This window comes from Lampetra planeri, chromosome 44 (genome assembly GCF_965212315.1).
Source record: "Lampetra planeri chromosome 44, kcLamPlan1.2.h2, whole genome shotgun sequence".
Taxonomy (NCBI): domain Eukaryota; kingdom Metazoa; phylum Chordata; class Hyperoartia; order Petromyzontiformes; family Petromyzontidae; genus Lampetra; species Lampetra planeri.
In genome coordinates this window covers 4,593,918-4,865,732 of record NC_136150.1, presented here as the reverse complement: position 1 = coordinate 4,865,732, position 271,815 = coordinate 4,593,918, and the positions used below count along the sequence as shown (strand labels likewise).

General features: G+C 49.8%; 13 protein-coding genes and 1 non-coding gene across 38 annotated transcripts in view; 8 read left to right on the top strand and 6 right to left on the bottom strand.

Moving 5' to 3' along the window:
* The first annotated feature begins 2,900 nt into the window (after positions 1-2,900).
* LOC144732856 (lysine-specific demethylase 5C-like) lies at positions 2,901-40,044 on the top strand. The gene is made up of 28 exons (XM_078614492.1): positions 2,901-3,536; positions 9,443-9,520; positions 11,753-11,875; positions 12,743-12,913; positions 14,543-14,611; positions 16,137-16,256; positions 17,793-17,922; positions 18,610-19,004; positions 19,426-19,584; positions 19,987-20,106; positions 20,530-20,688; positions 21,110-21,202; positions 21,816-21,904; positions 22,540-22,702; positions 23,608-23,727; positions 24,668-24,862; positions 25,510-25,691; positions 26,186-26,310; positions 26,446-26,596; positions 26,931-27,036; positions 27,411-27,593; positions 28,117-28,298; positions 29,036-29,174; positions 29,470-29,649; positions 30,271-30,417; positions 31,214-31,747; positions 32,477-32,740; positions 34,149-40,044. Exons 1-28 carry the CDS (start codon positions 3,390-3,392, stop codon positions 34,551-34,553), a joined length of 4,929 nt encoding a protein of 1,642 aa, XP_078470618.1. The 5' UTR covers positions 2,901-3,389; the 3' UTR covers positions 34,554-40,044.
* Positions 40,045-42,247: 2,203 nt separating this feature from the next.
* On the bottom strand, positions 42,248-58,008 carry IDH3G (isocitrate dehydrogenase (NAD(+)) 3 non-catalytic subunit gamma). Of its 2 annotated transcripts, XM_078614490.1 has the most exons (13): positions 57,781-58,008; positions 53,938-53,985; positions 51,833-51,847; positions 49,613-49,710; positions 48,831-48,946; positions 47,703-47,763; positions 47,229-47,361; positions 46,494-46,627; positions 45,560-45,662; positions 44,821-44,967; positions 44,275-44,369; positions 43,856-43,916; positions 42,248-43,027 (listed from the first exon to the last, which is right to left on the bottom strand). In XM_078614490.1, the coding sequence occupies exons 1-13, from the start codon at positions 57,850-57,852 to the stop codon at positions 42,929-42,931; spliced, it is 1,182 nt and encodes a 393-aa protein (XP_078470616.1). In that variant the 5' UTR covers positions 57,853-58,008; the 3' UTR covers positions 42,248-42,928. The 2 variants fall into 2 exon arrangements, with proteins under 2 accessions (XP_078470616.1, XP_078470617.1); XM_078614491.1 differs by lacking the exon at positions 51,833-51,847.
* An 894-nt stretch (positions 58,009-58,902) lies between these two features.
* On the top strand, positions 58,903-68,844 carry LOC144732854 (transmembrane reductase CYB561D2-like). 3 transcript variants are annotated; one of them, XM_078614486.1, is made up of 5 exons: positions 58,903-59,477; positions 59,657-59,819; positions 63,710-63,747; positions 65,496-65,732; positions 66,658-68,844. In XM_078614486.1, the coding sequence occupies exons 2-5, from the start codon at positions 59,687-59,689 to the stop codon at positions 66,925-66,927; spliced, it is 678 nt and encodes a 225-aa protein (XP_078470612.1). In that variant the 5' UTR covers positions 58,903-59,477; positions 59,657-59,686; the 3' UTR covers positions 66,928-68,844. The 3 variants fall into 3 exon arrangements, with proteins under 3 accessions (XP_078470612.1, XP_078470615.1, XP_078470614.1); XM_078614489.1 differs by having other exon boundaries at positions 58,904-59,158; XM_078614488.1 differs by having other exon boundaries at positions 58,904-59,363.
* Positions 68,845-71,618: 2,774 nt separating this feature from the next.
* Positions 71,619-79,268, bottom strand: LOC144732853 (transmembrane protein 115-like). 2 transcript variants are annotated; one of them, XM_078614485.1, is made up of 3 exons: positions 79,052-79,268; positions 76,311-77,662; positions 71,619-75,002 (listed from the first exon to the last, which is right to left on the bottom strand). In XM_078614485.1, exons 2-3 carry the CDS (start codon positions 77,183-77,185, stop codon positions 74,783-74,785), a joined length of 1,095 nt encoding a protein of 364 aa, XP_078470611.1. In that variant the 5' UTR covers positions 77,186-77,662; positions 79,052-79,268; the 3' UTR covers positions 71,619-74,782. The 2 variants fall into 2 exon arrangements, with proteins under 2 accessions (XP_078470611.1, XP_078470610.1); XM_078614484.1 differs by having other exon boundaries at positions 79,125-79,267.
* Positions 79,269-81,048: 1,780 nt separating this feature from the next.
* Positions 81,049-93,993, top strand: LOC144732866 (ubiquitin-conjugating enzyme E2 N). Its single transcript, XM_078614517.1, has 4 exons — positions 81,049-81,228; positions 91,844-92,090; positions 92,954-93,094; positions 93,554-93,993. Exons 1-4 carry the CDS (start codon positions 81,199-81,201, stop codon positions 93,592-93,594), a joined length of 459 nt encoding a protein of 152 aa, XP_078470643.1. The 5' UTR covers positions 81,049-81,198; the 3' UTR covers positions 93,595-93,993.
* Positions 93,994-98,800: 4,807 nt separating this feature from the next.
* LOC144732851 (lamina-associated polypeptide 2, isoforms beta/gamma-like) lies at positions 98,801-105,516 on the bottom strand. 4 transcript variants are annotated; one of them, XM_078614482.1, is made up of 4 exons: positions 105,190-105,516; positions 104,018-104,129; positions 101,608-101,730; positions 98,801-101,128 (listed from the first exon to the last, which is right to left on the bottom strand). In XM_078614482.1, exons 2-4 carry the CDS (start codon positions 104,097-104,099, stop codon positions 100,854-100,856), a joined length of 480 nt encoding a protein of 159 aa, XP_078470608.1. In that variant the 5' UTR covers positions 104,100-104,129; positions 105,190-105,516; the 3' UTR covers positions 98,801-100,853. The 4 variants fall into 4 exon arrangements, with proteins under 4 accessions (XP_078470608.1, XP_078470607.1, XP_078470606.1 ...); XM_078614481.1 differs by having other exon boundaries at positions 104,018-104,126; positions 105,182-105,513; XM_078614480.1 differs by having other exon boundaries at positions 105,182-105,511.
* Positions 105,517-110,375: 4,859 nt separating this feature from the next.
* LOC144732861 (transmembrane and coiled-coil domains protein 2-like) lies at positions 110,376-193,345 on the top strand. 3 transcript variants are annotated; one of them, XM_078614497.1, is made up of 8 exons: positions 110,376-110,391; positions 112,824-113,140; positions 184,034-184,333; positions 185,406-185,732; positions 186,687-186,825; positions 187,378-187,765; positions 188,357-188,492; positions 188,612-193,345. In XM_078614497.1, the coding sequence occupies exons 2-8, from the start codon at positions 112,907-112,909 to the stop codon at positions 188,936-188,938; spliced, it is 1,851 nt and encodes a 616-aa protein (XP_078470623.1). In that variant the 5' UTR covers positions 110,376-110,391; positions 112,824-112,906; the 3' UTR covers positions 188,939-193,345. The 3 variants fall into 3 exon arrangements, with proteins under 3 accessions (XP_078470623.1, XP_078470622.1, XP_078470624.1); XM_078614496.1 differs by lacking the exon at positions 110,376-110,391 and having other exon boundaries at positions 112,789-113,140; XM_078614498.1 differs by lacking the exons at positions 110,376-110,391; positions 112,824-113,140 and adding an exon at positions 170,733-171,569.
* On the bottom strand, positions 193,330-206,550 carry HMCES (5-hydroxymethylcytosine binding, ES cell specific). Of its 9 annotated transcripts, XM_078614502.1 has the most exons (8): positions 206,464-206,550; positions 200,191-200,478; positions 199,193-199,327; positions 198,644-198,772; positions 197,964-198,283; positions 196,541-196,754; positions 195,419-195,617; positions 193,330-194,689 (listed from the first exon to the last, which is right to left on the bottom strand). In XM_078614502.1, the coding sequence occupies exons 2-7, from the start codon at positions 200,377-200,379 to the stop codon at positions 195,459-195,461; spliced, it is 1,146 nt and encodes a 381-aa protein (XP_078470628.1). In that variant the 5' UTR covers positions 200,380-200,478; positions 206,464-206,550; the 3' UTR covers positions 193,330-194,689; positions 195,419-195,458. The 9 variants fall into 9 exon arrangements, with proteins under 9 accessions (XP_078470628.1, XP_078470625.1, XP_078470629.1 ...); XM_078614499.1 differs by having other exon boundaries at positions 193,330-195,617; XM_078614503.1 differs by having other exon boundaries at positions 193,330-195,614; positions 206,464-206,547.
* A 140-nt stretch (positions 206,551-206,690) lies between these two features.
* SLC25A3 (solute carrier family 25 member 3) lies at positions 206,691-218,600 on the top strand. Of its 5 annotated transcripts, none has more exons than XM_078614513.1 (8): positions 206,691-206,778; positions 206,932-207,157; positions 213,158-213,282; positions 213,722-213,901; positions 214,262-214,443; positions 215,761-215,933; positions 216,853-216,963; positions 217,735-218,600. In XM_078614513.1, exons 2-8 carry the CDS (start codon positions 206,980-206,982, stop codon positions 217,893-217,895), a joined length of 1,110 nt encoding a protein of 369 aa, XP_078470639.1. In that variant the 5' UTR covers positions 206,691-206,778; positions 206,932-206,979; the 3' UTR covers positions 217,896-218,600. The 5 variants fall into 5 exon arrangements, with proteins under 5 accessions (XP_078470639.1, XP_078470637.1, XP_078470636.1 ...); XM_078614511.1 differs by having other exon boundaries at positions 206,700-206,814; XM_078614510.1 differs by having other exon boundaries at positions 206,721-206,818.
* On the top strand, positions 214,966-215,229 carry LOC144732948 (small nucleolar RNA SNORA53). The gene has a single exon (XR_013588282.1). It is a non-coding gene; the product is annotated as a small nucleolar RNA SNORA53 (small nucleolar RNA).
* Positions 218,601-220,153: 1,553 nt separating the features above from the next.
* Positions 220,154-228,711, bottom strand: LOC144732865 (metalloproteinase inhibitor 4-like). Its single transcript, XM_078614515.1, has 5 exons — positions 228,337-228,711; positions 226,270-226,355; positions 225,430-225,538; positions 224,502-224,626; positions 220,154-223,580 (listed from the first exon to the last, which is right to left on the bottom strand). The coding sequence occupies exons 1-5, from the start codon at positions 228,479-228,481 to the stop codon at positions 223,305-223,307; spliced, it is 741 nt and encodes a 246-aa protein (XP_078470641.1). The 5' UTR covers positions 228,482-228,711; the 3' UTR covers positions 220,154-223,304.
* Positions 228,712-231,785: 3,074 nt separating this feature from the next.
* LOC144732850 (putative E3 ubiquitin-protein ligase makorin-1) lies at positions 231,786-238,865 on the top strand. 3 transcript variants are annotated; one of them, XM_078614477.1, is made up of 8 exons: positions 231,786-231,869; positions 234,805-234,933; positions 235,267-235,547; positions 235,858-236,084; positions 236,987-237,201; positions 237,483-237,593; positions 237,899-238,043; positions 238,419-238,865. In XM_078614477.1, the coding sequence occupies exons 1-8, from the start codon at positions 231,820-231,822 to the stop codon at positions 238,632-238,634; spliced, it is 1,374 nt and encodes a 457-aa protein (XP_078470603.1). In that variant the 5' UTR covers positions 231,786-231,819; the 3' UTR covers positions 238,635-238,865. The 3 variants fall into 3 exon arrangements, with proteins under 3 accessions (XP_078470603.1, XP_078470605.1, XP_078470604.1); XM_078614479.1 differs by lacking the exon at positions 231,786-231,869 and adding an exon at positions 232,065-232,179 and having other exon boundaries at positions 238,419-238,856; XM_078614478.1 differs by lacking the exon at positions 231,786-231,869 and adding an exon at positions 232,232-232,334 and having other exon boundaries at positions 238,419-238,856.
* A 5,942-nt stretch (positions 238,866-244,807) lies between these two features.
* On the bottom strand, positions 244,808-256,382 carry LOC144732849 (guanine nucleotide-binding protein-like 3). Of its 2 annotated transcripts, XM_078614476.1 has the most exons (16): positions 256,293-256,382; positions 255,057-255,115; positions 253,921-254,076; positions 253,507-253,617; positions 253,029-253,094; positions 252,245-252,374; positions 251,665-251,765; positions 250,900-251,197; positions 250,387-250,474; positions 249,889-250,072; positions 249,563-249,705; positions 248,537-248,667; positions 246,976-247,331; positions 246,432-246,495; positions 245,624-245,710; positions 244,808-245,551 (listed from the first exon to the last, which is right to left on the bottom strand). In XM_078614476.1, exons 1-16 carry the CDS (start codon positions 256,303-256,305, stop codon positions 245,388-245,390), a joined length of 2,151 nt encoding a protein of 716 aa, XP_078470602.1. In that variant the 5' UTR covers positions 256,306-256,382; the 3' UTR covers positions 244,808-245,387. The 2 variants fall into 2 exon arrangements, with proteins under 2 accessions (XP_078470602.1, XP_078470601.1); XM_078614475.1 differs by having other exon boundaries at positions 244,808-245,710.
* A 3,173-nt stretch (positions 256,383-259,555) lies between these two features.
* The window catches only part of LOC144732857 (endoplasmin-like), a 13,518-nt gene continuing 1,258 nt past the window's right edge, over positions 259,556-271,815 (top strand). Inside the window, exons 1-17 of the mRNA XM_078614493.1 lie at positions 259,556-259,749; positions 261,037-261,142; positions 262,314-262,455; positions 262,957-263,073; positions 263,586-263,917; positions 264,542-264,653; positions 264,767-264,889; positions 265,308-265,424; positions 265,859-265,996; positions 266,260-266,337; positions 267,022-267,087; positions 267,277-267,546; positions 268,069-268,158; positions 268,756-268,911; positions 269,433-269,569; positions 270,342-270,420; positions 271,145-271,300. Coding sequence (XP_078470619.1) covers positions 259,698-259,749; positions 261,037-261,142; positions 262,314-262,455; positions 262,957-263,073; positions 263,586-263,917; positions 264,542-264,653; positions 264,767-264,889; positions 265,308-265,424; positions 265,859-265,996; positions 266,260-266,337; positions 267,022-267,087; positions 267,277-267,546; positions 268,069-268,158; positions 268,756-268,911; positions 269,433-269,569; positions 270,342-270,420; positions 271,145-271,300 — 2,271 coding nt within the window. The 5' untranslated portion in view covers positions 259,556-259,697. The remainder of the gene's footprint in view (positions 259,750-261,036; positions 261,143-262,313; positions 262,456-262,956; positions 263,074-263,585; positions 263,918-264,541; positions 264,654-264,766; positions 264,890-265,307; positions 265,425-265,858; positions 265,997-266,259; positions 266,338-267,021; positions 267,088-267,276; positions 267,547-268,068; positions 268,159-268,755; positions 268,912-269,432; positions 269,570-270,341; positions 270,421-271,144; positions 271,301-271,815) is intronic.

Genomic DNA, 271,815 nt, shown 5'->3' with positions numbered 1-271,815 from the left:
TTTCGGTAAAGTCACGTAGAAGGGAAGTAATAAAATAATAAAAATAAAACATAATAAAATAATTCTCACGACGTTTCGGCCACAACGCAAGCAGCCGTCCTCAGGTGAAACGAGGTCTGTCGAGGCGACAGCGTCTGAATGAAACAGCACACGTGCTTGGAGCATATATATAAGCTGGGTTGGAAGGGGGGGGGGAAGGGCGCCTTGACAAAATTATTTGCATATCAAGAGGAATTTAGAATATTTATGGGCAATGCAGGTATGTGATTAGTACTACTTATGTCCGTGCATTATGCAGGATTAGCAGCATCCAAGGGAGGGGATATGGGAAATGCAGGTATGTAATTAGTGCTACTTTGCCCGTGCATTATGCAGTGGCGGCTAGAGTCCTCTCGTAATCTGGCTTGAGATGGCTGCCACCTATGGGTCAGATGATTGCCTGCCACTATTAAGCAATTGGTAATTAAATATAATTTATTTTTTCCTAAAAAGTGTACAATTTTGGGAAAAAAATGTCACGAAAATAAATTGTCACGCACAACGAATCTGTGTGCAAAATGTCAGCTCGATTGGATCAGTGGAAGTGGGTTAAAAAACGACCGAAATATTTGCACGGTCGTAAGCGCGCAAGCAAGCGAACTTAATATAAAGGATTTAATAATTTTAAATACATCGTCTGATTCTGAATATGAAATTGTAGTTGTTGTTCTGCGTCTACATCAGCCGCCGTACGAAAGATGACAACTCGTGCCCACAGGAGCCGAATTGTTACCGCCCTTACACGCCCCTCCTGGACATCTGCGACAAAGAGCTTGATAGCTCATCGGATTCCTCGTGCGGTATTTTTTTAATCGAGACTCCTCTACTTACGAACCTTGTTAGGTTCCAGAGGTCTGTTGGTAAGTCGATGTATTCGTAAGTCCAACTTTACGCCTGTCGATGCGAAACATGTACGGCATGTACACTAAACACGGGGAGTGGCTTTCTAAATTGTATAATCTCCTGTAGATGTAGATGCCACTGGTTCTTCACGTTCTATAGATGTAGATGCCACTGGTTCTTCATGTTCTGTAGATGTAGATGGCACTGGTTCTTCGCGTTCTGCAGATGTAGATGCCACTGGTTCTTCATGTTCTGTAGATGTAGATGCCACTGGTTCTTCATGATCTGTAGATGTAGATGCCACTGGTTCTTTACGTTCTGCAGATGTAGATGCCACTGGTTCTTTACGTTCTGCAGATGTAGATGCCACTGGTTCTTCACGTTTTGTAGATGCCACTGGTTCTTCACGTTCTGTAGATTTAGATGCCACTGGTTCTTCACGTTCTGCAGATGTAGATGCCACTGGTTCTTCACGTTCTGTAGATTTAGATGCCACTGGTTCTTCACGTTCTGCAGATGTAGATGCCACTGGTTCTTCACGTTCTGTAGATGTAGATGCCACTGGTTCTTCACGTTCTGTAGATTTAGATGCCACTGGTTCTTCACGTTCTGTAGATGGAAATACCACTGGTTCTTCGCGTTTTGTAGATGCCACTGGTTCTTCACGTTCTGTAGATTTAGATGCCACTGGTTCTTCACGTTCTGTAGATGGAGATACCACTGGTTCTTCGCGTTTTGTAGATGCCACTGGTTCTTCACGTTCTGTAGATGCCACTGGTTCTTCACGTTCTGTAGATGCCACTGGTGCTTCACGTTCTGCAGATGTAGATGCCACCACCGCCATCTATTGCCCGGCAGCTGAACTTGCCACGCTCGGTCCGAACAGGTAACTGGCCACACCGACAGGTTTGTTCGTATCTATGAAAGTTCGTAAGTCGAACGTTCGTAAGTGGAGTAGTCCCTGTACAGGCAATCCTCGCTTTACGCGCTTTTATGGTTACTCAATTTTGTATTTAGACCTTTAATTGACACACGCGAAGCAATTTTCGGAATAACGCCATCCGCAATGCGACATACACCACCCCTAGCCTGGCACCCAATGGCGGCGTTACCAACAGCCAGTCCACGTGCCCCCCACACGGCCCCCCCTCAACACGCGCGCACTGCCCACGTGTTGGGGGGGGGAGGGCGCGTGGGAGGGGGGTGCGCGTAGGGGGGGGGGCGCGTGGGGGGGGGACGCGTGGGGGGGGGGGTGCGCGTGGGGGGGTGCGCGTGGGTGGGGTGCGCGTGGGGGGGGGGGGTGCGCGTGGGAGGGGGGTGCGCGTCGGGGGGGGGGTGTGTGGGGGGGGCCGCGTGGGGGGGGGGGTGCGCGTGGGGGTGGTGGGGTGTGCGCGTGCATCGCCCGCGGGGTGTGGGGGGGGATGCGCATGGGGAGGTGCGCGTGGTGTTGGGTGGGGGGGGCGCAGTGCACGCGGCCCCTTTAAACAGACCCCGTCGGGCCCGCTCACCCACACGCGAGCTTTGTGTATTCGTGCGCGCGATCTAGCGCCGTCGTAGAAACAAGCGCGGCCCGACCTCCGAGTCCACGCAAGCCGGCCACATTTCCCACGCGCGTCTCGTGTGGTGGTGATTGTTGTTGTTTTTGTTTTGTGTTCTCCTCGTTCCGAATAAACGATGCAAAACCCGCCCTTCGCGTCCCGCAAAAAAAAAAAAACATCAACAAAAAATGCGGCGTGCCAATAAACGGAACGAATTCTCGCGTCGAATCCCAAATGCGTCAACAACCGCACAGCCGTCGCGCAGTTCACACACCGCCATCACCACCAACAACAACAACAACAAAAATAATCCCCTTCTCCGTCCGCCGTAACGGTCGTAATGCGGCCCCCTTTCGATTTCCCAGCGCGGATAAGCCCAGCGCGCCGCCCGAGCCGCGCGCCCATTGGCCGAGCGCGCCGCCGCGTGACTCGAGCGGCACCCAATGGGCGTCGCCTTCCGCACGCGCGAGTGCAGTGGGAATTACAAAGCGGGGCCTAGGCACAGCCTGGAAGCCGCGGAGGCCGCTTTGTGTGGGCGCCCGACCGAGCGAGCGGATTTCGTTTCGCTAAAACATCACCAACGATTATAACGTTTTTTTATTAATTAGATTCTCTTTAACAATTTCGTCTTTTTAAACAAAAACGGGATTTCCTCCCTCCCTACCACCCACCCACAGCCGCAACTATCTCAAATGTATCATCCTTCCGTCAAGCGCCCGCAATACAGCAGCGCCACAGGAGATACATAATCGGCCACATTTAATTTCTTGTATCTCTTCCCGACGACACATTACTGAGCCGTTATTTTCGTTCTCCCTGTTGTTTGTTTGTTGGTGCTGCTGCTGCTTGACGGCAGCGATGCGGATTTAGTGCCGGCGTGCCACGGTGGCGACGGGGCACGATCAAACGACCGCCCTCACCTCCTCCTCCCACCCAACCACGCAGCCAAATCGACGACTGCGACTCGCGATGGGAGACCACGATGAGTTCACGGCGCCGCCAGAATGCCCCGTCTTCGAGCCCAGCCGAGAGGAGTTCGCCGAGCCGCTCGCCTTCATTGCCAAGATCAGACCCATCGCCGAGAAGACGGGCATCTGCAAGATACGGCCACCAGCGGTAAACAAAACGCCGCCGTGGGCTTTCATCCACTGCTGGATGAGTGGGTGGTGATGATGATGATGATGTGAGGCTTGCGTTCTCTTGACGCCTGCGAGAGGGGGTCGTGGGGTCTGGTGGGTAGGAGAGTATATTCGTAGGTTTTTTTCGGTAAAGTCACGTAGGTAAAAAAATTTAAATTAATAAAAGTAAAATAATTATTTTATTTTTACGTGACTTTTCCGAAAAAAAACCTAAGAATATGAATCGTTGCAGTCACGAAAGCTTCAAATCTAGGGTAGGAGAGTGTTTGTGTGTAGGGGGGGTGGAGGTGGTACATACTTCACCACGCTGGGGGGGGGAGGCGAGTGTGGGGATGCCCTCCGCGAGGATCGGTTTCGAAATGTTTGTTTTTATTTTGGATAAATCCGATGAGCCCCGAAGCTCTTTAATTTGTCCACACGACCAGTGGAGAGCGAGTCAGAACGTTATAGCAAACAAGACAACGTCGCACAATAGGCCTGTAAAGTATAGGAATGGTAAACAAACGCCTTTAACAAAAAGATGTACATACAAAACTAAGTAAATTTTAAACAAAAAATCTTGCCGGGTCAAGGCCCATTGAGCTATTCGCTTTTTTTCAGAAGAGACCTGGCCGCAGATGAGATAGCTCGACGAAAGTGTCTTATCACGTTGAAATGTAAAGCAACAAAATAATATTAAATAATGTCGTCTCGGATACTGATGGTAGCCGTGAGCGAGGGGGATCGAACTTGGGATCGATCGGCGGCGTGGTGCGAGATCCACAACATCGGCCATTTGCAAGATTGTGGCCCTCTCACAATAAACGCAGTGGTCGTGCAGTTTCATTGTCGATCCGCTGCTAGATGACTGCCTTCCCCTCCCCACCGATCTCCTCCTACACCTTGTCGTTCATTGGGGGGCTGTTTGGCCAGAGGGTTGGGATGGGGTGTGTGTGTGGGGGGGAGACTGGTTGTCAAAACGCCATTGATGTGACCCGTGGCCGGAAAAGGAACGCGGGGAGGTGGTCGGATTTCGTGGAACAACAGCAGTGCCGCTAACCACACTACATCCTCCCGCGGTGAGGCAGCAGTAGTCCAGACGACACTGCTGCTGCTGCTGTTGTTGTTGTCATCGTTCCACAGCTGGATGAGGGACTCCCCAATTCCCCCTCGTGCATCTGTGAGGGTCATGGAGAGGTTGTGGTGCGTGGCCGTACTTGACCATGTTTCGGTTGTGGTTGCCCTCGGATCGGTTCAAGATGTTGCCCGCGTCAGCGAGTCGAACTGAGTTCGCTGTTGCGTCCTGCGCACCTCCGATCAGCACGGTTCGATGCGTACGGTGCGAAAGAAGTTCAACATACATTACCGCCTGGCCCACCACTCCATACGTTGTGTGGCAATGTTTGTATGTGCTACAACAACCTGCCTGGCCAGAGCGAAGCCTTTTTTAACTATCTGGCCAGTTGCAGTGTTTACGTATCTGTTTACTGATGCACCTACCTAACCACACTTTGCCTACCTGTTCAACTACACTGCTTATTTAAATATCTGCCCACAAACCCCTTTAGTTTCAGACTTAGCGCTTGAGATGTAATCGTTCAATAAGGTAATCGACAAATTGAATATTTAACACCCCAGCTACGTGCATCGAATGGCGTGTGTAAGAAGGAATGTGTTTTTGGGGTAAATATATTCAAGTTGAATACGATCGATATCCTATTGAACACGAGAATGTTCCTGATCCTGTTAGATCTTGGAAGCTAAGCAGACTTGAGCCTTGTATAGTAGTGCTCGGATAGGCCACCATTATGCACGAAACAGGTCTTATAGGCTTCGGGGCAGCTTGGGGTGGGCAGGGATCAACAGCCATTGTTTCTTTACACTGCTCCAACCGCAGAGGTCGCAATCGGGTACCCGATACCCGTACCCTACCCAATACCCGGCTACCCGTACCCGGCCGTTTGCGACCCTGGTGCGGCCGGGTACGGGTAAGGAATCAAAACCCGTTTGGGACCTCTGTCCAACCGTCTGTGCACTTCCCACCTTCATTCGCACGCATTGACCAGGCGTGATGGGAAGTCACGGTGCGGTTAAATATCCCGCGTACGACCGCACGGGTGTCAGGAAGCCACCGTCCAGCAGCGGATTGACAGAGGGGCAAGTCACGTGTGGTGGGCTAACGCGTGTGAGTAATCCCTCCGCTTTCAAGGCGTCTGGTTAGCATGGAGAAGTAGGCCAAAATTCCCTCTGCATGGGTTCTCAGGAGCTTCCTGTTCTTGCGAAGTCTCCTCCACTGGCAGTGGACACGAGCAAGTCGCCATTTTTTCCAGTGGCTGATGCAGATGCCGAGCAACAATTACACATTTCGGTGGTTCAAGACCGATACCCGCGTCAGGAACAGCGGAGCAGTATCACTGTGATGATGTCTCCCTCGTATTTGTGGATCGTGCATTGCGTCGTTTTACGTTATATGGCCTGTTCTGGATGACCACAGTCGCACACTGGAGCATTTTTTATTTTCCGTTTGTGCATCAGGTATCCGCATCTGCTGCCATGGTTTGTGCCAGTGGATGTGGTTTAGGGTGGACCATGAGCTTCGTGGAAAATCACACCCAGGGATCTTCTGCGTTGGGTCATGAGCAAGTAAATTGCATGGCTGGCGTCTTTGCCATCGAGAGCAGGAGACGGAGGGAATCGCTGGGGAGGGGTGGGGGAACAGTTGTGTACACAACTCAGTTGTCAAACCAACCCAGAGACGAGGGGGGGGGGCATTCCAGATGCCGGAATGCCGGTGGTGCAGGCACACGACTGTGAATTAGCACTGAGGAGGTGGGGGTGGAGTGCCAGGGGAGGGGGGGGATAAGTCCCTGGGTGTGCCTGGAGAGTCCAGAGTTGTACCAAGGATGGGTGGGATTACAATTGTTATTGTTGAATCCGCAAGTCATTACAATTGCACAAGCGATGTTCAGTGCATTGTTTTCGTTATTGTCACGACAGTATACATTGACCCCAGGTCTGACGTGCAAACAGATTTTGCGTGTCTCTGTGCTGAGCCGGTCTTCAAAATCAGAATCTTTACGTAGAACGCGGGAGGAATCCGATGAGGTTTGAAGCTATTTTTGACGGATGTATGGTTATAGGCGGGTTTGTAGGTGCTGCCCAAACAGTCTGTAGGCCATGTTGTGGGTCACTTCCTTTGTTAGCATGTGCACAGAGTGTTGGTGGAGAGGTTACGAACCCGGTTGCCAGAGTTCAATTGCCGATCATCATCACCCAAATGTAACATTGGCGTATAATCTTTATATTGTGTGCACAAGACGTAAATAATAATTTATCGCGCGCGTGATGGCGATGCGTGTAACGTTTGTGTAAGAATCGATTCTTATTGATAAATCGACACATTGTGTTTGTATCGTATTGCAAGTCGAGGTAGAGTGCAGTGCTGTTTGTGTCAGTCTTATAAATCAATTCACTGTTCCCTACAGCAGGCCTTCATTTGGATAGACAGCTTTTCTTGGGTTTTTACATTTGACCCTTGCCCCGTGGGTAACAGCGTGGCACCATCTGTCGATGTTAACCATCCCGCAGTGGTCATCATTAGCATCATCATCAGAGCCACGTTCTGTCCACTGCTGAACGAAAAGCCTCGTCACGCTGCCGCCGTCTCTCACATGTCATGATGCGAGAATCTGTCCAGCTCCGAACGCACGAGGGGTGATCTCATTGTCTGTTTAGACCACGGGCCGTCCATCCCTTGTAGCCGTGATGTGTCCTGCTCAATCCCCCGCTCACTTTTCCAAAGCGGTTCACGGGGTGTCTCCAACTCGCGCACGTTCTCTCTTAACACCCACGTGTTCCTCTTTCCATCTCGGAGTGCAACTCAAAGCGTGCGTCTGTCCACAGATTTTAATTGAGAGAACGAGAGGAGACACTTGGATTAGAGGGGATCGGCAAGATACATCATAGTGACTGCTAATACTATATATTTTAATTTTACCAGGTGAGGCGCACTGACCTATGTAGCTTTTATTAATAAGCGACCTGGCCGCAAATTATAGCTCAATGAAGTGGCTTATCACTTGGAAACTTTAGCAGCCAAATATCCTAAACAGAGGAGGGGGAAACGCGCCCAAGAGGGATACGTCAACCGCGGAGACGGAGCGAACGGGATCACGTTTCTGTGCACGAGCAAGATAAAATGATTCTCACATTGCAGGAGCGTGTGACAGGTGGGGTTTTGGGTGGTTTTGTGGAGGCTGTCATCCGGCAGTGGATTAATCGTGGCTGAAGATTGCGATGTATCTGTGCTTCTTCTGTGCACTTTTGGGGTGGGGTGGAGCGGGAGGCAGTAATTGCAAGGTCGGCCTCGCGAGTTCCCAAGGGCAAAACGGTAGCGGGTAGGCTCAGCCGCAGTGTGGTTGTTCTCCTCGTTATCTATGTGTGGCCTTCCTTGTGTCGTATGACGCCAGGAATTTCAGGCATTCCGGCTCTTGTGTCTCAAACGCGGCCATCATGGGCCCCCAGGGAGAGACGCGTAGAGAGGCTAATAAGTTTATTTAACAACGAGATGGAACGCAATCTGTAAATTTAACATGAGCTTGACCCAGACGTCTTAATGTTTACAGCTGCGAGTCCCCAACACGGCTGTTGTGAACCCCCGGGTAGAGAGAACAAAAATATGTGCCTAGTGCCTCGGAACCAAGCGGTGTGTGCTTATTGCTTGACATGGCCATTATGAACCTGAGAGCGACAGACACACCCGACCAAACGCGAGGGTTTCGAACCACACAATCTTAACAGTGCTGTCTCTCACGACCGTTACGAACCCTGTGTGAGAGACAAAGATAAAGATCCCCCGTATAGCCTTAACAGACTGTAGGGGCAAGTGCTGTTAGCGAGCACCTATGAAGGCCGGAACGGTACACGAACGAGGGGGTGGGTGGCCAGCACCACGCCCGACCGCCTTTGTCTCCCCAGTGGCGATGTTTACACACCGCACCAGGTACTCATTTAAGGCTGAGTCGACCTAGGGGAGGCCCAGGACCGGTTCAGATAATCGTCACCGGTGTTAGCTGTGAGCGGGAATCGAACCCGGGTCGCCAGGTTCATAGCGCAGCGCGCTAACCGCTACACTACCACTCCCCATAGAGATAGAGAGACACACACACACACACTCGCACCTAGACTCACGGCTTGAACCCAGGCTTTGAGGCGCGACACTCAGACCACCCCAATGTACCATCTGCTTCATTCTTAAGTAGAGAACTTGTGGCCTGCGGGCCGGATACGGCCATGGACTTAAAATTCATACAGCCCGCGATTCAATTTTATACTGCCTGCGGCCTACCACTTTGAAACGGCCCACAAGTCATATTTATGCGTCACTGCAGGCACATTAGGGGGCACTGATGGGGTAGTAGAGGGGCAATGTTGTCAACCTGGCAACAGCACTGGCAGCTTCTAATTTTTTTTAGTTCTCGGTCGCTTTTGTCACTGCAATAGGCCTCTTGCATTGACAGAAGTGACAGGTGTGGTGTGTGTGTACGAATGTGTGCATAGTAGGGGGCACAGATGGTGCATCGGCCAGTCATCTCAGTCAGTCAACCCATGGTACCTAGGTCTGTCCCGTGACCTCCTGCCAGCGGGTGTTTGACACTTCACGTGGCCTTAAAGTGCATATTGCCCGCCACAAGCGCCGTGGTGACATCACCGCCGCTTAGTGTTGAATGGCGGTTCTTGTTGTTGTTGTTGAATGTGTGCTTGCCCTTTCCATCCACAGTCATGAAAGGTTTCCCCAACCCTGGCTCACTTCGCCGTCCGATGTGCTCTTCTTTGGTGACCGTCGGTGTGTGTGTCTGTCTGTCTGCGCGTGTCTGTCTGTGCGTGTGGTGCTCGCCGCTGCAGGACTGGCAGCCTCCGTTCGCCGTTGACGTCGACAACTTCCGCTTCACGCCCAGGATCCAGAGACTCAACGAGCTTGAGGTTTGTGATTGAAAACTAATTTCTTTATTACTGCTTTTTGTGTTTAGTTGGTTGCCCTTCCACACACCTCCGATTTAGCACTGTTGCCTACGTACGGCACGAAAGAAGTTCTACGTACGTACGTGCCGCACCACCAAGCTATTGCCTTGGGTTACTTTTGAACGCTAATCCAGCAGCTCCGTCCATCTTGTCTATCGTGGTGAAGCGTGATAACGCTTGTTACAGGATGATCCGGTACGAACGAAACTTCAGTATTACATTGTGTTGCTATGAAAAAAAAAACCCCAGCGTTAAAAGGTTTTTACAAAACCACTAAAAGGAAGTCCTTGCTCCCCCCCCCATTATGCGGATGTCATCAGTCAGTGCCCCGCGTGCCACCGTCTTGATGTGTGGCTTTAAAGCTCAACGTACTTCTTCTTGGTTCTTTCGGTAAAGTCACGTAGAAGGGAAATAATAAAATAATACAAATAAAACATAATAAAATAATTCTCACGACGTTTCGGCCACAACGCAAGCAGCCGTCCTCAGGTGAAGAACAGGTCTGTCGGAAAGACAGTGTGTTGAATGAGACGCTGTCTTTCCGACAGACCTGTTCTTCACCTGAGGACGGCTGCTTGCGTTGTGGCCGAAACGTCGTGAGAATTGTATTTTATTATGTTTTATTTTTATTATTGTATTATTTCCCTTCTACGTGACTTTACCGAAAGAACCAAGAAGATAAATCTACCTCTTGAGTTTCCTTCAAGTGACCTCTGGTTCATACGCGGTCGAGGGCAGATCTTCACACGAGCACTGCGTATGAGAGCGATGCTCATTGCGCGGCAGTCAATGCGACGTTATTGATTATCCGAGCTGGAATTCAGCCAAATGAAATGTTCATTCGTTCATTTCTCAGTCCGCTTGTCCTGGTGAGGGACGCTGCGGCGGCGTGTCGAGTAGGTCGGTCCAGACCTTCCTTTCCCTGGCGACAGACTCTAGCTCTTCCTGGGTGCTAGAGCCAAATGAAATGCAGAACCAAAATTAATGTGATGGTTTGGTTGCGCAGCCATCGATGACGGAGCTAAGCCCATCAACTCGTGGCACTTGAGAACCCGGTTTAATTACAGGCCGTGGCCAGAACCTGGTTTGGGACCCAGGATCTCAGCGGTTCCCGCTTGGCATCTCTGACATCGGAGCCACCCGGCACCCTCTGGCATCGTTGATTCAACTGTGCGTACACCCGGTTGGGTCTTTATAAACAAAGACCGGGGAGGTTTAATTTCGATTTAAAGCTTTCGTGACTGCAGGGATTCATCTTCTTGGTTCTTTCGGTAAAGTCACGTAGAAGGGAAATAATAAAATAATAAAAATAAAACTTAATAAAATAATTCTCACGACGTTTCGGCCACAACGCAAGCAGCCGTCCTCAGGTGAAGAACAGGTCTGTCGGGAAGACAGCGTTTGAATGAAACACCCCAGACTTTCAGACTCTATCTTCTCGACAGACCTGTTCTTCACCTGAGGACGGCTGCTTGCGTTGTGGCCGAAACGTCGTGAGAATTATTTTATTATGTTTTATTTGTATTATTTTATTATTTCCCTTCTACGTGACTTTACCGAAAGAACCAAGAAGACCGGGGAGGTTGGCAAGAGTTGCTGACTTGCCACTTCCACCCCCCCCTATGCCTCCCGCCTCTCTCTGCCTGGTCACCGAAATCGCTATGGTGCGGAGAGACTTCCCTGGGATTTCTTGCGATCGTTGTAGTGCCGTACGGATCACTTGCCAGTGGCTTGATCATGCCCGACGGTGATGCTGTGGCAGAGGTCGCAATCGGGTACCCCATACCCGTACCCTACCCGATACCCGGCTACCCGTACCCGGCCGGGTACGGGTACCCATTTGCGACCCTGGTGCGGCCGGGTACGGGTACGGGTAGGCCGTGAGTCACTGGTGAGTAACTGTTTGTCACTCATTTCCCAATGTCTTGTCTCTTCTCACAATTCAAGTTCCTAGAATCAACCCACCCGCGCCTGCAACATGGCTTCATCCCAGAGGTCGCAATCGGGTACCCGTACCCTACCCGATACCCGGCCGGGTACGGGTAGCCGGGTATCGGGTAGGGTACGGGTACCCGTTTGCGACCCTGGTGCGGCCGGATACAGGTACGGGTAAGGAATCAAAACCCGTTTGCGACCTCTGTGCTGTGGCTGCTGCTGCGGCTGATGATGGTGGTGACGATCGCTCGCCTGCAGGCTCAAACGCGCGTGAAGCTCAACTTCCTGGACCAGATCGCCAAGTTCTGGGAGCTCCAGGGCTCCACCCTGAAGATCCCGATTGTAGAGCGCAAGACACTCGACCTCTACACACTCAGCAAGGTGAGGACGTGTGTGCGTGGGATGTCGGCGGCGGCGTCAGCAGCATTATTAGCACTCGCACTGTCAGCTGCTGCAACCATCATTGCTTGACGGTTAATATTTGAGTGCGGTATGATGATGTGTTCTGTACAGGTTTATTGTTGTGCTTATGAGAAGATGATGCTGGTAAAGCGTTGAATGCAGGGAGATTTGGTCGTAACTAGTGATGTTTTTCTTTTGTGTGCTTCTGTTGACTGGTGACGTCTGCTTGCGTGTTTTGTGCGAGTGGCTGTGTGTGCATATGTGGATCGGCAGCATAGTGGCTAGCACATTTCTCTCTGAACCCAGCGCCCCGAGTAAGATTCCCACTCGTGACCAATGACAGCGGCGAGTATGTGAAACTGGTCCTGGGTCTCCTTGCTCAAATCGGCCTTAAACAAGTACCCGGCGTGGTGTGTAAACATCAGCACTGGGGAGACAAAGACGGCTGGGCATGGTGTTGGCCACCCACCTCATTCGTGTGCCGTTTCAGCACTTGCCCCAACAGTCTGTTCGAGGCTATACGGGGATCTTTGCCTTTGTGTATGCATGCACGTGTGTGTGTCTGTCTGTGTGCTTGTGTATACACGCGAAATGTGCTCACCACTACACTACCGATCCTCGTATAACAACAACAACAACCGCCATTCGCCACTAAGTGGCGGTGACGTCACCACGACGCTTGTGCCAGGCCATATGCACACACAGGCACACGCACGCACACGCAACCAGACGTCATCAATGTCTCCGTGCCTATGCGGCGCCGTGCGTTTGCACCACTTTCCGTTGCCATCGACGCCGTCACCACCGACCTCCCCCCCCCCGCCACCCACCCCGCCTTTTGCGCAGGTGGTGATGGAGGAGGGCGGCTTCGAGTACCTGAGCCGCGAGCGCAAGTGGGCGCGGGTTTCCCTGCGCATGGGTTACCCGGCGCACCGCGGCGTCGGCTCACTGCTGCGCTCGCACTACGAGCGCATCCTCTACCCCTACGACCTCTTCCATGCCGGCGTCAGCCTCCACGTGCGTGCGCCCCGCTCGCTCCCTCCCCTCGCTCGCACGCTTGCCAGCACCGACACCGCGAGCCCAGGGCTTGGTGCCGGCCACACACCCCCACCCCCTCTTGAACCCCGCCGGCCTTCGTATAGGTGCTGCTAGTTAACGCCACGTGCCCCAACAGTCTGTTAAAGGCTATACGGGGCACCTTTGTTTTTGGTAATAGGCTCTGGGCTGTGTGTTTAAGCCTGAGCAGCTGTTCTCACCACCACCACCACCTGTGTTTTCTTTCGCGTCTACACTTGCAGCTCTGTCCCTCCTCAAACAATTAAATATGTTGCGTGTAGTCGTCGTGAAGCGACTGACTTTGTTGGGGTCTCCTCTGGTCTCATTATTTTTTTTCGATGTCTCTTGTAGTTCCCGTCCGTTCTTCTGTCTCCCCCCATGTCTCTCTCTCTGAGTCTTTACGTCTCTATGTATGCGCCCTTTTCCTCTTTGGCTTTCTCACTTGGTGTTTTTTGTTATGTCTCTTTTCCTCTGTTTGACCTCTCAAAGTTTGTCTTTCTCTCTGTCTCTAGGGCTTGCTCCCCCACCCCCCTCTCTGCACACGGCTTCACCTAAGCATTAAGATAGTGCTGCCTCTTCTTATCTTCCCAACCCCCTCTGTCCTTCCCCCACTCCCCCCACCCACCCCCCGAATCTCACTCAGCCTCTCCTCCTAAAACATTTCCATTGTTGCACCATTCACAATCAAAATCTTTCTCCTGGAGGAATCCGATGAGCTATAAAGCTTTTTTTCACAGATGTCCATTAGGGGCACACGGGGTAAGAACGTTACAACAACAAACAAATAAAAAAACACGATCGGGGTGCAGAGTACAAGAAAGGTCAACAAATCTCCCAAACGCTTTCCAAAAAAACCCTAACCATCCCCACCATATCTACCACAAGAGCCCACATCTGGTATCAATTATTAAATTGCAATTAGCTTGGTTTGGCTGAGGTTACGTCTGCATTGGGATTGGAATTTATTAAGAAGTCGGCAATTAGGATTGTAATCGAAACCAGGTCTGCGGCCAACCCGTTCGCGCCGTAGCCGAGGGGGGAACGGCAGACCAAGAGAACCGCGACGCGCTGCGTGACGCGCACTCCGCATAATCCTCTAGCGGGTGCCACCCGTGACAAGATGTTAAGTGTCTCGCCTGGTATGCAGGAGGTCATGAGTTCGATCCCGACCCTGACGCCTGCTGCTGTATATTTGGAGTTTGCGTGTCTCTCTCTCATCATCATCACGGTGGCTGGGAGATGTTAACTACCTCGCCCGGTGTACAGAAGGTCGTGTGTTCACTCCCGACCCTGTCGCCTGTATATTTGGAGTTCGCATGGCTTATCTGCCCGTGGTCGTGTGGATTTTTCTCCGGGTCCTCCTGTTTTTTCCTCCACATTTAGTCTCAATTTGCGTTCATAGTGTATTTATCTGCTGTACATTTCCACATGTTGAGCCATCATTTGGTATCGCCTGGTCGCTTCTGAAAAAGAGCCTCTATAGCTCAGTGGGCCTTACCCAGTAAAATAAAAAAAATAGTTTTATAGTTTGAGTTTAAGTTCGGTAAATATTCGTGGGTGACTCGTCGGCCCTGCTCCGTGCGTTCGCAGACGCTCAAGAACCTCTCCAAGCAGAAGCTGCCGCTGTCTCTGGCTCGTTCCGCCGCTCCCACCGACAAGGTAATGCCGCCGTTTTGCCATCGAAGGTCTTCCCACAATTAAAAAAAGAAGAACACTTGATAACCCACAAAGTGGCGAGATGTTAACGCCCTCGCCTGGTATACAGGAGGTCGTGGGTTCGATTCCGACCCTGACGCCTGCTGCTGCTGTATATTTGGAGTTTGCGTTTCTCTCTCTCATCATCATCACGGTGGCTAGGAGATGTTAACTACCTCGCCTGGTATACAGGAGGTCGTGGGTTCGATTCCGACCCTGACGCCTGCTGCTGTATATTTGGAGTTTGCATGTTCTCTCTCCCCCCGTAGTCGCATGGATTTTTATCCGGGTCCTCCGGTTTTTCCCTCTGCATTTACAAACATACGTTTAGAATATTTGGCTGCTATATGTGTCCACGTGATAAGTCACTTCGTTGAGCTATCATTTGTGTCCAGGGCGCTTCTGAGAAGGAGCTATATTGCTCGGTGGGCCTTACCTGTTAAAATAAAAAAAATTGTTAAAAAAATATACAAAGCACTTTGATTGCTTATTGGTTTCTGTTTGGGGAGGGGGGAGGGGGGGCGTTGGTGACAGGAGGAGCCCCGAGGCAGGACCTGTTTGGATATCGCTCGCCACTGATGTTGGTCATAGCCCAGAATTGAACTTGGGTCCACCGGGTTTGTAGTGCAATGTGCTAAGCACGACGTCACCGTGCAAAAATCCCGTAATAAAAAAAATTACCAAATGTGGTTCGTCGGGTTTTTTTTGCAGAACGACCATTGAGTGTTTCTGGGTCTAATAACAGGAATTCCCCAAATGTAAAAATATTATTTTTGTAAAAAGTTTTTTACTGAAGTGGTACATAACTCTTGCAAAGCAAGGGGAGCAGTAGCACTCCATATTATAACCGGGTCACCCGAGTTCGATTCCCAGCGAGGGCTAATGCCAGCGGTGAGCTTTACCTGAACTGGTCCTGCCTCCTCCCTTCGCCCGTCGCGAACCCGTGCTGACCAGGGTGGTGAGGTATGGTCAATCAACACCCACGACCAACGGGGCAGAACATTGAATGTGGGGGAGACCTTCATCCAGCAGTGCATAGACCACGTGCTTATAGTTTACGACAGTGTGTGGAGAGGCCTTTCATCAAGACGGTGGCTGATACGACGATGATGATCATAATGATAGTTGTGGGGAGGCTTTGATGGATAGCCCCTGGCTGTTGGCGATGGTGTGCACACGTGGGGAGCGGTGGTGGTGTCGTGGTTAACGTGTTGCGCTCCGAACCCGGTGACCCGAGTTCGATTCCCGCTCATGGCCAGCGCCAGTGATGATTATCTGAACCGATCCTAGGCCCCACCTAGGTTAACTCGGCCTCAAATGAGTACCTGGTGCGGTGTGTAAACATCGCCACTGAGGCGGCCACCCCACCCCTTCGTGTGCCGTGCCGACCTTCATAGGTGCTCGCTAACAGCACTTGCCTTGGCGGTCTGTTCGATGCTAATCGGGGGATCTTTGCACACGTGGGTGGTTGCGTGCTCTGCGGATGCAGCAAGACGACGTGGGGGAGAAGGACAAGGAGTACAAGCCGCACGGCATCCCGCAGCGACTGTCGGTGCAGCCCTCCAAGACGGACTGCTACGGGCGGCGTGCCAAGCGTCTCAACACCGAGGTCTCCTCCACTTTGACCTCCCCGTCCCTCGACCCCTACCCGGAACGGAGCTACGTGTAGCCCCATCGTTTATATTTTTCTATATTTTAACACCGTTGCTGAGCACAGCCCCAATGGCCCCGAATGTCTTATTCTCGACTTAATAGATTCGAGTAGAAGCAGAAAGAGAAGTCTTCTTCTTGGTTCTGTCGGTAAAGTCACGTAGAAGGGAAGTAATAAAATAATAAAAATAAAACATAATAAAATATTTTTTAAATAATAAAAATAAAACATAATAAAATTATTTTATTATGTTTAATTTTTATTATTTTATTACTTCCCTTCTACGTGACTTTACCGAAAGAACCAAGAAGATGAATCCCTGCAGTCACGAACGCTTTAAATCGAAAAAGAAAAAGAAGTGTCGTGACCCGCAATGTGGCGAGTGATTGAATGATCGGGTGAGCGAGTGATTGAGTGCGAGTGAGTGACTCGAGTGAGTTGGTGAGTGTGTTGTTACGACCTGCAAGTGCGGTGGTGTCGAGTTGGCGTGTGATTGAGAGGGTTGAGTGAGCGAGCGAGTTGGTGAGTGATTGTGGATGAGGCAAAACAGGTAGCCCTTGCCATATGTGAATGAAATCGGTGACTGAGAGCCAGTGAGTGAGTGGAGTGAATCGGTGAGCGCTGGATCAGCGATCAACCTGACCGCTTTGTGTTCAATCCTATGTGGAGTGCTCTCGCCAAGAATAATATCTGTCAATCCAACAGCATTTGTTTATCAAGCCTGAGTGTTGATGAGACCCAGAAGGCCGAAGCTGGTCCTGGGTCTGCCTGCTTAAACAAAAGCTGCTGCGTGATATGTGTTTGGAAAGCAAGTAGGCAGATGGAATAATAAAAATGGAATTACATTGAAAAATATAAGTGAAACGTTTGAATTTTAAAAATTACAAATTTAAACTCAAAGTAACAACTTGTTTTGAAACAAAACAAACTAATCGTCTTCACTTTTATTATCATTGCCTCCGTCACCCGAACAACTAGGACACAAACGAGGAGTGTAAACGTGACCCGTGTCTGCCTGCGTGTGCCTGTCCTTGCCTGCCTGCGTGTGTCTGCGTGTGCCTGCACGTGTGTGCGTGTGCCTGTGCGTGTGCTTGCGTGTGTGTGTGTGTGTCTGCGTGTGCCTGCACGTGTGTGCGTGTGCCTGTCCCTTGCCTGCGTGTGCCTGTCCTTGCCTGCCTGCGTGTGCCTGCGCGTGTGTGCGTGTGCCTGCACGTGTGTGCGTGTGCCTGTGCGTGTGCCTGCGTGTGCGTGTGCCTGCGTGTGCCTGTGTGTGTGCCTGCGTGTGCCTGCACGTGTGTGCGTGTGCCTGTCCCTTGCCTGCGTGTGCCTGTCCTTGCCTGCCTGCCTGCGTGTGTCTGCGTGTGCCTGCATGTGTGTGTGTGTGCCTGTCCCTTGCCTGCGTGTGCCTGTCCTTGCCTGCCTGCCTGCGTGTGTCTGCGTGTGCCTGCACCTGTGTGCGTGTGCGCGCATTGTCCCGCGCCCGTGCCGCGACAGCCCGAGCCAACGGAGGCCGACATTGCGAGCAACCCTGAGCTGAAGAAGCTGCAGATCTACGGAGCCGGGCCCAAGATGATGGGTCTCGGACTCATGGCGCGCGAGAAGCTGGGCGCCAGCAGGAGGAAGGGTGAGCGCCATGGCCCGCTCATCGTCAACGTCGTCATCCTCATCGTCGTGTCGTTAAGATTGTTCCCATCACTCTCGGCATCACTGTCGGCATAAAATTATTTCCCTTTATTACTGCTAACCCTACTCCCTTCCTTTGATGCTGCTAATCCTACATAATGCACGGACATAATATGACTTTGAGACGCCCCCACCTCCTACGCATTCCACAAGTAGTGACTAATCCCATATCTGCATTTTCCATAAATATGCTAAATTCCTCTTGATATGCGAATTCCTTTGTCATGGCGCCCTTCCCCCTCTAACCCAGCTTAAATATATGCTGCTAAGCTTGGTGGTGTTCATTCAGACGCTGTCTTTCCGACAGACCTGTTCTTCTCCTGAGGACGGCTGCTTGCGTTGTGGCCGAAACGTCGTGAGAATTGTATTTTATTATGTTTTTTTTATTATTTCCCTTCTACGTGACTTTACCGAAAGAACCAAAAATATCACCATCTTTGTCAACATCAATTAATTGGAAGCGTCTTTGACATGACTAGAGTGCCTGACATTCACTTTAAAGTCATTTGTTTCTCGCTCGCGAATCTTCATGCTCATGCGGCACAAGCCCGCAGCCACCCAGCCGATGCGCGTAGCTACAACTCAACGAGAGCCGTTTGCCGTTCGTTTTGTGTGTTGCCTTTCAAAGACGGTGACGTTAAGCAGGAGCCGACTGTGGCGCCAAAACTGGAACCGGCGCCGCCGCCTCCACCTCCGCCAACACCACCACCGGCGCTGGCAGCGGACGGTGGCGAGAACTGTTCCAAGTTGGAAGATTCGGCGGGGGCCGGCAAGCAATCGCTGGTCCCCTCTCCCTCTCCGCCGGTACTGGCTCGTGCCGAGCGAGCGGAGCAGGCCTGCAAGCAGGAGCATCCGTCCAGCCCGGTCGTCATCTCCGACGATGACGACGACGACGGTGACGGTGGCGGCGGTGCCGGCGAAGCGAGGGGCGGTGGCGCTGCAGAGGAACGGAAACTGGAGGGTGCTGCTGGTGCTGGCGGCGGTGGCAGCGATGGCGCTGCTGTTGATGGATCCGTGGAGCAGGTTAGTCGATTCCGTCTGGTTGGGGCCAATCGGTAGTGGCTGATATCTTGTTAACTTGCGCCATGTGGGATTCTCAACGTCTGATGTGAAGTGACGAGTGATTGTCGTTGCGATTATAGTAAATTGGAAATGACTTGTCTCCGCCATAGGAATGTGGAATTTAAAGCTTTCGTGACTGCAGGGATTCATATTCTAGGTTATTTCGGTAAAGCCACGTAGAAGGGAAACAATAAAATAATAAATCGAAACGTCGTGAGAATTGTATTGTTTTATATTTTTATTATTTGATTGTTTCCCTTCGACGTGACTTTACCGAAAGAACCTAGAATATATATAGCGATGGTCGATGACTTTTTCCCAATGCCCGTTTGCCGAATGTAAATCACCGGTTGTCCGGTCGCGGTTTCCCGTCGTGACACAGAAGGCAGAGGCTGCGTGCCTCGTGTGCGAGAGCGCCGTTGCCGTGGAGACGATGCTGCGGTGCAGCCGTTGCGGAGACGGGTACCACAGGACTTGCCTCGTGCCGCCCCCCCCAGAAGCCGCCAGCGTACACTGGCGCTGCCCCAAGTGCATCGCCGAGGTACCGCGTGTCGTACGCTACTTACCAAAATGTCTCGCGGATTTAGCTTACAGAAGTTATGAAAATTCTCGTTAACACTTTGATACAACGCCCTCGTATTTGTGTTATTGTTATTCTGTAAGGCAGCGATGATGAGGGTGGCGGCAATGTCACCGCGCGTGTGTGTGTGTGCGTGCCCGCGTTGGGAGCAGTGGCGCAGCAGTTACCGTGCCCACTCACGGCCACCATCACCAGTGACAATTATTTGAACCGATCCTGGGCTCCCCTTAGGTCGGGGTGGTGCTGGCTACCCACTGTGCCGTGCTGCCCTTTCATTTGTGCTACTCGCTAACAGCACTTGCCTCAAAAGTCTGCTCGGGCTAAACGTGGATGGGGGATCTTTGTCGTTGTGTCTGCGTACAGGAGTGCAGCAAGCCACACGAGGCGTTTGGCTTTGAGCAGGCCACCAAGGAGTACACGCTGCAGAGCTTCGGGGAGATGGCCGACACGTTCAAGGCGGACTACTTCAACATGCCCGTGCACGTGAGTGGCGCTCCGCTGACTCTCCTGGCATGTCGGGGGGGTGGGTGGAGGAGGGAGGCCGACACACCGGGCACAATGTACCAGTCCCAGAAAATTAAACGAGAGAATTTCGATTTAAAGCTTTCGTGACTGCAGGGATTCATCTTCTTGGTTCTTTCGGTATTGTCACGTATAAGGAAAAGAATAAAATAATAAAAATAAAACATTAAATAATTCTCACGACGTTTTCCTTATACGTGACTTTACCGAAAGAACCAAGAAGAGAGAATTTAAGTTTTTTTACGATGACTTCCATGTCCAATCTTCGTAATGTCTGCTCCACCTCCGCTTTTATTTTTATTATTGCTCCGTGCCGGGTTCCCCTGCGGCGGCTCGCTCGTTCACTCGTTCACTCGCTCGTTCACTCACTCTGCGCGTGCGCAGATGGTGCCGACGGACCTGGTGGAGCGCGAGTTCTGGCGCTTGGTGAACAGCATCGAGGAGGACGTGACGGTGGAGTACGGTGCCGACATTCACTCGCGCGAGTTTGGCAGCGGCTTCCCGGTGCGCGACCAGGAAAGGATCCTTACGCCCGAGGAGGAGGTGGGGGCACAGCACCGACAGCGCCGCCGACGCCGCCACCGGCGAGCGGGGGGCGGTGATCGGTGACGGCGGCACGTTCAGTGACAGCGCGATGATGAGCTGGCACGCTGACGGCTTGGCTAATGAGATGGGACATTGATGAGATAACGCAGTGGTGGCATGATGATGAGAAGCTACACTGATGGCACGATGCTGAGATGTCAGCTGATGGCACGACGATTGGCGATCGGGGGACGGCACGATCAACGTTCTGCGTGTTTGCGTGTGCGTGCGGGCACGCTCTTGCGTGTGTGCTTTGTGCGTAAATGTTTTTGCACGTGTTTGCGTGCCCGCGTACACGTGCGTGCATGTGTTAGCGTGCGTGCCTTGTGCTGGTGCGCGCGTTTACGTAGTGTGTTTTGCGTGTGGGTGCGTATCCCAGACGTACGTGGAGTCGGGCTGGAATCTCAACATCATCCCCGTGCACGGGCAGTCGGTGCTCGGCTTCATCAACGCAGACATCTCCGGCATGAAGGTCTGGCTCGACAGCACATGCACACACGTGTGTGCGGTGTGATCTGTTTGTTGTGTCTGTGCTGTGGGGGTGCGTATATACGTGCTGTGGGATGCGTGTGTATGTACTGTGTCTGTGTATGTATGCAGAACTTCTTTCACACCGTGCGTAGCCAACCGTGCTAACCGAAGGTGGAGGGAAGGACAACAGAAAGTTGTTGCAGTGCGTGTGGTGTGTGTGTGATTCACGTGTTTTGTTGCACGTGTGCTGTGCGTTGCGTGTGGGTTCATGTACGTGTGTGTGCAAGTGTGGGTCGCGGTGGCGTAGTGGTTGGCGCACTGCGCTACCAACTTGGCTCACTAACAACACCAGTGATGAATATCTGAATCGGTCCTGGGCCTTCCCCCTAGGTCAACTCAACCCTAAATGAGTACCTTGAGCTGTATGTCGTAAACATCAGCACTGGGGATACAAAGGCGGCCAGGGCGTTGTTTCTGGCCACCCCACCCCTTCCATGCCTTGCTAGTCTTTATAGGTGGTCGCAAAATTGCAAGCATGCAATGCTAACCGGCGGGTGACCTGTGCGTGTGTCTCTTTGTGTGCCTCTTGTGTTTTTGTGGGCGTGGCAACGCAGGTGCCCTGGCTGTACGTGGGCATGTGCTTCTCTGCCTTCTGCTGGCACATTGAGGACCATTGGAGCTACTCCATCAACTACCTGCACTGGTGAGACGACACTTACACCAGGGGTGGGGGGGTGGGGCACTCGTCGGTACCCGAGTGCCGAATAAGGACTTTCAAATACCCTTGGCGGGGCGGCCACACGTCAATACTTGCGCACCGTGGCACGGGTGACCGAGCTCGCCGAAATGGGACATTTCGGTGCTGTTGCCAGGCTGGCGAAGTCCCGTCTCTCGTGGCCGATCAGTGCCGCTGGGATGCTTTCGGGCTGTTCCGAGGTGGTTAGCCTCATGTGGCGGCGGTGCCCTGGGGAAATGACGTCACGGGCTGAATAGGGGCCAGTGGGTCACAGGTTTCCCAATCCTGTCTTCATGGATTGTTTGTGGCTCATCTCTTCCTCCCCACCCCCCCTCTTTCTCATCCTTTTCACCTCTCCCACCTCCACCACCACCTCTCCTCATCCTCCACAAACCTCTTCCTTCAAATCAACTCCTCCTTCATTTCCATTTCTCTTCCCCCATTTCCTCCAACCTCATCAACTCATCCTCCTACTGGCTCTTCCAACTTCATGAACTCCTCCTTACTCTTCCCTAAACATCACCAACTCTTTCTCCTCGACTACATCAACTCCTCCTCCCCGTGTCCTCCTGTCTCCTGTCTCCACCTCGTCCCTGGGGCAGGGGCGAGCCAAAGACGTGGTACGGCGTGCCGTCGCACGCGGCCGAGCACCTAGAGTCTGTGATGAGGAAGCTGGCGCCGGAGTTGTTCGAGTCCCAGCCGGACCTCCTGCACCAGCTGGTCACCATCATGAACCCCAACCTGCTCATGTCGCACGGCGTGCCGGTGAGTGCCAGCACGGCACCACCTCCCGATAGAGCCTCTCCCTGTGGTAGAGCCTCTTGCGTTAGAGGGTCAAGCGCGCTACCAGACTAGACCCGGGCCATTCGGGCATCCCAAGTATTCGATTAACGTCACCGATGCGCCGGCTCGGTTACTCAACCAATCGGAAGTTAATTCCGCAATGAAACCGGAATGGAACTGAAAATGCCCCGGGGGGAACTTTCACAAGTGCTCGTGAACAGCACTTGCCCCAACGGGCCTATACGTCTACAGTGGGGGGAACTTTGTCTTTGTTAGCAATGCTAATACTTCTTCTTGGTTCTTTCGGTAAAGTCACGTAGAAGGGAAGTAATAAAATAATAAAAATAAAACATAAAATAATTCTCACGACGTTTTGGCCACAACGCAAGCAGCCGTCCTCAGACGCTGTCTTTCCGACAGACCTGTTCTCCACCTGAGGACGGCTGCTTGCGTTGTGGCCGAAACGTCGTGAGAATTATGTTATTATGTTTTATTTTTATTATTTTATTATTTCCCTTCTACGTGACTTTACCGAAAGAACCAAGAAGATGAATCCCTGCAGTCACGAAAGCTTTACATCGAAATATAATATAATATTATTATTTTATTTCATTATAATATTTTACTATGTTTTATTTTTATTACTTTATTATTTTCCTTCTACGTGACTTTACCGAAAGAACCAAGAAGATAAATCCCTGCAGTCACGAAAGCTTTAAATCGAAATGCTAATACTCGCAACGAGCCTGCGTTGCGGTTGTGGTTGCGAAGGCGAGATCCGGGTTGTGACTGCGTGGTTGCGGCGGCGGCGGCGGTGGTGGTGGTGGTGGTGGTGATGGTGGTGGTGATGGTGGTGGTGGTGGCGGTGATGGTGGCGTGGCGAGCAGGTGGTGCGGACGAACCAATGTGCGGGAGAGTTTGTGGTGACGTTCCCACGGGCCTACCACAGCGGATTCAACCAGGGGTACAACTTTGCCGAGGCCGTCAACTTCTGCACCGCCGACTGGGTGGGTCTCGGATTTTTGTTTACCTTTCCTTATAATTTGCACACCGATCGGGTTTTTGTTTTGTTGCTTTCACTGGATATCTGTGTTTTAAAGAGCTTTATAGCTCATCGGATTCCTCCGGTGTCAATAAATATTCTGATTCTGATAATCTTGTCCTCTCTGCTCTACATTTTCCTCTTGTCTGTTCATTGTCCTACTCTTGCCCTTTGTTATTCCGCCCCCCCCCCCTCCACGATTCCTGGCCACGGCTGAATATTCGATAGAACCGGTGGCTGGGCCTTCTCAAGGTCGCCTCGTTGAAAACCTCACCCCCCCCCACCCCCGGGGAGACGATCACGGCTAGAGGGGGCGTAGTTTTGCTGCCCGCACTGCCCCATCAAGTGCCGTGTCGGCCTTAATAGGCACCTGCTAACAGCACATGCCCCAACAGTATAAACGTAGCCTATGTGGAGATCTTAGTGTTTTTTTATGAAATGCAGTTGTGATACCAATGTGAACCGTGAAATGTAATGTCTTATACCCATGGGAACTGTGAAATGCAATGACCTATACCTATATGAACTGGAATTTTAACGCCATATAGCAATGCGAAGTGTAAAATGCAACGACCAATTAAAAAGCCACCCGGAGGGGCGGGGGGGGGTACGGTTGTAAATGTTTATCTCGGCAGCTGCCTACGGCCGCATCACCCCCAGAGGTCGCAAACGGGTTTTGATTCCTTACCCGTACCCGGCCGCACCAGGGTCGCTAACGGGTACCCGTACCCAGCCGGGTACGGGTAGCCGGGTATCGGGTAGGGTACGGGTATCGGGTACCCGGTTGTGACCTCTGATCACCCGTCGCTTGTGCCGTGCCGGCCTTAAAAATGCGCTCGCCGATGGCCGCTCGCCCCCAACAGTCGTCACCGCGGGGCTAAGCGTCGCGTGCCCTGTCGCCGCAGCTGCCCATGGGCCGCCTGTGCGTGGACCACTACCGCCGGCTGCACCGCTACTGCGTGTTCTCGCACGAGGAGCTCATCTGCAAGATGGCGTCGGACCCCGAGGGCCTGGGCCTCAACCTGGCGGCGGCCGTGCACAAGGAGCTCTTCATCATGGTGCAGGAGGAGCGCAAGCTGCGCCGTGCCCTGCTGCAGCGGGTAACGCCAGCGCCGCCGCCGTCAGCCTGCTGCACGCGATAGCGGAACTGCAAGTGTGTGTGCAGGTTGGGGGGGGGGGGGTGCGGAAGGAAGGAAGGAAGCGATGCAGGGGGTGATGTAAGAGCAAAGTATGGGAGGCATGGATGCAAGGGATAGCGCAACAGTTGGGGGCGGCTAGTGAGATGGGAGATAAGTTGTAACAAAAGGAGCTTGGGGTCGCGAGGTAGGAGATGGTGTATCTGCCACGTGTGCGGTGGTATCGGGGCAACGATTTAACGGCCAGGTCAGGGTGGTGCCGCGGGCGAAAATGTAACAGCAGTCTGGGTCGGGCACTTATTCAGATGATAGTGCACCAGCGATGGGGGAGGAGCCGATTCAGGAGATGTTTCAACAGGGAGGGAGGCACGACTGATAACACGACCTGACATCTTGTACACAGTGAGGTGGGGGCTGCATTACAGATGTGACATCACGTTATTGATTCGCTGTCATTTCTTGTCACCTATCACCTCCCTCCAACATACGTTCCTTCCCACCCATGCTCCCTCCCACCCTCTCCTCCCCGCCCTTCACTCCCCACGGCCCCGCTATCAACGTGCGCACACATACGCGCATGCACGCACACGCATGTGCACGCACGCACACAGGGCACAACGGAGGCAGAGCGCGAGGCGTTTGAGCTGCTTCCCGACGACGAGCGGCAGTGCGACACGTGCAAGACGACGTGCTTCCTGTCGGCGCTGGCGTGCTCACGCTGCCACAACCGCCTCGTGTGCCTGCACCACGCCGCCCAGCTCTGCAAGTGCCCGGCCGCCAAGCACTACCTGCGGTGAGCACCTACCGGGGAGCAGTCGGGCGGCATTAGCGGCGGTGGTGGCGGCTAAGCTGCTGCACCGGCTGCCTTGTGACCTGGCGCTGCGGTGGCAGCGGGAGCGAGGGTTGCGAAACTTCCTGCTACCCATGGGTGGGCGTGGAGGAGGAGAAGGCGGTACAGCAGAGTGTGGACGAATATTCAATGTACGTAGCCAACCGTGCTGATCTGAGGTGCGTGGTAAGGACAACAAACACAAAAAGTTGTTCTAAAGAAGTAACTGTTCAAAATAACTGGATTCAATCATCGATTCTACTACTTTTCTTTTGGACGATCAGTTCCAAAAACGACTCGAAAAATATAACAGGGTTGCTCGTCCGTGTCTCTACACGATAGCTTCTGAACCCCCCCCACCCCCCACACCTCTCTCACCTGACGACCTCATCTCTCGCGTTACTCCCCTCCCTCTCTCTCTCTGTCTACCCCATCTACCGTCGCTGCTCCTGCCTCAGCTACCGCTACACGCTGGACGAGCTGCCGGCCATGCTGCAGCGACTCAAGGTGTGCGCCGAGTCGTTCGACAGCTGGGCCACGCGCACGCGCCGCGCCCTGGAAGCCGAGGGCGCCCTCAAGAAAGGTTCGGGCGCACGTCGCACGCGGCTTTTTGCCCCGCGCTTTGCCGCATTTCGCACCGGTTACTTGCCAGGCGGTCCTGACCTGACCCCTGCCCCGCGTCTCTGTCGGGCCGATCGTCTCCTCCGTGCGGATGCAGAGCTGCCGCACCTGCAGGAGCTGGCTGCCGAGGCGGAGGAGAGGAAGTTCCCCGAGAACGATCTCTCGCTGCAGCTGCACGTCGTCGTCACGGAGACGGAGCGCTGCCTCGCGCTCGTTCGCTCGCTGCTCCACGTCCGGCCCGCCGACGGGTGCGTGGTGGTGGTGGTGGTGGTGTCGGTGGCGGCGACGCCCGGTGTTAGCGTTGTCATCGTCGGCAAGAGCGAGAACGGAATGGGAACTCGATCTAGAACTGGGAGCTGTGCATGTGGTTAACGGGGATAATTTTGGCCGAGCTACAATGGAACTGTAAGTGGAATGTTAAGCCTTTGTAAAGAACGAGATGATGGCAATGACGGTGATGGGTGGTGATGATGGTGACGATTGTCACCATAACCATCACGCATAATAATGAGTGATGGTTACGGCTGATGATGATGATGGCAACGGTGACGCTGACGAGGAGGAGGTTGTGCCGTGTGGCAGGAGCCGTGAGGAGCCGGGGGAGCGACTCACCCTGGTGGAGCTGCGGGAGCTGGTGGAGCAGATGCAGAGTCTGCCCTGCGCCGTTCCCGAAGCCGCGCAGGTGGAGGTAATGGCAACACGGGGGGTGCTTTGTCTGGTGCAGGTGTGCGCTGGCGTTTCCTTGCATGCTTGTGTGTGTGTGTATCTTTGTTTGCTTGTTGGAGCGGTGATGCAGCGGTGAGCGCATAGCGCTACGTACCCAACGACAACACCAGTGACGGTTATCTGTACCGGTCCTGGGCCTCCCCTAGGTAGCCTCAAACGAGTCCCTGGTTTAAACATCGTCACTGGAGAGACAAATGCGGCTGGGCGTGGTGCTGGCCACCCACCCCCTTGTGTGCCGTGCCGGCCTTCATAAGTGCTCGCTAACAGCACTTGCCCATACAGTCTGTCAGGGCTATACGGGAGTTCTTTGCCTGTGTGTCTGTCTGCGCCGTGCAGGAACTGCTGGAGCGAGCGGAGCGTCTGGAGGTGCGCGCCGCCGAGGTGGCGGAGGAGGCGGCGCCCGGCGCGGGCACCGTGGAGGCCCTGCTGCGTGACATCGAGCGGCTGGGCCCCACCATCGTCCTCCCGCACACGGCCACGCTGCGCGACGCCCTGCCCCGGTCACGCTGGCTGCACCAGGTCCGGCTGCCACTCTGCATACACACAGCCCCTATTGTCTATGCTCTGCTGGATGAGGGCCTCTCCTTGTTGTCTGGGTCATAGGGTCATACACAAACATATACCAACCACCCAAAAGCCTTGTGCACCATCAACAGCTCCTTTCACGAGACACAGTATTCAGACCCATGGACAGCTCTTGGCACGAGAGACAGAATTTAGCACCATAGACAGCTCCAGGTACTAAACACAGTATTCAGAACCATGGACAGCTCCTGCTACTATACACACAATTCAGCACCATGGACGGCTCCTACTAGACACATTAGTCAGCACAATGAACAAATCCAGGTACTTGACACAGTACAGCCCCTGGTACTAGACACAGAATGGAAAGCTCCTGGTACTAGACACATCATTCAGCACCATGGACACCTACTAGTACTCTACACAGCGTTCAGCATCATGGACAGCTCCTGGTGCGACTACTGAGGTCATGGAGAGAAACCCCTCTCGGTGGCGGGTGGTGTCGCTCTCCCCGCAGGTGCGTGAGAGCCTGTCGCAAGGCGGGGCGCGCGTGCCGCTAGACGCCGTGCGGGGCCTGCTGAGGGCCGGGCTGGCGCTGCCAGCTAACCCGTCGGTGCAGAAGGCGCTGTCCGAGCTGCAGGAGCTGCAGAGCATCGCTCAGCGCTGGGAGGAGAAGGCGGCGCTCTGCCTGCAGTCTGGGTGAGCGAGCGGGCGGGGAGCGGGTGGAGAGAGGGTGGGTGAGAGCGTGTACAAGCTATTTATAGCGTGAGTGGTGAAGTGAGAGGGTGAGAGAGTGAGCACGCATGTAACTCCAGTGAGTGGTGAGTGAGCAGGTGACTAAGTGAGTCGGTGAACAGGTGGGAGAGTGATTCGGCATGTGAAGAGGGTTGGTTAGACAGTGAGAGAGGTGAGTGAGCAGATGAAAGAGAAATTTAATTAATCGGCAAGCGAAAGGGTGAACAGGTGGGAGAGAGGATAGAGCGAATACATCGGCGAGGGAAGATTTGACAGAGAGCGAGTGAGCGAAACCAGTGAGCTGGCTGATTATCGAGCGTGTGATGGTGCGAGTGAGTGAGCGAGCGGTTAAATGGACGAGCTTGCGGGCGAACGATCGAGCGAGCGCGGGTGAAGCGTCTCGACACTCGACAGTGTCTGCAACTTAATTCTAACGACGTTTCGGCCACAACGCAAGCAGCCGTCCTCAGGTGGAGAACAGGTCTGTCAAATAGACAGTCTGAATGGCACGCCCCAAGCTTGGAGCGACTATTTATGCTGGGATGGAGGGGCGAAGAGCGTCTTGACAAAATCATTTGCATATCAAGAGGAATTTAGCATATTTATGGGAACCTCATCCGGTTTCTCCCGGTGCCACTGTTCTCTCTCCCCTTTCCCTCCCTCGGCGCGTCTCGACGTGCGTCCCCCTCTACGCGGCGCAGGCAGCGTCACAGCGCGGCGACGCTGGAGGCGATCGTGGCCGACGCGGAGCAGGTGCCCGCGGTGCTGCCCAAGGTGCGCGCCCTCACCGCCGCGCTCGCCGCCGCGCGCCAGTGGAGCCACCTCCTGGAGGCCATGCAGGTGGGCGGCATGCACGGCACCCGCACAACACAAACGTCGCCCCCCCTTGCCTGCGGAGCCTCTAACAGGCCGCCGAGGCGGGCGCCATTAGCGAATAGCGATTACGTTTACGGGATCTAACCCAAAAAAATGCTGAGTGTGGTGGGTGCGGCGTGCTCGTGTGGTGGGTGTGGCGTGGTCGTGCGGTGGGTGCCACGTGGTCGTGCGGTGGGTGCCGCGCGGTTGTTGTGGCGTGAGCGGTGTGTTGGTGTGACCCTGCGGGTTGTGCCGTGCGGTCGTGCGGCGCGCTTGGCAGAACGCGGACCACTTCCCGTACCTGGAGGTGCTGGAGAGCGCGGTGCGCTGCGGCGCCGACGTGGCGGTGAGGCTGGATGCGCTTCCCCAGCTGCAGGCGCAGGTGCAGCTGGCGAGCGCCTGGCGCGAGCGCACGGAGCGCACGTTCCTGCGACGCCACTCGTCGTACTCCGTGTTGGAGGTGAGCGGCGCGAGGGTTCGGGACGCGCTGGTGAGGGGAGTGGAGCGCGTGAGCGAGCGGGCGAGTCGGTGGGAGGGTGACCGAGTAAGTCGGTGAGAGGGTGAGTGGGTGATGGAGCAAGTGAGTTGGTGGTTGGCAGGGTGAGAGGAGGGTGAACGGTGTGGGTGGGTACGTGATTAAGAAGATGGGACGGTGCGTGCACGCTTGAGCGGGCAGGAGGATGATAAGCAAATGAGTTGATGGGTGAGCGAACGGTGTAGATGGTAGATGGGTGACTTGAGTGAGGGAGCGTGAGGCCGAGAGAGTGTGAGTGGATGGGTGAGCGGGTGGTGGGCAGGTAAAAGATTAGGAGGGCGAGTGGGTGAGACGTTGAGCGTGCGGGAAGGTGAGCGGGGCGTGTCCAGTGGGTGAGCGACCCCGCCCCGCCTCTGTTGAGCGAGTCCAAGTTGGGCGCCGTGTCTCGTGTTTCACTGGCTGACAAAAGTGGCGTTCGCTCACAAGTGAGGTCGTGATGCGGCCAGAAGTGAGATCCCCCCGTACCCAATCTAGCGTCACATTCACATACAAAAGCCGCCTCCAGTGTTTTCCCTCCCAAGAGTCCACGACTCTCGCACAAACCAGGTGCTGAGTCCGCGCACCGACATCGGCGAGTACGGCAAGCGGCGCCCGAGAGGAGCTTCCGGCGACCCCAAGGCAGCGCCGCCCGCCGAGGTCACCATCGCCGACCTTCAGCGGCAAATTAAGGAGGCACGCGACCCCGACGCGGTGGTACGGTCCGACTGCACACCATCACTCACCGGGGGGGTGTAGGAGAGCTGGCGGAATGCGCCATTCTGTTTCGGGGGGTGTGGTCCGCCATAATTTTAATTCGGATGAATTTTTGTTTTTATGTTTAATGATATAAAGTTTTTCGCCTGGAAAATGCGTTGAGGTGAAACTTCACGTTTGCTAGGATTGTCCGGGAGAAAAGAGTCTTTTGGGTTATTTTAGTGCGAGTCATTATGGCCGTCCAGTGACATCATCGCGACGTGCTTTCACCAACGCAGTGGCGCTTCTGCACAACCGACCAATGTGCTTGTCAGGAGAAGCAAACCACGTGGATCTCCTGAGATGCGCTGCCGCACCCACAATGCACTCCTCAAGATTTGGCAATGACAACACCAGAAGCGGTGGCCTGTGCAGGTTATTGTGAAAAGACTAAATAGGTCGGACAGGAGACACGGCAAAGAAGAAAGACCCAATACTGTGGCGTCACCGGAGTGCTATGATGCGGTTTTAAAGTATTTTTAATTTTCTCGTAAATCAAGCTTTGAACTGGTGTCAAGACAGCTCAGGACAGGCACAGTGTGTGTCTGTAAGATAACAGCGGTTTTGTCTGAAACCATCACATTCAATTAGTTCCGGCACTTTATTTGGCTGAATTCTATATATTTACATGGCTTATCAAGTTTCTCCAGGTCACCTTTCAAATCACACACCTACACAACAACAACAGCAGCACTGCCACCACCGCCGCTATTAAGCGAGCCTCACCGGAACACAACGATCTCCGTCCCCCACTCAGGTCCAGTCCCTGAAGGATGCCGAGAGGAGGGAGGTGGACGCCATACGCCGGCTGCGCACCAAAAACGCCAGCAAGCTGGTGCTGCCGCTCCCCACCAGCGGCTCGAGCCCGCACCATCACTCGCCCAAGGCCCTCGCCGCTCCCACGCCCAGACCGCAACAGCCGGGCGACCCAGGCGGCGCCGTGAACAACGGCGACGCCGCTGATGGCGCCGCCGGCACCGGCGCGGCGGAGTTCTGCCTGTGCCGTCGCCCGGCGCGCGGCCTCATGCTGTACTGCGAGCTGTGCGGGGACTGGTTCCACTGCGGAACCTGCGTGCCGGCGCCGCGATCCGGCACGGGCCGGCGCCATGGGCCGGGCTACCGACTGCTGCGCGCGCTGGGGCCTCCGTTCCTGTGCCCCGGCTGCCAGCGCTCGCGCCGCCCGCGCCTCGTGGCCATCCTGCCGCTGCTGCTGGCGCTGCAGAAGCTGCCGGCGAGGCTCGCCGAGGGGGAGGCGCTGCAGCACCTCACGGAGCGCGCCGTCGGCTGGCAGGTGCGCGGCACCGGGCGAGATGGGCGGCGGGCGGTGGGGGGCGGTTTGTAACGGCCAGGTTGGGTTCTTGATGGGCGTGACGGAGCCATTGAGGTGACCCCTGGGTTCGAATCTGGACTTTGGCCGTTGCCCGCAGTTAAACCGGGAGGTGGCGGTCTCAGCTCGGTCACCGTTGACCGCCCGCGAAATTAATTAAGTAGTAAAAATATTACAATAAATATAATTTTGACCAATGCTCTTTGTAGAACGCCATCGTTGGTAGTTGTGGATCGGAAGCGGTTGTGAAGTTGCCTAGTGCAGTGAGCACGGCAATAAACACGTAACACAGATTCATACTCTTAGTTCTTTCGGTAAAGTCACGTAGGTAATAAATGAAATAAAAATTAATAAAAAATAAAAACAATAAAATCACGACGTTTCGGAGGCAACACAAGCTTCCGTCTTCAGGTGAAACTGTCACAGCAAAAAATCGGTATCAAGTGGAGAGAAGTCCCAAGAGGTACGACCTTATATAGTGGTTAAGGGGGGAGGAGCCAGGAAGGGCCGCGAGTTGTGAGATGGTCACAGACACACACACACGTCTGACATCACGTGGCCCGGCATCACAAAATAAATTTACGCAGTCAGCTGGAAAATCTTACTGGATGAATCCTGAACGAATGAATTAACGAATGTAGCTTTGCCATCCTCCTCCCCCCCACCCGTGTGATTGACTCTCCGACCAATCAGGAGCAAGCTCGCCAAGCGCTGGCGAAGGACGAGGTGTGGCCACTGATGACGACAGCCGACCAGGCCGACACCGACCCCACGGCTGCCCCGGTACCGCCGCCGGCGGGGGCAGGACGGCTGTCGGCAGAGACAACGCGGGAACTGACGGAGCTGCTGGTGGAGGGCGGGCTACTGGAGATGAGTCTGGAAGAGACTTGCCTCATCTGGAGGGTGCTGCAGGCTGCGCAGCCGGAGCAGCTGCACGGAGACATCACCTTCGGACCCGTGAGCACCGCCGCCTGCACCGGAGCCTGACCCCGGGGGGGGCAAACCCTGAACACTTGAACCCTGGTTTCGCTTTAAAGCTTCTTTCGTGACTGCAGGGATTCATCTTCTTGGTTCTTTCGGTAAAGTCACGTAGAAGGGAAATAATAAAATAATAAAAATAAAACATAATAAAATAATTCTCACGACGTTTCGGCCACAACGCAAGCAGCCGTCCTGCTTGCGTCTGTCGCAAAGGCAGCGTCTCATTCAGACGCTGTCTTTCCGACAGACCTGTTCTTGGATCTTATGTTTGTTTAGAATGAGACGCTGTCTTTCTGACAGACCTGTTCTTCACCTGAGGACGGCTGCTTGCGTTGTGGCCGAAACATCGTGAGAATTATTTTATTATGTTTTATTTGTATTATTTTATTATTTCCCTTCTACGTGACTTTACCGAAAGAACCAAGAAGACTTGAACCCTGGTTACCGAAGCCTCCCCCCGATCCCGATCTTTGACCCCGGATCCTGACCCCAACCCCTGACCCCAACCCCTGAACGCTAGAGGTGACATCTCATGGAAACGTGATTCCTACGTTGCATCGTAACCTCTAGCACCAACCCTTACCCCCCTCCCCCCAGGGCAATCCTTGACCCTGAGGACAAAGCATGACCCCCACACTCATGACAGCTAGAGGGGACTTCTAAAATAAAATGTGATCCGATGATGATGATGATGATGAAACCCTGACCCCTAAGGGTGAAGTTAAGCCCCAGAGGGGACATGGAGAGTAAACCACGATCCCCACAATCAACGCTCATCCCCGCACCTACGTACGGTCCAAAATAAGTTCAACGTACGTACATAAAGCCCTGTGGCTGAACTCTGCGCCGTAGAGTCTGCCCTGACCCCTATAGGTGACCTCTAGAGTGAACCCCGACCCCTGACTTTAACCCACATCGTGGGATGCTACCGAGGTGCAAATGTTAGCGATCCAGACGGCACCGGTTTGATCTCCCGGCAGTGTATAAGTTGCTACGACGCAATATAGGTTATTGGGTTAGATCGCGTAAATGTATAAATGAAAATCTCTATTATGGATGATATTTCTCGCGATAGCCTGCATGTGAAACTGGTACAATGTAGTCGGTCAATCGACAGGTCGCGTGTACAGATAGTGTGGGTACTCCGACGTCTTCCATTGCTTCTGGCCAGCGTTGGAAGAGTAGGCCAAGTACGCTCTGGAGGGGCTGTCTAGAGCGGCCTCGGCGTGGGTGAACAACAGCGGCACCTTTAGCTTTGCCCTCCACACCGGTCTCCCGTTGGGCCAATGCAGCGAATGTGAGGGGCGGCGCACGAGCGAGACAGAGACGGAGCAATCGAGACTGACGGTGCGATTCCGGCATTTCGCCGGTTCCCTCCCTCCAGCGCGGCGAGGATGGCGCGGCGGGGACGGCGCAGGGAGCGAGTGGCGGCGGCGGCGACCACCGGCGCAAGCGGCGCGGCAAGGCCGAGCGCGGCACGGGCGCGCGTGCCGCCGCCGCGACGCATGGCCCCTCAGCCGCCGGCAACATCGGCGACAGAAACAGCAGCGGCTGCAACGCTGCCGAGGACGACAACGCCGCCAGCACCCTGCTGAAGAGGCCCCGGCAGGACGCGGAGGAGACCGGTGACGAGGCGACGGCGGCGGCAATGGGTGGCGCCGGCGGCGTTGTCGAGCGACCGGCTCGCGAACAGGAGGAGGAGGAGGGGGAGGAGGGGGAGGTTTGTAACAACGGCGGGCCCAGCCGACCGCAGCGGCCATTGGGGGTGTGCAACGGTGTGGAGAGATGAAGAGGTGGGGGTCCACGGGGGCCACGGAGGGCGGCACGTGGGGGGGGGCCGGGGTAAGCGTTTTGGGACCGACGTCAAGAATTTCGTTTTTGTTTTTAGGTTCGCCGCCGCCGCTACCACCGGCGCCGTCTTGGTCCTGTTTTGTTTTTGTAAGAAGCGTTGGTGCTCGCCGCGTCCTGTGAGCCGTGCGGCGTGCCGGCCTCGGTGCACGGCGGGGGGGGGAGGAGTAGGAGGAGGAGTGAACTGAACGTAAGATTAAAAGAAAAAAATAGAAAACTTTTATTTAGCAGTGTTTGTCTGAAACAAATCATTTCAGCCGTATTCCAACAGTGAAACCATCAGGAGAACTGTCCAGAGAAACATTCCCACAAGGCTCCCGTCGTTCACAATGCAAAAAAAGCACCCCAGCAGCCAGCAGCTGCTGCACGGGGTCGGTCCCATGGGGTCGGTCCGATGGCATCGCGCGGGGGATGCCGCAAGAGAGACGCGCCGGACAGCGGGGACGGTCCGTCGATCGGCGCACGGCTTCGCGCATCCAAACAACGTTGGTGATACCGATGCACAACTGTGACCTCCCTTCTTCCTCCTCATGGTTCCGATTGCTTCAGAACGCCGCGCTCGCGGGGATGGGTGCAGTGCAAGGGGTCGCTCGGTGCTTCGGCGTTAACGTCCGGCGTGAATCAGAATCTCTATTCTGGAGAAATCCGATGAGCTATGAAGCTTTTTTTCACTGATGTCCAGTGGTGTGCCGTTCCCTCTGCTGCGCAAAGCTTCAATTCAGCCGTTTTCTACTGGGTCTGCGACCCGTAAATAATTCCGCACCCACCTCTCGGATAGTTATCGCTCTGGCTGGCTGTAGCTACGCCGTCACTTTTCCACCTACCCGGTCTACCAGACACCCCAACGATATCCAAACAATGAGTCTGCGTGTCTGTGTGTGTCTGTAAGTTGGGATGGGGAACTATAGTGTGTAGTGGTTAGTGCGCTGGGCTATGAACCTTGCAACCAGCATTAAATTTCCCTTGGTCAGCTCAGCCTTAAATGAGTACCTGGTGCATTGTGTTATTATCAGGACTGGGGGAGACGTATAAAGGCGGCCAGGCGTGGTGCTGGCCACACCACCCCATTGTGCGTCTTTCCGGTCCTCATAGGCGCTCGCTAACAGCGCTTGCCTCGGCAGCGTGCGTCAACTCCATACGAGGGACCATTGTCTTGGCGTGTGCGTGCGAGCGAGACGGAGCAGCTGGCATGGACCTATACACTGTAGCATCAACCGCCACGCTGACTCAGCTTTTACTTCACTGTTGTTACGAACACTCGACGCACACAACAGCAACAACGAAAAAGTAAATCGTGCATTGTCTAGCGCCAACCTCGAAGCAAACTGCTTCGCTGCTGCTTCTACCGATAGTGGAGACCGACACCCGCTGGCTCTGTCAAAACCTCCACTGAAAAACGGCATGGCCGGAGGAGGGGAGGGGGGAGGAGAGGCGCTTGGCCTGTGTGTCACCTCCCACCCTGGGGGATGCCCCCTCACTTGCCGGCCGTGGCTTTAAAACCAGCGACAGACACCGCTGGCTGCTGTGATGGGGTTACAATTGTCACGATTGTTTGGTCGTTTTGAATAGTGGCGAGCCGGTCGCGAGCGCTGAGCGACATCATCGTGAAAGTGGAAGCCACTTCCTCGTTTTAGTTTAACCCCGTTCGTCGTCGCTGTCGCTTTGCCGCCGTCTGGGGGAAGGGCGGCGGGGGTGGGGGGAGGCCACGGAAAGCCTCTCCCCCCCCCCCTCGCCACGCCTTGCTTGGCTGCCGACATTCGTGTGGGGGAGAAAGAAAAAAAAGAGCACTTTTAGGTGGTGTAAAAACATCTTTCGTTCGCCCTCCGTTGCCGTCGTTCGGGATGCCACGGCTACAACACGGAGGCAGGCGAACAAGATCCAGCCAACACGAAGCGACGGCAGCGCCGCCGCCTACCATCGGACTCTCGCTTCGGGCGCGGCGAGTGTCGGTGTCTGCCAGGCTGCGCGCGACGAGTCACGTCCGGGGGCTTGCCGAACTCCCCAACGGAGCGGCAGATACCACCGTGCGTCATCCTGCGTGCGGGGGGGGGGGGGGGTGGAGGAACGGCCACCGGGAAAAGACACCGCCGCCGCAGGGTTTGGCGTGCCGAGTGGAGCGTCTCGTCGGGTTTTGGTTTAGCCGCGCTTTCATCCGCCGGGTTGTGTTACGCCCCGTAGAATCGCCGCGCCCTTGTCGTCACCACCGTTATTGTCATCGTTACTCTTGTCGTTTATTATCGTGTTATTTTGTTTGACTTGGCTGCCTCGTCATGACCTCGCTCGGCGGCGGGAACGAGAGCGGTTGTCGCCGATCGGAGGAAGCGTTCACGATTCGCATCGGTGATTTCGCGACGGCATCGCTGATACCGAAACGTTGTTCAAGGATACGGTTAAGACGCACGCGTAGAGCAGAGCTCGGCTGTTAAAAACTCCCTCCAGAAAGCTTTACACGTTAACGACGTTCACTTTCGTCGGCTCTCTGTGGTGCGCTTCCGTGTCGAGCCGCGCGTCGTTCAGCACGACGAACCGACCTTTCACTTGACGTGCTGCTGCTGCTGCAGGGGGAGCTTCACTTCCTGGAGCCTCTTCGGAGCTTCTCTACAGTTCGATTCCTCGAGTAGCTCCCGGTACCTGGAGGGAAACGGGGGAGGCACCGCGGCATGCCGAGCGACGACGACAACAAAGACGACGACGCGCGGTTTGAGCCGTAAGCGCATCCGGAGAGCTGTACAGCAGAGGTCGCAATCGGGTACCCGATACCCGGTTACCCGTACCCGGCCGTGTATCGGGTAGCCGTTTGCGACCCTGGTGCGGCCGGGTACGGGTACGGGTAAGGAATCAAAACCCATTTGCGACCTCTGCTGTACAGCAAAACCGCAACCGCAAAAAAAAACCCTTCGCTCGCTCTCGTCTTGTTCACTCTTAAACCGTTTAGCAGCATTAGCGTCGTCTCGTCGGCCTGTTGCGGCCCTCTCCTGCCCGTGCGCTGGTCTCTTGCCGCTTTCCTCACCGGCGCCCGGTTGACATTTGGTTGCACTCCGGCGTTGGGAGGCCACCGCGCGCCGAGCCGGATTGTGTTGTTTTGTTTTTGTTGCATTGCCGGTGCAGAGGAGTGGCGGCTTACGGCTGCGTTTGAACCGGTGTCGCCGCTTCCTTGCAGTGTTAGAACGCCTCCCCCCCACCCCATCTCCGAACCGGAGGAGTGCACGCTGTGACAACTGGGGTTGCCACCTGTCACGGTTTTCCCAGGACGGTACTCTTTGTCGCTTGAGCGGCAGCTGCCTCTCCTGGGAAACCTGTCAAATCTTCCCGGGGCATTAACAGTCACCAGTCATGCTGTTTTGTCGCTGCGCAACAATAATAACGGTACACCAATTACTCAAGGCCATATATTCACATGGAGTCCGCCCCCCCCCCTCTTCCGGCAATGCGAGTTATTGTTGTGCCCATGATATGTTCCGTTTTTTTGGTACCTCGGAGGTGGCAACCCGAGCTGACGTCACCAGCTGTGTTGTGTGGGACACTGGCCATGTGGGTGGTGCCACCGGTCGGCACGTCCGGTGGGATCGGTGGGGCAGTGGAGATGCGCGCTAAATGGAGTCGCCACTTGGTGGGAGGGGAAAATCGGAAATGAGCCGGGCAACACTGCCGATGTGAAGTCGGCAAAACCTCGGCGCAGATCTCCACTCCCGCACGTCCGCTGGTGGGGGGACCGGCGCCCGATGGTTCGCCGAAAAGTGCCGGCGCTTCTCCCGGGGAGCCCCCGAGGTTCAGTTCGGGGGAGAGCAGCTGCCACGGCAGCGCGACCGCGTGTTACCGGCCCCGTGCTGTGGTGTGGCCGGCGATGGAGGGGGGAGCGGGTTGGGTAGGGGGCGGCTCCACACGGCGCGCAGCAAAGGGACTTGGGGGGAGCGCGACGGCGACGCGGATTGTCGCGCTGTTGGTGGTCTGTAATACACGAGGAGTGTGCTATGGATGTACACGAGGGCGTTTAGCGTGTTGCCCGTACGCCTGGGGGCCGCTCGCTCTCCATCGTGGCCGAACTGAAGGCTGTGACACCTGCTGTTCCTCCTGCCCCGCCGGTCTGCCAGGTAGCCCCCACTCTGCACCACCCCCCCCCCTCCCCGTTGTGTCGCCTATGGACACAGCTGGCATCTCGTACAGCTGTGCCGCACGTGGTGTTTTATATACACACACACAGACAGCCGGTGTCGGACACGGACAGCCGGTGTCAGACACGGCTGGTGTTACGCGTGGTGTGACATGCGCCCAGACGGCTGATGTAACGTTCAGTGCTACATGCAGTAAGACGCACAGCCGATGTTACCGTGACACGCACATAGCCGTGTGTGACACGGCTGATGTGACACTTAGAGCCGGTGAGATTTCTGTGCGCGTCACCGCAGCCCTTGATCCACACGAGAGGGCGTGTCCTGGATGGCCCAATGTGGCTCCAGTGTCCACGAAGCAGGATTCTTTGGTCGAGGAGGTGGATTGTGAATGTGACCCCCAGTGTCCGGAGACTCTGGTATTTCAATTCAGTCGGTGTGATTGTAGCAGCAGCAGCAGCAGCGGTCTGTCCACTACCCGTGAGCCGTCGCCATCTCTCGCGGCACTGCAACGTCACGGGATGTTCTGGGTGCGTGTGGCCTGTCACGGTTTCCTGGGACACATCTCGTTTCGATATAAATGTCCCGTCTGGCAGCAGCAACAGCAGCGGTGTTTTTTTGCGGCTTGCGTTGGACGGTTGGGAGTGTCTCTCCATCACAGTCGGCTGAGCCTCACGTTACGCAGGCGCACACCCCCCCCCCTCCCACTGGTCGACTGGTGGTGATGGTGGTGGTGCTTTGGTGATGGCAGTGGTGCCGCCGTTGCTGCTGCTGGTGGTGGTGGTGCTTTGGTGATGGCAATGGTGCTGCTGGTGCTGGTGACACTGATGCTGGTGGTGATGACGGTGGTGATGGTGGTGGTGCCAGTGGTGGTGATGCCGGTGGTGGTGCTGCGACTGCTAGTGGTGGTGCCAGTGGTGGTGGTGCTGTGGTGGTGGTGGTGCTGTGGTGCTGCTCGTGGTGGTGCTATGGTGGTTTTATCCGGACATAAAAGTGGATGGCAGGTGCAGCAGCAACTTCGAGTGTATTACTATTATTACTATTATATTCCTAACCCCATCCCATTCTCATCACTACTTTTGTGCATATTAGTATGATTATATTAGTATGCAAAAAGTCATTAGATATCCATTTTCACGTTTTATTTAAAACTCGTGCAGTTTAAGCTGTTACTCTTTTTTTTGTAAGTTACCAAAAAGGATAAAACAAGTAAACCGTGCCGCAGACGGATCTCCCCCCCCCCCCCCCCGCGTGTCGCCGCGTGTAAGATAACCCGCGTGTACAAACACCGTCGTGTTCGTGAATAAATATCGTACTGATGTTGCCCGTCGTGGGGTGGTCGCTCCTCCTCCTCTGCTGCCCCCCGCTGTCTGCACCTCATAATCAACGTTTTTTGGGTTTAGATCGCGTTATTTATAAATGTGTCGTAACCCTCCACCAGCCGACACGGCCAATCTGTAAAAAAGTGTCACGGTGACAAAAGGCAAATAGTTCACTGCTTTAGCCCACCGGTGCAGTGTTGAAGCGTGAAACCACAACCTGGACCTGTCGGCGGCTCCACCGGGGCTGTCCACAGGTGTCCACGGGTGTAGGCCGCCCAGCAAGCCGAGGCGAGAAGCACCTTCCGCCTCTCCTCTGCCCACGACCGACTTGTCTCTTACTCTCTACCAACACTCGCACTGCTAGGAACCTCCTGGTTACACCAGCCCACAGGGGATTATTGCGTCCGTCCGTCGTGCATCAAAAAATGGGAGGGGCTGGGTGGGGAGAGGAGGGGCTGGGTGGGAGGGGTGGGGCTGGGTGGGGAGGGGCTGGTCACCCCGTGGTGCCCTTATAAAACTCAACGTTTAACCTACTCACGCCGGCTTGTGCCCGCCCTCAGTCGGGCATATTTGCGGAATACACCACGCCGCCATTGACCGAGCAACCCAACGTTCTTACCAGCTCCCACCGCAGGAATGTGTTTAATTGGCTGAAACCATCTTGATATAGAGAGGACCGCAAAACTTGGGCAGTGGTTGGTGGTGGCGGCTTCCCGCTTGTCTGTGGTTCCTTCTCGCACCTCCGAGTTGTTCTCTCTCTCCGAGCGAGTGAAAACTGTGCAGCGCTTTACAAGTTGGGATGATTCTAAAGTAAGCATTTGTCCTGAGATGCACTCAGGTTTAGGCGCTTTGTAAATCCACATTGTATAGACTTGCACCGACCCATGGACTCATCTTGAGACCCTCCGACTGAAGTAGAGACCAACAGACCGACGTCAATCATGATTTGAAGCTTTCGTGACTGCAGGAATCCATACTCTGGTTCTTTCGGTAAAGTCACGTAGGTAGAAAATAAAATAGATCACGACGTTTCGATCGCAACACAAGCGTCCGTCATCAGGTGGAACAGATACAGCAGGAGAACTGCTGACATAGGAGAAAGAGCTGCTGTAACACAAGGTGATATAGGATGTTGGTGAGCTCAACCCGAGGGTAAGTGGGTGGAGCTAGAGAGATTAGCGTGTCAATGTGAGCCGGTCCCAGCCACCGGAGGTGGTGGGGATGCTCCTGTGGCCCGGGCTGCCTCGGATATTTCGCCTGGTGATGTACTCAGGAGTCGGAAATAACAGCTGACATAGGCAGGTAGGATGGAAACATCACAGTCGGTTAAGACTTTATTTGGTTATTAAGGTCCTTCCAATGATTGCTCAGTTTGTATCCATCTTCAAGAAGATATATATCTGGATGGCTTCATGAAAAAATCTGATAATAGCCGGTGGGTTTTGCAGAGTACCTTCGTCTTGGAAAAATCTATTTCGTGAGCCTGGAGCGTTAAAACAATGATCATCAACGGCAGAGGTATTGGTGCTACCAGACTGACGTCAGCCCATACGTTGTCTTCCCTCCACTCGAGACATCTGCAGACTCGCGAGAGGCTAATGGACTTGCATCGACCCTGGCCATTGGTGCTGGCGAACTCCCTGTTCAAGCCCAGCCGAAGACCACTGCCTAGGATTCGTTACTATAATTACATGCCCTCAGTACGTGTGCATCTGCTTTACTCTGTGATGCACGTCCCACTTGCTGTACAGCATCTTGAGATGCGGTTGCGTCAGGCGCTACGTAAATGCACATTGCGTTGTTGGTTGAGATGCTGCTGTTTGGTCTAACAGCTGTGCCATTATACTCTCAGGTTTTTTCGGTAAAAAAATAAAATTAAAAGTTAATAAAAGTAACTTTAAATTTTATTTTTACCAACGTGACTTTACCGAAAAAACCTGAGTATGAATCCTTGCAGTCACGAAAGCTTCAAATCTAGAATTGTGCCATAAAAGTTACGCTCGCTTGGCCTGTCACAGCTGTACCCAGTTATTGTTACGCTTGCTTACCCAGAGAAGCCTCGGCGAGTCTCAAGACTTATTTTCAGGAGCAATTTGCTGGAATTTTATTCCGCATTGGGGGTGTTTGGCCCATACCAGTCACACTGCCATTGGGACTGTTTAGCTGGCGACACAACTGCACAGAGAAAATGCTCACGCGGCAAGTTTCCATTGTCCAGAGCAGTGATTTTTATTTGTTTTAAGTTACATAATCTTGATAGGGGTTACATGTGCAGAACGGCGCAGGCCTTAAAAGCGTTGCGAGGTTCAAAACCCGGCAAGGTTAACGACTTGCAGTCAAAGCTTATAGCCACGTTTCATGCAAAACAGTCCTTGAATAGGACAGCCAGCTGCATTGGGAGTGGGGGAAGATGGAGGAGAGACAGTTGGGGTGATGCAGACATGAAGCTGTGTGGGGTTAGGGAGGGGTGTGCCAGACTGATTTAGACAAATGCTCCTTTGTGTCCCAAGGCTAAATGGAGGCAGAGTGTACGCATTGACAGAGGAAATCTGCTTGTGTGTGCAGTGTGTAGTGTGCTGTGTGTATCTTGTGCGAGTATGCTGTAGTGGAGGTACGCATGTGTACCCCAAGTGCGCATGTGCAAGCCTTTATCTGTGTCGCAGTGGTTAGCAGGCTACACTCCCAACCCGCGTCTGCCAGGAATATATGAACTGGTCGCGGGCCTTGCCCTAGGTCGACTGTGCCGTTGGCTTTCATCGGTGCTCAATATCAGCATTTGCCCCAACAATCCATTATGTTTATACTGTGAGGGAGGATCTTTGTATTGTGTGCGACCTGGCCTGCTGCCCCGTGTGCGTGTTTGCTCCCACATCTCTCCCCGCGCACTACATCGTGCGGTGCAGGTCGTTGCGCTGCACCTGCTTGATCACCGACTGCACCATGTCCACCGTGGTCGCCTGCCCGCCGATGTCCGGAGTGTGAATCTGTGACGGCGGAAAGCGGCAGTGTCACTCGGGTTGCCAAAACCACGCAGACTCGACCACGTTTTTAAAAAATCTTCTAATTTTTTCCCTCCCTCACCTCTCGCTCCCAGGGTTTATATTTATAAAAAAATGTTATCACGGCCGTGCGGCTCAGAGATAGAGCGAGCGGCCCCCCAGGCAGATGGGTGAGTTCATATCCTGTTTGGGTTAACGAAGGCCCATCCTTTCAGGGTCAATAAAATAAGTATCACTCATTGTGAAGTCAACAGTGGTTGTCTGATACTGTAGGAATGTGACATTTCCACCACTGGCTCTGCATGGCTGTAAGCAAGACATAAGCACCGAAGCCTCGAGAGGCTCATTAAGAGCAGCAAACAAATATAACGTTTGGCTTTGGACGAAAGAAAGCGCTTGCTGACGTTTTCGTGCTTTTTAAAAATATAAACATAAATTCTGCCCTCGCCGTGAAGAGACGGGGGTGGTGCCCACATTCGGCACGCTCGCAGAGCAACGCCTCACCCCCGTGTGAGCGAGCGGCCCGCGGAAGGAGACATCACACAACTACTTCTGAGATCCCTTCAAGTGACCTCATCTGCGAACTCGAGACACGCTTCACTCGCCCGCCCTGCCGCCGAGAGTGACGTTCATCAGACTATAGTAGTAGGTTTTTACCCTTTTAAACTGGTACAAAACTGACACCTTTATCAGCTTTGTACCAGTTTAAAAGGGTAAAAACTACTACTATATTTTGCCACTGGTAAAAGAGATCTCATAGTTCATCAGACTGTTGTCAACGTTCAACTCCCCTCGGCCGCCACGGCCACGCACCTTGTACTCGCTCACGGTGTTGAGCACCGCGTTCCGGATCAGCTCGGCATATTTGCCCAACCTGGGACGGACGGAGGAAGGAGGACAGAGATTCGGTGATGAATGGGTAATGTATGGGGATGATGGCGATGTTTGTGGTGAATAGATGTGATAAGAGTGATGACAGTGGTGAGTATGTATGTATGTTGAATTTCTTTGGCACTGTACTTGATGATGGTCACAGTGACAATTATGTTAGCGATGACGTTTTTTTTTCGTGGCAGTGTTGATGGCGGTGTTGATGGCGGTGTTGATGATGGTGGTGGTGATGATGGTGGTGTTGATGATGGTGGTGGTGATGATGATTGATGGTGGTGATGATGGTGGTGATGATAATGATGGTGGTGATGATGATGGCAGTGATGATGATGAGTGCTCACTTGAGGTGCTCCAGCATGAGGCAGCTGGCCATCAGCATGGCCGTGGGGTTGGCGACGTTGCGACTTGCAATGCTCTTCCCCGTGTTGCGCGTCGCCTGCGAACACGCGCGCACATTCACGCACATTCACACACATTCACACACATTCACACACAACAACGGTTACCCCCTGTGGCCTTAACAGACCGGAAGGGCAAATACTGTTAGCGAGTAGCACCGATGAGAGATGGCAAGGGGCACGCACAAGGGGGTGGGTGGCCAGCACCACGCCCGGCCACCTTCGTCTCCCCAGTGCTGAAAGTCTACTCCACACCACACCAGGTAACTCATTTGAGGCGGAGTCGACCTAGGGGAGGTCCAGGACCGGATCGGATCATCGTCACCCGTGTTGGTGTCCACGAGCGGGAATCGCGCTCGGCTCGCCTGGTTCCTGTCGCAGCGCGCTAACCACTGTGCCACCGCTCCCAATCAGATACATTCGCAGGCGCTTACTCGTGGTGGTGAGGTGGGGGGGGGGGCGTCTTCACCGAGCCGCGCTGGCGCTCACCGTCTCGAAGACGGCGTAGTCGTCGCCGTAGTTGGCGCCAGCGACGAGGCCGGGCCCACCCACAAGGCCCGCGCACACGTTGCTCACGATGTTGCCGTACAGGTTGGGCATCACCATCACGTCGAACTGGTTCGGCCTGGACACCAGCTGCAGAGGGAAAGGAGAGAGAGACAACCCACATAGAACAGCAGCCCCACCACCCCGTGGCTTTCAATGAGACCGCTGTGGGGAAGAAACCCATGCCAAACAGGTGCCTGACGCGGGAGTCGAACCCAGGTCCTTGTTGCTGTGAGATACAAGTTGTTACCACTGTGCCGCTACCCTGCTGTCCACGATGATGATGCCCATGATGATGATGATGGTGGTTTTCAGTTGCATGTATTAGGTATAACCCTGTGAGCCATGCGGCTCTTGACTCGGGTGCTCGTGATTTATGCGTCAACATCACATGAACGTCGCCCGGCCTGCGACACCAGCTGGAGGCAAGGGGAAGGAAGCGAACCCACACACAACATCCCCCCCCCCACCCCATGTGGTTATCGACGAGATGAGAACCATTACAAGCGAGACCGTAACAACCAGATCCTAAGATAAGATTTGTCTCTAATGAAATTGCGGCGCCGTTTCATCTGCCCGACAGCACTTGGAAGCAGCAACCAATGACCCCCCCCTGCCGCGCGAGATCTCTGTGGTGGTGACCTCTAGGATGGTGAACCCGGGTTGACCTGCGCCCTCTCACCTGCATGGTCGTGTTGTCCACGATCATGCTCTCAAACTCGATGCCCGGGTAGTTCTTGGCGACATCACGACAGCACTGCAGGAACAGCCCATCGCCCAGCTTCCTAAACACACAAAGACAAAGATCCCCCGTATAGCCTTAAGACTATTGGGGTAAAGTGCTGTTAGTGAGCACCTATGAAGGCCGGCACGGCACACGAGGGGGTGAGAGGAGCCAGCACCACGCCCGGCCGCCTTTGTCTCCCCAGTGGCGATGTTTACACACCGCACTAGGTACTCATTTGAGGCCGAGTCGACCTAGGGGAGGCCCAGGACCAGTTCAAATATACGTCGCTGGTGTTGGCCATGAGCGGGAATCTAACTCGGGTCGTCGGGTTCGCAGCACAGCGCACTAACTGTGACACTACCACACACGCATGCACACACGCACACACGCACACACAACTTGTAACGCCCCGTCACAGCACAGCGCACTAACCGTGACACTACCGCACACGCACGCACACCTGCACACACGCGCGCACACGCACGCACGCGCGCACACACACAACAACACAACGTGTAACGCGCCATCGCAGCGCCGTTCTCGCTCGCTCTCTAACAGAGGACGAATGGAGAGGCGCGGGGAACCACAGGCGAGCTGGGGAGGCAGCAGTCCGACATTGAGCTGGCACCAATAGTTGCCCAAGCTCTGCGTCCTCTACACATCAAGATGTTTGCAAATTTCACCGAGTGTGGGAGGAAACACACATCGTCATGAACATCGTTAACATCATTAGCATCATTAGCATCACTAGCATCATTAGCATCATTAGCATCACTAGCATCATTGTTAGCATCATGTGGGATGGCAGTGGCTTGGGGAGGCTCTCATCCAACTGGTTGGCTCCTGGCCGGCAGTGGTGACGAGGTGTTGTGGTCGGGCTCCCACTCACATGATGTTGGCCTTGTGCACAGCGGTAACCTTCTTGCGGCCGTGCGTCTGCGCGTACTTGAACGCGTAGTCTGCGATGCGCAAAGACGTCTTGCGCGTGATGATCTTGAGGCATTCCACCACACCCGGCACTCCCTGCACAAGATGCACACACAAAGACAAAGGTGTCCCCCTCCCTCCCTGTGTAGCCTTAACAGACTAGCGGGGCAAGTGCTGTTAGCGAGCACCTATGAAGGCCGGCACAGCGCACGAGGGGGTGGGTAGCCAGCACCACGCCCGGCCGCCTTTGTATGTGTGTATATACGTATGTTGAGCTTCTTTTGCACCGTACCTAACTAACCGTGCTACTCGGAGGTGTCTCCCGCGTGGCGATGTTTACGCATCGCACCAGGTACTCATTTGGGTTAGGTCGGGCGACGGTACAAAAAATACAAATATCCTCCGAATAGGCGAAACCGACTGTTGAGGTTAGGTGCTATTAGCGAACACCTCTGAAGGCCAGTAGGGCACACAAAACACCCGGCTACCTTTGTCTCCCTCGTGGCGATGTTTACACACCACTCCAGGTACTCATTTGAGGCCGAGGCGAGAGCGGGAAAGCCCACGACCGGGTCCGATAATAATCCATCGACCGGCTGTCGGTGGCCGCGAGCGGGAATCGAACTCGGGTCGCCGGGTTCGTGGCGCAGCGCGATACACGTGGGGGACCTTTGTGTGCGCGCGCGAGCGCTCTGACCTCGTGCTCCAGGTTGCTGTACTCCCCCTCGGTGTTCTCGCGGATGATGACGATGTCGATGTCGCGGTGCCGCGTGTTCACCCCGGGCACGCTCTTGCACAGGATCACGTTCGCATAGAGGTCCAGGCTCGTGCTGACAGCACCCAACGCCGCCGACAATCATCAACCATCACCAACGGCGACATCATCACCGTCAACATTGTCAACACCAACGGCGACATCGACATCAACATCAACCACCAACATTAACAACATCACCACCAACATGAACAAATCTAATCAACAGCATCACCGTCATCGTCACGTTCAAACACCGAAACCACTTTGAACAAAGCCACCAATGATGCAACCATCAATATCAACACCAACAACACCACCACCACCACCATCATCATCAACATCGCTATCGAGGCGAGAGATGGCGACGGCTTTGCGAGGCCATCATCCAGCAGTGGATTGCCCCGTCGCGCTCACCGAATGAGCAGGTTGCGTGACTTGTAGATCGACGGCAGGTTGTGGTTCGTCTCGATGTTTCCTGCGGAGATGAGGGGGAAGGGGACGGGGTGAGGAGGACATCCACGGCCATAGCGGTGGTGATGTCGGTGGTGATGTCGGTGGTGATGCCGGTGGTGATGTCGGTGGTGATGCCGGTGGTGATGTCGGTGGTGATGTCGGTGGTGATGTCGGTGGTGATGTCGGTGGTGATGTCGGTGGTGATGTCGGTGGTGATGCCGGTGGTGATGTCGGTGGTGATGTCGGTGGTGATGTCGGTGGTGATGTCGGTGGTGATGCCGGTGGTGATGCCGGTGGTGATGTCGGTGGTGATGTCGGTGGTGATGTCGGTGGTGATGTCGGTGGTGATGTCGGTGGTGATGTCGGTGGTGATGTCGGTGGTGATGCCGGTGGTGATGTCGGTGGTGATGCCGGTGGTGATGTCGGTGGTGATGTCGGTGGTGATGTCGGTGGTGATGTCGGTGGTGATGTCGGTGGTGATGTCGGTGGTGATGCCGGTGGTGATGCCGGTGGTGATGTCGGTGGTGATGTCGGTGGTGATGCCGGTGGTGATGTCGGTGGTGATGCCGGTGGTGATGTCGGTGGTGATGCCGGTGGTGATGTCGGTGGTGATGTCGGTGGTGATGCCGGTGGTGATGCCGGTGGTGATGTCGGTGGTGATGTCGGTGGTGATGTCGGTGGTGATGTCGGTGGTGATGTCGGTGGTGATGTCGGTGGTGATGTCGGTGGTGATGTCGGTGGTGATGTCGGTGGTGATGTCGGTGGTGATGTCGGTGGTGATGTCGGTGGTGATGTCGGTGGTGTTGCGCCGAATGGCGGTGAAGATGTCGATGGCTGTGGTGCAAGACTTGGTATTGGCGGTGATGAGTGGGACGGATGCGGTGGTGGCTGTGATAGCCATATTAATAGGAATGGTATCGGAGGTGGCGATGATGGTACTGGTGATGGTGGTGGCAGTGAAGGTAGCGGGGACGGTGGTGGTGACGGTGGTGGTGACGGTGGTGGTGACGGGGGTTGTGACGGTGGTGGTGACGGTGGTGGTGACGATGGTGGTAGTTCTGGCGATGTCGGCGGCGATGGTGGCGGCACCTTTGAGGGCGACTCCGTTGCGGCGGATGGCGGTGATGGCGTTACGGATGTCGTTCTCCTCCACGCAGGACGAGTTGACGATCACCTCCTCAAAGTCGACCGGCACACCGGCGTACCTGCCATGTCATCGTCGTCGCCATAAACAATAAAACCGACTCCAGCACCGAAAACGGCACCATCGCTACTCACATCACTGACACCGTTCCCATCACCAGTCAAGAGAACACGATTGACGTAATAAAAGCCAATAACACAACAACCACCACGACGTCCACCACTGTGTGCCCACACGTCTCTCACCAAGTCTTAACAAGTCGGGAACAATCGAGCTTTTGCATGGATCGAGTAACGCATCGTGATCACGAATGATCATGTGTTCATCCTCGGCCGTGACGATAGGACTCCACCCCCAACCAATGACGAGACCATGGGGCTCGCTTAGTGACTCTGCCAGGCAGGATGTGCCCAAGTCCGGCAAGGCCGGGACACAGAGACGGGTCCTACCGGCGCAGTTTCCAGGTTTTGGGCAACCGTTTGATCTCCTCTGCCGGTTTTATCCAGGGCAAGTCTCTAAGAGCAACACGTTTGGAGTAAAGTCGTGTTCTTATTGGATCGTGGCTGGCAGTGGTGTGACGGTGTTGTGGCCAAATCCCACTCGCATTATGTTACAGGCCGACGGAGTTAATGTGGGAGCGGTTCGAACCTCGGTTACGAGGTCCCGCTCGGGGGTTAGAGGCGTCGTCCACGTTGCTGTAACAATAATCGCTGCGCTTCCCACTCACCGGAACACCTCCTTGACGTGCAGCATGAGCTCGGGGCCGATGCCGTCACCGGCGATCATGGCGACCGTGTGCCGCCCCCCGTACCGCGCTGGCGGGGGCTGCACAGGTCAAGAGGTCAACGGGGTTAGGAGGTCAAGGGAGGGCGAGCGGTCGGGATGTAACCCGCAGCTGAGATCCGATTATTTCCGTCATCGATTACTCCGATTTTCGGTTCGATTCCTCGACTAATCGGACAACGCAGAAACATTTGAGAGAAAACTGTCCCGGCACCCGTGTGTACCGCTGGACGGGAGGTGATGGCCGGAGCTTGCCGTCATTGGCTTCATCATGGGCCGGGATGTGGGGGTGGCTGCCATGATTAAAGTGACCCCAGAGATCGACCACGTCACAATCCAATCTTTGGTTGGCCAATCGACTTAACGGACTCATCGTTCCAGCCACGGATGTCACCTTGAGCCGACTCAAAGCATGGGGATGCAGTGGCGGTTCGGGGAGTACAAGCTGTAGCCCTGTGTCCCGCGAAGTCGCGCACATTTGTTTTTAGTTTTTGCGACACCGGCCCCGGCTGGCACACACACAACGTCCCCCCGGCGCCGGTCTCTGCGACCCAGAGCCGGCTCGGATCCAAGGAGGGCATCCGTGGTCAAGGGCAGGAGAGCCTCGTGTCACATGGTCACATCCGGGCGCGATTTGGTCACGCCCTTCTCAGTCTGGTTTTAAGGCACGGCTCTTGTGCAAGGAGATTTTTTTACAAGTAAAATGTTGAACAGCTGATGAGAAGGCAATATTAGGAAGCCACTGGAGCAATGCACTTTTAAACCGAGCCAAACGATCAGCACGGTTGGCTATGTACGGTGCGAAAGAAGTTCAACGTACAGCGTACCGACGCATTGTAACATGCGGCACGACTGGTCGCACCGATTGTCGTCTGGTTTTAAACCGGGCCACACATTGCGCCGTTGTAAGGGATTTATAAACAAGCGAGATCGGTTTGTGAGAAGAGGAACTGCGATGAATGGTTGAACGCTGCACGTAAAACGATTGAAGTGTGGTCTACGAGTTACAGGCTGGTGAGAACAAAATGTGTGACAAATGGCTCAGTGTTGCAAGATCGGCTTTGATGATGCCACGTTGCCTTACAGGCTTGTCGCGAAGCAGCTTGGAGTTGGTCTTTGACAAGATGGCACATTACAAATGTCACTTGTTGTGAATATCATTATCAACCACGGGAGTCTGCGTTGGCGGCATGAGCGAGGTTAACCGTCCTCCTGCTCAAAGGGACAAATTTCCATTGGCGACCGAGTTAGTGGTGGAAACTCCACATTTCTCTGGCGGTCATCCTCGCAGCGGGTTTTGGCTAGCCATCGAACAAAGACCGGTCACTGCATCGCGCGCACTCGGATGGCGCTTCTGCGGCCGTCTGGAATGCTTTTCCGATATTAGGAAGCCGCTGGAGCTATGCACTTTTGAATCGAGATTGAAAACTAATTTCTTTGAAACTTATTTTCGTGTTTAGTTTGTTGTCTTTCCCCCACACCTCAAATTAGCACGGTTGGCTACGTACGGCGCCAAAGAAGCTCAATATACACTCGTCTCCCCATAAATTGGTGCCGGGCCAGCAATGGAGATCAACGCCGATACAACATTCGTTTGAGCTGTGAAGACTCTTCAAATCCAGGGTGGGGGGTGCTTCTCCTTAACTTCAAAATATCTTTGACGGGGAAATGCATTGCGCAAGTCACCGGTGACCGGGCTAAGACCTCAACCGGCTGTACCCGAGAACCCGGTTTAATCTTGGTCGGCCAGCTCAAACTCAATTCAGCGGTGTCGGCTCACTGCCTCTGGCCACCCGAGCCATCCAGCCTCCTCGCAGAGCCGCAAGGTAACGTCTCAAATGCTCAACGAGCCCATTGTTCCCATTTTTCTTGTGGGTCTGGTCTCACCCTCAACACAAGCGTGGCCGCCCACCGTAGGCTCCCGAACGCTGAACGTGAAGCCGCATTCTTCAAATCGTTAGATAGCGCGGCCAGTTGACGGTCTCGGCGCAGTCACCAGAGCAGGCGCGCAATACATTTGATTTCGCCCAACAAAAATCCACAGCTGCCAACGCAGAGGCCCGAAACATTGACCGTAAATTGGCTCGCGCGGGTGTATGGGTTAGTGGCGGTGTGTTCGCTCGCTCGCATGCTCACTCGCTCACATGCTCACTCGCTCACTCACCATCTTTGATCGCGACTGCATTGAAAACGGGAGGGGGGAGAGGGTCAAAGTGATTATTGTGAAAATCAAAACCGCATTCGTTGCACGCAGGGCTTAATTGTCTTGCTGGATATTTTCCGGGTCACTGGTAGACTGGATTCAATGGCATGTGACTAAGTAGTCACAGCCCGAACAGAATCAAAGGAAATATTTTTCTGGGTCGCTGACCCAAACACAACCAGCCGAAATTAAGCCCTGATCACACAATCATTGTTAATCTATTAATTACTTAGCAATCTAAGGTTTAATTCACAAATTAAATCAGTTGGTGAAAGCGTCACACACGGTGGTGAGATTTAGACCGGAGTGTTGGCCTGCGTGGAAATATTTTAACACGTCGGCTTTCGCGACCAATATTATGGCACTGTTTTATTTAGCTCGGGGTCTGTGACCGCATAACCCCGAACGTGCCCGACCTCGCTAGATCTCCGAAGCTAAGCAGGTTTGAGCCTGGTTCATACTTGGATGGGAGACAGTGGCGTGGCTATCGAGTCTGCAGGTGGCGTAACTGCGCTGGAGGGGCCCAGATTTGCAGGCTGCATAGGAAATTGAACAGGGGGCACCCGGCATTTCAGGTTTTGCGCCAGGGCCCATGTCAACCACGCCACTCGCCTGGGAATACCAGGTGTTGTGGGTTTATGCTGCAAGGTGGCAACACAGCAGTGTATTCTTAAATCCATCTGTGAAGCTTTAAATGTCACCCCCTCCCATACAGCTTGGTGGGTTTACTCCATGTTCTAGATTTGAAGCTTTCGTGACTGCAAGGATTCATACTCTTCGGTTTTTTCGGTAAAGTCACGTCGGTAAAAATAAATAAAAATAATAGAAATAATAGTAATTGTTTCTTGCTGTGGTTGTCCCACCTGATGACGGACGCTTGCGTTGCGCCCGAAACGTCGTGATTTATTATTTTATTTCTATTATTATTTCTATTATTTATTTTTAATATTTATTTTTACCTACGTGACTTTCCGAAAAAAACATCTTCTCCCGCACGAAACCAAACGCTCGCAAGAAACCAAACGCTCATGAATGGATTTGGCCGAACATTCCAATGTAGGGAGGGCCCCTCTTGAAGACGAGTCACGAGACTCGGCAAGGCTTTCTTCGGTAAATAAAGGGACATGATAATTATTGCCCAACCAAAAGCCGCGAGGTTATAGCAGCGCCATGGCTGCCCTATACGTTAGCCAATGAAAACAAAGCAATTGCGTTACATCGTGTTAGCGAATTAACGGTGCGTTTGTGCCCTCCGAGATTGCCAGTCAGCTCTCGGTTTTCCCCGGGCGGGCGGGCGTGCGGGCGGGCGGGCGATCTTGGCTTGTGGGTTAACCGCGCGCTCGGCGTAGCATGCTCCGCTCCTAAACTCGCCGAGGGGTTAGAGTCACTCACGTGACCGCAAACACGTCGTCGAGTTGGGGCGGGGGGCGACGCGTTCCAGGTCGTCGCCCCCCCCGCCCCCCACTCGACGTGGGTAAACGCCAATCGTCGTCGACGCTGGACACTGCCCTCGTAGGCTTTCGGGGTTGCGTGCTCTCAGGCTGTGCCGCATGGCAGTGCCCAGAGAGTGCCGCGAAACGTCGGACTACGTGCCAATGGACACGTTTTGCACGATACGTGTTTTAGTTTTTATCCGGTCCATCTCTTCCATTAATTACCCCGGATAATTGAGGGTTGACCGGATATTTTCTGCATGGCTGACTGGAGCGGTTATTAGGCAACACACAAAGTGTGGGACGGAGCTGTAGTCTGTGGAGATTTTACCGACCCTGCAGGGGATGATGGCCTGAGTCACCCCCACCCACCCCCAATCAGGGTTTGAACTCAAAATCTTCCGATTGCGAGCCGCTTGCCCAGCTGCAGAGCCACCTGGCCATCTAGGGGTCATGCAATTCGGGGCGCCGGTCTTAAATTCTGCAGTCAGGGGTCACGAACCTGGGATGGCCAGAAATGTGGTCAAAGAATTCGGTGGTCAACATTCTGGGGAAAACGGGCAGAGGTCGTGGAGAGGTCACAGGTCAATTAAGTCACGGAGATGGGCCGTGGTCACGAGTGCCAAGACTCACGACAGAGCTGACGCTGCATCTCTGCGACGAGGCTCCAGCCAGCAGCAACTGCAACAACAATAAACAACATCAACCAACGGCGATCGTGTGTGGACAGCGATTTCTTGCTCAAAACGATGCACCGAAGCGGTGGTCTCCCTCGCGCTTTCCCCGATTGGAACATTGTTTTGTTGCCACTGCTGTGCACGGACGAAGGGGATGTCCGCCGAGCTGCTTACAGGGTTCACCCGAAACAACGGTGACAGTGGCGTCACTAGGGTTAGTGTCACCCAGTGCGGTAACTCATGGTGTCACCACCCGCCATGGACCTCCGCCCGCACCAGACCATATAGAATCCTTAGTTAGGTTTTTTTGTACTAGTGTTACTCGTAAATCGTAATTCCTGTATATCACCGAATGTAATGGCAATTGAAACACGTAATAAACCAGGCTATGCGTTAATTGTGTGTTAACCGACTCTCTGTGTTGTATTACATCACATTTCGATATTTTGCTAGGTTATTTAATTTTCGTGTGCTTGTCTCCTAATTTTCAGGCTTGCCTCCCGTACCGCGTTTGTCCTAATTTTCAGGTTTGCCTCCCGTGCCGTGTCTATCATCTCACTTACAATGGGAGTACGTTGGCGTGCACTCATTGATATGCTGATTTTCCCCGCCCTCTCCCTCCCCCCGTCCCCTCCCCCTCCTCTCTATATTTAAGGGACCGTCACAGAAACGACCATCTCTTTGTGCCGATTTGTGTCCTCTCTCTGTGTGCCGTTGTGATGTCTGTCTGCTTGTATGTCTGTCTATAGTTTTCTAGTTAAATTTTTGTTACTCACACAGCCGATTTGTGTCCTCTCTCTGTGTGCCGTTGTGATGTCTGTCTGCTTGTATGTCTGTCTATAGTTTTCTAGTTAGATATTTGTTGCTCACACTTAAAATTCTAACTTAGCAAATTTTGAAACACGTAGTCAACCAGGCCATGCGTTAATTGTGTGTTAACCGACTCTCTGTGTTGTATTACATCACATTTCAATATTTTACTAGGTTATTTAATTTTCGTGTGCCTGTATACTCCTCTCTATGTGTGCCGTTGTGATGTCTGTCTGCTTGTATGTCGGTCTATAGTTTTCTAGTTAGATTTTTGTTGCTATTTCCTTTATGCCTGATGATGATTGCTTGTGTTGCAATCGAAACGTCGTAATGTGTTGTTTTATTTTGATTTATTATTTTATTTTTAGACGTGACTTAACCGAAAAGAACCAAAGAGTAATGGCAATAGTAGTGACGTAAACAACTAGCAAAATTTTATTACACCTTTAAATTACAATATTTCCTTTAATTACTACTTCATTCTCAAAAAAGTTGTTGCTATAGGTTCACAAATACTAATTACCACAACATTGTAGCTAAAACACCAGAAATTTTGACAAAATCAGCGACGATAAAAACACAACAGCGCGTGTTTGTGGCGCGTGCAGACGAGACCACGTGACTCGAAGCGTCACTGCAGTTGGGTAACAACGACGGCTCTGACCGGAGCGCATTAGAAGGACCAAAAAGTCAATTAGCATCGCAGAGTTTTAGCCTGGTAGGTATATTGATACAATACATGTAAGCTGGGGATTTTTAATAACAAAAATTCTGCTTAAACACTGCACAATATCGATTTAAAGCTTTCGTGACTGCAGGAATTCATCTTCTTGGTTCTTTCGGTAAAGTCACGTAGAAGGGAAATAATAAAATACAAAAATAAAACATAATAAAATAATTCTCACTTCTACGTGACTTTACCGAAAGAACCAAGAAGACACTGCACAATAATTGTACAGTCATTTTGATGTCACCCCCTCTGATTATGTCACCCGGTGGGGTCCTCACCGCCCGAGTACCGCCACTGAACGGTGACCATCATCATCGATTATGATGATGATTGAGGGGGTGGGGCGATGTTGCTGCGACCCAAGTTCGATTCCCGCTCACGGCCAACATCAGTGACGATTCTAGATTTGAAGCTTTCGTGACTGCAAGGATTCATACTCTTCAGTAAATTTGGCTGTGACGGTCCCACCTGAAGACGGAGTCTTGTGTTGCCTCCGAAACGTCGTGATTTAATTGATTTATTTGCATTTATTATTATTATTATTTTATTATTATTATTTTTTTACCGGCGTGACTTTAACTCAAAAAACCTAAGAGGCTCAGTGACGATTTATCTGAACCGGTCCTGGGCCTCCACCGAGGTCGCCTTAAACGAGTACCTGGTGTGGTGCGTAAAAACATCGCCACTGGGGGGAGACAAAGGCGGTCGGGCGTGGTGCGTGACCACCCACCCCCTCGTGTGCTATTCCGGCCTTCATAGGCGATCGCTAAGGGGCCGTCCATAAATGACGTCACGCGATTTTGGACGATTTTTGACCCCCCACCCCGTCGTCACGCGGCGTCACAAAAAGTCAGCCCCCCTTCAAATATGACGTCACAAAGCTCTGCCCCCCCCCAAAAAAAACATGCTTCAAATCGCTTTAAACTATTGTCATTGTAGTGCGTCTTTAACGTGGCGCTGCACTCTGTTGACGGAGAAAACATTTATCAAAAAGTATATTTAATTAAGTAGAGCGTGTTGTCTATGTTTATTTAAAGTTGCGCATTTTGATGTGACGTCACATTTCTCAAACCCCCCTCCCCTTGTCACACATCGTCACAAATGTCTGCCCCCGCCCCCCCCCCTAGGTGCATGACGTCATTTATGGCCGGCCCCTAACAGCACTTGCCCCAACAGTCTGTTAAGGCTACACGGGGGATCTTGATGTTGCTGTGTAGGCTACGTACGGTGCGAAAGAAGTTCATCATTCGTATGCACGCGAGATTCCCAAAGCGAGTCTTGCAAACAACCTCAAGCCGCAAGGGGCAATGCCACTAGCTCGTGTGGCATTGCACCAAGGTCAGTCTACGTTCTAATCGACATTAGCCAGGGTCAATCCACTGCTGGATGAAGGCCTCCCCAATCCGTCACCTCCTGCCGCTACAACACGACACGAATTCATCGCTCCATCTCCATCTGTTGGATGTCGTTCCATTTGGCCCCTACACTAGTTTTAATTTTCATCACGGTCGTTTTAACTAGTTTAATTCAGGCTCAAAACGCCTTGCGGTCAGCAACAAACAGCACGCGCTACGTATTCAGAGTTATTTTTAAATTACAATTGAAAGCGTCGACACCGTGAGGAAAATGTCATCGTAGGATTACGGTTCCAGTGTGAGCTGTGGGTGGTGATGGTGGTGATGGTAGTGATGGTGGTGGTAGTGATGGTGGTGATGAGTGGGAGGTGATGGTGGTGGTGGTGATGATGGTGATGGTAGTGATGGTGATGAGTGGGTGGCGATGGTGATGGTACTGGTAGTGATGGTGATGAGTGGGAGGTGATGGTGGTGATGAGTGGGAGGTGATGGTGGTGGTGGTGATGGTAGTGATGGTGATGAGTGGGAGGTGCTGGTGGTGGTTGTGATGAGTGGGAGGTGATGGTGGTGGTGGTGATGGTGATGAGTGGTAGGTGATGATGATGAGTGGTAGGTAATGGTGATGGTGGTGATAGTGATGGTAGTGATGGTGATGAGTGGGAGGTGATGGTGGTGGTGATGGTAGTGATGGTGATGAGTGGGAGGTGATGGTGGTGATGATGGTAGTGATGGTGATGAGTGGGAGGTGCTGGTGGTGGTTGTCATGAGTGGGAGGTGATGGTGGTGGTGGTGATGGTGATGAGTGGATGGTAGTGATGATGATGAGTGGATGGTAGTGATGGTGATGAGTGGATGGTAGTGATGATGATGATGAATCTGTCACGGCCACGGTAACACGACTCACCTTGGCGGGCCCTGCCGCCGCGTCTCTCAGCGCCGAGCTCCTCAGAGCGGCGCGCACGAGCGAGTTGGCCATCGGTGGCGAGCCGAGAACCCCTCACCTCCCCTCACCTCCCCAACAGAGACCGGCCAGAGGAGCCACACGAACGCTGCGGGAACAACGCAACGATGTTGGGAGTACTGGCGATGATGATGGTGATGGTGGTGGTGATTTGATTTGCTAGACCGCACAAGCGAGTTCCCGCCCCCCTACACTCTTCTGATTGGCTGCTGAGCTGAGCGGCTCTTGACCAATAGGAAGCCGGGGAACGTCCCGCCGCGTGCTTATCCGCGTTACGGATTCGAAACGGCGCCGAGGGTTGGTGCTGTTGAGTTGCGGCCAAGGGCGTCGCGAGGGCGGGTGACGTCATCGCTGTGAGGGGTGAGGGGGGGCGGTGGCGGCCATCTTACGTAGGGAGGGTCCTTATTTTTAAATGAAGTAAATTCATTAAAATGTTAACACTTATATAGCACTATCGTTTTTAATGGAATGAAACAAAAAAGAACGGATAAGGGGCCGTCCATAAATGACGTCACGCGATTTTGGACGATTTTTGACCCCCCCCCATCGTCACGCGGCGTCACAAAAAGTCAGACCCCCCCCCTCAAAAATGACGTCACAAAGCTCTGCCCCCCCCAAAATAAACCATGCTTCAAATCTCTTTAAACTATTGTCATTGTCGTGCGTATTTAATGTGGCGCTGCACTCTGATGTTGTACGAGAATACAAAATTTGAAAACCGCCACTTTTTTCAAATTTTCTTGCTGTAAATTTCACACCTGATGATGATTGCTTGTGTTGCAGTCGAAACGTCGTGAGAATTTGTAGTGTTTTCTATTTTTATTTTTTTATTATTTCCCTTCCACGTGACTTTACCGAAAGAACCTCTCTCCGCCCCCGCCCCCTCTCTATATTTAAGGCCCCGTCACAGAGACGACCTCTCTCTGTGTATCTTTATGATGTCTGTCTGCTTATATGTCTGTCTATAGTTTTCTGGTTAGATTTTTGTTGCTATTTCTGTTATACCTGATGATGATTGCTTGTGTTGCAATCGAAACGTCGTAGTATGATATTATTTAATTTATTATTTTATCTTTATACGTGACTTTACCGAAAGAACAAAATAATAATTCCTGCAGTCACGAAAGCTCCAAAATTAAGATTAATTATACTTCATTACATATTCATGAGGAGGGAGGCGGGTGGCAACATCCGCTCGCTTGGCCCCGCCCACTTCGCCACACCGGAAGTGCCCGCGTCTCAGACCCACGTGGCGCGCGCCGCCGTCAACGTGACCGCAACGTGGACCCCGCGCTCTCCGTTCACGGATATGCGTTGAGGCGTAGGTCGTGGCAGACTTTGTGTGGTTTTTTTCTCTCGAACCCAGTTCGATTCCCGATCACGGGCCTCGAACTTCGAACTCTCTCCCCCCCCCCCCGCCGCCCCCAGTAACCAGTGACGATTATCTGAACCGGTCGTGGGTCGACTCAGCCTCAAAATAAATACCCGCTGCGGTGTGTTTGAACGTCGCCACTTTGGAGATAAAGGTGGGCTGGACGTGGTGTTTGGCTGCTATAAATGTCCACGCGATAAACCACTTAGTTGAGCTATCATTTGTGGCCAAGTCGCTTCTGAAGAAGAGCTATACGGACCCTTAACTGGTAAAAAAAAATACAAAATAGTTTAGTTTTTACTCACTGCTCCGTGTGCCGTGCCGGCCTTCATAGGGTCCCTGGCTACTCGCGAACGGCATTCGCTGCGTTACAAAAGAAGTCTTGTCAAGGCTACGCGGAGGGGGGAGGTGTGGGTGGGGAATTTGTTGTTGTTGTTGTGGCTGTAGCAGCAGCAGGGAGACGCGCGCGTGCACGCCATGGAGGCTGGAGGAGCCAGTGGAGGGGAGCTGTCGCTGTACGTGTGGCCCAGGAGGGCGGCGTCTCTGGGCGCTCATCTCGGCTGCGTGGCGCTCACCGTCACCCTGGCGGCGCTCAGCATGCCGGGCAGCAGTGAGTGACCCGAATGACCTCGTTAAAACAATTTAACTACGTGGTAATACTTTAAGTTTTTTTTCGGTAAAGTCACGTAGGTAAAAAATGAAATAAAAATTAATAAAAAGAAAAATCACGACGTTTCGGAGGCAACACAAGTCTCCGTCATCAGGTGGGACCGTCACAGCCAGATTTGCTGCATCAAGTGAGGCAGGGATTCCAAGTTATTAAATACCTCTCCCCCTTAACTTGTATTTAAGAACTTGCATCTTGGAATCCCTGCCTCACTTGATACAGCAAATCTGGCTGTGACGGTCCCACCTGATGACGGAGACTTGTGTTGCCTCCGAAACGTGACTTTTATTATTTTATTTTTATTAATTTTTATTTCATTTTTTACCTACGTGACTTTACCGAAAAAACTAAGAGTATGAATCCTTCCAGTCACGAAAGCTTCAAATCTAGAACTACGTGGTAAATTTCGTGACTTTAGCGAAAGACAGACCTGTTCTTCACCTGAGGACGGCTGCTTGCGTTGTGGCCGAAACGTCGTGAGAATTGTATTTTATGATGTTTTATTTTATTATTTTATTATTACCCTTCTACGTGACTTTACCGAAAGAACCAAGAAGAACTACGTTGTAGTAATATTATTCTTTGAGTCTTTCGGTAAAGTCACGTAGATAAAAAAAATACCAATAAAATAATATTATTTGGTTCTTTCGGTAAAGTCACGTCGAAATTTTTTGTATTTTTTAAAATAATATTTTCTATCTACGTGACTTTATCGAAAGAACCAGAGAATATGAATTCCTGCAGTCACGGAAGTTTTAAGTCAAAATCTTACGCGGTAGGAAGGTGGGAAGCAAGCTTCGTGTCTGACATCAAACGAAGACCAGCGTATAAAGGAACCCTCAGTGCGATTGATCGGCCCTGACTGATGCTCAAGGAGAGATGATTTTATTTATTTCACCTTAACTTAACCAGGTTAAAACTTCCTTGAGGTTAAAATCTCTTTCGCGAAGGGGGCCTGGCAAGAAGTCGGCAAAAATAAAATGATGTGAGCAGACGGAGACTGGCAGGATCACGGCTTCAATTAAGTGGTGCCTCACCACACCATTCCAGGCCAACTTACGTCTGTACCAAAAGCCCCAGAGTCTGCCTTAACTTTAGATTCGTGTGTTCATCATGAGACTCACTATAAATAACTTATCATCAAACTACAGTAGACTCTCGATTATTCGCGCTAATGACGTGGAGGACGGCCGCAGATCATTTACGTTCGCGGATAATCCAAAATTCTAACCATTTTCCGCGGATCTCCGTGTGGAAAACCATGAATATTGGTATAAATTACCGATCGATGCGTGTGCTCACTGATAACGCTTTCCTGCTTCCACGCAGTAGACTCTGCCCACGAAGTGGATGATAGCAGAGCCACGCCAATCAAAATCACTCGAACTCCGCCCCCTGTATGGCAACTACTGTACTGTAGAGGCAATCACGTGGATTTCGGATTAACCAAGACACATATTTGTTCGGGTTAAGCATGTGACTTCCAAGAATAACAATGTATAGCTGTTTTTAGATTATTAATTTGGGCTTAAAAGAACATCCATGAGTTATTAATGTATGTCAAACCTCAGGTGCGCGGTTCATCCGCAAATCGGATAAACCACACGCGGATAATCAAGAGTCGAGTGTTTTTTTTTTATTTTACCAGGTAAGGGTACCTGAGCTATATAGCTCTTTTTCAGAACCGACCTGGCTATCACAAATTAAATTTGATAGCCACATACTCTAAATGCGTGATGTTGATTCTAAATCTGGAGCGAAAAACCAGAGGACCCGGAGAAAATTCCACGCGACCACGGGGAGAGAGACGCAAACTCCAAATATACAGCAGGCATCAGTGTCGGGATCGAACCCACGACCTCCTTCAAACCAGGCGAGGTAGTTAACATCTCCTAGCCACCGTGATGATGATGAGAGAGAGACACGCAAACTCCAAATATACAGCAGCAGGGGTCGGGATCGAACCTACGACCCCCTGTATACCAGGCGAAGCAGTTAACATCTCCAAGCCTACGTGGTGATGATGAGTGAGAGACACGCAAACTCCAAATATACAGCAGCAGGCGTCAGGGTCGGGATCGAACCCACGACCTCCTGTATACCAGGCGAGGCAGTTAACATCTCCTAGCCTACGTGGTGATGATGAGTGAGAGACACGCAAACTCCAAATATACAGCAGCAGGCGTCAGGGTCGGGATCGAACCCACGACCTCCTTCATACCAGCCGAGGTAGTTAACATCTCGCCACCGGTGTGACCTGACGTGCAAGCAGTGGGAATGTGATAGAATTACCCACAAGCCAGGCAAGCGGTAGGCCATAACCAATTTGCCGAATGACCTTAAGTAAACCTCCAAACCTTACTGGTAACTTTATCTCTCCGGCATCTCTGTTTGTGTGCTCTGAAGAAGGGTTATTACCTGAAACGTCGCTGATTACATATTGTTTAAGGCCACTCAATGTTGTTATTGACAAACGTTTTGGGTGTTTTGTTTGTGCTTGTGTACCACTGCCAACGCCACCGCATCACCAAATAATTAACGCAAACCAACCGACCCCGTTTTTGGTGGTGGGATGACCGATTGACCTAATGACCTGTCCAGTGTTATTCCGTTAACTCTCTGGCAGCAATGATAACCTGTTCCGAATTCTATTTTTGCTTTTGGCAATACGTTCAATATCTATATGCCAATGTCGAGGTCTGCTAGCCACTGCGGAGAGTTCTTGTAGTTTTACTGTTCCTCCTCTGTCGAAGGAGTGCAGACCACAATGGTTTGAGATACAGTCCATATTTTTCGATTTAAAGCTTTCGTGACTGCAGGGATTCATCTTCTTGGTTCTTTCGGTAAAGTCACGTAGAAGGGAAATAATAAAATAATAAAAATGAAACATAATACAATATTATTATTTTATAATGTTTTATTTTTATAATAATAAAAATAAAACATAATAAAATAATATAATAATATTATTTTAATAATATTATTTTATTATGTTAGATTTTATTATTTCCCTTCTACGTGACTTTACCGAAGGAACCAAGAAGATACAGTCCATGGTTTCATCATTATCATCACAATCCATGGGCAGATAGCCCGTAGGTGTCCACTGGCAATTTCATCATTAGTTTACCTGTCCTAATTACCCAGTGACAAGCGTGTCACCTTATGACCCTGACGCAAAATATTCGGCAGTAGATGGGGATACTTGACACAATGGCATAGCCAGACATAGCGACCTAGTGGTCTCATAAGCAGCAGATCAGCCACGTGTTCCGCCCTAGCTCACGTTCTTGAGCAGCCTGTGTAACGTGCCTCGTGTGAGTTCATTTCCTTGTCCCTCTTCCTGTCGCTTAAGTGTCACGGTGGATACGCTTACAGCATAAGTAGTGAAGTTGTATGTACTGTATGTATGTTGCACTTCTTCCTCAGCGTACGTAGCCAACCGTGCTCATCGGAGGTGCGGAGGAAAGACGACAAACTAAACACAAACATAATTATAATTTTATTATGTTTGAATTTTATTATTTTATTATTTACATTCTACGTGACTTTACCGAAAGAACCAAGAAGATGAATCCCTGCAGTCACGAAAGCTTTAAATCGAAATTTAAACACAAACAGCAGTGTTTAAAGAAATTCGTTTTCAAACTTGATTTTAAAGTTGCATAGCTCCCGTTGGCTTCCTAATATCGAAAGCAAGAGCGTTCCAGACGGCCGCAAAAGCGCATCCGAAAGCGCCGCACGATGCGGTGGCCGTCTTTGTTTGATGGCTAGCCAAAAGCCGCTCCCGCAAGGATGACCGGAGTTCACGTGATGATGTCTCCCCCTTGTAGGTGTGTTCTCCTGGCACCCGTTCCTCATGTCACTCGGGGTAAGACGCTTCTACTGCCAAGTCATCATGAGAATCTCACCCGCGATTTCACAAAATCCAGCACTTGTGACTCAGAATCATCTATTATTGTCAGTCTCGTATACATATTTCCGTTGCCTGATGATTGTTAAACATGATACATAGAGAACTCTGATTCAAACTAAGATGTAGATGTTGCGTGCCCCACGTGACTCACAGAGTGCTGATTCTCATTAAGATGGACTTGTTGTCTGTGTGCAGCTGTCGGAATGTAATTGTAGAAGTGCCGCTATGAAACGGATACGTCGCTGACGTATAAATCCTCCATGTAGCCTACACGGCACTTGTGAATGCTGAAATGGCACACACTCACACTCGCAGTCTTAACATACTTTTGGGGCAAGTGCTGTTCGCGAGCACCTATGAAGGCCAGAATGGCATACGAGGGGGTGGGTGGTCAGTGGCGATGATTACACATCACACCTGGGTAACTCATCTGAGGCATGGAACAACTTGATTTGTAGTATTTGAATGGAGAAGACCGGTAAACGTGGATAGTTGTACCGTGGTGGATCGGGAGGACTGGAGTTTGGGAAACTCAACTTTAAACCACATTCCCCACCGCATTTTGATACGTGCGCTCTCACCCTAAACACTCTCACCCACTCAGTCTCGACACGGTGCCATCACTCTCTCACCCCATGTTTTCACCAATCTCACCCACTCTAACACCCTCACCCTCTCACCGCCTTGGCCCCTCATCACAGTCGCACCATTTTCTTCTCTCCCACTCACTGGACATCTGTGAAAAAGAGCTGCGTAGCTCATCGGATTCCTCCAGTATAAATACATTTTCTGATTCTGATCTCACTCTTATCTCACACCCACTCATCCTTCCCACCCTCTCGCCCATCTCGGCCGCTGGTCCTGCCCACCCTCATTCATTCCCGCCCCCCTTCTCCCTCTCTCACCCGCTCTCTCACCCGCTCACCGTTCTCTCTCTCTCACCCGCTCACCCCCTCCCGCTCTCTCACCCGCTCTCTCACCCGCCCTCTCACCCGCTCACCGTTCTCTCTCTCACCCGCTCACCGTTCTCTCTCTCACCCGCTCACCCCCCGCCCGCTCTCTCACCCGCTCTCTCACCCGCCCTCTCACCCGCTCACCGTTCTCTCTCTCTCTCACCCGCTCACCCCCGCCCGCTCTCTCACCCGCTCTCTCACCCGCCCTCTCACCCGCTCACCGTTCTCTCTCTCACCCGCTCACCGTTCTCTCTCTCACCCGCTCACCCCCGCCCGCTCTCTCACCCGCTCTCTCACCCGCCCTCTCACCCGCTCACCGTTCTCTCTCTCTCTCACCCGCTCACCCCCGCCCGCTCTCTCACCCGCTCTCTCACCCGCCCTCTCACCCGCTCACCGTTCTCTCTCTCTCACCCGCTCACCGTTCTCTCTCTCACCCGCTCACCCCCGCCCGCCCTCTCACCCGCTCACCCCCACGCACTCTCTCACCCGCTCACCGTTCTCTCTCTCTCACCCGCTCACCCCCGCGCGCTCTCTCACCTGCTCACCGTTCTCTCTCTCACCCGCTCACCCCCACGCACTCTCTCACCCGCTCTCTCACCCGCTCACCATTCTCTCTCTCTCACCCGCTCATCCCCGCGCTCTCTTACCCGCTCACCGTTCTCTCTCTCACCCGCTCTCTCACCCGCTCACCCCCGCGCGCTCTCTCACCCGCTCACCGTTCTCTCTCTCTCACCCGCTCACCCCCTGCAGTTCTGCCTGTTCATGACGGAGGCGGTGCTGCTGTTCTCCCCGGACTGCTCGCCGCTGCGCTCGTGGCCGCGTGCCGCGCGGGTGCGCTGGCACTGGGTGCTGCAGGCGCTCGCCGTGACCTGCGCCGCCGCCGGCCTCGGCGCCATCTGCTGGGAGAAGCAGCGCAATGGGCGGCCGCACTTCTCATCGTGGCACGGCCTCCTCGGCCTCATCACCTGCATCTACGTGTTCGTGCAGGTCGGAGGTCACGCACGCGCGCCAGAGATCGACCGCTCGCTCGAACACTCACCTGCTCACTCGCTCGCACGCACTCCCTATTGCCAGCTGATGCACCTACACCCCCCCCCCCTCGCACACTCACTTATTCTGTCACTCTCGTGCCAACTCGTTCAGCCACTTGCCCATTCATCTGCTCACCAACACGCCTTCTTATACCCACCCTGATCACTCACCCATCCACCCACTCGTTCAATAATTCCACCGCTTGCACACTCATTCAACAATTTGCCAACTTACTCAACCACTTGCCCACTTACCCACTCGCCCATTCATCTGTTGACCCGCTCACCCACGCACCTACAGGTTCACTCGCCTACCCGCTCACCAATTCATTCGCAATTCACTTGCCCACTAAAATACCCATCTGATCGCCCGCTTCTTTATCACTCTCTTGACCGCTAATCAATCCCTCCACCTGCCTTGCCTACTGCCCACTTGCTCATTTAACCAGGTGAGAACGCCAGAGACGAATAGAGGCTCAGATTTTCTGGTTTGACCTGCGTCACCACAATAACAAAAGCAATAATAGAAAACAAAGTACAGCGATAATGAAAATATCAATCGGAGCAAAAGCAACCGAATAGAAATCTGAGCGAACAAAAAACTGCGTTGCAAAAGATATTGCAAACGGTGCACAAACATTCATCGATATTTATACGTACGTGATGAAATGAGCGATTTGTTTCGTACATAATTCGTCGTAACAGTAATTTACAGATGAAGTTACTTAATATGCGTCGGGTCACTCCCGCGAATGAGACTCCTCCCGGTCCCCGTAGTTGTCACACGGTGACAAAGCCAAACGCGTGGCTGCGTAAGTTCCGCGTGGAAACCCGCGTGCCCTGTGCCCCACGCTCCCCCGCACCGTGCGACCGCACGCCAGGCTTGCTGCGGCCCGGCTCTGCTCTACCCGAAGCTGCTGTTCAAGAAGGTGTCTCTGGCCAAGGTGAAGCTGTACCACGCCACCTACGGCCTGCTGGGCTACGTGCTCGCCTGCACCAGCGTGTTGCTCGGGCTGTGCTCGGCGTGGTTCGCGGCCCGCGTCGCCGGCCCCGCGTGGCTCGCCTGCGCCGCCTGCCCGGTGCTCGCCGCGCTGGTCGCCATGAACCAGGTCACCAACGCCTACCTCTTCCAGAAGCGCGTGCAGCTGTGACGGCGCCGGACGATGCCGCCGGTCGCTCGCTGGCGCAGTCGTCATCTTCGGCGAGACCGTCAAGACCGTCCGTCGGTCGGCGGTGGCGTCGTCGTCATCGGCGTCATTGCGACCGGGATTTTAATTGGCTGAGATTAAATTTGGGGGGGGGGGTGGTGAAATCGTCATCGAGGTCATCGTTGGGTGCCGTTGTCGCAATCGGTGGCAGTGTCGTCGTCGTCATCGTCTTCCTTTTCAGAGTTTTTATTCAAAGGAAATTAAGAGACTGTTGGCAGTGTCGCGTGCACAAGATGTGGCCGCCAGCTCGTGACATCATCATCTTCGTCGTCGTCATTGAACGGCGGCGGCTTCTATTGCCCCCGCTGCCTTCGCCGCCCCACACTGACTAGCGTGGTGAAGTACGCTCAGATAACGTATGGTATCTGGAGGTCCTCATCCAAAGGACTGTCCATGTACATTACTATTATAACCAGGTGAGAGCCTCATGAGATTACTTAGCTCTTGCAATGAAGGGTTTTTACAGGTGCAGTTAGGTCATGATTTGGCCTTTTTGCGATTCAGTTATGGTTTATGATTGCAAATCGATTCAATAATTAATTCTTTATTTTATTCACGTAAGTCCTTAACGTACGATATTTATGATTTGACCGAACGTGCGCGTGCACGTGGTTTGGTATGGTGTACCCTGTGCTTACGAATCTCTGTTAATTATATTACTTAAGTAATAACCGGTTGCTCTACCGGTTATCGGTTCTATTACTCGACCGACAAGATGGCACGCAAATAGTTGGGGAAAAGAGTCTCGCCTCCGTTGCAGCGTGTGCCGCTGTACTGGAGGTGATGGGAGCAATTTGGCGGCCTTCGTTGCAGCGTTTGCCGCTGTACTGGAGGTGATGGGAGCAATTTGGTGGCATCTTCGGCTGCGTCGCGCTGGCCGCGGCTTGGTGGAGGGGGGGGGTTTCCCACCTTCGGGCGGCAGGATGTAGGGGCGGCCGCCATTTTTAAAGGGGGGGGGCCCACAGCGATCGACCATAAAAAAGTAGTGGATGAATCAACGTAATTGGCTCACCGTCACAGCTTTACAATTAAAACGAACGTCGATTACCGCGCTTAAAATCGCCTACCCCAAGCTTTAAAATATCAATCGGTGCATCGTTACTTTCCACGGTTATCGCCACTGCACCGGCCTCCTTTATTTAACCGTCTTGGAGAGCGTCGACAGAGATTCGTCGTCACTTGCAGAAGCGGGGGCGAAACAGTCGGGTGTCTTGATGTCGGAGCCACGCGTCCATCGTTCCTTTGTTTCACTGTCTTGAGAGCTCGTTGAGATTTATTTTCTGTCGCATGCGGCGCAATGTGATGTCCGCGGGCAGCGGTAACGGATGGCGATGATAACAACAATGTCGTCGATAAAGAATGGATGTGGTCGGTGGTGTGGACTAAGAGTTCACCAAATCTAAACTAACACTATTTTTTTTATTTTAGCAGGTAAGGCCCACTGAGCTCTATAGCTGTTTTTCAGAAGTGACCTGGCCACAAACGATAGCTCAACAAAGTGGCTCGTGATGTGGAAAGTTCACAGCCAAATCCGCACTTTGATTCAACAAAATCTACACGACCTTGGGTAGAACATGCAAACTCCAAATATATATATGGCCTCAGGGTCGGGCTCAAACCCACGACCTGTATAGCAGGTGAGGTAGTTAACATCTCACCAGCGCAAGATCACAAAATCACCTGCTACACACCCCGATCTCATCAGGATCTCAGAAGCCAAGCAAGCGTGAGCCTCAATAGTACCTGCTCAAACAGGTTGGTACCAGGCTGCTTCGGGACCACGAGCAGGGCAGTACAGCAACAGCCCGTTGTCGTACCGTACTTATATGATGCCGCTCGTGTGCTTCCCACCTTAGCCAATCCACACCGACCGGCGTGAAGTTCCGAGTGACCACGGCTTCCCCAGCCAGCGTGGGGAGGCCGTCATCCAGCAGTGGATTGGCAAAAGGGCTGTACGCGCAAGACGTGTGGAACGAGAACAAAAGAATGATTTGATACATCTTCTTGGTTCTTTCGGTAAAGTCACGTAGAATGGAAATAATAAAATAATAAAATAAAAACATAATAAAATGATTCTCACGACGTTTCGGCCACAACGCAAGCAGCCGTCCTCAGGTGGAGAACAGGTCTGTTTCAGACTGTCTTCTCGACAGACCTGTTCTCCACCTGAGGACGGCTGCTGGCGTTGTGGCCGAAACATCGTGAGAATCATTTTATTATGTTTTATTTTTATTATTTCCATTCTACGTGACTTTACCGAAAGAACCAAGAAGATGAATCCCTGCAGTCACGAAAGCTTTAAATCGTGATTTGATACAGCCGGGATGTATCGTTAGTGGGAGATGTTGATTATGGTTATTTAACTGGCTCCTTTGGAGCACGTGAAGACAGAGAAATGTGACTGTTTTTTCGCGGTTGTGCTGCTGTGGAGCTCTCTGGCGCGTTTTATGGTTATGCTTATTACCGCGTGTCGTTCCGCACCATGTCCGACGTTTCACTCCACAACCCTAAAGAAGCGGCTCCCAGCATGTAGAGCAAAACGTTGATTGATGATCCAGCGCTCACTGATTCACTTCAGTCATTCGTTCACCCGGTTTGGCAGTCGCCCCCCTTTGTCACTCATCTATCGATCGCTTCGACCATTTTGAGTGTTCCCGTTCATTTCACTCATTGACGACTCTGCCCATGTTGAGGACTCTGTCTATGACGAGGCGCGGCTTGTTTCATGTCATCTCGTCCACACTCTTCAACCACCACGCTGCAAGTCACAACCGCTCGCTCAGCCGCTTGCTCAACCGCTCGCTCAGCCGCCCGCTCAGCCGCCCGCTCAACCGCCCGCTCAACCGCCCGCTCAACCGCCCGCTCAACCGCCCGCTCAACCGCCCGCTCAACCGCCCGCTCAACCGCCCGCTCAACCGCCCGCTCAACCGCTCGCTCATTCACGCACACGACGCATCCACTCATTCGCTCACAAACTCACCAACTCACCCACTCTCCACATTGCAGGTCACAATGCTTTCTACTGCTTTCCTCGCAACTTCTCTGCTATGCAATCCCATCCCATCACCCCCCCCCCCTTGTTCCATTCAAGAAGAATTTGAACTTTAAAAAAATCTATGTTCTAATCACATCAGCAAGTTTGTTGCTGGCCATTTGGCGTTTTTGGGCCTGTACCCGGCACCATGCAGTACAACTCTAAAGCACGCGGGAGAGCTACACAGGATGCGTCGGTGTCGTGTCGTGTCGTGTGATTTTGAAGTCTCTTATTGTTTAGTTTTCTTGTGTACCTTGTGTTGTCACCAGGGCTTAATTTCAGCCGGGGTCTGGCCAGGTCTGCGACAGAGGAGAAAATTATATTCTTGGTTCTTTCGGTAAAGTCACGTAGAAGGGAAACAATAAAATAATAAAAATATAAAACAATAAACTTCTCACGACGTTTCGACTGCAACACAATCATCATCAGGTGTGAAAAACACAGCAAGAAATGTGCATTTTCTTGCTGTTTTTAAAAAACAATTATTTTCTTTCTGTTTTTCACACCTGGTGATGATTGCTTGTGTTGCAGTCGAAACATCGTGAGAAGTTGATTGTTTTATTTTTATTGTTTCCCTTCTACGTGACTTTACCGAAAGAACCAAAAATATTAATCCCTGCAGTCACGAAACCTTTAAATCAAGAGGAGAAAATGTTTTGTGCATCGCACACCACATCCGGTGTACCTCATGCTGGCGGGCTGTGGCTAATTAGTCGCATGCCAACTTATCGACCAGCGACCTGCAAACATATTCTGAGAGAAATGAAGCCCTGGACATTGTGTTTGGGTTTTTCTATCCGTAACGACGGTTGCAAGAAACCCCGGAGGGCAGTTTTCTACATTCCAGAGTTTTATACATCTGGGTGGGCAGATGAAGTCAACATTGAATGGTTGTTGGAACTGATACGTGTGATTTGTGATTGATTTTCGTTATGGAGGTGGGAGACTTGATCGGTTTTGGTATTGAACCCAAGAATTCTGGTTACGACCAGGATATTCTGCTGCCTTTCAACTCGCCCTCCATGTTTGCTCAGCTCCTTACCTTCCCACTAACCCAGAAACTTTTACCCATGGACGAGCCTACTCACCCCCCAGAGCTATTCCCAACTCGCTGAACCAAGTGCTCCCTCACACACCCACTCATCTGCGCAGGCACTCGCCTGCATGCTCAAACTCGCCCATCCACTCATTCAACAGATCTATTTATCCATTCACCCACTCGCATATTTCTTTACCCCACTGCTCTCCCATTCACCTGCCCACAATGGGCCATCATCCATCAACCTGCTCTCCATCCCACGAACATATTTAAAGCGCTCACATCTACTCACTTTCCAAATATCCCACTAGCACAGTCATCCAGCGGTCTGCTCTCTCAATCAGGCACCTTCTCAACCATCTGCTCACTAAGTCACCCGCCCAAACCAGTCACTCATCCACCAACTATCCCAACTACCCACCCATGAACGGACTCACTTCCTCACTCACCAACTTACCGCCCACCCATTCTGTTCTCTCACCTACCGAATTTCCTGCTCACGCATTGACGGACGGGCCGCTCCCCTACAGCTCCACTCGCTCACAACCCAGGCACAAAAAGTGACACCTATAGCTGTTTATTTAAATCCATGTTAAACGATGCCCATCGCTCTTCACGCACACGCAAACACAACTGACTGTAATTTGTAGCTTAACAAAAACCGAGTACACGCACCGTTTCGGCACGCAGTGATCTGGTATCCACGCTAAATTCTTCCACTTCACCCACTCCACATGGCCGGCTACTGGTGGTCAGCTATTGGCAATTATCTGCATTCCGATGTGCAGCAGGGGGACAGTATTTGTCAAACTCCACCGACGCACATCACCACAAGCCACAAGTACTATCACCAGATTCCGCACAGCTGTGGTTTGAATGAAGGTCAGCACATGTGGGAAGGACGGCTGGAGTGGGGTTTAAGAACCCCCTTTACTGCAGACCAGACTGGTGTGTCGGTTCGGTAGAATGGTGTGGGTAGAATGCCACGAAAGCGAATTTAAAGTCTTTCCGTTTTTTTGCATGTGCGGTGGTTTTACTCTATCACCGAGGTTAAACTTACAGTCGCAGCAATTGTCCTGGTTGGGCTGGTCTCGGGAGTAGATGCATATGCACAAATAGTTATCTATTTTACCTTCACGTTCGGTGACACTTTTGACTCACAACCTGGTTTAGTCTTGCAGTGGGGCCACTGTCAAGAGTTAAAGCTAGTGCCCGAACTGAATTCATCATCAGTGTTGGGCTGGTGTTCACAGAGGGCTCGATTAATACCTAGCTCAACCCACCCAGACAGCCCTAACCTGGTTTAACAGGCTGGTGTCATAGTAAGGGTATGTACCAGCCTCGCATGTCGCCGAACCTAGTTTATCGTGCTGGGATGATTGTCAGCGTTAGGGCTGGACCAAGACATAGCCCACACCCAACCGTGTATAGCCCTAACCTCATTTGGCTCGGTTGGGGCTGTTGCAATTCGGGTATGTGTCAGACAAGGCTCAACCCAGTTTATTATCAGGTTTGAACGGATCATCAGGGTTGGGGTCAGGGACCAAACCAGACAGACCTAACCCAGTTTGTGCTAAATAGGCTAAAGCTAAATCTGGTTTAAGGGCTATACCCCAAACATGGCCCAAGCCTGGTTTAGCATTCATGCCTGCGTTGGACTGGTCGACAGACAGCCCCAGCCTCATGTTTTTGTGTTGGGCAGGTATCGGTGTCAAAGCCAGGGTCGACAGCAGAGGTCGCAACCGGGTACCCGATACCCGGCTACCCGTACCCGGCCGGGTACGGGTAGCCGTTTGCGACCCTGGTGCGGCCGGGTACGGGTAGGCCGTGAGTCACTGGTGAGCAGCCATTTGTCACTCATTTCGGTTAGGGTACGGGTAGGGAACGGCTACCCGGCCGGGTACGGGTACCCGGCCAGGTACGGGGTAAGGAATCAAAACCCGTTTGCGACCTCTGGTCGACAGTGCCACTCTGCTCCACTTGGTCACCACAAGAAGCCTTCCTCGGTGCCTCTGATCACAGAATGAGAATCGTGGTGAACGTTGGCTGGCCGAATTCAATGTCGTCAGCACCCACCCCACTTCACCAAGCCCCAGCTGGTTTGCTAATCACCGCGAGATCCTTCAACGCCAGTCCAGGGTCTCTCGCATGGGCGGACGCCACCATGTTTGGCGGTGAACAATCGTCGACTTGGACCACCTTGCCATGGTGCACTCTCACACACCGGCTTCCCGAATCGGCTGAAACGGGATGTGGTTTATTTTCAGCGTGAGATTTACCAGTAAAGGATGCAGCAGTTGCAGTGATCGCATGATTAACAAAAACCAAGTGCCGCCCCCACCTGCCACCCCTTGTGCGGCATCGCCAGCTCAAGAACGGCTGTGTGAACGCCACTCGCCCGGTCAGTGCCAGACGTGAAAACCTGGTTTAACCACGTTCGGGCAGCTGATGCTCGAGATTCGAAAACAGGATATCTCAGAGGTGCAGGCTCACCGCCGCATCACCACGAAACTATGTCAGGATTCTGTCCCGGCCCGCAAGGGGCTGGAATGTTCGCCGTGGCGAGTGGCTGGGTGAGATTTTCACGACGACAATATTTTAGTTCTTGCACCATTCATTTAAGCTTCACACATTGTCTGATTCCTCCTGTCTAAAGCTTCTGAAGCTCCCAAGCCGATAGCCCTCCGCCACGTCAGCCATGACCAAATGCGGCACAACGGCCAACAACGAGTGCTCGTGCGGTCTCCTCGCGAGCAAAGATGAACGCTTTAAACCCGCGACTGTGCTGGCGCGTGTGGAGAGACCAAATTTAAGATGCAAGCCAAAAATCAAACAAACCGTCCGTTTAGATACACACCTCGCCTGTGTGTGTGTCTGTGCACCCAAGGGCTGCCCGACACGTCTGAAGCTTCAATAATAATAATGGCCTTTGCCTATGAAAGCTCAAGGTGTCTGACCAAAATAGAAAAGTAGGCCAAAATACCCTCCAGAGGGGCTGTCTAGAGCACCCTCTAGTGGAGGCCCTTCCGGCCTGCAGTGTCGCGCGCGCAAACAATTGCAGGGTTCCACCTTTACTCAGGAAGGCCCGTGTCTCAAGACACATTTTCTGAACGGTCCAGCTACATTGGCATAATTTCTGCCAATGCCAAAAGGAATTGATGTTTGAGAAAGTGAATGTTAAAGTTGTGAATGGGCGTGACATTATGGCACTCCGGCGATGTCACTCCCCTCGATTTTAATACGTCAGTGTCATGAAACATTGCTAGTGCTACGACAGACCACGTGAATGTGACTTTAAAATATATTTTTCTCACCTAAACAAAGTGCCAAGTTTGTGTCAGACAGCCTGGGACACAGCCTTAGCTTCGTTATCTTAAATCCATTTTGTATGCGTGCGACGTCCTTTAATTTTCAGTTTCATTTCCATTCTTATGGCGGTTTTTCTTCATATTTCGGAACGTTCTTCCGAAACCGCCTCCAATCCGCATGGGGCCAGTGTCGTCACTGTCTCACCGGCGCCAGCGCTACCACTACGACCGCCGACAAATCTTTCACACGACGAACATGGCTGGACACGCAGGGTCGAGTTTTTACGGGTCGTCTCTTCTCTAAATAAAATTCTCCCGCTAATCAACGCCGGCGCTGCAAACCGCAGCTTTCGCGATCTTCCGCTGGCGCTGCTGGCGCTACTGGCGCTGCCGGTGCCGCTTCTGCCACTGCGGCTTTTACGCCTTCACGGTGAGCGCAGGTTGCCCGGCCTGCCCGACGATGTCGGGGGAGTCGGAGAAACCGGCTCCCGTGCCGCCAGCGCCACCACCACCCGATGCCGGCGCCATCGTCCGCTCGTCGTCACTGCTCTGGTCGCCATCGTCGTCCATGTCGGGCCAGTTGGCGTGCTCGTCTCCGCGTTTCAGCCGCTCGTTCAGGGCCTTGAGCGCCAGCTGCCTGTGGTGGGGGTTGGGGGATGTAGGTAAAGGTGCAGCCCTGCAAATGCCTGCTCACACCACTGCTGGCACGAAAGGCCTGCGAGGGCTCTAGAGAGCCCCTTTATTAGCGGATATTTTTGGCCTACTCTTCCATGCTGGCCAGACATCTCGCGAGAGACACGGACAGAGGCGCATAGTGGTTAAATATTGGTTGAATTAAATGAGCAGCTGGTGCAGGGGGTCGGATACAATGAGGTCGCACTACTGAGATGCTATAGGTTGGAAGCCGAGGTTTGCTCAACCACGTTTAAATTGGGTTGTCAAGTAAAGCGAGCCGATGGTCGCGGCCCACTCATCACAATGTACATAAGACACTCACAGACTCGCGCGGAGACCCACAGACTCGCGAGGCGACCCACAGACTCGCGAGGAGACCCACAGACTCGCGCGGAGACCCACAGACTCGCGCGGCGACCCACAGACTCGCGCGGAGACCCAGACTCGCGAGGAGACCCAGACTCGCGAGGAGACCCACAGACTCGCGAGGAGACCCACAGACTCGCGAGGAGACCCACAGACTCGCGCGGAGACCCACAGACTCGCGCGGAGACCCACAGACTCGCGCGGAGACCCACAGACTCGCGCGGAGACCCACAGACTCGTGCGGAGACCCAGACTCGCGAGGAGACCCACAGACTCGCGAGGAGACCCACAGACTCGCGAGGAGACCCACAGACTCGCGCGGACACCCACAGACTCGCGAGGAGACCCACAGACTCGCGAGGAGACCCACAGACTCGAGCGGAGACCCACAGACTCGCGCGGAGACCCACAGACTCGCGCGGAGACTCGCGCGGAGACCCACAGACTCGCGCGGAGACCCACAGACTCGCGAGGAGACCCACAGACTCGCGAGGAGACCCACAGACTCGCGAGGAGACCCACAGACTCGCGAGGAGACCCACAGACTCGCGAGGAGACCCACAGACTCGCGAGGAGACCCACAGACTCGCGAGGAGACCCACAGACTCGCGAGGAGACCCACAGACTCGCGCGGAGACCCACAGACTCGCGAGGAGACCCACAGACTCGCGAGGAGACCCACAGACTCGCGAGGAGACCCACAGACTCGCGAGGAGACCCACAGACTCGCGAGGAGACCCACAGACTCGCGCGGAGACCCACAGACTCGCGCGGAGACCCACAGACTCGCGCGGAGACCCACAGACTCGAGCGGAGACCCACAGACTCGCGCGGAGACCCACAGACTCGAGCGGAGACCCACAGACTCGCGCGGAGACCCATATTACATAGAGCGTGGCCTGACCTCCTCCTCTCGGCGTCGTGCGGGTCGGCACCGTGCAGGCTGATGGTGATGGCGGACGGCGCCCCCACGTCGTACCTCTTGACGGCGCGGCCGCACAGCCCCAGTCGCACCATGGCACCGTGCGCCAACCGCGCCAGCAACGCCACGGCGGGCCGTGCCGGGCCCGGGAAGAAAACCGCCAGCTCAAAGTGCTCCGACATGTCACCCCGCCCACGCGCGTGGCTCTGGCAAAAGCGCAGGTAAGCCCAGCCAGAGAGCAGGCCGCAGGCAAAACACAGCGCCGGCCGGCCGCTCACCAGCGAAGGCGCCAGCAGCGCCGCCAACCCCAGCGCCGCGAGCACCGCGGCCGGGGCGTGGCGCAGGCGGAGGAGCAGACGTGGCGGCGAGCGCAGCGGCAGCAGCGCCGCCGCGTCGGGCCGCGTCTGCACGAGCGCCGCCAGCACGCCGCCGGCCAAACCGGCGCAGCCGCGCACCTGCACGCTGAAGAGGTAGTCGAGGTTGAAGGTGGCGACGTACAGGGCCAGGTAGGCGGCGCAGGCCAGCACGCCGGTCCCTGTGCCCACCACGGCGAGGAACGTGAGCAGCTCGAGCGCGCCCCACAGCGGCTCCAGCAGCCGGCCCGCAAGCGCCACGGTGGCCACGCTGGCGGCCGCCTCCCACGCGTGCAGCTCGACGAGGGAGCAGGTGAGCGGCGTCCACACCCATAGCATCGGTGGGATGAGGTAGCCGGGCGTGACGGCCAGCGCGTACGCCGTGTGCGTGGCGTACGACAGCAGGTAGAGCAGCACGACGGTGGCGCACAGCGCCTTCACCACCACGCTGCTGCCCGCCGCCAGCTCCAGGCAGTGCTGGCGTGCGCTTGGCACGTGTCGCATGGTGGCGCCGGTGGGTGACGGTGAAGGTTGTGACAGTGGAGGGTGTGTTGGGGGTGGCAGTGATTATTTTAGCGGAGGCAACGGTAGGTGCTATGGCGAAGGTTCTTGTGATGATGACGGTTGTGCCTGTGGTGGTAATGCCTCCCTAATGAAGTGTTCACCGGCACCGCCCTTCCAGCGACCGGCACTCAACCACACCCCTCGGTTACGGCTGCCAGTCGCGTTCTGATTGCAGTGCGACACCGGTGCAGCGCCGCAGCGTTCGGTGTCGGGTATCGGCCGGTGGGGTCGACTCAAAAAGAGCAAGTGGGAGCGAGTGCGGGACGAGCATAGAGGGGGCGAGTAAATGGTGAGCAGCAGTCGATTTCCCACCGGCACCGATCCGACCCGTAGCTTCACCACAACCGGTGTCGAACTTGACCTGAAGAAGCTTCGGTGGCGGCGGCAGTCGCAGAGCAAAAGTTGAATCCTGGTTGCCTGAAACGGAGAGACACTCATTCAATGTCTGGATCCCACTCTCGCACCAGCCCAACGGGAGGCTTAACTGGGTTAAAAAGACTGTGGCTAATCCTAACTCTGGGCCCCCGAAGCAAAGCCGAGTTCGGACTGTGCCTGGCTCTGGCCCCTAACACCATTGTCTCCATGAGCCACAGATGTCACGTCCGTGGGAGGAAGCAGGGGTGAAAACTCAAGTCGATCCGAGCTTGACTGCGCATGCAAACGGTGGAAATCATTTTGAGTGTGGCAGCCAAGATAAAAGCCAATTTGGGTATAGCTCTGCAACACAAAACGCTTGCAAACCTATTAAATATGTACGACTCCCTGTAGTTGAGTGTAAATCCTCGTGATTTTTTTTTAAATAAACTACGACTATTACCACTCGTAGTTCATTTATATTTGCGGCCTCATCCACAGCTGGATGATAGCCCTCCTGCCCCTCCCCCCCAAGGCCGTGAGGGTTGTTTGACCATACTTCACCACGTTGGTCACTGCGGGTTGGTGGTGAAGCCGTTATACGTCGTAATCATCAACGTTATTATAAACATTATTACTTTGGCAAGACACCCGAGGTCACAAGCGTAAAGTAAAAATGTCGCTTCAGGGGTCAACTAAACCCAATGATCACGGAACGGTCGTTAAAGCAAAGTACCACTTTGTAAAGTCCCAACGCTGGCTTCTTCTAAGTTTAAGCCGGACTCGTTGGCGCCATGGTAACGTCCAATTTCCACATCGGGCTAAACAACACAGAGGCATGTTGACGGTCGTTAAAGCAAAGTACCACTTTGTAAAACTCCAAAGCTGGCTTCTTCAAAGTTAAGCCGGACGCGTTGGGGCCATGGTAACGTCCAATTTCCACATCGGGCTAAACAACACAGAGGCATGTTGACGGTCGTTAAAGCAAAGTACCACTTTGTAAAACTCCAAAGCTGGCTTCTTCTAAGTTTAAGCGGGCGCGTTGGGGCCATGGTAACGTCCAATTTCCACATCGGGCTAAACAACACAGAGGCATGTTGACCAAGACAAAACATCCGTTGTTCTGTACCCCTATCCTCCCACGTCTACACCGTGCCCCCCCCAGCCCCCCAAACCAAGATTAACCAGCGTGGTGAAGTATGGTCAAATCAACCCCCCCACATTCTCACGACCCGCACGGAGGCCTTCATCCAGCAGTGGATTAACAATTAAATTGTACAGTGCGACCGGATAAGCCTCTCCCGATGCTAATCAGCAGCAATTCGCGTCCTTACATATCATCACGTCGTTACGAATGTCGCGAAGAATCATAAACATCGTGATACAATTTACATTAATTAATGAAACGAGCTCCAATCTTTCGCCATCATCGCCGCCGCCGTCGCCACCGACCTCTGGACCTCTCTCCCGGGGCGAGTTCGCGTCTCGGCGAAGGCGACGAGAAGCCACGGGAAGGAAAACAAACCTCGGCGCCTTCTCCTCAGCAGCCTCCGCCTCGTCAGCCGCCTCCTCGGCCGCCGCCTTCTTCTTCGCGGGACCGACTCAGGGCCGCGGCCATCGAACGACGTCCTGCTGACGTCTACCGCGCTGACGTCATTTTACTTGTTAGTTTGCCACGGGCGTGACGTCATCACGCCTCAGAATTGTCACTTGCCTCCTGCGGGTGACGTCATTCCGCGGCCAACGACGTAATTAGCCTTGTATTTTGCCACGGGCGTGACGTCAACACGCCTCAGAATTGTTGCTTGCCTCCTGCGGGTGACGTCATTCCGCGGTCAACGACGTAATTTTGACTTGTATTTTGCCACGGGCGTGACGTCATCACGCCTCAGAAATTTCGCTAGCCTGCTGGTGACGTCATTTCGCGGCCAACGACGTCAATTTTACTTGTTATTTTGCCATGAGCGTGACTTCTTCACGCCCCCGAATTTGTCGCTCGCAGCCTTGAGTGACGTCATTCCGCGGCCAACAACGTCATTTGCCTTGTATTTTGCCACGGGCGTGACATCATCACGCCCCCGAATCTATCGCTCGCATCCTGTGAGTGACGTCTTTCCGCGGCCATCGACGTAATTTTTTTACGCAATGTGTGTGCGTTTGTGGCTTTAAAATATAAAATACACTTACAGTAAAACTATAATAAAAATGTTTTTGTCTTACGAAGTAAGGCCCGCTGAGCTATGTAGCTCTGTTTCAAAAGCGACCTGAACACAAATGATATCTCAACCAATGTGGCTTATCACGTGTAAATGTATAGCAGCCAAATACAGCACTGCTCTCTGAACGCGTGATGTTGATTCTAAATGTGGAGGGGAAACTCGGAGGACCAGGAGATTTAAAAAAAATCCACGCAACCACGGGAAGAGAGAGAGACACGCAAACTCCAATTATACAGCAGGAAGGCGTCAGGGTCGGGATCGATCCCACGACCTCATGTATACCAGGCGAGGTAGTTAACATCTTATGCACCGTGGTGGCTTTATAATAGGTGACGTTTCGGACAATGGTCCTCCTTCATAGAACATACATATATTTCCTCTTAGGAACTCACCCTCCTGAAACACTCCGTCGTGGCCAGCAGCCGTCGTTCGACATTGGCATCTGCGTAACAAATACAAATAAACTCAGAAATGTGTTGAGTGTTTGTGTTAAGTGCTGACTCGCCCGTGCCGTGCATCTGTGAAAAAAAGAGCATCATAGCTCATCGGATTCCTCCTCCAGTCTAAATAAAGATTCTCAATCGCCTGACGCCTGCCCTATGCACTCACCCATTCATTCACCACGACAGGAGGGGGGGGGAGGGGCTGGGTGGGGGGAGGGGCTGGATGGGGGGAGGGGCTGAATGGGGGTTGCTGGGGGAGGGGGTCTGGACTGGGCGAGGGGGCTGGATGAGCGGGTCTCGATGGAGAGGGGGTTGGGGGAGCTGGGGGGAGGGGGCTGGGGGAGGGGGGCTGGATGGGGGGAGGGGGGCTGGATGGGGGGAGGGGCTGGATGGAGGGGGATGGGGGGGGGGCTGTCGGGGGAGGGGGGCTAGATGGGGGGAGGGGCTGGATGGAGGGGGATGGGGGGGGGCTGTCGGGGGAGGGGGGCTGGATGGGGGGAGGGGCTGGATGGAGGGGGATAGATGGAGGGGGTTGGGGGGGGGCTAGCGGGGGAGAGGGGTTGGATGGGGGAAGGGGCTGTCGGGGGGGGAGGGGCTTGATGGAGTGGAATGGGGGGTGAGGGAGGCTTGGCGGGGGGAGGGGCTATAGGGGGGAGGGGCTACAACGAACGGACGTTTCGCGAAGCCGGCGTTTTCACGACACCGGCCGCTGCCGTAAAGGTGTCGGGTGGGAGTGGAGGTGGGGTGGGCGGGGGGTGGGGTGTGGGGGCGGGGTTGGGGGGGTTAGTGGGGGGGATGGGGGTGGGGGCTGGGGGCGTGTTCAGGTTGACGGCGCGTCGATGATGCCGCGGAAACGAGGCGCCGCCATATTGTAGCTGCGCCCTCGCCTCCTCCTCCTCTCGCTCCTCCTCTTCTCCTCCTCCGCCTCCTCGCCAAGATGACCGGCCTGCCTCGGCGCATCATCAAGGTGGGCCTCGGCTGCTGCTGCTGCTTTGCTGCGAGAGACGACGATGATGATGGTGGTGGTGGTTGTCGTGGTTGGTGGTGGCCGTGATGATGGCAGAAGCTTCCAGTCCACCTCGGCCTTGCGCCTCCTCATGTTGCCTCTTGCTTCAAAGTCTTCACCACCATCATCATCATCTTTGTCATCGTCTTGGTCGTTATAGTCCTCGTAAAATGCATAATTACGGGGTTCGGAATCGTTACGTTAAGAGGTATCAAAGTGGTGATCGGGCATCGGTCTTCAAAATCTTGGGCAGTGTTCGTGATCCGAGGCGTCGGAATCGGCATCTTCAGAGGTATCATCATCAGCACCGTCATTGTCGACATCACCGTCAGTCATAAATGTTGTGGTTTCACGCTTAAACACTGCACCGGTGGGCTAAAGCAGTGAACTATTTTGTCTTTTGTCAACGTGACACATTTTTGCTGATTTGGCCGTGTCGGGTGGTGGAGGGTTACGACACATCTTCTTGGTTCTTTCGGTAAAGTCACGTAGAAGGGTGAGAATTATATTATTTTGTTATGTTTTGTTTTTATTATTTTATTACTTCCCTTCTACGTGACTTTACCGAAAGAACCAAGAAGATGAATCCCTGCAGTCACGAAAGCTTTAAATCGAAAGGTTACGACACATTTATAAATAACGCGATCTCAACCCAAACACGTTGATTATGAATCATTGTCACGGTTATAATCGCAGGCCTCTTCAGTCTACTTCGTCGCCATAGACGTATCGTTATATACTTCATCATCATCACCACAGCATCATCACGACTGCAGGCTTAGCTATGTTTAATGGTCATCGTAGTTATCATAACTCATCCTTGTCATCATGAGAAAGTCATCGTTAGCACCATCTTCTCATCGTCTCCTTAGTCCTCTGCACCTCGTTACCATCAACCCATCCTCGTCATTCCACGTCTCGACCCTTCCTCACAGCCTCTCCATCATCCCCTCTCTCCTCGCCACCTCATCTACCCCTCCACCCACACTCGTGGTTGACTTCTGACGAGGTTCAGAAGAAGGAGACGTGAGACCAATTTTCCTTCCTCTGCACCCCTCTACAATACCGGGTCCACGTGTTAAAGAGAGGGCCCCCCCCCCACCCCGATGCTCGTGTAGCAAAGCTCAGTGGCCGAGCTTCGTCTGCAAGATTCATCTACGCCAGAGGTTGGTGGGGGGGGGGCAACCGATAAGACATCATCAGTTGTGAGTGCCGCCACAACATTTTAAACCATTGGGGGGGGGGCAGGGTGGTGTTTGACAGCAGCACGATGATGATGGGGGTGGTGGTGGTGGTGGGGTTTACTTGTGTGTTGTTGTGGTGGGGGGGGGGGGTGACAGCAGCACGATGTTGATGGTGGTGGGGGGGGGTCACTTGTGTGTTGTGGGGGGGGTGTGACAGTAGCACGATGATGATGGGGGTGGTGGTGGTGGGGGGGTCACGTGTGTGTTGTCGTGGGGGGGGGGGGGGTGACAGCACGATGATGGTGGGGGGGGGTCACTTGTGTGTTGTCGTGGGGGGGGGTGGTCGTACGTCTGGGGCCGCTGTAAAGGCCACCGGGGGCCATCAGCGGCCTTCGCGGGCCTTGCAATGACCAAGTGCACTCGTAGCAGCAGGCCTTGTGTCAATGAGCTGCTGGATGACGCGCTCCGAACCCGGCGAACCAAGTTCGATTGCCGCTCACGGCCAACGCCAGCGATGAGTTAATGATCTGGACCGATCGAATTGCCTGTTCCCACCCGAGGTCGATTCGCCTTCAGATGAGTAGTACCTGGCGTGTGAGGGTGTGCAAACATCGCCACTGCGGAGATCGATGCGGTAGTGCTGGGCTACCCACGCCCTCGAGTGCCGTGCCGTCCTTAATAGGTGCTAGTCGCTAACAGCACTTGCCCCAAAAGTCTGTTAAGGCTATACGGGGGATCTTTGTCAGAGGTGTGGACTCGAGTCATGTGACTTGGACTCGAGTCAGACTCGAGTCATGAATTTGATGACTTGCGACTCGACTTGGACTTGCATAACAATGACTTTGTCCCACCTATGAGATGTGGACTCGAGTCATGTGACTTGGACTCGAGTCAGACTCGAGTCATGAATTTGATGACTTGCGACTCGACTTGGACTTGCATAACAATGACTTTGTCCCACCTCTGATCTTTGTCTCTCCCCCCCCCACCGTCCCCTTAGTTTGCTCAGGTTCCAATACATATAGATCGCATGTCCACGCCTCGAGTCAACGTTAGTAAGGCATGTGTTTAATGTTGCGTGTCAATTTCCCCTTTTGTATTAGTAAGGCGTTTGCTTCGCGTGTGCGTGTTTCGTGTCATTCACTGCGCACCTTTCGAAAGTCGTCAGGCTCCTGCACGGTATCCGTGCCGCAGTCTGTCCTCGCCACGCCAAGAGTCGCGGTGACTCTTGGGTTGAAACAGATTTGCCTCGACGCGTGAGAAGCACAAACTCTCTGTCACCAAATGTACACACACTATTTTTAGCATTTCATGGCAACGAATTGGGTTTGATTTTTTTTTTACATTTGGACAATTACTATCCATATTTTAACGTCTTCCATCTGCGCTGTGTTTTCTGGAGATGCAATGATGGGTTGGGTTATTCGATGACCAATATCGATTCGTGTGTCAGGATCGATGTTGGGTGTTTAACTCGGTGAGAGACACGGGGGTGGTGTCGGTGCAGCGGTAAGCGCACTGCCACTACGAACCCATAAACCCGAGTTCGTTTTTGGTCACACGACTCATCTCAATGGTGAGTGACGTCTAAACCAGTTGCTTGGGTCTATCCCCCACCGCATTCATCTACCCGCACTGACCAACGTGGTGAAGTATGGTCAAACATCTCCCGTGGCTGAGATGGTGTGGGGAGGCCTTAATCCAGCAGTGGATTGACAGTGGACACGTAATTATGTTGTTACTTATTAAATCCTTTATATTAAGTTCGCTTGCTTGCGCGCTTACGACCGTGCAAATCTTTCGGTCGTTTTTTAACCCACTTCCCGTGATCCAATCGAGCTGACATTTTGCACACAGACTCGTTGTGCGTGACAATTTATTTTCGTGAAAATTTTTTTCCACTTTTTAGGAAGAAAATTTTTTTCATATTTAATTTTAAATACCAATGTGATAAAAATGAAACTCTTACGCAAGAAAACAGAAATGAATAATAAAATAAAACCGATGCCACGCATATAAAGGATTTATAGTGAAAAACTTTGTTTTTACGGGTTAATTTTTTGCGTTTCCTGCAATAAATTCACGTGACCCCTGCAGCCGCTCGAAACCCTGCATTCACCGTACGTAATTTAAAATCATCGATACTTGAGTCTATTGTTGAGTACAGGAGCCTGCAACTTGCGGAGCTTTAAGAACTGCGTCGTAATGCTATTTACTAAGCACCGTCTCGCGTTCACATTACATGGCGGCTCTTGATATATCGATAAAAAAAACTTTTTCTTTTACCGAATTCTGAATAAAAAATATCTGCTTTTGTTATTTTGGTTTGCCGAGCCCTGGCCTCGTAAGGTGTATTCCGACTCACACTCCTGGTCGTGTGATGAATGAAAGCCGACTGCAGTGCAGTACTACTTTGTAGTAACCTGCACAGCCCCGTTTTCCGCATTCATTTTTGTATGCGGGCCTTCCCGCATGCCATGTGGGGGGTTGTTAAGCGACCGTATTTCAACATTCTGGTCCGAGCAAGTTGATGATCGTGAGGAGCATGCCCGCCTGTGTGGTTGAAAGCGTAAAAGTAGGGAGGGCCTCGCCGCTGCTGCTGCTGCTACCCACGACTTTTTGAGCGTGAAGTCCCCTTGCACAGAAAAGCCTCGCTCATTGGGAACACTCTTTCAGCAGGGTCCTGTTGCTGCTATATTGGGATGTTTGGCCAACTCCATATATAGGGGTGTTTGGCATCGTATCATGAAGGGGAGAAACCGCAAAACCCGGAGAAAACCAACCACGTATATGAAGGGGTAACACGCAATGCCGTTGACGGATAGATCCCATTTGCTGTACCACCATGTGCTACCATGGCGTGCTGGCACCTGGTAGTGCCAGTGCATATACTACTGTGTGTGTAAGCCACCAAGCCTTTCCTTCAAGGCCATGGGTTACCGGCAGCGGCACTTTGCCCTGTCATTAACCCAACTTTGGGATAACCCGACTTGGACAAACCATAATCATGACTCACCCTGATGCTAGCCTTGACGCTAATTCCAACTCGAAGCCTGATACTAACACTGACAATAAGTACTCTTAGTTTTTTCGGTAAAGTCACGTAGGTAAAAAATGAAATAAATTTTTTTTTTATTAATTTTAATTTCATTTATTTATTTTAATTTCATTTTTTAAAATTAATTTTAATTTCATTTTTTACCTACGTGACTTTACCGAAAAAACTAAGAGTATGAATCCTTGCAGTCACGAAAACTTCAAATCTAGAACTGACAATAAGCCCTGGTCCCAACCCTGACGCTAACCAAGCTTCAGTCTAAGCCAGTTAGGACTGTGAATGATTCTAACCCTGTCACCGACCTCAACTCTATCCCAGACTGTATCCCTGACACAAGCCCTTCCTTGGTGCTAGCGTACACGCCGAGAGACGCATCGTGGCGTGCCGTTGATGGGATTGCGTCGCTTGGTTGCCATAGAGACGTCGCCGTGGGCGATTGATCCATTGACGATTTGGCAAGCCATTTGACGCACTTTACCACAACCCACTGACAGTTACATCATGAGACCTCCTTTGCCAGTACCAAAATATACTAATCGGGTTTTTCCCCTTTTTTTTCTGGCAACAAAACTGACACCTTTTGCAAGGAATCATGTTTACACTAACCACAATACTTGCAGTCAAATGCAAACAAAAAACAATACTCTGATAATTTATGCATTGTCCTTGAAACTGTCAGTTTTGTTGCCAGAAAAAAGGGGAAAAGCCCTATTAGTATATTTTGGTACTGGCAAAGGAGGTCTCGTGATGTAGCTGTTCACCCCGAGCTCTCATTACTCTGGTAGTTGCGTTGTCTTTGAACTGTGCGCCTTTTGGCGTCACCTGGTCGAACACCATATGAGACTAGGCTCTAAAGAAAGCTGTCTCTGGTGTGGACCAATCAGTTTCAAGGACAATGCATACATTATCAGAGTATTGTTTTTTGTTTGAATTTGACTGCAAGTATTGTGGTTAATGTAAACATGATTCCTTGCAAAAGGTGTCAGTTTTGTTGCCAGAAAAAAGGGGAAAACCCCTATTACCACTGACAGTGATCTCGGTTTCCTGGACAGGGCTAACATCGGTGCGTAGTGAATCTGAACTGGCTGGTGCTGGACCCCCCTGCCCCGCAACCCTCCAGGGCTCACCCTTCTCCAGCTCGCTTTTCTGACCAGCGTGGTGAAGTATGGTCAATGCATGGAGAGACATCCAACAGTGGCTTGCCCAAACGGTTAATTCAATAATTGGAAATGTAATTTCAGTATCAAACCTTCAATCTTTAAACCTTACCTTGTATAGTCCATCTATACACGCACACATTACTTGAATGTAAGTTTTGCTGAAATCGCGTGATTACTCGCGTCATCGGCTCTATATCGCACGTGCGATCCAAACTTAGCACGCTGTGGAAACACGATAATGAAAATAAAATCAAGTGGCCAGGGTTTCTTTTTTTTAAAAGAGGACTCCACCTTTAGAACGTTTTCCCGCTACACTGGACTTGCAATGAAGGAGACAACATAAGAACTTCCGGAAGAGTTCTTAAAATGTTTTGTAAAAGATACGTCGCATAAACAAGGAAGTCCTGGGAGGAACAGACACGGACAGTGACTTAAGATGCCTTACAAATTTTTGGGTTCGACCCTATCGGAATGATCCAGCTGAATTATTATTTTTAACAATTTTTATAAGGCGCAGTAGACCCTACAAAGGGCTTCAGAGCGCTGTACAGTAAAAACAATCTCCAGTTTATCTAACGTAGCATAGGAAACAAGTAGGTTTTTAGTTTAATTCTAAATGGCAAAAGCAGCGGTCATGTTTATGCTGTGAGATTTGACATCACCAAATTCATTGAAACGCAGTGCGCAAGCGTTTAATGCGCCAATTATTGTTTTTTGTTTATCTGTAAGTTGATGAGTAATTCTCATAACAATCAATCGTACCATGTGAGTGCAAGTAAAGGAGAAGGCTTATTTTTCAAGGTTTTCTGAGCAAAGGCCCAAATCACCAAGCGGCTAGCAACAAACCGCACTATTGAAGTTCTAAATGATGAGTTACCACGTTTTTTTTACTGAGCGAGATTATGGAATTCCAGAGGGAGCAGTGCGAGGAGAGAAGCAGAATGAGAAGTGCTGCGACCTGTAGTGTGGTGAGTGGCTGAGTGAGTGGCATAGTCAGTGGGTGAGTGATTAGGTAGGTGGGTAAGTGACTGGTTGAGAGTCTGTGGGTGAGTGTATTGCTGTCACCTGTGGTGTTGTGGTCAAACACAGTGTTGATGAGACAGCACAGTCAGTCTGGCAGACAGAGTCCTCAACGTGGATGGAGGAAACAATAAGTGCAGTTCACGGGAACAGTAACCGTGGTGGTAGCAATAAAAGAGTGAAAAGGAGGCAACTGACCCCTTGTGAGCGAGTGACTATAGAGAATCGGTGTGCGCTGAATCGTTATCTACGATACTTCGAAACTACCAGGGGAAGGGGACATTGACGACCTGACCCGCACGTCAAGCATCGAACACTCCACTGTCTCCCGTTGAAATGTGCAGTGATGGCCATAAAGGGTTGGAGGAGAGTCCACTGTAAGCAGATATCGGTGAAGGGAAACGGTCAGGGCCCGAATGGCCCACAAGGCAAAGGAACTGGAAGAACACCCGCGGCTCGAAGCGCTAATGCCGTCAACTCCGCCCGTCCATCTGTCGGTAACGAGGGGGCACGATCACCCCCTGCCAAGATCGGCCAATATGAGTTCTACAAAATGGGACCTTTTTGCCAGTATCAACGAGCTATGAATGATCTGATAGTACCTTGTATTTGTGCTGTCTATCTTTGTGCTTACTCTTTGGTTCTTTCGGTAAAGTCACGTAGGTATAAAATAAAATAAATAACGGCGTTTCGGGCGCAAGACAAGCGTCCGTCATCAGGTGGGAAAGCATGGTCTGCTGCTGAGGCAGACTGTTTTAAAAGGTTTGAAATGGGTGTAGCCCAAGGGTCATAAAGAAGTGGGCGGAGCTAGTGATGTTAATGTGAGAAATTAGCATGTTAGTGTAAGATAGGAGAGCGGCCTCCTCGACGAGGGCACGGAAGTGGCTATGTTAATGTGAGAGATGAGCATGTTAATGTAAGATCGGAGAGTGGCCTTCACGAGGCAAGAGCGTCACCGCAAGAGAACCACCGCAACAGTGGCCATGCCAGTGAGACAAACAGCCCATAACACAGTAAGAATCAACGATACATCGAGGCTAAGGGAGCAGAAGTGGCCATGTTAGTGAGACCCCAACCCGTTAATGCAAAGGCATCCCACAAGGCAATGCAACTCAGAGAATCAAGATTGTCTTTGTGCTGTTCTCTGGTCTGACACTGGTGGTGAGACGAGGTCCGAAAGAAGACTGTCTCTGGTGTAGACCAATCAGTTTAAAAGACAATGCATATATTATCTGAGCATGTTTGCATTTTCACCAAGTACGTGTGGTTAATGCAGATATGATTCCTCGCAAAAGGTTTCTATTTGGTGTTTAAAATCTAAACACCTGTTTTATTGCCAGATAGGATAAAACCCTCTTCTCATATTTTCAATTTGAGTTGTGTTGCTTTTCATGGAGTTGCCTTATTGGAAAAAAGGCCAAAGTGATTTCAAGCATCGTCCAAAGCTATGGCGACACAGCCCAGAGCAAAAGGACTCTTTGCAAATACGCAAACGCATTTTTTTGCCCTGACTAATACCCATTGGTGTCTTGTCAGGGCAGACGCGTGTTTGGAAAGCGTTTGCGGTATCCAGCTGAGCAGGTTTTGGGAGTTTCACAACTCCCTCTGCCAGAGCCTTTATTCGGAGTGGGAGTTACTGCTCAATTGAACATTTAGGAATTTGGGTTTCAGTTCCTGTTCACAGCCCCGCGGAGCAAGTGATGGAATTTCCACATTCCTATGACGAGAGCTCGTCCGCCCAAAGGTGGACACCCGTCGTTTAACTTCCCAATCTAGAGTGGTGCTCATTTTATCGACAGGATGGATGATGAATGTGTTTTGAGATATTAGCTGTTTGTGCTTGTGCACCTCTGCCAGCGCAGCATCACAAATTCATTGGTTCACCATTAATATGTCGCGTCGCATTGCCCATGCATTTGCAGCTAAGCGCAAGACTCTTTGTTCCCGCTGCTCGTAGTCCCTACGCGAGTGAGGCAGTGAGGCCCAATCTTCCCTTCCCAGAACCCAGGAGCACTGAGTTCACTGTAGCCCCCCCCCCCCTACCTTGGGGGCGCCGCAGCGGTGTGAGGGGCGCTGTGGTGGCAAGATGTTAACTCCCTCGCCTGGTATGCAGGCGATTGTGTGTTCGATCCCGACCCTAACGCCTGCTGTATATTTGGAGTTTGCATGTCTCTCGCCCCGTGGTCGTGTGGATTTTTTCTCCAGGTCCTGTGGTTTTTTCCCTCCACATTTAGAAACTTGCATTTTAAGAGTATTTGGCTGCTATCAATTCCCACGTGATAAGCCACTTCATTGAGCTATTATTTGTGGCCAGGTCGCTTCTGAAAAAGAGCTATATAGTTCAGTGGGCCTCACCTGGTATAATAAAAATAGTGTTTAGTTTAGTTTTAGTACTTTATAGTTCATGCCTTAAGATTTGCCTGACATAATTCACAAGAGTCGGCCGATATGGGCCAGGGTCGGCATTCAAATTTTCCAAATTCGAAAAATTTCACGACAAATTATTGAATTGGAATAGCAACAATCGTGCCCCCCCCCCCACCTTATTGTCTTGGGTCACTTGTAAGTGATACTCTATCTTGGTCTCTTGAGTTCTCACCCGGTTAAATGAAATCAACTTAAACTTCCAGCTCCTATCTTGTAGATAAGATATAACAGCCTTTATCAGCTTCATAACATTGGAAAATTTAAAAGCCATGTGGCGATGTGGCTTAAGAACTCCAGAGGACAAAGTTGCGTGGCAAGGGGAGAACCTAATGTCGGATGACGGAGGGATAATATTTTAAGAACGGGTCACCTGCATAACAAGAAGGCGGATTGGGGGTGGTGATGTATTTATTTATTATAAATAGATCGCTCGTTTGCCCAGGAAAGCCTCACCGATTCTCAAGACTCTTTTTCAGGAAGGTCCTGCCGAGTTTTTGTGGTAGGCGGCGATGTTCCTGCTGTGGGTAATCCAAATTGAGTGATTTGTAGGTCAAGTTTTCAGCATTGGGATGTTTGGCCAATGCCACCAGTCGTATTGTGTGTTGATTTAGCTACTTTTTTTTAGTGATTAGGCCATGATGCCGGGAACACCTCCAGCCAGACGGTGGATGTGATGAGATTGTAAGAACGCTGCTCAAGGCCGTGTCAATATTGTAACGAGGTGCGCTCCTGAAAGCAGGCGGTAGCGATGTTAAGACTGTAAGATTCGACCTCGGCAAGCATCAGTCACCTTTGCAACAGCTGTAGGATCTGGCAGAGGGCAGGACACGTTGGGGAGTTGCAGCAGAAATAATATCAAGAGGGTCACCCCACGACAACTTCATGACCTTGACCTCCTTGCACAGCGCGTTTCCCGGCGACGTGAATTTTTACGCGCTCCCCCATCGCGGTTTAGGGTTTAGCGGGAGTCCCTGTGCCGGCTGTCTTGCCAGTTGGGGTGAGATCATGACCACCTTTGCCAGGCTGCTGCCGCTGCCTCCACCAATCTGGTGGGGGGGGCGCTCGGTCATTGCTTGTGATAGGTCGCCCGGTCACGCACATGGCTGCGGTGGGAGCGGCCTTGTCAGGGCTGGACGGTGTTAATTATTAGGAAAGGTACAGGCGCAGCCCTTGAAATTGCTCACTCACACCACTGCTGCTGAAGGGGCGTCCACTCGAGGGTTCTGTAATGTCGACCTACTCTGACATGCTAGCCAGGCGTCTTGGAAGAGATAGGAGTAACCACAGTTTACCCCACCACACGTGACGTAACAATCCAAATTTTACCGTTATATTTTGTTATGACGGATATAACCTGTGTGCATGCGGGTGTGTGTGCCCGTGTGTGTGTGCATGTGTTGTGCAGTAGTGTAGTGGTTAGCACACTGTGCTACTAACCCAGCGACCCGAGTTCGATTCCCGCTCATCGCCAATACCGGTGACGATTATCTGAACCGGTCCTGGGCCTCCCCTTGGTCGACTCAGCCTCAAATGAGTACCTGGGTGTGGTGTGTAAACATCGCCACTGGGGAGACCAAGGGGGCCGGGCGTGGTGTTGGCCACCCACCCCCTCACGTGCCGTGCCAGCTGGCCTTCACAGGTGCTCGTGACCAGCACTAATCTCTGAAGCCTATAACCTGTGGATCTTTGTCTTTGTGTCACGCACCCCGATCTCCCCGCCCCGGCAGGAGACGCAGCGGTTGCTGGCGGAGCCAGTGCCGGGCATCAAGGCGGAACCGGACGAGAGCAACGCTCGGTATTTCCACGTGGTGATCGCGGGCCCCGCCGATTCACCCTTCGAGGGCGGAACGTTCAAGCTGGAGCTCTTCCTGCCGGAGGAGTACCCGATGGCGCCGCCCAAAGTTCGCTTCATGACGAAGATCTACCACCCCAACGTGGATAAGCTGGGGCGCATCTGTCTGGACATCTTAAAAGGTTAGCGTGCCTGCCTGCTATCGCCTGCCCCTCGCTGTTGCATGGTATTTTTCGTTTGTTTGGTTTGTTCTCAAACAGGGCTGATGAGCACAGGCCCAGAAGGCCCAATACGTTAAGCGGCGGCGGCGACGGCCAGCATCACAAACAGCACGATCGAAGTTGTTCTTTTATGGCGTTGAGCGAGGTTGTGTTTGTTGTAAGAACGTGGGGGGTGGGGGGGGGGGGGGTTTCAGGGGCCGGTCTGGAACGAGCATGTGTGCGGAGGGAAGGAATATATTGTATAATTGCGTGGAAGGTTTTTGTGGTTGTGCTGCTGTACATCTCTCTCTCTGCTGTGTTTTTGGGGTTGCCACGTGTTGTGTGGCACGATGTCCGACATCGCTTCTTCAGGAACTAAATGCAGTGCTGGGAGCGGAACATCACGCGCGGTCCAACCTGGGATCCTCGGTTTGACTTGTTAGTGCAGTCTCTGCGTCTTGTTTCTCTCACTTGCGCTGCGAGGATAACTGTGTCCAGTCTTTTGCGCTGTCTTGTCCGTGTACAGTCTGTCTCATTTTCTTCGGTCTCGTTCAACCTCTCAAAGCAACCATTTTTGTACAGTTGTCGTTATTGAAAGGCAATCTTCACTGCACCATTCAACAGCTCGGTCATGGAGAGCCTTGCGTTTCGTGTGAATCGACGACTCGTTACGTTGCTGCTACTGCTTTAGGTTACGAGTGAGCGTTTTCTTTTTGGTGTGGGTTGTTCGGGGGTCGTAGCAGCTGCGGAGGAAGTAACCCACCATAAAAAAATCACTCTTATTCGTCATCGTCATTATATCCGTCCAACCTCGCTCTCCACCCCCCCCCACTCCTCCCCTGTAGACAAGTGGTCACCGGCGCTGCAGATCCGCACGGTGCTGCTGTCGATCCAAGCACTGCTGAGCGCACCCAATCCGGACGATCCCCTCGCTAATGACGTCGCAGAGCAGTGGAAGGTGAACGAGGCGCAGGCCATCGAAACGGGTGAGAGGGGGTGGGGGGTTGGGTGGTTGGGTGGGTGGGTAGTTTTATGAGTTCTGGTGAGGTGGGTGCGTGGTTGGGTGGTCTGGTTAGTGAGTGAGTGGTCTGGTGAGTGGGTGGCTGGCTTCTCACTAAAGAGGAATGGACATGAGAGAGGGTACTGTGTCAGTGAATGAGTGGGTGGTAGGTGTGTGAGTGAGAGGAGTGGGGTAAGTGGGTAAAGTATGTGATGGTGGATGAGTGCGTAAACGAGTGAGTGGTTGGGTGGGTGAATTGGGTAGGTGAGTGAATGAGTATGTGTGGGTGGGTGGATGAACAGGCAAATACCCTGCAGAACTGTGGGCAAGTTGACTCGAGCATGCTGTGAATTAATTGTGTACGTGTGTGTGCGTGTCTGTTTGGCTGTGCGTGTCATCTGTGCGTGTGCCCATCTGTGCATCCATGTGCGTGTGCACTCCACAGCCAGGGCATGGACTAGACTATACGCCATGAACAATATCTAAGTCACCAAAACATCGTCTTCGCCAGCGTCACCACACTTGAAGAAGCAGATTGCGGTTTAACAGGAAAGAAAAAAATATTAAATAAGCACGTCGAGGAAATCTTAACAGCAGCAACAGCAGAATATATTACAAAAACAAACGACGGCGACTGCTAAACACGAGAGAGGAGTATTCGCAGCGCATCGGTGTTTTCTTAAGTTTGCGCTAAAAATCTTCGTTTGCGGGGCGAACCTTGGCGCGGCATCGCGCCGATCGCTCGTCCGTCTGTAACTTCTCGCCGGCCCTCGTGAGCCTGCCGAGGAGCTTCCGTGAGTAGTTCCGTGAGACTGCACGATAACGTGTCCTTGTTATCATCCATTTATTTTTTTTGTTTGCGTTTTATTAAAATTTATTTGTCTAGTTTTTTTCCTCCGTCTCTAGCCCTTCCCGGTTCCTTGAGGTCCACCTGGCCCACACGTCCTCCCGTATTCTCCACTGATGTCTAACTCTGACCGTCTGGTCCAACCGCACACAATGACGTAATAGCTACACACAAGCATACACAACTGCGTGCAATTACACATACATCTACACGTAGCCATACACATACCGAACGCAATCATGCGCAATCGCACATGGCCGCGCATAGCATACACAACCATACACGGCTACACGCAGCTTCTCATGTAGCTACAGAAAGCCACTTTGAAACCATTACGCCTGCACACAACTACAGGGCCGTACTAAACAACACACAATTACATGCATACAGCCATACATGACGACAAACAACTATACACAACCACTCGCAATCACTTGGAACCACACACAGCCATGCACACACCAGCACACTCCGCATAACTACACAACAATAATATACAGCTGCAGACAACCACTTCTCAATACAGAAACACGCACGCATTCCCAACGATTTATTGTAAAACCTCTGTAGTGACTCACAACCGCACAAAGCTACGCCTGAACCACTTACGCCCACCCACACAAACAATACGGTGGATCGCCTATTCATCTATACAGACCATAGGGGGAAATGTGGTTGGCGAGCACCTATTAAAGTCAGCACGATGCACGAACATCACGGTGTGGCCAGAACCACGGCCGGCCACCTCTTCGTCCCCAGTGCTGATATGTTCACGACTGCACTCCATCACACCCTGTATTCATTTAAGGCTGAGTCGACCTTGGTCTGGAGGGGGGCCGTGCATTCCCACAGGTTCCCTAGAACTGACGTGCATCTTGGCCAGGGGTTGAACCAGTTTTGTGGTGTTTGGAGGGCAGTGTCCTTTGAAGCCACTGTGCCACCGATAGCACGGAAGGCTAAGATGGGGGCTTCATTTTCGGCCAGGGTCTGTCTGGGTCGGTGATCGGGAAAATATGTACTCGCCTCGCCCACCACATCCAGTATGCCTCTCGCTACGGCTACTCCTGGTCGAGTCACGTGCCACCTACTTCAGTCTGACCAGCGACCCGGCAAATAATCATTGAGAAATTAAGGTCCGTAAGACATCTTTTTCAAAATCGTTGGCTTGAGTCGAGTGACCCCCCAAATCTCTCGGCATCTTCACCGCTGTCCTCACACCTCACACCACCCTAGTTAGACTCCCTCTGTTTCTGGCGCCAGCTCCACCGGAACAAAAGCCGTGTTTGCTAACAATGGCGCTGACCAAACGGGGAAGGTCACGAGCGCGTTTTTTTGCGGTTTATCATTGGGCATATTTTTGCAATCGTCGGCAGCAAGCGGCGTCGGCGGGGTTATTAATGTGACGAGTCATATTTTGTTTGTTTTTAAACATTTAGACCGGCTGATGTAGCGCGTGTCGGCGGCGGAGGTGGCGCTTGTACGAGCGGTCGACGCGTGCGTGCGTGCGTGCGTGATCGACGTTTCGTTTTCCGAGTTGGGCCCAGAGGGCCATCGCATCCTGTTTTTGTGTAGCGGAAAGAGAAGCGGGAAGTCTGGGTGTTTGGACGTTGGGGCCGGGTGGCAGGCCATTGGGGCTGGTGAAGAACAGGCGTGCATGTGGAGAGAAGAAATGTCGGTTTTCACAGTTGTGCTGCGTAAGGCTACGATGAGTTCCCAGTTTGTACCGCGTGTTGTTCGGCCACGACGTCCGACGTTTCGTTCCACGTGCCGGGAGCGTTCTTCAGGAACCGAATTGTTCAAAACGGCGCACGGCACAACCCAAAAACATCGGAGGGTGGGGAATACCGCCACGGGGAGAGAAGGGGGAGGCACGTGGAGGGGGCAGCAGTGAATAGGAAGCTTTGAGCCGGCCTGGTCCAGTGACCCAGCGACCTTCCTGCCCATCAATACTGCTTGTGTTCCAAAAACCCGGGGGCGGGGTAGAGCTGGGGGGGGGGGGGGGGGTTCATCGCTCGCCCTCATCCCCTCCTCGTGCCATGCCCGGCGACTTGTTCGCAAATACGCCAAGAATAAAACATTTCCCGTGGCTATGGTGAAATTTGTGCTGTCACCAAGCGAGCGAGTGGAGGGAAAGGGGCTTTGCGGCCGTGGGTTCGTGGGGAAGTTACCATTTCACAAAAAAGAATTGGGGTCATCGGCAAAATTTAATTCGAGTTTTAGTTTAATTTGCCTGCCTGCCTCGCACACACCCTGAAGTGCAGACGGGAATGCCAGCGAGTGGCTGCGCCCCGTGGTGGAGTTTGGCGACGTTGGGAAAGAGTGGTGGGGGGGGAGGGGGGGGGTGGCTGGGTGGCACGTAAAAAATTTCGGCCATTAAATAGCCGCACATTTGGTCGTTCGAGGTCTTCGGTCGAATTCACCGTAGGTCCAAGAAGCCCCCCCCCCCGTCCCTGCCTACTCCTGCTGCCCCCCCCCACCCACATCATGTCCTGTACAGTAAAAACCAGATGCCGTTCAAGGATTAAACGAAAAACACAAAAAAAAGATAAAATAGGAAAACAATAAAAAATCAAAACAAAAGAAATTAGCGGCTACTCGTCTATGTTCGGGCGGTACGCGCGAGGCGACGGTGCGGATTGTCTCGTTCATGCGTGCATCGTTTACATTTTTTCAGGGCATGGGAGGAGTGGCGTTGGCACATGTGGCTTTAGAGGTAAGGGTTGGTGGATCACCTAGTTATCATGTTCGGGTCAATGCTGGAATCGGGGCTCGGGTTGGTCACAGCAGTAAGCTGGTTTATCATTAAACGGGGAAAGTGGCGGGGTTATTCTGATATTTGGGTCTAAATCTGGGCACGTGGGCTGGTCTTAGTAACAGTCCTAAGCTGGTTTATCCCCTAGCTGGGCAAGTGACAGAGCTAAGATTTGCCATCTAACCCTAAGGCTTTGGAGGTGGCCAGATTATACAGCAGGGGTCGGCAACCTGCGGCTCCGGAGCCGCATGCGGCTCTTTTGAACCTTGACCGCGGCTCCGGGGCGGATGCTAGCGAGGGGAGGAGGCGCACTGTGACACCTGCTGTGGCGTTGCCGCTGCTGACAGGTCGCCGCTCCGCTCCACACTGCCCGCCCGGTGACAGGCAATAACGTTGCCGTTGCTTTGTCACATGTTTGGAAGAAGTAAAAACCTTCCTGGGCAGCAAAGAGCTCACCTTTGCTGAGCTGGAACAGCCAGAGTGGCTGGAAAAATTACATTTTATGGTAGACATGACAGCACATCTAAACACGCTAAATACAACCCTTCAGGGGAAAGGAGGCACAGCCCTGCACATGCTGGAGGAGGTTTTGGCATTCGAGCACAAGTTGACAGTGTTTGTCAAAGATTTACAGAGAGGTACACTGTCTCACTTTCCCTCTTTGAGAGAGTTCAAACAAAGTCATGATACGATAAATTTGGAATATTTCAAGTCTGCAATCACCACAATGCAAAGTTCGTTTGGGAAACGATTCTGTGAGTTCAGAGAGGAAAAAACGACATTATCCTTCCCTGTCACTCCCCTGGCGATCGATCCATCCCTATTGAATATGACTGCATTTGCAGGTGTAAGTCAACCTGATCTTGAGATGGAACTGGCCGATATAGCCGACAAAGATATATGGGTGTCCAAATTCAAATGCTTGACCGCTACTCTTGAGGATGTTGCCCGTCAGAAGGCCATTCTGGCTCAGAATCATAAATGGAGTGATATTGAAAACCTTCCCAAACAGGACAAACTTGTATTCGAAACATGGAATGCCATCCCCAACACTTATATAAACATGAAAAAGTATGCATTTGGAGTCCTGTCGATCTTCGGCTCCACATATGTATGTGAGCAGGTCTTCTCCAACATGAACTATATTAAAAACAAACATCGATCACGCCTCACAGATGACAGCTTGCAAGCCTGTGTGAAAATGAAGGTGACGTCTTACAGCCCTGATGTGCAGACACTGCACTGAGGTTCAGGAGCAAAAATCCCATTAACCAGGTAATTTAGCTATTAATTTGCAAAAATATATTTTACATTGTTAAGTGAAAAAGTCCTTTTTTTATTCAGCTTGACAGCTGACTGCACGATCCTGTATATAGCAATAAGGTAAGAAACAATATATGCAGTGTTATATTTGTTTTAAATGTTGCAATGGTTTTGCGGCTCCCAGTTTATTTTTTCCTTCGGAAACGGGTCCAAGTGGCTCTTTATGTCTTAAAGGTTGCAGACCCCTGTTATACAGGAAGGAACAATGTTCCACACTGCCCACCAGGGATGTTTTGTCTGTCGTGCATAAATATATATAATACAAACAGCTCTTTGATTGGTGGAGACCTACTGCCGGCCTGAGGGGGGGGGGGATCAGAGGAGGGGCCTAAGGGAGGGGGGGGGTAAGGGCCTAAGCAAGGGGGAGGGGCCGATAGTTAAGGCGGCTGGCTGCCTGGCTGGCTGCCTGGCAACCTCAAGTCAAGTTATCTTTTATACAGGTAGGAACAACAGGTTCCACACTGCCCACCAGGGATTGTCTGTCGTGCACGAATGTGCTGTCCAACCAAGTTCCTACCTGTCCACTCCGAAGGAACGTGTTGCAAGTTGTGTTTGTGAACCTGTCTGTGCGGATCTTTGAGCATTTCCTCCAACACAAAAGCAGCTCCTTCACGATCAAAACACCCATCGCAAGCAACATCGGAATCACAACCACACCGTATGGATGATGATGGAGATGCAGACCAACAACTACAATTTCACACTGAGGTGGTCAAGCCAGATAACCGCGTCAGCATAAGCGGAGTGTATCCCCACTGCCACAATACGGGTTCTTGGTGTCATCTTTATTAAGAACAGTATCAAATGGTACAAAGTCGACCGTAACATCCAATTAAGTACAATTTTAACTGCAAACGTGTATTGTAATACGACTTCCTTACAAAGACTACATTTTAAAAAGAATGTAACAATACTTTAGCGCTTAAGAGCGAGTCTAGTTAATTCCCAAAACCAAACGGCACAATGTTAAACACCCGATGCAATGGGGGCTAAGCGAAAGATGCATATGTGAAGAGGTCAAATATGTGAACATCTGTAAATGATGAGTTACACCTCCATGCACAAGCACGGGGTGTGGGTGGTTAATTGGTTAGGGAGGATATGTGGTCATGTGTATTAAAAATTATTGTGCACTCATTGATCACTTGGCTGATAGCATACACTTCTGACATAGTAGCATATTTGTGTCAAAGCATTTGGATGGAGCACGGATTTGAACCCAGGACCTCAGTGGTATTGCGATCCACCCAAGTTACTTAACGCGTTGATCGCCACAGCCAGTGCTGAAACCTGCTAAACAGTGAATGTTGCAAAAGCAGACGGCAATATTTAATAACAAACAAGAAATATGAAATTGGTGACCTTTGAAAGATTTACTTGCAGGTTTAGTATATTTTACAAATCCGACGACATCGGAACTATCAAACCCTGTAAAAACAGCTTTGGTGTCTTTGATAAATAAAGTTAATCATGGCCAAACCTTTGGGGATGTAACGATTACCAAACTTATTTGGCTATTTTCCATTAAACAGTGAAATTTACATAAGTACCTCCATTTCAATTTTGTCCCATAAGATGGAATCCATTGGGGAATCTTGCAGAGCATTGCCTACCCCCCAGTGTGCTCGAGAATAGCCCGTGGAAGGAGATATCAGAGAACTGCTTCTGAGAGCTCTTTGGAGTGACCTCTTACGAGTGCTCTGTGTGCTGCACTTTCCCATACGCCCTGCTGCATGGAAACGCCCGTCGCACACAAAACAAACCCATAGATTATCTTTATTTTCAAATGTGGAATGTAGCCAATTTAAGACGACTACATTTAATGCCGTGAGATTTTTTGTGTGCACTCATCGGTGACCGGGTCGTGACAATCGACTCATTGCACACGAGGACTTAGTTTCAGCAAAACTCATTCTCTGCGGGTCTAAGGGTCTCTCTGCGAGTCGTTGGGTGACCGGGGGCGAGTCCACCAACTCGCACAATTTGAGAACCCGGTCTAATCACGGGTGGCTGAAACCCAGATTCGAACCTGGATCTCAGTGGTGTGGTATATCGAAGTCACCTCACATGAATCCGTTTAAACATAACACATTGCCAGAATGGAACTTATTTTATATATAGCTTGTTCTTTTTAATACAATGTTTTATTGCTCATTTACAGTAATCCAATACTGATCACAAACCATTACAATTCATTCAATTATGATGGGGGGAGGGAGTGAATTGTTACAGGTTTGGTTGATAACCGAGGAAAACTGTTCCTTCGGGGAGGAGTGTTTCAAGTGACTCCTGCAGCTACGAGAGGCTGCGATGTTTACCGGAGAGGGGGAAAAACACGATTCATGAATCGACACAACTGAAAATCATAACAAACCTTTGCAAATCTAGTCTCCAATAAAAATATAATGGTAAGCATTTGCATGTACCGAGCTCTTGCTTAAATGCCTTGGCAAGTCCCCAAGTGCCTTACATCTCTTATCAACCGTTCCAACGTCCTACTAGTGTCTTAACCAGGGGGACCCCTAGTGCCAGCTGTCCCTATGCGATGCAAGGTGTACAAAGCATTGGCCTCCAAGCGAGCTTTAGTCTGCCAGTAGTGGGCAAATTAAGTCATTTGGGAGAAATGTATCAAGTGTAGCTTATCTTAACGATTACAACTACTGCTAATCAACTAATCAGGGACTGGATAATATTTCTGACAGTCAAAAAATAACCAAACCGCTCGTCATTTAGAAATGGCCCACAAGCGATATTTATCCATCGCTCCGAGCATCTTGGCTGCGGGAATATTTTTTTATCTTCGGTAAACTTGCAAACCGCTGATCACACGGCCTCGCCGTGCGCGCCGTGATCGGCGTGAGCGCCGTGCTCCTCCAGCAGGTGAGGTTCAACCTCCTCCCCGCCCAGGAACATCAGCGCCAAGACTGCCACTCCGGTCACCAGCACGAGCGCCAGTATCACTGCCAGGCAGGACAGCACTGCACTGCCGCCACGGCCTCCCTCCTCCACGGCGTGCACCGGTGCTGCCTTCCGCTGCACGGCGCTCTGGGGCCGGGCTCGCGATCGTAGCGGCTCCTGGTGCCACGGCACTGCCGATTCTGCGCAGGCGATGGGTGTGAAGATCACGGCGTAGTTTATCACGTGGACAAACAAATTCCACCTCTAGTAATTTTATTCATAATGGTTATCTTTATATCAAAAACAGCTCGAGCCTCCCCGCACATCACGTGACATCGGTGTGGCCACCCCCACTCTGAATCCCTCGACCCTCCCCGAGCCTTACTTGCTGATGAGACACTGTTTGTCGAAGCCAGTCCATAAACCAGTGTTGTTGGAATTATACAGCCTCACAAGGGCGTGTGGAGGGACAGATATGAAGGAGATATGTTGCCTGCTTATTTATTTTATCTTGGACATTGGCTCTGCGATGTATTTTCAGGTTGTCCCGCATGTTATTGGCTGGCCGATGTTGTTCATCAGCTTTGCCGCCCATGCACGCAAGCTCGTCAGACAAGCGTCGTCGTAATTTTCTGTGAGCGATTGAGGTGATGGCGCTTGGCGGTGTTGAGATGCTCACCCTCCTCCTCGGGGTCGGAGTCATCGGTATCGTGGGTCTTGGGGTAGCGCTGATCCTGCTGCTCCTCATTCTCCTGCCCGAGTAGACGCAGCAGCTTCCGCTCATACACGGTGCGCGTCGTGCCTAGGGAGCGGTGGTGCAGTGATTAGCGCACTGCGCTCCAAACCCAGCGACCTCGGTTCGATTCCTGCTCATGGACAACATCATTGACGAATATCTGAATAACTTTGGGGCCTCCCCTAAATCGACTCAGTCTTAAATGAGAAACTGGTGCTGTGTGTAAACAGCAATGGGGGACAAATGTGGTCGAGCATGGTGCTGGGCACTCCACCCATCGTGCGTTTTAGAGTGTTTGGCTGCTATAAATTTCCACGTGACAAGCCACTTCGTTGAGCTATCATTTGTGGCCAGGTCGCTTCTGAAATAGAGCTATATTGCACAGTGGGCCTTACCTGGTAAAATATTAGTTTAGTTTTGTGTACCATACTGGCCTTCAGAGGTGCTTGCGAAACAGCACTTAGCCCAACTGCCTGTGTAGATCCAATGTTTCACGAGTCTCAATGGGTTCATTTCATCTCCTGGTTATGAAGGAAAGGTGATACTGTGCGTTGAAGGGAGGTAAGGCGACGTCTGCCTATAACATGGCGGGGGGTGCACGGAGGAGAGGGCGGGGAGTAGGTGAGGACTGGAGGTGAGTAGGTGAGGACTGGAGGTGAGGAGAGAGAGTGAGGGGGAGGTGAGGACTGGAGGTGGGGAGAGAGAGTGAGGAGTTGGTGAGGACTGGAGGTGAGGAGAGAGAGTGAGGAGTAGGTGAGGACTGGAGGTGAGGAGGGAGTGAGAAGTAGGTGAGGACTGGAGGTGAGGAGAGAGAGTGAGGAGTTGGTGAGGACTGGAGGTGAGGAGAGAGAGTGAGGAGTAGGTGAGGACTGGAGGTGAGGAGGGAGAGTGAGGAGTTGGTGAGGGCTGGAGGTGAGGAGAGAGAGTGAGGAGTTGGTGAGGACTGGAGGTGAGGAGAGTGAGGAGTTGGTGAGGACTGGAGGTGAGGAGAGAGAGTGAGGAGTTGGTGAGGGCTGGAGGTGAGGAGAGAGAGTGAGGAGTTGGTGAGGACTGGAGGTGAGGAGAGAGAGTGAGGAGTGGGTGAGGAATGGAGGTGAGGAGAGAGAGTGAGGAATGGGTGAGGACTGGAGGTGAGGAGAGAGTGAGGGGTGGGTGAGGACTGGAGGTGAGGAGAGAGAGTGAGGAGTTGGTGAGGGCTGGAGGTGAGGAGAGAGAGTGAGGAGTTGGTGAGGACTGGAGGTGAGGAGAGAGAGTGAGGAGTGGGTGAGGAATGGAGGTGAGGAGAGAGAGTGAGGAATGGGTGAGGACTGGAGGTGAGGAGAGAGTGAGGGGTGGGTGAGGACTGGAGGTGAGGAGAGAGAGTGAGGAGTTGGTGAGGACTGGAGGTGAGGAGAGAGAGTGAGGAGTTGGTGAGGACTGGAGGTGAGGAGGGAGAGAGAGAGTGAGGAGTGGGTGAGGACTGGAGGTGAGGAGGGAGAGAGAGAGAGAGTGAGGAGTGGGTGAGGACTGGAGGTGAGGAGGGAGAGAGAGAGTGAGGAGTGGGTGAGGACTGGAGGTGAAGAGAGAGAGTGAGGAGTTGGTGAGGACTGGAGGTGAGGAGGGAGAGAGAGAGTGAGGAGTGGGTGAGGACTGGAGGTGAGGAGAGAGAGTGAGGGGTGGGTGAGGACTGGAGGTGAGGAGGGAGAGAGAGAGAGAGAGAGTGAGGAGTGGGTGAGGACTGGAGGTGAGGAGAGAGAGTGAGGGGTGGGTGAGGACTGGAGGTGAGGAGGGAGAGAGAGAGTGAGGAGTGGGTGAGGACTGGAGGTGAGGAGAGAGAGTGAGGGGTGGGTGAGGACTGGAGGTGAGGAGGGAGAGTGAGGAGTGGGTGAGGACTGGAGGTGAGGAGAGAGAGTGAGGAGTGGGTGAGGACTGGAGGTGAGGAGAGAGAGTGAGGAGTAGGTGAGGACTGGAGGTGAGGAGAGATAGTGAGGGGGAGGTGAGGACTGGAGGTGAGGAGAGTGAGTGAGGGGGAGGTGAGGACTGGAGGTGAGGAGAGAGAGTGAGGAGTAGGTGAGGACTGGAGGTGAGGAGTAGGTGAGGGCTGTAGTTGAGAGAGTGAGGGGTAGGTGAGGACTGGAGGTGAGGAGAGAGAGTGAGGAGTTGATGAGGAGAGAGAGTAGTAGGTGAGGACTGGAGGTGAGGAGATTGAGGAGTTGGTGAGGACTGGAGGTGAGGAGTTGGTGAGGGCTGGAAGATGAAGGAGAGAGAGTGAAGAGTTGGTGAGGAGAGAGAGTGAGGAGTTGGTGAGGACTGGAGGTGAGGAGTAGGTGAGGGCTGGCTGTGAGCTCTGTGAGCCCTGGCTTGGTGTGCGCACCACATGTGATGGGTCCTGGGCTCTCTCCCAAATCCAGGAGCTTCTCCCTCAGCTCCTGGTTGCTCAGCGCCGAGACATCCATTGGTGCCGCTCGCCCTCAAGCTGACTTCTGCTGCACAACAAGAAACCATATACGGCGATTATTCATCAGAGAAAGCCTCACAGAGACTCTAAATCATCAGACATGGTCTATCTACTGCTGAATGGTAAAAACATTTTTTTAACAAAAAGAAGCAATGGAAATGCCATCAGGAACAATGTTAATTGGGTCTCACTTGGTGGAATAAAGATTATTAATTATAAATCTCAATGGCTATTTCATCTGGTTAAATGAAGGGCGTGCATTGCACTTTAGGGAACTGCACATATTGAGCTTCATGTCCATAAATATAAATTACTGCTCGTCGACAACATCGATTTAAATCACAACGGTGTGGTAATTATGTACAAGCTGAAATTATTGAGTCATAATAGCAACGCAGAAAAATATAATTTGCTTTATATCAATGCTAAATTACCTCACACGTGAATAAGCTTAACTCAATGCATTTTCAATAACACCAAACGTTTTGATTTAAAGCTTTCGTGACTGCAGGGATTCATATTCTTGGTTCTTTCGGTAAAGTCACGTAGAAGGGAAATAATAAAATAATATAAAGAAAAGCCAATATTATTTTATTATTTCCCTTTTACGTGACTTTACCGAAAGAACCAATAACATCAAACGTTTTGATCGTATACCACAGCGTGCCATAACGCCCTCCCACGTTACAGCCTGCCAACAGGTCCACTCCACTGCTGGATGAGTGAGGGCCTCCACGTCGTTGCTGGCCCACGTGCGTTTTAAATAACTCGGCCATAATTCACCACGCCGCTGCAGGCATGAGGGGGGGGGGGACAACATAGCCCGTGGGAGCATAGAAGTACAGCAAACACAGCGACGCTTGCACCGTACGCGTGAACACAAGACGATGATGATGCTGCTGCCACGCACGATGCAGGCCCATCCACGAAACTTGTCCCAGACTGTCGGCCTAACACCCCCCCCACTCCCTGCTCAGGATCGTAGCTGAAGCTGCTGTGGTGGGGAGTATGTATAGGTGACAAAGCGTCGTGGGAAGGCATGAAGTCAAAAGCCGCGTGAACATAACCCGGCCGACGTACTGACTGACTGGGTCCACAAAGTCGATCGGTCCCCGGTTCGGTCGGGCGAGTCGAGCGCCGTTGGGTTCAAGTTGTTGGCGATGTTTGCGGGGTTTGTCCTATTTCTGCCCCGAAGCTATTCCCCCCTCCTCCTCCCCCACCACCACCACCTCTGGTGGGTTGGAGGAGTTCGCCTCCACTGGCAAGTGGCGTGAGGGTGTCCGCGAAAAACCAAAATAAACTCGCGCGATATCGCTCCGTTAGCGCCTCTTGCGAAGCCCAGGCCTGCTGCGTTGACCTATTAATGGTATCATTTACAACGCCGCCGCCGCCGCTCTCCGCCGTCCACCGGCGGCGTAGCGGCGGAGCGTGTTTAGAATTCACACAGCGGGTAAGGGGCCGTCTATAAATGACGTCACGCGATTTTGGACGCTTTTGACCCCCCCTCGTCGCATGGCGTCACAAAAGTCAGACCCCCCCCTCAAATATGACGTCACAAAGCTCTGCCCCCCCCCCAAAAAAAAACATTTCCATTTTGAAAATAAAACATGCTTCAAATCGCTTTAAACTATTATCATTGTAGTGCGTATTTAAAGTGGCGCTGCACTAATGTTGTAGGAGTGTTATAACAATTAGTGTTGTTATAACAATTCTATATTTATATTCTTGGTTCGTTCGGTAAAGTCACGTAGAAAGGAAATAATACAATAATAAAAATACAACAAAAAAAATCTAAAATATTATTTTATTAATTCCCTTCTACGTGACTTTACCGAAAGAACCAAGAATACGAATCCCTAAATTTAACACGTAGGCTTTAAATAAAAATGTAATTCCATATTTATTTAAAGTTGTGCATTTTTATGTGACGTCACATTTCTCACCCCCCCCCCGTCACACATCGTCACAAATATCTGACCCCTCCCCCCCCCTAGGGGGGAGGGGTCAGATATTTTTCGAGCTCCAAGGGCGTTTCCTCAATAGCGCTGTGGATGTCTTAAAAGGAGTTTTTTTGGGGGGGGGGGGGCGGATAAATATACCTCCTATAATCACCTAGGAATGTCCTTAACGCTCGTGACGTCACTCCACATCGACCAGCCCCCCTCATTAATATTCATGAGCAAGTGACGTCCTCCAAATGGTCACTCCCCCACCCCTCATTAATAATCATGAAAGGGTGACGTCACTGGACATCCAACAGCCCCCCTCATTAATAATCATGAGCAGGTGACGTCCTCAAAATGGACACCCCCCCCTTATTATTACCTACTATAATGAGCCAATAATGTCTGTGTACAACGCTCGTGACGTCACTCCACGTCGACGAACACCCCTCATTAATAATAATGACCAGGTGACGTCCTCCACATTGGCAACACCCCCCTCATTAATAATCATGAGCATGTGACGTCACTCCACATCGAACAGCCCCCCTCATTAATAATCATGAACAGGTGACAGCCTCCAAATGGACCCCCCCGGTCATTCATAATAATTAGCGGGTGACGTCACTCCACATGGGGGGGGGGCGAGGCGCCTCCTCCCCCCTCCTCGGCGTCAACTCACAACCCTCACTACAAAGGCAGAACCCTCACATCACGCGATCTCCGTAGCGCGTTCGAGATATGGAATGATGAACAAGGGATTATATCCTTTAAATAAAATGTCTGTGTCACCGCGCCCTTACAAATTGCACACGAATGCATGCAATTAATACCACGTCGCGGTCTGCTATTCGTTTGCAAGTTTCAGATTTACTGCAATACACCCGTCCTTGGACGAGCAAAAGGCTAGTAGTATATAATACTGGTAGGAACCTCCTGGTTACACCAGCCCACAGGGGATTATTGTGTCCGTCCGTCCGTCGTGCAACCAAAAATGGGAGGGGTGGGGCTGGGTGGAGAGGGGAGGGTGGGGAGCGGCTGGGTGGGAGGGTGGGGAGGGGCCTGGTGTGGAGGGGAGGGTGGGGAGGGGCTGGATGGGGAGGGGCTGGGTGGGGCTGGGTGGGGGTGGGAAGGGTGGGGCTGTGTGAGGAGGGGCTGGTCACCCCGTGGTGCCCTTATAAAACTCAACGTTTAACCTACTCACGCCGGCTTGTGCCCGCCCTCACAGTCGGGCATATTTGCGGAATACACCACGCCGCCGTTGACCCTGGCCATTGACCGAGCAACCCAACGTTCCTACCAGCTCCCTCCGCAGGACAATGTGTTATGCGACGTTTCGGTAAAATTGCCCTCCTCCATAGCTCCTCGATAAATAATTGCTCGTTCGTTCGCGTTGCTTCCGATATCGCCCAGCGGACCCGTCTCGACCAATCACGTGGTGCGCAAATCCGATATGCAATTAACGTGGTCGACGGTGTGTAAATTAAGCGTACAAATATTAAGTATTCATACGCTTAATTGATTTATATTGTATACTATGTTACCTGCACTTTTGGATCCGGGTATTCGACATCGTCGGAATGATTAATTGAGCGACCGCACGGCGGGCGTGCCCAAGTTACCTGCTCTCCAAATCTGGCTGTCGCTTGATGATGCTGGTTGTAATTACTGGCGAAACGTCGTACTCGAATTGTCAATGTTCGTGGGTTTACTCTCCCAACACACCGCCGGCGTGCTGTACTAAGTAACGCATTCACTGTTGTTACAAGAGGATCACAATGCATCCAGATCTTAAGGCTTTAAAAAAATGCTTTTTGCATAATGCACATTCAAAGCTAACTCACACCTGTCAACCCCTTATCAGTGCCCCTACCTTATTACATACCAATTCAGACCGTATCGGTCACCCCGTGCCCTAATAAATCTCAACGTTCATCCTACAAAGTCCCACCACAAGGGACAAACACAAAAAAATAGGTAAAAGTTATGTTACAAAACAAAAACTGTTTTATGTATTAATTTTGATAGTTGGTGTCACTGATGCTACTTATGCTACTGTCTGTGATCTTGCATGCTGATGCTTGCTTAATATGTGGATGCCCACACTCATGTTGTAAATACACACCAATAAACACAGACAATTATGAAGGATTTAACAATACATTCATGTACATTTCGATTTAAAGCTTTCGTGACTGCAGGGATTCATCTTCTTGGTTATTTCGGTAAAGTCACGTAGAAGGGAAATAATAAAATAATAAAAATAACACATAATAATCCTTCAGTGCATTTTTTTATCATTTTATTAAATAATTTCTCTTCTACGTGACTTTACCGTAAGAACCAAGAAGATTAATGTACATCCCAGTCCTGTTTGTACGCATTTCATCTGTCCCACGACTTTATTTATTTGGCTGTATGATTTTTGTGTGCACGTATTGAAACGGCTGTACGCCGTATGGACCTGAAAACTCAACTTCCCTGTACAATATTACGGGGAAACCGTATGGGTTGACACAATATTTTAAAAACTTCGGACACGTTTCGACATTCAGTGTCCCAACAACAACAACAACAACCGCCGTACGCCACGAAGTTGCGGTGACGTCATAAGGGGGCTCTTGTGCCAGGCTAGGTGCACCTTGAACCATATAAGGGTCGCCAACAGAGCCCAGCAATGGCTGAAGGAACTTCCAGTTGCTTCTAAGAGACCCTAACTATTTACGATATTGGTCCTGTAGTTTAGACGCAAGTTAAATACCGTACATAACAACAACAACAAAATTAACAACCATTCACGTTGTTGTGAATACAAATTAACAAAATAAATGTAAAATACGAAATTGCATAGACGTGAATATAATTATGCAAGTACGAAAAGATAAAAATAGATTTAACCTTTTCTGGCAATAAAACAGGTGTTAAGATGTTAAACACCAAACCTTTTTCCAGGAATCAAATCAAACACACATGCTCTCATATTTGATATGCATTGTCGTTTAAATTGATTGGCCTACACCATAGACAGCCTTATGGTTTGCGTGTTCACCACAAGTATCGTTTGTGGTTAAGGGGACGTCCATAAATGACGTCACGCACCTAGTGGGGGGGGGGGGGGGTCAGACATTTGTGACGATGTGTGACGAGGGGGGGGGGGGTGAGAAATGTGACGTCACATCAAAATGCGCAACTTTAAATAAATATAGAATTGTTATAACAACACTAATTGCTATAACAACACTCCTACAACATCAGAGTGCAGCGCCACATTAAATACGCACTACAATGACAATAGTTTAAAGCGATTTGAAGCATGTTTTATTTTCAAAATGGAAATATGGTTTGGGGGGGGGGCAGAGCTTTGTGACGTCATATTTGAGGGGGGGGGTCTGACTTTTTGTAACGCTGTGTGACGAGGGGGGGGGGTCAAAAATCGTCCAAAATTGCGTGACGACATTTATGGACGGCCCCTAATACAGTAACTTGATTCCTTGCAAAAAGATTCCTCATTTGGTGTTCGAACATATTAACACAAACTCCTATTTTATTTGCCAGAAAAGGGACAGAACACCTCTTCTTATTTTTGTTGTTGCATACTCTGACACTGGCAGCAGCAACACCAACAACACCAACAACTCTTAGGTTTTTTCGGTAAAGTCAACATAATAATAAAATAATAATAAATGAAAAATAACTACATTTTATTATTATTTTACCTACGTGATTTTACCGAAAAAACTTAAGAGTATGAATCCTTGCAGTCACGAAAGCTTCAAATCTGGAATTAACACCAACAACAGCAACAACATCAAAAGGTTTCCCATAATGACATGCAAATTAACCGGTTTAAAGATTTTGATTTAAAGCTTTCGTGACTGCAGGGATTCATATTCTTGGTTGTTTCGGTAAAGTCACGTAGAAGGGAAATAATAAAATAAGAGAAATATAAAACAATAAAAAAATCAAATTTTCTTGCTGTGGATTTCACACCTGATGATGATTGCTTGTGCTGCAGTCGAAACGTCGTGAGAATTTTTTTATTGTTTTATATTAATATTATTTTATTATTTGACCAGTTTACTATTTGACTATTTAATGATTTTAATTAAATTAAATTGTATGTTATTATTTTGTTGTTTTATTATTTTATTACTTCCCTTCCACGTTACTTTACCCGAAAGAACCAAGAATACGGTTTAAAGATCTTCAAAGAGACGGCCGCTCATTGGTTGGCGCCTAAACGGGCGCGCGACCAATGGGCGTCGAGTAACGGGGCCCCGCGCGCCGGGTGCGCGCGCGCGCTTCCCTCCCCCCTCCTCAGTCGACGTGAGGGGCGCCCGCGAGGAGGTGAATTTCTCCCGTCGACGATTTAAAATTTACCGCCGGCGAATTGTTTATAACCTTTTTTTTTTGCTAAGGGGGTGTAAATGTACTTGCCTCGTCGTCTCGTGCTGAGTTCGCCGCGTGTGCGAGCGTCGTCGTGATAGTTTATTCGCGTTAACGCTGCCGTTGCTGCGTTGGCTAATTGTGTCACTGTACTATCTTACAGTGCTGTTCTAATTAATCCGCAGTTAATCGTGTAGTGTGGGTTAATTGTAGCGGTAATGTTATTTTTTAAATTTACTATTGGCACGGCTATTGTTGTTACTGCGTGTGTTGTTGTAAGTACAATTTTTGCAATGTTAGAATGATCTTTTAAAACATTAACTTTGCCTCACGTTTGAAGTTAACTTGACTATTCACACACACTGTTTAGTTTTAAACCGCGTGTGTTAATGTTAGTGCTCGCAGTGTGTATCTGTAACTCTGTTCCTGTGTTTCATCTTGGCGGCAGTTTACGTAAATTAAATCTCTGTGACGTGGGCAAGAGTTTAACATTATGTGTCGCTTTGCGTTGACACGCGTAAACATTAAGTGGATAACAAATGTCTTAACAATATCTGGTGTTGTTACTGTCAAGATAATTCAATGGATAACAAGTATCTTAACAGTATCAGGTGTTTTTACTGTCAAGAACATTCAATGGATAACATGTCTTAACAATATCTGGTTTTTTACTGTCAACATTCAGTGAATAACAAATGTCTTAACAAAATCTGGTGTTTTTACTGTCAAGATCTCAAGGCTTTAGTTTAAAAAAAACCATTGCGGTTTTTATGCACGTTTTGATTTAAGCTGTTCTTATCTCTTAATTCTAGATTTGAAGTTTTCGTGACTGCAAGGGTCCATCATACTCTTTGTTTTTTTTTCTCGGTAAAGTCACGTAGGTAAAAAAATAAGCTTGTGTTGCCTCCGAAACGTCGTGATTTAATTTATTTTAATTTTATTTTTTATCTACGTGACTTTACCGAAAAATCAAAGAGTTTATTCTTATCTGTTCGTCATTCCATTAATCCGCCAGTCTGTTAATCTCTAAGTCTATTTATCTCTCCATTCGTATATTTCAGTCCGTCTGTCAGTTTGTCTGAATATACTTATCAATGTTTCTGTATCGCAGTCAGCCTATCTACTTATTTCATAATTATCAACCGCTGCTAGATGAAGGCATCCTCAGCCCGTTACCATAATCGCCGTGGTGGCTAGGAGATGTTAACTACCTCGCCTGGTGTACAGGAGGTCGGAGGTTCGATCCCGACCCTGACACCTGCTGTATATCATCATCACCACGGTGGCTAGGAGATGTTAACTACTTCACCTGGTGTACAGGAGGTCGTGGGTTTGGTCCTGACCCTGACACCTGCTGTATATCATCATCACCACGGTGGCTAGGAAATGTTAACTACCTCGCCTGGTATACAGGAGGTCGTGGTTTTGATCCCGACCCTGACGCCTGCTGCTGTATATTTGGAGTTTGCGTGTCTCTCTCATCATCATCATCATCATCACGGTGGCTAGGAGATGTTAACTTCCTCGCCTGGTATACAGGAGGTCGTGGATTCGATTCCGACCCTGACGCCTGCTGCTGCTGTATATTTGGAGTTTGCGTGTCCCTCTCTCTCCCCGTGGACGCGTGGATTTTTCTGCGGGCCCTCTGGTTTTCCCCTCCACATTTAGAATCCACGTGCTTTTAGAGTATTTGGCTGCTATAAATGTCCACGTAATAAGCCACTTGGTTGAGCTACCATCTGTGGCCAAGTCGCTTCTGAACAAGAGCGATATAGGTCAGTGGGCCTTACCTGGTGAAATAAAAAGTGTAGTCGTCTAGAGCGTGTTTTCCTTCCTTTGCCAGTGGAGTTAGTCTTGACCTCTGGAACAATATTCCTTTTAGTGCTGACGTGTCTCGTCCAAGCCCACTTATTATTCCTAACAGTCAATGGATATCTTTAACTTGCGTATGTGTTCTCTGATCATATTCCAACGTCTTGACAATGCAGTGAAAAATTAAATAGAAAGTACGTTGAAAAGTATGTAAGAACCGTGGAGATGTGCTTGCTTGGAATCCACACTGTTGCATTATAATGATATTGCATATGCAAGGGCATTGTGAAATACTTAACAGGAACATTCGACACACAGCAAAAGTGGCTCTCGACTTTTAACGGGTGCTTATCTTGCATATGTTTCCTCGTACATGTGTACTGCTGTCTTCCTCTCAAGTGTAATTCCAAGCATGCGCATTTCCACACATCTTTGCACACTCTTCAGCTATTCCAATTTTCTTCATCAATGTCCCATATTTCTCATCCATATGTTATCGCAGGTAGTGTGCACTGAGTAAACGTCTGCACATCCGTTTTACCATTTTATCTCGTGGCACTGGCGCCTCTGTCCACATGCAGGGAGGAGCGGCTTCGGCTGAGTGAGTGAGCTCCAATCGGCGACGGTGGCGGCGACGGCGGCAGCGGCGTTGCCACGGGCGGGCATGCGTCGCGGTACCAGCCTCCCCGGCCACGGGCGGCAGGCACGGGCAGGCAAGGGGAGCCTCACGGACTCACCGGTGACGTGGCACCTGCCGAGCCCGCAGGGCTTCCGCCGATCACTGCAGCAGTTGCCGGACACGCCCGGGGCAGAGGTGCTGGCTGGCGCTGGCATGAGTGGCACGGTGTGGGGGACTGAGGCGGTGGTGGCAAGTGGTCTCTATGACGAGCCAGAGTGGGTGAGTGAGCGTGTTATTTTTTTACCCTAATTGTCTTTGCATCGGCTGCGTAATGCTGTATGGAAGCTGCCTTCACGAAAGCCCAAGGTCTACTCAATCGCAATGATGCCCTCTCATTCCTTCGCTCTCAAAACGTGGACTTCTTTACATGAACACCTGCCATGGCTTGAAGCATTCACTCTGGCCTGCCATCGATTTAGCCTGGATTTAACCAGGCTGGAGTTAACCAGGCTGGAGTTGGTGAGCAGCTCACCAATGCTTGAAAGATTTGGACGTGGCCCCAACTGTGAACCCCTGTGGCGGGTGTGGTGGCATTGGTCGGGTCATGTAGACCAGATTACCAATCACCATCTGCCCAAGCAGCTTCCGCTTAGCTGGGTAGAGGGGACCACAGACTGGAGAAGAGATGGGCTGATGGGATATGGGAATATTTGGAGCTGATTGGACTTGCCGATGACCGGTATCAGCGCTGTCAAGTTGGCCTCTGTGGAGAAGGCTTGTGAAGGACGCTGTTGGCCAGTTGGAGACAGCCGCCCTCCAACAATAACGAAATGCGGAAACGCGACACAACAACAAGCAGAGTGCTGGGTGGCTGAAACACAGCAAGCTGGCAAAGCGGCGAGCACCGGTGGTGCATGTGCCAGTTATCTCAGTCAACCCATAACACCTGAGTCTGTCCTGTGGCTTTCTGGCAGCAGGGAGCTTTCCACACTCAACGTGCTTTAGTGACATCTCTGTCACTTAGTGACAAATAGTTACTTATAGTCCCAGTTGTAAGGGGTTGGTGGACCCTATACACATTGTATGTATGCGTGTTCCATACCTGCAAGTGGATTGCAGTTCAATGAGTGGGTTGCTGCGTTCCTCTATATTGGATTGTTGAGTATTATCCCACATGGATGCATGGATTTTTCTCCAAGTAAAGTATCCTTCTACATACAAAAACAAAAACACATGCTGAATTTGTAAAACTTCGCAAGCAAGACCGTACCGAAAATTAACCCTGAGACTCAGACACACTTTCCTGGGTGAACAAGTTATGGATCAGTTGTAATTTGTAGCTCGATAGACCACACTCTTTGTGTTTTAAGCACTGCATTTGCATATGCCAGGTGTATGTGTATAAATGATTCCAGATATGATCACCCTTTTTTTGTTCAGTATTCAAACGTTACTCATGCAACCACACCTGCCGCTTTCGATAATCGTATTACTGAGAGGTTCACTTCCAGGAAGATGGAACCCAACGACCAGCTCGTCAGACCGAGACTGGAACTAGTTGTTATAGCTTTGTTATCATGTGCACAGTCTGAAGCCAGCGTTTATATTTTACTGCACTTGTAGATAAATGCTAAGTCTGTGTATCCTGGACTGGTCCAACACAAGCTTAAAGATTTGTTCATGTGGAAAGGAGATTTTCTCAAGGTCAAGCACGGCATTATGGCACTCTGGCGAAGTCTCAGTGAGGCCGTTCCATTACGTTTAAATGCATTGAAGTAGTGATGCCACTAGAGTGCTATGACGGAGTGCCTAACGGTGGATTTAAAAGTCTTTGCGTTTCAACTAAGATTACGCCCGAATTTTGCCGTGTGCCCGTTAATGCTATGATGCCGTGTACATAACCGCTAGGTGGCAGCACGGCCACATAAATGTAATGTCTTGCCGTTGCAAATAAGTTGCATTTGTGAAAAGAGACCAAAAAAACGTGTTACTCCAATCTAAGTGGCATCAAATTATGACAATTAAATTGTTTGGAAGGCGGTGAATAATTAACCACCTACTCGTGAACCAATAATCTTACCAGTCAAACGAAATTTGGAAGAAACAACTATATCAACATTTTAGTTTTTAATGAATGCACACCATAGTGGGAAATATGTAAATCACGAAGCATTATGCGAACAACCCCGAATGCCTTGCTTGCATATTTATTTTTGTATCTGCTGTATTAGCTGTTGGTGCAAGTATGCCTTACAGTATGCGCCATTTTCTGAAATTTCTGTATTTGTTTTCTGTCACCCCCTACCCCCTTTGCCCCGTAAATTACAAAGCTCCCAGGTTAGGTCCTTGACTGACCCCAACTCCTAAATCACTGGGCCGACTCGCTCGCCATAGCTCATTTTTAAAGCTGTGAGTAAAATCAGGGGTTTGACCTCCAAGTCTTGACCTTCGCCGCTTACCTCATTCTTTCCCGTCATTTAAAACCGGTCGTGCATCCATCGCGTCGCTGTATGCGCTTTGTCAGGGAGACCGGTGTCATGACAAAATGTAGGTGGGGGGGGGGGATATACAAATGTACTGGAGTCATTTTATAAACATTTCCTGGGGCTCTATTAATGTCTTGGATTAGACTGTGTGTGTGTTAGGGAGCAATAGTGCGTTGTGCAACGAACCTGGTGACCAAGAGTTCGAGTCTTGCTCACAGCCACCATCAGTGACGATTATCTGAACCGGTTCTGGGTCTCTCCTAGGTCGACTCAGCCTCAAATGAGTACCTGGTGAGGTCTGTAAACATCGCCACTAGGGAGACAAAGGCAGCCGGGCAAGATGCTGGCCATCCACCCCCTTGTGTGCTGTCCCGACCTTCATAGGCGCTCGCTAACAGCACTTGCTCCTACAGTCTGTTTTATACAGGTGTAGTAATTACTCAGGAGGCTTGACGACGGGATCGGAGGCACACTTATTTATTAACACAACTTGTATACAGTTAGCGAGTATACACAGGACCTAAGGGGTAACGTCCCCTTACTCGGCTAACAGGGAGACACAACATCTAAGCCCCGCTAACCTAAGCCCAAGTCCTCCACTAGGGAGCTAGGGGAGGCTACCTGTCCCAGCCCTGGTCAAGCTGGGATCCGACCCCCTGAGTTCCCAGACCTGCTCGTCAGTCTGGGCTCTCGGGGCCACGCCACCGGCTTGCCCTGGTCGGCCCTTATAAGGACAGCGAGCCAGGGGAGCTCCGGGGCCTATTCTAGCTGGTCTTCCGTCTTCGCTGGTTAAAGCTGATACCTCGACCTCGAGCCCTCCGGCTCACCCCCTCTTATAGTCCGCGGCCCCCCCGGGAGGGGCCCGTGGGGGATGCAGGTGCGGACGTCGGTGTGGCCACCTCCTATGTGTACGGCCCTAACCACGCCCCTTGTGTTTGTTTGCCATCCGCTCCCATACACAATTACACCTCTACATCACCCCCCCCTGTACAGCTCGCAGCCGTCCCCGGCTGCAACAAAACCAGAATAAAGGTGCATGCCTCCCCAAAACCGTGTGTGCCTCGCGTAAATTTAACAAGAACGATAACAGTCATAACAACAACAACAACAACAGGAACAGGTAGAAGAAGAAAGAGAAAAAAATAACCCGGCGCACCCTCCCGAATAAATACCCCATTCCGCAAACCCAACATATATACACGCGCTCCGGATGTCCCTCCCCCACTGTCCGCAAGGGCCCCCCAACGGCCGACCTCACAATAGTCTGCGCATTTTGGCGCGCGTTCTCGCGGCGGGCCCGTCACAAGGGCTCGACCCGGCACGCTCAGTGGTGGTTGGTGACGGTCCGGGTGCAAGAGAGTCTGGCGTCGCTGCCGAGTGACCCCCGACCCCTCCGGGAGGGGTTGGCGGGCGTGGACCCGTCACTCCTGTTGCACCTGGAGATGGAACAGTTGACGTCATGTTAGGCGAGAGCAGCGACGTCGGGGAGTCGGCGGACCCCTCACACGTTTGGCCATGCGTGTGTGTGTGTGAACCACGGGCCGGCGCAATGAACGGTTTCAACCTTGAGGGGTGCACGTACCACCGACGCCTCCCCCATTTGACGCGAACACATTGCGGCCGTAAGACCTGTACGACCTCCACTGGCCCCCGCCACGGCCGTACCAACTTTGACGAGGTTGCCAGTGGCACCTGGGGACAGTGCAACCATGCCCTGTCCCCTGGTTTCCATTTGAACACATGTACCCGCCCCAGCCGAAGCCTCTCGTTCGCCTTCTGGCGGAGTTCAGAATTTTGCACGGCCGCTTTCCGCGCCTCAGACAATTTGCTGATGTTAAATTTAACGTGTTCGGACAAGGTAGACTTCGCCTGAGGCGCCGAGAGCTTCAGCTGGGTCGTCACAGGGGGGTTAGCCTCGCGGCCATACATTAAAAAGAAAGGGGAAAATCCGGTGGCCGCATGGGGAGCCATCCTGTAGGCCTGCAACACACCGGCTATGCGAAGGTCCCAATCTGTCTGGGATTCGGACACCTGTTGGGACAGCATAGACGTGATGGTCCGATGTAGCCGTTCCACCATCCCGTCAGTTTGAGGGTGATACGGGGAGGTCCGAATTTTTTCCGTACCCAAGAGGTCGCACACCTCGCGGAGGAGTTTTCCCGAAAAATTCTTACCCTGGTCAGTAAGCAGCCGTTCCGGAGCACCTTTGTCGAGGACATAGCCCTGGACAAAGGCCTCCGCGATGGCTGCTGCCGACTGGTTGGCCAGGGGCCAGGCCATAGGCCATCTCGTGAAGTATTCGACCCCTGTCAATAAATACCTATTCCCCCTGGGTGTAGCGGGAAATGGGCCGAGTATGTCTAGCGCAACGAGCTCGTTAACCCGGGAAACCTTTATGGACTGCAGCGGAGGGTTGGACCCCCTAGCTGGTGGCTTTCGCTGCGCGCATTGCGTGCACGACCCCAGGAGATCCCCCACGTCCTTTGCCATGCCCGGCCAGAAGAAATCGAGCTGGAGCGTGGCAAAGGTCTTGTGAACCCCCAAGTGCAGAAGCCGCTCATGAACAGCCCATACCACCTTACCCCTCAATGCTGCAGGCACCACAAGCTGCTGGCGGCGGGTTTTTCCGTCCCAGTGCATTAAAAGACCCTGGAACAACCCCCACGAGTCAATGTTCGCCACCCCCTGCCCAACCCCCCCTGCGCGACGGCGCAGAGCGAGGAGGGAGGTGTCCTCTATTTGGAGGCGTCCCCATTCCGCGACCGACAACCCCAGCAACGAATCCCTCCCTTCTTGCTCGATAGGACCCGAAGCCAAAGGCGCATCGGCGGCGGCCACGAGGACCGAATCGGTGGTGACGTTCGGGGGCCTACAACGCCCCGAACCCAGGAGGCAAGCGCACTCCGAAGTGGGTGGCAACCGTGACAGGGCGTCAGCGTTCGTGTGGCGGACGCCCTTACGATATGTGGTGACAAAGTCGTAGTCCTGGAGAATCTCCAACCATCGAGACAACTGGCCCGATGGTTGTTGAACCCGCAGAGCGTACTGTAGGGCCGCATGATCTGTACGGACGGTGAAACGCCGACCGTACAGATATGGGCGGTACTGCTGAATGAAATAAACAATTGCCAATAATTCCCGACGGGTAACGCAGTACCGTTGTTCCGCTGGAGACAGTACCCGACTACCGTAAGCCACCACATGCTCTACGCCCCCAATGAGTTGGGACAGCACGCCCCCGATGCCCGTGTTACTTGCATCTGTATCGAGCAAGAAGGGTTGTGAGAAGTCGGGGTAATTCAACGGCGGAGCCCCCACCAGGGCATTCCGGAGGGCGTGAAAAGCAGCCTCCTCCTCCAGCCCCCAATGAAACCTGACTCCCTTGGACGTCAAGGCATGCAATGGTTTCGCGATCGTAGCGAAGTCAGCCACAAACCGTCGATAGTACGACGCGAACCCAATGAAACTCCTGACCTCTCCCACCGAGGTGGGAGTCGGCCAGGAGCTGACGCATTCCGTTTTGGCGGGATCAGTGGATATCCCCGAGCGCCCAACAATGTGACCCAAATACCGCACCGATTCGCGGAGCAAATGGCACTTCTGCGGTTTAAATTTTAAATTGGCAGCCCGCATTTTGAGAAAAACAGCACGCAGCCTCTGGAGGTGTTCCTCGAAGGATTTGCTAAAGACGATGACATCGTCCAAGTAAATTAAACACGAATCCCATTGCAAGCCTGCCAAGACCAGTTCCATTAACCGCTGAAAAGTTGCCGGCGCAGAATGTAAGCCCATCGGCAAGCGGTTAAATTGGAAGAGACCTTGCGGTGTCCGAAAAGCAGTTTTAGGTTTTGATTCGTCATCCAGAGGAAGCTGCCAGAATCCAGATAGTAAATCGAGGGTGGAAAAGAATCGCGCCCCCGCCAAGGCATCGAGCGACTCATCCATTCGAGGAAGCGGGTACGCATCTGCCACAGAAATTTTGTTCAATCGCCGAAAGTCGACACAAAACCGCAGTGAGCCGTCGTGTTTTTTCACCAAAACGATCGGTGCGCCCCACGGGCTGTTGGAAGGGGAAATGATATCGGCGGCTAGCATGTCATCAACAGCCGATTTGACATGATCCTTTTCGGCGGGACTGAGCCGAAAGGGATTCTGGCGGATTGGCGCGCTGTCACCCGTGTCAATATGGTGTCGCAGCAATTTAGTACAACCAATATCAAATTTGTGTTTACTAAAAACGTCGGCAAATTATTTCAGGAGAACTCGCAGCTGCGCACGCTGCGTGTCGGACAGATCCACAGATCCCGCGCAAAGTGCATCCAGCCATCCGTCATCACAGTCCGAATGCGGTCGCGACGGAGGATCGGTGGTTACCTGACCCACGAGTGGTTCCTCATAGGGCGCCGGCGTTGCGTGTGCAAGCACGGTCCCTTGAGGAACCACGGCCGTTCGCGATCCTACATTAAGGACTGCAATGAAGGGGTCCCCATCCCCTTTCACCATGGTCTGAGCCGCTAGCAAATCGGGTCCATTGACCCCGGCCCGAGATGGTCCCAACAAGACCCCCCGATCCGCAACCCCTTTAGCAAACGGCCGACGCAACCTAAGAGGGACGAGCATCTGAGCCCCCGGGGGTACGCGCACAGTTTTTGTCACGAGCGCCTGCACGGTGGCAAACGCCCGACGCTCCGTGGTGGGGGAAGACAAAAATGTAACACGTCGGCCCGATGGGAGCTCGATGCACCCCTGGTCAATCAAGATACGGATGGGCATTTTGGCCAAGAAATCCGTCCCCAACAGGCACGGAACCGCGAGTGAGGAGGAAACCAAAACAGGCCCGGATAATTTAATGTCTCCAATGCAAACTTTGGCGCGGATTTGCCCAATAATGCCCAGCGAGCCCCCGTTAGCAGCATAGCATGGCACGTCAACAGGGAGCAAGGGACGACTTTGAACGGGAAGGATGTTATAAATCAAATCAGATATAATGGTCGCCGATGCCCCTGTGTCAATTAAAATCCGCACCTCTACCCCATCAATATGACCGACCACAACCGATGATCCCGCCGACGCAGCAACGACACGATGGGCGAGCTCCGACCACTGACCCGGTTGGAGCGCTCGCCGCATTTCAGAACAATCGCGCGCGATGGGCGGCGATTTTCGAACCCTGTTCAGTTGAGCGCGTGAGTGTGTGTCGGATGTGTGCATGGGCCAAACGTGTGAGGTGCCACGACTCGCCGTATTTCTCTGCTGGAGCTTGGGTGGAGACGGCGTGGCGTCCTGACGAGGTGTCGCTCCGCGCTGACGGGGAGCCCGGCATCCTGACGCAACGTGGCCTTGCAGGCCACAGTTGTAGCAGCGTGTGAGCGCCCCAGATGGCCTGGGCTGCTCCTGGCGGCTCGGTCCATTCCGAGCCTGCGGTGCCGCCGATCTCCATTCCCCCCGCCGCTCCACCCCGCAGACCTCCTCTGATGGGAGGGCGGTGGCCGCCATGGCATGGCCGGCCACCCCCTTGGCAGCCTTGCGACGCAGGGACCGCAAGCCCCCGTGGATGTGGCGCGCGACCAGCAGGGACGACATCTCTCCGTCGTCTTGAGCCAAGACGGCGATGTCCAGCTCATCGGCGAGTAGCAGCAGCTTTTCAGCCACCATGGCGTCCACTCCCTCCTCGTCCATCCGCGGGAAAGCTGCCTTTGCCAGGGCCAGGAGAGCCGTTCGGAAGGCCAGGGGCGATTCGTTGGCGCCCCGATGCCGATCGTGGAACAACTGCCTGCAGTCCGAAGGCGGCCCATAGACGGCTGACAGCAGCTGCAGCGCCAGGTGCAGCGTGGCGCGCTTCTCCTTAGGCGCCGAGGTGAGGGTAGCCAGGGCGTCGTCGTCCAGCATCGCCGGCAGCGCGCATAGTGCCTCGGCGTCCGTCCAGTTCGCCATCTCTTGATGAGCGATGAACCGCCTTTTGAAGCCGCCCCAATCTCCAGCCGCTCCCACGAACTCCTTGAGAGGCGGCAGTCGCTGTTGTAAGGCGACGTCCGTGGCTGCGGATCTCGCTCCCTCGTTCCCAGCCGACGTTACAGTGTGGGCGGGCTGTGAGCATGGCATCGCCGGTCGCTCCGTTGTTGACGCGCTGGCCGGCGTTGATGATGTCACGGCTCGTGCTTGGCCCTCAGCAGTCACCTGACGCAGGCCGGCCCCGCCCTCTGCTCGCACTGTAGTGATGGCGGGAAATTTAACCGCGAGCCGCGTCGGGGTGGCGGGAAATGCCGGCGTGCGTCGGCTGCTGCCGTCTTCCCGCGCAGCCCCTCCAGCTCCCAGCCGCGTGATCTCCTCCAACACGGCGGCCGCGGCGTAGAGCAGCTCCGCCAGGCGGGAGTGAGCCAGCCGAAGTCCCTCGGCCGACGCATCCCCCCCCTCCTGTCGTAGCGGCGCGGGTGTACTCGGCCCCGGCTGCTCCGATCCGACCTCGGCCATCTCTGGTGGTGATTCGGCCGCGGTGTCCTCCCTCTCCGACTCCCTGGTACGTGTCGTCCCTCGTGTGTCCATCTTTGGACGTTTTACTTCTGACACCAGATGTAGTAATTACTCAGGAGGCTTGACGACGGGATCGGAGGCACACTTATTTATTAACACAACTTGTATACAGTTAGCGAGTATACACAGGACCTAAGGGGTAACGTCCCCTTACTCGGCTAACAGGGAGACACAACATCTAAGCCCCGCTAACCTAAGCCCAAGTCCTCCACTAGGGAGCTAGGGGAGGCTACCTGTCCCAGCCCTGGTCAAGCTGGGATCCGACCCCCTGAGTTCCCAGACCTGCTCGTCAGTCTGGGCTCTCGGGGCCACGCCACCGGCTTGCCCTGGTCGGCCCTTATAAGGACAGCGAGCCAGGGGAGCTCCGGGGCCTATTCTAGCTGGTCTTCCGTCTTCGCTGGTTAAAGCTGATACCTCGACCTCGAGCCCTCCGGCTCACCCCCTCTTATAGTCCGCGGCCCCCCCGGGAGGGGCCCGTGGGGGATGCAGGTGCGGACGTCGGTGTGGCCACCTCCTATGTGTACGGCCCTAACCACGCCCCTTGTGTTTGTTTGCCATCCGCTCCCATACACAATTACACCTCTACACAGGGGATTGTTGTCTTTGTGTTTTGAGAATTAATATACAGGAAATGTTTTAGTTGTTAGTAAACAATACTTGTCGAATTTCCATTATTCAAGATCATGATTCGATTTAAGAAACCAGTGCTTCTCTTGGTTGTTCTGTTTTGTTTATATTAATTTGGTACATTTGGTATTCACGGCATTTTTATAACGCAATGCTATCACAAAGGATCTATATTTCAAAGACACAGTCTGCATTGGTTGGCAATATTGAGCGATATTGCCATGTGTAACCTAAATGGAGTAAATTTCGAATAATATTTAGAATTGGTAGACTATGGCCTACTTGTTTAGAATGACATCAGGCGATCTTTCACGTCCACTTCACAGCTAATGGCACGTGATAGTTTATGATAATACACCAACGGTAATATCCAGGGAAGCCTGCTGTGTTCAAACCGTGTACCTGCCAAACAAGCAGCAAATGCACCACTGATGGGCCATGTCACCTGTCACCGGCCCAGATCTGATTCATCTTATTGTTTGTTCTATTTAATAATTTGATTATAATTTGCAGAGATTGAAAACTATCGTTTGTTTACGTGCACAATGCAATGCCTGTAATTTGAGCGTACAAATCTATTTCAACAGATGAATCATTACATGCCTAAGTTATGAGCACACTAATAATTAATCTGAGCAGGTGCCGCAATATACAGTACATTCACGTGGGTTGCGCTTAATATAAAATCACTTGGCCTCAAGTTAGTACAGTTAGTGTTGCGTGCCAGCAAATACTTGCACTTGGAGAGACAAAGGTGAGCAGGCATGTGTGTGCACCACCAGCTCATTTGATAGCCTCAATAGGTGCTCACTGAGCGCATGTGCCCTATTAGCAAACGTGCGTATGACATTGTGTGTGTGTCTTGTCTTTGAGTGTGTATGTATCTGGTTGCGTATGTGTATTCTGGTGTGTGACTACATGTGCGTTTTGCTCGCCAACAGCACTTGCCCCAACAGCCTGTTAAGGCTATACAGGGAATATTTGTCTTTGTAGGTGTGCTGCGTCGGCTTTTATTGGTGTCCACTAACATGCACTTGCCCCAATAGTCTGTGTAGCCTCTCAGGGTAATCTGTGTCTTTGAATGCATGTCTGTATGTTCGTTGTGTATGAAGATGTGTGAGTGCATGTGCCTTTGTGTGTGAGACTACATGGGTGTCTGCGTGTGTATGAGAAACTGTATGTGTGAACCTGTGTATGTGTGCGAGACTGTGTATGCGGGTATGTGCATGTGAGAATATATTTACGTAGGAGAATAGGTTTTCCCCTTTTTTCTGGCAACCAAACAGGTGTTAAGATGTTAAAACACCAAACTGGAACATTTTACGAGGAATCATGTCTCCATTAACCACAATACCTATGGTCAGAATGCAAACAAAAAACATACTCTGATAATATATGCATTGTCTATGAAACTGATGGTCCACACCAGAGACAGCTATGTAATGTGTCTGTATGGGGCGATGTGTGCTGGTGTACATGTGTATGTGACCATGTATGTCTGTGTGTGCATGTGAGTATTGGTGTGTGTAGGAAGTGTTGGCACAGTAGTTCACGTAGTGTGCTACAAACCCGGCGACCTGAGTTCCATACCTACTCACGACCAATAACAGTAGTGAATATTTGAACTGGTTCTAGGCCTCCTCTAGGTTATCTCAGCCTTCAATAAGGACCTGGTGCAGTGTGTAAACATCAACACTGGAGAGACAAAGGTGGAAGGGCATGGTGTTAGCCAACCTCCTCCCCCCCACCCCATCAGCATGGCCTTCATAATTGCCTGCTAACAGCACTTGCTCCAACAGCCTGATAAAGGCTACACGGGGGATCTTTGTATTTGTATGTGTGTGCCGGTGTGTACAAGCACTCTTATAGTTGTGTACTGGCCTGGAACAAATGGACTCTCATAAATTTGGCCAGACGCATCATGCAGAGGGCGATGGGAATTTTTATTGTGCCTGCCAAGCAGTGGGACGGTGATTTATGTTACTCAGGCTGCGCTTTGTACTAATTTTTTTCACATATTTTGTTCGGGTCAAACCTCAGAAACCAATTACTGGGAATTGGTGGTAAATGCGTTTTCATGGTAAATTATTCGTTTCTTTTATCAGTTCTGCTTTTGGGCCGAATGCGGCTCCCATTCGTAATAATAACCGTACAAAATAATAACAGCAATTATATACCCAGGAAAGCCTCACTGAGTGCTTTATTTTGCCCTTGTATCATGATGACTTGCAGCCTGACTTATTACGCCTTAGTGTGTTAATTGGAAATTCTAGCTCTGAGTATAAATGTTGGTTTGATCGTGATGTGATGAACATTCCTCTCGAAAGTATAGTGAGTGAGGAAATTGTGCCCCGACCATGTTGAATAGAGGTCACTTGAAGCTATTTCTGTGATATTTGATTTACGTTCTCTAACACAGTTGCACTCCATCTCATAGTTTGTTGTATTTGCCCTGCAAGGAATTTTATCACATGTCAATCATACCATACAATATAATTCATGGACCTGAAATAAGCTAAATTAGGTTATACACAATTTAACTTAATTTTTGTGCAGTTATTAGTAACTAGGCTGGAAACATCAACTAACTAGACTTAACCGATTTTTATCACTGGTGTGCAATTGTAATCATGACAGTGTTTTCTGGTGCTAAGATCAGTGCTAGTCAGAAGGATTTGGCTCGGACTAGATTTGGAGATGGACACGTTTAGGTTTAAGTTAGAGTTCGGGCTACAGATATTTGTAGGGTTACGTTTTCGGTGATGGTTGTGGCTGGTTTATTGTTTAGGAGGAACAGAATTCAAACGTGTCACCCGTTTACGTTATCTTGTCGCTCTCCATATCATTACCACGTCGTCTGTGATTGTGCAAATGCATGTGGCTGTTTGCATAAAACACTTAAAATGGAATTTCCACTTTAGTTTTGCGATATAATGCAGCACAAGGTAATGGGGGGGAAATAAATAAAGTTTTTCTTTTTACACGGTCGGCCGCTGGCAATTTTCTTTAACATTTTATTCATGATACGCTTCTCCGTGTATCCTCGGAAATTCTTTGCCAGCAAATGGCGGGGGGGGGGTGCCCCCTTGTGAGCTTTTGTTTGCCCTGTGACCTTTCTGTGGTTAACCCAATTAAGCAGAAGTTAATTCGGTGGCTCGCGTTTGTTCGTCAAGAGACGGGCATCAAATGATAGTGTTTGGATTGCAATAACTGCAGGGATAATGCGGCACTATCAATCACTGTTGACAGCAGATAGGCAAGGGCAGCTTTAGATGATCCTTGACCTGTGTGAAATTGCTGGAGAGTTTTGGTGTGATCTATTTATATTTTTTTGTTTTTACACACATGCAGAAAGCACTGGCTGGATATGTGACTGATCTATGATACGTCTGTTAATGTTTAACCACAAAAAAATTGTTCACTGAATTCTGTACAGTACTTAGTTTAAATACAATTTTCGGCTGTCCTGTGCATGGCACATCCAATAGAATTGTATTCTTGTCAGTTCATCCGTATTGAACTGGTAGCAGTTACTGTAATAAATGTGGGTTTTAAGTCAAATATACTTCATTCATATAAACCACATCTCGTAAACCCCCCAGTGGCTCTTCCAATCAGCAGAAGTGCCAACCATTTAGAATTCTAGGTATGGCAATAGAATTATGAGCTTCAGCAAAGCCTAAATTACATTGCCTTCTGTCTATGTCTCTCTCGATGAGGTGTCTTCATTCGCACGTTTATCTTCATCTTGTCTTGTTCCCCTGTCTTGTTTGTCGAATTCTATCCCTCATTCCCTACTCTATGAAGACCTACAATCCCGTGTATCCCATTTTGTAGTGTCGTGGGATGCAGTCATATTTATACACACTATAAGTCTAAATTAATTTGGACGAAATCACACGGAATGCACCCGATCTCATTAGATCTCAGAAACTAAGCAGGGTTGAGCTAGGCTCGTGCTTCGATGGGTGTCTACGATAAATTAGCAGGTTGTTATTTATAGGCTGTGGGGATAGAGAGTAAGGTGTGCTTAGCGTAAACCATCTGTCGTCCAAGTGGTCCGGTGTTCCTGAGGCTTGATGTTCAACGAGTCAACCTTAACCAGGCCATCTTGGGCAAGTGATAATCAACGAGGTTTAATCCGGCCGCACACTCATACTCTACGGTGAGATCATCAGCAGCTGCACACCTTCTGATTCCAATGCGTGAGCTTGTGGGAAGCCTTTTACCAAGGGCCAGGCTGACGGTGTCTGATGATGATGTCACTGCAAGGGATGATGAAGATTGATCATGGCTCTTTATAGGCTGTTCTCGTTTTCATACAGCCTGCTGGCCTGCGTTAGCAGGGACATTTTGTTTGTGGCATTTATTTTCTATGTTGATATTTCACGATAATTATTTTTTTACCCTTCCATCTGGCAACAAAACTGACACCTTTTTTACAAGGAGTCATGTTTGCATAGACCACAATACCTGCAGTCATAATGCAAACAAAAACATAATTCTGATAATGTGCACTGTCCTTGAAGTTGATTGGTCCACACCCGAGACAGCTTTCCTTAGAGCCTAGTCTCACATGGGTTGGACCAGATGACGCCAAAAGGCGCATTATGACTGCAGGTATTGTGGTCTATGCAAACATGACTCCTTGTAAAAAAAGGTGTCAGTTTTGCTGTCAGATGGGAGGTTAAAAAACCAATTATCATATTTTTTACTGCCAAATGAGGTTCCAATGGTGTTGATATTTCACGTGCGATTGCACTCAATTAGTCAAAGTCGTCTCCTTTGCATGACTGGTCATGGGTAAGGTTGGACAACTGGAAAAGCAGTTAAAGTTTCGGAACACATTTAAACAACAGTTAAAATAAGTACAATTAAAATGTATTATTGACGTGACAATATAATAATTGCATATTATTAAATCACCCGGAATGTGCCAGATCTTGTCATATCTCAGAAGCTAAGCAGGATTGAGTGTGAATAGTTCGTGGATGGGTAACTGCTGTGCTACGTGTTGAGCAGCAAAATCATTTGTTATACTGTTCTTCTATACTCCAACATCTATGCTCCCTGTGTTTACCAACCCGCACTCACCATCATGATAAAGGATGGTCAAATAACCCCCACGAGTTTGGTGAGGGCCTTATACAGCAGTGGTTTGAGGAGGTGCCCCTACACATTGTTTACACGAATTATCTGTCACACGATAATTCGTGCAAACATTCTGAAGGGTAGGTGCTAAGCAGGCATTGAATGATAATTTTTTGCACCCCATTCTCACGACACTACCAAACGAAGCACTTAAGCCCCATCGTCATTTACGCTGGAGAAGTGAAACGCACACGTGTGCGTGAACGCAAAGTTTGTGGTGGAAATATAGTAATCGGTGCAGCGGTGGTGAAGCGATCTATGGAAATCACATCTGTGAGTTAGTGGCCTCTCCTGTCACATTGACTTCCTACGGAGTGCAAAGTCAAGGCCGCGACGGAGCGATTGATGTATAGTGCTGCATGCGGTGATGCACGGCGTAATTACTTTTTGCCTCGGCACAACGGTTTTATTTCTAAGAATGTACATGCATACTTGGCAACCCTATTGATTTATAAGTACTGTCTTCATATCCTTTATTTAACCAGCAATGAAAATTCAACCCCACTGAGAAGGACGAAACTCTGTCCCTTTTGCAAGGTCGATCTATGTTACGTAAAGTCAATTAGAATACAATAAAACAAATGTAACCAGAAGGCTTGCGGATATTTATATATATTTTTTAATGTGACTGGATGCTGCCTTGGTGTAAATTCTTAGCACACTGGACTTGCAACCCCAGAGGTCACCGGTGCGAATTGATCTCTCTGTATGTGGCAGTTGAAACAATGAGCAGGTTTATTAAACCCCCCCCCTCCTACCTCTGTCCACCCAGCATTATTGATTTTCACACCACGGTTAGTCAATCGGCAGGTCAAGTGTGATGGGGTAGATTGTGGGTTGATAGGCTGAGATGGTAGGCTGAGTCAACCCTGGCCAGGGTCTGAACTCTCAGTCTCGTGAACAGGGAGCTCCACTTCTCTGCTGAATGAGTTGTACCCCATCATCATCACGATCCATGGGTACAAAGCCCGTAGGTGTCCACTGCACATGTTGTCATTTCTTTACACTTCTGTCTTGAGCCAATGTGCTCAAGCAGTGCCACATCTTTCTAGCATCAATCTCTTATGTCATCAAGCCATTCTCTGTTAGGTCTCCCTTTCATTCCGGTTCCTTCCACTTTTCTGAACAACACACTTTTAATTTTCCTGTTGTTGTCCATCCTACATATGTGTGTACCCCATACGCGTAACTAAATAGAGGGTGGTTTTGTTCCGGGAATAAGGGCTTATTTTTAACTTACTGCAGGTCAGGGTTAGCCATTATGCCCGATTGCCTGACTCTTAACCAAGATGATGAGGATGAACCCCTGGCCGGGTAAGACAATAGTCAGCCCTGTCTACCAAGACCCTGCAATATGGCTGCCAGATAATGCACGCGAAAAAATGGGAATCCAGGCATGACTGGATTTATGTACAGGTATGCCTCGATTTACAAATGTTCGGTTTACAAAATTTCGCATTTCAGCAATTAACATATCGTAGAAACCTTTGAATTAATGAAATCGAATTTCTGTGTGAACGAAATGAGATAAAACAAGAAGCACCCGGGAGGCTGCGTCATCCATCTGCGACAGCGTGATGGTAACCCTACAGTGCAACAGTAATGCCTCCAATTGAACCTTATGGCAGTACCCTGGGGTACCATAGTACCCCGGCTCTCGTATAATGTCATGTCTGTTGATGGTCGGCGATGCGGCAATCGACTCATCTCGACAAGCTGTACACGATGCGCTATGGTGCATACGAGCGTTCAGGGTTTCAGCACAATCGTCCTCGCTGCATTTCGACATCGCGGGGTAGCACTGATTTCGGATTGATTGGTACCCCAGCCGCGGCGTTAAGTACACCCCTGGAAAAAATAGTGTCCCAGAAATAAAATATTAAATTTCCTCGGCCATTTTGTATTATTTGGTACCCCGGGGTACCGCCATAAGGATCAATTCACCTCTCCAGGCATTCCAAAATGCTGATTTTTTTTTGGGTGGGTTCCCTGAAAAGGATTTTGATTATTAATTACTATTCAATCGTTTTAATATTCATGTTCTTTATTATTATTTCTGTACTGTATTGTGAGGAGTAGAGTTGGAAATGAAACATCCCTAATTTTTTGTGTTAAATTAATGGGGGGAAAACATTTTCCGATTTACGTAATTTCGTATCGACGCATGTTTTTTGAAGAACGCATCCCTTTCGTAAATCGAAGGATACCCGTGTCTCTGGTCCCAAGAGAGCAGAAAAGAATCCCCTTCTCCTTGCACGTGAGCACATGTACAAAATAAAACAGTGGGTAATATAATACACAAATATGCATTTTATAAATGTACTGCCTTTTTGGAGTTTTGAGCCCTGGGCAAATGTGAATTAGGGCTATTGGGTAGAGAGACCCATGGTATTGTTATGACTAAGGGCCCAATTTGCCAAAATCCTGAGGTTCTGTGGGGTTCTGTGGCCAGTTGCATACAATTGAGGGTGTAATGTCCATGTATTTACACTGACTTACATTGCAAACAAAGAGAACATTTAATTCGAGATATTGTATGGAACTGGTCACGGTTGTAACACCCCTTATAAATTGCATCTTTCCCGACCCTGTCGGCACACTCCCCCGCCAATTTGTGCAAAAGTGGCTCAGTCCAATTTAAAATTCAGCCATGTGCGCTTCCATGCGTGTGTACATGTGAGGCGTTCCTCTTTCCTTCCCCACCCCCCTTCCCCACACTCCTCCTTTCCCAGCGTCGACCTTTCACACGTGACATGTGAATTGCGTGTGCATCCGGCGCACACTCGCTCGCTCTCCCACTCTCACTCACTCGAGGATTCCCCCGATTTACACGCGTGTTCACGCACGCCTGCTCACCCGCTCGCTCGCTTGCCTGCCCGCCCGCCTGCCCGCTCACTCCTCTGTTCGTGCAGGACTGCTCATTCATTGTCAAACACCGAGATCCATCCAGGGACAGAGCAATTGTTCGAGAGAGGGGGAGAGAGAACAACGAGCAGCAATGTAATTACAATAATTGTAGCAAGAAGCGTGATTTGTAACAAACGAAAAATATTTGTAATGAATCGAGGGAAAAATTACGTTGCCACTAAAGCAATTCCACGCCAAGCTTAATTAGATGCCGGCTGCAGTTGGCGGTTGCGGCGGTGCCGGTGCTGCTGCTGCTGCCGCTACGCTTGTTAGGTCGGCCGAGCGCATCCGAACGGATCAGAGGCAGCGGGCAGCGGACGCCCAGGGCTCGTGCGGCAGGGGTAGTGAGGGCAAGGCTGGGCTCGGGCGGCGTAGGCGGCTGCGCGAGGAGCCATGCCTGGCGTAGAAGCGGCGGCGACGTCGGCAGCGGCGGTGGCAGCCGAGTCGGCGCTTCACCACGCCGCCTTCTGCAGCAGCAACTATTCGGTACCATTGTTGTCTCTGGTGTCCCCGTGTCCCCTTGTATCTGTGTCCCCGTGTCCTTCCACTCCACTCTCATCTCACTCTACTCCCATCCACGCATAATTTTATTTTCTGATTCTCATATGTCGCCCAGCTTCCTCTACAAGCACTCTCCTACATCTCCCATTTCATCTCGCTCTACTCCCCTCCACGCACTCTCTGACCTCTCTCCTCTCATCTCATTCTACTCTCCTCCAAGCACTCTCCTACCTCACATTGCTATAATCCCCTCCATGCACTCTCTCGCCTCTATCCCTTCATCTCATTCTACTCTATCGGTTGTCGGAGGCATTTAATTTCCCCACTTAGCATCTCAGGAAGCCTCTGAGTGGATCGCTTAATGAGACATCCCATTATAAGGTTTTCCCATCATAAGGAAAGAAAAAAATGTTTACTCCTCTCCATGCACTGTCCACTCCAGCAACAAAGACTGTTGAAAACGGCAATCAACCTTTTGCTCAGTGGGATGTTGCTCATTCTCCTCTGCAGTCGCCATAGGCTGGATCTCCCTTTCCCCTGCCATTTGTACATTTGACTCCCTGTCGCTGTAGAAGTCTACCCTCATGACATTCCCTTTTTCCCTACACAACACATATATATAACCACTATATAAGGTACAGATATTTTGCTGTGACGGTTTCACCTGAAGACGGAAGCTTGTGTTGCCTCCGAAACGTCGTGATTTTTATTGTTTTATTTTTATTAATTTTACCTACGTGACTTTACCGAAATAACTAAGAGTATGAATCCTTGCAGTCACGAAAGCTTCAAACCTAGAATATAACCAACTGTTTATGTACAGCATCTTGAGATGAGGTTGCATTTAGGTGCTACATAAATCCACTTGTATGTCTTCTTTTGTGTGGGGGGGGGAAGGTGAGTTGACAGCTGATGTGATGACGTAAGAAATATGTTTACTGGGTATGTTGAGTTGACCATAAAGGTATGTTGACAAGGGAGATGTGTTGACAGGGGTCATTAAGTTGACTGGATTGATGTGTTGACAGAGCTGATGACATTCGGGAGATGTTTTGACTGGGGAACGAGATTTACCAAAGAGAATGTGATGAATGGGGTGATTTGTTGTAAAAAGTTGAGTTGAAAGAGGATATGAGTTGACCAAGATCATCAGTTGACTTGGGATGAGAGTTGTTGGACTGATGTGTTGACTGGGAAAATATTAAAACAGGGAAGTCTCAATTTCCACTATACATGTAAAATATAACCAATTTTGTTTGATTTTCAATCATTGTGTAATACCGTCGAATGCAGATCGACACCCGGGGTTGAGGCACACTAACGTTTATTACAATAAGCACAGGGGATACTTAATACTGGAGGGGGTAACGGCCCCCTCACCCGGATAGCTGGGAACACACGGCTATCTACCCTGACCTGCCTCTTAATCCTCCAATCTCGGGGCTAGGGGAGGCTGTCTGGCCCGACACTGGTGAGTCGGGCTACGGCACCCGGAGTCCCAGAGTCCTAGCTCTGATTCACGGGGCCCCGCCACTGGCTCGGTCCTGCGTGGCCCTTACAAGGGCGGCGTCTCAGGGGAGACCAGGGCTCTCACTAGGCAGTCTTCGATCTTCAAGAGTTACCAACACATTCTGCCCCGAGCCCTCCGGCTCATCCCCTTATATCTTGAACCCCTCCCCGCTGGGGTGGGCCCTGTGCGGACGTCGTTGCGAGCACCCTCCCGTGTGCTCACGAAGCCCCGCCCACTGTGCTAGTTTCCCATACGATCCCATACATATCACCTCTACACATATCTCCTCCGTAAGACCCCTACAATTGGATACCATATTAATGGGGAAAAGTAATGTTTATTTCCAACAAAACCGTTTAAAAGCATACCCTTTAACCTACAGTGGTACCTCGGTATACCTCATTAATTCAGAAGGTAGGACTTATACCGAAAATGACGTATACCAAACGAATTTTTCCCATAAGAAATAAAGGGAAAGGAAATAATCCATTCCAGAGTATAAGAAGTTATATTTTATATGGTATATTATACATTAATGGGATTGTATAAAATAATTTAGACACTACTTATTACTAAAATGAATACATAAATTAAAATAAATGCATAAATAAATAAAAAATAAATTGAAATAAAAATAAAATTTAACGTCACTTTACCTTGCTGAGAGGAGTTGATAGCCTACGAGAATGGTGGTGAGGAAGAAGAGTCCCTTTCCATTAAAACTTCAGGAAGCTGAAATTGTGGGGTTTTTTCTTTCTTTTCCGTCTTTTTTCTTGACTTGGACCTGGTTGAGGCTCACCAGGTTTGAGTTTTACTAAAAACCTGTCCATTGAGGTTTGTTTTTGCCTTCTTCTAAGAATGTTCCTGAAGTGTGACATTGTTTGGTCATTCCACACAATACTGTTACGGCTTGTCAGAGCCGTAACAGTATTGTGTACGCGCGTACTGTACGCGGTGACTCATGCCGACCCATACAAGTTCTAGCAAGCTCGTCGTATCCCAAGCAAAACGTCGTATCCCAAGACATTTTTTTCTCGTCAAAACACGACGTATACCAAATTCGACGTATTCCAAAGCGGTCATATACCGAGGTATGACTGTATTACAATACAATATTAGCCGTGACTTAATTGTAAACCATCATATATATCTGCAACTGTTATTACTTCATGCCATCATCCTCATCATCAGCCACGTTCAATCCACTGCTGGATGGAGGCCTCCCCATGCCGTCGTCGCTACCTCAAGATCTTGTGATGTAACGATCCATCCGGCACCTGCACACGAGGAGATGATTTCTAACCTCGTGTGAACTACCCCTGATTCTCCATTTTCAAAAGAACTAGTATATTCTGGGCTGACACCGTCTCGTAACATAACATTTGACAATATACAATATTAATAATATTAATGCTTTATTTTACATGTAATCTTTTTATTATCAGGCGATGTCTGTGGATGTTATGTATAAAAAAACATTTAAAATATATTGTTAAAATAATAATACTTTTAAAGCACCTTGAGATTTTATGAAAGGTGTTATATAAGCTGTAATTATTATTCATACCTAAACAAAATATTACAGACGCGCAATATAAATGAGAATTTTTACGCAAGGTACAGTAATTAAAAGTGCAGTTTCATTTAAAGCTTGTGGTGCAATCAGCGAGTGTTTTTGCAGTCAGTAATAAATGCCCGTGGATGCACTTGGACCACATTAAATCACATGGTCGTAAACTGTCGTTCCAGTTTTCTGTATTCCCACGTTACCACCAAACGTGGTCATGTGAAAGTGAACACATACGCCGTGTCCTGATGCTCACAAGTGGCGAGCTGTAAGTTTCACCCCCTCCCAGCTACTCTCTTTCTGGCTGATTAGAGGCACAGCCTGAAAGCTTCATCATTAACTATAAACTATTTTGTATTTTACCATGTAAGGCCCACTGAGCTATATACAGTAAAACCTTGGATTGCGAGCATAATTCGTTCCGGAAACGTGTTTGTAATCCAAAGCACTCGTATATCAGTTGTGATCACGTGACGCTCGGCAGACAAAGCGTATACGTACTACTCGTATTGCAAGACCTCGCTCGTTTATCAAATTAATATTTATTTTAAAAATTTGCTCGTCTTGCAAAACACTCGCAGACCAAGTTACTCGCAATCCAAGGTTTTACTGTAGCTCTTTTTCAGAAGTGACCACAGGGAGAACATGCAAACTTGAAATATACAGCAGGCGTCAGGCTCGGGATTGAACCCACTAACTCCTGCATACCAGGCGAGGGAGTTAACATCTCGCCATTGTGGCGCCCCAATCCCCCGCCCACTCCTTTCCCCCCCCCACCACCACAGAATTTTGTACGTGAACGACCAATCAGTGACTCTTATTTAGAACCGGGTACGAGCCCATTGGGACAACAAGGGCGTAATTCACTTGTTGATGATGTAAAGAGGGTTCTGCTGAAGTTTGGGGGAAAAATTGCAAATCTGAAAAATACATCAATTTGCCCATATTTCTGCGAGTGTAAGAGCAAGCATCGTGCAACAGGAAGGTTGCAAGTTCAGATCCTGGCTGGAGGTTGACAAAGTCCATCATTCATCCGGGGTCAATACATTGAATATCACTTTGTATGTATGTTGAACTTATTTCGCAACAAATGCAGCCAACCGTGATTATCGGGCGTGCGAGGATAATCGGAGGTGCGATTTGTTGGGAAGCCAACAGCGGTTGTCCTCTGGGTAGACTCTGCTCCAACCATAGGAATGTGGAATCTCCACCACTGCCTCAGGGCTATAAACAGTGGATGACCACCACCTCAATGCTTATTTGAACAAGAAATTGCTTTCAAGTGTTTGTTCTCCTTCCAGACGTTTGCAGAAACTGCTTTCAAGCCACCTTACAAATTACCCCAAACAGCTCTTGCATCGTTCCCCTGGTTTTTTTGTACAGCATCTTGTATTGCGATCTCAACTGTTCTTGGGGCATTCTCCAACCTGTCATGACCAGTGTGGTGAAGTATTGTCAAACAATTCCTCATGACTGGAACGATATGGGGAGGCCTTAATCTAGCAGTGGCTTGACAAAGGTCAGAACATTTTTGTTATTACTGTATATAAATTATATTGTAAGATAGGTCTGGGGTCAAGGCACATGGAAAATGGAATGTTATGCGCAATAGCTGTTTTTTTCAGCGGAAAGGCACAGGCTGATCGGATATGCTGGTAGAGTTGCCACCTCTTGAGGTACAAAAAACTGGACCATTTCACGTGATGAAGAATGTCACAGTGCATGCAGATAGAATTAAATGTAAATGGATTTTCTTGAACGGGTCTTTTTGCTCAAGTGACAAAAACCGGGGCTTTTAATGTCCCCTGGAAGACTTACAGATTAACCAGGATGGCTACCTTAACAAGAGGATGATCCGAGGAAAACCAGGACAGGGTCGTACGGGCTACGTGATCTGTCTGCTGTTCTTACCGCACCACCCCGTTTGGCCCTCCAAATAATAACATCCTGATAATAAAGGTTTTTGGGTTAGATCGCTTAATTTATAAATATGTCGCAACCTTCCACTACCCGACACGGCCAATCAGTAAAAAATGTGTCACGTTGACAAAGACAAATAGTTCACTACTTTAGCCCACCGTTGTATTGAAGAGTGAATCCACAACATTTACAATTTTTGAGTATGACGTACTTTATAAATAACTCGATCTAACCCAAAAACCTTTATTATGAATAATATTGGCCGCTAAATCCTACGTGTTAAATAACATCCTTATAAGGATGCCAGGATGTTGCCTTGGTTGTAATGGGCAGCACAATGGACTTGCAATCAGAGTTCTGTTTGATCAATCGGCTTGGCAGTTGAAACAATGGGGCAGGTTTCTTAAATTCTCCAACTCTCCCACGACTGTCCACCCATGAGCATGAATGGGATCACCACAGTCAATTGTGAGGTCGCATGTGGCCGGATACAATGTGGAAACTCCCACCTCTTCCACGATGTCTCACCAGCATGGAAGAGCAGACCAAAATACTCTCGAAGGGGAGTTCTCTTGAGATCAAGTTTCAAGTTTAGTTTTATCCTGGTGAGAACTCAAGAGACCAAGATGAGTCATTTTCAAGAGTGATTTCGGGTCACCAAAGAACTAAAGCAATAACATAAAAACAAGTCCTGTATAACAATGAAGCAAATACGTAGCTGCGTAACAGACACAATCCAAAACGTTACACTAATATAATCAATATAATATTATATACATTTCAACCGACAAAAGTTGATTTCAGACAAATTCACAAGTTAAAATAATTTAACAAAAAAACATCCCTGCAGTGGCATGAGCAAGTAATTTCAGGGCTGCACCTTTTACCCTTCTTTTTCTCTAAGTGTGCAGGTGTTTGGAACGTGCACAAAGAAAAAAAATCGCAGACGCGGAGAAGGCCACTACTGTGTAACGTTGAGTGAAGGCGCCATTCATCACACTGGTTACAATGCTTTGTACAGTGGCTTTCATGAGTACCACTGTTGCCATCTTTCACAACAGCATAATGGGCCCACACCTGTCAACCCTTTATCAGTGCCTACCGTATTACGGCCCAATTCAGACCTTATTGGTCACCCAGTGCCCTTATAAATCTCAACATTCATCCTACAAAATCCCATCACAAGGGAGAAACACAAACAAATAAACAAAAATATAATTTTGGCCGTATTAAAACGGCTGCACGCCGTATGGACCTGAAAACTTAATTTCTATGTACAGAATACGGGTAAACTATATGGTTGACAGATATGTGGGTCTGACATTGGCATATCTTTTTAGCCCGGATTTGTTTTGTGTTTACGTGTGTGTACAAAAGGACACATCGCCTTGTTTAACACAGATTACAAATTCCTATCATCGTGTTAAACAAATGCTGATATATAACACTACACATACAGGAGTGGGCTCATGTTTTGGGTTGTGGCCCTCCAGGGCAGAGAAGAGATGGAAAAAAGGCTTGCCATTGTGTGTGAGAATAGTATACCTTAAACTTATCAGTGCCTACCTTATTACAGACCGAGCCAGACCTTATTGGTCACCCCGTACCCATATAAATCTCAACGTTGATCCTACAGAGTCCCATCACAAGGGAGAAATACAAACAGACAAAAATATATTTTTTTGCCCGTAATGAAACGGCTGTAGCCGTATGGACCTGAAAACTCAATTTCCCTGTACAAGAAAACGGGGTGAACCGTATGGGTTGACAGCTATGGAATAGTAGCTCAGAATAGTAAACCCAAAGTCCACAAAGTACAAATTACTTTGGAATATATGTTACACAAAAAAGAATATTTCCTAATACGATTGTCCTGGTCTCTCTGGAAAATACGCGTCAAAGTGCTGAGGAGCTGATTACAGTGACGCTAAATAGTGAGCTAAAATGTGGATTAATGTTCCAGATTATTAATATGGTATACAGTAATAGCAAATCTTGATTTGAAGCTTTCGTGACTGCAGGAATCCATACTCTTTGGTTCTTTCGGTAAAGTCACGTAAGGTATAAAATAAAATAGATCACAACACAAGCGACCTGGGCTCCATTCTGATGACGGACGCTTGTGTTGTGCCGGAAACATCGTGATTTATTTTATTTTCTACCTACGTGACTTTACTGAAGGAACCAAAGAGTATAGTAATAGCCAAGTCGGTTTGTTGGCACGGTAACTTTAGCCTCGTTTTAAGTACAGTCTTAAATACATACAAGGCGAGTTATAAATGACCGCGGCGTATGCCACAAACACACCGGTGCACGCGCAAGATGCAATTGATTTTCTTAAAACTGTGAAAAGTATAGCTGCCTGGAAACATCAACGCCTTGCGACTGACACTCAAGTCCCCCCCCAACCTCCACTGTCAACCGCGTGCGTCCACTTCGCAGCAGACACCCGCTGAATAGTCATATAACCACTGGCACTGTACAGCGTTGCTCCGTTTCAGCCGGGTCACGTGGAACCGCTAATCTCGAATGGATGAAATAATTAAAGTGCCAAACTTAAATCCGGACTAATTCCCCCAGCTGTGGTTGGTTCTCGTGTGTGTGTGTAGCCGGCAACTGGATGCCGCCAGTGGCCCATTTTTGTCGTTCCAGTGTCCCGTTAAAAACCATAAAGTGTTTTGTTTCGTATCTCAAGTTTGTTGTCGTTTGTTCGGTCGGCATGGAATTCACCGTTTTCTCCAGAGTATTAAAAGATGCCCCGGAAAGTAAGACATAACACAAACTCCTTGTGCCTGGCAGTGGCAGATCGATGGAGAAGGGGCAATACAAGTGATTGCCCTCCACCCACCTTAAAGTTCCCAAATAATATATTTTATTGGTATTTACCAGAGAAAATGGAAAAAATGCATTGAATATTCTTTTTTCATGAATGTAGGACCCTATTTAAATAAGCCTGACATTTTGGGACTGCCCTCCCCATGGAAATGTTCGAGATATTTCTCTGACGTGCATTGTCAATAAAGTTATAAAGATGTGGTCACACACATGCACCTACCTACTGGATTATAAGACGCACTCCAATTGTTTTCTTTTATATATGGGGGAAAAAAGCGTGCCTTGTAATCCAGAGAATACAGGAGGGGAAAAGAGTTTACCAATCTTCCCTTGTATCGAACATTTCTAATAATTCGCAATCCCAAAAACAAACAGCTCTTATGTTCTAGCTACACTCCCAAGCCTTGTGCCCTGTGCTGCCCAACTTGGTGTGAAGATTCATGAATGAGAAAAATGCTTTAACATCTCAGATAGGAGTACCACCATAGCAGACCAGTGGGTGATTGCTGTACAGCGTGGTCCAGATGTCTTGTAACCCCCAATTGATTGACCTCTAACTTTTTTTTTGCCTTTTGCATATTAATTTCTGTTTAAAAGAAACCTTACTTAACAAAAAAGTGTTAGATAATTTAATTGGGGTCACATGACATCTGGGTTACCCTGGACAGCACTTAATGCATGACCAATTTGACATCAATGGATCGCTGCAGTTCAACGTGTGAAAGTCACTTAAAAGTATTTTCCCCCCTCATGTCAAAAAGATAAGCAGCGATGATCCTGTTTAATACTTGGATGGGTGACCACCGGAGCTTGCTAGGTGTTGTAGACGTGCGGCTGCGAGGCGTGGTCAGGAGATGGCCGTGCTGAGTTGGAACGCGTTACAGATTGCGTTCATATGCACGATTTTGCTTCCTTAGGGGGGGGGGGGGGTGGTTATATCTTTAGTCGGCGGGATCATACAGATATATATCTATCTCTTTATCCCGATCTCCATCATCCACACGTTATCTTCAAATATGAGGGCTGTATCGCATGGAAACTTGTTTGCCGTGCTGTAATTGTGGAATTGCGTTGGACCTCAACGGAACTGGTCACCGCAGGTCCATTTCCCAGGCAGTTTTCAAATCTGCCAAATGTGGGTCGTGACTCTGGAAAATGTCTTCTCTTATTCCACATCAGAGCACTGTCTGACACGTGCATCCTTCCTGCTGTTATATTATCCTCTGGCATATTATCTTCTGTTTCTGCAGATAATGAGGTCATGGGATCTCCATCATCCACTTTAAGAAATAATAGGGCAAAGTATAGCAGCCCAGACGTCATCTATTGTCACATCGACTATTTTCACCCATGATGATTCATATTATTTTGTGTCGCTGTGCGGAAGCAGCGTGCTATGGTGGAGCAGTGGCACAGTGGTTAGCGCACTGTGCCATGAACCCAGCCAACCTGAGTTTGGATTCCCGGTCATGGCTAACACGATTGCGTGAGTGGTATCTCAACTAGTACTTCACCAATCTGCACTGAGCAGTCTGGTGAGATAAGGTCAAACAATCCCCATAACTGACATGGCATAGGGAGACCTTCAACAGTGGATTGGCAAACGGCTGCCAAAAGTGTTATTACAGTAGTGATATACATTTGTGTTATGTTTGCATAAATATTGGAATACAGAATATAACATTAAGAAATCACAAGTTTGGCTATGTACACATTGCATTTACAAATGGCATGTTACACGTGGTAATAAAAATACGAAATGCCCACAAACGTTAATGTTACATTAACGTTTTTTTATTTTACAGCCTGGATGTGTGTTCACCTGTGTGTTTCTTTTTATGGGGAGCAGTAGTGGAGCGGTTAGCGCGCTGCACTATGAACCCGGTGTCCCGGGTTCGATTTCCGCTTACAGCCAATACCAGTGACGATTATCTGAACGGGTCCTGTGCCTCCCCTAGATCGACTCAGCCTGAAATGAGTACATAGTGTGGTGTGTAAACATCGCCACTGAGGAGATAAAGGCGGTCGGGCGTGGTGCTGGCCACCCACCCCCTCGTGTATCGTTGCGGCCTTCATAGGTGCTCGCTAACAGCACTTGCCCCAACAGTCTGTTAAGGCTACATGGGGATCTTTGTTTTTTTTTGTGTGGGGAGCAGTGGCTAGCGCACGGCGCTAGGAACTCGGTTCCCTGGGTTCGGTTCCTGCTCCCGGCCAACATCGGTGACGTTTATCTGTACCGGTCCTGGGCCTCATCTAGGTCGACTCAGCCTTAAATGAATACCTGGTGTGATGTGTACATATTGCCACTAGGGAGACAAAATCCGCGTGGGTGGTGCTTGGCACCCACCCCCAGGGGCGCCGTACGGGGAATTCATAGGTGCTCGCTAACAGCACTTGCTTCAACAGCCTGTTAAGGCTAAAATGGGGGGTCTTTGTGTAAACGAACTACCTGATGCTTTGTGCAAACAGCACTGGGGCGGTGAACGTAGTGGAGAATAGTCCCGGCCAACCCCCCCCCCCCCCCCACATACGCTATTCTGGCCTTAATAGATGCTTAGAGCAGCACATGCCCCAGATAACCTGTTGAGACTACATGGGGTAACATTGTATTTGTATAACAGCGCACAATAAACTGTCAGCTATTCATGAAAAGGGGTCATCTCGCCACTATTCACACAGGGGGGCCTCTGGCGTTCGTGCATCTACAATGAGGTAGGCCTGCATCAATATAAAGGCGTGCCTCGCCGGATTACGGTAAAAGGATGTGAATGGGATTCCCTTCTCTCTGGAGAGAATGCTAATCTTGTTTCAACATCCGCCCTGCAGCAGGCACGGGTGAAGATACACTCGCTCACTGTACCTTTAATTTAAAACGAAAAAAAACACACAAAAATAAATGTAACATGACGGTTGTTTATTTGGCCAGAAAATAATCTCCCTGAGTTTGAAGACGTTAGTTAAAGGCTTCTGGACTGGGACAATAATAATGAGTACTGTTGATATATTTGTACCATTCTTATTGCACAAAGGCCACCGTGATGTTGATACATGTGTGTGGACTGCGAGTAAAGTGTGATGTTCCTACGTGGTTTTACCCATTTAAGTAATTCTCCAAATTCGGCCCGTAACGCTGGCACACATGACCAACTAAATTTTTTTTTTAGTTTCATTGGTTCTTTAAAATCCAAAAGGTAAGTAGACGGTGCATTGTATTTTATGGTTATACTAAACACCCACAGTATTAACCAGGACGGTCACTGGGCTTGAAACGTGAACCTCTTCAACAAATGGAAAATGCGTTACCACTCGACTGCACCGCCGCCCGTTTTCATTTTTTTTTATGTAATAGTTGAAAAGCACATGGTGGTGCACTACCAGCTACAAGAATGGAAAACATGAATGTTTTCGCCCTCGTAAAATTACGTCAACACAATTGAAATAAAATTGGGAGTTTTTTTTTTACGATGAATATATTTTTGGTAATCTTGAAAGCAGAATTTTAAGGTTGCCAAAAGCACACATGCAATATTTGAACAATTTAACAGCAAACTTAGTTGCCATGTCTCCGTCAGCCACCTCATTGTACATTCATATGACTCGGTTGCATTTGTGACCAGAAAGTCAACAGTAAGTGGAACATCACACCTCAGCAACTTCCGCCATATATTGCAGTCATAGTTTATTATCGCTTGTTTAATGTTTATACTTGAGACATAAACCACGACAGTATATATGTCCTTTTCTTCCACATGCTTGTTTTATATTATCGTCCTGGGCTCACAAGAGTCAGCTCCAAGACACCTTTAGGATGTTTAGGGGAAGTTTTGGTGGCCAAAAATGCAGTCAGCCACTGTCAAGTGCGGAATAGCTTGGGAAAGCAACGTCTTGTCCAAGAGAAAACCAGCCAATTTGATCGAAAATCTTCCAATATCGGCGCACGAAAACCAGTGCTAAAAGGATTGAAAGGTTTAAATTTCGATTTAAAGCTTTCGTGACTGCAGGGATTCATCTTCTTGGTTATTTCGGTAAAGTCACGTAGAATGGAAATAATAAAATAATAAAAATAAAACTTTATCAAATAATTCTCACGACGTTTCGGCCACAACGCAAGCAGCCGTCCTCAGGTGGAGAGCAGGTCTGTCGAGTATTATTTCCATTCTACGTGACTTTACCGAAAGAACCAAGAAGATTGGAAGGTTTGTGAAGTGGTGGGGTGGGGTGCAGGACTAGTCGAGATGCCATTATACAGATAAACGAGCATGGTGTACACAACGGTAGTTTTAGGAACAGTAGATTACTTCTGTGTTGCATTTATGAGATGCCTTGTCTTGGAGCAATCGGGTTCGGGCATAAAGATAACCGAGTCTTGGGGAGGTTAGGAGCGGCACACCCTTCAACGATAACGATCTTGCAATGATAACGATCTTGGACGGTGGCGGTATGTGGAGTTGGGAGGGGGAGGGTGAATGGCCAGTGTGTGTGTTCGCGCGCGTGTGTGTTGTGTGTTTTTGTCATTGTGTGGGTTAATTGTTCTGCTCGGCAGATCGGAGTGTACCAGGCGGTGCTAGTTTGAGTTTGTGACGTTGGCGGTTTAACCTTTTGCTTTTGGAAGTTGGCGCCTATCACAGAGCAAGCAATGAAGTATGTTCATAGGTGTACACCATCATCATCAACCATGAATCTTCGTTATCATCACTGACCCAGGTCACTCTTTCAAACGAGACTATTTATTTTGTTTTATTTCTACCTACGTGACTTTACCGAAAGAACCAAAGAGTATAGACTATCCTTGTCTCTTGGGTTTTAATCTGGTTAAAGAAAATAAACTTGAACTTAACATTATTGAAGATTGAATTTATGCACGTGCAGGGCAGTGTATGACGTTCCATTGTCGCACTGTGCGTCCATGCTCCCACAGCTGTGCTCCCCGCGTTCACCAACCTGCACTGACCAGCGTAGTACGGTCACGTGACCCCCAAATGACCGACACTGCGCGAGGAGGCCCTCATCCTCCAGCAGTGGATTGACAAAAGGGTGTTGATGTCCACGTAACCGTGTCTTGGAAGCACGCACGAAACACTCTGCCTGCGTGCAAATCAGTAGCCGCAATCTCAAACGATGCACAAAAAACGCAGCAAAGGACCTAATTATCAACACACGTAAACCGTGTTTGGTATTCACCTATTGAACAATGCCTCACGACAAGTCCACTGCTTAAGAACTATGATAACAATAACAGACATCTACAATGTAATAATACTAAGTTGCAATTACCTAGCTTAATTTCACACGGATGGAATATGCAGCGTGATAAACGGGATGTTACACGTCTTGAGTTTATGGCACTGTTACCACAATGATGTATAAAATGTATGTATGTTGAACTTCTTTCGCACCGCACGTGGCCAACTGTGCTAATCGGAGGCACAATATTTCGCTAGTCATTACCACTCATTGAGCGCATTTGCGGTAACTTAAGTATCCGTAATATAGTTTTTTTTTAGGTTAGGTTGCGTAAATATAAATGTGTCGTTAAACCCGCCACTACCCAACACAGCCAATTAGTAAGGTTTGTCACGTAAACAGAACATGCCAATTCGTTACTAGTACAGCACACCGGTGTGTTGGAGAGCAAATCCACAACATTTACAATCTGAGTAAGACGTTTTTTCCAGTAATTACAACTAGCGTCATCAGGCGGACGGTTTAACGACACCATTATATTTACGTGATCTAACCCAAAAAAAACCTATATTATGGATGATATTGGTCGCGAAAGCCTACGTGTTAAACTAACTTCAGTATGTTGAGCAAGGCTCGTGTTGGAGGGTACCCTTGACCAGAAAATGTAGGGGTGTACACCCACATAGATTAATCGATTAACATTTATTCTTAACTGGACGACACGTCAAATCGTGTGCGTTAGAATCAATATCTCCCTGAAGTGTTTTCAGGTTGTACTGCTGCGTGTTGTTCGGAATGATGTCTGACGTTTTGCATCACGTGCTGTGGAACTCTTTCAGGAACTGAGTAAAAATCAATTCACGTGTCGGATGTACAATAATAGGTTTACGTGACCCCTGCAGCCACTTGAGGCCACTACATTGATTATAATTTTACACCACATTATCTTTATTGGAAAAAAAACATTACAAGCAAGACCTTTGTTTGTAAACTGAGTATTGAAGCTCATTTCCATGAGGTTCCTGCTGGGTATGTTTGGGAAGTTTCTTTGAGTAATGTTTGCATATGGTAGGAAACTAGAGTGCTTCTGAAAAAGAGCTATACTTCTCTCAGTGGGCCTTACCTGGTAAAATAAAAAAAATAGTTACGTTTATTGTTTAATAGTTTGGCAAGTTGTCCGATGTTTGCCAAACAGCGTGCGGGGTCAAAGACGAAAACGTATCGGAAGGCGACACAGGACGACTGCGACAATAATGACACGAGGGAGAGTGGTCGTGTAAATTTAGCTGTGGGATTATAAACGCGTTTGAGGGCTTTCCCCCACGAACCGGCCAGACTGGTTACGACAAAAGCACCACCCGGTACCAAGTGTCCCCTTGAACCAGGCGCCGGTGTAAAGGTCGCGACGGCACGATAGTGCGAGAGATTGTGTGCGGAGCGGGGTGGGGGTTGGCTGGCCGCGAGATTACAAACTTGCCGAACAGTGAAGCTCGAATTTCCCTTTAACAAGTTGGGAAACGTAAGGCATCAGCACGGACGATGAAACGTTTTCCAATGGTGTGTTTGTCTTACGAAGTATTTTATTAGCGGCTTTCAGGGAGAAATGTGTTTGCGTATTTGCAAATTATCCTTTTGGCTTTGGTTTTAATCCCCAAGTTTTGGGCAACCGTTTGATTCATTTTTCCAGATTTCAATAGAGTAAGTCCCTAATGGCAACACAGCGTTGTACTACATTTTGGTTCATATTGGATCTTCTTTACAAAGTTATAGTGCCCCCCCCATCCCTTGTTACAGACAAACTGAAGGAATGATGGAAACACGGTGGACAGAGCCATTGCGTAAACGCTTTCAACCTTAGTTGGAAGGTGTAAACAAAGATGAAATCGTAACGCAAGATCTCCATAACTCCAAACAGACAATTTGTCTTGCTGCTCCAACACAGTGTGTGGTGGCGCTGCTTTCCATTGGTAGAAATTCCAGTAGTAGAAATTCCACAGTTCTGTGGCAAGGGGACGAAGTAAAATGATAAAATAATTCACAGCCCCTTGGCCAATCACCAAGTGGATGAAGGCCTGCTCATCCCGTGTCAGTCATATAGGTTGTTTGACCGTGCTTCGTGCGATGCACTACACGAAACTTTATTTATGCCGTAATATCATACCATAGTTAATCATCCAGGTTTACGTGAACAGCCGGTGTTTATTGATGGTCAATGAAATACACTATTTAGTTATGTAAATACAATCCAATTGAACTTACATATTAGTCAGGAGATGTATTCCAAACTTTATATGAGAATCAAATCCAACACATATTTCTAAGATGTAAATTATATCTATTTTAAGAATACAACCTATTGTCAGTCACACCACTGCTGAATGGCCTCCAACGTCCGCCGTAATCTCTCACAGTCCTGCGATATGAGCAGGACCCATAGGGGGGGGGGGCCTGGGCAAATCACACCGTGTGCCCCCCCCCACGCCTTTAAACTGAACCGGAAGTATTACATCGTGACACGTGGCGTCGAAGCGTGGGGGGGGGGATAGGGCAAAGCACGGGGCCCGGGGCAGTCGCCCCAATTTGCCGTGTACCCTAGGGACGGCTCCGGGTGTGATAGTGCTTATACCTGCAAGTGAGCTGATTTCATCACTCAATCTTCACGATGGGCATACTGCAGAGGGTGTGCCTTTCTTTGGTTGCCACTGTCGTTAGTCTCCGACCATCGGGCATCATCCCTTCTTGCAATAAATCCTGTCCCAAGTCCAATTACTTTTTTTAAAATGAATGTTCAAAATGTTGCGTCAAATATGCCGAAATTTTCTAACCCACTTGATCTTCTCTCAGTGTAATTCAAAGCATGCATCTATGCATGTGTTTTTTTTTGTCAATTTTCATGTTTCTGATAATTGTGCCATCACGGGCAACATACTTGAATGCAATGATAAGAAAAGGAACGTTGTTTTATCCCAGAAAGCCTCGTGGAATTAAGATTTGTTTTTATCCCCCAAGAGGTACCAGAATTTGGATGTTTAGAAAAACATTTTTCTATTGAGTTGTTGCACGTGGGAGGGATATGGAGTACCCGGAGAAACCTCACAGAAAATAAGGGCATACCAAATGCAGGTCTGCACACTAGGGAGAAAGATCCAAATAGCTCTTTTTTAATCCTTTATTAAATCCTTTATATTAAGTTCGCTTGCTTGCTTGCTTGCGTGCTTGCGTGCTTGCTTGCGTGCTTGCTTGCTTAGGACCATGCAAATCTTTCGCTCGTTTTTTAACCCACTTCCCGTGATCCAATCGAGCTGACATTTTCCACACAGACTCGTTGTGACAGACAATTAATGTTCGTGAAAAAAAATTCCCAAAATTGTACGCTTTTTAGGCAAAAAAAAAAATATTTTACATATATTCAAATAGAACTCATTCATCGCTTTGGCTGAACGTCACAGTATAAGAGCCCAGAGCGTAACCCCTCCACAGGCCGTGGCGGAGTAGCGCAGTTGGTAGCGCCCTCGCTTCCCATGCCAAAGGTCGTGGGATCGATCCCCGCGTCCTCCACAGGCGAATATATTTTTAAATCCTTTATATTAAGTTCGCTGCCACGCATATAAAGGATTTATAGTGAAAAACTTTGTTTTTACGGGTTATACTTATTTGATCTCCTGACCACCTCACTACCCAGCAGGATTTGGGATTCTCACAGATCTATTCGCAATCCACCAACCCTTCTCTCCAAAGCGCTGGATCGCAGGCGTGCATTGCTACTGCACGCAACTTGATGATTTTAGTTCATGTGGACTAAGCACATTCGTCGATAACACTGTGCCCTCAATGAAAAACTTATCTAGAAATAGCAGGTGCTGATAAACAATTGTAGGGTCCCATAGATATAACAGGTGATGTTTCAGGCAATAGCCCTTCTTCCACTGCCCGAAGCGTCGCCTATTATTTGTTGCGTTTCCTTTCTGGGCAAGCGTTAATGACGAGCCGTGTTGATTCGTTTTTTACACGCTTTCTTTTCACTCACTGTCTGTTGTATCCTCAAATCTTGTAACTCAATTTTAACCCACTTCCCAATGTGTTATCGACTGCAAATTTGGTATACTTATGTCATACTGATGACAATACTATATTCTATCATAAAAAATATAAAATATTTTTAAACATTATTTTTACACGCTTTCTTTTCACTCACTGTCTGTTGTTGTATCCTCAAATCTTGTAACTCAATTTTAACCCACTTCCCAATGTGTTATCGACTGCAAATTTGGTATACTTATGTCATACTGATGACAATACTATATTCTATCATAAAAAATATAAAATATTTTTAAACATTATTTTTACACGCTTTCTTTTAACTCACTGTCTGTTGTTGTATCCTCAAATCTTGTAACTCAATTTTAACCCACTTCCCAATGTGGTATCGACTGAAAACTTGGTATACTTATGTCATACTGATGACAATACTATATTCTATCATAAAAAAACAATCTTTTAAAACATTATTTTTTACATGTTTTGTTTCGGCTTGGGTCTAATTGTCCACGCTCAACTGACGTTGGCTCTAAATGACCAGGGTCCCTACGTTATGGCAAGCTTCAGGGCCACTTCCTGGAGTCGTGGAGATCTGCCATTACTAGTACATTTCATAAAAGTGTGTTTAAAAAAAAAATACATATTATTTGTGCTCAAGCACGACTGCCAACAGTAGCACAATGTGTGTGTTTTCTTGTACCTAATGTATATAGAGCTGGAGTGGTGGCTTTTGGCCAAGCCCAGGTCTGGTTATGTGTGTGCCTACTCCGAGACTGGGCAGACACTGCTTTGCACAACGTCGCTGTGGAAACATTTGTATTTTGAAAATTCGGGTCATGGAAACGAGAGTTCCTTTTCAACAGACGCCCTTCCGCTCTCTCTCTCTCCCCACTTAGTTGCCTGACTGTGTACACCTTGTATATGTTGTGTACACACTGTGTGTGTGTGATAAAGCACCTCCCATATATAGTTTGCACTGTGTCGTGATTACTGCACAGTGAAAACCATTTACTCCTTGATTCCTCCACCTCCGTTAAAATCTCAGTCTACGAGACTTACTGCCTCGTCTCATCACCACTGTGTTCAACCATCACACTGGAGATCACGATAACTCAATCACGCACCAACTCACTCACCCACCCACCCGCTAGAGGTCGCAACCGGGTACCCGATACCCGTACCCTACCCGATACCCGGCTACCCGGGGGTAGGCCGTGAGTCACTGGTGAGTAACCGTTTGTCACTCATTTCGGGTAGGGTACGGGTAGGGAACGGGTACCTGTACCCGGCCGGGTACGGGTACCCATTTGCGACCCTGGTGCGGCCGGGTACGGGTACGGGTAAGGAATCAAAACCCGCTTGCGACCTCTGCCACCCGCTCACCACCACTGCAGCAGGTCACAACACCTTTCTTTGGCCTTCTTACCTCGCACCGCTACACTTTGGAATTCCCTCCGCCCATTGTCGTCTCTATTTCGAAGCTCTTATAACCTTGCTCAATTGAAGAAAACGTGTCGTCTCTTATCTCTTACCTCTTACCACTTTGATAGTGCTGCTTGTTGCTGGGCACTTGACGTTGTTGAGCCTGTGGGTCTGAGCTCAGTAACTATTTTTTAAATGTGATATGCACTTTGTGGTAATTTAGTGCGTGGTGTGCACTGCGTCACAGCGTGCCTTGTATACTTGGTGTTCACTTTGAACGCTACGTATACTCTACAATGGGGCGTTCGTTGTGTAGTCATTACTAGAAATCCACCTCTCGTGTGCTCTGTGGAGGTTATTGGTAAGCCTCACAGAGTATGCGTTTTGTGCAGCGTGGCAAAAAATCTTGCGGGCGGTGTGCAGTGTGTGGTAATCACTCATAAACCACCTGCAGGAAGTATTATGAATGGTGTGCACTGTGATAATTATTAAGCAATCTCACCATATAAAACTAAACTAAAATTAAACCATTTTTATTTTACCGCATAAGGCCCACTGAGCTATTTAGCTCTTTGTCAGAGGCAACCTGGCCACAAATGATCACTCAACAAAGTGGCTTATCACGTGGAAATGTATCGCAGCCAAATACTTTAAACGCATGTTGGTTCTAAATGTGGAGGGGAAAACCGGGGGACCCAGATTAAAAAATCCACACGACCATGGGGAGAACACGCAAACTCCACATATACAGGTGTCAGGGTCGGGATCGAACCCACGACCTATTTACCAAGCGAGGTAGTTAACATCTCGCCACCGTGGCACCCCATATATGTGCGTGTGACGTGCTCTGTGTAGAAAACTGCCGTGTAAAGTGATGATGATATGGTATTGTAGTTACGAAATGTGAAAAGCACACAGTGTGACTATAAACCTGAGATGCCTCATTGTCGATGAGCAGTCGGCGAGACAGATGAGTAAACAACGTTGATGAATGGTCAACATCCCCCTCCACCCACATCCACGAGCTCGGGATGCGCAGAGCTGACTCGTGCCTTACATAAACCCCCAAAAATAACCAGCCCGGGCTAGAGAGCGCATCATGACTAGCATGTGAGTCATGGCTAGCATGTGAGTCATGGCTAGAATGTGACTCGACGAACTCCATGCTTGGCTTGTGGAATTGCATCCTCTGTGCATTCTCTGTGCACAACTTGGTAGACAAACACCTGTGGGGTTTGTTTGGCCTGACCATGTTTGGTGCATTGTGAGCTGACCAAAACACTGCCGCATAGTACTCTTTACTTACCCAGGAGAACTTAACTTGAGTTTGGAGGCTCCTTTTTTGGAGGGTTCTGCATGTCGAGATATTTTGGCAATTTCCTATCGAGTATGTTTTTTTTGTAGACTGTTTGTATAGCTTTCTTCTGCTTGTTTCAGATAGCATTTTCCATTCCATGTTTGTATGGGACAGAATGTAACCGCTGGACATCATATTGCGATGGTGTCACATTAGATTAGTCAGTCCCTCCAGAAAAACGCGGAGTTTTTTGGTGATTGTTGCAGGCAAAGATCGTTGATTATGCGGCACGTTTTCTTAAAAAATGCGATGGAATATGCGGGATATTTATGCAATTTTATGCGATTAAATTGCGGGAACTTGCAAAAATTGCGGGAACTTGCAAAAACTGCGGGAACTTGCAAAAACTGTGGTTTGATGAAAAAGAGAAAAAAAAGTGATTCCCCCAACACCCTATTCACTAGGCTACTACTTTAATGTAAAGAGTCATTTCTTATTACTTCCTATGATAAGCAAGCATACTACATCACAGAAAGTGCTGGGAATATTTAATTTCTCATCTTGTTTTATTTCAGACCTTAACAAACAGATGGCTCAAACTTACAAAACATTGAGTCGAACAAGTTCTGTAGCTTTACAAAATGAATATTCTACAACTTCTGTAAAAATGAATAAATAAAATATTAAAAAATAAAATGTGTGCTTCCTGTTTTACAGAGGTAGCTATACAAAACAGACATCTGCTGTTAAAATAAGTGTTTTCAGTGCACAGTAACGTAAGCAATACAGTAACAGTACAGTCTTACAGTAATGTAAATTTACATACTACTAACAAAAAAGTGCAATCTTACAACTGCTTTGCGCGGTCTTTTGCGCTTATGTTTGTTGGCAAATGAGAAAGATTTGCAGGCTTCATCATGGTTTCATTGGCATCGCGGGGTTTGCAGCTTTTCAATGATGTCGCGTAATGAGTGACGTCACTTCATAACGTTCCCATGGCAACAGGGGAAATGGCTGCGCTTGTGTGAAGTAAACGCAACATTTTTCAACTTTCTGCTAAGATATATGTGACTTTTTGCAACGAAAATGCGGGGATTATGAAATCATGCAAGCCCGCATATTTTGCGCGCGGAAATCTGCAATTTATGCGGCGAAAGTGCGGCGTATTTGAAAAAACGCGCCCCCCGCATAAATATTTTGGCTGATTTTGCGTGGAATCATGCGATCGCATAATCGCGTTTTTCTGGAGGGACTGATTAGTATGCATGTATGTTGAACTTCTTTTGCATCGTACATAGCCAACCGTGCCAATCGTGACAACTGTGCGCTTGGCAGTACTCTACGTGTTTATGATTATGCCTACTGCCCTTTGTCAGTTCACAACTGGGTGAAGGCTTCACCACATTGTATTTCCTGGGCATTCATGACCATAATTCACCACGATGGTCAGTGCAGGTTGGTGAAGGCGAGCGTGGATGGGGGGATGCCCGGACTGGTTTGGATATCACTTGCGCCACTAATTTTGAGCCAAGACCAGGAATTAAACTTAGGTCGCAAGGTTCACAGCGCAGTGCACGAACCACTGCGCCACCACTCTCCCGCCCCCACTTTATTACTTCTACTGTAATACACAGCACTGTAGTATTCAATCACAGTGGATAGCACAGCAGATTAGAACTGTCAAGTTCCTCGAATTGAGGGTGTTCTAAAGTCGAGCGGTGTGGGGAAAGAAGGAGGAAGGGAAATGCTTCGTGCCGCATTATCGTAGTTGCGCACCGCGTACGTTCACCACTCCAAGCTGGAACGAGTAGCGAGACGCTTTTTAGTTTGACAGTCTTCTAAATTTGTTAACTTTTGTTTACCCAATCAGTACGCAAGAGTCCATCGTCGTGCAAGCATTGAACTGGGCACGGGCTGCCTGAGCATGGACTGCGTGCGACTCGCGGCTCTACCGCATACCTGTCAACCCGTACGGTTTAGCCGTATTCTTGTACAGGGAAATCGAGTTTTCAGGTCCATACGGCGTTTCAATACGGGCAAAAAAAAATGTTTCTTTGTCTATTTGTTGTGTTTCTCCCTTGTGATGAGACTTTGTAGACTGAACGCTGAGATTTCTAAGGGCACGGGGTGACCAATAAGGTCTGAATTGGTCTTTAATAAGGTATGCGCACTGATGAGGGGTTGACATGTATGCTGCTGCACCATCGCTTGAATGGTTCATTTTTGTCACTCTTGTCATGGCCATCAGAGATCTACCTCCCGGCCATGGCGAGTTGGTATCCCGACCGCTTCTCGGCTCCCTTCTTCACCAACCTCCCTTCTTCACCAACCTCGCCTGACCAGGGTGGTGTGACGCGTGGTTGAACAGCCAACCTGAATCCCCGTGACCGACAAGGCCTGGGCGATCTTCATTCATCAGTGGATTAATAGAGGACTCCACAATATTAATATTATTATGCAGTTGTGTTTATTTGACAGCGTGCAAGTCACACACTTTTTATGGGTAAACCTGTTTGGCTCGGTCACCCCACCCGTAGAATGGGAGTGACTTAGACCCTTCACGCGCGTGCATTTACAATCGTTGCATCACCACCCGCTTATTCAGGGCCCAGTTAAGCGAGCCGTGACTGTGGAAGTTGTTTAGATGAGCAATAAATAGCAGCAGATGGTTTAAGGGCATAAATCTTGTAGGACTAGGGGTGTGTGGATTCCTAAGAATCATATGCAAAATAGAAAACGTCATGGAATTTATGAAAAGTAGATTTCTTTCATTTCTCACACTTTTGGTTTATGAAATATGGAACTTTGCGCATATAGCATGCATTCTTATTTTGAAACTATTAACTTGCCAATAACTGGTAAAGTGGTCAAATGTTTCAATGCAGTCTCTGTGATACGTTCATTATAGAAAGGTTTCAAGTTGAAATACTGTTAAGGGGTCACATCAGCCCTTCTTTCTGGAGTTGATAAACAATTTCGTTTGGAAGTCAACGGTGGCTCTTTAATGCATAGACTGGTCCCTGCCATAAGAATGTGTCATTTTTCACCAATGGCTCGACACCACCAAGAAAGATGAGCTCCGTTCCATATCCGTTTGAGGGCAACATGGTGGCGAGATGTTAACTACTTTGCCTGGTGTACAGGAGGTCATGAGGTTCGCTCCCGACCCTGCATATCTCTCTCTCTCCCCGTGGTCGTGTGGATTTTTGTCCAGCTCCTCCAGTTTTTCCCCTCCACATTTAGAGTATTTGGCTAATTTCCACGCGATAAGCCACTTCGTTGAGCTATCATTTGTGGCCAGGTCGCTTCTGAAAAAGAGCGATATAGCTCAGTGGGCCTAACCTGGTAACATACGTAAAAAATTGTTTACTTTAGAGCAGAGGGACACTCTTGATCAGACTCATGCAAGTGTGGGAATTGAGCTGTCATCAGTACGATAGCAGGAATTGAGGAAGGTTAAGGAAAGGTTAATATTAGGCTCTCATGCAACAAACATTGCTCTCAGCGACACATTTTTACATGCAATTAAACATTTTACTGAGCTAGATTTGAAGCTTTCGTGACTGCAAGGATTCATACTCGTAGTTTTTTCGGTAAAGTCACGTAGGTAAAAAATGAAATTTAAATTTATTATTTTATTTTTATTAATTTTAATTTCATTTTTTACCTACGTGACTTTACCTAAAAAACTAAGAGTATTTTACTGAGCTTCATTTTGACGTGACTTTTTGATGAATGAAAAAAATCCCAAACCATCCACCCACCATCCATGACCAGTCTAACGACTTGCTTGTTGGGGCACAGTGTTGACAGCTCTGATTGTGATCGTGTTCTCCAGGGTGGTCAAGATTTCTTATGACCCCCATTTCATTCTCTCAAACTTTATATTTTCAAGTAAGGATTATTTAATACAGAAATGAATATGTAATGGAAAACATTTTTGGGGTCAATTAATTGGGGGTCACGAGACATCTGGACCTGTACTTTGCCTGGTCTCACACCGCTCCCGCAGCAGCAGGTTGTGGTATAAACTTTTCGCAGTGTGCAACGTTCAGAATACAAGTCTTCCTGGAGCGTTCTCCTATGTAATTAATCGATTACTGACACATTTACGAGTGATCAAATTATCTGTAACTAAGTACATGAGCAGACTTTGTCCCGTCTTCCCATATTTGGCCCTCCACATAAAAGATGTAAGTTGCGTTTACCCGTACTTTTTTTTTACACAAATGCTTTTATTTATTTACTTGCAGAGACAGATGTGGGGAAGGAGAGATTACGTCTGTTTATTTATTTTGCTTATATTCTTCACAATGGTGCGCAATGATTACCGTAAATTACTTTAACAGTTTTTTTTACAGTGCCGTATCATGCAGTGAGGGATTGGTGGCGCAGCGGTTAGCGTGCTGCACCACGAACCCGGCACGTGACCACCAATAGCAGTGAGTGACGATTATCTGAACCGGTCGTGGGGTCGAGACCAGCCTCAAATGAGTACCTGGTGCGCTGTGTAATTGTCGCCACTTGGGAGATCAAGGCAGCCGGTCGTGTTGCTAGCCACCCACTCCCTCATGCGCTTTCATAGGCTCTCATTAACAGCACTTGCCTCAAAAGTATGTTAAGGCTATACGGTGGATCTTTGTCTTTGCGATCTTGAGATTGATGGTCGTGACGAGGAAGTGAGTGTAATCGCAGAAAAGCCCCTTTTGCAGAGGAGCAGGAAGTTCTCACCGCTCAGGAATGTGGTGCTTCGTGACTCAACAGAACGGCGAGGTTACGTCTCGGCTGCAGGTGATGTCACCTTTGTCGACTGAACCGCACCGACGGGTTTGTTGCCATAAGCTCGTCCACCTCGTGGCACCAAGTGCAGGAATGGAGAGGGGGCGGGGTGGCGGAGACTTGCATTGGAGCAACGCCCACGTTTCGTTGACCATGGAAAACGCCTCAAGCAGGGGAGGAGGACCTCTTATTTAATGAGGGCCGAATCGTTTTCAACATCATCATTAACAGCCATGGTCAATCCACTGCTTGGTGAAGGCCTCACCAACCCACCCAAACCGCCACCACATCTCACGTTCCTTGCGATGTAACAATACACCTAGGGGATTGAATACGACTTTCAAATATCTTTGGCAAGCAACAACATGTCAACACACACCTCAGTTACCTTTGTCACTGCAGGGGGTCCTCTGTTTCCATACTAGACTGTCTTTCAGAAACTCCTATGGTGTCAGCTCAATTTCATGATCACACCGGCTCATCCATTGACTCACTCATGCGTATTTGTCTTCTCACTCGACTGTCATTGACACACCCTCTTACCTCTCCACTCTCATCTCACTCTACTCCCTTCTATATCCTCTCCCATCTCTCCCTTCTCACCCCACTCTACTCCCCTCCACGCACTCTCCTACCTCTCCCCCCTCATCTCACTCTACTCACCTCCACCCACTCTCGTACCTCTCCCCCCTCATCTCACTCTACTCCCCTCCACGCACTCTCCTACCTCTCCCCCCTCATCTCACTCTACTCTCCTCCACCCACTCTCCGACCTCTCCCCCCTCATCTCACTCTACTCCCCTCCACCCACTCTCCTACCTCTCCCCCCTCATCTCACTCTACTCCCCCCCACACACCCTCCGACCTCTCCTCCCTCATCTCACTCTACTCCCCTCCACCCACTCTCCTACCTCTCCCCCCTCATCTCACTCTACTCCCCTCCACACACCCTCCGACCTCTCCCCCCTCATCTCACTCTACTCCCCTCCACACACTCTCCTGCCTCTCCCCTCTCATCTCACTCTACTCCCCTTCACACACCCTCCGACCTTTCCCCTCTCATCTCACTCTACTCCCCTCCACGCACTCTCCTACCTCTCCCCTCTCATTTCACTCTACTCCCCTCCACGCACTCTCCTACCTCTCCCCTCTCATTTCACTCTACTCACCTGCATGCACTCTCCTACCTCTCCCCTCTCATTTCACTCTACTCCTCTCCACGCACTCCCCACTTCAGCAACCAGGGCTTTCTGTCGAAGCCCCCAGTTAACCTTCGCTCAGTGGGAGGTTGCTCGTTATCTTCTGCTGCCCCTGTGGTCTGGAACTCCCTTCCCCCAGCCGTCCGTGCTGTAGACTTACCTGCCCCCGTTCAACAACAGGCTAAAGCCCTACCACACTCAGATGAGCTCCTACCCCCTCCTCCCCCCCTTAACTTGTATTTAAGAACTTGTATCTTGAATTTTTTTGCCTCACTTGATACAGTAAATCTAGCTGTGACGGTCCCACCTGATGACGGAGACTTGTGTTGCCTCCGAAACGTCGTGATTTATGATTTAATTTTATTTATATTATTACTTTTATTAATTTTAATTTAATTTTTTACCTACGTGACTTTACCGAAAAAACCTAAGAGTAGGCTAAAGCCCTCTTTTTTTCCCACAGCCTATAACCGTCTTTTAAATTATATTATTTGAGTCTTCCCATAGTTTATGTACAGCAACTTGACATGCAATTGCATTTGTAGGCTGCTCCTGTATATGAATATGCACTGTATAGTGTTCTTATAAAAGTATGCGTACTGCAGCAAATTCTAAATTTGGGACATACTGTGAGCCTTGGGAGCACACTGGTTCAGTTCGTGTCAGTCTGACTCGGCATCCAAGACGTTATTTTAAATGTCAAAGCAGGTGACGAACAGCACAGACAGCGTGTCTCTTTAGACAAGGGAGATCTGGGACAAATGGTCCTTGAGGGATGCAATGTACTGTAAAGAACCGCTGATATGCGTGCAAAAATAAAATCTAACAATATATATTAGAGATTCTAAGAGTTGAATAAATACTCAAGGCTCAACCCAACTAAGGCATCTCTTGTTAAATGTAATATTAACAATAATACGGCAATTTTTTTCAACGGTTTTATTTAATTTGTTATCACAGGTAACATATCGAACATTTTGCAATTGGAACCCATTGTTCGTAATTGTTTTGATCTATTTTACTGTATTTACCAACCACCTGTAACCAAATCGCCCAGACTGCATGCGATCTCATGAGATCTTGGAAGCTCAGCAGAGTTGCGTTTGAATCGGCTTTGTAACTTGCTGACGCGCCCATACTGGACATTTGTGAAAAAGAGCTTCATGGCTCATCGGATTCCTCCAGTCTAAATAAAGATTCTCATTCTGCTTCTGGATGGCTCACCATGCATAGCATGTTGTATAGGCTGTCAAGCTATGTAGTGTGTTGCAGAGGGCAGTGCAGCAGAATCTCTTGTTGTACCATGCTACTGTGCCTCCACGTCCATGTGCCTCACTTTCCCCAACTCGCTCTGACCAGGGTGGTGAAGTGCGGTCAGAAACCTGCCATGGTGTGGGGAGGCCCTCATCCAGCAGTGATTTGACAAAAAGACTGCACTCTTACGTGTACACAAGTACAACCCAGATCTCTCCCGAAAATAGACACTGTGAGTCTAAAAGTCTCAACGGACAATCACATGGGTTCAATGAAGGCCTTGAGTAATGTGATCCGTTTATAACCGTGAATGAATGTGCGTCCGTCAGCGTTTGAGAAGGATGCACTTGCAAAATTCGTTGAAGTGTTTGTCTTGACTCAAGAAAAAAAGACAATTCTCGGTAGAAAAAAAAAAATCCCCGTGCCTGGCGCGATGTCAGAAGATACATTTTTTTTGCGTTAATTTTCCTGCCCCGGAAATGTCTCGGAAAAAAAGTGGGCTCGGCTGCTTCCTGCGAGATTCCGTGTAACGGGGAGGGGTGGGATGACCGGTCGGCAGTGCTCGACCCTCGACGCGCTCCCACGATACGGACCGTTCAATTCCACTTAACATTTAAAATTAGTATTTTGTATTTTAATGGGTGGGGGTTTCTTCCACTTTCTGTTTTTAGAGAAGGTACCCACTCTCTCTTGCTCGGATGAAGAGCCTTATTTATAATTTAACACTTTCTTTCTCTGCAATGTATATAAATACATTTAAATTATGATTGTAATGGTAATTACGATGCACAATTTGTATTTATATAGAATCAAAATGCAAGGGCGCCGTATAAAAAATAGTGTGACACACGCGTCATTTAGATGGCTGTATACAAATTCTTGGTTCTTTCGGTAAAGTCATTGTCTACCTATGTGACTTTACCGAAAGAACCAAGAATATGAATTCCTGCAGTCACGAAAGTTTTAAGTCAAACTGTATGGCTGTATCCAATATGCATAATACAGGTTGATCCATTTATCGATACCCCACTAAAATAATAGGGAGAAATTAGAGTGAGAGAAAATTATATTTAATTTCAAAGTCCCTTCCAGTCTCCCAGCAAGCCCACTTATTTCATATGTTAATGCTCTTCTACCTCTGTAAGATATGGAGCCAGCACTTTCACAAGACAGTATTCAATCACCTGCTGAGAAGAGTGTAAAGAGGGTCATGGGAAACGAGTGGAGTTTCTATAAATGAATCACCCCATACTCACTCGATGTTATTATAGGACCGTGAGAAGGGGCGACACGTTTGGGGGGAGGCCTTCATGCAGCAGTGGATTGATGATGGTGGATGATGATCATGATGATCATGATGATAAATACGCATTGACATTGACAGGGGAACAGCTTCGAAACAAGACAGCTGCAGACCTCTCCTCGGTGCCTGCAATCTAATCTCTTAAGTCGCCTGTGGTAAACATGGAGGCCTACGACGATGTATCGATTCTTACGCTCACGGCGCACGCATCGAATCGTGCGTGCGAAAATCGATTATTTGAGAATTCTATATTTTCTACGTACTGTATGTATGTTGAACTTCTTTCGCACAGCATGTAGCCAACCGTGCTAATCGATGGTGCTGGTGAAGGACACAATCTAGACACAAAGAGCGGTGGTCATGAAGCAGCCATGACCGACACGGCTTGCGGAGGGCTTTATCTAGCAGTGGCTCATAGAGCTTTGGACAATAAAACAGCACCAATGTCCCCCAAATGACATTGAAAACAAATGTAATATCCTGGCTTTTGTTATCCGTGCAGTCATTGATGAGCGAGCAGGGACCACCAAACCTGCTACACTTGAGGAACCGGCACAAAGTCTGATTTTAACCCAGTTTCATCTCAGCAGTGGCGACCCGGTGCCCCAACTCCACAGCCATTACAGTCCCCCAGAGCCACCAGGTCATCTCGACACGAGCGTTTTAAGCACTTGCTCTGTCCTTGTTCTCATAGCCTCAAGGCCGGCAACAACCACGCTTGAAGAGAAAATATAAATTCACAAATTCAGCCGTGCACTCATTTCAAAGGAACCTGTGAGGCCCCCATCATCCGTTTCCTTTGGGAACCCAGTAGCCCTTACCGCTGCTCTCAAAGCGGCATGTTCCATTTCTCACGGGGGGATTAACTGATCTGGTGGCACAGGCCACATTTGTTTGAGTGCTGCAAGCTAAGCAGACATTATGACATGCGCGTGCAATTCGTGTTGAATGTACATTTCGATTCTAACCGTGTATGCACGTGATTTAAGAGCCCTCTTTGGACTTGTGTGGTATTGTGATTTTGTCATCACCGGGGGAAGTTTTTTTCAATCATTGGGTACTATCTGCTAAAACATACGGCTCAAGCTATGTAAATGAATTCCTTAATCGATATATAGGGTAGCTTTTAGGACACAAACAAGAGGAAAAATCTGAAATGAGAGATTTTTTTTATTTTAAGGCCCCCAAATCTCGATTTTAAGTGCCGCATAAAAATGTGTGTGTCATTCAGCAACCGTTCAAAATATAAGATTGCGGTTTTATTCATTTGATAGAGCATTAAACAGTAAATATATATTTTTAGATGTTTTAGATTCAAGTGGTTTAGAACGAAAAATTACGTATTGTATGATGTTCAAATCTGATTAATTCTAAAAAGGTAAAAGATAGGAGCTTCCCCTCAAAGAGTATTAAGTTCATTCATTGTTGTAATTTTCAATAAAAAAAGAAAGGACTCTTTAAATTCAGCGGTTTCCGATGGGTACGTCTTTAAATATAAGAAGTTAAATCAAGTTGTCAACAATTTTTGTGTCTTTTTCTAGAAAATTACAAATTTTTGGAGTATTAGTGTCTGATCATAGATTTTAAAAAATCACATCTGCCTAATTATTATATATTGAAAAGTTTTGTGTGGCAAAGACAGGCTTTATGAACTAGTTAACATAAATTTGAACAGACACTGATAAGTACTCAAAGAAGCATGTGGAGATGCATGCCTGGAATTACACCGAGTCACAAAAAGATAAACATTGATTAGAGAACGTGCGCATGTTAAAGACATCATATTGAGTAAAAATGAGGAACTCATGGATTAGAGAACATGCGCATGTTAAAGTCACCGCATTGTCTGTTAATAACAGTGGGCTTGGGCAAAAGACACGGGCACAAAGAGATGATTGATGGCCGATGGACGATCAAGAATATTGATGGAGTAGCAGCCGAGGGATGGAACGCATCTGAGAGTACTTCCATCGAGGAAATGGAGCGATGAAATCAGTTTGTGTGCAGGTGCAAGGAGATTTATTTGCGTCGCACAATCGTGAAAGATGGCGACTGCTTGGGAAGGCCTTCATCCAGGAGTGGATTATGGCTGACGATGATGATTACTCCGCAATATCCGTGCAGCGTGCCCATTGCCACCTCAGTGGGTGCCGTTTGATGTTTTGTCTTGTGTCGTTGGCGCCCGTTTGTTACTTCTCTCGGTCGATGGCAATTGGTTGTGGCAGGGCGACGTGACAGCCCGTGTTATTTGTTCCCATCTCATCTTCACGGCTACTCGCACTGCGGAAAAGTTGGGACGTGGGAGGCTGGGGGGGGGGTTACCAGGGGTCACCGGCCTGGGGCTGTCATAACCAGAGCGCCGGCTGAATGCAATTTGTTTGATGCAATTTTTACGTATCGGAAAATTAAAGTTAAATCGATGGAGCTCATTATGGCTGTAAACGCATTATGCGCGTCTGGCCTGGCTGCACGTTTGCATGGTCATGTAATGTATCTGGATTTTCTCGAGGCTCCTCTGGTTTCCTCCCACGTGAAGCAGAATTACTGAGTGAGGAATAGGACAAACGTCTCCGGCAGGACCCTCCTGAAAATGAGTCTTGGGACTCGGTTATAATTTAGTAAACGAAGGACATTTGTTGGGGTTTTTTATCAACTAGAATAATTACAATATTTATAATAATGTCCCTCTCATCTGTGCTGCTGACTCCTTGTCCCTGTTAAAATATCAGTAAAAAATATCGTCTTGTCTTCTGCTTATCACTGCATGACCCCCCTCTCCGCCATTCCTTATGGTCAGAACGTCCCAATCATCTGTTGGAATTCACATACCGTCGTTGATTCCTCTTCTTCCTTCTCCTCCTTCAGCGGCCACTAATAATAATAATCGTTTCTGAATACGTGCGGCGATGTTAAAAGACGTACGCCTCGGTATGTGTGAGCAGCCAATCGAGACCCCGGGGGCTGCCAGGCATGCGGGGGTTCGGATAAAAATACCGCCTTTAAAAAGAAGCGCGCGTCTGCAGCCAGCACAACGTCTGTCACTCGCGCGGGTGCACTTCGCAGCTGCTGCCAGTGACAACAATTAAATAATGGGGGTGGCGGGGTGAAGTACTGTTCTGTAACCCCTGAAGGATTGTAATACGAATTGGCCAAAGGCAGGGGTAACGATATGGACAGTCTTGGGCCAATAAGGTTATACGAATCTGGTCACGCGCACACACGTATGCTCCTGTTGGACTTGAAAACACTCGCCCAACTTTGGCTTTCAAATAAAGGTGAAATGAAGGGCGTCTTAAAATTCGGACGATACGACACCATTTAAGAGTGTAGGCTCGCCAGGTGAATGGGAAATGTATGATTTACAATGTATGCGTATCATATGCAAATCTTACCTCTGAACAAATCACCTTGCGAGTCGTGAGGGTTATTTGACCATAATTTACCACAGTGTTCAGTGCAGGCGGGAGAAGGCAAGGGTCATAGACGTGGGAGCATAGAAGTCAAGTCCAACAATGGGGTTTGCTGGACTGCCCTCTGCTGCTGCTGCAGTTGCTGCTCCACGTACGAGACCAAAATAAATCATGACCCAGAATTTCTGGAGGATGGTTGTGAATTGTCCTCCACCTGGCACAGACCTATGCAGTTGTGTAATCTTCAGGTCAAATTTGAATCATGCAGCCTGCAGTACCGATGCCAACATATATAGATTTATGAGGTGTGTAATACCTATCCACCAAGGGGGTTAGGTGGTTATAAGAAGACCCCCTTCAGTGCTCGGGCCCTCGGCAACAATAACAAACAAAAAACTTGCCAGCACCACATTAGCGACCGCAATGACGGAACGCGGTCTTAGTTTCCCCTTTCACACGCTTCGCTGCGGGCTTGCGGGAAGGCGGCGCGATGGGCTCGTGATATGAGAAAAACAAAAAAAAACGAGAAGCCCACCAACAACGAAACACCAGCCCCCCCACCCCCGCTGTGCGGCATTGCCTCATGCAATCTGAGACGTGAAGATTCTTTCTGCCCTGCCGCTGATGACCCAGAGGCCGCACATGCGCATCGGTTCCCTCCCCCGTTTTCCCAGAACGGGTCCGCGTGGCCGAGGCGTGACTCCGAGTAACCCCAGGGCCGGGCCCGTCTCAGGTTTTCCAGCCGTGCCTGCCAAACTCGCCTCTCGCGTGCTGGTGGTGGTGGTCGTGGTGGGGGTGGGGTGGGTGGGGCCTCAAGGCCATGGGCCATGGTGTACAGACAAAACAGCGCGGAGCACTTTGTCATGGACGGCGCAGGTGCATTAATGAAAGAAACTGGAATAAAATTACTACAAAAATATATAAAGTAAACTATTTTTTTTATTTTACCAGGTAAAGCCCACTGAGCTATATAGCTCTTTTCTCAAGCGACCTGGCCACAAATGATAGGCCAACGAAGTGGTTCATCATGTGGACATTTATAGCAGCCAAATACTGTAAGCGCATGTTTCTAAACGTGGCGGGAAAAACCGGAGGACCCGGAGAAAAAAAAAACACGCAATCACGGGGAGAAGATGCAAACGTCATGGTCAATCCACTGCTGGATGAAAGCCTCCCCAAGCCGCCGCTACCTCTCGCGATTCTGTGCTGTAGTTATCTGCCCAGCACCTGAGCGCAAACTTATTTTATCGCTGTCTGCTCGGCGGACGTTTTTTCTCTGGGGCACGTTCTGTTCCCTGGTTGCAACTCGGTTATTCCGTAGTTGAGTGGTGTGCGGAGAGAAGCAGAAAGAGAAGTGTTGCGAACTGCATTTGGGTTTCGGTTGAGATGTATTTGCAGACACATGTCTTGTGTTTGCACGCATATTGAGGTGGTCCCCTGTGTGAATAATAGGAAGATAACCATGTTTGTGTGAATAAGGTGAAGGTTTATTCATTCATAGCGTGTAAAGTGGTGAAATGCTTTGTAAGCACACAGGCATACTGACACATCCAGGCTGCAACTGATAAAAGTTTAACGTAACACTGACAATGTGTGTTTTATATTTTTTGGGAATTTTTCCCAAGTTTATCCCAATTGTGCTGTTGGCGTCACGTCATGAGGCAAAGAATCCATTCAGTCCCCTCGCGAAACAGTTTGGACTCTTTGTGTTAGAGAATGGCCCACAGAAGCGGATACTCCAGAGCTACTTCTGAAATAACTTCAAGTCACCTCTGGTCCAAACGGTAGGGAGCAGCACTTTCCCGCTTTATCTAAAGCATTGGAATTTCCACATTTCTATGCCATGGGCCTGTGTGACGAATTGGAGTTTAATTCTCACACGAGTATTGCGATTTGCAAAGCGCACTCTATTCTGGCACTCTGCTCATAATAAAAAAAAATGGTGTGATGTACAAGCGCATGTATAAATACATTTACAACCATCGTGATTCACATATCTTGGTACCATAAATATTTATACTGTACTCATGTTGCGTGCAGTCGGATTGTCTACCCCAATACCTGCTAATTGAAAACTTCTCACATGCCGACATAATTCAACCCTGATAGTGCTTTTAAAGTATCAAGTTGTGAATTGCTGCGTCCAACCATAAATCAGTCAATCTGCTCTGGTAGAGCCATTGCCTGAAATGTTATCCTGCAATATAATTGTCATTTGTCGTTAACGCAATGACTTATGAATCAATCACCGACAATGCGCACTATCTCATCACATCTCGGAAGCTAAGCTGATTTGACCCTGGCTAGTGCTTGCATGGGCGACTGCCAGGCATAGCTGGTGTTAAAGACTCCCCCCAGGGGGACGTGTTGGGCGGCAGAGAGCCGGTGCAGCAAAATCCATTGTTGTACTGTGCTCTGTGCTCCCTTGTCTGTGCTCCACACTTTAACCGACCCTTTGCAACCAGCGTGGTGAAGCGCAAACCTCAACGACCAGCGTGTTCCAGGGAGACCCTCATCCGGAAGTGAATTGAAACAAAGGACTGTGTGTACAGCCGTAAATGTGGCGAGTTGAAATTTGTTACTGACTAAAACCAGGCAGGGTCTGTCTGGGTCGGAAAATATTTCCGCACCCGGCACACCACATCCGGTATACCTCAGCTTTTGGCTGTCGCTGTCACCTGCAACAATAAGAAGAAAGTATTCAGTGAGAAATCTTATAACGGCTGCACTGTGTTCCTTCGAAAACCCGCAATGGATCCGAACACAGGGCAACGCACACATCTCTTGATATCAGGTCGGTTGGCCGGTCCAGGCTTATATTGAGAAGAATATGACACCGTGAACACCAGACAGCTGTCATCTTGTAGATGTAGTGCCACGTGGTAGGGCAGTGCCCCCCAATTTTGATATAGTGTGGTGAAGAGCAATGGACTTCAGACCCCCCCCCCCACTCTCTTCACTGTATGACAAATAGGTCGGGCCAAAATGGCTTAATGTTAACAGCATAAAGTCAAGCCATGGCATATTCAAATTGAAATGCGTTCATGTTTACTTGTTTAAAAACTCACATTCCTAACTAACACTTTGGCCTTGGTCCTTCTTCACAGCAGCACATAGGCCAGAGGGTTGTGTGCTGTGAGGAAGGGCCAATGCCCGTAACGTTGCCGATTGCATAGTTTGCCTTTAAAGACTACGGTGGTACCGACGAATGTGTGGAGTTTTGTTATTTGTGCTTGTGCGCCACTGCCAATGGAGTATTGCAAAATGTGTGTACTGTATGTAAAAACAGAAATGCTGAGTGGAGGAAATATGGTACCCTGTAGCCAAGTGGGTGGCCGCAGTTTGTTTCTCAGACACGGCTAACATTGGGCACCAGCCACGGTGGCTAGGAGATGTTAACTTCCTCGCCTGGTATACAGGAAGTCGTGGGTTCGATCCCGACCCTGACGTTTGGAGTGTGCGGTGTCTCTCTCCCCGTGGTCGCGCGGATCTTCATCCGGGTCCTCCGGGTTTTCCCTTCATATTTAGAAACATGCGTTTAGAGTATTTGGCTGCTATACATTTCCACACGATAAGCCCCTTCGTTGATGTATCATTTGTGACCAGGTTGCTTCTGAAAAAGAGCTATATAGCTCAGTGGGCCGTACCTGCTAAAATATATATATTTTTAATAGTTTACTTTATAACATCAGTGGCGAGGGATATCTCCCCTGCCCCCACTCCACAACGACAGAGTAATTTCGAACCTCCACTTGTAAAAGGTGTTTGCACTGTCCACCGTATTCATATCTAAGGCAGAAACGAGTTTGAATTCCAGTTCACAAGAATGAACTACTTGAGGTATATAATTTGCACATAATTCCATTACACTGCTATTCTATTGTTAGCGCACAATTCAGTGAATGTATTGTGAGCGTTGGAGTTTACTTTAATAGATTAATAGTTACCGCGTTCTGTGTCGGTGATGGCGGGTGATGTCAAAAGTAGGGGTTGATACAACTCGTCTGTTCCGTCAGTGACCAAATCACTCAGAATGCACCCGATCTCATCAAGCCTAGAGGAGTTGTACACCCCTAGCTGCCAGTGCTATTCAGTGACCTAAAATAAAATGTTTCGCTCCGGATGATCGCTACAAAGTATGACCTGTGTTTTGATTTAGTGTGCTGATCTTAAAGGTGGAGTGACTCATGCAGCCAGCTATGGCTGCAGGGTTTTGGTAGTACATGTTGTTTATGCCATTTATTGTGAAAATTCTGTCACAGTTCCTATGATTGCTTTTTCATTGCTTTCATGGCTTTATTTTGGTGATTTCGAAAAGTGTATTGGTTTAGCCATGTTTGTTTGTTGTAGTACAGAGTTAGACTGATGGCCTTAATTTAAGCTGTCTTGTGGTTGTTGTTGTTGTTGTTTGACTTGCATCCCACTGGGATTTTTGCACACAGCGTTGGTGTACGGTGTTTTTTCTGCAATATTTTGCTGTCTTTTCTTGGATTTTCTGTTTGCACTTAGTCACATATTCACTTTAAGATGTTTTCTTGTTCATGTTTTTGTTTTTTGTTTGTTGCGGTTGCACCCGATTCAAGAGCTGAATGGCTCACAGGGCTATACCTAATAAATGAACTTGAACTTGAACTTGAAGCTAAGCAGGCTTGAGCTTGCACAGTGGATGGGCGACGGCCATGCATAACTGTTGTTATAGGCTGCGTGTTGAACAGGGTCGTGCAGCAAAAGCAATCGTTTCCGTACGGTGCATGTGTTGCCGTATTTTATGGCTTTTCACCTTCACCAAGCCACACTGCACAGCATGGTAAAGTATGGTCAAGTAACTCCCTCCACGAAGCGCATGGCGTTGGGAGGGCCCCCTCAGTCAGCAGTGGATAAACAAAGGGCTGTACACGTGCATGACCATGCGTGCGTGCACTCTTTCGTGTGGTAGCTAAGTCTTTGTAGTTGTTGGTGTCGTATGGCTTTGGCAAATGTTTGGTTCCGGTTTGTAACTTTGCGTGGTCGGCGATGGAAAGCACCGACCTTGAAGAGACTGTAAGATGAAAAAAACTGATTTGCTGCTGCGTTGGCAGTTGTGCACGAGCACAAATAACCAACGAAACTCATTCGTCAAGAACACTTCGGCCTTAAAAATAAAATAAAAAGTATGTTGTATGCGACATTTTGAGCAATGGCCCTTTGTAGGAAATTAATAAAGGGCCATTTCTGGAAACGTCACCTATTATATTGTTCTTCGTTTAAGCACAATGCCCCACGAGTTTCTTTGTAGGATCTAAAAGTCGGCTCGGATTTTTCCTTTAAGCTATCAAATTTCGGCAGCTCGGGGTGAATGGGAACTGACTTCAGACCACCATAAACAGACATCGTCCGAGTTGGTCAGTTGGCAGCATTTACCCGCGTAACAAAGTTTGTCGTACGGAGCGCAGTGAAGCCTCATTTCTCGCCCCAATTAAAACGGGCAACTCCGTGGTTTATGAACACCGTCGGCTTTCGCGACCAATGTCATCCATAATAGAGGTCTTTTGGGTTAGATCGTTGAAAGTTCTGCCGCGCGTCTCGCCGATGGTCGGACCCGAGCTTTGAGGGCTGGCCGAGTGGCTGATGGCGGGAGAGAGGCAGTCGCCGAATGCGTTGGGTCTGATGTCAGGCGACGGGGTCAGGTGAGTGACTCCGTCACCTTGTCTCGACGACGGTGCCGGCCCCCGAGTTGTGTGCGTTGTTTTGGGGCAGTGGAGCAGTGGTGGTGGTGTTGTGCTCGACGAACTACGCTATGAACCCGACGATGGCTGACCATCCGAGTTCAATTCCGGTTACGGCTGATGCGAGTGGCGAGGGATGTCCATTTTCTTAGGTTTTTTCGGTAAAGTCACGTCGGTAAAAAATTTAAATTAATAAAAGTAAAATAAAATCACGACGTTTCGGAGGCAACACAAGCTTCCGTCTTCAGGTGGAACCGTCACAGCACGATAGCTGTATCAAGTGAGAGAAATTCCAAGAAAACAGTCCTCACTTGATACAGCTTGATACAGCTATCGTGCTGTGACGATTGTGACGATGCTGTGACGGTTCCACCTGAAGACGGAAGCTTGTGTTGCCTCCGAAACGTCGTGATTTTATTTTATTTTTATTTTACTTTTATTAATTTTAATTTTTCACCTACGTGAATTTACCGAAAAAACCTAAGAATATGAATCCTTGCAGTCACGAACGCTTCAAATCTAGAGGGATGTCCAATCGGAACTGGTCTTGGTCCCCTGCACCCAACACTCCCTCCCACGCACCACTTCACCAAACCACACTTACCAGCATGGTGAAGTATGATTAAGCAACTCCCCATCAAAATCTTAATTTATCTTGGAGGATACTTTTTGCTTCTTTCGGTAAAGTCACGTAGGTGAAAAATAAAAAATAAGATTAAGAAAAATAAAAATACTAGTTGTAATTTTCACACCTGATGATGAGTGCTTGTGTTGCAATCGAAACATCGTGATTTTATTTAGTTATTTCAATTTTTGTATTCTTATTTATTTTATTTTTTCACCTACGTGACTTTACCGAAAGAACCAACGAGTATGGATCATTGCGGTCACGAAAACTTCAAATCTAGAATCATCTTGGAGGAATCCGACGAGCGATAAAGCGTTTTTTTTTTACCCCCCATACATGTCCCGTAATCGCGTCCACGCAACGTGGGGAGTGTGACCTCCATCCAGCAGTGGATTGACACAGTTCAGTGCATTCCTATTTCGGAGAACAGTTGCGTGTCCGCCAATCGTTGAAAGACGCACCCTCCTCCACGTGCCTCTGAAACGCTTTGGCGACATAACCTGGCGTCAACATTTTGGCGAACTCGAGTGGCGGGCGTCAGCCTCGAAGTTTTCTCGCGACGCGTCGGTGGCTCTGAAGTGACCCTCGCGACGGTGACAACAAGGGGGGTAGGGGAGCCTTACGATGTCATCACTGCCGGATTATACACTGGTCAACAAAAAAAAAATTCTGGCCTGGAATTTTGCAGCTGTTCTAGACTAATTTCAGGGTGCTGATTCCAAATCTGATCTCGGATTTGCTCTATCGCATCTCATTTTTATGCTATCGGCATACCCCATTTTCATTGATTTTACCCGAAATTAACTCTGTCACTTATGATTGCAAGTTGTTGCGAGTCAGTGACTGCTTTAGTGCTAAAGTATGGTGCTGTATTTTTAGGATAGTGTGTTTATAATATCATTTTATGTAGATATCCACATTTATTTAAAATCATTCTTCTGCAGTTTTTATTGAAAATGCAATATTTGATATCTCAAAAACCTGATGTGATAGACAAAAACTGATGCCAGATTTGGAATCAGCACTCCAAAATTACCTTAGAACCGTTGGAATACCTTATGCCAGAACAAGTGTGTTGACCAGTGTTATCCCAGTAGCACAAGTAGCTACACAAGCTACGGGCCCCGCACTTTCAAGGGCCCCGGGCTAAACGCTTTCAAGCTATCCATTCCGGTTCAGTGATTCTGCACTTGCTCTTCAACTTTTATGAACGACCGCGTGTTTAAGGTTAGCGATTTGTCGTATTATCTGACCGTATTGCAAATGAAAAAATACAAGTAAAAATGTATTTTAATATTTACGTATCTTTTTTAAATGTAGAGTCCCTTTATAACAACATATGCTACAGGCCCCGCACTAGGTTAAATCCGGCACTGGATATCATGTCATCACTCTACAGGCGTTTGTTCTTACAGGAGTTTGTTCTACGACAAACCACCACCATCAGAAGAAGGAGGTTTTAAACAAAAATTATATTAAATATTAACACGACTCATCCGCAGGCAGGGAGGGAGGGGAGGGAGGAGAGGGAGGGAGGGGATTGACCCGCCCCGCGCCTCCTATCTCCTCCCCCCTCGTACACAGCCGGCTCGGGGAGATGAAGCCGACAGCCCCGGCAGTCAGATCTGGGACGGAGGGGAGCCCGCACGGCTGCCTCTCTCTCTCTGTGCAACGTCGCTCGTTAACTCTCATAGAGCAGCCGCGAAGAATAGCGGCCGCGTCGGCGTTGTGTGCAAGCCCGCGCTGTGGTTAACATAGCGCGGCATAGGGAGAGGGGGGGATTGTGAGAGGTGGTGGAGCGAGCGAGAGAGAGAGGCTCAGTCAAAGTTGGCCTTCAACTTTGGAGCGCGCGGCGGCGTTGGGGTGTACGGACTTACTGTACGGGAGGTCACTTTGTATTAGTCGAGCATCATCAAGCACGAGTGTGTTGTCCCCATCTCCTCCGAGGATTATAGCACGGTTGGCTAGCTACGTACGGTGCGAAAGAAGTTCAACACGGTGCAAGCATTCTGGTAGTTGGTGAAAGTGCTGTAGTTTTCATTGGAACATAAGTAGCAGCAGGAGGACCGTCAACATTGGGTCGACAATCAGCGGCAGTACAATTCCATATTTTTGAAAGCCGCTGTGTCATCATCAGCAGTAGCAGCAGCAGCACAGTCGTCGGCAGTACCGTCATCAGCAGCAGTATTTATAGTAGCAGTATCACAAGCAGCATCGGCATACGTTACCGTCGGCTTGCCACCCCAACGTGGGCTTTAAACCGCTTGTAAGCGACTCGAGTGCAAGGCCAGGCAGTGTTCTTACGTTACAGGCTACGTCAGCGATACGGCGTTTACTCTACAGTACATATAGACTGTATTGAAAGCGCGTGCTGCCGAGTGGACATGCCGGGCCGCCTTCGCCATGGTCATGCACTGGAAGAAACGTCGCGAGTCGAAGCAGGAAGACTCCTCGGTGAGTTTGCGTCGGCGCTGGGAGAGACAAAGGCGGCCGGGCGTGGCGCTGCTGTTCACACCAACCCCTCCCCCTCGTGCGCCTTAATGGGTGCTCGCTAACAGTGCAGTGCTTGCCCGAGCAGTTTGCTCAAGGCTGATACAGAGGGGGTGGTGAGTTGGGGGGGGGTCCTTTGTGACTGCGCGTGGCACCGTGTTGTGTGTGGCACTTTGTACTCGGTGCTCGCTAACAGCACTTGCCCCCAACATGTTAAGGCTATACGGGGGAGCTTTACCTTTGTAACGTGTATCTGTGCGCATGTTTGTGGTAGTTGTGTGTTACTGAGGCGCTCGCTAACAGCACTTGCCCCAACATGTTAAGGCTATACGGGGGATCTTTACCTTTGTAACGTGTATCTGTGCGTATGTTTGTGCTAGTTGTGTTGCTGTGAGGTGCTCGCTAACAGCACTTGCCCACAAACATGTTAAGGCTATACGGGGGAGCTTTACCTTTGTAACGTGTATCAGTGCGCATGTTTATGCTAGTTGTGTGTTACTGTGAGGCGCTCGCTAACAGCACTTGCCCCAACATGTTAAGGCTATACGGGGGATCTTTACCTTTGTAACGTGTATCTGTGCGTATGTTTGTGCTAGTTGCGTTGCTGTGAGGTGCTCGCTAACAGCACTTGCCCACAAACATGTTAAGGCTATACGGGGGAGCTTTACCTTTGTAACGTGTATCAGTGCGCATGTTTATGCTAGTTGTGTGTTACTGTGAGGCGCTCGCTAACAGCACTTGCCCCAACATGTTAAGGCTATACGGGGGATCTTTACCTTTGTAACGTGTATCAGTGCGCATGTTTGTGCTAGTTGTGTGTTGCTGTTAGGCGCTCGCTAACAGCACTTGCCCCCAACATGTTAAGGCTATACGGGGGAGCTTTACCTTTGTAACGTGTATCGGTGCGTATGTTTGTGGTAGTTGTGTGTTGCTGTTAGGTGCTCGCTAACAGCACTTGCCCCCAACATGTTAAGGCTATCCGGGGGATCTTTACCTTTCTAACGTGTATCTGTGCGCATGTTTGTGGTAGTTGTGCGTTGCTGTTAGGTGCTCGCTAACATCACTTGCCCCCAACATGTTAAGGCTCTACGGGGGATCTTTACCTTTGTAACGTGTATCTGTGCGTATGTTTGTGGTAGTTGTGTGTTGCTGTGAGGTGCTCGCTAACAGCACTTGCCCCAAACAGTCCGTTCAGGTGAGACGACAGAGAGAGGAACCCTTTGTCTCTCTGATGGGTAGGGCGTAATGGGGCACCGCTTCGGGCACTTCACTACGAACCCGGTAACTCGAGTTCGATCCCTCGCCCTAAGGTGACATCTCTGTGACAAGTTGTATCTGAACCTGTCACAGTGTCCTTTCCCTGTGGGTTGACGGAGCCTTAAAAGAAAACCGCGTTGCGGTGCTGTGTTGGGGGTGGGGGGAGACGGGATGGTAGCCGGGCGTGTTGACTCCGTGGTGCTGCTACACGTCATACCGCCACTCGCCACATGTGCTGTCGTGTCTGCCGTAATAGTATATACCTGTCAACCCCTTATCAGTGCCTTCCTTATTACATACCAATTCAGACCTTATTGGTCACCCCGTGCCTTTATAAATCTCAATGTTCATCCTACAAAGTTCCTTAACAAGAGAGAAACACAAACAAATAGACAAAAACTTTTTTTTGCCCGTATTGAAACGGCGGTACGCAGTAATGGCCCTGAAATCTAAATTTCCCTGAAATCTAAATTTCCCTGTACAAGAATACGGGTAAGTCGTATGGGTTGACAGGTTTTTGCCAACAATACCTGTCCCTTTCGTTTGTTTGTTCTCAATCTGGACCAACGGGTCCTTAATCCGAACAGGGATCATTGGTATTGATAGGGATAATTTTAGTTCTTGAATGAGGAGAGGGCCTTTTAGTTTTGAAGTGCCAGGGGTTCTTGGTTACAACAGCCGTTGCCAGTTTGAACAGGCGTCCTCACTCTAAAACATGGGCCGCTTGGCCTGCAAGGGGGGTCCTCGAGTGAAGATTATGGTGGGAGGCTTAGGCTAACACAGCGAGTGGCTTAACTCCTAACAGTGAAACACGGTGGGGGGGGAGTCGGAGTGAAGGGCGTGGATTGCGCAGGGTCGCTCCTTCAGCAAGGCTTGGTGACTTACAGCAGCACCTACCTAACAAAGAAGGACAAAGACTCCCCTCCCACCCCGTAGTGCCTTAACAGACTGTTGGGAAAAGTGCTGTTAGCGAGCACCTATGAAGGCCAGAACGGTACACGAGGGGGTCGGTGGTCAGCACCACGCCCGGCCGTGTTTGTCTCCCCAGTGGCGATGTTTACACACCATACCAGGTACTCATTTGAGACTGAGGCTTGGGGAGGCCCAGGACCGGCTCGGATAATCGTTACTGGTGTTGGCCGTGAGCGGGAATCTAACTCGGGGGGGAGGGCGGGTTTGTAACGCTGTGCGCTAACTGCTACACGACCGCTCCCCACTTCCTAACAGTGAGTGCACACACTGGCACAATAGCAACAGTGCCTCCTCATCCTGTGGACTCTGGCCATAAGAGCAGTGATCCCGTCATGCCTCGCAAGTGAAGTGACATCACCACACCGCGCGTGTAATCCATTGTCCACCAACAGCTCAGGAAGAGTCGTAAAAATTGATGCCATTTTATCTCAGACGGCAGCATAGGAACACGGGACGGTTGCACCGTAGAATGGGTTATCAGTGCACTATAGCCCCTAGGCAATGCCAAACTGTCCCTACAGTGATCCGAGAGGGCTTGTCCACATGAATCCCCAGAGGTACGAGGCAGTAGCCTTGTTAGGCAATAATTCCTGGACCGCGCTGGTGAGTCCCAAAAACAGTGAAACTGGTATTGTGCAATGGTCCCGCTGGTCTGCTGCTGTCAACATTAAAATAGCCTCAATTTTGACAACTCCTGAGTTTGCGGTGTGTGTGCATTATACACGCAGTGTGGTCATGTGACATGATGAGCCAGGCATGATGGGGAGGACCGATGCCATGGTCGAACACCACTTGCTGTCAAGAAATCATCTCTGTGTATGCACTGTATTGTTACACTCGTATGTTTCCAGCCCACGCTCACTTTTCGGTCTGATAAGTCCCCTCGTCGTCGTTTGCAGAAAGTGTTTACGATGTGGTTTGATGTGGACTTTGTTAACAGGACAGTGGGGGGGGGGAAATCGCACTAGACTGCTCAGTGATTTAACTCGATAAAGTGACCCAACACCCCCGCCCGTGCCTCGAACCTAATGGGAAAATTCCAAAGCGGAGTAACTTGAGAATGAACATAGCGCAATGTAAACAGCAGTCAGCTGTTGGGCTTCAGTCCGTCCACAGACTGCGCTGTGAATGTTCTTGGGCTGCGTGTGTACGATTGGTATGTGCCTGGTGAACGGATCCACTCAGAGGTTTTCACAACACAGTGCTGGTTCACAGCTGAACTCACTGCACTTGAAACCCCCGTTTAATCACCATAGCCAGTTGAAACCTGGATTCGAACCCAGGGTCTCTCAGTGGTTGGTGGCTCATTGTCTGTGACCTGGCATCAACTTGACCTGGCATCAACTTAACCTGAGACGCTCACCCAGCCTCGCTGTTGAGATGTTGGGGTTGGATCTCGATATCAGCTGCATGCAATTAAACCGGTTACTCACATGTTGCAAGTTAAACTAAAAACTAATTTTTATTTTTTTTATTTTACCAGGTAAGGCCCACTCAGATCTATAGCTCTTTTTCAAAAGTGACCTGGCCACAAACGAGAGCCCGATGAAGTGTGTTATTGTGTGGAAATGTCTAGTTGCCCAATACTCGAAATGCATGTTTCTAAATGTGGAGGTAAAAATCGGAGGACCCAGAGAAAAATTCCGCGACCAGGGGGAGAGAGACACGCAAAATCCAAATATACAGCAGCGTCAGGGTCGCGATCAAACCCCCGACCTCCGGTATTCCAGGTGAGGGAGTTAACATCTTGCCACCAAGTTGCTGGTCTCAGCTCGGTCACCAATAAACTGCAGAAATGAACCGTTGTTAAAGGTGGCTTGGTTCAACTGTTATTACCACCGATGTGGCGATGCCCGTGGCGGGAAATCGAACTAAAAAAACGCCGGGTTCACAGTGCAGTTTGCTAACCCACGGCTCCATCCCTGCCGATAAGATAATAATACACAGCCCTTTCTCGGTCAACTGTTGGATGGAGGCCTTCACGTGCAGTGTCGGTAGTCGTGGTGGTTAATTTGCCAGTGTTTCACTCATTGCGGGTTGGTGAAGGTGGGGGGCGGGGGGGCAATATCGAGGTGGGGGCCTTAAAAAATACAGTACCACGATGGATTTTGCCAATTTCTTTTTCGCATCTGTGAACTAAAACGCTTCATAGCTCATCGGATTTCTCTGGGATAAATAAAGATTCTGATTTAACACTGGATGTAAGTTCACGTGCGGTGTTTACCTGGAACCTGAGACTGTTTATTGGGTGACTAGGTGACGTGATGTTGTCTGGGAGCTGCTTTAAAGGGGCAGACTTTTGAGGAGTCGGGGGGGGGGGCTTTGTCCTGGCTCACCATTTATGGGGGGGGTGGGTTACCTGCCTGGCCTCAGGTGCACACACGGTCTGCAGACACTCTACTACATTCATACAATTCCTCTCTTAAGCCCCCTTTCACATGCAAGGTGGTTCTGTTAAACCAAAACAAAGCAATGTCCGCTTACATCATCACTGTCGTTGACAGCTCTGCAAATAAGCTGAGCGTTTGACACTGCAACTCTCTTAAGGCTCAGGTGTGACATTGAAGTTTAACGTGTAACGATTGAATGAGATTGCACGACTGAAAAAAAATAAAACAAAAAACCCACTCCCAACTGCTATTAGAATCAGAATCGCTATTTCGACTGGACGAATCCGATGAGCTATGAAGCTCTTTTTCACAGATGTCCAGTATGGCCGGGAAGGGAACTCGGGTTGCCGAGTTAATCGCCCAGTGCGCTAACCATTGCACCATCGCTCTCCACCCTTCGACAAGACAACAGTTGCTTTTTTTACAGATTGTGCCATTACGTTTTGCCATTAAAAGGGTAAATTCTCCCACTGCATTCTAAGAATCCTTGAAATGCTGAGCGGCGTGCGTGTGGCAGTCGCTCTGATGCCGAGCATGGCCCCCAACCAACACTCCTCCTCCGGCCGTAGAGTGCAGCGCAAAGCCGATGCTCGGGGCATGCTAGAGTGGGCCCTACACCACCAAATGTCCCTTTGCCCCCCCCACCACCCACCAAAGTTCAATCTCCTTTGCGGGATATCACTGTTACGGTAAAAAAAAATTGTTATTTTAAATAAATACAAATATTTTACCAGGTAAGGCCCAGTGATCTATGAAGCTCCTTTTCAGAAGCGACCTGGCCGCAGATGATAGCTCAACGAAGTGGCTTATGTTCTCTTCACGCATGTTTCTAAATGTGGAGGTGAAAACCGGAGCACCCGGAGAAAAATCCACACGACCACGGGGAGAGAGACATGCAAACTCGAATTATACAGGCGTCGGGGTTGGGGTCGGGGTTGGGATCGATCCCACGACCTCCTGTATACCAATTGAGGTATTTAACATCTCCTTGCCACCATGGCGCCGCCTTCAACAGCTCTGCTGGAGCCCGGCCTGGTTTAGCGGCCTGTAAAATGTTACAAGCCGGGATAGCCATTCCATTAAAGGAGTCTACATTTTGTTAGGGTATTCGACCGATGTGTTTCTTAATACTCCTTAATATGTGGGCGGAAATGGCCAAATGCACACGAACGCTTTCGCATTGGCATGTGGAAGCTTACACCCACGCGCATGATTACCAGTGACGCTGGTGCTCAGAATAACATTAAGTTGAGTAAAATAACAACCTAAAAACACATTTTAAAAAGTATATCGTTGCCAATCTTGCCCCAAAAATGCAGATTGGGTCACTGCATTGCTCAGCAGTGTGGTAAGTCTGATCGTGATCGGTTTGTGCGATATTTTTTTTATCCTTATAATTTGCAGGAAAAAAAATAAGTTTTTCGCAGACAGACGTAATATTCTCCAGACGACAATATGCGGTGCGCTTTTGGCGCCTTTAGAGACACCCCTGCAATTGAAAACTCGACTTAACTATTAACACCTCCAGCCAGCCACTCTTACTACTGGGAACACAGTAGACGTTTTGAGTTCGCGTTTTTATTGAGTTTGCGGCAGAGTTCGCGGGGGGGGGGGGCAGCAGCGCACGGTTTTGACGGCGGAGCGAGTCGAGCGATTGAAGAATGTGGATGCCGAGCGTTGTATTTGTCATCGGCAGGGCTGAGCCGCGGTTCTTGCCAAACCGGTGAAATGTTCCCGTTAACCCTTCGCCGCTTTCTCAACTCCCCTCCAAGTTTCTCTTTTTCTCACGAGGGCGCTCCCTTAACGTTGTTGCGCCATCTCGACGGGCTTGCGCCCCGTCATAAATAAATAAACTCGTTTACGCCGACTCCTCTAACTCCCATCCCCGCTTGCCTTGCTCTCCAAAGAATCAAATGTTACCGCTGCGCTTGCCTGTTATTATGGCGTTGTTGTTTTTGTTCTCGTGTAAATATTTTACGGGTTTTTTTCTTTTACTGCGCTTATTCGGCATGGAACGCTGAGCCTGCCTTGCAAGTCGACGATTTCTTTTGATTAATGGTCACGATTCGCAGCCTCATGGAGGTCATTCTAGCACCGCGAGTGGCTGGAGGTATTTGGTGAACCAATTACATCCGAACGATACGAATTGAGTCATGGTTAAATGTGTGTATCCTGAGCAAAATAATTTATTTAAATCAATGCATCATAACGAGAGACATTAACCTTGTCTATATACATCCAGCAACCTTTATCGAGGTTATTTTGAGTTAGATCGCGTAAATATATAAATGCATCGTTAAACCCGCCACCATCCGACACAGCCAACTAGTAAGCGTTGTCACGTAAACAGAACGTGGCCAATTCGTCACCAGTACAACACTAACCGGTTGTGTGTTGGAGAGCCAAGCCACAACATTTACAATCCGAGTACAACGTTTCGCCAGTAATTACAACCAGCTTCATCAGGCAACAGCCAGATTTGTTTAACGGTTTAACGACACATTTATATTTACGCTATCTAACCCAAGTAACATATATTATGGATGATATTGGTCGCGAAAGCCTACGTGTTAAACTGATCCAGCCACCTGTCAACCCATCCCCGGTGCGTGTCTGCGTATGCCAGAGGCTAAGTGGGTTTTTTCGTGTATAAAGAGGCCACATTGTAGCTTTCTCCCAAGGCTGCATGGTCTGCCATGTTGACGCAAGACTTGGATAGCATTGTGGGGTGTATCGCCTGTCATGCCCTATGGCCCAGATTCCATTATTCATCTTGGCAAGCATCGTTTGATATTTAGTTTCAGGTCGTGCTCATTTATTTTGGTCGATGGGGATTTTCATCGACTGGAGAGAGCGTGGCTTGTCCCGAGCCTCTTCCACCGGTTTGGAGATTTTCGCCGAGCGACGCCGTGCGACACAGAGATTTCCACGCTAAATTGTCACCTGTTAGAAACGCAGGTTCACTACGATGTCCCCCAAAAGTGCCTCTGCTGCAAGGCAGGGAAGCCTCGAGTGATGATGGGGTGAAGTGATGTAACTTCCTGTGATGCCACCTTGATTGAATGAGTAAACGGATAATGATTCACCCCCCCTCCTCCTACCCGGCGATCTTAGGAATTCTCATGACTGGGTCACGATTTCCTGTTGTTTCTGTCTCGTTTGTATTGTTTATTAAAATGTTCTGTCTTTTTTGTGTGATTAACATCAATCTTCTTTCGCACTAATGGATTTCTCTTGCAAAACTGACTCTTAGTGTGAGTTAATTCTCACCTGGTTGAGCAATGACAGTCATCACGAGGATGATAGTCATGGCAATTAAAATTATTATCACAATGTAAGGGATCGGTTCGTAGACTTTGAGACTAAATGTGCCTAAGAATTTTATTTCAACGGATGCAATTTTAACGCAGTGACAGCGACGGAACAGCTGTCTTGGTCACAATCAACTCTATTGTACGAGTGTCTGACTAGCGTGGTGAAGGGGCTGTCGGGATTGGTGGCACAGAGGGGTTGGCTAGAGGGGGATGTGGTTTTTGGGGGGGCCGGTGAGTGACAGGCGAAAGGGGACGTTTCGGCTTCAACTGCTTTGCGAGCCAGGAAGCGAACGCTGCTGGCCGCATGCCGCGCGCGCGTGCGTGCGTCTGCCCTTGTGTGCGTGTAACCTCCGTGTGTCACTGCGTGATAGTGGCATGACAGGCGGGGGTGGTGGCGACAGCGGCGGCGGGAGTGACGTGTGCGAGGGACGCGATGCGTTGCGAGTGGTCTTTGTGCTCGCTGGGGTGGTGTCCGTACGTCAGCGGTGTCTTTCACGGCCGTTGGAATAATTTTGGCGGTGGTAATTGTGAGTCTGGATGACGGACACGGATATATTGCATGATGTAGGTTTTTCTTGTTTAATGTTTCTTACCCGGGAAAGTCTCGCCGAGTCTCAAGACTCGTCTTCAAGAGGGCTGCGATATGTTGGAATGTTTGGCCAATTTCCCTATTGGAGTGCCTGGTGGATACAAACCCATAGCAGTGGAGAACACTCGCGTAGCACACAGATGTCTTTGTCAGAGATATATCCTCCAAGGCACAATTGTGCCTTTTGCTCACATGTCTAACAAGTGTGCCGTTCTGCAGAAGAAAAAACAACTTGTGCCATTTGTTAATAAAAACAAAATTGGTGACTCATCCCTCCTCAGGGTGGCCTCTTGACTGACTCATCCACTCTCTCTCTGTTAGTATAACGATTCATAAACGTTATTCAACACGTTTTAAAATATATATAATTCTCTCACTGAATGGACCACAAGCAAGTTGTTGCACATTTCTCTGGGTACATCTACGCACGGGGTGGGAGAGGTGGTTTTTGTAGGAACCTGGCCACCTGAGTTTGAAGGTTCGGCGAACAAGTGGGCAGCAGTGTTTGAATCGGTTCTGGGTGCCCGCTTCACCAGCCCGCACTGACCACCATGGTGAAGTGTGGTCAAACAAGCCCCTTGTGACTGACACATTATGGGGTGGGGTGCTTCTTCCAGCATGAGACTCACAAAAAGGCTGTTGTACATTTAATACATGTGTGTGATTACATATGGCACCGTCGTCAACAACCATGGTCAATACACTGCTGGACAAAACGCCTCCCCAAGCCAACGCCATCTCTTACGATCCAGCAATGTAATAATCCATTAGCACCTCCACTCCATCTCTCCCGGTGGACGTCCTACCCAGCCACGTTCCATTCCTTGGCCGATTACGTACACAGTGTGTGTACACGAGTATACACTGCGTGCACACTGTACACACACAGGTACACGCACAAAATACACGCGCCATTTGGGATTTTACAAAGCGTATAAATGTGACCGCATCCCATGGCGGACGTGCGTAATGATGTGAAGGGCCCTCGTTAGCGAGTGAGTGATCGGCAAAGCGAAGGCTTGGAGAGCGGCAATGCCAGGTGCCCGTGGTGGCGCAGCGAGCCAGTGCCAAAGGCCCGTGTTCTTCTCGCGCCATTCCTTGCCGCCCCCTTCTCCGCCGACGCAGCCACTCAGATTCGCACCCTAAATTTGGCGATGGCGGCGTTGGCGTCCCGAGGGCGGTCCGGGCACGGTCGATACGATCCCTACCGCTGGTTGGAGCCTTTTGTGTCGGGGTCGGTGAGGCGAGCCAGCGGAATGGCTTCAAGAGTAGTCTGGTGAATATATGACGCGTGTTGCCAGCGAATGATCGGAGTGGACAGTGGCTTGCTATGTGGTCCATGGCTTGAGTTATTATAATAACAATTCCATTCATATAGCGCTTTTCATCAAGGATCTCAAGGCGCTGTTATAGATTGCCATGGAATTCCCACGGAGATTCCTTTAGAGATGCAATGACTCGCATGGATACCCCCATATACTTAAATGTACACTTCATTCGTATGGTGGGGAGTTGATCGGCACGATGCTCGTATCTTGAAATGCTGCTGCTGACTCGATCGTAGGCAGCAGTGGCATTACAATTTTGGGTCACAGTTGAAGATTGGTGGGCTACCCTTTAATTGTCCACTGTATAGGAGGGAGATGGCCACATCTGTCCTGGCATGTTTCAGACTGATGCGGTTCAGTATAAACCATTGTCTGACATGGGTTGAATGTTCATCCTCGTCTTTCCTCCACGAAATCAAAACCGGCCACGTCCTTTCGGCGCTGTTGGGAGGCGCGCTGTAAAACGCTCAGCAGCGCTAGAGGAGTGTTGGATTTCATCAGGGGCTACGTGCAGGCGGGAGCTTTTTTCTGTTTCGACATCAATCCCGTCACTGGCCGATTCTCACGCGTTTTGCCGCGGCTGCACAAGCGAATTGGGCAACAAATTAATAAATAAACGGCTTTATTCTTCCTTTTTTTTGGGCAACAGCAAATTAATGGGGAAATATGAAAGAACGGTCAGAGGGGCAAGCGGGTCAAGTGAGCGTTACATAAAAAAAACGAAAATATGGCAAAGGCCAATCAGGCGTTTTTTGGCCGCCCGTCATTGTTTATGCTACAATTCCGTCTGTCCGGCTGCTCCCGCCGTGCTGCGGTTTCACGGGGCCGATATCGCGGACAGGGATCGTGTTTACACGCGGCGTGCAGCAGCGGCTAATCGAGTCAAAACGGAGAACAGGCGCCGCTTGGCCGAGCGACCGACCGACCGAGTGCCCGACCGTCTGGTGGCATTGCTCGCTCGCCCGCCCACCCGCCTATCCACCAGCCTGCTCATTGGTTTTAAAACATTTTGTTTTTCGGTAGCGAAGGGAGTGGTTTTGTGGGCGGCTTGTTTGTCGTCAATGGCGTGTGAGTGCGTGGGTACTGAGCAGTGTGGGGAGTCGTGGGTGTTGGTGGTTAGCCCACTGGGATAAAATAACGGTGGCCCCGGCTAACGTCGGTGTAACGTCGGTGTTGAGTGATGTTAGAGCCCGGTGCCGGGTCTGCCCTTGATAGGCTCGGACGGTGGGCATGGGTCAAGTCACACCAATCCGTTGTGTGCCCTGCCTGCCTTAATCGGTGCTTGCTTACAACCATGGCCTAAACAGTCTGTATTGCTATACAGGGTTTGGTAAGCATGCATGTAACGATGGCTCTATGCACCAATGTAAATTCCATTCTTAAGCTCTATGATGCACGTGTCAAGTCGGGTGTGCGAATCGATTATTTACAGTTCCTGCAATGAATTTGCAAATGGTATGATGATGTTGCGTGGAGGCTAATAAGGCAAGCATAACTGTATAAGCGAAATCAAGATTACCGGAGCTAGAGTGAGAACGGAGATGGCAAAATTAATCTATTGTTGATGAAATCGCAATGAATAGAATCACAAGTAGGAAGAGTCGAATTTTTGTAGAGGAAATGGGTTAGTGCCGCATTGGCCCACCAACCCAAACTTCATTGCTTTTATCACAAATCCTCACTTGTAAAATGGTGTCCGATTCTGACGTATATATGTTGAACGTCTTTCGCGCTGTACGTAGCCAACCGTGCTAATCGGAGGTGGGATGCCAGCACCATCGTCACCTCGCCAAGTCTGATGATTCCTCCTATGATGATTGGCTGTTGTGACGACGTGTCTGTGCGGAAACAAACGTACGCCTGCGGAAAGGCAGACGGGCGGGGGTCGGTGTTTGGGCCAATACTCACCGCAGCAACCCGCCATGTGCACTTAAGTGATTCCTAATCGGTTGCTGAAGAAGTTCCCAGCACGTGGAACAAAACGTTGGACATCGTCCATAATAGAGGTTTTTGGGTTTTGGGAATTAAAACCGACACGACCCTAAAACGTCGCAGAGCTATTAATCAGTCTCTTTTGCCACTTGTATTACTCTGTGAGAGCCCAATCGAATGACAATATCCCAATGGCAAAGGAGATGCGTGGTAAATACCGTGGCCAAGTCAAGGTCGAGAGGTCATCAGCATTTAAAAATGAGGTCACAAATATTTTTTTTACAAATTACATAATTTGCGTAGTTTATTCGTCACACTATCGCTGCTGTTGCCACCCCGCGTCTCTTATCACTTATTTCCTTTTGCTAAATCCCAAAACTGTAGCAAAGTTCGACTCCCAGGCCCTCCGAGAGCCGCCCTTGCAGGATTCCACCACGCGCAGTGTAGCTACGAAGGATTGCAGCAACGGCGAGAGTGCATCACATTCGCGGGTGCTCACTATCATTAACAACAGCGCTTCTCTTAACCGTCTACCCGGCTAACAATGGTGCCCTTGGTGTGCGTGTGTGTGTGTGTTTGCGTGTGTGTATGTGTCTGCGTGTGTGTGTGTGTCTGCGTGTGTGTGCGTGTGCGTCCACCCTTGTAGTTTGATCGTCCGGACGGTTCCGTCCTGGTTCCTCCCTGCAACCTGGGCCCCGGCTATGGAAGCTCGGAGAGCAACATCAGCCTGGACGGCGTGGCCGATGCCGGCGGGCTCGTTATCATCAGCGGCGGCGGCGGCGGGATTGGGATTGCGGGGGGGCTGGCGAGCGGCCCCGGCGGATCGCCAGACCCCCAGCGAACCAGGGCGGCCATCGAGCACCTGTCGCAGAAGATCCTCAAGACCACGGAGCAGATCAAGGTGGAGCAGGCGGCGCGCGACGAGAACGTCGCCGAGTATCTAAAGGTGACGCGCGCACGACGTTCTGACTATAATTTGGGGGGGGGGGGGGGGCCGCGGGGTGAGGGAGTTTTTTGGGAGGTAGTCGATTGGGGGTTCGTCATGGCCCCTGCCGAAGCGTTCAGCTGGTCACTGCCAATGAGGATTCTGGGTTTGAGTGGATTTTAACCATCCCAACCGTGAGTTGATGGTCTCAGCCTGGTCACCAATGACTTACGTTGAGACCACAAGACTCGCACATGAGGATGCATCAAGCGCCAAATAATATGGTTCTATAAAAGTCATATGTTTGTTAACCAGTGATGATGGGACATGGCTCTGGTTTAGAAGGGCCAGTCACTCTTCTCCGAGTTTTCCAATTCCTGGAATCCTTGACACTTCGAAAGCGTGGCCTAAACCATATTTTCCAGGGGGCCCACAGCATTGCTGCATTATTTAATGAGTGTGTAACTCTTCGTGGTCACCCACCCGGTTCGATTAACGCTGTGCTGTACCGCCATCTGCTGGCTGGAGGTTGTTATTGAGTCTAGTTTTAGCTCCTGCTCCATTGCTCACAACTCAAAGGGGTCTTTCTCTGTATGCAGGGCAGAGTTGACTTGCTGTAGTCATTTAGTTCTGGACTCGCTAATGTTTTTACCAAATACATTTTGACCTTTGACTATACTTTGCCCTGGACTGAACAACACTTGACATGGACTCACTAACCCGAGACCTGGACTAAATAGAATGTGAGCTTGACTATGGATACCGCAACGAGGTTATGACGAAAACTGATGCAACGGAGTCTGAGTCTGGAAGATAGAGAAGAGGAAGAGCTGGGATCAGATTCATGGGCGAGACATTGTCGACAGAGACTTGGCACAATGGAATCTAACAAGAACAGCGTGAGGGAAGGCGGCAAAAGATTGGAGGGGGTGGATGAAACTCGCGTTGACAGCACGTACTGTAACACAACGCTGCCTGACGACGACGACGATGACCTTGACTTGGGACTAACTCAACTTTCACCTCGACAAACCTTCCACGTTGACCAACCAACTCTGGTGACCCCTCCCTGACCTCCGCGCAATCCACACAGCTCGCGAACAACGCCGACCGGCAGCAGGTGGGGCGCATCAAGAACGTTTTCGAGAAGAAGAACCAGAAGTCGGCGGCGGCAATCGCGCAGCTGCAGCGCAAGCTGGAGGGCTACCGGCGGCGCCTGCGCGACGTGGAGCTCAACGGCGCCGGGCCGGGGGGCGCCGGCCTCGGGGGCGCCGGCCTCGGCGGCCGCCCGGCCAAGGGCGTCCTGGGCGGCGTGACGCAGGGCCTGAGGGGCGTCTCGACGAGCGTGCGCGCCGGCATCAGCGGCTTCAGCGAGGGCGTCGTAGACAGCGTCCGCGGGGGCCTCTCGGGTCTCTCCCAGGTGCGTGTGGGGTCGAGGGGGGAGGGGGGGGTCGTTGGGAGGTGGAGGTCACGGGCTGTTGTTGGTGCGGTGTGTACGTGCGTGTATGTGTGTGTACGTGTTTGTATGTGTGTATATGTGTGTGTACGTGCGTGTACGTGCGTGTATGTGTGTGTATGTGTGTGTGTGTATGTGCGTGTACGTGCGTGTATGTGTGTGTACGTGTGTGTATGTGTGTGTACGTGTGTGTATGTGTGTATATGTACGTGCGTGTATGTGTGTGTACGTGCGTGTATGTGTGTGTACGTGCGTGTACGTGTGTATGTGTACGTGCGTGTACGTGCGTGTATGTGTGTGTACGTGCGCATGTGTGTCTGTGTGTTCGGGGCTCGCACTGCCTGGATCAGTGACCAAACATGTGTTAGCTTAGTCGCCATAATTTAGTCTGTTTAGTTCGATTCAAGTGGACTGCATCCTTTAGAATTTTTGCCAAGTCTCAAGTCTGTGAGTTTAATTTAGTCAGCAATTTTTCATAAAAATGTTTATTAAATGCTAAGTTAACACTGGACCGTGTTTATTTAGTCAGATTTTATAAATTTTCATGGCCAAATGAAATCCACATACTTAGGACGTGACGAAAATTTCACAGGTCGTCGTCAAATAGACCAAGACTAAATTAGGACTCCGCTCATCGGATTATTCTAGATTTCTGGGACTACGTTGTGGCTGGTAGAGGGCAGTGCAGAAACATCCATGGTTGTCGTGTACTTCCATGCTCCCACATATATGCTCTCCGCCTTCACCAACCCGCCCTGATCCGTGTGATGAAATTCACTCGAATAACTCCCACGACCCGGGCGGCGTTGGGAAGCCCTCGTCCGGCAGTGGATCGACAACCGGGGCCGTTACGAGCGCGCGTACATCCGTCTGTTCCACTCTTTATCGCTTCGTCCCGCTCGCTCTCCGTCGGTGTAGGTGACGCACAGCGCGGCGGGGGCTGTGGTGTCGAAGCCGCGGGAGTTCGCGACGCTCATCCGCAGCAAGTTCGGCAGCGCCGACAACCTCAACGCCCTGGAAGAGGGTGGCGGTGGTGCAGATGACTCCGCTGTGTCCGGTACGCATGCGTACACACGTCCAAAACACTACGCATGCACTCAGCGCACGTGCGCACACGGCGTACGAACGCGATGCCGGGCACGCGCAACGCACGCAATGGTGAACCGATGTGTCGAGCGGTGAGCGGGGCTAGCAGGAGTGATTCTTGGTTCGAAAAACGATTCGTACGCTCACTTGGTACACCGAATCGTGCGTGTGTGTCTGTGCGTAGAAGTCTATTATTTACAATCTGTGCTAATTATATACAAATGTTATCGTTAGCTTAATGAAACCAACATCAATAAATATATGTACTAGGCAACCTACGGGTCACCGCGGAGAACAATGCAGCACAACAACGATACAGGCACAAAGCGATTCTTGACACAAAATCACGACCCTCCCCCCCGTAATTGCGATGGTTCTTTGACTCGCGAGGCGGTCGGAGTCGACAGATCGTTGACGTAGTGGCGCCGAACGTAGTCAACCGCGCTAATCGGAGGCGCTCCACGAATAACGACGCCATCGCGACGCCATCGCCTCTAACGAGCCCCCTCGCAATCCCTCGCAGGTGACGCCCACCACTCGTCCCCGCGCCTCTTCGGCAGCGACGACGAGGACAGCTCCAGCTCCACGTCCGACTCGGGCGGGGGGGGCAACAGCACGTCGGGTCCCGGGGGACCCGGCAGCCCCCGTCCAGGGGGGCCGTTGTTGTCCGTTGGGGGGGGCGGCGGCTGGGGCCCGTCGGAAGGGACGTTGGCAGCAGCGGTGGTCGGCGGAGGAGGTGGAGCGGCGGCGCAGCTGCAGCTGGGCTCGGCGGGGCTGGAGGCGATTTTGGAGGAACTGCGGGAGATCCGGGACGCGCAGTGCAGGCTGGAGGAGGCGCTGGGCGAGCTGAAGAGCCAGAGGCAGCATGACTACGCGCTCATCAATCAGGCCCTGCACGAGGAGCACTTCAAGTGAGAGACGATGACGCGGCGAGGCCCAGAGATCAATCGCTTGAAATTATAATTTGGGAACGTGCGTTTGTCCGGGAAAGCCTCACGGAGTCTCGAGACTCTCTTGAGAGAGAGAGAGATGTTGTGCATCGAGTCATTTGTTGAGAATTCAGTTTTTGTGTTTGGTCACCATGTTACATTGCAAGTGTGGTGCTGCCACTGATGTTGCATTGTCAGGAGAAAACGAAATGTATATAGCCGAGACGGACATTCGATTCATTAATATAAAATTATAATCGACTACTTTTTGGGGTCAATTACTTGGGGCCCCTTTAACGAAAATGACCGTCGCCCCCTACAGCCCATGGCCAGTAGCGAGGACTGCAGTTGAGAAACACTGGTCTGTTCTGTTTCTCACCTGTGCCATCTGTCTCAAATCTTCCATTAGCCCCAAGGTAAAATGTTCACGGTGTATAAAATTGTAAATTATCTACTGTCGTGCACAAAATTGTGTGCGTGTTACACCGTGATTGTAAGAATCGATTGTAGCTGATAAGACGTTGGGCGGTGTAGTTTTAATCGCGGGACGCATTTTGTCGTGGGCGGCCGCAGGTTTGAGCGTCTGGAAGAGCAGCTCAACGACCTGACGGAGCTCCACCAGAACGAGATGATGAACCTGAGGCAGGAGCTGGTGAGCATGGAGGAGAAGGTGGCGTACCAGGCCTACGAGCGAGCACGAGACACGCAGGTAAGATCCCCATCACCAGCTCGCCCGCTCACTCACTCGACGCCGACCTACGACAGTCGCCCCTCACCCCTCTCCCCTCGCGGCTCCCACTCTCCGCCCTCTCCACCCGCGACTCCCAGGAGGTGCTGGAGTCGTGCCAGACGCGCGTGTTGAAGCTGGAGCTGCAGCATCAGCAGCAGCAGGTCGTGCAGCTGGAGGGGCTGGAGAGCGCGGATGCCCGCGCGCTGCTGGGCAAGCTCATCAACGTGCTGCTGGCCGTGGTGGCCGTGGTGCTCGTGTGCGTGTCGGCCGCCACCAGCTGCCTGGCACCGCTTCTGCGCACTCGCGGCGGCGTGCTCTCCACGCTCATGGCGCTCGCCGCCGCCGCGCTCACCTGCCGCCACTGGGACGCAATCGCCAGCATAGTCGATGGCATGCATGGGCAGGGCCACTCGGCGCAAAGCTGACGAGCCGAGTGCGGGCGAGACAGCCGTTGAACCGGCTTCCCTCGCTCCCACCCGTGACCCGTCCACGGCCCTCGTTGTTAACGGACCGGACTGCCTGAAAATTGAGCATTGACAGAGAGGAAGTGTGATTTTTTTTTTTACCGCACCAACGACGCACATTGCGCCGCGGATGTCTGCGCTAAAATCTCAGCAATCGATTTATTGATTGATGAAGGGGGCCCCCTTGCAGCCTTTGTGGCATTGGGAAAGACTTTGTGAAGGCCCCAACGTTTAGCTCGCCTGTGTGTGCCCATCGTGGCGATTGTCCGTGGATATGCAGTCCGGCTACTTGCGACAAAAGCCATCGAGGGTGGTGCGAGCGGTCTTAACGACCGTGGCTAGACCGCCGGCTCTCACGCCTGGAGAGTGGAGAAGCTACCCACGATGGGAGTTTCCATCGAGAGCCATCTTTTCCACGTCCCGGGGGGGGGGGCGGCAGTGGTGGGCTTCAACGGGGCGTGGGACGGCGGAAAGAGCGACTTTCGCTCGTTTTATTTCACGTTTTTTTTAACCAAAGCACACCTCCCGGGAAGACGCCCGGACCTGTCGCATGACTGTGATGTCCTCGTTCCCCGACATCCCGTGACCTTACCACGACCTTGCCGTGACCTCCCCGGCCGCCATCGATGAAGCACAAGGGTCAAGGCTGACCGCGCGACTCCGCAGCATCCTTGTTTTTGTTTATTTAAAGCAAAATAACAAAAACTGAAACGCAAGCTCTTTCCTTGTTTACACCGAGCCGAGTGTACAACTTATAGTTTCTGTTACTTTGTATTTGTATTCATATTTTCGCTTTTTTAGCAGCTTTTTTCATTATATTTTATCGTGAAGCTTATTGTTTTATAGAAATCTATTTAAAATGTTTACAAAGGAAGAAATGGCACTGCTAAGGCTTGTGCCGTCTTCCCTAGCCAATCACTTTTTAGACTTTTAAAGAGGACGGGAAGGCGAGAGGGAAGGAAGGAGGGTACTTACAGGTGGTTGGGAGGGAGGTGAAAGTGAAGGAGATGGATTGCCCGGGGGGTTGGGGCGATACAGCAAAACGATTTTTTTTATATATATTTAAGTTTGCAAAAAAAGCGGTGGGAATGACTATGCTAGCAACTGTGAAGCCGCACATTCCAGAGACGGATACGAGTTTGAGCGTCGTGCGTACGTGTGTGTGTGCAGAGGAGTTGGGAAGTTGAATGCTGAAGGGGTTGACAATAAGCCTTGTATGGTAGAGCACGCCCCCCTCGCTTGTTGAAGGAGGAAGCAGTGGTGGGAGGGGTGGGGGGGGGGGCGTTAAGAAGGCGAGTCTGACGGAGCTGTGAGTGATGGGCGAGAAGACAGGAGGATGAGAAGGCAGTGTTCACATTGCAAGGGCCACCTACCTCCTCCTCGTCGCTTCAAGACGTCCAGCGTCGCGAAAGTTTCAACGGCGGAAAAATCTTTGACGGTGTGGGTTTCCGAAGGACAATTCGGACGAATGAAGCTTCTGGCCAAAGTGGTGGACTGGGGGTGTGTGAAGTTCAGATAGGTCTCTCTAGCATGACCTCCGGAAACTTTTGTAAGAAAAAAACAACAGTGTTTAGTTTTTTTTTTTGAGAGTTAGCAACAAGTTTTCACAAAGGATGAATCTACAGTAACGAAGCTTGGGCCCTTTTGGGCCCGCGTGATACCCGTGGTGTCAATGCGTTGGGCCCTTTTGCACCTTATGGGTGAAGTTCTTGGCCTCGGTCGGGGTGCAGCATTGAGAATGCGAAGTTGGGAGCTGAACAAAGCGCGGATCTGAGCGCGTGACCAAGGACTGGGATTGTGTGTGTGCTCGCGCGCGCGGACAGAAACGTCTCTCTTAAGATGCGTGTGCAATATAGGGCAGAGGTTGGCAGGCGTAGCACGTCCATGGTTTGTGTCGGTTTAAGATTGAAAGGGGTGTCATTTTTATTGAGGAATTACAGACGGGCAATGTTGGCTACTGTGTGAGGTTGTTGGAATCGGACGTGGGTTGAGGCAGTGATATGTGACTACAGAGACGCTACTCAGGAATCAAACGGTTCTCATCACCTTGTAGTTACATGCTCAGGCTATGTGCTCTGGGCTGTTCGACAAGAGTTTGAAGCTTCATTAATGACAAAACATACTTTCAGGTGACTTTCAGGCCACCTCAAGCGATGGAGCTCATCAGACGTGCAACCATTCGCCCTTCAGTGATTCGATTCTCATTATTCTGGGTTTGCGATACAATTAAAGAATTCGTGATTTTTCCTAACAGTGGTGAATGTAGTAGTGCCTCTTGTGGCTGGAGGGTCACGTGAACCAACTTGCACTGAATACGAACTGAAAATAGTCAATTCTCACTCACGACTTGATGCATGTATCGTGTTAGAATCGATTTCAATCGGTGTTTCGTTACACGCCCTGACGTCACATCCAATACAACACTCTTACTTTCAGAGGTCACTACTGACATCGCTAGAGTGCACCTTCAAGTCACTTTAATGTCATCTGTTCTCATTAATGAAGCGTTCAACTCTTGTTGAACAGGCTGGACACACAGCCAAGGTACATATCTACCTGGAAATTAGCGCTGTTTGTTTTTGAGTCTTGTCTTCCTCTTTTAAGGTATCGGAACATTATGGCACCGACCAATGTTATTTATAGCAAGAAGTGTGTTTCTCGTGTTGGCTCAGCACGGGAACAAATGGTGGCGAAGCGCACAGCAGCAGTGGGTGACGGTGGGCTGCGGACACAGCAAGCAGCAGCTCGTCAGAGGAGTGCAGTGCAGCTCATTATGCAAATACAATCAACTAAACGAGCGCCGTTCATTCAGGGAGTTGTGAGAAATCCAATTGTGTGACCACAAGCAGCCAGTTGTCGAGGCTCAGATACCTCTTTTTCCACTGCATAAGCGAGCCGTGCCAATCGTGAGATTTTTCCACTGCAGAACCCGAGAGCCGTGCTGTTCACATCACATGCACAGAATGATACGGTGACTTTGTGTCTTTACAGCACAATGACATCACACTCACCTCATTAGCACGGTGGGCTACGTACAGTGCGAAAGAAGTTAAACTTACGTATGTAATGAACATTTTAATAGCCGTGCCCCTGGCCCTGTTTTGCCCCAAGCCAAATTCAGATGTATTCTGAGAGCAGTTTATCACGATTTTCAGTTCTGCCTCAGCACGACAGCCAGTGGGAAACACGATAAGGGCCATCATGCTGGCTCGGCTCGGATGTGGCAGTGGAAAAGGAGTAAATATGAAGCCTGGATTTCAAGCCTGATTCCACAGGTGCTGAATGTGTCTTGGAAGGCGGAATGTGTGCGGTCGGTCGGTCGGTGTTGAGATGTTCTGAGTGCCTTCGTTGTCATCGATCGCCGCCATGTGCCAGCGACACGAACTCCTCGTGGTACTCTGTGAGAATATTTGGTGCGGCGGTGAGAACGTGCGGGGCCAGGTGTATGTGGTTTTTAGAGCCCGCCCGTCTCCGCTCCCCTCCCTGTGCCGCGCTGGGAGCTCAGTTCGGTAGGCTTGTAACGATTCACCAACTTGCAATTGATTCCTACGCTCACGATATAAACATTAGCATCATCGGCCACGATCAATCCACTGCTGGATGGAAGACTCTCCAGGCCTTTGCCATCTCTCGCCATCCTGCAGCGTGTATACACACACACACGTGTTGAATTGTGTACACATTAATTATTTATGATTGAACGCAAAGTAAATGCACGTTACCGTGCGGAATAGTAGAACAAGCGAGATGGCAAAACGATTGAATCAAATTGACCTTTGGTCGTCACGATACATTGAATCTTAGAAATCTGTTAATATTTGTACGAATAAAACAGCGAAACATGCTGTGAACCAAGTTACTTGATTTCCGGCCACAGCTAAACATTGGTGGCAAGTGAAATCTCAACTAGCGACCCACCCCCCCTCCTCTCCTTCACTCGCCAGCATGGTGAGGTCTGGTCAAAGAACCCTCACGACGGACATGGCACTGTAAGGCCTTCCTCCAGTAGTGGATTTGACAAAGAGACGTACTCTATAAAGAACCCATTGAAACCCAGGGTCTTTCGGTGGAGACCTGTGTACAGATGAACAAATGCCATTGTGCAATTTTTACAATGAAGAGTAAATATTAAATAATAAAACTACAAGGTGATTAAATATAAAAAAGTTAAAAAATTACCCAATTCTTCACTTATATCATTGCAAGCCTACTCGTGAGGTGGGGATAAGTAGTGATGTGCCCATGGTCACTGAAGTGTATGAAGTAAAGGCATATACTGTAGTAGGAATTAAGCAATACAAAACATACCCTTCGCTTGGACTTTAAAAGCAAGACAAAAAAACTTGAAAATAAACAGTTTTAAACATGCCGTGCTTTATTTGTACTTTGTGAAGTCCAGAGTTCCGTAGTAACACAAAATAACACCTAAGCGTCGTGGAGAACATTCCAGACCTAAATCAATAACGCCCAACTTCCTACCGTCTCCACGTAAGTGTTTTTCACACATCCCATCAGCCACACGGCCTTCCGGGAGTACAAATTTGCGGTATTGGTTCAATACGGGCACTTTGGAGTGGTTTTGAAATTCGGTCAGCAGACCGAGCCCAATTCTGCCGATGAGACGCTGAATGTCGAAACCAAAATGTTTAAGTGGAGACGTGGGGAAAGGAGAGTTTGAAAAGTCTGTAACCGTGAAGCAGCTCCAAATGCGGCTCTCGGAGAACATCGGAAACTTTGTTAAATTAATGCAGCACAAATCACAACATGAGAACATAACTCTCATCATCATTTACATTGCTCTCAGGGTCTCTTCTATATCACAGGGGCAAGGCTAATCAAAGTGCATTGTCAGAATTTGCATGACGTTTAACTTTACACAGATGCAGTATATTTTGGTGGTCCCACACAACATTGAATGTTTTCTTATCTGGTTTGGTCATTTCCAGTTATGTTTCTTCATAGGCCAGGTGTGAATCTTGACTTAAAGCTTTCTTGACTGCAGGAATGTATATATTTTGGGTGTTTTGGTAAAGTCACGTAGATAGGTTCATAAAAAATAACAAAAAACTACGACGTTTCGATCGCAACACATGACGAACGCTTGTGTTGCGATCGGAACGTAGCTTTTTTGTTATATTCTTTGAACCTATCTACGTGACTTTACCGAAAGACCAAAAGAAGAGGCCATGTGTGCTGGAGTAAAGTGTGGGTATTCCCACCCCTTCTAAGACATCTGGCCAGTATGAAAGAATAGGCCAAAATACCCTCTTACGGGACTCTCAAGCTCACTGTAGTAGAGACCCTTCTGAGAGAAAGCAAATACACAATGTTTTCTAAACTTGAACCGTTTTCACATTTTCTTCCAAGTGTAGTTACGGAAAAAATACCCCTGAAATGGAGATCAACTCGAAAGCCCCCTCGTCTTCAACAGCATACATCTGCTGAGAAAACTAACATGAACAGTGACGAGGCTCAAACATTCAACAAACATTGCACCGTCAACACACGGGTAGAGGTCCCTCAGTGTGGCCCTCGCTCTCCGTTGCGGCGATTGACGACAACGTCAAGAGGTGGAAGCGAAGATCCGCGCGATCGTCGACTGACGGCCACGAGTAATCGAATGTCATTTTTGGTGAAAGCGACGAATGGCTGCATTGCTTCCAGGGTTTCGTCGCAAAGCTGTGTCGGTGGCTCAACTCGCTCTCCCTGTGCCTGCAACAAAAGTGAAGTATGAACAAAGTAAAAAAAAGGTACCTTGGTGACATGTTTACAGTCTGTAAAAGGGCGAGTTCTAGTGGCTGGTTGTCTGGCTCGTGTTTGCTTCGCTCGTACGGATAAGGTCCAGATAAAGTGCAGGTTCAAGTAACTGGATGACTGGATTTGTTAGGGGTAGTCATATTACACTGGTCAACAACAAAAAAACATTTTTTTCTGGCCTGGACTTTTGCAGTGCTCTATCACATCTCATTTTTATGCTATCGGCATACCCCATTTTCATTGATTTTACCCGAAATTAACTCTGTCACTTATGATTGCAAGTTGTTGCGAGTCAGTGACTGCTTTAGTGTTAAAATATGGTGCTGTATTTTTAGGATAGTGTGTTTATAATATCATTTTATGTAGATATCCACATTTATTTAATATTTTTCTTCTGCAGTTTTTATTGAAAATGCAATATCTGATATATCAAAAACCTGATGTGATAGACAAAAACTGATGCCAGATTTGGAATCGGCACCCCAAATTTACCTTAAAACCGTTGGAATACCTTATGCCAGAAAAAGTGTGTTGACCAGTGTTATTATTGGGATGCCTATGCAATAACCTCTTCTTTTCGACATTGCCATATAAAGAAACGGACACCACTAACTCTCTGCCACCTGGGACGAGTGACACTGACTCAACGGTGTTTGCATCTCTTCCACATCACTTCACCCCCACCAGTACATCTCGCCCTCCTCGCTTCTGTACGAGGTGGCAGTCAGGCAAGCCTCATCCTCTTCGTGACCCTTCCCTCCGCTCCCTCCTCGCCATCATTCTCCTGAGGCTCCGACTTTGTGCTCAATGGAGAAGCTCCCTCCTTCTTCTCACTCTTCTTCAGCCAGTTCATCATGAGGAGGCTGCTGCCCTTGGGTTTCTGCTGCCCCGAGGGGCAGGGGAGAGAAGGAAGATGGGAATCGGAGGCACGGTTACGGCGTGGGCGTCTCATCGATTCTCTCCGATGCCATCTTGGGTTGTGCCGCGCGTTGTTTGGCAGTGACGTCCTGACGTTTCACTGAATACGCTGGGGAGCTTCTTCCCAAAGAAGCAAAACGTCGGACATCGCTCCAAACAACGCTCGGTAACAACGCCAAACACCGTCGGCAGCTACACAGCACAAGTGCGAAAACCCAAACAGTATGAATTGATTCATTTATCCATTCAAATAATATCTCGTGATATGCGCATATAATCATGCGTGTGAAAATTGAATGCGCTTTGTGAAAATGAAGCGTTAGCTTTTGGGTCGTGGAATAAATGAGCCATAACAAGATAGACTATATGTGCATGATACAACGTGCATTTAAATAACCAATTCTAACACTAAAATTACGAGACTTATCAGGCAGAAACAATGTGCACGTAGCCTAGAAACGAGATTAATAATACGTGTGCCACGTGTGTGGGCCATGTGTGCCGGCGTCACAGTGCAAATTTGAAATATTACCCATAAATTACACTGTGGGGAAACGCACGGCAATCACCGCCCTCCGACTGAGAAACTCCTGCAGACTATGTCTGTGAATCGTCATGCCTTCATGCGTGATAGCAGTGCACTGTAATAGTTGTGCGAACACCAAATGATGCCGTGATTTCCCTTCAGCGCCATCCCATTCTAGTTTGGGCCAAAAGACAATGCTCACTCGCCCTTTCTCAATCTGCCTCCAGACGGCCGTGAGACGTTTTTTTTCTGGGTACGCCGTGTCTCGCCAGGCACCACGTGTTTTTTTTCCGGACATGGTGTATTTACCAGGTGCATTGCCGGGTGCAGTACTCTGCCCGATGCCGTGTTGTGCATCGTACCGGCTTCTCGGCGGTGGCAGGGGCATGCGGCCGTGCCTCGAGCACGCACTCGGGCGAGTTGTTGCGCGAGTTGTTGACGAAGGTGGAGACGGCGTGGAAAGCCACGCGCTCGCTCGGCCGCACCAGCTCCTCCAGCGCCGCCTTGCCACCGGGCAGCGTGCCAAAGTCCAGCCAGCGCCGCACGGCGTCGTCATCTTCTAGGATGGCCGGCATGCTACGGCACAAAGACAAAGATCCCCCGTATAGCCTGTAGCAGACTGTTGGGGCAAGAGCTGTTAAAGAGCACCTATGAAGGCCAGCACCACCCCCGATCGCCTTTGTCTCCCCAGTGGTGATGTTTTTACACATCGCTCCAATTCCTCATTTAAAGCTGAGTCAACCTAGGGGAGGCCCAGGACCAGTTCAGATAATCGTCACTGGTGTTAGCCTTCAGCAGGAATCAAACTCATTACTCCCGAGTTTGTAGTAAAGTGCGCTAATTACTACACCACCGCTCCACACCACAGCGCTTGTGCCAGGCCAGGTGCACTCCGAGGCCACATGAAGTGTCGAAGGGTGGCTGAAAGTTCACGGGACAGTCCTAGGTGCCATGGGTTAACTCTCTCAGATGACTGGTGGATGGGACCACCTGTGCCCCCTACTGTGCCAACTTGCTGCATTTTCGCCGCCTAGTGCTTTGCTCATTGTGAGCATTGCTCCTCTGCCCTCCATTGTTGTTGGAGCGCAACTGCAGCGTCCTTCATAAGCCTCCTCTATAGAGGCTGATCTGGACTGGTACTAGTCCATCTCTTCTCTGGCCTATGCCGTGCCAGTTTATCCCCTATCCGTCCAAACAGAAGCTGCTTGGACATGTGGTAACTGGGCATACGGGCTACATGACCCAGCCAACGCAGCCTTGCCCGTCGGAGCTCACTGATGGGAACATGTCCAGATCTATCAAAGATTTGTGAGCTCTTCACACAACTCAGCTTCTACACAGCGTTACGCAGCTGGCAAAAAGATTATGCCACTCGGCTGAATCGGACTGAGAACTCTGCTGCCAGACTGGAGTTGGTCATAAGCACAATACCCAGGTACGGAAACTTCTTCACTCTCTCAGACACAGACAAAAATCCCCCGTATAGCCTTCAACAGTATGTCGGCACAAGTGCTGTTAGTGAGCACCTATGAAGGCCTGCACAGCACACGAGGAGGTGGGTGGCCACCACAGCGCCCGGCTGCGTTTGTCTCCCCAGTGCTGATATTTACACCTCGCACCGGGTACTCATTTGAGACTGAGTCGACCTAGGGGAGGCCCAGGACTGGTTCAGGTGTTGGCCGTGAGCAAGAATCGAACTCGGGTCTCTGCGTTCGTAGCGCAGCGTGCTAACCGCTCACACTACCGCTCACACAAGCATGCTCACACACACACACGCGGGTGTACCGGTGGTGCAGCCAGGCCAGGGTGGGCGACGCGTCTACAGTGATTACGGTGAAGGTGTAGAGGGGCTCCTCTGCCCCTGCACCCTGCCAGCACTCAAAGAGACCCGCCATTGTGAGGGGACGCCAGCCACGCCACTCCTCAACCTCCTCCTCCACACCGCAGCGTTCCTCCTCCTTCACCTCCTCCTTCACCTCCTTCACTTCCTCCTTCACCTCCTCCTTCACCTCCTCTTCCTTTTTCACCTTCCCCTCCTTTGTCACCTCTTCCTTCAGCTCCTCCATCTTGATCTTCTCACCGCTGGTGGTCGCTTCAGCCGCCTCCTGTACAAAGACGCGAGGAAATATTCCTCACGTAGACTTTAGAGTCTCAGCAGAATAAAGTTTCGTTAGAAAGCTACGATTAATGCCAGCACGGTGTACGAGGGGGCGGTGTGGTGCAATGCCGCACCTGGCCGCCTTTGTCTCCCCCAGTGCTGATGTTAACACACCGCACCAGGTACCTGTTTAAAGCTAAGTTATTATCATTAAGACATCACTGACTGGGTCACACTGGGCATGGCTTGTGGGGGGGCGGGGCGGTTCCTGTCTTCAGGAGGCAGGCTGGAATATTTACAGGGACCACGAGTAATCGAGCATAAAATAAGTCGATTGATCGACTTCACTGCACCCGGCTGTACTTACAAGCAGCAGGTGTAGGCGGTCGCGGTTCTCCGGTGCGTAAATGAAGTACGGCTGCTTGGTCTTGCCCCTGTGCCACTCAAAGAAGCCGTCGGCCACCACCACACAGCGCTGGCCCTTGTTGAGGGGCACCTGCGGTAGAGAGATGTGTCAGGCCCAATATCATCATTTTTAGTAGCACTTTACAACCAAGGTTCAAAGTATTTTTGCAATACCTCCCTCCGAATGTCACAGTATGTCAGGGCAGTCACGTCTACGATCATGCGCCGATTGATGATGCACACAGCGATGATGCACAGCGTTGGTGTACGGTGTTTTTTCTGCAATATTTTGCTGTCTTTTCTTGGATTTTCTGTTTGCACTCAGTCACATTCACTTTAAGATATTTTCTGTTCATGTTTTTGTTTGTTGCGGTTGCACCCGATTCAAGAGCCGAATAGCTCACAGGGCTATACCTAATAAATTAACTTGAACTTGATGATCACACGTAAAGAAAGGGTCACGCATTCATGGTTACGCGCAGATGAACAGACAACGCTGTGGAATCCACACCTGGTAGGACTTCTTCTCTGTCATGGTGTCGCTGCGGCAGTTGTTCATGCTGTAGGTGGAGCTCGGCTCACGGGACCACAGCGGCACAAGGCCCCAGCGCATCGCGGCGAGGACGCGCTCACCGGGCTCCGCGTCCTGCGGCGGTAATAGGGGCATCGTCATAATTTTTTTATCCTCGTCGACATTGCTGACATTAACACCAACATGATTAAAAAAACATCCGCATCCTGCCTCAACATCAGCAGCCAATTATCTCTGTACTTGTGTAAAAGTCTGCCCACGCCGACGGCATCTTTTATCGTGTTGCGATGGAACCATCCGTCTAGCATATGGAGACAACCTCATTGCTCCATCTCCGTGGCGGCCCCTCCTTTGGCTGCCACCACGACGTCATTCGTCTCGACCACCAGCCATCGTCTGCCGTAGCGTCGTGTCCTGCGTGTGTGCGTTTCTCTTCGCGTCTCTCAGTGCAATTTCGTGCATTTCTGTACGCTTTCCTTGTGCTCATTCAATTTATTTGTCAATGTCAAAATAGCAGGGTAACATACACTCATATTCTAAAAACAATATTTGTATTATTTTATTATTTCCCTTCTACGTGACTTCACCGAAAGAACCAAGAATATGAATCCCTGCAGTCACGAAAGCTTCAAATCAAAATTTAACATACACTCGTTAAAAACTTTGGTTATATTTTAATTTATCTTAGTTTTCCAAAAGCACTCCAACCTGCTCTCATCTGCCTTACAAGTTCATCATATACAAATTTTTTAAAACTATGGATCCTCACACAACAAAGATCCCCACATAGCCTTAACAGACTGTTGGGGCAAGTGCTGTGAGCTTAACTATCGGTATACCTACACATTGAATCTACGCATCATTACGTTGCAAATATCCAGAAATTACAGTAACCTCACGCACAGCCATCACAGCTCCTTCCCTGCCCGACCAATCCCTGCTCAGGGACTCCTGAGTCCCCTGTGGTGGCCAAACACCTGGCAGAAGTGTCGCTTGGACACGAGCACGGGGCAGAAAGTGCTGGGGCTCTTGTTGAAGGACGGCCGGTATTTGGTGGCGTCGCCATCCCTCCACGCCGGCACGGTTCGGCGGCCCCTTCTGTCCCGGTACGTGCACGCCCGAGACACCTGGCCCGCCGGCAGTGGGCACGCAGTGCGGCCGCACATGGTCGAGCCTGGTCGAGCCTGGTATGGGCGACCTGGCGCCGCCGGGAGTAGCCGAGGGGACGATCTGTGGGGTAGCGGATCCGAGTCCTGTTTCTGGACCTCCATCCCACACAAAGCAGAAGTTTAGTTCAGTTACTGGATTGCACTTAACCATGCTAGAACAACACACGGGGGAGGTGTTTGAATGAAGGCATCAAGGAGTCGCCTGATTGTGTTGGCCGTGAGCGGGAATCGAACTCGGGTCGCTGGGTTCGTAGCGCAGCGCGCTAACCACTACGCTACCGCTCCACACACACACACACGCGCGCGCGTCCGCGCGTCCATAGGTACACATACACGCGCTTGCTGTAGACACACAACTTTCAGGGTGCGTACGGCAGGAAACGACTCAAATAATAAACCAATGCTACGCGAAGTACGCCTTTGACCTGCAACACATTTGTATTTCACTTTACCGGCGAACAGCTGGCACACTCCGTTACGCTTCCGCACACGGGTCACATATCCTCAGCGCGACTTACGCCGGATTGGTTGTCGAAATAAATAAATTATATTCTTGGTTCTTTCGGTAAAGTCACGTAGATAGCTAATTAAAATTTAAAAAAATAGAAAATCATAAAAGTAAAAAAATCCACGACGTTTCGATCGCCAACACAAGCAGTCTTCATCAAGCGGAGAGAAAAGAGGGGGCTAACCTCCAAATGCAACTGCTTATCAGGGGTTCCAAAGTGTGGGTGGGTGGGGGACGAGAGCTGTGAGGCGTAAACAGCATGGGCAGGGCAGCCAGTCAGCCAGTGCTCGTGTAAGATTAGATAATGGGGGGGGGGAAGGGGGCAGAGATAGGGGGGGAGAGATAGGGGCAGAGAGGGAGGGAGGGGGGTAGAGATAGGGGGAGAGAAAGGGAGGGGGAGAGAGAGGGGGGGAGGGAGGGTGAGAGATAGGGGGAGAGATGGGGGGGGGTAGAGATCGGGGGAGAGAGGGGATATAGATAGGGGGGGGGGGGGCATTGCACCTCGCTACGTCGTGGGTTTTTTTACTTTATATATAAAAAAAAAAATTTATTCATTTTTATTTTCTATCTATGTAACTTTACCGAAAGAACCAAGAATATGAATTCCTGCGGTCACGAAAGTTTTAAGTGAAAATTTAAATAATTTCGAACTCGCACGTGATTGGACGCAGGCTGGTGGATGGAAGAGGTGGCGGGGTGGGGAGCGAGGGGTGGGGGGGGGGAGCGAGGGGTGGGGGGGAGTGAGGGGTGGGGGGGAGCGAGGGGGGGGGCGAGGGGTGGGGGGGGGGAGCGAGGGGGGGGGAGCGAGGGGTGGGGGGGGGGAGCGAGGGGTGGGGGGGGGGAACGAGGGGTGGGGGGGGAACGAGGGATGTGACGTCACGACGGATTGGGTCTTTCGGTAAACTCTAGATTTATATCTTCTTAGTTCTTTCGGTAAAGTCACGTAAAAGAACCAAGAAGATGAATCCCTGCAGTCACGAAAGCTTTAAATAGAAATCTAGATTTAAAGTCACATAGATAGGTTCAAATTAATAAAAAAAACTACGTTTCGATTACAAACAAACAAAATTCCCGCCAAAAAGTGAGGCGAATTTTTTTTGTAAGAATTTAAAGGCAACTGAGGGGGGGGGGGGGTAATTACCGCAGGGAATGTATTTAAAATAAATTAACACGATTGAATGGGCGCTAGGTTAAACGGTCAAGTTCACCACGATTTTTAAAAATCTATATTAAGCCCATCAATGAATATCCATGCATATTTTTTAGATCATTTTGCCAATCCGCTCCTGGTTGAGGCTTTCCCCACGACCTGGCGGGAAGCAGTACAGTTCAGCAATCCTGGTGCGTTTATCTGCCAGTGGGGGGGGGGGGCGATGATTGCTATGTATACTCCAAAGTGAGTACATTTGTTTCGATTTAAAGCTTTCGTGACTGCAGGGATTCATCTTCTTGGTTCTTTCGGTAAAGTCACGTAGAAGGGAATTTTTATTATTTTATTACTTCCCTTCTACGTGACTTTACCGAAAGAACCAAGAAGATGAGTACATTTGTGTTATTTAGTCATTTTAAAATGTGTTAAAGTATGACACTGCCACACGGTGGCGTCGCTTGCAAACTTCGTCGGTAGGGGGCAGAGGTCGCAAACGGGTTTTGATTCCTTACCCGTACCCGGCCGCACCAGGGTCGCAAACGGGTACGCGTACCCTACCCAATACCCGGCTACCCGTACCCGACCGGGTATCGGGTAGGGTATGGGTACGGGTACCCGATTGCGACCTCTGGGATGAAGCCATGTTGCAGGCGTGGGTGGGTTGATTCTAGGAACTTGAATTGTGAGAAGAGACAAGACGTTGGGAAATGAGTGACAAGCGGTTACTCACCAGTGACTCACGGCCTACCCGTACCCGGCCGCACCAGGGTCGCAAATGGGTACCCGTACCCGGCCGGGTATGGGTAGCCGGGTATCGGGTAGGGTATCGGGTACCCGGTTGCGACCTCTGGTAGGGGGTCTTTAACTCGGGCGGCCGGGGGATTTGAACCGTGAACGTCTGCAACAAACGACGACTGCTGGGCCATGTATGTGGGTCTCAGATCAAGTTTCAAGTTAATGTATTAGGTATAGCCCTGTGAGCCATTCGGCTCTTAAATCGGGTGCAACCGCAACAAAAACATGAACAAGAAAACATCTTAAAGTGACTATGTGACTATGTGCAAACAGAAAATCCAGGAAAAGACAGCAAAATATTCCACAAAAAGCACCGTACACCAACGTTGTGTGCAAAAATCCCAGTGGGATGCAAGTCAAACAACAAGACAACTTAGATTAAGGCCATCAGTCTAACTCCGTACAACACAAACATGGCCAAACTAAAAAACTTTTCGAAAATCACCAAAATAAAGCCATAAAAGCAAAATAACAGTGATCATAGGAACTGTGACCTAATTTTCACAATAAACCATAGCTGGCTGCATGAGTCACTCCACAACAGATGTCTATCGTGTGTGAAAAGAGCTTTCCAGTCGAAATATTCTGATTTTGAGTCTATGGGTCTCTGTGCCAGTCCACACGAGGTCCAATTGTGGCCACGAATTGCAACAAAGTTTGTTTTGAATTCCATACGCAGGTAATGGATACGAAGTTTCAGAGACAGCTTTGGGCAAATACACAAACGTAGGCGCATTGCAGAATCACCAATCGTACCCTGTGCTCATGATGGCTTTGGGTGATACTGTGGTTATCGATCTTAGCGGCTGCCCGAGTAATACCTGAACCCCGATACTGAAGATCCCCCACAACACGAGTTCGATTAGCCGGTACTGACCAGCGTGGTGAAGTATGGTCAAACAACCCCCCCCCCCCCTTCTTGGTTCTTTCGGTAAAGTCACGTAGAAGGGAAATAATAAAGTAATAACACATAATCAAATACAAATGTTTTTGCATTTTATTATTTAATAAAATACACATAAAATTGCATTTTATTATGTTTTATTTGTATTCTTTTATTATTTCCCTTCTACGTGACTTTACCGAAAGAACCAAGAAGATGAATCCCTGCAGTCACGAAAGCTTTAAATCGAAACTCCCCCCACCAAATCACAATACGGTGACTCCCTTACAACTTAAACCAGCAGTCCATTGAGGAAGGACAATTCAATATTAATTCCGTCAAGTTTATATTACACGTCCAAGCATATCATACACGTATATTGTTACATTCCACTTGTTTATACGGGGAAGTGATCACGCGCGCGTACTTTATGACACGGCATCTTGATATAATGATTATATTCTATTTATGATTTATTCAGCGTCCTTTATCAGGGCACTTTACAACGCAATCACATTGTGATTACCATACAGAGTAAGTTGATCTGTTAGCACCGCGTGTGTAAGGCCCGACACAGGCCCCGTACCGACCCCGAGGCCCCGAATTTTCAGTCACGATTCCCGCTACTTTCGCCGCCTCCTATCCGCTCTACGGATTCCAATCACCCCTCCCCCTATCGCGGGGCGGCCCCAGCACGCGGCGGCGAGGGACGCCGATCAAAATCATACAGCGGATAAGCGCGAGCCCCGTTCCCCACCGCGACTTGCGCCGGATTGGTTGTCGAAATAAATAAATAAATCTGAACTCGCGCGTGATTGGACGAGGGCTGGTGGGGGGGGGGCGAGGATGTGACGTCACGACGGATTGGGTCATTTGGTAAACTCTAGATTTAAATGATAGATTTGAAGCTTTCGTGACTGCAAGGATTCATACTCTTAGGTTTTTTCGGTAAAGTCACGCCGGTAAAAATAAAACAATAATAAAAATTCAAGTAAATCAATTAAATCACGACGTTTCGGAGACAACACAAGCTTCCTTCATCAGGTGTAAAAAAGGCACATCAAAATAACTGTAGTGAGAGTTATTTGTGATGGGACATTATTATACTGTATAGGGTAAGAGGAGGGGGGAGGATCCAAGAAGGACGGGTGCAGGGTGGGGGGCAGAGGTCGCAACCGGGTACCCGATACCCGGCTACCTGTACCCGACCGCACCAGAGTCGCAAACGGGTACCCGTACCCGCGTGTACGGGTACCCGTTTGTGACCCTGGTGCGGTAGGCCGTGAGTCACTGGTGAGTAACCGTTTGTCACTCATTTCGGGTAGGGTACGGGTAGGGAACGGGTACCCGTTTGCGACCCTGGTGCGGCCAGGTATGGGTAAGGAATCAAAACCCGTTTGCGACCTCTGATGGGGGGGGGGGTGGAGCCAGGAAGGTGATCCTAAAGGGCGCAACAAATGGTGAAAGTCACATCGATAGGTTAAAATTGATAAAAATAAAAAAACGTTTCGATTACAAAAAAAATTCCCGCCAAAAAGTGAGGCGATTTTTTTTTTAAGAATCTAAAGGCAACTGAGGGGGGGGGGGGGTAATTACCGCAGGGAATTTATATTCTTTGGGTCTTTCGGTAAAGTCACATAGATAGGTTCAAATTAATAAAAAAAATACTACGACGTTTCGATTACAACACGAGCGATCGTCATCAGGAGGAAAAAAGAGGGAGAAAGCTGCCGAGGAAGACTTTTAAAGTCACGAAAGCTTTAAGTCAAGATTTACCGCAGGGAATTTTATTTCTAACTACGTGCCTTTACCAAAAATAAACAAAGAATATTTAAAATAAATTAACACGATTGAATTGACGCTAGATCAAACGGACAAACGATCAAGTTGTTATTCTTGGTTCTTTCGGTAAAGTCACGTAGAAGGGAAATAAAGAAAACTATTATGATAAAATAATAATAAAAAATATTGCTGTGGATTTCACACCTGATGATGATTGCTTGTGTTGCAGTCGAAACGTCGAGATAATTTTTATTGTTTTATTTTTACTTTATTATTTTCCTTCTACGTGACTTTACCGAAAGAACCAAGAATATGAATCCCTGCAGTCACGAAAGCTTTAAATCAAAAGATCAAGTTATAACGTTCTGACCCCGTGCCCCTATTGGACATGTCAAAAAAAGAGCTTTACAGCTGTTCGGATTCCTCCTGCAATATAAATAAAGATGCTGATGATTCTGATCTATCAAAAAGGAGCTCAATAGCTCATCGGATTCCTCCTGCAGTATAAATAAAGATTTATAAAGTAAAGTTCACCTCCAGCTCAACCTCTACACGAGGTCGCCATATCACGATGCTCACCCATTCAGGAATCGACTTCTCGATTCGATCCAATAGTTATAATAGTTTATTTCGCCAGTGTGTGCGTGTAGATATGTATAAATGCTCGATGATTTACGTGCAACAATTACAACAAGAAAAAACCCGATATTCATCGATTCATATGAATAGTATCGCGAGCACAATCGATGGATTCATTTTGCAAATCGTCGTTGGAATCGATTCGGAATCAATTCCGTTATTGCGCGCGATGCTACAACCGCTACGGGAAATTCCGCGTGCAACAATCGCGTGCACTAGCACGCGCACAACATATACGGAAATGGAAAGAGACAATCGAATTAAATTCCTCACGATTCTAATCTATAGTATCGATCCAGTCACGACTAGATAATTTCCTCTGACCTGGCATGGGCCCGCGCGATCAATCACGTGGCGCGCGCTGAAACCCAAGAAACGCGGCGGCCGTGACGTCACACAGCTCGTCGACGTCACCGCCGCGGGTGACCTTGCCGCCGGTCGCGGCGGGCGCGCGCGCGGGCGTGGCGGTTGTTCTCGCGCTGCCCACGTGACTCCCCGTGGACGGACCAATGAGCGGCGGCGGTGGTGGTTTGTGGGGGAGGAGCTTAGGCCGTAGCCCCTCCCATTCCCCCCCCCACCCTTGCCGGATGTGACGTATTTCCGACCTCGGTGTCTTTTGGTGAAGGAGGCGTCCATCTTGTGAGTGGCAGCACCGGCGGGAACTGGGAGGAGGTGGTGGGTGAGAGTCCTTGAGGCGTTTCGGTATAAAATAAAACCCCTCACGGGCGTAGCATTCGGTCTTAATTCGTTGTGAGGGGATTGTAAGTAAGGCTTGCGCGTCCGTGTGTGCAGGTGCGGGTGTTAATTAAAGACGAAGCCGAAACCCACCCAGTTGCAGACATGTTCACCTCGGTCCTTCCCGCGTCGAGGATCAACCTCTTCCACAGACCACACTTCACCCTCGCCCGCGACGATGGTGGCGACATCGCCTCGCCCTCGTCTCCCGCCGCCTCGTCGCCTTCGTCGGAGCTGGTGGCGGCTCCCCAACGTCGTCAACTTGCCGCGGCGTCCGCGAGCGGTGAGAGAGAGAGGGGGATGGGGGGTTCAAGGCGATTCTGCGGCAAGAGAGGGGAGCTGGGGAGTTAAAATTGTTTGTGAAAGATTGTGCTGGGGAGTTAAAATTGTTCGTGAAAGGTTTGTGAGGGTAGAAGGCTGCGAGCTGGGTTGGTTGCAGTGCGTGATTGAGATGTAATGCTCGAGAGCGCTTTGTATAAACTCGTGTGTGGGGTCTTGGGTCGACGTTATGGGCTTTTGGTCTTAAGTTGCAAGCTTGGTTTTTGGGAGCTTAAAAGTGCAATACAACATCCAGATTGTGCTATACACACCAAGGATGCCCACAGTGCTGTACCCCCTGTAAGGAATAAGCCAACTCGTGACCTCCATTGCGGAAGCTTCCTCTTTGTCATTGTAAACGTCCTTCACACAGCGGCTCCTTTCATTTATTAACTCCTTTCATTTATTATTCCATCAACAAAGTCCATGTTCTACACGGGTGAAGGTCTCGATGCTATTACCAATGCTACGGTCACAAAAACCTCAGCCGAGGAGGGAATGGTGGTAATGGAATTAATTATAATGCGAGAGGTTTTAAAGACGGATTCCTCCCTCCAGCTGTGTAGCCTCATAGCCGGTTGGAGGAAGTTTTGTTAGAACATCAACTAAAGCCGGCTGTGGTGATCTTTGTACACTGCACCAGGTACCTCTTTGTTAAGGTGGAGTCAACCTACGGGGATGAGTAGATTAGCGCACGGGTTGATAAGCAAAATAAAAAAGCCGTTTCGAATTCGATCAATTAAAAACCCACAATATTTCAATAGCCGGCAGTGCACTATGTGGTGACACGAGACGCAGTGGTCCTTGGTGAAGCCAGTCCTTAAAGAGCCTCATGCCGCCTCTGGGAGCCGCACGTGGTCGACCCACGTGGTCGACCCCTGACCTCGGGGAAACGTGAGGTTTGTTTCTAGCCCTCGTGTCGCAGCACACGGTCCTATGCCGTCGTGCCCTTTCACACACATTTCCACTCACCGCAGTATACTGTACTCTCGACGTGTTTGCCTTTGCGTTGAAGCGCTGGCTGGGTGAGTTGGTTGGGACGGTGAGGATCAGGAGGGCGGCCTTTGGCAGGGAGAGGAGAGTCGGGCGCGCCTAAAATATTTGGCAGATGCCACGCTTTTTAGTCTCCATTTGACTCAAAAGGCTAGAGAAGAAAACGTATGCACTAGCGTCCGTGTGTGTTGGCTGTGCGTGTATATAGCAGAGGTGGGACAAAATCATTGTTATGCAAGTCCAAGTCGAGTCGCAAGTCATCAAATTCATGACTCGAGTCTGACTCGAGTCCAAGTCACATGACTCGAGTCCACATCTCTGAGGTGGGACAAAGTCATTGTTATGCAAGTCCAAGTCGAGTCGCAAGTCATCAAATTCATGACTCGAGTCTGACTCGAGTCCACACCTCTGGTATATAGTACACACACGACTTGCACGTACGACTAGCTTTATTGGTGATGTGGTGAAAGACACTACTGTTTTGTGAAAAATACAGCAGCCGGCCAACGTTTGCTTTAAGTGCGATCAGAAGGCGCGATATCGGGTGTGGTGGCATCAACCATTCTTGGAAAAACGTGGGTGAGTCGTGTTAGGGGATGAGATTGTAGCTTCCATTTGACCATTTTTAAAAGTAATAGTATTTCATTATGCAGTGGTGCCACCAGTGCTGGTGAAGGAATGCGAGCGATGCGGGGTGGGTCTCATTGGGTAATTGGAAACTCTTGAGGCTTTGTCCTCCCATTGAATTCCACACAGTTGGGGATAAGGGGGTAGGGCAGAACGATTTGTGGGAAATATCTAATTGCGATTTTTCTGACATTGCGATTTGATTTGCGATTAAATTTTCTTAAGTCAAGCTTCAGTTCAATATTCACTGTGTAATAGATTTAAAACATGTGATGCAGCATTACCACATGATACCATCAAAATATGAACTGCTATTATTATAATGCAAGGATGAGAACTTAAAAGATATGAATTGCTTCCAACATGTATTTATCAAAATTTTGTTATTGAAATAGAACAATGGAACAGAACACTTGTTAAGTTAAATACGTAATAATAAAATCAAACAATTCCAATAAGAAAGTAATAGGACTTTTCAAATCGCAAAAAATCGCAGCCTTTCCGATTTACCAATCGCATTGTTTTAAATTTCGATTTTAAATAGAAATGAATCGTTACTGCACGTCAAAAGTTCTTTAATTTGCAGTCAATAAAACTTTACAATTAAACTAACTTTAATTTGGAGCCTACAACTTAAACGAAGTGTGGTCAAGACCTGGACTTTAGTACAAGTATTTTAAGTGAATATAATCTGTTAAACGTTTTCCTTTGTTCCCTTGTTGGCCAGAACTGTTTAATGTACATATGTTTAAATAATCTATAGGATTGTTCTACTCAAGAAGATAGTTTCGGAAATGTGGAAGGTTTGTTTTATTCCCCCCCTCCCGATCAGACAAGGCAGTGAGCTATAGTTGCTGCTGGCATCCATATCTATCTGGCCACGTGGGAGGGCGAACACGTCGCTGGCGCTGTTGAGCATTCACTGCAGTTACTCCCGAAATAGAGCATTAAAACTTACAGCTGATTTACAGGTTGTGCACAGTGTCCGTTTAACCCTGGTAAATGCCACGTAATGAAACTGGGCAAAGTTCAAGCGTGCAGCATCTTGTGTGCTTTAATGTTGGACTTTGATAGCCCGGCAGCTGCATTGTCACCCAAATGTGCCTACTAATCACACTGTTAATTATCCCATTTTAATAAAGCAATAATTGCGGGAGGGGGCTTGGCGTCAGACATGCCAAGACACCAATACAGTACCATGTGAAGGGCGTTGTACATGTTACATAAACGAGATGCCACCCTTGTTCGTTCATGAACTTTATCTATCCATGTCGGTATCGGGATAGAATGTGGCTTCCTTTGTAAAGGAGAACTGGGGTGCTACGGGATAGTAGGTTAAAACATGTTCTGACGGTAACAAGAGCATTGTTTATGTGTACGGCAATTTATGTGTTAGTTTTTTCAAGATAATTTGGTTGAGTATTACACTGCCTTTTATACAGTTATTTTTGGCACGGTGGTACAGTCTCATTAATAAAGCACCTAGTATGCGCTTACTGCACCTCCAGACAAGTGGAGGCAAACACGGATACGTTGTCTAAACATTATTTTCAAAACGATTGTGGGTTACTTATATTTTATATGTGCACAGGGAATAGTTTAAGAATAATTTTACAAAAAAAATGTTTTATCTTAATCCACTGCTGCATAAAGGTTTTCCTACTCCATGTCGGTCATTGTTAGTGTGAATTATTAAATGGGCATATATCAGTTGCCAAGACCAAGAAAGTTTGCCGAGTTCATATGACTGCGCTAACCATTCTGCCACGTTATTAATAAAGCTGTGATTTTGGCACAATGTCACGGTAGTCACGGAAATCAAAATTTTAACAAAGACCAAAGTGATATCTTGCACATGGTCTTAGAAATAAATGATTAGGCACTTTGTATCCTTCATAAATGCCATATGTTCAGGGGTGGACTGCCTGACCATATTCCTTGACCTTTCCATGCATTTTTTTATCCCCGCACTTTTGGGTATGACATTTACAAAAAATATGACAATCATAGCCTTTGCCATGACCAAGTGTAATTGATCGTTGTGGTCTTAATCACCTTGTCCACAAATGAGGTCAAACAATCTACCAATATGAATGCAACAAGCACTGTGGAACACATCATTAACTCAAGTCAGCGGAGCTTTCTCAGAAGGGCAGGAGTAGCATACTTTCACTCGCTCTCCGCCAAACCCATCCGCTGAATTTCCAATATTGGCATCAATTTATTGTTGCCACTCAACTGGTATCCATACGAGAGGGCGAGCTTGAGACTGTGTAGTCGGTCTCGCTTCAACGAATGGGGGTAGCTGCGGGCGCTGCTAACGAGTGTTGGTGCTCTCGCTTCGTTGCCTGACGAGAACCCCGTTGTTCTCGGCCTGGCAGAGGACAGCTGCGCGTACGGCTCGAGCAAGTACTTCCTTTTGTGCGCCTTTGGCGGCATCGTGAGTTGTGGCACCACGCACACGGCCATAGTGCCGCTTGACCTGGTCAAGTGCCGCATCCAGGTGCGTCCATTGTGTGTGTGGCACGGAGTGAGGTGTTGGCACGGTGTTTGATGCCTACACCAGTTTTTGACTGCTCGTTCTAACCCAAAAAAACAAGCGACCGACCCAGCCTGCTTCTTCAACAGCCAGCGCCAGGCCTGAGATCAATTTGGAATTATAAATGGAATTGTCGGTTAAGTGATTTATAATAATTAGTTGTCAGTTTAAGTTCAACTGCTTGAGTGTTTGTGGGATGTAGCGATAGTTTTGCACAATTTGTGATGCTTCACCCCACGAGCTGGGAGCTTCGGTTCAAGAAATTAATTTCTTGATGAAGCACCCAGAACGCAAAACAAAACATCGGATATTCCAAACAAAATTCGTTACTTCCTGAAAACCTTGCACGGACGGTAATGCTGCAAAAATTGTGTTTATAATTGATCACAGGGTCTGACTAGCACAAGCATGTCTCATGAGGAAAATATAAATCTCTAAATTCAGCTAGTTCTTTGCATACAGTGCAGTTTTTTTGGAGACAAGAGTTAGGCTAAAGTTAATCAAAAACCCTGTTGTGGTTTGATTTCTTGCTTTGTTATTAGTGTAGGTCACATGTCTGCACTTTTAATTACATTTCCCTTGCTATGCTAAGTTTTAATCCCATATAGGAGTCCCAAATTAAAGTTGGAATCTCATACCCATTTGAAGTCACAAGTTAATGCTATTTTGGAAACGTTAACCAGAACTATACACTTTGAAAATCTACAATATTCATTATCCAAATCAAAGTCTTTAGTCCTTTCTAAGGCACTCTTAATACAATTATACAGTACAATTCAACTTTGTACATCGCATCTTAAATGTAATCGCACCAATTTGCTGTACAGAACAGTGGCGTATTTTAGAGGCAGAGGGAAAATGGATGCCCTACTGCAATAAAATAGCTCAAATCTTCCCACTGAGTGAATAAAGTGTTTTTTCCATTTGCTTTGTCACTTAAAAACATACAAAGTGAATAATACATCTCACGTAGTGGTTTTACACAAGGAACTACAATAATCTAAACTTGTCAAGTTTAAACTTGTCAAGTTTAGATTATTGTCAAGTTCTGTAACCTTGCGAAGGTTATTATTTATACATTGCAGTCGTTCATTTGTTTGCTTTCCGTTCCTGCGTCCTCTTGGCTGCGGGCGTCCAAAAGGTGCCCTTGGAGCGATGAGTCCAACCTTGAAGGGGGGGCGGCGCTGGCTGGAATGTGGGTGGGGTGGGCACAGTGCTGCTGAGCTTGCACGGGCATTTATGACCGACATGGCAGCCTAGCGACACGTACAAAAAAACGGAACGCATGTAGACGTCTCCCATTCAAGGGTTACGTTGTTAAAATGTTGGTGTATTTTTTACACTTTACAACCAATTTTTTTTAAAGCATTGATGCATTAGAGCTGTCTAATGCATTAATGCCCACAATGACTTTTATGAAAATTAGCCAACATAGAGAAACGTTTATTTTAAGTTATGTTGCTATTGGGGACTTAGCCTTAAGGAAACTGGCCAAATTTATGAAAGTTGCCCAGAATTTCACTAAACAATTGCACCTTTCTCTCATCACCATGACGTCATGAAGAATGTGACGTCATCTCGTTATGTGGCTCGGAATGTAACATCATTGCTGCTTCAATCCGAAGAATGCGTATTGAAGTGTCATAGAATCGATACATATGCTTTATTTTGTTTGTATTAACCCGAGTGATAACTAACCAAAGGTTTTGTGTGTTTTTAGCGTCCTAACCATGCTGTGTGCACGAATCAAACCCGCACGGTGTGCTGTGTTGTGTACGGTCGTGCATTTTTGTGCGACACTTGCAGACAACTGCAGCTGTGAATACGGCTCGACAAAGTACTACGTGCTTTGTGGGTTTGGTGGAATTCTGAGCTGCGGCGTCACTCACACGGCCATCGTCCCCCTCGACCTGGTCAAATGCCGCATTCAGGTGTGCAGCAGTCGTCGTAATCCATCATATTTAAAAAAATAATTTAACCCGATATAGTGTGTAAAATTATCAATAATCTGCAGCCCCTTTTTCGATACGATGGAGTTTGACCAAACGTCTTAACTCTGGTCAGTTGGAGATGGGGGGGGGGCTGTGCCCCCAGCTCCCGTTCCAATATTGCTCGCCGCTTACCTTTAATGTGGCTGGAAACGGAACTCGTGTCATATACCCCCCTGTGCTAAACCTAATCGAATGCAGTTTGTGCTATTGGCGTTAAATCAGATATGAGATTAAAAAAAACATTTGTTATTTACTGGCAGTGGATTCCCTGGAAGAATGGCACAGAACAACTTGTGAAGTCCTTGCAGTAAGTGCCACTAGGTGGCACACCGGTTTGTATTCCCTACAAAGAGTACCTGACGTGTTCACCTGGTTGCAGGTGGACCCCGGCAAATACAAGGGCATCTTCACTGGCTTCTCGGTGTCGGTGCGCGAGGAGGGCATGCGTGGCCTGGCCAAGGGATGGGCTCCCACCTTCATCGGCTACTCCATGCAGGGCCTCTGCAAGTTTGGCTTGTATGAGGTCTTCAAGGTCTTCTATGGCAACCTGCTCGGTGAGGTGAGTGCCGAAATATGCCGTGAGCACGGGTTTTGGAGGAGAAAGTTGATCGTTTATATATGCCGTGGCCGCCCGGTAATTAGTTGGCAAAGCAATCCAGTTTGTTTTGGCTTTTACGAGCCAGATTTAGTTAAACTGAGACTTGTAAGCATTGGCTACATAGACCACACTACCACAGATTACTCTGGAATGGTCAGAAATCGTTTACCTTTTTCATGTGCACTCGACAGCCATCACCTGTTACAAATGACCTGCTTTTGCGCTCATAAATGTTGAACTGGTTTTAACTTCTGCTTGAGCATCGTCTGCCAAGGCATGGCGCTCGTAAACCTGATGTTCCATCTGGTGTGCCGTCCGCAGGAAAACTGCTACCTGTGGCGCACGTCGTTGTACCTGGCGGCGTCGGCCAGCGCCGAGTTCTTTGCCGACATTGCGCTGGCGCCCATGGAGGCTTGCAAGGTGCGCATCCAGACGCAGCCCGGCTTCGCCAACACACTGCGCCAGGCCTTCCCCAAGATGTACAAAGAGGAGGGCGTCTGGGCGTAAGTGGTTGCTGTGCAACGTTCGCTGTCGCGTCTGTATTGTGATGGTTTGTTCAGTATTGCACCGTGCTACCGTCATCAAGATTCTATTATCTTTGCTGCCGTGGTCAGATGAGTCGCACGATTGACTTGCATTCCAGAGGTTGCCGGTATCACTCCCATCTCCTGACGTGAGAGTAAAAAAAAAGGTACAGGTTTCTTAAATCACCCCCCCCTCCCCCGCAGCTCTGTGCATCCATCATTATAAATAAGTACACTAAAGTGCCCGTCGTGATTGGTGTGCTCTGTTGCAGAATTTTTTCTGGGTCTCTATAGACTGGTGCAGATGTGACCAGTAGCCATACTGGATATGGTGGTGTGCCAGATGTAGAAATGTTTTCCCGGGTTGCTGGTAAACTGCAATAGGGGTCACATGACGAGTGTCCACAGCCATAGTTTGTGGAGGTATATTAGATGTGGTGTGCCGGGTCAAATGTTGACCCAGGACAGAGCCCGGCTGAAAAGAGAATTAGCATCTTGAATAACACGCTCCTTAGATCCACCTCTGGGACCCCTTGCTGTCCTCCACCGCTTCCGTTATTTCCCGCTCTGCCCTGTCACCCGTCAGGGAACCCCACTGGGGTCCGCCTGATGTGTGCCTTGGCAGGCGGGGCGTTGCGGCGGTTGTGGCGCTCAGACCTGGGTCCACCAACTTTTCCGGTTGCACGGTCGGAGGTGCATGAGTCATTGGCGTGTGAGAGCAATATACCTGCGCACTGGTCCGATTCGGGCCCAGCGGCAGCCTACACCGATTCTGCCTCGATCTCCCGGGGCCCTCATGTCCCCCTCATGATGAAAGGAATGGGGGCCCTGGTGGGGCGAGGGGAGGAGGAAGGGCATTCCCTCCGCTGGATCCCAATCAGTGTGCGGACACTACCTTGGTGCTGCTGCCGCTGGCTGCTTCAAGCTGGCTGTGTTTGGAATTTGTAAACTGATAGTGTGGGTTGGCGCAAAAGTGGTGGTTAGGGCACGCAGCCCTGCGGTGTCATGTCACGATTCATGAGTTATGTTTGTCTCTGTCTGCGCATGCCACATGCACGTGTGCCCTTGTCCTTCTGTATGTGTACCTTTGCTTGTATCCTGTAACTGTGTTTGTCTCCTGTGTGTCTCATAGCTTTGTGTGTCCGTCTCTTCTTGTCTCACAAGTTTGTGTCGCTATGTATCCTGTGTCTCCATGTCTCGCACCTACATCTTCTGTCTGTCCTTCACACCAATGTGTCCTACGAGTCTCCTCTGTGCCTCACACCGTGCACATTTCCTGCGTTTGCCGTTGTGCAGCTTCTATAAGGGTGTGGTGCCGCTGTGGATGCGGCAAATCCCCTACACCATGATGAAGTTCGCTTGCTTTGAGCGCACGGTGGAAGCTCTCTACAAGTTTGTGGTGCCCAAGCCACGTGCGGACTGCACCAAGGGCGAGCAGCTTCTCGTCACCTTCACCGCCGGATACATCGGTACGATCACCACCACCTCCCATTCTGTACCGCCTAAATCACAAATGAGAATGCGAAGCTAGCAGCGACACCACCTCTAGCTTCGTTTGACCTTGGTAGTTTGTTGCGAGCTGTGCTGTGATGTAATAATTAGCACACTTGCGTTCTGAAGGTTGCCACTTCCACTCTACATTTCTTAATATTTTGGCTCGCCACTACAAAGCAGCTATTTCTATGAATAATATTTACATTTATATGGCACTTAAATGCCTCGGCAACTCAAAGCACTATTCAGCACATCCCATGTCAAACAATTCAAATGGCATCCCCAGTGGCAGCTGTCTTTTTGGACCCAAGGTTTGGCCTTGGCCTGCATTTGGGCATTATTCTGCCAGGATGCGCGATTAATTGTTGCGTGTAATCCCAAATCTGGCTTTGTGTCCCCACCCCCTGTGCTTCCAAGTGTATCACGTTTCTTGAGCTGTTGTGTTCTCTCTCTTCGTAAGACACACCTGGCCGTCTGCGTTGACTTTCAGCTTGCCTGAGATGGACACTGCCACCACTCTCGCTTTATTTCTTGTCTTTTAATTTCTGACCCAATACAGTCTGTTGTCATCCCTGAGATCCCACCTGCCATCCTTGTTTTTTTGGCGCACAATTGTGATAGTTCGGAGATGTAATACAGTGGTGATATTGGCATGGTAATTTCCTACGAAAGTCGTGTTATTTTATTGCTATTGATGGTGGTCGATTGACACATTTTGATGGCAATGTTCATGATGTGACGGTTTTTAATGCGATAATATCAATACGGCGATGTGAGGCGGTGGTCGTGACATGGTCATTTTGGTGGCGATGATGACATACGGTAATTTTCATGCTTGTTGTGGTGATGATGACCCCAACTGTGACCTGTCGCCCCCAATCACCGCGTGCACAGCCGGTGTGTTCTGCGCCATCGTGTCCCACCCGGCCGACTCGGTGGTGTCGGTGCTCAACAAGGAGAAGGGCAGCACCGCCGCTGACGTCCTCAAAAAGCTCGGCCCCCTTGGTAATTTACCGCACGCTACACCGCCACCCTCCCAGTCCCTTCACATGTTACATTTTACATGATTCACACACTTACAAATGTGGAACCAGCTTCACTTCGTGCTGGGATCAGAGCTCGATGGGCGGCAGGAGCTGTGTACGGTCAAGTCAGTGAATTATCAGCAAAGGGAGGGCCAACATTACCCAGCATTGCAACTCGCCCATGTTTTTGCACTTGTATGTTGAACTTTTTTCACACCATACGTAGCCAATAGTACTTATCGAAGGTACACTCTAACTGCACTTTAAAAACACTACCTGCCTGTCATCTTCACCAAGTTGAGCGTGCGGCAAGAGCTGGTTAATTTGTTTCTGGCTGACTGTAGCCTTGACAGCATCTACACGGCCTCATTGTCAATCCACTGCTGGATGAGGGCCTCTCCGGTTCACCATGTCAGTGTATTATATGGTTGTTTAATGACTCTTTACCATGCTGGTCAGTGTTGGTTGGTGAGCGTGCGAACATGGACGGACGTATATTATAACAACCGAATTGCTGCACTGCTCTCTCGTACTCGTTGGTCACCCATTCAAACATATTCCAGACTTGGTCATACTTAGCTTTCGAGAACTGACGAGATCCGGTGCATTCCGGGTGATTCATTTGTAAGCAATCGCACATGTACTGAAAACGCGCATGTGTGGAGGTGTTTGCTGACGGCACATGCCCCAATAGTCTGAACGGGCTACATATATGGGGGATCTTTGCTAAAATGTGTCTGTGCCGATGCAGGTGTGTGGAAGGGCCTGGTTGCCCGTATCATCATGATCGGCACACTCACTGCGCTGCAGTGGTTCATCTACGACTCGGTGAAGGTTTACTTCCGCCTACCGCGCCCACCTCCTCCGGAGATGCCCGAGTCTCTCAAGCGCAAGCTGCAGCTCAGCGAGTAAGGTGGAGGAGGAGAGCAACTGCGGCGCCATCGCTCAACTCGGCCGCCAGCAATCTCCTCTTCCTCCTTCCAGCGGGGCCCTGACACTGCTAAGGCCCCGCTCGGTGGTCTCGTTGGAATGTTCAACTTTAGCATTTTCTGGAGGGGGCTTGCGGTTGGCGCCAATCGCGATGCCCTCATCATCTTCATACGCTGCCGGTTCCAGCGGTGCTAGTTCCCGTTGCAGCCCGCGCAACAGAATGAATTTATTTTGTTCCGAGTTGGCGGCGATTAATGGCCAACACAGACCCCTCTAGTATAAACACGCACTTCCCCTGCACCTTTCAGCAACACTGGCAGTGTTTATTATCTCATTACTTAGCGGTTAAACATTTCGTTGCTCGCAAGCGTGTGTGTGTGCTCGCTCTTTCGCCGCCTCTTCCTTCCACCACCCCGTAACCTGAGCTGTGTATTTATGTGAGGTCCCCCATAGAGCCAACAGAGCAGAGTGACTGGGGCCCTCCAGATGTCCATGTTTCCCTGCGAGCTGTGTTAATAGTTTAAACGCTGTGATGGTGAATGCAATAAAAGCATCGAGGAGAAATTGGCAGAAACCCCTGGGGAGGGCTTCGGTCACGGATTTATCAACTGAAGTCTGGCCGCACAACGCACACCCATGATGTTGAGATGTGTAATAAGAGCATCTGAATAAAACATGTACATCTTACGTGACAACTGCTGTGAGACTTTTCTATCCGTGTGCGGTAGGTTTTACATTTTTTCTATCATTCTGAAACTCCAGCCTTGGATACTTCACAAATGATCCTCATGTTTTGTTTTAGACTGATCCAAAAACATGGCGTCACTTCAATGCGTTTCCTGCCAAAGGTGATTTTTGCATCGGGTGACGTAGATTATTTATACCAAGACATTTTAAACAAGTCAATGGAAATTATTCTGATTTGAAATGTCAATACGAAACTCATCTCTAGTATGCAATGTAGTTCATAGGTCGAGACCAAATATTGTACATGTTAGTACTACATGAGATGGAAAATTTTAGTTGCACCAATATCTTTACATTGCCAATAAAAGTTAAGTGACCTTCATAAGTATATTATCACATGATTTTCTGCAATGTGTCAATTATCACAATGGATAATTTAAAACTCGCCAGTTCGATTCAATCCTCAAGCACTGCAGTTGAAACTTAGCACGTTTTTTAAATCCTGCCTTTGTCTCCCCAGCAGTATAAAAGGTTAATCCAGTCAGTCCAGTTGTGAGTATCCCACCTTTTATAAAACATCAGGCCAGTGTGAAAGAGTAGGCCAAAATACCCTGCCAACAGTGGTGTGAGTATGAAATTGCAGGGCTGCACTTGCATCACATTTTCATTGGCCATATACAGAAACTAGTCGCCATGTTTTCTACCACCCGTGGTACTAAATTCTGCTTTCAACTGGACGAGTGGTGGTCGTGGCGGCTAGCCAGAAACCGCACTGAATACTGTGCCAAGTGTTACCCACAGCATCACCGCCTCCTTGCCGCTGGCTGGGATGGTTTGCAAATACCGGATTCTTTTGCAAGAACAGATGTGAAGAAAGATGTTGGTTGTGACAGTATATTTCACTTGTAGCTGCGTGTTCTTGCTCTTGCCTGAATCTGCCTGTCGTGGCTGGTTTTGTGTTTATACAAAGCCGGCTTGTGGTGGTGTGGAGAGGCCTGGGCTTGTAAGTTTAGCTGAGGGTATGTTTCAATTGTTTTCGTTTACCCGTGACTTCGGGATAGAGATGACCTTTAGTGTACAGACCTTTGCAGCACTCGCCAGGAACCAACCTGTTTTAAGATGTCATTCAACTTCTTAACTGGTCGAGGGCAGAATCGACTTAAACATGAATGTCCTCTCTCGAGGCTTTTCGTATTCATGATTTAACCATGGGGATTGCTTGACCGTACTTTACTGGTCCGCGTGGGTTCTTAAATGAGTGCTTTGAGGGCTCCTTCAGATGTTGCCACTGATGATAGAAAGCCTGGCCAAGGGTTAAACTTGACTGGCCAGGTTTTTCGTGCTAGTGTCCTACCCACTACGCACCCTACAGGAATATATATTACGTATTAAATCGCACACATTTTTAAACATACATTAGGCACTCTTCCCTCAATTATGCAATTTATATGAATGTGATACAACCGGACAAAGTTGATGAATTTCAAAACACTGGATATGTGCTCGTGTGATGCAGTGTAGGCTCATCAAGAAGATCAAACGAGAATCTCGGCAACACTGGCACAACATACAGTAGTGGCCTTTATTATGTGCAAGCCTGCTATGATCCAGAGTTACCATTTAAATGCCCTACGATGAAAACCGTAACACTGCATGCGTATTCGCTACTTGAAACCTAAAGCGGCATTTAAATTGCACTGGAAACTAATGTTGCGCGCGTACAAGTTGCCTCCCATCTGAGGTCCAGTTTAAAGTGCTGTTTGAAAGTGAATGGCGTTTGACCGCAAGTGCTTATACATCTCTTGAATGTTACACCCAGGGGCTCAATTTCAGCCGCGTCTGTCCATATCGGCAATAGAATATTTCCGTACCCGGTACAACCGCGTCCACCGTTCCTCTCACTATGGCTGTGGTTTGCCAGTCACGAGCCGCCTGCTCCAGTCTTGACACAGAAAATATTTCGGCAACCTTGCTGTGGTGCCTTCTGGTTGTATATGCCACCAGTGATAAGGCCCACAGAGCTATGTAGCTCTTTTTTTTAGAAGCGACCTGGCCACATGATAGCTCAACGAAGTGGCTTGTTACGTGGAAATTTATAGCAGTCAAATACTCTAAACGCATGTTTCTAAATGGGGAATACATGCAAACTCCAAATATACAGCAGACGTCAGGGTCGGGATCCAACCCACGACCTCCTGTATACCAGGTGAGGGAGTTAACATCTCGCCACCGCAGCGCCCTTAAACACATCGACTGCGTGCCCCGTTTAGTAAACCCTCGGTTTTTTACGCCAAACATCGAGGCGTTAAGTAAGCGCAATCGCACAGCTCACACGATGACGACGACCATCGGCAGAAGCGACAACATCGGCTACAGACGTGCTTCAAATTTGGACAAAATCATATTCCTGAGAACGTAAACCTAAAGACTTCTTGCCCAGCGTGTTAGAGTGGTTATATTTTCACCGGCCGGCGACCTCGGCACGATCGGAGATGGTTTCGGGAAGGCGGGGGTGGGGGTGCCAGTGGAATTGACACGGAACTGGATGTGAAAGTCGAAAGAAATGTAAGAGGTGACTACTGACGTTTTAGATGTGCATCGTGGAGTTTAATTTATAAGCGGTGATGGTTTATGTGAAGGTTGCCGTGGCGGTGTTTTTAAACACGGCGGGGTGAAGGGTCACGGTGAGGATTGTGGCAGTGTTGGTTTATGGTTGACTTTGACATCCACCCACCAACCTCGTCAGCAGTGTTGCCAGAGCAGGCCTCTGCCCTCTTGATTTAAATCCACATATCTCCGCATTCAAATCCGCATTCGAATATGAACGTGAGATTATATATCGACAAAGGCATTTTCGTGCGAGCGCTTGGGAGAGTGACATTTCTCAGGCTGTACTGCCCTCTGCAAGTCCTTTGGCATCGGTGCATCCACTGTGAACACACTCGAGTGGCTATTTTATAGGCATGAAAAAATTATAATTGGTGACCATGACCCTTAACACCCTTAGTACGTATGATAAATAATGTTTTATAAGAGTCAAACATTTCTATTTTATAAGTATCGTGTGCAGTGCTTAATGTCCGCCTGAACTTTGCTCCGGGGATTATTTTGGTGCGTCACATCCACGTCTCCTCATTTGGTCCTAAACCTGCCCATATCGTCAAATGCATATAGGGCATAATAATATAATATGGATAGGTGTACCTTTTACCCGAGCGGTATTGTCTTATGCCGATAATCCCTACACCCAAGCCAGCCGATTATCGTTCCGGAAAATGTCGAGTGAGAAAATTAAGCACCGCCTGTACCGTATCGCAAGGAGTGGTCGGAGTGAAAATGATTTTTTTTCTTCCGTGCGACGCGTGGAAAAGTTTCACTCGCGACTGGACGCCGATGAAAATCCGAAGAGTGTGGCCGAAGGTAAATTTGTTGGGATCGAGGTCATCCACGAATCGGCGTGGTTGTGTAACGCGAGAGAGTGGGCCATCAGCTGGGACGTGTCCGGCTGAAGCAATTCCACAAAGACCTCACGTCTAAAACGCGAACGTAGCGGCCCAGAAAGGCTTCCTTCCAACGCACACAGCTTAGTCTGCATTCTCAACAATTAACGCCACGCGAAAACTAAACAATGACAGGCAACTTTCTTTGGGTCTTTCGCTAATGTCACGTAGATAGGTTCAAGGAAAATAACAAAAAAATAACAAAAAACTACGACGTTTCGATCGCAACGGAAGCGTTCGGCATCAGGAAGATGATGACGAACGCTTGTCTTTCGATCGAAGCGTAGTTTTTTGCTAAATACTTTGAACCTATCTACGTGACTTCACCAAAAGACCCAAAGAATATGAATTCCTGCAGTCACGAAAGCTTTAAGTCAATGACAGGCAACTTTCTACGTTTCAGCATTTCTCCTAGTTAAATAAATAACGATGCCATCGTTTGGGTTCTCGTAATACAAACTTTACTTGCCAACCCCACGGATTTAAGTGGCAAAGCTGCTGATTTGTAATCCCTCGATCTTCAAAGCTAAAATCGCATCGCGAATTCATGATTTTTCCCAACATTTTATAAAGCAGCACAGTGGCATAAGCTTTTAAAATCATTGAAGCGTAAAGGTGCAGCCCTGAACCTCACTTGCTGACACCACTGCCGGCAGAAGGGCCTCCATACGTGGCAGCTTGAGAGAGACTCTAGATGGTGTTTGGCCTACTCTTCCCAGCGTCCATGTGGTAAAAGAGTTTACAAATCAGCAGCCTACTGGTTAAATCGGGAGTTCAAATCCAATACATTTTGTAAATAATGAGAAAATCCATCAAAACATAAATAATGCGTGCAGGATGTAAATAGAAAAAACAACCCACAAAGGTGTGCTGCTCACAATAGCATGAAGGCACGTCTCCCATCCTGCCTTGGCATGCATGTGCCCACCAGATTGCACGTACAATGATCTCAGCCTTGTCCATGATACAGCCAAACGTTTAGCTCTGTTCAGTTCGGTGGTCTGGACAATGCTGAAAGGATTATACATGCAGTGTGGTGATCTCATGGCATGCACGGCATGATGGGAGCCGTGCCTCCCTGCTGCCGTGAGCAGAGCACACCTTTGCGTGTTGTTCTATTACGATCAGTAGCGTTGGCAAGTGTATAATACTACTGCGGTGGTAACACTGGTATGGGCGGCAGCCTATATATGCGACCACGTGTTTACTGCCCCGCCGAATTATCCCAAGTCGCCGGAATGTGATCCGTGCCCTCCGCGGTGCTGGTGGTGACGACAACAGCGACGGTGTTGTTAGGCAAGTGGCCCTGCACCCACTGGCAGGTGTCAGGACCAGGGCTGGAACCGGGACGTGGCTCGGTCTGCAGGCACGCATGCTCCTCGGACAGTCGGCGACCGTCCAGCCCGAACATGTCGTGGTAGGAGCCGGTGCACTCACCCGGCACCGAGCGTTCACACTCGCTCGCGTAGCAGAGTTTGATCTGAGCGCAGTGCGAGGAGAGAGAGGGAGGGAGGGAGTAGGGCACGGGACCAAGAAGGGTGGTTTTAACTCTTTACAAATGAGGTTGAAGGCGTTCATGCGTTAAGATCGTTCTTGTCGGTTCATCCGTTCATCAGTTCTGTCGGTCCGTCTGTCTGTATCACCATCATCATCTTGTAATGATGATTCAATGCAAACAACATTTTAGCGTAAAGTCGTGTTGCTGTTAGGGACTTGAAAACGGGCCAAATGTATCAAAGGGCAGCCCAAAAACGTCGAGACAACCCAGGATAGAAAGATTCATTGCATGGCAGTCAAACTGATATTTCTAATTGTCAGAGCTGGAATTTTTGCCGAATTATGTTGCAATCCCAAATTCAACCGATCATTTATTTTTGCAGTCAATGGAGAGAGAGTGGGCTGAGAGCCACTGACGTTTGCTCCTCTTGACGTTGCAGTTAATCCACGGGTGGCTACAAAAAAAACGGATTTAAAACCAGGATTGTCAGCGGCGCTGGCTCAAGTGATCTGACCTCGCAACCACCTCGCTACGTTCTCGGAGATAAAGAAAATTTTAAAACGTAATGCAGCTGAAGTGGCCGGGAGGCTCAGAGGGATAATGTCGTGTCGGAGCACTTGAGCTCACATAACCCAAAAATACCATCATCGGCCAAGATCTCTTCACTGCTGGTTAAAGGCCACTTCAAAGCTGTTGCTGTCTCTCGCGGGCCTTGAAATGTAACCATCTCATGAAGTGACGCTTATAGCAGAACTGCAATATAATCGACAGGAAAATTGTAAAAAAAAAAATCAGCTAAACATGCCAAAGCAGGACCCTCTTGCGAATGAGTCTTGGAGACGCGGCTTCGTGAAGGTGATGCGGAGCGTCGTGAATGCGCGCGTCTCGTGCCGTCGTCCGTACCGAGCAGACACCACAGCCGCGCCCGTACTCCCCGGCCAGGTTCTGTGCCTGAGCAGCGCTCACGCTCGCCCAAGGCTTGGCGAGGTCGCACAGGGAGATACGCAGCTTATCCTCGACTCGGCGCGCTGTGGGGGTGGAACAGCCAGGGGGGGGGAGAGGGGGGGGCCTTGAGATGCGGGAAACAATGACGGCTGCTTGCGTTGTGGCGTTGTGGCCGAAACGTCGTGAGAATTATTTTATTATGTTTTATTTTTATTATTTTATTATTTCCCTTCTACGTGACTTTACCGAAAGAACCAAGAAGAAAAATGACCAGGGTGGTCGCGGGTTTCCGATTCTGATTCTGGGTTCGCAAATGTTGGAGGCCAGGTAGGAGGGCGCATGGTTATGCTGAGGTTGCCAGAGTTGGGTGGCTTAGCATTAGCCCCAACCCTAGCCGAGATATAAATATAACCCTAGCTCTAACGCTATGCCTAAGCCTAAGCCAGCGTTAGTCCTAATTAATATAATCCTAACCCATAATCATGACCCCAGTTCTGAATGTAACCCTAACTTTAAGAATAGCAAAGCCATAAACCTACGCCTAGCCTTAATGGCTAACTGTAGCTCTAAGCCTTACCCTAGCATTATTCAATTCAATGTTTATTTGTTACACGGGATATCCCGTTTCGCCTGTTACCCAGCACGAGTGAAAACTCTAGCCCTAACCATTAGTCGGAAACCTTAACCTTAAATAATAATCATAAGGTAACAACAAAACAACTACATTCCTTTTCATGCCAATTGAAAGCCTCCCCGCACTGTGTCGGATGTGGGAGTTGTTTAACCATACTTCACCGCGCTGGTTGTTGCGGTTGCTTTAAATAAATTGTATTATCTAGTAGTATTAGTACTACAACTGGAACTCGCGTGATTGCAGAGGACTAACCTGCCAGCAGGTACTCGGTGTCCGTCTTGAGTTTTGCGCCACACAGGTAGCCCTCGCGGTTCGTGTACAGGTGCGTCGCGTCGCCCGGCCCTCCTGGGCCTTTGAACACCTGCACGAGTGGGAGGTCAAAGCAGGATTGGTGGAGGCCGTGGGGCCCCAATACCATTTCATAATAATAATGATCGCAACGATTTGTTTTTCTATTGATCGACCGCCTTTATCGCCTTCCACCGATGTTAGCGGCTACGGCGCAACGCAATAAATCCACGATAGCGGGGTTTTTTTTTTGGGTTAGATCGCGTTAATATATAAATGTGTCGTTAAACCCGCCACCACCCGACACAGCCAATTAGTAAGGTTTGTCACGGAAACAAAACATGCAAATTCGTTCCTGGTACAGCACACCGGTGCGTTGGAGAGTAAACCCACAACATTTGCTGGTAATTACAATCCGGCTCATTATGGATATTATTAGTCGCGAAAGCCTACGTGTTATACCGCAATAAATGGTGGAACACATGATCCATGTCTGCTTTTGAGTTGGGCTACGTGATAGTTTTATGCCAAAATAATTGTCATTAAGCCACCGGTGAGGTGCAGAGCTCGATCGGTCAAAATCGATTAACACATATGCACGTACAATATCTGTCTGTAAACTTGACAATGTTGTCGGGTGGTGGAGGGTTAATGGCAATAATGTTGGCATAAAACTACGACCATGGGTCGTAACCCAAAAAAAACCAAATACGCACTCGTGGCACTGGCTACAAAAAGCCACGTTTTGATGTGGAACGCATCGTGGCCTCGTGTCCACTACAAGCCTCCTCTAGCTTGCGGTACCTGGAGAAGGGATATTTCGTACTGGATGCTCGCCGATCCCTCTGGGCCGGCCACCACCGCCTCACCCACCACCCTGGCACGTGTAACTGCATACACACAGCGCGTGGCACGCAGTCGGTGTCTCACAGTACACATCAGTAGGTAGATCTTCTTGGTTCTTTCGGTAAAGTCACGTAGAATGGAAATAATAAAATAATAAAAATAAAACATAATAAAATAATTCTCATGTCAGAAAGACGCTGTCTTTCTCAGGTGAAGAACAGGTCTGTCAGAAAGATGCTGTCTTTCTGACAGACCTGTTCTTCACCTGAGGACGGCTGCTTGCGTTGTGGCCGAAACGTCGTGAGAATTATTTTATTATGTTTCATTTTTTTTAATTTTATTATTTCCATTCTACGTGACTTTACCGAAAGAACCAAGAAGATGAATCCCTGCAGTCACGAAAGCTTTCAATCAGTAGGTATATGTCACACAGCAGGTCAGTGCATACAATTAGCATAGATACCAAAGCTGTGAATCGATATACTATGTAATACAGTATACAAGTATTCTGTATATTGTTAGAAGAGATGCGTAATGCTTGCACACAATTTACGGGATGTATTGTGTGGGTGTGCGCTGCCACCATAATGAGGAATTTACACCGCTGACTATACATACTTGAAAACACTTTGGGCTTTTGTGGACATTCTTAGAATGTGTTATAATGGTAATTAAAACGCCAATGGTGATTACGGCGATTAATATGACGACCAATGATTGTGATGATATGAATATGATGATGATAATTAAATTGGTAAAGATAATGACACTGATGAAAAGGTGATGATTACGACAATGAGAATAGATGCAATGGTGATGATCTAGGAAACGACGACGTTAGAGCTCCTGCTGATGATGATGAAGATGATAATGACAGAGACAATGGTGATGACGTAGGCGCTGTTGACAATGGGCGATAGTGATAGCAGCTGTGTTGGGATGAGGGATAGCGAAATGACGACGTTTGCACGTTTTATAGTCTTACGATATAAACGCCAGTTGATCTGTAATTGACTTACTCTATACTTACAATTTGCACAAAACGATGTGTGGGAATACCAAACGAAACGAGTGTGTTCCATTATCTGTAAATATCTAATGCCACACATTCACTTATGCATTAGTCTATACATAACCCGTAGGAGGTATCTTTACACAATCACACAATTAATGCATTATGTTCATTTAGTTGAGTAATTGACGGTGGAAACAGTCACTGCAGAGTGCAGACGACTATAACACGAGATTCCACCATCACATGTCCGCATCATCCACATCCTCCTGCCTCCAATTCCTGCTCCTAAATTCCCATCGGTTATCGTTGATGGTAATGATGATGTTGATAAAGAGGATATGGTGTTGGTGATGGTGGGAGTTATGCTGCTGATGATGATGATGTCTGTGTTGATGATGTTGTCCATTATGGGGTTTATACTGGTGTTGGTGATGATGTCTGTTATAGTGTTGTAGATTAGAATGCTGTTGCTGATGATATTGATACGTATTTGATCATGACGGTGCTTCTGCTGATGATTATGCTAATGCTGATACTATTGCTACTCATGATTATTATGTTTCTGCTGAAGGGGATGCTACTGCTGATGATTTAATTGATGCTAATGAAACTGCTGATGCGACTGCTGCTGATGCTGCTAGTACTGCTGCTGCTGCTGATACTGCTGCTGCTGCTGATACTGCTGTTGTTGATTAAGCTACTGCTGAAGACGCTACTGCTGATGCTACTGCTGAAGATGCTGCTGCTGATGATGATGACGAAGCTACTACTGAAGTTGCTGCTACTGCTGATGCTACTGCTGATGCTACTGCTGATGTTGCTGATGTTGCTGATGATGCTGATGTTGCTGATGATGATGCTAGCTACCACTGATGAAGATTATTCTACGACCGCTGAAGCTGCCGCTGCTGATGATACTGCTGCTACTGATACTGCCGCTGCTGATGATGATACTGCTGCTGCTGATGACACTGCTGATAACGACGACGATGATGATGACCCTCTCTCACCCAGATCCGCTGCACAGAACGCCTGCTGCGGGTGCGACGGAGCACAGGAGCAGCCCTGCACGGCCCTGGGGCCCATTGCGTTGGCCACGATGAACACGAGGAGGCCCCACAGACACAGGCGCATTCCTCCGCCGGGGGCTGACATCGCTGGCGAGGGACGCAGCTGACGATCCAGACTTCGCTTTCTTCCCTGCGCAGCCAGACAAATAGCGGGTCTCGGGCACAGGGACCAGGGGGAGTTGTAGTTCAATGCGGCCGGCGCTAGAGGGCGCTGTGGCCACGGAGTGATGAATTTAATCCAGGGTCGAGGTGATGCCGTTGCTGCTGTTGCTGCTGAAGCTGATGGCGATGCTATTGCCAAGTGGTGAGCGGTGGTGTTCAAGGGGTTAGGGGCCGTCCATAAATGACGTCACGCGATTTGAGACGATTTTTAACCCCCCCCCCTTCGTCACACGGCGTCACAAAAAGTCAGACCCCCCCCCCTCAAATATGACGTCACAAAGCTCTGCCCCCCACCCCCCTAAAAAAATAAAACATGCTTCAAATCGCTTTAAACGATTGTTATTGTAGCGCGTATTTAATGTGGCGCTGCACTCTGATGTTGTAGGAGAAAACATTTATTTAAAGTCTATTTAATTAAGTAGAACGTGTTGTCGATATTTATTTAAAGTTGCGCATTTTATGTGACGTCACATTTCTCACCCCCCCCCTCCTCGTCACACATCGTCACAAATGTCTGACCCCCCCCCCCCCACTAGGTGCGTGACGTCATTTATGGACGGCCCCTTACGAACCCGGCCACCATCAGTGACGATTGTCTGAACCGGTCCTTTGCCTCCCCTAGATCGACTCAGCCTCAAATGAGTGACCTGGGAGCGGTGTGTAAACATCGCCACTGGGGAGACAAAGGCGGCCGGGCGTGGTGCTGGCCACCCCACCCCCATTTCGCGGTGCCGTGCCGGCCTTCATAGGTGCCAGTCCGCTAACGGCACTTGCCCCTAATGGCCTGTTAAGGCTACACGGGGGATCTTTGTCTGGACAAGTGGAAGGGGGCATGGGAATGTCAGAGCCTTGCACCATTGTTCCAGCTGCCGCTACGGGCGATCGAATGTGCAGCACAGAAACTGCTCTCTCCCCCCTATAGACGGCACTTTTGGCCTACTCTTCCCCACCGGCCCTTTGCGTCTTTAAAGAGGTGGGAGAATACACCACAATTGTTCCCGTCGAGGCGACTAAACCATTGACATTGCTGGGTGGGGCAGAGATCGCGGTGGGGTTTAAAACGAACACAAAAACTTGCTGAAGTTTCACCTGGAGATCAACCCATGGACGGCGTTTGTCCATTGTGCGAACCATTGCACCCACGCTGTTAACGTTTTCTTAGTAAAAAAAATTTCATTATCTATCTTTAAAAAAATGATATGTGGGGCAAACCGTTAACCGGTTTTAGCGGGTTCAACTGGTTTTACCGGGTTTAACCGATTTTACAGATTTTAACCGGGTTTTTATTCGTTTCACAGATTTTAACCGGTTTTAAAATTTTACCGGTCCTAACCGGTTTTACAATTTTACCGGTCCTAACCGGTTTTACAATTTTACCGGTTACGACCGGTTTTTACCGGTTTCCCCCCTTTGCGGTTACCGAACAACAACCCTCGCAATGAATAGATTCCTGCCCGGACGGGTTTTGAGGCTTGTCCGAATCGTATCGTTTACCTTGCCAAATAACCCGATGGGCTAGTATCGATTGCGTTGTTTTAAAAGTGATTTGTTGGTGACGATTTCGTTATTGATCGACGTCACCGCCTCGTGGTGCGCTGTATTGCTAAAGCGATTGTTGCGGTCCTATTCGAGCCGTTGTCTTCAATGCCATTATTACAAAAAAACAAATAATTCTCACTGCGACGGTTACGCTTGTTGTGAGCGTAAGAATACATTTTAATTGATTAATCAATGAACAGTTAAACTCGTAGTAATGTTTCGATGTAAAGCTTTCGTGACTGCAGGGATTCATCTTCTTGGTTCTTTCAGTAAAGTCACGTAGAAGGGAAATAATAAAATAATAAAAATAAAACATAATAAAATACAATAATTGTAAAAAATACATAATAATGTATTTTATTATGTTTTATTTTTATTATTTTATTATACGTGACTTTACCAAAACAACCAAGAAGTCGTAATAATGTATATAGGTGCTGGGTGGATGATAATATCGGCCTTCATCCAGCAGTGAATCGATCAAGGATGAAATGTCTCAACAATTGAAAGTGTTATTCCGTTGCATTACATCTCAACCATTCGATTGCCCTGTCATTTAACAATCTAGCCAAGGGGACCCCCACCCCCACCAGTGCCAGCCAGCCTTATCCTCTCATTAGCATCAGCAGCCGTGATCAATCCACTGCTAGACGAAGCCCTCCCCCAAAAGCCACCGATCATCTCTGACGATCATGCGAATTGAATAATTCACCCAGCATCTGCACCCGAACGGGCAAGTTTGCTGGAATTTTAAACGTGAAATTTTCTCTCCATCACTCCCGGTGTGAATTCTTGAAAGCAGTCATAAATTGCCCCTTGTTTTGTTTCCGTGACAACTTAGTATTTATATATTTTTTTACTCTGTCGGGTGGAGGAGGCTTTATTACACACGTTTCATTTACGCGATCTGACCACAAATAATCAGAATCGGAATACTTTTTATTACGATAAATTGTGAATCGCAATAGATACGCAGTTTGGGGGGTGGGGGGTGGCGTGGGGGAGAGGGGGTAGGAGGAGGGGTGGGGGGAGGCGGTGTGGGTGGGGGGAAGGGGGTTAGGGGTGGGGGGGTGCCCTCTGATTGACATGACGTCAGTGCCGCATAATTTTATCCGCTCTACCAAATACAACCCAGCTGCTGTCTACAGGAATCCAATTGGCAACCGCCGCTTTGGCGCCCTCCCCCCACCCCCAAAGATGACGTCACCGTCGAGAGGCGCGCGAGGGGGGGGGGTTATCAAGGGGAAAGTGAGGGGGGCGGGGCTTGAAATGAAAGGGGGGGGCTAGAAAGGGGGAGTGGGCGGGGCTTGTTGGGTGTGTGGGCGGGGCTTGTTGTTGTGTGCACGGGGCTTGTTGTGTGTGGGCGAGGCTTGTTGTGTGTGTGGGCGGGGCTTGTGCGAGATGGGCGTGGCCTTTGGGTAAGGGGCGTGGCTTGTTGTGCGAGATGGGCGGGCTTGTTGGGTGTATGGGCGGGGCTTGTTGTATGTGTGGGCGGGGCTTGTGCGAGATGGGCGTGGCCTTTGGGAAAGGCTAGTTATGCGAGATGGGCGGGGCTTGTTGGGTGTATGGGCGGGGCTTGTTGTGCGTGAGCGGGGTTTGTTATGTGTGGGCGGGGCTTGTGCGAGATGGGCGTGGCCTTTGAGTAAGGGGGCGTGGCCGTTGTGTAAGGGGGCGTGGTCTTTGGGTAAGGGGGCGTGGCCTGGGGCAACCCGATAACACAAGATGGCGGAGGCGGGCAGAACGGCGGCTTGGAAGGGAGAAGTGACGTGCAGGTAACCCGAGTCCCAACCTCAACCGCCGCCTCGACCACGGCGGCCCCCCCCCCACCTCCTCTCTCGTCGAACTACCCCGCCCGCCCTCCCGTTCACGTATTTAGCAGCTCCCGCGAAGCCGAGCGAGGCCTTTAATGTCCTCCCCGCCCCGCCACCACCTCCGGGCCTGAGGAAACCCACGAGATTTCGGATTTTTGAAATCGTAGCGCGGATGGTCGTCGCGAGCGTTCCGGCTGCGCGTTGATTGGTTCGTTTCGCACCACGGAGCGGTTGAGAGGAGCGGCTCGGCCAATCGGCGGACGGAGCTCGCGTAAGCGGACTATGAAATGTCGTCGTTGGGGGGTGGGGGGATTTGTGCGTGGCCTCAGGCCTAGCGAGGTGTGTGTTTAGCGCCGTCTTTGTCTTTCTTTGTTTTTAATCGCGTCGGTGAAGAGGTGAATTTAAACGAAGTTATAATCGGGCGAGGTGAGGCTGAAATCCGAGGGCATCGCTTGCACGTTAAAATGCCACGGCTGATTTGGTTTGGTTTGAACGCGGCGGCCGCGGGGCCGTGTTTACGTTGTCGGAGCCGGGTGGATTATATGTTTTTATAATTTATAAAAATAACTTGAACAAAAATAAGCGATTTAAACGGCGTCGCGTTCACTCGTTTAACGCGATTTTGAGTTCAAATCCCCGGCCGTTGCCTTCATCACCTGCATGCTCTTTGTCGTGTGGAATAACGTGCGTGCGTGAGAACACGTTCCTGGTGCTCGTCATGGGAACGTGGAATTGTTCTTGTACCATCAAGCTTTGGTTTGCCAACGAAGTGGAGGCGTTGCGTTGAATTGGGTGGCGTATTTTGTTGTAGCGAATGTGCGAGGTCTGTGTGTTGGCGGTACGTGGGGAGCGGTGGGTGTAGTGGTTAGCGCTACGCTGCGCTACGAACCCGGCGACCCGAGTTCTGAGCCGGTCCTGGGCCTCACCTAGGTCGACTCGGCCTCACGAGTGTCTGGAGCGTTGTGTAAACATCGCCACTGAAGAGACAAAGGCGGCCGGGCGTAGTGCTGGCCACCCATCCCCTTTGTGTGCCATGCCGGCATTCATAGGTGCTCGCTAACAGCACTTGTCCCAACAGTCTCTTATCGGCTACCAGTGCTAGGTGAGGCCTCCAAACGCCGCGTGGATTCTCGTAAGTCAAGGGCGGGGAACCTTTTGTCTGCCAAGGGCCATTTGGATATTTATAACATCATTCGCGGGCCATACAAAATTATCAACTTAAAAATAAGCCCGTTATATTTGGTCAAACGTTTAATTAACTCACCCCTAATGCGATGGCTGGTACTGCTTCTCTTTGGCGAGGCGTGTGATGGTAGCTGGTGTTGATGATGTCGCTGCTACTCGCAACTGCTTTTCCAGGTTTGCTCCTCGATTTATTGAATTTCGAGTCCGGCCTTCGGTTGATTGCCTTGGCAGGGCCGCACCAAATGATATCTCTGGCCTTATACGGCCCGCGGGCCAGACGTTCCCCACTGCTGCCGTAAGTGATGTGACCATCTGTTTATACACGCTGGTTAAGTGTACGGTGACCCTTTACGGCGGTTGCCTATATCCAATAACAATCGAGCCTCACTAGATCAGACGAGATCGGGGCGCATTGTGAGTCAAGTTGCAAACCCCGACGATTGACTTCCCACGCCACTGTGTGAATGAATATATACTCGTCAACGTTGGCCAGACGTCTTGAAAAACGATTTCAACTATATATTTGTTTTGCATTATGGCTGCAGGTATTGTGGTCTATGCAAACATGACTCCTTGTAAAAAAAGGTGTCAGTTTTGTTGCCAGATGGAAGGGTAAAAAACCAATTATCATATTTTTTTACTGGCAAATGAGGTTCCAATGGCGTATACTCTTTTGTTCTTTCGGTAAAGTCACGTAGGTATAAAATCTTGACGTTACCTACGTGACTTTACCGAAAGAACCAAAGAGAATGAATTCCTGCAGTCACTAAAGCTTCAAATCAAGATTTAAACTATTTTTGTTATTTTACCAGGTAAGGCCCACTGAGCTACTATATAGCTATTTTTTCAGAAGCTGGCTGGCCACATGGTATCTCAAAATCTGGAGGTCCTGGAGAAAAATCCACGCGACAATGCAGGTGTCGAGGTCGGGATAGAACTCGCGATTTCCTGTATACCAGGCGAGGTAGTTAACATCTGGCCACGATGGCGCCCTTAAATACTCGTCCACGCTGGCCAGACGTGGAAGAGGTGACAGTGCCAACAATTGTCCCCACCACGCACGACCTGCCGATAGACTAACTGTGGTGTACCCATTTATACTCCTGGCTGGACAGAGGCGGGAGGGTTTTAAGAAATTTGGCCATTGTTTTCAACTGCCGCGCCAGGAGATCGAACTGTGACCTCTGGATTGCAAGTCCAGTGTGTGAACCATTACACCACGCTAGCATCCTATGTGGTATGTAATGACTATAAATGATCTCGTTTATAAACAGAGGCTATGATAAAAAAAATTCTGGCGGTATAAAGGAGAACATACTGTGGCAGCTAAAGGAGAAAACACTCGCGGGAGGACGTCCACTCGGGAGATGGAGTGATGACATGCGCTTGGGTGCAGGTGCTAGATATATTGCTGCATCGCGTGAGCCTGAGAGATGGTGATGGCTTGAGGCATTCATCTAGCAGTGGATTAACCATAGCTGATGGCTTTATCCAGGAAAACATCACACCCTTCACACTTTTTCAGGAGGGTCCGACATGAGACGATTGGCCAGTTTCATTAATCACACTGCAGTTTATTCCTGAGACTCCAACATGTGCATTTGGTTATCTAAACCTGAGAACCTTGAAACGATAAAGGCTTATGAAGGCTGTGGATAGATCATAGATGAATTGGTGTGTGATGTTCCATTTTCTCGTGTCACTGGGACAGGTATTTTCTTCACGGCGTCTGTCGGGAGGGTCGTAACTGCCCCTACTCACACGATCTGAGCACTAGCAAGCCTGCCATGTCCTGCAAGTTCTACCAACGTGGGCGCTGCGTCTATGGAGACGGCTGCAGGTGAGCGAGCGGGGCCAATGGGGTCGTGAGTTGGTGTGAGGTGGGTTGGATAAGGAAGTGCGTTGGTTACCGGTGTGAGTTTACAACAGGGGTGAGAGGGCCAGAGTAAGCGAGAGGTGTGAGTGGACAATGTTTGTGGGCGAGGGCAATTGGTGGGGGGCGAAAGGGACGGGTGTGTGAGAGGGTTGAGGTGGCAGGGTGAGTGAGAGTGGCGGTGAGAAATGGGTGTTGATGTCCAAGGGAAGTGATTGAGAAGGACTCGTTGAGGGAGTCGAAAAAGAGATGACGAGCCACCGAGCTGCCTTGAACGAAATTCTTTGATTGCTGCTATAGATACGACCATGTCAAGCCGCCCGCCCCATCAAAGCAGCAACATGCAGCACCGCCGTCGGCAGCCAAAGCTCCCCCACGCCCCGTACCGCTCACATCCGATTGTGGGGCCGCTCCGTCCAAGCTGACACCGCTGAGCCGTGCCAAGCAGGGCTCCGAGACAGGGGGAGCCACGGCAGCGGGGAAACACGGGCTCAACCATCCACTCGGCAAGGCCGGGGGGGCGGCCGACTGGGTCAACGCAGCCGAGTTTGTGCCCGGGCAACCCTACAATGGGCGAGAGGGTGAGATCATATTGCCTTTTTAAAATTTACATTTTTCAACTCAAAGTTAAAATTATCAATGCATTATCTCTGTCTGGCTAGCAAAGGATGGCCAATGTAATTAGAGTTAGCCACAAACCTGAAAGATAGGTAGAAAAACCTAATGCATTAGCTCTGCCTGTATGTCTTGACTAGGTGGAGGATGCACAATAACTCTCGTAAAGATGATCCAATGCGAACAAAACTTACCTATAAAATTACGTTGCACTATGTGCGTGTCAGTTAATGGACATTTGCGACATGCCTTCTCGCCTACCCTGACACCGCCCAGTCCCGTCGTCGTACCTGGCGGCGGCGCAAGAGGGGCTACCACCACAGGAGGAACCGGTCCCACCGCCGGCGCCAGCGGGCGCCTCCCAGCAGCTGTGCCCGTACGCGGCGGTGGGCGAGTGTCGCTACGGCGACCACTGCGTGTACCTGCACGGCGATGTGTGCGACATGTGCGGCCTCCAGGTGCTGCACCCGTCCGACTCGGAGCAGCGCACGCAGCACCACCGGGTGAGACGCGCCGTGATGTGACGCAACTCGCTCGCCAGTTCAGAATCGGAATGTTCATTTAGACTGCAGGAGGAATCCGATGCAGTATATAGCTCTTTTTCACAGATTTTCAGCTGGGGCAGGTCAACAAACAATACAAAACACGACAGGAGTGCAAATTATAGGCAAGGTAAACAATCACTTAAATATATACAAATGAAACTTAACAATTTTTTTTATCTTGCTAGGTAAGGCCGACTGAGCCATTAGCTTCGTTTTCAGTCATAGCTCAACCAAGTGGCTTATGTGGAAATGGACAGCAGCAAAATAATCTAAAATATAGATGCACGTTTCACTGGATATTTTCCTGGTCGTTGGTCGACTGGAGTATGCACGTGCTCAGTAATTTAGATTTGTTGTCCAATTTTGGCGTGCAGTTGTAATTCCCGCAGCCGTCCGTGGGCGTCGTGTGAGCTGTGCGGACATGGTTCTGTAAACTTACACGGGGAGGCGTTTGGAATCCACTGAATAGGGGGCAGCCAGGGCTTAATTTGCGGCTACATTTTTTGCGGAAATAGGTGGCACGTGACCCCGGAGTAGCCACAGCTATGTATGTTCGATGTGTGTAGCATGCAGAGATATTTTTGTGTCGCTCACCTGAACAGACCCGGTTGAAATTAAGCTCTGATTATATTATCGGGCGTGTTAAAATTCAACCGTTCCATCGCCCCTTCTTCCTCGGTGAATCCATGAATCGTCGCGAACCGGGGACATGATGAAAATGACGAATATATTCCAACGTTGGCACGCGCAGTCACTTGTGCGCGCTGTGGCTTAGCTTCTCCGCGTCAGTTATTAACGGCGACGCTCTCTCTCCCCCCACGGTGGCGCCGGCTGACCGACTGACCGGCGATGTGGCGCAGGCGTGCGTGTCGGCCCACGAGAAGGACATGGAGGCGGCGTTTGCGGTGCAGCGCAGCAGCGGGGTGGTGTGCGGCATCTGCATGGAGGTGGTGTTTGAGAAGGCCCGCGCGTCGGAGCGCCGGTTTGGCATCCTGTCGAGCTGCTCGCACGCGTACTGCCTCTCCTGCATCCGCAAGTGGCGTCGCACCAAGCAGCTGGAGAACAAGGTCATCAAGTGAGTCGGCTCGGAGCTGCAACTACGGAGCGTCCCCGGTGTCAAGGCTTAGGGTTTAACGTGCGCGCGCTCGCACGTGTGCGCGTGTGTGGGTTCATAAATGTCCCAGTGGTATTCACTGAACCAGCTCTGCCACTGTGAAGTTCTTAGGTTATAGAGCTGAGGGGGTTCGTAATGGCCGTGTCTAAAGCCACAGAGCGGACACCGCCGAGATCCTGGGTATGTTAATACCTGGGGGTCGATGTTTCCTTGGAGGTTCGTAATGGCCGATAAACCCGCAGGTCGTGCCCCGAGTGCCGCGTGACGTCCGACTTTGTGATCCCGAGCGAGTACTGGATCGACTGCAAGGAGGAGAAGGACAAACTCATCCAGAGCTACAAAGACGCCATGGGGTAAGATGAGCGTCCCTCCTCCAACACTTCCCAGTTAGAGGAGGGAGGGATGGTGAGAGGGGAGGGAGGTTGAGATGCTTCCTCCTCCCCTCTCACCATTCCCCCATTCTTTCACTTCACCTATTCTCCCCTCATTCCTCCCCTGCCTGCTCTCCCTCACTTTCTCCCCTCCATTCCATCTCTCTCCCCTCTCTCCATTCCTTCCCTCCGACAATCCCCTCCCCAATTTTCTCTCTCCTTCCCTCTCACATTACCTCCCCCACCACCACCTCTCAATCACTCCCCTACGTCTGTTGTCCCCACAGGCAGAAGGCGTGCCGTTACTTTGACCAGGGCCGGGGCTCGTGTCCGTTTGGAGTGAAGTGCTTCTACCTGCACGCGTACCCCGACGGGCGCAAGGAGGACAAGGCGCGGGCGCGCAAGCAGCACGGGCAGGAGGGACACGTGCGGGTGAGGAGGCAGTGGCAGCATCGCTCGCTCGCCCCCGGTCCATCGCTCGCTCGCCCCCCGGTCCATCGCTCGCTCGCCCCCGGTCCATCGCTCGATCGCCCCCGGTCCATCGCTCGCTCGCCCCCGGTCCATCGCTCACTCGCACCTGTCGCATGCTCGCCCCCCAAACACAGCCCTGCAGTAGCTAATTTAGTGCGGCTAGGATCCTGGCCCGCAATAATCGAGTACTAGAGGGGATATGTTATTGCGGTGATGGATTGTTCGCCCGCAGTTTCCTACCTGGGCCTTAACCGGTGCCCACTGTCCATTGGATGGCGAGCGTACATGCGAGCTCGGGGGGGTGACCTGTGTTTGTGCGTTTGTTTTTTCGCGCAGTTCCAAAGCTCGATTCGGCTGTGGGATTTCATCGAGGAGCGGGAGAGCCGGGCGGCACTGCTCGACTCGGACGACGACCTCATCTTCTCGGACCTCAGCGACCTCCTCTTCATGCTGCTCGCGGGAGATGCCGACTTCGCCACCGACTCCGACGACGATTCGGACCTCTTCGACGACTCAGACCCCCTCGACGACGACGACGAGTTTTTCCTGTGACGGTTTCCCCCGGCTCTCGCCCGCTTGCCTTCCCCTCCCCGTGACGCGCGAACAGCTCCCGCTCCTCGTCCTCCTCCCGTTCCGCCAGCGACTTCGCGCACCGCTCCGCGCCGCCCATTTGTCTGCACCGCCTTATTGTGCCGCCCTCCCCTTTCACCTGAGGGGGGGGGGGTGGTCTCCGTTCGTCTCCGCCGACCGTTATTTTCCCGCCGTAATTTTTTTTTTCCCAGCGATTCAACCTTCGCACAGTTCCATCAGGTTTGAATTTTTTTTTCTCCTTCCCCCCCCCCACCCCCGCGCCAATCGTGACGGTGACGTCATGGGTGGCGATTTAATTTATTTGCCGGGAGTCGTGCGAAGGTTCCGCAGGCCTTGGTGCAGCCACGGTCAGCCCGAGCTGCTCCGCTTTTGGTCTACGGTGTTAGCCGTGAACCAGTTTCATTGATCCAAGGGTTACACTGGAGATTGGCATTCATTGGCTGCCCATCCAAGGTTCTGCCCTGGCCAATCCTGGGCCGCGATACTCGGCACTGGCCTCCATTTGCTGCACGATTGGCTGTGCTCGGGCATGACCATGCGCCAATTTGTTCTGCCGTTTATTGCGGCTGTTGCCAGAGGCGGCTGCTGTTTTGGACACCTCTCTCGGGAGAGGATGATGGTGGTGGTGACGGAGTGAGTGGGGGAATGGGAGGGATCATTCTGTAAAGGTGTTGATTTCACAAAGGGCTATCTCAGTGGAGTTGGGGTGGCAGGGGTTTGGATGCTTATGGTTGCGCTGACATCAAATCTGGCAGTGCACGTGGGAGATGGGAGGGTGACGATCACGGTTCAGAGGGGGGCGAGGTGGTCAGATGCAATGAACGAGTCGAGGCGCCTGTAGATGAGGCGGTAGTGATGCTCCGTTCTCGCGGTGTACTGACTTGACAAACTCCTGAATAGTAGTTTGGGCCTCCACTGGATCCACTCAGCCCAAAACAAACGCCCGGTGTTTGAACACCCCGTGTCAAGTCGGCGCCACTACCTTCTCATCTGCCGGGCCAGCAATTGAAACACTCGCCTGAGGCTGTGGTTCCCAGTGCTGCCTCCCACAAGCAGGGACTGATGTTGGACCCCTCTTGATTCTTTCGCTCTGCTCGCTGCCCATCGCGAGTTCCCAATTGACGGCTGCCTTGCTGCAGTCGAGTTGGCAGCCCCAGCTTCTTGTGAGCCCTGGCTCCGTGGGGGAGGGGGGGGAACCTTGGCCTGCAGTGTCGCGAGCGATCGCCTGGTTTGCAAGTGCCGGGACGTTCTGTCTGCGGGCAGGATCCACTTCTCTTTAACCTCTCAAAATTGTTAATTCGTGAATGTCGGTAACTGCACCTTGCCCTTCCCCCGTCACCCCCCCCCACCCCCCATTGCCTCCGTGCCAGCGTAGTGGTGTAATGCACAGACGACGTGTGTAGGTGTTTGCAACTTGGCCTGAAAACTCGGACTTGGGAAAATTCTCCCCCGCCACCGCCTCGGCCCTAAAGCCGGCTCCGCACCTGAGAAATGGGTTGCGCAACTTGTTAGCATGCAACTGAATCGCTTACGTGTGTGCAACTAGTTGCTTGGAGACGGACGACTTTTGAGAAGCGATCTCTAGCGACATTTCAAAACGTGCACGTTTGTGAACTGTGAGTAGTCGTTACGATCTGGAATGCGCACTGTCTAATTTCCCTGTTGCAGAATTGCTTGTTCAGTTTTGGTCAAAGCAGTTGCAGGCGATTTTTGTGCAAGTTTCGAGAGCGGTGTGGATCTGGCTGAAGACTCGAGCACATAAAGACCTCTAACTTGCGTAACTAGCGGTGTTGACAGTCCGCAGTACGTTTCTCAGAAGATCGAAACAAATATACGTACTCTATAACAGCGCGACCGCGGTCCTGCGTCACAACGGGCGGCTATGTGGATTTTAAAAAAAGCTCCATTGGGCTTGCGTTGAGTGATGGGTGCACAGGCTCGGGGAAACGTGAGGCAAGCCTTGGAAGTTTTTGAACTCGTCGGCATGAATCGTTGTTGGCTTTCCCGGCTCCTTGCAATTAACAAGACCCATAGACCCATCGCTTCCAGCCGTGCTCTCGAAAGCGATGGCTGCAACTTTATCTCCGGAAACTGTTTATTATACTCAACCTGCACCCAGTAGATACATCGCAACCTCGCTGTTCAATCGAAACTTCTGGCTGCCCTCCAGCTGCATGCTAACGTTCCGTTAAGGCAAAGCAGAGATTCTAGTTTTAAACCAAACCCTGTCAATTTCTCGGTTGTTTGAGAACATTTTCTCAACAAGGTCGCTCATTCGTTGCAGCCGCTTAGCCTGTCCCGTTGTGCGACTCGTTAGAGGGAAGCCTGCTCCTTTATTTTCCCCGTGTGGAATAACTGCGTCACTCACTCGCGCGTGCGCACGCACGCCAGTTGTGGTAAAGAGTGCAGCCTGCATGTTAGGGTGGGGACGGTGGCGGTGCTGGGAAGGCGGCGCCGGTGGGGTTGTGCCTCCCCTGCTCGCCTGCGGTCGCCACCCCCTCCCCTCGCGCCTGGCCCTATCATACCTCACCCGGGCAGCGCGCGGTGGGGACGGCACTGTCATCGCGGCGTAGCCATTGCGGCAATGCCGCCATCGCGTCGTCCGCGGAGCGAGCGAGCGTGCTGCGGTGACGGAGAGAAACGCTCGGGCTTGCCCGGTACTGGGAGCTTCTAAACCGCGAGAGGCTGGGGCGGGCCAGTTGGCGCCATCACCGGATAGGATGCGAGAACCCCGAACGGAACAATTGGGTGCGACATAATGAGCAGGCAGTTTGTGAGGTGCACCGTAGTACAAATAGGACGTTGTGTGGCAGGTGGTTCAAATAGTCCGTAAGGTGATATGTTAAGACAGGTAATGTGAGAATCCCATTGTGCACGTCGTTTTGAAAAGCCATGCGCAGGCAGGAAGGTAGGCAGCCCGTAAGATTGATCGTACCACAAGAGATGGGTTGTAACTTGGATTGGATCTCAAGACAGCGTTGTCGTGTGGGCAGTGAAAAAGTGGCATCACCACTTGGGAGACCTTTAATGTCCTCCTTTATCCCCTACCACATCATTATCACAAATGAGGCATGCGTTACCATTTGAGCCTGAAGCCAATTCAAGGTTTTTCTTGATTTTTGCCAATTGAAACATGAATTGCCTTTGTTAATGTTCGGTTTCGGATTGAGGTAAACCTCATCTGGTTTAAATCACCCAGTTTAACAAAGTAGTTGAGCTTTATCATCAACCAAGAGGTGGGATAAATCAGAAAGTTGCCTTTAGCTGCTGTGAAAGTCAAGGAAATGTTGCTATCAAATTTGATCACACTACATCCACTTTTAAGATACTGTTCTCAAATAAGAAAATGCCATCTGCTGAGTGACCAGTCCAGACTGACTATGTCCTGTAGACTCAGGAAGAGTGATTGCACATTTGGAGTTCCCCCCGAGTTATTTTATGGAGGGGTGTGCGTGGGTTGGTTTTTGGAGATTTGTGCTCCACTCTTTTGGGTCCCTTCCACAATATTTCTCCACCAGCCGTGGTTTGGACTATCGCACAGAATTTGCCCGCATGGCCTCTATTCTACCTCATTAAACTCGTAACTCCCACTGCGTTTTGTCCCAGTTATTCCCCAAGTGGACTTGAGTTTTCCCATTTTGGTGCCGCTGCTTAGACTCCGATGGGGGCACGCACGACGGGACCCGTACATTGTTCCAGCCGGGAGAGCCGTGTCCCAGCGCGATGTGAACTCGAGCGGCCGTTGATTTTATCCGTTGATTAAAACAAAAGGAATATAAACCGGTAACCCTATTTGCACATTTTGCGACGCGGTGGTGGTCAAAATGAGGAGGGGCTTGGCTACAACCACTAAATCGTATCGAGAAGGAACGACGAGCGAATCCTCGCGTGCGCCCGACCTTGGCGCGCGTTCGCGAGCTGCGCACTCGCCTGAAGCTTCCAGTACCGGGGCAAAACATGCGCGCGCGTGTTGCCTTATCGAAGCCGCGGCGTCTTTTGGCACGCAAATGGTGGACGCCGCTGGACGATCGAGCGCCGGTTTTTCGCGAGCCGCGGTGGAGGTTTTGTGGGGGGTTGAGAGGGGCGAGTTTTGACGACCCGAGGCGCTCGCCCATTGCTCGTACGGGTTTTCCTCTCCATTCCATGTACAATCTTGTAGATAACACAATAAATATGAACTTTGGTTGCCTCTCCATTCCCGTGGTGTTTGCGCTGAGGGTTTGTTTCGTTCCAAGTTGTTGGTTGTGGTCCTGCAGGATTAAGTCGGTGGTTCTTAACCTTTGGTTCTCAATTGTAAAAAAAAAAGGATGTTAATACATAGGTTTGATGAAACAAAGTAGTTGTACTTACATTTTTTTAAATTTACCTTCTAAAGAAATTGGCCATGTCGCGCACCTGCTGGTGGTGCGTGCACCGCAGGTTAAGAACCACCGACTGGCTGAAGTTCTTGCCAAATGTTTTCTGGTCGCTGACAACAAGACTGATTAGGTAGCATGCGACTTACAGCCATAGTGAGAGGTGGTGTCCAGGTATCACTTGATTTCCGATCATTCGCTTTACAAAATTTCGCGTAGTCGCAATTGACAACGCGTGGGGACACTTTTCGATGAACGAAATCGAATTTCCGCGGGAACGAAATTTCAGATGGCACACGCTATGAAGGCATCAAGACGCACCCGGAAGGGTGCCGTCATCCATCTGTGACGGCGCTACGCTGTCCCTGCAGTGCAGCAGCAATGTCTCCATTACCTCTCCAGTCATACCAACATGCAGCAGGTCTTTTGGGAAGTTCCCTGAAAATGTGAATTATATTTAACAAAGAAATATCCAACCATTTTAATTTGTTCTTTATTTTTGTATTGTGAAAAGGGATATAGATGTATGCGTGTTAGGTTCGGAGTAGAGTTGGAATGACGGAAACATCCACAATTTAGTATCAATGCAAAAAGCCATTCTGATATGAATTGTTTTTGTGTTTTTTTGAAGAATGTGTGCCAGGTTAAGAAATATTTTCTGGGTCACAGACCCAGATGAATCTATGCCCTGGTCACCTGAGTTTCAGAAAAAATATATATCTTTAGACTGGAGGAATCTGAGTTATGAAGCTCTTCACAGATGCTCAGAAGTAAAATTTGAGGGTCTCCCCCACACCACCCAATTGTTGGTTATTTGAGCATACTTCCCCACGCTGGTCGGTGCACGTTGGTAGCAAAGGCGGGAAGCGCAGATGTGGAAGCAGATTGCACAGGACAGCAATGGGATTTGCTGCAGTGCCCCTTAACACCTGCGTTACATGCACAGTGGTCATCCATCCAAGCACAATCCAGGCTCTATTCTGCTTAGCTTTTGAGAGTCGGATTAGATTTGGCACATTCAGGGTGAACTGATCTTGAGCTTCACTGATAGAAAACGTTTTAAATGGTTTCCTGCGGTTGCTATAAGCACAACTTGAATGGAGGTAATTTAATTGCAGCCCTTCATCATTCCGTGCTGTGCAGGAATTGACCAAACCTGGCCACGGGAGTCAGTGAAGGCATACATGGAGAAGTACAGTACAACGGCTCTTGCTGCCCTTAATGTAGCCCTGCAACAACCTATAACTGTTTTACTGGTAGGAACCTCCTGGTTACACCAGCCCACAGGGGATTATTGTGTCCGTTGTGTAGGGAGGGGCTGGGTGGGGAGGGTGGGAAGGGTGGGGCTGGGTGGGGAGGGGCTGGTCACCCCGTGGTGCCCTTATACAACTCAACGTTTAACCTACTCACGCCGGCTTGTGCCCGCCCTCAGTCGGGCATATTTGAGGAATACACCACGCCGCAGTTGACCCTGGCCATTGACCGAGCAACCCAACGTTCCTACCAGCTCCCTCTGCAGGAATGTGTTATGCAGTGGGTGCTTTCGACACTCCTGCACTGAGTAACCATTAAAAAAATTGTTTGGGGATGTCGAGGTCAGGGTTTAATCATAACATTTACCACATTTCTTCTCCCCTTGCAGAGGTAAGCTCATCTCACACAAAGCCTAATTAATGTTAACCAGGGCCCATTTAATGATCTAATTAGAGGTCGTGAGCGACAATCGCCATCGCCACCTGCTTCACACCTCCAGGACAAAACGCAGGCACAGAGAACGGCTCCAATAACAGCTTCACTTTATTGGCAAAAATAAAAACGGACGCACAGAAGGAGCAGAACATTACAGGAGAATCGGTGGCGGCCAGGGTGCTGGCGCAGTCCCCATTTTGAGAGGCACCACGTGTGTGTGTGCGCGTGTGTGCGCGCGCACGCACAGACAATGACCAAGGCCTCTCGTATCGCGTTTAAATGAATGCAGAACTCAAGTTGGTAACCAAGTTGAACCCCCCCCCCCCCACCTAACACAGAGTTTTCATGTTCTTTAGACAAACCCGAGTCGCCCGGCAATCCCTGTTGTTTTTTTAGACGATTTCTCTGGGCTGATTCCGCTCCGAGTGGCTCTGCCCGGATCCCCGACGTCAGAATGCGAGCCGAGGCCGGAGGGGATTCACGTTACGGCAAAACATACAATGTTAACCTGTCGGAATTTTTTTCCCCGCCGCTTTTTTTGTTAACAGACTCTATTTGTCCATCAACTCAAATACCACGAGAGCAAGGGGGCCAACTGGAGGTGGATGCGAGTCGACTTGAATTCACCGTCCCGTGGAAACGAGGCTCAAGCAGCGACCAACCCCAGCCATCACAGGTAGAAGTCCGTGGCGAAGTCGTAACTGTCGTCGTTGGGCGCACGGGCAGCAGCTGGAGGGGCGGTCTTTGTGGCAGCCGGAGTAGCGGTTTTTGTGGCAGCCGGAAGAGCGGTCTTTGTGACAGCTGGAGTAGCGGTCTTTGTGGCAGCAGCTGGAGCAGCTGTCTTTGTGGCAGCCGGAGCAGCTGTCTTTGTGGGAGCCGGAGTAGCTGTCTTTGTGGGAGCCGGAGTAGCTGTCTTTGTGGCAGCAGCTGGAGTAGCAGCGGCAGCAGCGGTGGCAGCCCGCGTCCTGCCGAGTGGTGTCCTCGTCACGGCTCCTGCAAACGGGAACAGGACACGGGAGAGAAGCAGCTCGTTATCGGTGAGCAGTGCATTGTGGGTGACCTACTTGGTTAACCTTTGATTAAATTCAACGTCATACTCGGATTGTAAATGTTGTGGATTTGCTCTCCAACACACCGGTGTGCTGTACTAGTAACGAATTAGCATGTTCTGTTTACATGACAAACCTTACTAATTGTCTGTGTCGGGTGGTGGCGGGTTTAATGACACATATTTACGCGATCTAACCCAAAAAAACTAAATTTTGACTTAAAACTTTAGTGACTGCAGGAATTCATATTCTTTGGTTCTTTTGGTAAGGTCACATAGATCGAAAAAGAATTTAAAAAAGTGAATAAAAGAATAAAATGAAATAATAAAACGAATAAAATTATTTTTAAAAATTTCACTTTATTCTAGTTTTTCTATCTACGTGACTTTACCGAAAGAACTAAAGAATACCGAAAAACCTATATTATGGCTTAGCGTCTCGCGTGCACGAACTAGGTGGGGATTGTTGAATCGTGTGACCATTAGGAATGGCGACGCCCTGGGGAGGCCTTCATCCAGCAGCGGATAGATCATGGCCGACGACGATTCCGTTCAGATTTAACTACAGATGGCAACCCTTTGACCCCTTCACTCGCGGTGTCGCAAACAGCGGCCGAGGTCCGGTCCAGGTTCTCCCACCCTCCCTACCCCCCCTGACAGTCTCACCGTTATCTCTGTCAACGCCAGGCCCAGGAGCGATCGCCGCTTTTCCATTCCCCTCCGCCGTGACCTGCAAAAGCAACAACGTCGCACCGTGACTCAACAGGCATGGGGGCAGCACCCAAACTTCGTGCAATGTAATCACGTAATTTCATACTGCTAGGAAGCACCTGGTTCCACCAGCCCACAGGGGATTATTGTGTTCATCCATTGTGCAGATTTGAACCAGCACTGGGCCCCCCCCCCCCTTCACCAACCAAGAGTGACCAGCGTGGTGAAGTATGCTTTCATCCAGCAGTGGATATAGAAAAGGAATATAATTATTTAGTATAGGGCGGTGCTGCTTTCATTTACTGGTTTGAACATTCCTATGATCAGGGTTAGTCTATAATAATACGAATGCATAAATATAAATTCTTTCTTTGGCGGATAATAATTTGTCTTTATTTTAGATAATTATATTTAATTTGAGCTTTCATTCTCTTTGAATTTGGGCTCTCACCTGGCTAAATAAAGGCTCAGACTGAGTGCAGAACAGAAATAAACCCACCTCTTCCATATCGTCGTCTTCATCGTCATCGTCTTCATCATCATCTTCATCATCGTCGTCGTCATCATCATCTTCCTCGTCATCATCGTCCTCGTCATCATCATCTTCCTCATCTATTGCCATGTCCTCAATCTTCTCGTCTTTGTTGTCCTCGGCCTTCTCGACTTTGTTGCCATTCCGTTGCTGCTGCCCTTTGCTGGCGCTGGCTGTTACCGCTTGCTGCTGCTGCTGCTGCTGTTTCTGCTGCTGCTGCTGCAGCTGCTGCAGCTGCTGCAGCTCCAGGTCGTTAAGGACCCCCTTGGTGGAGCCGTAGCCCTTCACAGCGATGCTCCCCGCCGGCATGGGGAAGCGGCACCCTGCAAGGGCGCGAAATAAAAGTTTTAAGTTGACGTTGTTTGTCCAAGTGAGGGGTCGGAGGAGCCCAGGAGAGTCTGATGCAATAGTGACCTGGGGGACATTAACTTTGCCAGTATTTGGCGATGATTGCTGCTGCTGCTGAGTGTGTGTGCGATCCCAATTGACTCGTTTGTCATGAGCGATGATGTCTTCGCGGGCATTTAAAGTAAAACTGAACAATTAAAAAATGTTAGCAGGTAAGGTCCACTGAGCAATATCGCTCTTTTTAAGAAGCGACCTGGCTATCACAAATGGTGGCCGGGGTATTGAACTTCAACAATTGCGCTACCGCTCACTTATTACAACATTGCCATGGTTTTATTACCGATTACTGGGGCATTGATTTAATCAATTTGGCCAGTTTCCTTTCGGGTAAACCCCCAACAGCGACGCAACTTTATACGAACATTGAATTTGGATTTGATCATCTTGACACGAGTTATCGTGTACCCCACGTTACAGAAGGACAAGGCAGAAGGGCAGACACAGCCGACGCATCGTCCCTTTTGACCTTCCTTGGAAAGTGTCGATCATAAAATCGTACAATTCCATTAATTACGCAGTAATGGGAAACTAATATTGTAACTCATCATTTCATCACCATTTACGGTGTATCATGAAAAATAAAAAATATAATGCTGCGGCAACACTAGCTCGTACGTCTCTGCGTCGGTGTGTTTGTACGGGCTTAACAGGTGCTTGATAACGGCATTTGAACCCTATGCCTATACCCTGGGGTACCATAGTACCCCGGCTGTCGCACAATGTCCGTGATGCAGTCTTTTTTAGTCTGTTGATGGTCGGCGATGCGGCAATCTGACTCATCTCGACGAGCTCTACACGGTGCACTGTCAAAGTAAAATTTTTCGATAACGGATTTTTTATGCCGATGTTTGGCGTTTCGACATCACGGAGTAGCACTGATTTCGGATTGATTGGTACCCCAGTAGCAGAGTTAAGTACACCCCTGGAAAAAAATAGTGTCCCAAAAATAAAATATTTAATTGCCTCGGCCATTTTGTATCATTTGGTAACCCGGGGAACCGCCATAAGGATCATTTGCGCCAACCGTTTTATGTAGGTTATACGGGGGACCGCGGCAAACTACATGCGGGGGATGCGAGCGGATGTGGGCAAGGGACCGTAGCACACGGTCAAGACTCACGTGACAGCGTGTCGGCGTTGGCAGTGTCCAGCGCGGCACGGTCGTAGTGCAGCGGGGGGGATTCCAACTTCTTCGTGGTCTCAGTGGCCGCCAGATCCGCCGGCACGCTCGTGTGGAAACTCAGCTTCCCACTGCGACGCAAGTCACAACGATAGCGTCGCATCAGCCCGATTGCATCACGTTTGCCCACGCACACACACACACAAACGATAGCCAGCTGGATAGCGCTTTGCCTTTGTGTCCATATATATGCACAAACAAGGGGAATGGTGGTGTAGTGGTTTACGCATTGCGCTACGAATCCGGTGACCCGAGTTTTATTCACGCTCGTGACCAAAAACTGTGGCGAATATCTGGCCACCCATCCCCTGGCGTGCAGTGCCGGCCTTCGATGGTGCTTGCTGACAGCCCTTGCCCCAAAAGCCTATTCAGGTGATACGAAAACCTTTGATTCTTGTTTGTGTGTTGCGTGTGTTGCGTGCGTGTGTGTGTTGTGTGTGCATGTCGCCACACGCACCAGAGCCAGCTAGAGAGCACTGCCCTGTCTCGTGTGTTGAGTGCATGTGTGTGTTGCGTGTGTGTTGAGTGCGTGTGTGTTGCATGTGTGTTGAGTGCGTGTGTGTGTTGCGTGAGCGTGTCGCCACACAGCTAGCTGGAGAGGACTGCCCTGTCTCGTGTGTTGCATGTGTGCGTGTTGAATGTGTGTGCGTGTTGAATGTGTGTTGCGTGTGTGTTGCGTGTGTGTGTTGAGTGCGTGTGTGTTGAGTGCGTGTGTGTTGAGTGCGTGTGTGTTGAGTGCGTGTGTTTTGAGTGCGTGTGTTGAGTGCGTGTGTGTTGAGTGCGTGTGTGTTGAGTGCGTGTGAGTGCGTGTGTGTGTTGAGTGTGTGTGTTGAAGGTGTGTGTGTGTTGAGTGTGTGTGTGTTGAGTGTGTGTGTGTGTTGAGTGTGTGTGTGTTGAGTGTGTGTTTTGAGTGTGAGTGTATGTGTGTTGCGTGCGTGTGTTGCGTGAGCGTGTCGCCACACGCACCACAGCCAGCCGGAGAGGGCTGCCCTGGCGGCCGCCGCGTGGTCCGGCACGCCGCCCTTCTTGAGGTGCCCGCGCCGCCTTGCCAGCAGCTCCAGGAACTCGCTCGTGTTGCAGAAATCCGGCACCATGTAGTGAAGCATGATCTGTGATGGCGGACGGGAGGTTAACTTTAGCGACGAGCAGCACACGCAACCGCAAAAAACGCATCGGAATGGCCATGACTCGGGGGGTAACGGTACGGCTCGCGAATCGTTGGTGCCGTCTGTCGTTTGCCTCGGACCGCCGGGTTCGGTGTCGCCGTTCGACGGGCGGCGGCGGGGAGGCACCTGCTGCATGTTGCACCGCTCCAGGATGGCGTCGAGCTTGCGCACGGCGTCTGCGAGGTTCACGCCGCTGGCGTGCAGCCCCCGCAGCACGAGCGCCACCTCGGCGTTGTCGGCGCTCGGCAGCACCGGCGGCGAGTCCAGCATCCGCACGCTGTGGTTGTTGAGGCACACCTCCTGCATGGCCCTGCGTGGGGTGCCAGTGAAAACACCGTTACGCGGTGACGTGGTTGAACGGTGACGAGGTTATGCTGTTGCAGGGGTGCGCAGCTACAGGTCTGTACAGCGGCAAGGTTGTGCGATTGCAGGGTAGCGCGGTTGTGGGGACATGTGGCAGCATTTAAACACTGCAATATTCGCAACTTAAAACTCATTATCTTCAGGGTAATGACACTACACTGTCTGACACGAGTTTGAAGCTTTATTCATGAGAATAAAAAAACTAAAATTCAAGTCCCGGGTCGCGGTTACATCAGCGAAGCGCTACGTGTCGGGTCACACCTGGTGACGGCAGCGTTGGGCCCCACGTTGCACAGGCGTGTCTTCCGCAGGCTGTTGATGATGCTGCTCTTGCCGACGTTCGGAAACCCTGGCGCGGCACACGGGAAAGAAAGAGACGGTGGGGATGAGTGAGCGGGGCGGAGGCAATTTTCATGGTTACACAAGGAGGCCCGGTCAGACGCTGTGCCGGCACCGCTGATATGCTGGGTTTGAATCCGGAGGGGGCTACACCGCCACGGCGAAATATTGGATTAACAACAGCAGATTAAAGATGTAACTTTAGATGTTGTTATACACTCAATTGTTTGTTCAGAAGCAGATGTATCTCGTCTATTCCTCCTTTAAAGGAGTGAAGACAGCAGCGGGGTGTTTACAATTGTGGTCGATGGTTTTGTATTCGTGGCCGCACTTGCAGGCCACCGAATCTTAGATGCGCCGCGTCAGATGGCCGCATCGGACACGCCACGGCAAAATATGCGGCCCATTGCGGGGAGATGTCTCGGTCATGCTCACCTACTACGGCCACCCGGCTTGCGGTGGCGGCAACGGCAGGGGTGGTGGCGGCGGCGGGGTCTTCTGCGGCGGCGGCAATTTCGGCGGCGGCAGCGTCTTCGGTGTCTTCGCCAGCGGCAGTGGTGTCAGTAGTGGCGGTGTCAATGGTGGTGGCGTGCTTGGAGCGCTTGGAGCCGCTGCCACCACTGGAGATGGGGCTGTGGTGGTGCTGCGCCAACCCGAGCAGCAGCCCCATGAGCGCTTCCTCGCCAACGCTGCGGCTCACCAGCACTTCACTGCCGGGCAGCTGTGCCTTCACCTGCACCGTGCCAGCAAAGCGACAGCACCAATCAATCACCGTCAACTGGACCGTGGAATTCCCGTTTTGTGTTGATGTTTGTGGCCGTACTGGACTAGAAAAGGCACTGGCAGGTGGAAGGAAGCGATGGCGAGGTGTGGTACCAACAGCAAAGGCATTGGCCATGATGACCTCTTGACCTTGACATTTTGCGAAAGGTAATAGGTAATGCAAGCAGTAGTGTGACCGGTAGTGTGACTGGTAATGCAAGTGGTGCCGCAGTAGTGCAAGTGATAGTGCTGGTAGTGCAGCAGTAGTACGAGTGGTAGTGTAAGTGACATCAATGAAAAAAAGCTTCATGGCTCATCGGATTCCTCCAGGAGAAATATTGTGTTCTGATCTGACAGTGCAAATGGTGCAGCAGTAGTGCGAGTGATAGTGCAAGTAATGCAGCAGAAGTGCGAGTAGCGGTGCGAAGTGTATCGCACCCCAATGCCCGGCAGCTGTGTGGAACACTTGAAGAGCACGGTGGGGTGCTCCCTGCCCAGGAATCCGAGCCACTTCTCTGCGCTGTCCTTTGGCACCAGGTCTGAGGGCAGAGGGAGGGCAGGAGAGAGAGACAAAAAGGGCAGGGGACGGTGGGAGAGGAATGTTAACCATGGCCAGAAGAGAGAGGGGAGGATAGACTGGGCCGGATATCACTCTCCATTCACTGGCAGTGACCAGCGTGGTGAAGTATACTCAACCCCCATCACCAATATGGCATGGAGAGGGCTTCATCCAGCAGTGCAATGACAAAGGGCTGTCGTTCACGATGATTGCATTATTATAATTATTCATGATGAACAGACGTGTTACAAAACCCGTCTGGCACAGAGTGAAAGATGACACAAAAAATTATCTGCAGGAACCCTCTATCGATCTCCCTCTCACGGGAGCCCTTTCGCGAGCAGTGGTAGTGAGCGAGCGGTTGCAGGGCTGCACCTGCGCCGACTGCGAACGCTGGCGACGTCGCCGGCTCTCGGCGGCCGTGTGCGGTGAAAAAGGGAACGGGATCGTGGCGCTCACCGATCTTGTTGAGCAGGAAGACGAGCGGCTTCCCCGCCTCCAGCACCGTCTGCTCCAGCTGGGGGCAGCGGCAACCGAGGGGGTCGCGCGCATCCAGCACCAGCAGCACCACGTCCGCCAAGCCCAGCACCTGCCCAGCACCACCACCATCGCACACACAAATCAATTCATTAGCACATCTGCCATTTGTGGAATTCTTTCGCATCGCACATAGCTGACCGTGCTAATCAGAGGTGTGAGGGAAGGACAACAAACTAAACACAAAAAGCAGTTTTCAATAAATTAGTTTTCAATCTAGATTTAAAAGTGCATTGCTCCGGTCATTCTGTAATAACAGAAGAGCGTTCCAGACGACCGCAAAAGCCCATCTGAAAGGAAGCGATGCGGTGACCGTCTTTGTTCAATGGTTAGTCAAAAGCAGCTGCTGAGAGGATGAGCTATGCGCCACAGAACGGTACAGTAGTGTCAGTCAGGGACGATGTCTGCTCTATGGCTCTTAAGCGGATTTACCCAATGCACTGCTGCATTTCTTTAAAAGAAATGCTGCTTGATAATAACTTCTGGTTATATATACTTTTACCCATAACGCACAATTGCAATGGATGAGTTTTTTACTCAGCTGGGTCATTTGTAAGTAGATTTTTAAAATATTGACCGATAGTGCGCACAGCCTACTTAATAAAAAATAACATTACGGGATCTTTAACGTCCAATGTGAGGCAGGTGACAATGGTGTTGCTGCTGCTAATGACGATGATGAGACCCTCCCGATCGCTCCACCTGCCTTGTGCAGCTCATTCAGAAGCCTCTTGTTCAAAGCCTCTGGTTTTGTCTTCATAGCCACGGGGTCCTGTACGGAGACAAAGAGACAGATGTTCAAACAGTGTAACCACAGCCCCACATCTGCATGATTTTGTTCCTTCGTGTGTACTCGTGCGTGTGTGTGTATACCTGTGTGGGAAGTGGTAGTGTAGCAATTAGCGTGCTGCATCGTGAACCCGGCAACCCGGGTTCGATTCCCACTCACAGCCAACTTCAGTGACGATTACTTGAACCGGACCTGGGCCTCCCCTAAGGCCGACTCAGCCTCAAATGAGTACCTGATGTGGTGTGTAAACATTGCCACTAGGGAGACAAAGGTGGCTGGGCGTGGTGTTGGCCACCCACCCCCTCGTGTGCCGTGCCAGCCTTCATAGGTGCTTGCTCACAGTACTTGCCCCAACAGTCTGTTAAAGCTATACAGGGGATCTTTGTGTGTGCACCTTTGTGGAGAGGCGATCCGTCTTGCGCTCGGTTCTCTTACTGCGCTCATCCCGTTTCTTCTGCAGCTCTTTTTGCCTCGCCTCTTTCCTTTTCACCTTCAGCTCCTCTGCCTGCTCCCACGCAGAGACACACGCACAGATGAACACACAGATGAGCACGAGTTTGTTTGCCTGCGCCAGGTGGATTGTTAGTGCGTAGGTCTGTGCGAGAGGGCAACGGCTTGTGGAAGTTCTTCCTTCTGGAGTGCACTAAATTGTGGCGGACAAAGACGATTGAAAAATCCATGTTGGATTGAAATTGTATTGCTATGAGCTCCCCCCACCCCCCAACTGTGGTTCGGACATTTCAGCCCCCTACGGCGCCACTGATGCTCTCCATCATTTCCCGGTCGTTCGTCCGTCCATGGGCCGCACCTGCTGTTTCTTTAACTCGGCATCGCGCAAGACGGCGTCCTTGAACGGCGCCAAGTTGGGCACGCCGGGGTCCTTGCGAGCTCGTCGCGCGGCGCTCCCTGCCCCCGTTCCCTTCTTCTTGGCCTCCTTGCGCTGCTTGCGCTTGTGCTCGCGGACCTGGGTCGAGCGTGGGAACGGATGGAGAGAAGTACACGCGTATACACACACAAAAGATGTTAATCACGTGAGTGGACAGGTATATAGACCCGACGCTGCACGCACACGGCGCAAACACATGCATACGGGCGCAAACACACATGGAAACATACGAATATCCCCCGTGTAGCCTATACAGGCTATTGGGGCAAACTAATGCCGATGAATCCCAGCACAGCGCATTAGGAGGTAGTGTAATAAGCACCACGCCTGGCCGCTGTTATCTCTCCAGTGGTGATGTTTATACACGTAGGCTTTCGCGACCAATATTATTCATAATCAACGTTTTTGGGTTAGATCGATTTATTTATAAATGTGTCGCAACCCTCCACCACCCGACACGGCCAATCAGCAAAAAAGTGTCACGTTGACAAAAGACATAGTTCACTACTTTAGCCCACCGGTGTTGAAGCGTGAAACCACAACATTTACAATTTTTGAGTTTGACGTTTCGGCATCGCCCGATGATGCTGGATGCAATTACCAGCGAAACGTCGTACTCAAAAATTGTAAATGTTGTGGTTTCACGCTTCAACACACGGGTGGGCTAAAGTAGTGAACTATTTGTCTTTTGTCAACGTGACACTTTTTTGCTGATTGGCCGTGTCGGGTGGTGGAGGCTTACGACACATTTATAAATAACGCGATCTAACCCAAAAACGTTGATTATGAGTGATGTTTATACACTGCACAAGGTCCTCATTTGAGGCCGAGTAGACCAAAGAGGCCCAGGACCAATTCAAATTTTCGTCACTGCCGTTGGTCGTGAGCGGGAATCGAGCTCAGGTATTGGGTACGTAGCGCAGTGCGCTAACCACTGCGCCACCACTCCGCAGATGGCCAGCCCAGCAGCCAATCAGTTGAACCTCCTCGCAAATGACCACGCAGCCGCTCTTCCCCTCCCTTGCTCGTTCCGGTCTCACGCAGAAACCGTTCCTTGCCTTTTTCTGGATCTTGAAGCGCTTGGAACAGGTCATGCGCTTGCTCGCCTTCTTCAGCTCTGCGGGGTGGGTACGGACGAGAAGATACCGGCGAGGTCGCGGTGAGAATTGGCGCGGCAGGTGAGAGCGAGCAGTAGCGATCACATGGGCGAGAGCACATGTGAGAGCGTTAGGAACTACATTATACAGGTGGGGCGACGCAAGCGAGTGCAGGTGAGGATATGAGTCATTCATAAAAGTATAATTGCGCAGGTGAGAAAGCACGTGACGAGGCAGGTGAGCAAGACACGTGATGACACGGGTCATGGTCGGAAGTGAGGGTACGGATGATGATCGCACGTGATGACACGGGTGATAACACTGGTCAACACACTTTTTCTGGCATAAGGTATTCCAACGGTTGTAAGGTAATTTTGGGGTGCTGATTCCAAATCTGGCATCAGTTTTTGTCTATCGCATCAGGTTTTTTAGATATCAGATATTGCATTTTCAATAAAGACTGCAGAAGAAAAATATTAAATGTGGATATCTACATAAAATGATATAAACACACTATGCTAAAAATACAGCACCATATTTTAACACTAAAGCAGTCACTGACTCGCAACAACTTGCAATCATAAGTGACAGAGTTAATTTCGGGTAAAATCAATGAAAATGGGATATGCCGATAGCGTAAAATGAGATGTGATAGAGCAAATCTGAGCTCAGATTTGGAATCAGCACCCTGAAATTAGTCTAAAACAGCTGCAAAAGTCCAGGCCAGAAAAAAATGTGTTTTTTTGTTGACCAGTGTAATCGCACTGGTGAGATTAAAACCCAACACCAGAGGCGACGGCTTATAGAGGCCTTCACCCAACAGTGGATTGACCATGGTTACTGGCGATGACGATACTTATCCGATGCACCCACCTTAATAAAACACACGAATTGGGATTCTCAATTAACCCATCCATTAAATTAATTAAGAGTTAACGTAATAACCCAACGTAAGGGTCCCCCTAACGCATCACAGCGACCCGAAGAACCCCCAACAGCCTTCGTGCTGAGCGCTCCATGTGCAGGGGCCTACACCACACGGCCTATCCTGCACCACCGGGGCCGCTACGGGCACGTGGGGGGCATGGTCTGAAGGTCGCCGGCCGTGGCCTTCGTCCCCTTCCCCTCCACGGCGCCAACGGGGAGCTGGCGGCACGAATGTAATGAAGGAGCGAGGGCCGAGGCGACGAAACTTACTCGGTCTCTTCATGGCTGCAACGGAGGAGGCAACGTGGTCGCCAAGGTAGGAGGAGGAAGTTGTGACCCCTGACCCGGAACTGGATGTAGCGCGGCGATGCGTTGGGTGGGGGGGAGAGCCACGTGCTCGCCGGGTGGGCAGCGCGCGAGACCGCTGGTTCGATTCCCACTCTTGGCGTAAACAATTATTTGCTTTAAATGTTTATTTTTGCAAAATGGTTATTGATGTTCATATATTTTGCCACGAATATATAATTTGATTTGAATCACGGTGTTGTATTCATATTTGAATTTGAATTCCAGTACAGTATGTTTTTTAATGTACAGTATTACGATTACTTGAATGTTTTTATCACCATATTGCAATATATTGACCAAATAACACGTGTGTAACATAGCACAGCTGGATGTGTTTTTTAAAAATAAAATGGCGTTTTGAAATTCACATGAGGCCATTTAGACTTTTCATATTCACATCGTGTCAAGTTTCAAGTTGGATTTCGTGAGACAAGGGGCCGTCCATAAATGACGTCACGCACCTAGGGGGGGGGGGGTCAGACATTTGTGACGATGTGTGGCGAGGAGGGGGGGGTGAGAAATGTGACATCACATCAAAATGCACAACTTTAAATACACAAGTTCTACTTAATTAAATACACTTTTTAATAAATGTCTTCTCCTACATCAGTGCAGCGCCACATTAAATACGCACTACAATTACAATAGTTTAAAGCGATTTGAAGCATGTTTTATTTTCAAAATGGAAATATGGTTTTGGGGGGGGGGGGGGCAGAGCTTTGTGACGTCATATTTGAGGGGGGGGGGTCTGACTTTTTGAGACGCCGTGTGATGAAAGAGAGGGGGTCAAAAATCGTCCAAAATCGCGTGACGTCATTTATGGACGGCCCCCAAGGCGAAAACACGAGACACCAAAAGACGCGTGCCGTCTTATTTGCAAGGGCGACGTCAATCTAATTTGCCAGTGTGTTCAGGCTGGCGTTTCAGTCACACGTGAGAGAGTTACATTTGCTTTAATTCATCGATTTGCATCATTAGCCACGGCCAATGCACTGCTGGAGGAAGAGGCCCCAACGACTTCCCCGCTCCCCCTCACACTCGATGAGCTTGGCATTTCATCGCTCCATCTCCGCGGTGGATGGGTGCTCTCTGGACGCGTCACGGTGACGAGATGTTAACTACCTCGCCTGGTGTACAGGAGGTCGTGGGTTCGATCCCGACCCTGACGCCTGCTGCTGCTGTATATTTGGAGTTTGCGTGTCTCTCTCTCATCATCATCACGGTGGCTAGGAGATGTTAACTACCTCGCCAGGTATACAGGAGGTTGTGGGTTCGATCCTGATCCTGACCCTGACGCTGTATATTTGGAGTTTGCGTGTCTCTCTCTCATCATCATCATCACGGTGGCTAGAAGATTTTAACTACCTCGCCTGGTGTACAGGAGGTCGTGGGTTCGATCCTGATCCTGACCCTGACGCTGTATATTTGGAGTTTGCGTGTCTCTCTCGCCATGGTCACGTGGATTTTTTTTCTCCGGGTCCTCCGGGCTTTCACTCCACATTTAGAAACTTGCGTTTAGAGTATGCGGCTGCTATAAATCTCCACGCGATAAGCCACTTCGTTGAGCTCTCATTTGTGGCCATGTCGTTTCTCCATGTTTAGTGGGTTAATATGGACTGGACACGTTTTTATTTAGACAGGGGGGGGGGGGGGAATTAAGTTCAGCGTTGTCAGTAGAATCGTTTACTCGATTATTCAAGAGGATTGTCGCCCAGCAATCAATTTTACAACTTTCAAAGTGCTGTTCGTTGCCTGGCGTTTTGGGCGTGTGCTCAGACAGCGTGATTTCAACATTCTATTAGAACTCCAAATCGACTATAATCACTACTTGAAAGTTTAACGCTCGTGACGTCACTCCACATCGACCAGCCCCCCTCATTAATATTCATGAGCAGATGACGTCCTCCAAATGGACACCCCCCCAACCCTCCTCATTAATAATCATGAGCGGGTGACGTCACTCAATATGGAGTACTCCCCCCTCACTAATCATCATGAGCAAGTAACGTAACTCCACATCGAACAGCCCCCCTCATTAATATTCATGAGCAGGTGACGTCACTTCACATCGAACACCCCCCCCCTCATTAATAATAATTAATTGCACACTAATGCATGCAATTAATACCACGTCGCGGTCTGCTTTTCGTTTGCAAGTTTAAGATTTTATTGCAATACACCCGGTCCTTGGACGGGCAAAAGGCTTGTAGTATATAATACTGGTAGGAACCTCCTGGTTACACCAGCCCACAGGGGATTATTGTATCCGTCCGTCGTGCAGGGGGGGGGGCTGGGTGGGGAGGGAGGGTGGGGAGGGGCTGGGTAGTTTTTTTGTTGGGTTAGATCGTGTAAATGTGTCGTTAAACCCTCCACCACCCAACACAGCCAAATTAGTCAGCTTTGTCACGTGAACAGAACATGCCAATTCGTTTCTTGTACAGCACACCGGTGTGTTGGAGAGCAAAGCTACAACATTTACAATCTGAATACGACGTTGTCGCGGGTTTCACGACATATTTAGGCGATCTAACCCAAAAAAACTCTATTATGGAATATATTTGATATTATGGATGATATTTGTCGCGAAAGCCTACGTGTTAAACTAACCTATATTAGAACTGCGTGGAATCCAGGAGCACACGTGCTTGCAAATCATTACAACAGCAATACATTATCATACCTGTCAACTCATACGGATTAGCCGCATTCTTGGACAGGGAAATTGAGTTTTCAGGTCAATACGGCATACAGCCGTTTCAATACGGGCACATTTTTTATATTTGTTTGTGTTTGTCTATTGTGATGGGACTTTGTATGATGAACGTTGAGATTTACAAGGGCACGGGGGCTGATCAATACGGTCTCTGAATTTGTCTGTAATAACCGCAATAACTCCATACTCTGATTGAAAGGGGGTTGACAGTTTTGCATCATTCATGACTCACACCACTCCCGAAACATTTGCAATGAACGTGAAAAACAGCGTTCAATAATTAGCATAATTTATGCGGGAAACGCCGACGTCTCGACGCACCTCGCAGCCAATCACGGCGCGACACGGCCCCGCGCGCCGGCCGCTCGCACATGGACGCCTCTGATTGGCCACTCGCCGTGCGTGTTCGCCGCTGATTGGTCCACGCGGCGGGCACGCGGGAGGTTATATAAGCGCTGAGGGGCGCCCGCCCGCTCGCACTCAGCTGCGGGATCTTCACCCTGCGAGTCGGTGTCGTCGCTGCGTGCGAACTTTCACTCGCGCCGCGAACATTTTGTGTCTCGGCGAAGATCAAAATTTATAGAAACTCTTTCCCCGACTGAAGGCCGAACACGATGGCGAGGAGCGTGTGGCTCGTGGGCCTGCTGTGTGCACTTCTGACGTTTTGTGAGTATACGGTTTCATTTTTTTAATGCGTTATAAACTTCGCCGTGCGTCGGGTTAACACATTGACGAGCGTATAATTAAATAGCTCGTTTAACCTTCGTCTGGCGTAACGCGCGCACCCTTTCTAGCATGTTCCACACCTCGAGACTGCTGTTCTGTGCCGTCTTCGCAAGGCAAATTTTTCTCGTGTCAAACGCCGCCGTTGTGAAATTTTTTCACATTTTGCTGAACGATTGCCAATTAAAAAAAAAGAACCCCCGGGGCGATTGATTGTTCGGTATATTCCCTGTCAAATGTTGACGTCGATGTTGAACAAAAAATTAATTTGTAGGGTTCTTGAATCGAATCGCGACTTCTCCTCCCACCGTAATATCGACGAATCTGCGAATCGTTGTGGTCGGTCGCACACCGCCCTAGCCGTGGTCTATTCACTGCTGGTCGAAGGCCTCGCCCAAGCTGCCACTACCACGACGTAGCGATTCGGGATAATTTTCATGCCCCGGGAAAATGCAGTGGGATTGTGCCTTGGAGTACGTTAAATATCGAGTTGTGCAAATGTTTCCTTGTTTTGCGAGTGTTTGATGCGGGGAGGGGGTCGAGGCTGTGCAATGCTGATGAAACCGAAGGTTTCCAGAATTTACATAATCGGTGTTAAACTTGGCAATCCCGTCATCGACAAATACAACCAATGACCACAATTACCCCTTAATTCTCCCCATTCACGTCCATATTAAGTAACGCAAAAGTTGAGCCTGGTGAGTGCGCAAATGGTCGATCGTTGCGTTTAAAAACGGTTGTTTATTAACAAGCCCCATAAACTCCAACGCATCCTAAATGTCCATGAACCACAATCATTCATCGGCCATCAAGTATTTCCATCCTCCTTCTCCACTTCCTCCATATGACAAAGATCCCCCGTATAGCCTGCACAGACCGTTGGGGCAAGTGCTGTTAGCGAGCACCTATGAAGGCCAGCACGGCACACGAGGGTGGGTGACCAACACCACGCCCGGCCGCCTTTGTTTCCCTCGTCGCAATGTTTGCACATCGCACCAGGTACTCATTTGAGGCTGAGTCGGCCTTAAGGAAGGCCCAGGACCGGTTCAAATAATCGTCACTGGCAATTGGCCGTGAGCGGGAATCGAATCTGGGTTGCCGGGTTCATAGCGCAGCGCGCTAACCGCTCCACCACCGCTCCCCACACAGCGACCACTTCTCCCCCAGGCACCCCTCGTCTCGACGCTCCTCCTCACTGCGTCCTCCGCCCCCCCCCTCCTTTGTCCACAGCCGCGGTGAGTGCGGACGACTCGACGGTGGACGGCGACGCCACGGTGGAGCAGGACCTGGGCAAGAGCCGCGAGGGCTCGCGGACGGACGACGAAGTTGTGCAGAGGTGGGCGAAAGAGGCTCCTCGCACTGGCACCGACAACGCACCGCGGCAGCACCACCATGTTAGGGCTGACGTTTTGCGCGTTTTACAAAGTTTTATGGGTTAGAGCACGTACACATTGAAATCTGTTGTTAAACCCGCCACCACCCGATACGGCCAATTAGTTAGGTTTGTCACGTGAAACCTGCCAATTGGTTACACGTTCAGCACACCAGTGTGTTGGAGAGTAAACCCCACAACAATTTGAGTGACTTTCGATTTAAAGCTTTCGTGACTGCAGGGATTCATCTTCTTGGTTCTTTCGGTAAAGTCACGTAAAAGGGAAATGATAAAATAATAAAAATAAAACATAATAAAGTACAGAGAATTGTATTTTATTATGTTTTATTTAAAAAAATTTATTTCCCTTCTACGTGACTTTACCGAAAGAACCAAGAAGATGAATTTGAGTGACGTTTCGCTGGTAATTCCAACCATCGTCATCGTGTTTGCCTGGCATGTCCACTGGAGCCAGCAGGCTCTGCAAAGATTAATGGATTCAAATTGATATTTAACGCTGGCAATTGCATACGCAATCCATCTGTTAAAATTGCAGAGACGATTCCCGGCCATGACTAAATTCCCCCTCCCCCATTTGCCAATTCGCAGTGACAGGCGTGGTGAAGTATGGTGATTCAAAATCCCTGTGACCAACACAGTTTGGGGGGGAGGGGGGAGGCCTCTTGGCCATTGGTAGGTTGAGTTTGAATGGAGTTTATTATTTTATATATATTTAGCTTGGTTATGGTCTGCCCAGAGTTTCCTGGAGGCCAGGGGGCAGAATGCAACTCCTACTCCACTCGCCTTTGCCTGTTGTGGAGCCCTCTTTTGTGTGAGGCCCCGAATTTCCTCCTTTTACCCTCACCCCTGTCCCCTCTTGGTAGCCTGGAAGCTGATGATAGACTTAATTATGCAATGATTCAAATGGATTTTTTTATTTTTGTACAACACTTGCAGTTACTTTTAAGTCAGAATTAATGTTTTTCAATTTGTACATGTTTTATGTATTGTTTGCTTGACCCACCTGCAGGCACTAATCTGCTACATGAACAGCAATTTTGAGATAAAATCCAATTAACCTTTGCATAAAATCTATTGCAACCCTGAACCCCCACCACCCACTTCCGCCGTGCAGGGAGGAGGAGGCGATCACACTGGATGGGCTGAACGCGGCGCAGATCAAGGAGCTGCGGGAGAAAGCGGAGAAGCACGTCTTCCAGGCGGAGGTGAACCGCATGATGAAGCTCATCATCAACTCCCTCTACAAGAACAAGGAGGTACAGTGATGGGGCCAGGCTGTGAGAATGGGTGGTGGCAAGGACCCAACTGTTTATTCATAGCTAATGAAAGAATTCGCTTTTTTTCAAAGCTCAGGTGGTGGAGAGGAGGGAGACTTCTTTGTGGTTTGAGAACACCGGTTACTTCGATTCTGCGATGCTACGATGTGTCGAATGATACAAGGTCCACGATAATCGTATCGTCTGTTTTGCCACATGCCGGTATCCGTGTGGCCTCTTCGGACGGGGGTGGGGGGGATCTTTTGTTGTGCGTGGAGTTGGCCATCCTCGTTATGAGCTGGGTTTCATGGTGGTTTGAGGGTTTGTGCGGTGCTGGAGTGGGAAATCGGTGACGTATGTTGGGTGAACTTCTCCCAACGTTTCCAGTTCATTCAGTCGGACACAGTCATTGGTCGCGCGCATATGACGCGTCGCCACTGTTTATCGTGGATGTTGTCCAGCACTGGTTTTTAACTATGTCGCCACTGCTCTCTTTTGCAGATCTTCCTCCGAGAGCTGATCTCAAACGCTTCCGATGCCCTGGACAAAATCCGCCTGATGTCACTGACTGACGAGAAGGCTCTGGATGCCACCGATGAGCTCACCATCAAGATCAAGGTGAGACCTTGGTGTCCCCGGTGATGGCTGTCGACTATAAACGACCTCGACTGTGACTCTACACTGACCTTGGTGTCACAGCCTTGCTGTGCGACGCTTTCCGCTCTCTCCTGGCCCCCCTCCTCCTCCACTGCTTGGCAGCCTCCCCTTCTCCACGGCACTCGAAATGCCCGGCTGTGTTGTGGAAAATTCCGGGAGGAAATCTGCATTGTTGTGTATATTTCGTTTTTATTCCTCTTGTTCTGGTGCTGTCATATTCTGTGAACTAAGAACTGTTTATACATTCCTTGTGCTATCATTGGTGACTGACCATCAACTCATTACATTAAACTCCTGACTTAATCACAGGCGACTTTCTCTATTCGAACCCAGGACCTCGGCCGTTGCCAGTTCAACTCTCTGACCTCCGAGTCTCAAGGCCACCTCCCAACTCCGCACTCTTTACATCCTTTATCTGGACCCATCTGACCTCTCACCCCAATCATTCCCCCCCCCTCCCACTCCCCGCGTAGGCCGACAAGGAGAAGAACCTGCTGCACATCACAGACACGGGCGTGGGCATGACGTACGATGAGCTGGTCAAGAACCTGGGCACCATCGCCAAGTCGGGCACGAGCGAGTTCCTGAGCCGGGCGCAGGAGCTGGCGACCGAGGGCCAATCGACCTCGGAGCTCATCGGTCAGTTCGGCGTGGGCTTCTACTCGGCCTTCCTGGTGGCCGACCGCATCGTGGTGACGTCCAAGCACAACAACGACACGCAGCACATCTGGGAGTCTGACTCGTCCGAGTTCACGGTGACGGAGGACCCGCGAGGGAACACGCTGGCGCGCGGCACCACCATCACGTGAGTGCGGATGGTTGGCGGAGGTTTTAAATTTGTTCATTTTGGATGTCGTTGTGGCCCAAGCCATTGGTGTACGGCCACATTTTTGACGGTTGTGGTGGTTGGTGGCTAGAACAAGACACAGGTCGGGCTGGAAGCTGCTCTTCACCCATTGTTTATAGGTAGTAACGTGATAATGCTGTCAAAGCTCTGTGCATATGGTCGGGAATCAAATGCTGCTACGCTCATCTGGCCACCACCCATGCGTACAACACTTGGTTTCCTGTGCAGTATTTAATCCAAGTGGTAGACATGCTTGGCATATTAGCCCTGCTGATCAGGGGCATTTAAGGTAGTGTTGGTGAGAGAGCAATATATGGATAAGGGTCTGAATTGTCATAATTCAGGGTCCTGATAGGAATAATTGTTTTAACGTTGTGGTGAATGTGTAATAGCCTTGAGTAGCTGTAGGGGGGGAGTGGGGGGGGGGGTCACATGAACTCATGACATACAACCGATGAATCGTAAAAAAAAATTGACCCACCCATGTGCGATTCTATGCGTGTATCACAACATACAATAATTGATGCTAATTTAATCGCGTTGTTGCACTTCTAATGAATTACTCTGGTGCCTCTTGTTCAGGTTGGTGCTCAAGGAAGAAGCTGCAGATTACCTTGAGTTGGAGACCATCAAGAACCTGGTGAAGAAGTACTCTCAGTTCATCAACTTCCCCATCTACGTGTGGAGCAGCAAGGTGCGTGGTGCTCGTGCGTTTCACATACGAGAGCGACACCGCGCCCATATCGACGGCAGCAGCTTTTACACGCGTGCGCGCCCTCCTAACGGGAAGTTCTCGCCCCGTGGCAGACCGAGACCGTTGAAGAACCCATTGAGGAGGAGGAGGAAGAGGCCAAGGAGGAGAAGGCGGACGACTCGGATGACGATGTGGAGGTGGAAGAGGAAGACGAGAAGAAACCCAAGACAAAGAAGGTACCATTGTGATTGTTGGACTTGAGTATCGCACCAGCTCTCCGCTTGGAATTATTGAAGGGACTTTCAATCGAAAGAAGATTATAATTGGAAAACAAATTAACACCATGTTGTGAACATTCCCCATCCACAAATTTAGTTTACTGAAACACAACACGTAAAAACTGAGCCCTAATGATTCTGCACGACTGGGCTAACGATAAAGTTCACGTTTACTGTGTGACTGACCAAACGTGTGAATATCCAACTAAAATGTGAACGATTATACAAGCAAGGTGTGAACGAGACACTTAATACTTTCTCAAATCGAACGGTGAGGCGCGACTCGTGATGGCGGATTCGTCGCGCTCCCAGTTGGAATTGGCTAAGTGTCGTAATAACATGCCGAGCGGTTTGTGCCACCCCCCGCCCCTCCCAGGTTGAGAAGACCATCTGGGACTGGGAGCTGATGAATGACATCAAACCCATCTGGCAGCGAGTGACCAAGGAAGTGGAGGACGATGAGTACAAGGCCTTCTACAAGTCCTTCTCCAAGGTAGTTGTTGTTTGTTGTTCCCTCCGCCGCCGCCTTGCTAAACCCCCCACATCTTGCCTCTTCCCCTCCCCTGCGCTGTCGTATTGTGAGTTTGACCGTACGTTACCAGGCTGGTCAGCGTGAAGCAGATAGCCCAGGACTGCTTCAGATGTTGGCTAGAATTTCAAACGGTTTGTTATGCAGTCTGCCATCTGATGCACCATCACTGCAGCCCAAAGTGTAATCTAGTTCCTAAAATCACGTTTCTGAAATGTATGGTTGGCAAGGTTAATTTGCCATTCCTACTCGAGCAATGAGGTGTTTCTTTTAACGTCATTGGCAGTTTTTCTATGAACCCTACCTACACGATAGATTCCCATGACTTTAAACCACAATCCAATCTCCCTCACACCCATCACCGCCTCTCCCTTGACCGCGTGCGTCTCCTTCTGCAGGACTCTGACGAGCCCTTGGCCTGGATCCACTTCACGGCCGAGGGCGAGGTGACCTTCAGGTCTATCCTCTTTGTGCCGACGAGCGCTCCCCGCGGCATGTTCGACGAGTACGGCACCAAGAAGACCGACTTCATCAAGGTAAACGGGACGATGTGCCATCGGGCGAAACTAGTCTTGACGCCGGCGAGACGCTGGTGCGCTGGCGCTCTGACGGCACCGCTTTGCTGCAAGCGGCAACGTCTCTTTCGCTGACGCGACCGACACGACCGTGCCGTCACGAGCGCCGTGACGGGGTTGGGTTCACAGCGCATATCGGATGTTGCACGCATGTTGAACTTCTTTCGCGCACCTCCCTTGCTAATGGGAGGTGCTGGGGATGTTCCCGCACTGCTGTCGCGCAGATGTACGTCCGGAGGGTGTTCATCACTGACGACTTCCACGACATGATGCCCAAGTACCTGAACTTCGTCAAGGGAGTGGTGAGTCATATTCCTGCCGCAAGCGTCTCTTAACTAGGGCAGCGTGAGCGCTTGCTCGATTCGTAAGCGCCCAATTCGTGCATCGAATCTCCGGCGTTGGGCTTACCCAGTGACCAGAGTTCAGTTCTCGGCCACAGCTATCAGTAGCGAGTGTCTCTAAACAGATCCCATGGCTGTTTCCCCTTCACCAAAATACACTGACCAGTGTGGCGCACTATGGTGAAACAGCCCCAACTACTGACCGTGTGGGGGAAAGCTTTTATCCGTACAATGGATGATGATACATTCGCCAATATGAGTAAGAATATTGGATATTAGACAATTATCCCAACTAGTGACAGTTCGTTGAATCAAGGGGCTGGGGGAGACTCCTCTTACACTGCTAGTTGAAACTGATTTAAGCTAATACCTGTATACAAGTTGGACTAAGTGGCTGTATAGTTTAATATTATAGAAGGACTAAGAAATAAAATTTGGCACATTTTCAACAGTTGAGTTGGTACTGCTTTTAGCTGGAAAACATTTGTTTACAGCTATATATAGGCAACATTGGTGGCCCCGAGTCACTAGTTTAGACTCCACATTCCTATGGCAGATACTGACCTAGCGTTGTGCCAGGCAAGTGAATTGCCCCACGTTTTATCGTGTGCCTGACGAGAGATTGTCTCTATTCTGTTGGCCCAGGTGGATTCTGACGACCTGCCCCTGAACGTGTCGCGAGAGACGCTGCAGCAGCACAAGCTGCTCAAGGTGAGCTGGCGCGGGGTGTCAATCTTCACTGTTTGACTCGTACCACGATGGCCGTTTCTCCATCACGTACTTCTGATTTGAATACTGCCAACAGCAGCGTGGCGCATTGAGTTTTGCTTGGGGGTGAGAGAAATAAACTTCTGAACGTCCGTATCTCTGACCCTCTTTGCTGCATCATCGCCGGCGCAGGTCATCAAGAAGAAGCTGGTGCGCAAGACGCTGGACATGATCAAGAAGATCGCGGACGAGTCGTACGAAGAGAAGTTCTGGAAGGAGTTTGGCACCAACATCAAGCTGGGCGTGATCGAGGACCACTCGAACCGTACGCGCCTCGCCAAGCTGCTGCGTTTCCAGTCGTCGTTCGGCACGGACAAGCTGACGAGCCTGGAGGAGTACGTGGAGCGCATGAAGGAGAAGCAAGACAAGATCTACTTCATTGCCGGCGCCAACCGCAAGGAGGTGAGGGGGGATGGTGGTGTGATGCTGTTGTGTGTGTGTGTGATGCTGTTTGTGTGATGCTGTTGTGTGGTCACTGGGAGTGCGGCGTCTCATCCTGGTGAATGTAATTTGTCTAGATTGACGGTTGACGTTTGTCAGTCTTGTTGCCATGCTTATTTGTGTGGTCTTTATGGCTATTGTAGTGAGGCTGTGACCATGTGTCGATTAATTGAAATGTATTAGGCTTGTGATGTGTGCACTGGAATTTAAGTTCATGCATGCGCACTGCCAACCCGGAAGTGGCAAACGCTATTCAGAGCAGTGCTGCTGCCCCCCCCCCTACCTCACCGAGTTCAACTTCATCTCAAATGAGTATCTTGGTGTGTGCAGTGTAAACATCAACATTGGCAGGGCATGGTACTGGCCACTTGCCCCTTTGTGCTGCGCCAGCCTTTAACAGGTGCTCTCTCTACTGGCACTTGCCCCCCAACAGTCTAACAGCTACATGGTGTGGGGGGAACCTTTGTCTTTGCGTGGTGGCAGGTGGAGTCGTCACCGTTCGTGGAGCGTCTGCTCAAGAAGGGCTACGAGGTGCTGTTCCTCACCGAGGCCGTGGACGAGTACTGCATACAGGTGAGCGGCCACACGGGGGCGCTGTTCTCTCGCAACCTCTCTGCCTGCCTTGCTGCCCGTCGCACGCCCAGCAGCCTGGCTGATTTAAGTCCCGAGAGCTGGGATTCGAGCGAATTTGTGAGAAGCGCCAAAATTAAAATGTTTTTGGTGCAGTCTCTGCCGACTGCTCGGACCGTTAACTTGCTACACTTGAGAGCCTGGCTCATAATCGTCTGATACATTTTGGGTCTGAGTTTATGGATCTCTATGCAAGTATGTGAATTAAGTCCTAGGTGCCCAGGCTGAGACTCACTCTGGTACACTTGATCCAGTTTAATCACGGCTTAGACAGTCTGCGGGTCTCTACGCAGCTCGATTTGCTGTCCAAATCTATGATTTTCTCAAGTAATTGGTGCCTGGGCTGAGACCATAAACCCTACACTTGAGGCACTCGGTTTAACGAAGTTTGGGCAGCTGAAACTGCAATGTGAACCCAGGTTCTTATCGGTGCCAGCCCAGCCCGGGGTCTCTGACCAGGGCCGTAACGAACCGTCCTCGCCGCCCCGTGGGTTTTCCTGATGACGCGACTGCTCCCTCTGCGCGTGCGGCGGAGCGCAGGCGCTGCCCGAGTTTGACGGGAAGCGCTTCCAGAACGTGGCCAAGGAGGGCCTGAAGCTGGACGACAGCGAGAAGGCCAAGGAGAAGCTGGAGACCCTGGAGAAGGAGTACGAGCCCCTCGTCAAGTGGCTCAAGGACAACGCCCTCAAGGACAAGGTCGGCATGGAACCCTCCTCCACACAGTTGTTAACCAAGCCACCTCGCGTATCCCCGTGGCTACAGCTTCTCCACGGTTAAACTAAGTCCCCCTGTGTGGGCGATTGCGTTATCATGTGCACCAACAGGGGCTTGTGCACAAACACGTCTACGTACACGTCGTGCTCTCTTTTAGCCCCGCCCCTCTCCTAATACGTTCCATTCATTGGCTACCACATTCTGATAAGCTCCCCCCCCCTCCTCCCCTTAACTTGTATTTAAGAACTTGCATCTTGGAATCCCTGCCTCACTTGATACAGCAAATCTAGCTGTGACGGTCCCACCTGATGACGGAGACTTGTGTTGCCTCCGAAACGTCGTGATTTTTTATTATTTTATTTCTATTATTATTTTTTTTAATTAAATTTTTTACCTACGTGACTTTACCGAAAAAACCTAAGAGCGCGAATCCTTGCAGTCACGAAAGCTTCAAATCTAGAATCCCCCTGTGGGGTTTCCCCTTTGCTTTGCACGTGCGCCAGATTGAGAAGGCGACGGTGTCGCAGCGTCTGCTCGGCTCTCCCTGCGCGCTCGTCGCCAGCCAGTACGGCTGGTCGGGCAACATGGAGCGCATCATGAAGGCGCAGGCTTACCAGACCGGCAAGGACGCCGCTTCCAAGTGAGTGGCCATGCCGCCGGCAGGTTCGCCATGGGGGAGGGTGAGACGCGGACAGAGGGAAGCAAGATTAGGCAAGAAGGGACGGATAGGGGGTAGGGATGGAATCTAAACTACTAAAGCTAAACTATTAAACTATTTTTATTTTACCAGGTAAAGCCTACTGAACCATCTTTATTTTCAGAAGCGACCTGGCCACAAATGAGAGCCCAATTAAGTGGTCTTATCACCTGAAATTTATAGCAGGCAAATACTTTAAACGCATGTTGATTCTAAACGTGGAGGGAAAAACCGGAGGACCGGAAGAAAAATCCACATTTGCGAACGCCAAATATACAGGTGTGAAGGTTGGGATCGAACCCACAACTTCCTCCATACCAGGTGAGGTAGTTAACATCTAACTACTGCGGGGGGGGGGGGGGGGAAGGAATTGCAAGGGGAAAGGGAGAGAATTGTCAAGTGTCCATTGAAGCCAAACATGGCGTATCCCCCGCTACTGCAAGTGTTCGGACTGCTTGCAGGGAAAGTGGTAATCATTATTGCCAGCCCGATGGAGAAGATTTGCCACCGCCATGAGAATAAGGAATTTCTACCACTAGTTCAGGACTGCTAATGGAGATGAGCAATGCATCTATTCCCGTTCTGTTGTAATGTGCCCTGATGCCTACTTTAATAAGGGCGATGTTGGCAAATAAAATTAAGATTGATTGACTTCCGCACAATCTCATGCTGCTACTTGTGTGCGCACGCATTTGTTCCACCCCTGTCCATACAGCTTCTACGGGAGCCAGAAGAAAACCTTTGAGATCAACCCACGACACCCGCTCATCAAGGAGATGCTGACCCGTGTACAGGTGAGGGGTCACATGGCAGATTACCACCTTCATCGTGACCATCGCCCACCACCCATGTCGCCACCTTTTGCTGCCGATTTGATGGATGTGTTCCTGGAAGGCGGTCGCCAAGTGCTTATTAAAGTGGCTTTTTTGGAATTGCCAATCTTCTGGTTTCTTGGATAATCAATCAGGTGCCAAAATTGCTCATTTGTGCGAGTTGGGCGCAAAATGTGCTAATAGAACCAGCGAGACCAACATTCGATGGTGGTACATACTGTGTAATTCTTAAATCGTATTCGAGGTGGTCGCAAGCAGTAGTGAGAAGGGGAAGGTATTGAACTTGAGCATGGATTTGAACAGTGTTAGGGCAATCCGACCGCACGGATGATTGGGGAAAGGACGTTCAAGACTTATGACACCATGATCAATGTAAATCACTTCTATGTACTAAAATGGTGAAAGAGCAACTCTGAAACTGACGAGCTATAAAATGATAGGGGAAGTGGGGGTTTGTGAATGGTCAGATCTATTTGCGGTACCTGCCCCCCCTGGATGCAGGCGAGCGTGAGGTCAAAACAAGATGGTTAAACGGGACAAATGTAATTACCGGATTCTTCAATTGAATCCTAACCTGAAATCCTGTGAAACCTCCGGATCACGAGGTGGGATGTTACCAGGAGGGTATGGCGACCTGTTGTGAAGTTTTTGATGTCTTTATCTCCACTCGTCCCCTTGCCTGCAGGCGAGCGAGGAGGACGCAACGGCCAAGGACCTGGCGCTGGTGCTGTTCGAGACGGCGACGCTGCGCTCCGGCTACCTCCTGCAGGACACGCGTTCCTTCAGCGACCGCATTGAGCGCATGCTGCGTGTCAGCCTCAACATCGACCTCGAGGCCAAGGTGCGTTGCTGTGCTCGTCCGTCGCGGCGGTTGGTTAGCACCGGAGGGCGAGTCTCTTGCGTCCGCCTACAAAACGTTAACTCTCCCTTTGTAAGTTAATCGGCGTGCGTGTGTTACCTGCTCGTGGCATGGATTGAATAACGAGGCTGCTGACGAAAATAAAACCGACACTGGAAAGTTGTGCAGAGAAGGCCTAGAGAAAATGTGCATGCTTGAAATTGCTCTCGAAGGGTATAGGCATGGGTTAGAGTGCATATGCAGGTTGGAGACGCCGCATTTGACTGTGTATAGTGGGCTTTGGCAGTGTAGTGGGCCTAAAGGGTGTATGCGACTTACTGCTATTTTGTACATTTTTCGTTTTTAAGATAACGATGGGGTATTTTAATTAACTGTTGTAATCCAACACGTACATCAGGTTTTTATGTTCGTAGATGATATCAAATAACATGCGGACGTTAAAATGTAATTTTTACAACGAGATGCCTTCGATATGTCTCTCTCCAGGGGGTTTGTGC

What these genes read in the sequence shown, in the direction of transcription:
- LOC144732853 (XM_078614485.1), bottom strand. Translation starts at nt 77,185, where the DNA reads ATGCGACACGTGCCAAGCGCACGCCAGCACTGCCTGGAGCTGGCGGCG. An exon ending in CACGACGCCGAGAGGAGGAG is followed by an intron (nt 75,003 to 76,310) that starts GTCAGGCCACGC and finishes CCCCCACCACAG; the next exon opens with GCAGCTGGCGCTCAAGGCCC.
- LOC144732866 (XM_078614517.1), top strand. Translation starts at nt 81,199, where the DNA reads ATGACCGGCCTGCCTCGGCGCATCATCAAG. An exon ending in TGCCTCGGCGCATCATCAAG is followed by an intron (nt 81,229 to 91,843) that starts GTGGGCCTCGGC and finishes CCGCCCCGGCAG; the next exon opens with GAGACGCAGCGGTTGCTGGC. An exon ending in GGCGCAGGCCATCGAAACGG is followed by an intron (nt 93,095 to 93,553) that starts GTGAGAGGGGGT and finishes TGCACTCCACAG; the next exon opens with CCAGGGCATGGACTAGACTA.
- LOC144732849 (XM_078614475.1), bottom strand. An exon ending in CACAGCTGCCGGGCATTGGG is followed by an intron (nt 251,198 to 251,664) that starts GTGCGATACACT and finishes GGCACGGTGCAG; the next exon opens with GTGAAGGCACAGCTGCCCGG. An exon ending in CAACGCCGACACGCTGTCAC is followed by an intron (nt 247,332 to 248,536) that starts GTGAGTCTTGAC and finishes GCGCCCTTGCAG; the next exon opens with GGTGCCGCTTCCCCATGCCG.
- IDH3G (XM_078614490.1), bottom strand. Translation starts at nt 57,852, where the DNA reads ATGGCCAACTCGCTCGTGCGCGCCGCTCTGAGGAGCTCGGCGCTGAGA. An exon ending in TCACGCAACCTGCTCATTCG is followed by an intron (nt 47,362 to 47,702) that starts GTGAGCGCGACG and finishes GGGTGCTGTCAG; the next exon opens with CACGAGCCTGGACCTCTATG. An exon ending in ACACCGTGAGCGAGTACAAG is followed by an intron (nt 43,028 to 43,855) that starts GTGCGTGGCCGT and finishes CCGCCGTCACAG; the next exon opens with ATTCACACTCCGGACATCGG.
- LOC144732861 (XM_078614497.1), top strand. Translation starts at nt 112,907, where the DNA reads ATGCGTCGCGGTACCAGCCTCCCCGGCCACGGGCGGCAGGCACGGGCA. An exon ending in ACGTCGCCGAGTATCTAAAG is followed by an intron (nt 184,334 to 185,405) that starts GTGACGCGCGCA and finishes CAATCCACACAG; the next exon opens with CTCGCGAACAACGCCGACCG. An exon ending in CTGCACGAGGAGCACTTCAA is followed by an intron (nt 187,766 to 188,356) that starts GTGAGAGACGAT and finishes GGGCGGCCGCAG; the next exon opens with GTTTGAGCGTCTGGAAGAGC.
- LOC144732865 (XM_078614515.1), bottom strand. Translation starts at nt 228,481, where the DNA reads ATGTCAGCCCCCGGCGGAGGAATGCGCCTGTGTCTGTGGGGCCTCCTC. An exon ending in GTTCTGTGCAGCGGATCTGG is followed by an intron (nt 226,356 to 228,336) that starts GTGAGAGAGGGT and finishes GTGTGTATGCAG; the next exon opens with TTACACGTGCCAGGGTGGTG. An exon ending in ACGAAATATCCCTTCTCCAG is followed by an intron (nt 225,539 to 226,269) that starts GTACCGCAAGCT and finishes CCACTCGTGCAG; the next exon opens with GTGTTCAAAGGCCCAGGAGG.
- LOC144732854 (XM_078614486.1), top strand. Translation starts at nt 59,687, where the DNA reads ATGGAGGCTGGAGGAGCCAGTGGAGGGGAGCTGTCGCTGTACGTGTGG. An exon ending in CGTTCCTCATGTCACTCGGG is followed by an intron (nt 63,748 to 65,495) that starts GTAAGACGCTTC and finishes CACCCCCTGCAG; the next exon opens with TTCTGCCTGTTCATGACGGA. An exon ending in GCATCTACGTGTTCGTGCAG is followed by an intron (nt 65,733 to 66,657) that starts GTCGGAGGTCAC and finishes ACCGCACGCCAG; the next exon opens with GCTTGCTGCGGCCCGGCTCT.
- LOC144732850 (XM_078614477.1), top strand. Translation starts at nt 231,820, where the DNA reads ATGGCGGAGGCGGGCAGAACGGCGGCTTGGAAGGGAGAAGTGACGTGC. An exon ending in GTCTATGGAGACGGCTGCAG is followed by an intron (nt 234,934 to 235,266) that starts GTGAGCGAGCGG and finishes TTGCTGCTATAG; the next exon opens with ATACGACCATGTCAAGCCGC. An exon ending in ACCCTACAATGGGCGAGAGG is followed by an intron (nt 235,548 to 235,857) that starts GTGAGATCATAT and finishes GACACCGCCCAG; the next exon opens with TCCCGTCGTCGTACCTGGCG.
- HMCES (XM_078614504.1), bottom strand. An exon ending in CCAAGCGACACTTCTGCCAG is followed by an intron (nt 199,328 to 200,190) that starts GTGTTTGGCCAC and finishes TTACCGCCGCAG; the next exon opens with GACGCGGAGCCCGGTGAGCG. An exon ending in CTGGCCTGGCTGCACCACCG is followed by an intron (nt 196,755 to 197,963) that starts GTACACCCGCGT and finishes TTTGTGCCGTAG; the next exon opens with CATGCCGGCCATCCTAGAAG.
- SLC25A3 (XM_078614513.1), top strand. Translation starts at nt 206,980, where the DNA reads ATGTTCACCTCGGTCCTTCCCGCGTCGAGGATCAACCTCTTCCACAGA. An exon ending in TGCCGCGGCGTCCGCGAGCG is followed by an intron (nt 207,158 to 213,157) that starts GTGAGAGAGAGA and finishes CGACACTTGCAG; the next exon opens with ACAACTGCAGCTGTGAATAC. An exon ending in CTTCACCGCCGGATACATCG is followed by an intron (nt 215,934 to 216,852) that starts GTACGATCACCA and finishes CCGCGTGCACAG; the next exon opens with CCGGTGTGTTCTGCGCCATC.
- LOC144732851 (XM_078614482.1), bottom strand. Translation starts at nt 104,099, where the DNA reads ATGGATGTCTCGGCGCTGAGCAACCAGGAGCTGAGGGAGAAGCTCCTG. An exon ending in CCCAGGACCCATCACATGTG is followed by an intron (nt 101,731 to 104,017) that starts GTGCGCACACCA and finishes ACCGCTCCCTAG; the next exon opens with GCACGACGCGCACCGTGTAT. An exon ending in CTCCGACCCCGAGGAGGAGG is followed by an intron (nt 101,129 to 101,607) that starts GTGAGCATCTCA and finishes TCGCCTGCGCAG; the next exon opens with AATCGGCAGTGCCGTGGCAC.
- LOC144732856 (XM_078614492.1), top strand. Translation starts at nt 3,390, where the DNA reads ATGGGAGACCACGATGAGTTCACGGCGCCGCCAGAATGCCCCGTCTTC. An exon ending in GCCGTGCCCTGCTGCAGCGG is followed by an intron (nt 24,863 to 25,509) that starts GTAACGCCAGCG and finishes GCACGCACACAG; the next exon opens with GGCACAACGGAGGCAGAGCG. An exon ending in GCGCTCTGCCTGCAGTCTGG is followed by an intron (nt 28,299 to 29,035) that starts GTGAGCGAGCGG and finishes TACGCGGCGCAG; the next exon opens with GCAGCGTCACAGCGCGGCGA.